Source organism: Takifugu flavidus, chromosome 6 (assembly GCF_003711565.1).
Source record: "Takifugu flavidus isolate HTHZ2018 chromosome 6, ASM371156v2, whole genome shotgun sequence".
Taxonomy (NCBI): Eukaryota; Metazoa; Chordata; class Actinopteri; order Tetraodontiformes; family Tetraodontidae; genus Takifugu; species Takifugu flavidus.
Window position 1 is genome coordinate 6,772,944 of NC_079525.1, and position 285,958 is coordinate 7,058,901.

The 285,958-nt window shown below is 44.5% G+C and overlaps 14 protein-coding genes, 5 long non-coding RNA genes and 1 pseudogene across 27 annotated transcripts in view; 12 read left to right on the forward strand and 8 right to left on the reverse strand.

Moving 5' to 3' along the window:
- The first annotated feature begins 4,871 nt into the window (after positions 1–4,871).
- On the forward strand, positions 4,872–7,066 carry LOC130527730 (protein CutA homolog). 3 transcript variants are annotated; one of them, XM_057036442.1, is made up of 7 exons: positions 4,872–4,976; positions 5,454–5,519; positions 5,636–5,784; positions 5,877–5,936; positions 6,024–6,069; positions 6,464–6,513; positions 6,662–7,066. In XM_057036442.1, the coding sequence occupies exons 2-7, from the start codon at positions 5,457–5,459 to the stop codon at positions 6,759–6,761; spliced, it is 468 nt and encodes a 155-aa protein (XP_056892422.1). In that variant the 5' UTR covers positions 4,872–4,976; positions 5,454–5,456; the 3' UTR covers positions 6,762–7,066. The 3 variants fall into 3 exon arrangements, with proteins under 3 accessions (XP_056892422.1, XP_056892423.1, XP_056892424.1); XM_057036443.1 differs by having other exon boundaries at positions 4,884–4,976; positions 5,454–5,493; XM_057036444.1 differs by lacking the exon at positions 4,872–4,976 and having other exon boundaries at positions 5,508–5,532.
- Positions 7,048–13,274, reverse strand: LOC130527727 (somatostatin receptor type 5-like). 2 transcript variants are annotated; one of them, XM_057036439.1, is made up of 3 exons: positions 11,916–13,274; positions 8,590–9,409; positions 7,048–8,473 (listed from the first exon to the last, which is right to left on the reverse strand). In XM_057036439.1, exons 2-3 carry the CDS (start codon positions 9,349–9,351, stop codon positions 7,775–7,777), a joined length of 1,461 nt encoding a protein of 486 aa, XP_056892419.1. In that variant the 5' UTR covers positions 9,352–9,409; positions 11,916–13,274; the 3' UTR covers positions 7,048–7,774. The 2 variants fall into 2 exon arrangements, with proteins under 2 accessions (XP_056892419.1, XP_056892420.1); XM_057036440.1 differs by lacking the exon at positions 11,916–13,274 and adding an exon at positions 11,507–11,906.
- Positions 13,275–13,746: 472 nt separating this feature from the next.
- Positions 13,747–15,312, forward strand: LOC130527729 (trypsin-1-like). The gene is made up of 6 exons (XM_057036441.1): positions 13,747–13,900; positions 13,969–14,128; positions 14,247–14,417; positions 14,512–14,573; positions 14,876–14,994; positions 15,083–15,312. The coding sequence occupies exons 1-6, from the start codon at positions 13,825–13,827 to the stop codon at positions 15,221–15,223; spliced, it is 729 nt and encodes a 242-aa protein (XP_056892421.1). The 5' UTR covers positions 13,747–13,824; the 3' UTR covers positions 15,224–15,312.
- A 3,917-nt stretch (positions 15,313–19,229) lies between these two features.
- On the forward strand, positions 19,230–20,873 carry LOC130527249 (trypsin-1-like). Its single transcript, XM_057035522.1, has 6 exons — positions 19,230–19,382; positions 19,576–19,750; positions 19,889–20,068; positions 20,218–20,279; positions 20,354–20,487; positions 20,576–20,873. The coding sequence occupies exons 1-6, from the start codon at positions 19,331–19,333 to the stop codon at positions 20,741–20,743; spliced, it is 771 nt and encodes a 256-aa protein (XP_056891502.1). The 5' UTR covers positions 19,230–19,330; the 3' UTR covers positions 20,744–20,873.
- A 762-nt stretch (positions 20,874–21,635) lies between these two features.
- LOC130527255 (uncharacterized) lies at positions 21,636–24,691 on the forward strand. Its single transcript, XR_008950964.1, has 2 exons — positions 21,636–21,880; positions 24,501–24,691. It is a non-coding gene; the product is annotated as an uncharacterized LOC130527255 (long non-coding RNA).
- Positions 24,692–25,995: 1,304 nt separating this feature from the next.
- On the forward strand, positions 25,996–27,521 carry LOC130527256 (uncharacterized). The gene is made up of 2 exons (XR_008950965.1): positions 25,996–26,768; positions 26,997–27,521. It is a non-coding gene; the product is annotated as an uncharacterized LOC130527256 (long non-coding RNA).
- Positions 27,522–33,064: 5,543 nt separating this feature from the next.
- On the forward strand, positions 33,065–57,570 carry LOC130526778 (serine protease 1-like; annotated as a pseudogene).
- On the reverse strand, positions 43,120–44,068 carry LOC130527252 (uncharacterized). Its single transcript, XR_008950961.1, has 2 exons — positions 43,626–44,068; positions 43,120–43,384 (listed from the first exon to the last, which is right to left on the reverse strand). It is a non-coding gene; the product is annotated as an uncharacterized LOC130527252 (long non-coding RNA).
- A 3,261-nt stretch (positions 57,571–60,831) lies between the features above and the next one.
- On the reverse strand, positions 60,832–68,154 carry rac2 (Rac family small GTPase 2). The gene is made up of 7 exons (XM_057035523.1): positions 68,001–68,154; positions 65,046–65,117; positions 64,072–64,189; positions 63,505–63,567; positions 61,808–61,967; positions 61,337–61,470; positions 60,832–61,096 (listed from the first exon to the last, which is right to left on the reverse strand). The coding sequence occupies exons 1-6, from the start codon at positions 68,033–68,035 to the stop codon at positions 61,340–61,342; spliced, it is 579 nt and encodes a 192-aa protein (XP_056891503.1). The 5' UTR covers positions 68,036–68,154; the 3' UTR covers positions 60,832–61,096; positions 61,337–61,339.
- A 1,310-nt stretch (positions 68,155–69,464) lies between these two features.
- On the forward strand, positions 69,465–75,496 carry LOC130527245 (cytohesin-4-like). Its single transcript, XM_057035519.1, has 13 exons — positions 69,465–69,625; positions 70,607–70,689; positions 70,800–70,864; positions 71,006–71,072; positions 71,691–71,809; positions 72,004–72,084; positions 72,507–72,619; positions 72,759–72,907; positions 73,300–73,411; positions 73,509–73,585; positions 73,883–73,954; positions 74,031–74,185; positions 74,262–75,496. Exons 1-13 carry the CDS (start codon positions 69,607–69,609, stop codon positions 74,341–74,343), a joined length of 1,194 nt encoding a protein of 397 aa, XP_056891499.1. The 5' UTR covers positions 69,465–69,606; the 3' UTR covers positions 74,344–75,496.
- A 722-nt stretch (positions 75,497–76,218) lies between these two features.
- Positions 76,219–80,156, reverse strand: LOC130527244 (protein FAM83F-like). Its single transcript, XM_057035518.1, has 5 exons — positions 79,550–80,156; positions 77,714–77,881; positions 77,478–77,599; positions 76,636–77,408; positions 76,219–76,388 (listed from the first exon to the last, which is right to left on the reverse strand). Exons 1-5 carry the CDS (start codon positions 80,033–80,035, stop codon positions 76,342–76,344), a joined length of 1,596 nt encoding a protein of 531 aa, XP_056891498.1. The 5' UTR covers positions 80,036–80,156; the 3' UTR covers positions 76,219–76,341.
- A 6,671-nt stretch (positions 80,157–86,827) lies between these two features.
- LOC130527240 (voltage-dependent T-type calcium channel subunit alpha-1I-like) lies at positions 86,828–190,185 on the forward strand. The gene is given in 39 exon segments (XM_057035510.1): positions 86,828–88,691; positions 111,294–111,749; positions 123,700–123,812; positions 125,355–125,488; positions 133,243–133,340; positions 138,357–138,516; positions 142,798–143,140; positions 143,608–143,700; positions 148,089–148,425; positions 148,513–148,898; positions 151,782–151,933; positions 153,022–153,207; positions 154,475–154,592; positions 154,790–154,945; positions 156,536–156,623; positions 156,794–156,960; positions 158,977–159,047; positions 159,273–159,768; positions 160,210–160,310; positions 162,013–162,136; positions 162,712–162,780; positions 166,601–166,779; positions 166,861–166,987; positions 167,304–167,429; positions 167,501–167,590; positions 168,419–168,611; positions 168,828–168,979; positions 169,470–169,579; positions 170,819–170,952; positions 172,454–172,524; positions 174,195–174,273; positions 174,754–174,875; positions 175,448–175,861; positions 185,667–185,807; positions 186,959–187,096; positions 187,197–187,356; positions 188,020–188,175; positions 188,178–188,227; positions 189,371–190,185. Coding segments are annotated over 38 exon segments (6,399 nt in total). The 5' UTR covers positions 86,828–88,691; positions 111,294–111,307; the 3' UTR covers positions 189,494–190,185.
- Positions 90,536–91,060, reverse strand: LOC130527257 (uncharacterized). Its single transcript, XR_008950966.1, has 3 exons — positions 90,938–91,060; positions 90,763–90,824; positions 90,536–90,674 (listed from the first exon to the last, which is right to left on the reverse strand). It is a non-coding gene; the product is annotated as an uncharacterized LOC130527257 (long non-coding RNA).
- LOC130527242 (protein NYNRIN-like) lies at positions 179,282–185,476 on the reverse strand. The gene is made up of 2 exons (XM_057035512.1): positions 180,881–185,476; positions 179,282–179,819 (listed from the first exon to the last, which is right to left on the reverse strand). Exon 1 carries the CDS (start codon positions 183,284–183,286, stop codon positions 180,977–180,979), a length of 2,310 nt encoding a protein of 769 aa, XP_056891492.1. The 5' UTR covers positions 183,287–185,476; the 3' UTR covers positions 179,282–179,819; positions 180,881–180,976.
- A 12,527-nt stretch (positions 190,186–202,712) lies between the features above and the next one.
- zgc:92360 (uncharacterized protein LOC436988 homolog) lies at positions 202,713–208,737 on the forward strand. Its single transcript, XM_057035520.1, has 11 exons — positions 202,713–203,196; positions 203,831–203,961; positions 204,283–204,374; positions 205,194–205,276; positions 205,356–205,468; positions 205,819–205,965; positions 206,029–206,112; positions 206,239–206,301; positions 207,103–207,174; positions 207,747–207,978; positions 208,193–208,737. Exons 1-11 carry the CDS (start codon positions 203,109–203,111, stop codon positions 208,219–208,221), a joined length of 1,134 nt encoding a protein of 377 aa, XP_056891500.1. The 5' UTR covers positions 202,713–203,108; the 3' UTR covers positions 208,222–208,737.
- Positions 208,738–209,662: 925 nt separating this feature from the next.
- Positions 209,663–211,508, forward strand: uts2r4 (urotensin-2 receptor 4). The gene has a single exon (XM_057035521.1). It carries the CDS (start codon positions 209,907–209,909, stop codon positions 210,960–210,962), a length of 1,056 nt encoding a protein of 351 aa, XP_056891501.1. The 5' UTR covers positions 209,663–209,906; the 3' UTR covers positions 210,963–211,508.
- A 136-nt stretch (positions 211,509–211,644) lies between these two features.
- Positions 211,645–213,712, reverse strand: lgals2b (lectin, galactoside-binding, soluble, 2b). Its single transcript, XM_057035524.1, has 4 exons — positions 213,627–213,712; positions 212,689–212,762; positions 212,301–212,472; positions 211,645–211,979 (listed from the first exon to the last, which is right to left on the reverse strand). Exons 1-4 carry the CDS (start codon positions 213,627–213,629, stop codon positions 211,833–211,835), a joined length of 396 nt encoding a protein of 131 aa, XP_056891504.1. The 5' UTR covers positions 213,630–213,712; the 3' UTR covers positions 211,645–211,832.
- A 1,100-nt stretch (positions 213,713–214,812) lies between these two features.
- On the forward strand, positions 214,813–223,755 carry gtpbp1l (GTP binding protein 1, like). Of its 5 annotated transcripts, XM_057035516.1 has the most exons (15): positions 214,813–214,944; positions 215,212–215,411; positions 215,797–215,908; positions 218,420–218,600; positions 218,703–218,886; positions 218,954–219,118; positions 219,202–219,325; positions 219,489–219,603; positions 220,163–220,307; positions 220,394–220,576; positions 220,639–220,774; positions 220,853–221,031; positions 221,106–221,240; positions 221,350–221,399; positions 222,598–223,755. In XM_057035516.1, the coding sequence occupies exons 2-15, from the start codon at positions 215,223–215,225 to the stop codon at positions 222,656–222,658; spliced, it is 1,959 nt and encodes a 652-aa protein (XP_056891496.1). In that variant the 5' UTR covers positions 214,813–214,944; positions 215,212–215,222; the 3' UTR covers positions 222,659–223,755. The 5 variants fall into 5 exon arrangements, with proteins under 5 accessions (XP_056891496.1, XP_056891493.1, XP_056891495.1 ...); XM_057035513.1 differs by lacking the exon at positions 221,350–221,399; XM_057035515.1 differs by lacking the exon at positions 221,350–221,399 and having other exon boundaries at positions 214,913–215,046.
- A 25,919-nt stretch (positions 223,756–249,674) lies between these two features.
- On the reverse strand, positions 249,675–253,602 carry LOC130527254 (uncharacterized). 2 transcript variants are annotated; one of them, XR_008950963.1, is made up of 3 exons: positions 252,781–253,546; positions 250,744–250,849; positions 249,675–250,495 (listed from the first exon to the last, which is right to left on the reverse strand). It is a non-coding gene; the product is annotated as an uncharacterized LOC130527254 (long non-coding RNA). The 2 variants fall into 2 exon arrangements; XR_008950962.1 differs by having other exon boundaries at positions 249,675–250,849; positions 252,781–253,602.
- The window catches only part of LOC130527241 (protein phosphatase 1 regulatory subunit 29-like), a 92,954-nt gene continuing 59,840 nt past the window's right edge, over positions 252,845–285,958 (forward strand). Inside the window, exon 1 of the mRNA XM_057035511.1 lies at positions 252,845–252,982. The gene's annotated coding sequence lies outside the window, so the exon portion shown is untranslated. The remainder of the gene's footprint in view (positions 252,983–285,958) is intronic.

The window sequence follows — 285,958 nt, forward strand, 5'->3', positions numbered from 1 at the left end:
TCCCTTTTCCGTTTTACAAAAAGAACATTTATCTGCATAATTACCGTTAATGTATCTTTTTTGGTCAAGCAAGTGCTCTGTTTCTTCTGTTGACTGCACAAGCACATTTCTGCTCAATTGGAATTATTAGTTCATTTGACATGGATCACACGCGTCGTTCAAATTAGGAAGCAACAGCTTCATTTTGTTTATTTCCTATTTTCTATTCATCTGCATTTCTTGGAACCAGAAATGAGGTTTCTGAGCATTGCGGGTCACAAACTGATCCGACCGTCGTCGCATGTGGTTGGAATAATCTGGTTTGGACAAAGGGGCTGCATCTATGATGAAGGCAGATACGCTCACAACCTTAGACTGCTTTTGTCATGGTTTCCTGAGCCGGTGGATGAGGAGCTGCTGGCATAGATGGCTCCAGCCCTGTGATGTATCTCTGCTGCTCCTTTGCATTTGAGTGTGAGAGTGCGCAGAAGGTGGGCGCATAAGCATGTGCGCTGCATTTTAATTTTAATGCACTACGGAGGAGTATTTCACAGAGGAACATGCAGACACATGCAAAAAAAACCAAAGAACCCAACCCAACCCATTTGCACGTCTGATTCAGGCTAATACTTTCCTTCATGCTTGTCTCCTCTGCCCTCCCACGCCTCCTTGCTGCCTGAGGGTGAGCCGGGGTGTCCTGCTCCTCCTGCACTTGTCGCGGGCTTCCAGTCAGCACGAACAACTCGTTACCTGCTGCAACCTGGCCTACTTCGAAAGTTCCTCCCCTGCTCTGCTGCGGCGCCATCAGCAAAGTCAGACAGAACGAGGTGGGGGACAAGTGAGGTGGAGCAGGGAGAAAGAGGGCAGATAAGCTGAAGAGGTGTTTTATTTATTGTCCTGAGAGGCAGAACCACTGAATGCTTCTCCCGAAACTGATCAGGTTGGGGTTTGTTGGTATCATCTGTAAAATCAAAGCCCTCCTGGGAGGACCGCAGGGACATCTGCTGGTCCAGAGGCTGCCGATCCTGTCCAGTCGCTCCGGATTTTCCTTTTTGGCATCCCAGCTCCAGACAGGAAGTTTTACTACGCAAATCTGTGAAGCAGAAATGTCCAAATACATCGAGTCCAAATTCATTCTCAGGCAGTAATTTTATTATTTCAAGCAAATTTGAGCTGAAACAACAGGCTGCCAGTGAGCAGCATACAATTTTGGCTGTTTTGCATTTTATTCTGGGTTAGCCTGCTTTATTCCAGATTAGTCATTGCCATATTCTTGGTCAGAATTATTCTCCACTAGTACAAAAGCTGTTCCCAGAAGGGCAAAGCGACACATGTTCAGAGTGCTCACAAACATGTTACAAAGCAGCAGCTCTGACCTAGATCACACACCTTTACCTGTCGCGGTGTGATGTGTCCCGTCTTCAGAAGCGAGAGCGGCGGGTTTCCAGTTTTTCCCTTTTAAAATGATGATGACCTGACCTCCTTTCAGGATTAATTTGCATGAATTAAATAATACATCAACACTCTGGGTATTTGTAGAAGGGTCTGAGTCCTCAAAAGCAAAAAGAGGAAATGAAAACTGTCCGCTCTGTTATTCAGGTCAAATACATCAATTAATCATTTGCACTGTCCAGTTTGCTTCTGCTTCTGAGATTACGCCATTTGGCACCTCTGTTCTGTTCCAGGAAGCGGGGCCTCGGTCATCCGCGTTTTATGGCATGTCGCCTGGTTTCTAAATCTGATGAATGTTTGCGTTTCAGCTCCACTTTGAACAGACAATCTCAACAAGAATCGGCTGATTCTCCAGACGCTTACAGGGTTTGCAGGTTTGTGTCTTTCACCCAATCCAATCAGTTACGCACAAACACTGACCTTATCACAAACCAACGCCTGATCAGCACTTTCCTAGGTAATGGTCATTGTATATTCCAGGGGAACGACGGTCAGGGAGCCGACACAGACGTCATGAATATATGTCCTTCCTGAAGCCACAGTTGTCGTTCAATTATGTGGATAAGTGCAGGTCTGGGAGTGAAAAGAGGAGGGCCAGCCTGAATCCTGTAGAGATCCTGCTATTACACATGAAAACTCTGCTCTCAAGGAGGAGAGAGGTCTCGAGGTGGTCCTCAGAACCTCAGAAGTCAGGGTTAATGGAGCCAAGGAGGGAGAAAGACAGCAGCTCATTCATAGTTGCCCCAGAGCGCTCTTTTCCTCTTTATCCTACACTTTAGATTTACACCACTGTCCCAGAGGTCTCACTGACTTTATCTTCATTTCTGTATTCAAGATTTAATGTTTTGATGAATTTGCATGTAACAGGCATGCATATCAAAGAGGACACTAGGATACAAACCCAGCAGAAACCAGCAGAACATGCTCATGATAACATGTCGACAAAGGTTTAAGAGGATGAAGAACCTAACATAAATCCAATTCTAACTAACCCTGTGCTGGGAGCCTGGCCCGCACACACAGGCAAAAGTGTTATTAACCTGTAAAACAGAAAGTTTAGCAGCGTTGTGGTTGATTATCAGCCATTCCCGTTTCCTGTGTCAAAGGTTAAACTAGTCCAGCTCCACCTGAGGTCAAGCTCCATCACAGATCCCATCTGAATACAGCCACATTAAAGAGATCCAGGCAGAATATATCATAACCAAAACAACACGACTTTATTTGCATTTCAAGTTGAAGAGTTGAACGTGATAGTCGCTGAAGCCTGCGGAGGAACCCGGCGGTTAGAGCCGCCCGTAGCAACAGGAGCTGATAGAGAACAAAACATCACATCAGGGGAACTTGAGGTTCTGAAGCAGCCATCAGGTTTAATGCTGCAAATTCACAGAGACAAAGACGAGCAGCTCGTGCTGTTGTTTTAGATGAGATCACTTTAATGCATTTTTGTGCTCATTGCACAATTCTGTGTCCCTTAAAATAAAGTGCTGTTTTTCCACATGTCAGGATGGCAGTTTCAAAAGCCGTCAGGGCCCGAGGCTTCTTCTCACATCACATTTAAAAATGCACAACTGCAATCGCCAAAACACAGAACCGACTTGGCAAAATGTATCCAGGGCAAAGCAGCGCGCACAGATGTCTGGACGAGGAGCTTCAGCTTCAGATGTGGGCGGAACATAATAAACGAGGCAAAAATGTGACATCCAAACGTTTAGGCCGCATATGGATTTCCCATAAAATTTGTATCTAAATAAGTGATTTTACTGACATTGATGGTTCTTTGCAGTTAAATCAATGGCTGGAGGTCAGACTGCCTTTTCTCCATCACATATTATAAATGAACTGTTGAGGTGAAAATGTGGAAGTCATAAACGTGGACGAGACCATCAGATTGGCATCATCTGGGATTCTTCTTCTTTTCAATTTTCTCCTGCAACATGATTTTGAAGCCACCTGAAGGAAAACCTGGATGTGATGTCATAACTTATCTTCTCTGCAGGCTTCATGTCACCTGAACCGAAACCAGAGAGGAAAAAAAAACACCTTGCAAATTCTGATGTCAGCGTCATAGCTGCATATTAGAAATGTCCTTTGGTTGAGGTCTTATCTTCTTCTCCACATTCCTCTCTCTCTCTCTCTCTCTCTCTGTCTCCCTCGCTCTGGAAGTTAAAGGGCCAGTGGAGGCTGATTAGGATGCAGAGGAGGAAAGCTCTGCTGCAAATTGAAAACATATTGATTCTCCTCATGCTTGGAGGAAGAGGGGGCGAGAGACAGAGGGATAGAGGAGGCAAAAGATGGGGGGAATGAAAAGCAGGAGACAAGAGGGGGATGATAAAAAAGAGGATAAATCAATTGATGCTGTGGTGGTAGTGGTGCCATGGCAACATGTATCAATGTCTGGCATCTCACACACACTAGCATATGTGTGTGTGTGTGTATATATATATATATATATACATATGTACACATGGTCACTGGTCTCCATGGCAACAGGGTCAGGGCAGTTGTGGTACAAGCTTGTGCATGTGTTCTTCATGTGAGCGTACATTGTCATGTCCAGCTGAGCAGGGAGAGGCCGCAGGATGCCGATGAGAGAGGACAGAGCATAACACGTACAGTTGTGCTGACTGCACAGTTTCCATGGGAACAAGCCCCCCCCCCCTCTACAACTCCATCCCACCTCCACCAACATATCCCTTCTCCCTTTCAGCCATTACTCCTCAGAGCTCCTGCAAAAGCTTGACAGGCTCTGCTTAATATGGCTCACAGCATCTGAATGTGTCCATGCATTCCTGGTACGGAACTCACATCAGCTACTGCTCAATCAGTCTTGTCCTAAGTACACGTGTCACAACCCGTCTGTGTGTGTGTATGTGTGTGTATGCATGACATGCTTGTCTCTTTAATCAAGGATGAGGGTGAGGAGAGGAGGCTGTGATGGAGGGAGGTGGTAGATGTTATCAAACAAAGTGGCTTTCTAATTTTCACGCACACACACACACACACACACACGCACACACACACACACACACACACACACACACACACACACACACACGTGTTTGCTCGGTATTATAGTTGGTCTGCTGTGTGAAAGCTGCCATCATGCGGTGATCTGCTGCCACTGCGTGATTAACAACAAGCAGTGGTTGTTAGATTCAACATATTATTACACCTGTCATTTTCTACAAACATTAGATGACGCCATTAAAGGTGTCAGAACGGTTTGGCGCAACCTAATTTTCAGTGTTTAGATTTTCGCATCATAATTATCTGCTCCATTATAACTTATCATGATAATCTCTTCCAATATACCTTTTCTTTCAGAAACAACTGTTTTCTTCAGGCGCCATGTTGGTTTATTTTGTTTCCCAATCCAATAATCCACATTCCAGGCTGGTAGATGACGGTATTAAGCATTAAATTGGTTGCCAATCAAATAATAAAAATAGAAGAAGAAGCGCCATGTTGATTTTACGACGGATTGGCAAACACAGCCGTCACGTTTTACGGCAGCGAGTGGGTCGGTCGGTAACTCAACACTAAAGGTAGGAACAAACGGAATCTTTATTATTTTTTTGCTTGCATACGTCTTTATTACGGATATTTATCGTATTTTAAAGCACTTTGCAGTGATTCCCCTTTTACAATGAGAGACAAACATGCTGCATGCTAGTCCTGCTACTAGCTAAACACATCTCACTCATGTAATTTAGTGTCAGGTTTTAATAGAGATATTGCTTCTCTGTCATTGTTAGGCTACCTCAGGAATATTTCAATTAGATTTGCTATTCGTCAAAAAACAAATCTAGAAACTTTTATTCAATTAGTCTCAAATTAATTAATTCTGTAAAGGTTTATGTTACACATCCACAAACACATTAATCCAGCATCAGTCTCAGGCAGTTACATTTTCTCCTTGTATAACTTAATTTTAAAGACACATCCCTTACATGTCTCACACTAATGTAGCTGCAGTGATTATGAAGTGATTTTAACGCGTTTGCTTTGTGGCGCTTCTCCAGGCGATGTGCCTTGGCCTGACCCATACAGAGACACTGCAAGGTGGACAATTAAAAGCATTGCTTCTGGTGAACCATTCTTGAAAGTTGTCTCCTAACACATCCTATCAATGTTTATATAGGCATGTTCTGATGCATTTTGAGAATGTGACTGTATTGCTTCATCTCTTTCTTTGCTCTTTCAGACGGTGTTCTTGAGCCTGTTTATGTTCCAGCTGCTGAGGTCTGTCGGTCTGAGGGCATTTTCCATGGCATCTGAAACTTACAGTTCGGGTACACACTCGGCTGCTTTTGTCACATGTCCTAATGACACAGTGGCTAAACAGTTGGCCAGGTGATGTGCACCAAATGTCAAAATAAAGCCTGTGTATAGTAAGTGAGATAAATTCAGTCATTCATGTAAGAGTCTCTCCCTCTCTCTTTCAGAGGTATTGTGGAGAAGAAGCTGGCTGCCTGTGTCAACATCATCCCAGCAATTACGTCTATGTAAGTTTGTGTGTACAAAAGGTGATGCTTGAGATTCAGTGAGAGTGATGTCTACGACACACCTGCGGATTTGTGCTCATCTTTCAGATATGAGTGGCAGGGAAAAATCGAAGAGGACAATGAGGTTTTGCTGGTTAGTATTCACTGAAATTTTTGGCATTACAACTACTGTTATTCTAAATACTTTTCAGCTGCCTCTGGCCGACTGTGTTGAATTGGCTGTAGCTTTAGATAAAGCAAGTCCAGCTTTGAGTCTCCAAAGTACCAGCAGAGGTCGCAAGGCACCAACTCTTCAAATGTGAAAAGTGCAGAAGACACCTCAAGAGACAACCGTGTATTTGAATCACAGTGCTAAAAATGTTTAAATTTGTATGCCAGGCCATAACTACTACTACATTGACTACAGTTTGGTGCCAGAGAATTTGTATATTAGGGACACAAGAGTTCCAGAAAAATTCTGAAATCCCTAACGGACTTTGGGATGACCAAAATTGAAAAAAAACAAAACTGTTTTCTCTTCTTTGCAGATGATTAAAACCAGGAGTTCAAAGGTTCCTGCTCTTGTTGACTATGTGCGGTGAGTCAATTTCTTCAGTCCAATATTGTAAAAAGCATCTTAAATGAAGCAGGAGCTGCTCTGTTGTTGAAGTCACTGAGTTCTGCTGTTAATATGCACTCCCTGCGTGCTCTGCTAACTCCTATCTGCTCATTGACTTCGTGCCCAGCTCTAACCATCCCTACGAGGTGGCCGAGACCATCAGCTTTCCCATCGACCAGGGAAACCCACCCTACCTGAAGTGGCTTGGAGACATCGTCACTGAGTAATGGACGGAATAACTGAATAAACTAATGATTTGAAAATAGGTTTAAACTAATTTTCTTTGACTGATATAGGAAATGACCTCTAACAGCAAGTGTGCAGACACAAAAGTTAGAAAAGTTTGGCTATTTGTATGTGATTTAAGCTGTGCCATCAACGGTCCGTTGTCCATAAATGACAATATTCTCCGCTAGAGGGCGCGTCGAGCTTACTGTTCAAAAATTGCTAAAGCAAGAAGTGGGAATGAAAATGAAGTAACGGACTTGTAAAGATAATTTGTTAAAGAAAAAATAAATAATTTTGCATTTAATGTTAGTTTTTATCTTTCTTGAGAGGTTACACAAACAGTAATTTAAGATCACATTGCCTAGACCACATATTACAACCATTTGCATTTGTGACACGATTATACGTAATACTGATGAACAAATGATACAAGTTTCCACACCAGCATTGACTAAAACAAAATAATACCTCACAGCCTGACAGCACTAACAGGGCATTTTATCAATTTGAAAACAAATGAATCAAATAAAATCTATTTACAATTGAAGGGACTTTGTCTCATCCCCTGATATACTTTATGACACACAATTTCAATCATTACTTTCAAAGTGTAGTTGGTTTTTTTTTACACATTTAGAAAACATCACAAACACAAATTTTAATATCCAACCAATTCACTGGACGAAGTTTATGTTTGAAAGTGTCCCAGCATTTCGGTTAAAAGTGTGATATAGATCATTTAGTGGCTGAAATTCTGCAAAATTGAATGAAATGTTGTGAATTCTCATCAAAATCCCAAACAGGTGCAACTCAGCACCTGTTCATTTGATTATAATTATGAATATCCATGACTTTGGTATGTCCCTTAGTTAAATTTGAAACTGTGAAGCAGCCAGTCACATCAGAATTTTAACCCTCCTCCATCCCCACACAGTGTCCATTAAGTCAAAAAGAGAAGCCTTGTTAGCAAACAGATAACTGGCATCACCTGTTTGAAACACTGACATGTCTTTCACAGGTTGCTTGTTTCAAGAACAGAGTGTTTGCCTGCTGAATCCTCAGGTTGTGTCTTGCGTTTCGTACTCCTCCCACTCCCAGAGGACACAGCCGGGTCAGAGTCCAGCTCTCCCTGCCCCCAATCTCTGCTGCTGACGTTATGATAGGAGGACTTTGGCTCAGAGCTGCGCCTCTGCTCCACCTGAGTCCTTGATCCATCTGCTGAGCTGCAGCCGTTCACTGCTGATTTGCATATTTCACTCACGTGCGCGCCACTTCCTGCCTCGCCGTCTTTATCCTCTTCGTCTTCACCGCATCTCTTGTTCTGCGTGTGTTCCATCTTCTGTACTTGGAGCACGATGCCGCCACACTCCTCTGTTGGTCGCTGCGGCTCGGTGACGGCCCGGTGGTGGTTCACTCTGGGAGGGGACCCGCAGAGCGCTTTTCTGAAGCCCCGCTTAAAGTTGTCGGACAGGAATCCGTACAGTATGGGGTTGGCGCAGCTGTTGGCATACGACAGCACAACAACAAACACGTATAGGCCCCTGAAGTCACCTGGCAGGACCACCTGCAGGTTGACAATATTCAGGACGTAGAACGGAAGCCAGCAGAGGACAAAAACCGCTACCACGACCACGACCATCCTGGTGATTTTACGTTCAGACTTCCTGCGGCGGGAGGAAGTGGCCTGCGCTTTCTTACCAACACTGCGTACCTTTGAAAGAGAAGATTAAAAAACGGTTGCTCTAGCTGTCGCAATTCAGAATGCTGTTCTGTAAATGTCACTTTAAATACACTTTTGAAGAAGTTGAATATTTGTTCAGTTGGTACCTTGACGACGATCAGCAGGTAGCACAAGCAGATGACCAGCAATGGACAGAAGAAGCCCACGGTGCACGTGTATACGATAAACGACGTCTTCCACACCTCTGCTGGTTCGGGCCACACGATGCTGCAGTTCCCATCATCTTTGAGCACGTCTGCAAAAACCACCACCGGCAAAACCACCACAAAGGAGCCCGCCCACACCGTGGTACTGATGGCCTTCGCCACTCTGGGCCGCCGCCACCAGAAGGAGCGGATGGGGTGCACCACAGCTAAGTAGCGGTCCACCGACATCACGGTCAGGCAGAAGATGCTGGTGAACTGGTTGATGGCGTCCACTGTCATCACCACACGGCACATTAGGGAGCCAAAGGGCCAGGAGAGAAGAGCGTTCTGCACTGCCAAGAAGGGCAGGCCCAACATGAAGAGCTCATCCGCGATGGCTAAGTTGAGGATGTAGATGTTGGTGACCGACTCGTTCTTGGTGTAGTGAACAATAACATGGATGACCAAGGTGTTGCCCACCAGGCCGACAACACACACCATCCCGTAGATCAGAGGGATGAAAACTGCAGTTAGGCTGGGATGGGATCCAAGTTCATGGGTGGAGATGTTCTGGGTCGTGTCGTCTAAAATAAAAGAGGCATCGCTTGTGGGCAAGATGTAAAGTGGATCGGGAGGAGCCCAAGACGTGGGGATCAATTCGCGAACACAGGAAACTGCCGTGCAAGGCAGCAAGGAATTCTGGGTTGCCTGGATGAGCTCCATGAAGCCGTTAAGGAGAACCAAGCAAAAGACGTGGGCAGGTTCCCATCAGGGACGGGTCCTGGAAGGGAACCACAAAAGGACATGTTTTTAAAAGCATCTTAAAATGTCAAGGGAAAACCTTTTGGATCAAGAGGCATCCCAGCACCTCCGTGTTGTTACAGGAACTAGTGGACTTCACGACCCCTTGTACGTCACAACAAAAACAACCAGGCCAGAACAGGAACACAACACTATTTAGTTCCATTAGCACTATTTATGAAACCAGCCTGCCTTCCTAATAAGCACCGTGCTGCAGGCAGGCACACCCTCATCCTTCACAGTGATGGCTGATAAGTGGCGCTCCACAGCAACAACATGTCCGAACCTACAGAAGCAAAATAACAGATCTGTCACTCAAAGTCCAGCGTGAAGGTGGATGATCAACCCCCATCCCCCCAACCAAATTATTTTCAAACTGGCAGGAATTCACTGAGGAATGGGGATGTTAACAATATATGTTCTATCAAATACATCCTCTCCTGCTCTGACCTTCATCTATGCTGCCCACCCCACCCCCCGCAGGGCCGTCTATAGACTCCTGACACCACCAGGGCGTTCAGCACGCAGAACACACTGATTACATGTGTGTCTAGCTTTATCCAGTTGAGCTCCTGAAAACACCTGCCATGGCGGCCAGGATAACCTCCCGGGATAAGGGAATGTCACGCTTGCCTGCTTTGGAGGTTTGGTCGCCAATGGTGATGAAGTGGGCTGCAGGAATGTGATTTGGGTTGGCATTGTGGGCAGTGTACTGTGGGAGTGTTTGGATATTATGATGTCATCATCATTTAGATGGTGAAAATCAAGGACTGAATAGCCTAATTTTGGATTCTCCTTCTCTGGAGCCCCCTGAAAATGACCTGGACCTGAGCAATGCTGAAATATACACAGTATATGTGTCAGTCCGCTCTCATTTTTGGGAGCTGGAAGTGTTGTGCTGCATAATCGTGTATTTGACCTTCGACCTCAGCCATTCACATTTCAAATGTCATGGATTAAATATGCAGGTGAAACCAAATGCATAAACAAATAAAAAACGAATTAATAACTAAAAAGCCGACTGGGCCTGTATGTGATAGAAAACTCTTTTACAAACACACACGCATGCACGTGCAAGCGCACGCTCACAGTCGCTTTTTTTTTAGGTTGTCCGGCACAATAAAAGCTTTCTAATCTCTGACACACACACAATGAAAGCAGACGCATGAAATCATCACCTTTGTCTCCCTGTCTATGGTCAGCTCAGTGTGTTGCTATGGTGACCGAGGGTCAGGACACGGCCCAATAAGGCCCAGAACTGAGAGCAGGAGAGCCAGAATGAATGCAGGCTGAGGAGTCGGTGCTCTAATGACATTTAAATGTTACTGTCTGCATGTGCCCGCGCACACGCTTCCTCCATGGGTTGTTTCCTGCCACTAAATCTGGGAGGCAGACGCTGCCACACTCGGGGGCCGTTTAGCAGAGGTCAACCTTACACATTCTCCCTCCTGTTGCTTCGGCAGGGTTAACACTCGGTGTCAGTCTGTGGCCTTTCAGCTTCTCGATCAGATGCTGCAGGAGTCATCCACATTTCAGATGAATGCATTGTTCTTTAAAATATTGTGGTTCCTCTCACGGAGGGTTGGGGTCAGGGGGTCACCCCCTAACTTTCATATGTACCTCACATCAGGGCCAGGGTGTGATTCTGATGACTTGTGGTGAGAGCAGGCTGCTCTATGACAGCTTTAATCAAACTAGCTAAACTCAGGAGGAGCTTTGTTTGTCAGTTTTCATTGATTTTAGCAATTTAATATAGTTTTTTTAGATTTGAATCCATCTCCTTTCTTTTTTCTCATCCTCAGTCTGTGACAGCTCATTAACATCAAAATAGTAAGTTTTAGCCGTGTGTGTGTTCGTGATGTGACAAAGCAAGTGATGAGCATGAAGATAGGAGGCTGCAGCAACAGCAGCATTCAATCAAAGTGCCGAAGACTCAGACAGTAATTTCTCAGACTATCTCGCCATCCAAGAAACACATTTCACAAATTACAACCTGCAGCCTCAGAACGGCCCAGTGTCGCCAGTGTGTGGCAGCATATATATTTGGATTTTTTCCCCTTGGTCTCTATTTTCCTACCAAGACAGAGGTTTTTGAGGCACCCCATCAATTTAAAAGATGAACATCCAGCAGCAGTCTGAGACATCAACACAGGGTCCGAGGATGGCTAATGAGAAGGCACGGGTGGCCAGAGCTTCTTAATCATCTTGGTAATGGGCCAGGCCCAGCCCCTTGATCCTCCATTTAGGAAAGACAAGGGCAAATATTTCCTGTTGATTGAAAAGATGATTTACCCAGAATGCACCTGTGGGTGGACAGTGTTGGTGTGATGTGTCCTGCTGCCAGCAGGGCTGCAGCTGTCAAATATAATCCCTCCAGGTTCAATTAGATTGCTGAAACAAGTTACTTCCTGTGGCCAACCCCGGCAACAGAACAGTAAATGATGTACAAAAAAACAACCAAAAACATTTGATTTCATGACAAGAACCTGTATCTCAGGGAGAACTGCACCGTCAGCTAATTGGTGATCCATCCATCATCCTCCCCACGGGGGGTCTCCTCTCTCAGCTGCCGTTCAATTAGCAGATCTGCAGGCACGGATCAGGTCTGCACCCCGTCCACGGCGTCTAGGAGGACTCAAAAGCTCACACAATGTAATCGTTTCATCAGCACTCCGACATGCATGTGTGAGCAGGATTTGCACTTTTACAACTCAGAGGCAGAGAAGCAGAGTGATCCTCATCAAACATTCGAGTGGAAAAGGGGATTAAAAAAATGCAGTCACAGAGAAATCAATTGATTATTCTTGCTTTCGTGCAGGGTTCTTTTGGTCCATGTCAACGTCAGTTAACACGTTTTGCTGCTCACTTCATAGACAGAAGGCTTTTAAAAGCCCTGAAGGTTTCACAAAACCGCCTTTCAATCAATTAAAAGAAAAATCTTCATTAATTCAGCGGCTGAAAGAAGAAAGATGAGTCACGAAAGGTTGGATCCTTCCCTTTCTTTCATTAATTCCACCACCTCATTAGCAGGTGGAAACAGTGAAGAGAGGAGGAAACCAGCTCCAATCTCCATTTTCCTTCTGTTTCTGTGGCTTCCTCTCTCAACACCAATTGCATTTTCTCTATTTTTGCCCTAATATTTCATAAACATCGTTTTTTGACCCTTTTCGACCGAGTTGAAACACGTACCCGCAACAAATATCCAACATCCTGAATTCTATAATATTAACATGGGATTTCTAAAGTGATGAATTAATGCTACAAAACGACCAGAATTATGAGAGGAATTATTACTCCAGTTCAAAGCATCGGTGATTTTCCTGCTGGCAGTGGTGGAGGCAATATTCTTTAGACTAAATATGGGCTGATTACAAGGTATTATAATTATTCTCTGGACAGTGGCGACAATTATGGCACTAAATATGTAGTGGAAGGTAACATTCCATTCCTTAGAATACATGATGGAAAAGTAAAAGAAATGCACAACACAAACAAAATGCTAAAGTAAATAAATGCAGCAATAACCCTCCTCTTTGAACAGGTCATTCATGTCAGGGCAGTTATATTAAATACATAAATTAGGCTCCTGATTACGTGTAAGAAAACGTTGCCATCATACCTAAGCTGCGCTATCAAACTACAATATCGACTATCAGAAACAAGCAAATTAGGAGGGAATGAACTTTTAATATTAACAAATCAGCTCACGCCAAAGACGGAATTCCGACCGTCACTGACAAGCAAAAGATGAAAGAACTAGATGAGACTCACCGCGATACCACCAGTCGGAGTTGGCTGGTTTCAGAAAGGAGCCGCATCCAATATCGGACATAAGTGGTCAAAATCGTTGAAGGGTCGCGTCAGAGCGCATGTGCGCTCTGCTGTGTACGACTCTGCACGTACGACATTGGCGTTACGCACCCCCTGTAACCCCCACGGCTTCAGAACCCGTGCCGATATGAGGAAAATAACATCTATAGGGATGTTCACGGTTCCCTGTTTTTGACGAATTAGTCAAAGCTTCATTAAAATCGATTTGCCTAATTTTACTGAATGAACTGTTGTAGTTATTTTTTTTAACTGTATAATAAATTATGTTTTATACGAGTTAGAAAGGAAGATAATTAGAGGGCAGAGGGTCTTGTAGCATAATCTTGAGCCAATCTTTTAGATTAGATATTTTTATCCGTTTAAGGTTTAAAAATTCGTTTAACATTTATTTTGAAATGTTTCATTCTCTGATCCTTTAATGTTTGCTGAAGCATGAAAGTACAATTGAAGACAATTGGGGACCGAGGTCCAGGTAAAACGTATCTGCAGCTAAAAAAAAAAGAAGAAGAAGCAAATACTAGATTACCATAATCTCCAACCACACCCCACAGCCACTATATTAAAATGACACAGAAGTTGTCTCAGTGCCCTTGTTGCTCTGTCAAGATGAACGTCCTGAGATGCTTCATGCTTTGGTTTGGTGAGTTATTATTCACAAGTTCAAATTCTCAAAAGCCAATGAGTTGCTCTAATTAACTTTTCTTTTAGGAGTTATGTTGGGCACAGTGGCCAGCAAAGAACTGAAAATATGCGACTCTACAGAGCGGCTGTACCACGTGGTGATAACCAACTCTCAAGGCACAATCATATGCGCTGGATCCCTGATCAGTGACTCCTGGATTTTGAGTGAGGCCTATTGCTATCGGTGGTGAGAAAGAGAAAACGGTTCAACGGTTCTAAACAAATGTTTCTGTTCAGTGCAACATCACAGGGGGATTTTCTACATTTTATACACTGATTATTTATGATCTTGTCTGACTTGTTAGGGGGATGAAAATAATTTTGGGTGCGCATCCAGGACCTGGTCGAACAATCATCATCCAGAATCCACCTGTGATTAGGAAGAACAATGCTGGCATGTCTGATTTAATGCTGCTGAAATTACCTAGTCCAACTAAAATCGAACCTGTCAAACTTCCTACCTGTCCACTGGCTGCGTAAGTTGGGATTCCCTCCCTTTCACGCATCTAAAAAGACAAGACTTCAGAGAGGAGAAACACCAGTGGAATGAAACAATGTTCTTCGTTGCAGGGACCCTGACTTTGTTAAAATCGCAGGATATGGGCTGAAGACGACAGAGCTTGGTAAAACAGGTGCGATGCATTTGAATTTATCCTACAAGGGCTGGGAATTCAAGTAACAGTGGTTGTGGATAAAAGAATACCTCATTGGCAAAAACAACTTTTGACAAATCAGAGTGGTTTATTATTTATAAGTCACGTGGCTTATTTTACCCCAATTCATGCTTGTTTTTTCCTTAAGGCTTTAATGAAAATATTCAGGTCACTGGAGTGGATTTAGAGGTTAATTGGCCCCGTGGTGACTTTAAATCCTTTGAACTGGACTGCCATTTGGATTAAGCTTGTCAACCAGTAACTTTTATACTTTGGTTTAGACTCGAGGGAATCACATAAACTCCAGTGTGTAAAACTCAAGCTCGACGACTGTAAGAAGGTTGAAAGAAAGCATTATTTCTTCTTCCATGATACACAAAAGCGAATGGACATACCGTTGGTGAGTTTTTATTTAGGCCAGATTTAACCTTTTTTCCCCTGCTATACTTCTGACTAGTATTTAATGCAACTACACATCTGACTTACAGACGGATGTGGGAGGAGCAGTGATTCACAATGACATGATATATGGTGTGATGTCATATGAGAATGAACCTCATCTGTATCCCGAATTGCCGTATTTTGAAGTTTGTCCAATTCTTAATTGGATAAATGCAGTTACAGCTTAATAACCTACTGAAAGGTTGACTTTGACTGGTCCTGTCACAGATTAGTCTTTTAATCTGTCAATAAAATATGGATATGGATTCACTCTTCATTTCATCTGACTCTCAGTTTTGTTTTTTTTGTTTGAATGCATGTTACACTCTCTCACTTTATTCCTTTACATTCGCAAGGCTGAGCAATCATCCCTAAAACACACACACACACACACACATACTACTCACAGCATTAATGAGTGCATTTCAGATTCAGATTCAGATTCAGGTCCTTTATTGTCCCACACAGGGAAATTTACAGCGCAACAACAGCAAGAGCATGCAGAGACAATTAAGATAAAAATAAAATAGAATAGAATTCAGAATATACAAAGAGGATGTATATTTACAATAATCCAGATAAATGGATACTCAGCCCCTGTATACCTGTACATAGTACAGAGGGTGAATACAATATACATATCAGAATATATAATCCCATAGAAGATGGCTGATCCCACCACAGAGTCATAGAAAGTCCTCAGGAGTGGTCTCTGCACACCAAAAGACCTCAGCCTCCTGAGCAGGATCAGTCTGCTATTGCCCTTTTTGACAAGGGTGTCTGTGTTGTGTGTCCAGTCCAGGTTATTGTTTAGGTGAACACCCAGGTACTTGTAGGACTCCACCACGTCAACATCCGTTCCCAGGGCGTTCACCGGTGCAGGCGGGGGATTGTTACACCTGCGGAAATCCACCACCAGCTCCTTGGTTTTGCTAGCGTTGATCTGGAGGTTGTTCCGCAGGCTCCAGTCCACAAAGTCCTGAATAAGTCCTCTGTACTCCGTTTCGTCCCCATCAGTGATGAGGCCAACAGCAGCAGAGTCGTCAGAGAACTTCTGGAGGTGACATGAAGATGTACTGTGTGAAAAGTTCGCGGTGTCGAGGGTGAACAGGAAAGGAGCCAGAACTGTTCCCTGCGGGACACCAGTGCTGCAGAGAAGCCGATCTGACTTGGAGCCCTTCACCCTCACAAACTGTGGTCTTTGTGCGAGGTAGTCCAGAATCCATGTTGTGAGGTGATGGTCCATCCCAGCTACCTGCAGCTTGTCCCAGCAGCCTGGGCTGGATGGTGTTGAATGCACTGGAGGAATCAAAAAACATGATCCTCACAATGCTTCCAGCCTTCTCCAGGTGAGTGAGCGAGGTGTGGAGGAGGTAGATGACAGCATCGTCCACCCCGATGCTCGGCTGGTAGGCGAACTGCAACAGGTCCATGAAGGAGCTCACCAGTGGGCGCAGGTGATCGAGGATGAGTCTCTCCAGCGTCTTCATCAGATGAGACATCAGGGCTACCGGCCTGTAGCTGTTGAGTTCCTTAGGGTGCGGTGTCTTCGGCACTGGGACGATGCAGGATGTCTTCCACAGCTGTGGCACTCTCCCCAGCTTCAGGCTCAGGTTGAACGTGTGACTGAAGATCCCACACAGCTGGTCTGCGCAGGACTTCAGGAGCCTGGAGCTGATGCCATCCGGACCCGTCGCTTTCCTGGCCCTGTTCTTCTTCAGGGCCTTCCTCACCTGGTGTGGTGTGAGGGAAAGGCTGGAGCAGGGAGGTGTTGGTGGGGGGGCATGGGCCAGAGTGTGAAGTTTCAGGTATGTGTGAGCTGAAGGTCATGAGAGAGGGGGAGGGGCGACAGGAGGAACAGTCAATTGGGGGCACAGACAGTGGCGGGGGTAGCAGCAGAGGAGACTGGGCTGGGGGAGGGGTGGGTACCTGATCAAATCTTTGAAAAACAAGTTTGGGTCGTTAGCCCACCCCCGGTCACCCACAGGTTGGGACTTCTGCTCCTTGAAGCCCGAGATGGTCTTCAGTCCCTTCCATACCCCACAGATGTTGTTCTGTTGCAGCTGGTTTTCCATCTTCCTCCTGTAGTTGTCCTTCTCCTGTCTGATCTTCCTCCTCAGTTCCCTCTGCACAGTCTTCAGCTCCTCCTTGTCTCCAGACACAAAAGCCCTCTTCTTCTCCTTCAGGAGGGCCTTTATGTCTGGGGTGATCCAGGGCTTGCTGTTGGAGAAGCTCCATACAGTCCTGGTGGGTATGGTGTTCTCCACACAAACATTTCAGTCACTTCTTAGTGAACAATCATAGTGAGCCACAACATTTTGTCTTCTTATCGGCCTGGTTCAACAAAAACAGATTCATCCTCCATGAAGGTGCTAAGTGATGCAATGGAAGCCATCATCCTCCAAAACATCAGTATTTCATGATCAAAAAGGCTTGAACGTGCTTTATTTCTTTATCTTATGCAGTGTAGTTATTATTCGACATGTCATGTAAACACCATGGTTGTAGCCTACACTCCCAATTGCCTTGAATGTTAACTGAATACATACAAGACTAACAGAGGTTACTCTCTGGGTGAAAGCCATTAAATTCAAAGAAGAACTAAGAACATCAAGTACAGCTGGCCTCACTGGCCTCAGTTCCAAGGTGAAAACCACTGTGTTTTGCTATGTTCTTTGGTATAATTTGTATGTGGGTTTAAGGTTAATTTATTATCAATTAGGATCATTTAGCAAAGTATATGAATATTGTTTTATTTGGATAAAGTTTTAATCTATTCTAGACCAACTAGGTCTTCCTCCTGTTCAATTCCTTGCCGGCACTGTCCAATAGTCATTCCAAATTGCTAATTATTATAATTAAATCTTCATCATCGTCGAGTGAAAAACTTAGTAGTTAGTAGTTTTGAGAATTGATAGCAGAGAGATGAGTGTATAATGTGAGATGGGAAGGACTTTGGCTTGGTTTGGAATTATGTCATTGGATTCTTCAATCAATCATCAATCAATCTTTATTTATATAGCATCTGTTACAATCAAATTTTGTTTTTGGCACTTCACAGAATCCCAGGGCCTGACCCCCAACAAACAACAGTGGCAAGGAAAAACTCCCCTTTAACAGGAAGAAACCTTGAACAGGACCAGGCTCATGTAGGGGGACCCTCCCGCTGATTCTTTTTTGTTCTTTAAAACCATAATAATATTGCAAAAAAGTATCCTGACCTGTGGTATTCAGAGTAAATTATTCCTTTCCTGTCTATTTCATTGAGCATGAATGCAGACAGATGCTCTGCTTGAATCCAGGCTTTACAACCTCACACCAGGTGTTCTTTTTCTATTATCATGGCATTGAATACTGACTAATGTTTGAGTAGAAAATGCGGTTACCTGTATGTAAATCTGCTAAGTGATATGTAGATTGACATGTATGTGTGTTCACCACATGAACAGTGGGAACCATGGTGTTCCAAGCCTTTGTTAATAAAATTTAATCTACTACCTCACTATGAGGCAAAGTTTTGTTTGACTAAATTCAAGAACCTCAAGGTCATCTCCTGTGATAAACCTGGAAAATATTCTCCCAAGTAACTGACGTAGACTTCAGAAGATATTATTATGGACCTTCTCTCGGCATATTAAAGTTGACAGTATGACACTGTCATTCTCATTTGTTTTCAAATCTATTTTTTCCAAGTCAGTCAAAAAGGATAAACAATTATTGCATTGCCATCTTTTCAAAGAAGATAAATATTCTCTTTGTTAGTTTTTCTCCCTTCAACTTGTTGCCATCACTGATAACTTACTGATAACTTACTGTACTTACACTGATGTCTTCAAGTCATCCTCATCACACAGGACCCATAATGAGGCTTAAACCACTCAGCCATCTCCTTGTTTGCTCTTTAACCCCTCGACTCAAGTGGTGTCAATTACCCATAAACTGTGAGCACTAAAATGAGTGTATGTAATCCCAATCTCCTGTTGTCTCTAATTTGCATTTTTCCATGTGCTGTAATAAAATGAACCATTTCCACTTCATTTAGCATCTGCTTGAAAAAGAAAAAACAGAAATATATCATTTTTTTAATTTAAATTGCTTATAAATGAAACATAAATGTATTTCCTCTGGTGCCCCAGTTTGTCCCTATTCAAATCCATTGCAGGGGCGTACAGCTGCCATCGGTGCTATGCTAAACACCTAACTTTGTGGCCAATTGGATTTGTGTTTGTGAACTTGAAGGAGGGAAGTGGAGGATCAAAGATATAAAAAGCTCCACTGTTCCAGCTTGAGGGCAGATGTTGGACAAGATGACTGTCCTCACAAGTCTCCTCTTTTTGCTCCGGTTTGGTAAGTGACCATTCAACATCTCGTAAATGTGGCATCAGAACTGTTACTGTGAGATTTCAAAGTAGGCAAAAGCCATTACATTTGTTTTCACATATTTATTTTAATCTCCATTTTGGATTTTTATACAGGTGGTACAAGACAGTTTATTAAAATCAGGAGGGTCTGTATTTACGTTGGACTTTCTTTTTTCCAGGTATTACACTGAGTGCAGTATTAGACCTGCATAAGAGAATCATTGGAGGTCAAGACTGCGGGCCACAGCAGCACGACTATCATGTAAAATTAATTGGCTATGATGGTGAACTAGTCTGTGGTGGCTCTCTGATCTCAGAATGGTGGATTCTGACATCAGCACACTGCTGGATATGGTAAACAATATCATCCATCTTCTTGGCAAATTCAGATCTTCAGCATCCATGATTGAATCATTATGAATGCTCTTCCCCAAACTGCTCTCTCTCTCTGTCTTTTTTTTACTTCTTCCTCTGCCTTTTCTTAATTTTCAGGGGTTTGAAAGTAATCGTAGGTGTGCACCCAGGTCCAGGTCAATTGATGATCATTCAAGAACCACCTCAGATTTATGAGGAGAATAACATTTACCATGACATTATGCTACTTAAGCTGCCTAAACGCGCTGTCAGACGAACTATTGGCATTCCCCCTCTTGGTTGTACAAGTCCGGCTGTGTAAGTTACCATGCCTTATTTCTAGCTACAAAATTTCAGCTATAAAACTCATCACAAACTAAAGAACAAAGCAGCAGTTATTAATAAATAGTTCAAAAATCTGCTTAAAAGTTATTTAGATGTGTTTTCTTTTTAATATTTTCCTCCAGAGATGAAATTCTTGAGACTGGGGGACTCTCAGCCATGACTACAGCCCCACAATTCAGAAGAGGTGATTAATGTTTTCAGTGTCTTTTTTGAGGTTGGTATTTGATTTTGGAAACAAAACACACATTTCTTCTTTAGAAAGAAATGAAGCAATTACCCTCCAGTGTGGACAAATCACAGTTAATGGTCATCAATACATGACTCAAGTGGGGGATACAAAATATCAAGCGCACACTTTGACAGCTGACAGTAATCCAGTGGACGTGTCACAAGTGAGTAGTGAGACTATTTTCACTATTTAAAATGATTGCAAAGAATAAACAATATTCTTACATGAATTAACATAAATGTCTCTGACAGGGGGACTCTGGAGGAGGAGTGGAGTACCAGGATGCCATTTATGGTCTTAATACAGCGATAACTGATGGAGTTACTGCCTTTGCTGGAATGAGTTTTTTCCTGGATGTCTGCCAGTACAGAGACTGGATCAATAGCACCATAATAAATTACAGACCTCTATTTGCTTAAGGTGGCAACCGATGCCATTTCACATTTAATATGGCACTCTAGCGCTGTATTAACTTTGATTAAAAAATTCTTGACAACTGTTGCTAAATACTAATATTATTCCCTTTAACAATAAAGCATATCAATGGACTCTTGGCTGTACTGTTTGCATTTGTTTTTTTGTAATGCTGCTGATTTTGATTATGCTTTGAAATTGCATTTTTAGTTATAAACCAATGTGTTTTATCAAATTAATTATACATAATATATCATCCCATAATTAATCAGGAGCTCTGAACAGATCAACAAGGTTTACCAGCCAGTATCACTTTCTGGGCAACCTTTTCAAAGGGTGTAGCTAATGAGCCAGTCAGAAAAGCAGTTTCTCAGTTTCAGTTTTGTTCTCGGGAAATGAACATGTTTAAAGTTAGGTTGCGGTCAGAAACACATATCCAGAAAACTTTGATTACATGCACATTTAAAACCACCATATAAATGACCATTTCACCGAAGCAAACAAGTGTATTATATTATATACATATCATTCATATATCATATCACTGAGAGTTCTGAACGGTTGAAAAAGCGTTTAAACTTCGTCATTTGTGAGATTAAACCGTGAAACTCGTCACATATGCCTAATCCTTCGCACGCCATCAGAATATTCTTTTTTTCAAATTTAAATAAATGTTGTAAAGAGTGACAGAAACATAAATGTTGTGATTACTAACAACGAGGCCCTCGGGTATGCTTGAGGGCTCCCTTTCAAGCTCTATCATTCACGCCCATCTTGGTGTTGCTCATGATGGACAAAGGAGGCCCAGAAGTTTGTTAATGCCCCATTAAGCAACTCTGGTTAGGACCCACAAGTTTGTCTACCTGTTTCTGCCTCCTGAGACGCAGGCTTGCCCGGCAGGCACAATGGGTCTAGTCAGCTGTAATTCCACGTTCATCTGCTGAACCACCCCATCTCCTACATTTTTTTTCCATTTTTGGTAATGTGGGAGTAACTTGATAATGGAAATTTGCCTGTGGTGGAAAACTTTGTGGACAGTAGGCTTTTGATGTTAAAGTCTCATTTAAAAAGGCACCAGGATTTTGAAGCTCAGCCATTCCACATGATGAGCCGCTTGACTTTTCTTCTCCTGTTTGGCATTAGTAAGTCTCATTTTAATGATAGTCTGTTTCTCAGATGTTTGGTTGAACATGTAGGACCACCTTTTTTAGACAGTCTCCACATCAACTGCAATGCACATCACGGAATTGACATTCTATTGTCTTGTCACAATGGGCGAAGGCAGAGTCCACCCTTGGATGAGTGCCCAGTTCACTGCAGGGACCTATATAAGCATTTGTGGGTTTAGTACCTTGCTAAAGGGTACCTTGGCAGTTCTCAAAAGGTGTTCTGGCACCTTAACCTAGCACCAGAACGCCTTCCATGTTGCTTCTGGTCTGCAGCTCGAACCGAGAACCCTCTGCTTCTCAGCCTAGTCCTCAACAGAGTGAGCGACTGTTTCTTCACATGCCATTGTCATACTGAATGATACAATTCTATTATTACTATAAGAACAACCTTGGCATTTACACTGTACAAGTAGCACAACTTTGGACTTGCAGAAGAGAGTCATCGATGGGCAAGACTGTGGGTCAAATGTTCATCAATAGCATATGTTAAAGTTGAAATAGAGCAACCCAGCAAAACCCTGCGTGAATCAACAAAAGACACAGACACAGGTAACCTTGCAAGGGAGAGCGAGCAGCAGTTCACTGTGGAACACCCTCCGACACTCTGCTGCCCCTCTACAAACCTCCTTCCTTTAGTCACATCAGCTCATTATCCATGTGGAATTTTCACCTCTTCTCAAGATGCTTTTAGGGTTTTAGATAACAATCTCACAGTAAATCTGGTGCTCTGGACAAGTGTACTAAATCAAGAGAGGTGAAAAACACTCTGTTCCTTCTTCATGCACTTAGGTGCTAAACATACAAATGCATTTAAATGATAACAATATAATTATTTTTTAATACACTATAATTATTCTCACATTTGTGTCCTGTTTATCGTTAAGTGCATCTAGATTCTCATTATCCATAATACATCTTTTCACTTTTATGAACTTCAATGTGGGTGCAACTTAAGACATTTCAAACAGATCTTCAACATCATGCAGTGCATTAGTCCAATCTTCTTGTGAATCCACTTCCCCTTCATCCAGTAGAGGTCGTTCTTCCATCTGCAGCAAAGCACTAGTCACAGCCGAATCCACGAGCCGATCAATGCAACCCCGAACAAGAGGTACTACACAACAAGCTAATATGGCTAATACTATCACTACTATCCCTATTACTGCCTTGAACAACATCTTGAACAACATCATCAATCATTGCCTTCTGTAATTTGGTCAAATTTTTCAGTGCGCTATCTATCAAGTGGTCATCTGCATCATTTTCTGGGACAAATGTGCAACAGTAATCTCCTACCATCGCGCAAACTCCTCCTCTGGATGCTGTCAATAGATCTAAGGCCATCCTTTTCTGCATAGTCATTAGTCTCAGCGCAGTCAGTTCTTCTTTAACTCCTGTAAGAGCAACCTTTGTCAAATTAGTAAACACTTTCAGTCTATAATCAACTGTTTCTAATCTTAATATGTTCTTTGCCACACCTACCCAAGGAAACAGATAACAACTTTTTCTCCCTCTGTCCAGTGTTTAAACTCTTGTGGTACATCTGAGTCATGTGGTTTGTAATCTATATTTAAATCTCTCCTGCGACGCGACTGTGGAACGGTTCTGGCATTAGCAGCATAAATTATGACTGTGTGATCATTGAGGTGGACCGGAGCGCACACTCCTGACCAGTTTGCTGGTAGGTGAGCATACGCATTGTGTCCACAAAGCAACCAACCGTTGTTGATCAAATACGTGCCATTTTGTCCTGGTGTGCCTTGTGAATAGGTGCAAGTGCAATTATAGCCACTTGGGCACAATTGTGTAGTCTTATTAAACATATAGGAATCACAATGACGATTTTGGACACATTCTTCATTACAGACTGTATAATTGCAGTTGGTTCGCCTTAGACAGGATGGTCGGTAAATCAGCGTCGCACTTTGTTTCCAATCTGGATCTTTTGTTACCTTGCAGGGTGTATAGATGATCCTGCAAGTGTCAGCATGTAGCGATCCTAGTTGTGTCTGACCTTCTTGCGCATAACAGTATGCGTGATTACCCATAACCTGCACGGGGATTTTGTATTTCTCATTTTCTCTTTCCCGCCATTTCTCTCAGGGGTTCTTGAGTGCAATTTTTACGCATGTACAGCGTTCCATTGATTAATCAAATCCCATGCACTCCCCTTTTGCCCACTCCTGCGTGAGGCCGACCCGTACGACGTGCAAAACCAAGTGTAGACAAGTGTAGACAAATTGTGGTTTTTGTCAAGTTTTTTGACAGGGAACCGCGAGCATAAAGGGCCTAACTGCTCTTGGCATGTCAAATGTCCCAAATGGTTATAAATATCTGTCAAAATCTTTCATTGAAATGTAAGCCATCAAGCTATTGAGCCATCTGCTGGATGGAAAAATGAATGCAGGGCAAAGCGATGACGGTCTGTGGGTGTAGTAGTATTTGAACACACAAGTGATGTTATTTGTGCAGTCAGAAATTGAAAAGATGGTAAAGAATACCATGCCCGGGCCTGTTGTTGCTTGCTGTAGTTGAGGAATAACATTTGTCATGCAAGAAAAACAGTGATGATGCTGTCATTGGTCCCTTGCAGGTTCCTACATTGTGGTGGCCCAGAAGACTTTGCCAGGTGTCTTGGAAATGGAGGCGTCCTATGTTTGGAAATGAATAAAGCACTGACTGTGATTAAAGAGAGGTGGCCCCACCCAGGTGACACTGAAGAGCAAGAACACTTAATTTCCCAATGAGTGCTACAAAATAAAAATGAAAAAGCTGTGGCCATGACCTGTTGACAGTCTTATTTTATTTTTTTAACTTTTTTTAACTTATTGTCAAGTGCAGTCAATAAAACACTCCAATTTTCTTTGCTTACACCTGGAAATGAGGTCCCAAAAGAATGTCCACAGCCCTTTGAAAGTCTGCAAAAGTGTCAAAAGTCTGGCCTTCGAGTCCTGGAGATGATGACTTTTTGCTGTTTGGACAGTATGTCTGAAACCACAGGATGAAACCACATCCTGTCATCCTTCAGGACCTTCCTCCACTTCATCTTTCCATGTTTGTCCTGAAAGGATGCGTTTTAGTGTAAGTTTTCGTATTGGCACACTTTAGTGTGGCGTCCCCAGGATATGGAGCAAAGAGTCACCTCGATGTGTGGTTCAGACGGCGATCTTGCCGTCGACGATGGAGTGGTGCGTCTGACGGACTTGTGTGCAGAAGCTGGCCGGCTCTGTTTTCCAGGTCTTTTGGCCTTTTCTGCTGCAGCTTTAGTGAAATGTGGGAGAAAAAGGCCAACGTAAACATAACTCATCTAAAATGTAGCTTCAGTCCTCACTGCCTTCTGAAAAGCTTGTGCATAATATTAACAATTACATTTCACCCTGTCCATAAATGGCTCTGTCCACACACATCTCCAGGTGGCAGGAGACTTGCGGGAAGAACTGGAGGTAATCCTTAACCCACTCATCATTTATCGGTCCTCTCTCTGGCCGCTGCTTCTCTTTAACGTGGCGATCGACGATACTGAAATATCACATTTAATTATGAATCACTTAACGGGACAAGACTGAGCAAAGATTTATTTTGTTTAGAACAGCACACTTACTATTTAATGTAGCCAACATCGTTTTTCACCAGCCAGTGGAAGCTTTTGCCTCGGTACTTGCCAAAAGTCAGAATCCACTGCACCTCTGAGGGATTTTGGGTGACCAGGCGGCATCTCCTTTTAGCTGAAGACAAACGGTTATGTCTTTAATGCCACATTTGTCCAAGTAGAGTGAGTCAACTGAGCATCAAAACATATATTTGACCCTGATTACCTTACCTTCATCACAGGCAGTCTTAAGACATCTCAGTCCACTGTCATCAGTGGGCTGATGTGGTTTCGACTGGTCCCGTACCTCTTTTGAGGCCTTCAGAACGCACTGCTGCCATCCTGTGGCACACTTGTGTCCAGAATACACAGCGATGGCATTAATGGGTCCATTGCAGAAGGTTTATCTGAAAAAAACAATCAAAGCAAAGTGTCATGTGCAAGCAAACAACTAACCAGAGATTACTACTGCCACCAAGCAAGGCACACACATCTGGCTGCCCTCACCTTTCTTGGCTGTATTGTTCCCCCCACTTCCCACCTGACAAGGCTGTATTGTCCTCCCACTTCCCACCTTTCTCGGCTGTATTGTCCCTACACACTCATGGACATTCTTTTGTTTGTAATACTCAATAGGCATGTAGGTCACAACATTGAACGTAAACATTTAATTCGGAAACAAAGAAGGCAAACAAGCAATTCGAGCATGGAGGCACCTCAATAACACAATGTCTATAGATGCGATTAGCGACATTATCCCGCTAGCGAAAAGTTGTTTTTTCACGGACAAGGTTAGCTTTCGAGCACATTTACAGGTACTATTGCAAAGATATGCTTCCGAGCACGCAAAAAGCACGCAAATATGAAAGGAAAGACGGGCTGACTTACCTCAATTCAAATTTTCGCAGGTCGATTCAAGACGCACTTACGCGCGGCCCTCTTATTGGGCTCGGATGATCGGGGGCCCGCCTTCCGCCTTCGGGACCAATCGGGAGGCTTCCCCGTCTACACCTCGCTTCGTAGATGTAGACTCCGGACCAATCAGAGGGCCCGGATGTCTACACTCTGCCCGCAAGTGTAGACTCCGGGCCAATCGCGAGCCAGGACCGCCCCCAGTCTACAGTCTAAACAACGCCCTTCCGGGTCCTTCATTGGTTTGGTGGTTACCCGTGGGGTGTGTACGGAGACCGGTAGCATTGAGCATACATAGCAATTTGAATGGTTTTGAGTGCGCGTCGTGAAGTTAGCATAGCGCCACCATGTGTTTAAGCTGTAAGTATGCGGCGATTCTCTACTTAGATGCAACCATGAATGTTCTAAGTGGTTGACTACAGTACGTTTTGTACGTGCATGTTGGCTATTTCGCTCTAAAGTAATATTCTGTCCTTGATTACCTCCCTCCTGTTGGAAGTTTCAAAGGCCGAAACTCACAAGTCCCGCCGCCACAGCACTCACCACAACCAGGAAGAACAACTTTATTTCTTTTTCTCCTCTTCTCAGGTTCTGACGGGGTTCAGCCGTTGTTGGACCTATACAGGCCGTCAGCCATTTACGGACAAACCGTCACTGCTCCCTCGTTTTCACCTGGAAGTGTCCGTTGTTTCTTACAGTGGGAAAGATGTACCCACGAGGGTCGTTCCGCTATCCACACCGTTGTAGGTGTCTTCAGCAGGATCTGGAACGGACCTTCCCAGCATGGGTCACTCCACTTGACTCTTCGAATGCGCTTCAACCACACATAATCTCCCACATCAACACTGTTATCTTCTTCCTGGGGAGGCAAAGGCATATCTGGCAGATTATTCATTCTTTGAACATCTTTTGCTTGCAGCATTTTTCTCATGTAATCTGCAACTGTCATTTGTACTTCATCATCTCCTGTCTTTTGTTGGAATGGAGGTAAGACATAAGGTCTACCATACTTCATTTCAAATGGTGACAATCCTGTGGTTGCATGTGGTGTGATAAGCATCCACAATTTCGCTAAATCTAGACAATAAATCCATGATTTTCCTGTTTCATCCATGCATCTTCTAAACCTTGACTTAATCGTGCCATTTGCTCTCTCTACGAGGCCTGCACTCTGTGGATGATATGAGCAATAATTCTTTAAACTAATGTTAAATATTTGTCCTACCCTATCAATTATTTCATTCACAAAATGTGATCCATTGTCACACCAAACGACTTTTGGAACCCCAAATCTAGGTATAATTTCTCTACATAGTGCTTTTGCTACCGTTACTGCGTCTGCTTTTGCTGTAGGAAAAATTTCAATCCATCTAGTAAAAGGATCAATTAACACTAAGCAATATTTCTTTCCTTCACAGGGACCAAGTTCAATGTAATCCATATAAATTGTGTGAAAAGGATAGGATGGTATAGGTGTTTTACCTTTCTGTGGCTTAATACCTCCCTGAGGACTATGCTTCAAACAAATCGGACATGCTAAGCAAAATTTTTTAGAGTAAGATTGAAATCCTATTGCATAGAACTGTGATTGTACTACCTTCACCATCCCTCCTGTTGAGACATGGCAAGGCCCATGGCTCACAATAGCCGCCCATCTATACATATTTCTTGGCAATACAGGTTTTCCATCAGGCATTGTGTAAATTCCATTCACTATCTTAGCACTGGTTTTTTTCCACTGCTGTTTTTCTGTCTTGCTGCTGTGTGTTTGCATGTCCCTCAGAAATTGTCACGATTCAGTTTGGAATTTCGCTATTAATAGAAATATTTGTCTCTCTGCAGCTTCCTTCACAGTTGTTGCCCAATGTTGTGCTATCGTCCCCTTTTTTGTGTGCAGCACATTTACATACTGCGACAGCTTTTGGTAACATAATTGCAGACAGGAGCCTGTTAAGCAAGTCTCCATGTGTTATTTTCTTTCCTGTACTTGTTAACATGCCTCTATTTTTCCACTGATTTGCAAATATGAATAGTGTAGAGTGTGCATACTGGCTATCTGTATAAATGGTTACCTTTTTCCCTTTCATCAATTCACAAGCTCTGATTAATGCAACTAACTCTGCTGCCTGTGCAGAGTAGTGTGGTGGTAAGGCTTTTGCTTCCACTACCGTGTCTTTAGTGACAATAGCGTAGTCAGTTTTATTAGTGCCATCTGGACTCTTTCTTGATGAGCCGTCGACATACAAAGTTATTCCTTCTGTTAACGATGTATCTTTTAGATCTTTTCTAGGTAACGTACAACTTTCCATCATATCTAAACATTTATGTTCTGTTCCATCTTCTGCAGTTGGCAAAATTGTAGGTGGATTTAATACTGTACATCTTTTAATAGTCAAATGTGGTTGTGAAAGTAGAACTGCCATACACGATAGGTCTTGTGCAGGTGATAGGAAGCTGATCTTACTTTGCAAAAGCAAAACAGAAACTGCATGAGGGACTAAAAGTTCTAACTCATGATACAGAATTATGTTTGCTGATGCTTATACAGCTTCAGATGCCGCAACGACAGCTCTTGCACAGATTGGCAGTGCTCTCGCCACAGGGTCTAATCTTTGAGAATAATATGCTATAGGTTTCCACTTATCTCCATGCTGTTGCATCAATACAGAAGTCATATATTCTCCTTTACAATCTACTGTTTGTCTAAATGACTTAGAATAATCAGGAAATGCTAAAGTTTCAGTACTTATCAGTATCTGTTTTATTGTGCTGACCACTTCATTTGCTTCTGGTGTCCATTTAATCTTGTCCTACATTGATATTTGTTCTGTGTATAATAATGCTTGTAAAGGAGCTACCTTTTCAGCATAGTCACAGATCCATGATCTACAAAAATTGATCATACCTAAAAATGACATCATTTGTTTCTTTGTCACTGGTCTAGGTGCATTCATGATTGCCTGCTTCCTGTCTAGGAGGATATTTCTTCCTTCAGCATTCAGACTGTGTCCTAAATAGGTTACTTGTTGTTTTACTAACTGAAACTTCTTCTTACTCACTTTGTGGCCTTAATTTGCTAAGAATTCTAGTAGTGCAATTGTATCTATCCAACAGTGTTCTTCTGTATCTGACACTAGCAATATGTCATCCACGTACAGGAGGATCTGACTTCCTTTTGGTGTGTTAAATTTTGACATGCAGGATGACATTACTTGTGAAAATATGGTTGGACTTTCACAGTAACCTTGTGGCAATCTAGTCCAAGTATATTGTTTACCTTGGAAAGTAAATGCAAACCAAAACTGACTGTCTGGGTGCACTGGAATTGAAAAGAATGCATTACTGATGTCTATTACAGAAAATAACTTTCCATCTGATCTTATATCATTTAAAAGTGTAGATGGATCTGGAACTATGGGTGCTCTCTGAATTACTGCGGCATTTACTGCTTGCAGATCTTGCACTATCCGCCATCCATTAGATGGTGGAGCTTTCTTAACTGGAAACAATGGTGTATTTACAGGTGAGTCATTGCTTTCTCTGATGACTCCAGCTTTCAATAGTGACTGTAAGACCGGTTTTATCCCCTCCTGTGCATCAGGTTTAAGGGGATATTGTCTCTGATGAGGCCTATAATCACTCTTTGGTCTGATTTTAACTGGTTCTGCTCCTTTAATCAATCCTACATCTGCAGGTCCTTCTGACCACCATTTAGGAGAGAGTGCACTTAGCCTCTCTTCCTCTTTTCCTGTTAAGATAAACAAACCTCATGTCTGTTCATGCCCAACACTGACATGTTGCGAGGTTGTGAAAGCCACTCTTTGTTTCAGCGTGACCTTCCACACTCTGTATCTGGGGTTGTACCATCTACCTGGACCCTCCTGTTTCCAATCACTCAAGGCTGACCACATTCTTGCTTGACATCCTAATTGCCTCCACGTCCCATCCTTTGGCTTAGATATTGATATACGTACAGTATGTGTGACTGAGCCTGGAACGTGATACAAAGCTGTTGATGATGATGGCAGGCAGCTTATCATTATCACTGCAGTTTCTTCATGAACATAGACATCTTGTGCAATGCCCGTAACCGTCTTTGGCAGCTGAGCAAACTTCTTGTCATACCTTGGATCTGGCGGTCCACCATAATGCATGGTTACATGCAGTGTATGTGGATTGTGCCATTCAGCTGTGTCTAACAAAAGCTCATATATTTTATCTTTTACAAATCTAACGAAATTTGCTGGACCGGCATTTTCTACGACATCTAAGGTCCAATAGGGTACTGGCTCATCCAGGCCTTCCAACATGTTTACTTTTGCAGTGTGACGGCTCTGTCGTGCCTCACTGTTGTCGGGGCTGGCTGGAAGAGCAATTCCCTGGCTGACCTGCAGGGGGAGTGCCAAGCGTTTCCAGTCGACCCAGCATGTTCACCTGCTCACCTGTGGCCCATCTGCTGGGATTGGCTGCCTGACGGGACCAGGTATAAAACCTGTCTGGAGAGCGTCGAGGAGGCCCCCTCTCGTCCTCTCTGGTGTCACGGCCGCAGGAGTTTGGAGTTTCCCTCTTTGTGACTATTTGGACTTTTCTGTTTTATATTCCACTGGGTTCTTTAATAAATGTTATGTTGGGTTGAAAATCCTCATCGTTGGTCTCCCCATTTGTATGTCATGGCTACCTTGAGCCAAGTATTCGTGACAGCAGTCATGCGCTGGATTTTAATTTGTCCTTTCTTCCCTGGTAACAATGCAATCCTCAACTGAGAGATTAAGTCACGTCCTAATAGATTGACTGGACATTGTGGTGACAGAATCACTTGAGTCTTAGCTCGTAAACCCGACACTGGGTCTATAATATTTACATCTTCTGACAGTCTTGCTTTATTTACAACTCCATTTGCTGATCTCACTCCCATTGTGTTTGTTGATTTCCTAATGTGTGGGACAGCATCTTTTACAACTGTCTTTCCTGCCCCAGTATCCACAAGAAACCATAACAAAACTCCTTCAACTTCCAACTGAATTTCTGGTCTTTTAATATTTACACTAAAAATCTCCTCAAGATTCACTTCTACCTCCTCGTCATCTAGTCATGTGTCCCATGGATGAGACTTATCCTCCCCTTTATTCTCTCTTCTCTGTCTTTCCTCATCTGCCTTCCTTTTCCTGCAATCTCTTGCCCAGTGGCCTGGCTTGCGACAATAATGACAACTATCATCTCTACTCTGTCCACTTTGACATCTTCCTCTGCCTCTGCCGTGACCTCTTCCTCTTTGTTCATAGTAACATGCTTCAACTTCATCTTCTAGAAATTTTTCACTACTTTTCTTTCCCTTTTTCTTCTTATTTATGTGCCTTTCTGCGTGCATAGCATGGTTTTCATATTCATTTACAGATGCTGTAGGGAATCCTATTATGTGCTTCTCTACGAAGTCTTTTATTTCTGTACGTGTACCATTATGGAGTGCTATTTTTAATTGCTGTTGATATGGCCTGTTGTCATTATCAGAGAACGGAATGCCACTTCTCTGACGGAACACATCTCTCATTCTATGAGAATATTCTTTATATGATTCATTTTCTCTCTGCTTGCACCTTCCTATGGCACTATAATCAGCACAGGGTGTGAATTTACCTCTCATTCTCCCAAATACACCATCAATTTGAAAGTATCCTGACCTGTGCTATTCGGAGTAAATTATTCCTTCTTGTCTAGATCATTGAACATGAATGCAGACAGATGCTCTGCTTGAATCCAGGCTTTACAACCTCACACCAGGTGTTCTTTTTCTATTATCATGGCATTGAATAGTGACTAATGTTTGAGTACAAAATGCGGTTAACTGTATGTAAATCTGCTAAGTGATATGTAGATTGACATGTATGTGTGTTCACCACATGAACAGTGGGAACCATGGTGTTCCGAGCATTTGTTAATAAAATTTAATCTACTGTCTAACTATGAGGCAAAGTTTTGTTTGACCAAATTCATGGGCCTCAAGGTCATCTCCTGTGATAAACCTGGAAAATATTCTCCCAAGTAACTGACGTAGACTTCAGAAGATATTATTATTGACCTTCTCTCGGCATATTAAAGTTGACAGTATGACACTGTCATTCTCATTTGTTTTCAAATCCATTTTTTCCAAGTCAGTCAAAAAGGATGAACAATTATTACATTGCCATCTTTTCAAAGAAGATAAATATTCTCTTTGTTAGTTTTTCTCCCTTCAACTTTTTGCCATCACTGATAACTTACTGTTAACTTACTGTACTTACACTGAAGTCTTCAAGTCATCCTCATCAAACAGGACCCATAATGAGGCTTAAACCACTCAGCCATCTCCTTGTTTGCTCTTTAACCCCTCGACTCAAGTGTTGTCAATTACCCACAAATTGCGACCACTAAAATGTGTGTATGTAATCCCAATCTCCTGTTGTCTCTAATTTGCATTTTTCCATGTGCTGTAATAAAATGAACCATTTCCACTTCATTTAGCATCTGCTTGAGAAAGAAAAAACAGAAATATATAATTTTTTTATTTGAATTGCTTATAAATGAAACATAAATATATTTCCTCTGGTGCCCCAGTTTGTCCCTATTCAAATCCATTGCAGGGGCGTACAGCTGCCATCGGTGCTATGCTAAACACCCAACTTTGTGGACAATTGGATTTGTGTTTGTGAACTTGAAGGAGGGAAGTGGAGGATCAAAGATATAAAAAGCTCCACTGTTCCAGCTTGAGGGCAGATGTTGGACAAGATGACTGTCCTCACAAGTGTCATCTTTTTGCTCCGGTTTGGTAAGTGACCATTCAACATCTCGTAAATGTGGCATCAGAACTGTTACTGTGAGATTTCAAAGTAGGCAAAAGCCATTACATTTGTTTTCACATATTTATTTTAATCTCCATTTTGGATTTTTATACAGGGGGTACAAGACGGTTTATTAAAATCAGGAGGGTCTGTATTTACATTGGACTTTCTTTTTTCCAGGTATTACACTGAGTGCAGTATTAGACCTGCATAAGAGAATCATTGGAGGTCAAGACTGCGGGCCACAGCAGCACGACTATCATGTAAAATTAATTGACTATGATGGTGAACTAGTCTGTGGTGGCTCTCTGATCTCAGAATGGTGGATTCTGACATCAGCACACTGCTGGGAGTGGTAAACAAAATCATCCATCTTCTTGGCAAATTCAGATCTTCAGCATCCATGATTCTGCTCACTCTCTCTTTTTTTTAAGTTATTCTGCCTTTTCTTAATTTTCAGGGTTTTGAAAGTAATCATAGGTGTGCACCCAGGTCCAGGTCAATTGATGATCATTCAAGAACCACCTCAGATTTTTGAGGAGAATAACATTTACCATGACATTATGCTACTTAAGCTGCCTAAACGCGCTGTCAGACGAACTATTGGCATTCTTGGTTGTACAAGGCCGGCTGTGTAAGTTACCATGCCTTATTTCTAGCTACACAATTTCAGCTATAAAACTCATCACAAACTGAAGAACAAAGCAGCAGTTATTAACGCTCATTTAGAATAGTTCAAAAACCTGCTTAAAAGTTATTTAGATGTGTTTTCTTATTGATATTTTCCTCCAGAGGTGAAATTCTTGAGACTGCGGGACTCGCAGCCATGACTACTGCCCCACAATTCAAAAGAGGTGATTAATGTTTTCAGTGTGTTTTTTGAGGTTGGTGTTTGATTTTGGAAACAAAACACACATTACAACAAGTCTGATGATCAGTGAGGTGCATAAATTAAGACCATCAGTGAGTCAGATGCATTCTAAGACCTGTAACTGTCCCTGACCTTCATGGCAATAAATGAGCAGCCTATTTAAAGCACAAATAACAAACTTCAAATGATGGTTAGAACAGAATATGGAAATTTTGAGACTGTTTAGATCACACAACTAACTTGAACGAATGTTTAGAAAATATACTACTGAATACTTGAGCAAACCTAAAAAACCCCAACTGTTATTTCTTATTTAGAAAGTAACGAAGCGATTACCCTCCAGTGTGGACAAATCCAATTAAGGGTTATGAACTGAAAAGTTTGAAGGATACAATATATGAAGCGCACACTTTGACAGCTGACAGTAATCCAGTGGACCTGTCACCAGTGAGTAGTGAGACTATTTTTACTATTTAAAATGATTGCAAAGAATAAACAATATTCTTACATGAATTAACATAAATGTCTCTGACAGGGGGACTCTGGAGGAGGAGTGGAGTACCAGGGTGCCATTTATGCTCTTAATACAGCGATAAGTGATTCAGTTACTGCCTTTTCTGGAACCGATGCCATTTCACAGTTAATATGGCACTCTAGCGCTGTATTAACTTTGATTAAAAAAATTCTTGACAACTGTTGCTAAATACTAATATTATTCCCTTTAACAATAAAGCATATCAATGGACTCTTGGCTGTACTGTTTGCATTTGTTTTTTTGTAATGCTGCTGATTTTGATTATGCTTTGAAATTGCATTTTTAGTTATAAACCAATGTGTTTTATCAAATTAATCATACATAATATATCATCCCATAATTAATCAGGAGCTCTGAACAGATCAACAAGGTTTACCAGCCAGTATCACTTTCTGGGCAACCTTTTCAAAGGGTGTAGCTAATGAGCCAGTCAGAAAAGCAGTTTCTCAGTTTTAGTTTTGTTCTTGGGAAATGAACATGTTTAAAGTTAGGTTGCGGTCAGAAACACATATCCAGAAAACTTTGATTACGTGCACATTTAAAACCACCATATAAATGACCATTTCACCGAAGCAAACAAGTGTATTATATTATATACATATCATTCATATATCATATCACAGAGTGCTGAACGGTTGAAAAAGCGTTTTAGCTTCGTCATTTGTGAGATTAAACCGTGAAACTCGTCACATATGCCTAATCCTTCGCACGCCATCAGAATATTCTTTTTTTCAAATTTAAATAAATGTTGTAAAGAGTGACAGAAACATAAATGTTGTGATTACTAACAACGAGGCCCTCGGGTATGCTTGAGGGCTCCCTTTCAAGCTCTATCATTTACGCCCATCTTGGTGTTGCTCATGATGGACAAAGGAGGCCCAGAAGTTTGTTAATGCCCCATTAAGCAACTCTGGTTAGGACCCACAAGTTTGTCTACCTGTTTCTGCCTCCTGAGACGCAGGCTTGCCCGGCAGGCACAATGGGTCTAGTCAGCTGTAATTCCACGTTCATCTGCTGAACCACTCTATCTCCGACATTTTTTTTCCATTTTTGGTAATGTGGGAGTAACTTGATAATGGAAATTTACCTGTGGTGGAAAACTTTGTGGACAGTAGGCTTTTGATGTTAAATTCTCATTTAAAAAGGCACCAGGATTTTGAAGCTCAGCCATTCCACATGATGAGCCGCTTGACTTTTCTTCTCCTATTTGGCATTAGTAAGTCTCATTTTGATGATAGTCTGTTTCTCAGATGTTTGGTTGACCATGTAGGACCACCTTTTTTAGACAGTCCCCACATCAACTGCAATGCACATCAGGGAATTGACATTCTATTGTCTTGTCACATCTTCTTAGCCGCTCACCGGGAGGGTGCACAATGGGCGAAGGCAGAGTCCACCCTTGGATGAGTGCCCAGTTCACTGCAGGGACCTATATAAGCATTTGTGGGTTTAGTACCTTGCTAAAGGGTACCTTGGCAGTTCTCAAAAGGTGTTCTGGTACCTTAACCTAGCACCAGAATGCCTTCCATGTTGCTTCTGGTCTGCAGCTCGAACCGAGAACCCTCTGCTTCTCAGGCCAGTCCTAAACAGACTGAGCTACTGTCGCTTCACATGCCATTGTCATACTGAAGGATACAATATTATTATTACTATATTAGCAATCATAAAAATAACAACTATTATTATTATTATTGTTATTCTTATTGTCACCAGCAACACAACTAGGAGTTCACCTTGGCATTTACACTGTACAAGTAGCACAACTTTGGACTTGCAGAAGAGAGTCGTTGATGGGCAAGACTGTGGGTCAAATGTTCATCAATAGCATGTGATAATCATATCTATTCATGGTGAACTGGTCTGCTCTGGATCTTTGATCAAGGACTGGTGGATCTTGACCCTGGCTCAAAGCTGGATGTAGTAGGAAAGTGACAAATTTACTTTATAAATTAATTATGCTACACATCGGCATTATTTTATGTACATTCCACACTTGACTGTCATCCTTGACCATACTATTCTAAATCAAATCAATCTTTATTTATATAGCGTCTTATACAATCAAAATTGTTTCAAGGTGCTTTACAGAATCCCAACAGTGGCAAGGAAAAACTCCCCTTTAACAGGAAGAAACCTTGAGCAGGAGAGGAGAGGAGAGGAGAGGAGAGGAGAGGAGAGGAGAGGAGAGGAGGAGAGGAGAGGAGAGGAGAGGAGAGAGAGAGGAGAGGAGAGGCACAGAGCACAGAAACACACACAAAAATACACTATACAACGGGTCAGCGGGGCCGGAGGTCATCATGCAGCTCCGAAGGCGGCGATACCTGTAAATGAATAGAGAGGGGGGGGGGAAGAGGGGGGGAAGAGGAAGAAGAGAGGAGAGGGGAGGAAAAGGAAAAGGAGAAGGAGAGGAGAGGAGAGGAGAGGAGAGGAGGAGAGGAGAGAGAGGAGAGGAGAGGAGAGGAGAGGGAGAGGAGAGGAGAGGAGAGGAGAGGAGAGGCACAGAGCACAGAAACACCACACAAAATACACTATACAACGGGTCAGCGGGGCCGGAGGTCATCATGCAGCTCCGAAGGCGGCGATACTTAAATGAATAGAGAGGGGGGGGGGAAGAGGAGAGGAAAAAGAAGAGGAGAGGAGAGGAAAGGAGAGGAGAAGGAGAGGAGAGGAGAGGAGAGGAGAGGAGAGGAGAGGAGAGGAGAGGAGAGGAGAGGAGAGGGAGAGGAGAGGAGAGGCACAGAGCACAGAAAAACACACAAAAAATATGCACAATCACTTCAACGGGGCCGGCGGTCATTATGCAGCTCCGATGGCAGTGATACCTGCAAATAAATAGGGGGGGGGGGGGGGAGGAAGCAGAAAAACTACACAGGAATCAGCATAACTAGTCTGCTTGATGAGGATTAGGAGAGGAGAGGAAACCATGACCCAGTGGGGTGACAGAGGGGTAAATCATGTTTCCGGACCCCGCAGCCTTGGCCTATAACAGCATAGCTAAGATGTGACCTAATGATTAGAGGACCCCCTAAGTATGATAATTTGTTTGTCTATGATAGTAACTGGAACTACAGAATTAGTAACAATAAGCTTTTTCAAAGAGGTAGGTTTTAAGTCTGATCTTAAAAGTAGCGATGGAGTCCGCCTCCCGTACCTGGACAGGGAGCTGGTTCCATAGCAGGGGGGCATGTATAGCTAAATGCTCGGCCCCCCATTCTACTCCGAGAAACTCTGGGAACCACAAGTCTAAGATGATGTTCTATTAATGTTCTGCTAAAAACTTTTTTGTAAGTCATTTTAGGTGTACATCCATGTCCAGGTTGGCAAATAATCATCAATGAACTGCCTGCAATATATTAGGATACCAGTGGGCACCATGACATCATGCTACTAAAACTACCTTACCGTACTCCCATCCAGCTGGGTAAGAACACACTTCTGTCCATTAATGAATCTAAAACCTTTTAGAGGAAAAGATTGTGGAAATATTTAATTGAAATAAACCTTGAATTCTTTTTTCAAATAACCATTGCTTTACACAAAATCATTTTCAGTGGTACTAATGTTGAGGTGGTATGACATGGCTCCTGACTTACAGGCCCAAGTCAAGACAAAGGTAAGGATTATATTGTTGTTATCATTGGACCTTTCATCTGGTGCAAATGATTGAGTAGTTCTAGGGGAAATTCTCCATAATGACATGATGGAGAGACTGAAAATGACTTTTTTCTGAGAAGAAATGGGTGAAGCAGATTCTCTCCAGTGTGGAAACATTGAGGTCCTTGGCTCTGGCTGTTTTCCCATCGTATAATATCAAGCACATTATTTCTGTGGCCAATCTAGTCCAGCAGACACATCTCCGGTAATATAATTTACATTATAATTCACACTCAAATAAAACTATCTCTAAATGACATTTATCTCATGTATGAAACTCACAGAAGGACGAGTGGTCATTGAGGAAGTAATTTATGGTGTTCATTCAGTAGATATTATTCCCACTGCCCATACTGGACTGGCTATGTTCGTGGATGTTTGTTACTATTTAGCGTGAATCACAAATGTCGCCGTATGAAAGGTTTGTCTAATTGCAACATGCCTGAAATTTTACAAAATATTTCAATTAACAGCCAACGTGTCCACCCTCTGCAAGTCTGACACTGATGTGAGTTAACCTTAAACAACAATTAACTTAAACAACAAAATCCTGCTGAGCGTTTGTTTTAGGCTTACGTCATTTTTTTAAACCTGCAAGTCATCACCACAGAGGGGGGACTGTTACAATAGAAGGTCCATAAGGACCAATTCATGCTAAACACACGAGAAAGTGTTCAACGTCCCAAGTATTGTTATATTCAATTACACCTGTATTATACTGGTGAGTTCAAACACAGGACAAATCTAGCGAAATAAAAAGACATAATCAACATTAGCAAAGGTTTTATTTCACAAACATTGATTCCTCTTTACGTTATAGTAACACAATAAAGAGTTTGGCCTAAGTCACTTATCATGATATGAGATTAGAGGTTTGCATTTAATTTAAGTTTTAGTCTATGCAAATAAACCTTTGTTGGGTGATAAGTAACTTGACGAGTATATAAGAAAACCTTGGCACACAAGCAGGTACCGGTATTTGAAATGGCTATGATCACAAATCTCCTCTTTGTGCTCGCATTCGGTGAGTAAGATGTATGGTATGAGTAATATTTTGATTAAGTTTTTATTATTGTCCTGTCCTTTCCAACATCTTTTGATGTGACCTTTTTCTTTAGGGCTGACAGTGACCACAGAGGTGGATCTACATAAGAGAATCATCGGTGGGAGAAACTGTACGGCTCAAGAACGTCCATATCATGTAAAATTTGTACATCTCTCTGGTTCTAATCGCTGTGGAGGCTCTTTGATCAGTGATCGCTGGATCCTGACAGCAGCTCACTGCTGGAATGAGTGAGGAAATAACTTGATTTTTATTATTGCAACACTGACAGTGATCATTTCATTTAATGGGTACATTTAAATAACATAGACTTCAGTAGTTATGTTTTTCTTTTAAACTTCATCTATTTTAGTTCTATCCCCATGAAAGCAATTTTAAGTCCACATCCTGGGCCAGGACAGGAAGCAGCATTCGTCCAACCGCCTCGTTTTTTAAATGTGGGGTCTGGCCGACCTGACATCATGTTGTTGGAACTAGAACAAACAACTACAACTCCATATATATCTCTGCCTGACTGTGATAAGAGGCGTATACAAACGTAAGTTTTATCCTCTTCCTAATTTCTTAAGAGCTTAATTCTTTCAGAACCAAATAAAAATGAAACTCAAACCAATATTTTTTTCTGGATGTTAGGGGAGATGTGGTGCAGATCGCAGGATATGGATCCAATCAAGTGGGCCCTTTAAACCAAAAAAGTCTGATGATTCTGTTTCTGCTTACAACTGATATGAGCACATTCTTGAGAATGATTATTGATTTGTATATTATGCATATTTACCAATAACTGACAGAGAGTTAAAGCCTTGTTTTCAGCTTACAGTTAGAATGGATTTATCATTCATCTTTAAATACAAAATTGGTTTATTTCATCACTGTATTTAAGTTACGTAGCAAAATAAGATCATTCTAATCTTTTCTTTTTTAGTCTATGGTGAAGTAGATGTTCTTCAGTGTGCAAACTTCACAGTTGAAGGCAATGAACCACCAACGGATACAGAATACACTACACAAGTTTTCCGTGTCAACACCGACCACAAAGACACCTCCCCAGTGGGTTTTTTAAGATTTTATACATGTCATGTTTCAAATAAATATCACACTTATCAAAGTTCATCTCTGTGACAGGGTGATTCTGGCGGCGGAGTGGTGTTCGACAATGCCATCTATGGAGTTCATAAAGAAGGTGGAAATACTGCTTATACTGCAAAAGCTGCATTTGCGGATGTCTGCCACTACATCGACTCGATCAAACAAATCATGGCACTTCATGTGTGATTAGCTCACTAGCATGTTTTACACATCTAAACAAGTGACCAGTCATTAAATTTGCATCTGATTACTTTGCATTTAATTGATTTTCTTTCATGCCCAATGATGTTTTATCTTTTGACATTGAATGTGATCCTTCAGTGTCATTTCTTGAGCACTGTGTTCCAATCACCAGCGTGATCGCAGGTGTAATTATGACAAAATAACTGCTTCAATAAATGCTTCAACAGCAAACTATATCATGTGTTTAGTGGTTATTTCAATTATGAAATCAGCATTTTGAAAGTAAAACAAGAGAATTTCCCAGAACATTTCCCTGCTACAGCAGATACAAAGTGTGTGAACAGAGACCTTTAAAGTTGTGTGAACAGAACAGTTTGTGTGTTTGAGTCTTTTAAATACACACTGATATGGAAATGGTCACTTGTGCAGCTGTAGTGTGGTTCTAAAATACAATGCATTATCACATTCTGAGGCAAACTTATCAAAGCTTGGCCATCATGATAACCCAGGTAAATACACGAAAATAACTTGATGGAGGGAGGCTAAATTAAAGTTTTTTTTTTTTTATTTCTTCATTGTCTAAAATGTTATGTTACGTTTTAAAAACTTGATGACCTGACGCTTCAGGTTGTTCACATGTTCTCACCATTACAATTATCTAGAAAACTTACTTTATTATCATGACTCTTTGTCCACATATGATGACAACATCATTTACAATACGGCTGTGGTGGGTTTCATCTACAACAACGATGAGAGGGCATACACGAGCAAGATCTGGCACCTGCAGCTCAACAGCTCGGCTGAACATCAGCAAGCACATGATCGTAGACTTCAACTGGCAGGAGCAGAGAAACAAACGTTACCAGCTCAACAGCAGCGAAACGCCGGTGGAGAGGGAGGAAAGCTTCAGATATCTTGGGATCATCTCTGAGTATCTGACATGGTCTAAACTAGGGGTCACCAATGCAGTACACCATGTGGGGGACCACTCAAGGCACCTCCACAGCATGCTCTAAAAATAACACTGGTCACAATAGAAATGAATATAATTTTTTAAAGGTGCATTAATTTTTTGAACAAATGCTTACATTAATGCAGATTTTTAAACAATGTTATATAATGTTAAAATAAAACATAAAAAAAATCATATCGGCTATAATGAAGTCGTCTCATTTGAAGTCAAAGGTCATTAGTGCGCAGTCAGCACACCTTTTTCCAGACACAGCGAAGCGATGATGAGGAGTTAGACTGCTTGTAGTTTAGCCCCAAAAATCATGACAGAAAAGCAAAAAAGGACATACTATTTCCACAGTGATTGGGAGAAAGAGTTCTTTTTTACATTGTTCAAAGAAAAATGTTGGCGTCTCATTTGCGGGAAGACAGTTGCTGTATTAAAGCGACACAACGTAGAGAGACACTACAGAACCTGTTACGAAAACTTCTATGTGGACTCCCCACTTGCCAGCGCATTAAGGACATAAAAGGCCTGCGAGTGAAAGGCAGCTTTAGACAAGCAACAGACTTTTTTCATGAGACCTGTAAAAAAAATCCCAAAACGCAACCGAAGCATCGTTTAGAGCTGCACATTTTTTTAAAAAAGAACAAGAAGGCCTTTTCAGATGGTGCGGTTTTTAAAGAAGCTATGATGCTTGCTGCTAACACAGTCTTCAAAGATGAGAAACATTGTCCAGAAGTCATCTCTGCGCTCTCCAATGTCTAACTTAGAGTAGGTACGATAGCTAGATGAGTGTCATCTATGTCTGAGAATTTAACAGAGCAACTGAACCGGGATCTTGCAAAGTGCAGGTGGTTTAGCATCCAGTGTGATGAGTCGGTAGACAGCGCCAGCAGAGCTCAGCTAATGATATTTATCTGAATGGTGTTTGATGACTTTTTTACAAAAGAAGAACTGCTGACACTTCTGCCATTAAAGGCAACTTAGAGTAGAGTTGATAACTATAATGCTGTAAAAAACTTTGGAAAAAATTCAATGAAAAAAAATGCTACAGAAGTTAGCGGCAGTAACAACGAATGGGGCTTCCAGCCATGACAGGCCAGCATACAGGATTCATTGCACAATGAAGAAATGATCCAGACTTCCCAAAATTTCTACAATACCACTGCATCATTCATCAGCAGGCGATATGTGTGAAAATGACTTTGATCATCTGATGACCCTGTCGTGAAGATCATAAATAGGATCTGCTATTGGATGAGATGCTATTGGATGAGCTATCTGCTAAATATAATGACCTTTACTATACACAGAAATCCGATGGCTCAGTAGGGGATGTATTCTGCAGCTTTTTTAGTCACTTCACTTCGGGTAAAATTGAAAAGTTCATGCAGTCAAAGGGGGAAGATGCATTGCTGGCTCCCCTTCAATAATCAGACATCCCATCAATCAGTCATAGTATATTGACCTCCAGGGGACAATGTGAGACAGAGATGGTAAAAAATACAGTCAGATACTCCAGTGTTACCCCCCAAGTCATAAATCTTGCAATAAATCTTTTATTTTATAATCACAGGTTACATTTAGTATGAATTATATCTAACTGGTACATAATCTAATGGTGCATAGAAATATCAATAATATGTGTTGAATATGGAATGTAGCGATGTGTAAATTGAAGCATTTTTATTTTTAAAAAAGTATGCACATCTCATTTTAAAGTCAAAACATTGTTGGCTGCAGTTATTACAACAATAATACTGAGAGCTTTGGAGTTAACAGTTGCATCCAGGGTCAGGAGTGGAAACCTAAAATGACAAAAATACATGCGTGCATTGATATTTCTTTGTAATCTGAATCCTAATCTAACATGCTGGGACATAATCACACATTGTCCCTGTAAATGAGTCAATTCCAGAATTCTGAAGGATTGTGTGGATACATTCCCTGTAACCCTGTAACAAGTAACTGTAACACAGTTTGAAATAATAATCCTCCTTTTTTTCCCTGTAAATAACCCCCTTTCCTCAATGTTAACAAGATTCTTACCATTTACAGCAGCGAGCACAACTTTTTCTTGACCTTTGTGGGCTGTGGGCAGAGGACTGCCCGAATGGCTTCATCAAACACAGTCTTCAGACCCCGCTGGGTCAAGGCCGAGCACTCCAGGTATTTCACTGCATCTGTACAGAATGTGCAAGAAAGGGAGTAACACACTGCAGGAAAATTACCACAGAAACAGTCCAGCTGTTGCTGCAAAGACACAAAATCTATAAAAAAAACAAAAAAAAACAGCAGAGTAACAGTCACCAAATCCCATGAATTTGTGCCAATAAGTGGAAATGTGTGTTCAAATGCAGTTTTATTATCAGTTAATTGTCAAAAGAAAGATGTTTTCCAGTATTTAGACTTGTCAACCTCTGTACATACATGTCCATACTTTCTTATTTCATAGGAAAGTACAGGCCTTTAGATTCAGATTCAGATTTATTTATTGCCATTGTTCATGTAGTACACAGTATTACACAAGCTAGGAATTTGTCTCGGTGGTTGCTGTACATGGTGCTTAAGTGATAAGTCACTTGGTGTTCAGCAGCCTGATGGCAGAGGGGAAGAAGCTGTTCATGTAGCGGGAGGTTTTGGTCCGAATGGACCGTAGTCTCCTGCCTGAGGGAAGGGGGGAAAACAGTCCGTGACCAGGGTGGGAAGGGTCGGCCGTGATCCGACTTGCACACCTCCGGGTCCTGGAGATATACAGGTCCTGGATGGATGGAAGCCTGCAGCCGATCACTTTCTCGGCAGTGCGCACGACGCGCTGCAGCCTCAGTCTGTCCCTGACAGTGGTGCCAGCATACCACACGGTGATGGAGGAGGTGAGGATGGACTCGATGATGGCCGTATAAAACTGCGCCAACATCCTGGGAGGCAGTTTGAGCTTCCTCAGCTGCCGTAGGAAGAACATCCTTTGCTGGGCCTTCTTGATGAGGGAGCTGATGGTTGGCTCCCACTTAAGGTCCCGGGTGATGGTGGTGCCCAGGAAGCGGAAGGAGTCCACAATGGTGATGGGGGAGTCCATGAGGGCAAGGGGGGGCAAAGGGGCTGTGACTTTTCTGAAGTCCACAATCATCTCCACTGTTTTCTGAGCGTTCAGCTGCAGGTTGTTGTGTCCGCACCAGGACACCAGTCGAGCCACCTCCCTCCTGTAGGCAATCTCGTCGCCATTGGAGATGAGCCCGATGAGGGTGGTGTCATCCGCAAACTTGATCAGCTTGACAGACTGGTGGCTTGAGGTGCAGCAGTTTGTGTACAGGGAGGGAAGAAGAGGGGGGAAAGTACACAGCCCTGGGGTGATCCAGTGCTGATGGTAATAGAGTGTAGTATCTGACCGTTCTATGCAGGCTTTACATCTGTAAGGCCGTAATGTGTCTAACAGCCACCTAAGCGCCATATTAGGACATGCTCCACATGTGTGTCCTGTGTCTTCTTCCTTTATGTAAGAGGAGCGGCTAAAAGATGACACTGGAGCCTGTGGGCCCCTGGTTGTCCTACACATGAGGATGTGTAGCATGAAACATCTTCAAGCACTCCTTTTTTGGTAATAACTGAACGCTATACCATTGGGTTGGCCGTATTGTACAGCGTGAGCTCATCAGTAGAGAATGTGTTTACTCGACTGTATAAGAAGGAGGTGACGATGAAGACACCTCGGAGTTCTTCACCATCGGGACCGCGAACCTCCCTCGGCATGCTGCAGCAGCGTCCGATTGATACCTGACTGTTCTCTCCAATAAACATCTTTGATAACCAAGTCGGTGTCTGCGAAGTTTCCTTCCTCATCAACACATCTCGGCAACCACCAGGAGAAGATTCACAACAAAATTGGCGTCACGAACAGGATCGGTTGTGGCTGTCGTCTTCTCCATCTGCCTCCTCGGACCAACTTCCGCTCCAAGCTGGCAAGTAAAGTGCACACTTTCCACACATTGGGATGATAGTTGGTTCAATTAAGCTTTTGGGGAGTAATTTAGACACACCGTAAAGATAATTAGTGTGGATGTACATTTTTGTTGATTTGTTGGGAATACTTCTTCTAAATTGTTCAATTTGACCTTTTTTTGTGTTTTGTGAAAGATTGAAGTAGTGGCTCTGGAGGAGAGACAGGCCATGAGGTTTATTACACGGCTCATTTCAGCTAAAAAGGACAGCTGATTCTGAATTTATGTTATTCGGTCTGTACACTGTGTTATGTACAGGATTGGCGACAGAGCGCGTGGACACTAGGAAAGTGTCGGGTTACGGCCAGGAAATGATGTTAAAGTGTTAAAAAGCCGCGGGTTCAGGATCATTTGCCCTAAGTCCTGTGTTTCCTTTGAGAGTACACAGGCCGGTCTCTCTCTCTCTTGAGGGATTGGAAAACTGGGGTTATCTCCGGGTCGGGGTTGTCCTCTCTGACGTGGCTGACGAGTGCGTTTGAAGACACTCTTTTACGGTCAGGGGCCCAGTTTTCAGGGTGGTAAATTTAGTGCGGACAGTCGCGAGAAACAAACTGTGGTTTACGGCAGCGGCGCCGGGGCATGCTTAAATAGGATAAATCTGCATGGACAGATTGTATGTGTGTGTGGCGCCTGTGTGTGCGTGAGTCGATTCTGTGTTCTGTTCGTCTCTCTCTCTCTCTCTCTTTGTTTGAAGTGACTTCTGGGGGATGTTACCATAGTTGTTGTCAAAATTGGGTAATTGATTGAAACTCTAAGAAAGAAAGGAAAAATCTTTTTGTACCTCAGATAGATTGATTGAGATTTTATCTGAAGTCTGATGAGGACCTAAGGGTGGTCCTGGTAGTGAAGAATATCATATAATTCTGTGCTGGGACAAGGAAACTGGGTGTGATCCAGCAGGACCGCAAGGTCCACATATACACACAACACACACACACACACACACTCACATATACATACATGCTGAAGTAGTGGTGAACAAAGAAACGTTGAGAAATATAGAAGTTTGTTTTTGCGGATTTCTATGTTTGTGTAATATCTCTGAAGAACTTTACTTATATTGATTTTGAAAAATTATTCATATTCGCTGTTGGTTGATTTGGATCCTTTGGATCTCAGGGTGTGGCTCACAGTCTGCAGCTGTGTGTTGGGCCTGCAACCAGTGACTAGCTTGGAGCTGGCGAGAACGGATGTTCACTCTCCGACTATCGGAAGTGAACAGGAAGTGGTTCTCGACTTCAAGGGGTGGAGCTAGTTGGCTCCCCCTAGGGGTGGTGCGGAGAGTCCCTCCCCACTCAACCCTCTCTCACTTTCTGAAGTGACAGCTTTCATCAGGAGAAGAAAATGGAGCGCACATTTTCTCTCTCCTTTATTGATCAGCGTTTGATTGTTTAATGCGTGTTGGAATTTAAGAAGAGATATGCTGGGGCACAAATGCAACAGGTTTATCTACTTGGCTGATTATGGTTTATGAATGATTGTTAAATGATTGTTTACTGTTGATGATTGTTTATCATAACAATAACATTAAAAATAACAATAATTTGATAAAAACAATGATAATAACACATTAATTAGAAGTTTGTTGACAATTTATGATAGTGTTCAAGAATTGTGCACTTTTTATTTTGTTGAAGGAGTTTGACAGTTCATGAATTATTGAATTTTTTCTGTTTCCTTTTTACACTTTTGATGCACCTGAACTTGACTCCAGTAGGGACAGACGAGAGGAGGAATTGATCTGCCGGTGGCGACATAACGGTCTTGCACTAAGGCCAGTGAAATTTTATATATACACACACCATAATTGTTTGGACAAACATCTACAGCGATTGTTTTGCAGATCATTTGGACAGGTTTAGAGTCAGATCAGATTTGTTTGAAAGTTATAAGGAATTTATAAATTTCTTCAACCTTTTAATTTTATTTACACACTCTTCTTTATTAATTCTTTACTATAATTCTGCTTTGCCGTTTCCTTTCATGTTTTTATATTTCTAGATTCCTATATTAATTGAATTTATTTCTTTTTGTATTCATCAGTTAAACAATTAATAGTTTTGCATTTAAATTGAACATTAAAGTGAAATAAACAAAGCATTTACATATTAAGGTTTGAAATTGATATACCGTACTTTCCTAAGACAACTGCTACAGCAAAATGTCAAAAGTGGAGAGTAAAGCGGTTAAACGCATGACCCCAATTGAGGTGGTGCAGAAAAACAATCCCCTTATTAAAGGCCTACCAGAGGCCTCAAAGAAATGGAACAAGCGTTGGCCTGATATTGAACAACCTTGGCCGGTTGAAGGTACCCTCAACCCTGATGTGATTCAAACAATCTGCACACTTGTTACCGCCTATAAAGCAAATGAGAAAAAAGGAAAAAGGGGGAAGTCTCGTGCAGAAAAAAGACGGACTGAACTCGCAATGTTGCAACTTTTTGAACAGGAGGGACAGAAGTTGAGATTGGCTGCAAAAAAGAAAAACAGAACAGCCAAAGAAATTATTGAAAGAACCGCAAAACAAACAGCGGCGCTTGGGAAAAGATTAACACTCCTTTCTCTCATACGGCTCCTGTAACAACCCCTCCACCGTATGAGACAGAAACTGAATATACTGATATCTATCCACAACTTCCCGTACTCAGCCAGAAAGGCAAATACAACATTAAAGATGATCACAACCAAACTGTTGAAAAGGGAAAGGCAAAAACAGTCATACACATTTATCCGACAACTCCAAAATCTAAATCAAGAAAAAAACGAGATGATGTTTATAACACACTGCTTCTGGAGGATGATGATGAGAGCGGTACGGATGAAGCCATAGGTGGCTATGATCCCGCCATTAAACGTGTGTTGGCTAAAGCTGAAAAGAGGGGTAATGAATCTAAAAAGAAAGTTAAGTCTGATCAAGATCTGACCGATGACAGCTCAGGGTCAGACACTGATGAAGACTCGGACGGCAATTGTTCTTCCTCTGAGGAAAGACAACGTGCTTTGAGAAATCTTGAGAGGGGTATCGAACAGTGTCGTTTAGACATTAGCTTGACGGGAACTCCAGAAGCTCATAAGATGCTAGAAAGACAATTGGAAGATATGGAAAAACGGCGTAAGTCGTTAAAGAAGGGGAGGCTTTCAAGGCTGATCACTTCTGACTACGCCTTGCGTTCAAAGAAAGACAGCTCTGCTAACAAAATGTTCCCTGTTGTTGTTCGTGGTCAAAGTCTTGAGTATAAACCTTGGCAGAACTCCGATATGTCAGATATATTAGAGAAGCTACCTATCCTTCAGGAAGGGGCACACCCCTGGATTTCAAAACTGGAGGAACTTTTGATTGGAACACAACCTGCTGTTGGAGACATTAAAAGGCTCCTAGCTAATCTCATTGGTGTGTCTGCCATGGAAGACCTTTTGCAGAAGGCTGGCATGCCTCGGTTCATGGCAACTGCAGTAAATGATGCTGAACTGTTTTCTGCTCACAGAGGTCAGTTTTGGGGGGCGCTGAAAGACGCGTTTCCAACTAACATACATCCTGATAATATCCTCATTGAACCATTGGGTGAACAAGAAAATCCGAGAGCCTACGTTTCAAGAGCTCTACAAACTTGGCGTAATGTCACAGGCAATGATCCCGACGCTAATCAAATGGAGCAGTCTATCATTCGAGCTAAAATTCAGAAGGGATTGCCATTGCCGGTGCGTAGTAAAATAGCAGAGGTGGTTGGTCTTGGGAACATGATTAAGAGTGTTTACATTGATCACATTGCTCACCAGGTTGAACTATATCGTAGAAAAGAGCAAGAGTTGAAAAACCAAGATCATGAAACTCTCAGAAAACTTACTCAACTGCAGTTGGTGGATAACAAACGCAAAGAGAAAAAGCAAGCGGTAGTGATGGAAAACCAACCTGATCAAACATCACAAATGCAATCGAACCGAACATTATGCCAATCGTATCAATTTCCATTGGTGACACCTGTTCCACCAGTACCTCAGCAATATCACTTACACTCTGCAGGGTTTTGCTAATGACACCATAAAAGGCTTTGAACATCTTTCTAACACTCAGAGGAGTCACAGACTTACGTTGTTGAAACATGACATGGCGCTAGATTATATCTTGGCCAAAGAAGGAGGTTTGTGTGTGTCTTTGAATTTGACAGGTGATGCGTGTTACACTTTGATTCCAGACAATGGTGATAACATAACAAGTGTGATTGACGCTTTGAAGAAGATAAGAGATGCGTTCGGACCTTCTGAAAGCGCAGGAACGTCAGCGACGGCTTGGCTTCAGGACAAATTTGGTCCAATGGGAGCTATGTTGATACAGGTTCTCAGTGCTGTCGTAGTGTCACTAAGTGTGATGTTTTGTTTTTGTACTTTGTCATTAACTTGTGCCAAGGCGATGATATTGCGTTGGATTGGTGTAGTGATGCCTAGCGACCAGGTTCAGATGCCACTCTTAAGTGTCAAAGCTTTGGCTGATTCAGATGAGGAGGACATTTCTGATGAGATGGTTGATAAATATCCAGTATAATCAATAATTCAGTATTTAGTGTGACCTTCGAGTCATATCCTTATGTTACTCTTTGCATTTAATGGTGTTTATGTTTTCCTTTCCTCCGTTGTAGTTCCGGTGACAAAGGGGGGAAATGGTTACATAATTTACTTAATCGTGACAATCATGTTTTGATATGTTTGTATTGTATTCTCTCTAATGAAACCAATGTTTTTTGCAAAGATACTGGCACCTCTGTTTTCTGTTTCCAGGACAGTAGTTGGGGAGCTACGTTGGGGTGACAACTATGTTGGAATGGACTCAGAAATTCAAAGTGAACTGTGAAAGATGCTGGAGGACCCTGAATGAAGATGGGGAACAACTGAAGATCCTTCATCAGGGGACTGTGAACTACAGATTCGAAAATTAATGTTGATGTGTTTAATGCATACATTTGAAGTTTGTATTAATAAATTTACTAGGGAAATTTCATCAGTAGGCAGATGCTATGAGAACTCAGGTTTTTTCCTTGTTTTGGTAAAGGGAAAGGGGTCCTTAGGCAGGGAAAGGTCCAAGGTAAGGTCCGATGGGACGACCAGCCTGATCGTGGACATTTTTTGATTTTTTTCTGAGTATCTTGTATGTGTTTGCCCAACTCTTCCCTAATATAACTTTTTTGCAAATTGGATTGGAGTACCATAGGTGGTCGCCATCGACAGAGGGACCGTGAGAGAATTTTCCCGTCTAAAGTGTTTTGATGGTTGCAAACTGAAAGACGTCTGTCGGATGGGTTTTTCACTCTCACACTCCACTAAATTTCACATATTGTTCATGTCTAATTAATCAATCTTTCTCAAATTATACCACTTAATTAGTCACCGTCACTTTTATTAAAACTTGGTTATTCTTTATTTTTCGAGACTATGTAGTCTCGAAGGGGGGAAATATGTAGTATCTGACCGTTCTATGCAGGCTTTACATCTGTAAGGCCGTAATGTGTCTAACAGCCACCTAAGCGCCATATTAGGACATGCTCCACATGTGTGTCCTGTGTCTTCTTCCTTTATGTAAGAGGAGCTGCTAAAAGATGACACTGGAGCCTGTGGGCCCCTGGTTGTCCTACACATGAGGATGTGTAGCATGAAACATCTTCAAGCACTCCCTTTTTTGGTAATAACTGAACGCTATACCATTGGGTTGGCCGTATTGTACAGCGTGAGCTCATCAGTAGAGAATGTGTTTACTCGACTGTATAAGAAGGAGGTGACGATGAAGACACCTCGGAGTTCTTCACCATCGGGACCGCGAAACCTCCCTCGGGCATGCTGCAGCGTCCGATTGATACCTGACTGTTCTCTCCAATAAACATCTTTGATAACCAAGTCGGTGTCTGCGAAGTTTCCTTCCTCATCAACACATCTCGGCAACCACCAGGAGAAGATTCACAACAAGAGTCCGAGACAGTCTTCCCCAGCCGCACATACTGCCTCCGATCCGTCAGGAAGTGAGTGATCCACCTGCAGAGGGAGTCAGGCACACTAAGCTGGGACAGCTTGTCCTGTAGCAGAGCGGGGCGGATGGTGTTGAACGCAGAGCTGAAGTCCACGAACAGGATCCTCGCGTAGGTTCCCGGGGGGTCCAGGTGCTGCACTTGTTTGTTTAAAAGGTTTTAAGTGTTTACTTTAAACAGGTGCCAGTCTGATTTTTGTCCTTTACACCCTTTGGGCTATGGAGCCCAACAGAGAGGCTGATCATTGCAAAACCAGGCTGTAATAACTTCATTAAAGCACTCTTTTCACTCACTCACTGTTACCACATTAAGATTGTACATACACTACTTTGGCTGTAATTAAATAAACCAAAAATTATCTGTATTATTTTGTACTCAGTCTGACTTTACTAGCATTAGCATTTCATGTAACAGCTGTTTGAGCTTGAAGATCTACTATAGAATGTTGCAAAATAATCAGCTGATGGAATTGAAAATTAACATGAGCTACTAAAGACATGTTTTCATCCTCATTAATGAATCAAGATTGTTCAGGATTCTGCCAACTTGGAGACTTGTTACGGGATCTGGCTGTGCTGCTTCTGATGCTGCCAGTGAACCTCTCAGCTGTCCTCATTAGGTGTTGCAGGACATTCCGTTTAGCTGTCAAGAAACTTTACAATAGCTGGGAATTGACCCCAAGCCTCCCCATTGCGGACCACATGGGAAAACGCCATTCACTCCCCACCATAAACATTTGGGACCCCACTGCACCTCTATTTTAAAAAAAGTTATTTTATAAGATGTTCACCATGTAGTCTGCTAGAAAACACACTCCATTCCCATGTAATCTCTATGTGGAAATGACAGAGTTTCTTAAAACTGCAATTCGATTCTGCTCTAACAAATACATTTAGTCAGATAAAATAATGGAACACACTCCTGATATGCAGTGGCTGCTTGAATAAAGCAGATTTTTAAATATTTCATGCAATGCTAGATGCAAAGTGTCTAGACAGAGGGCTTTTCATCTGTGTGAACAGAACAATTTGTGTGCGTGATGAGTCTTTTAAATACACACAGAGTGATATGGAAATGGTCCCTTGTGCAGCTGTTGTGTGGTTCTAAAATACGGTGCATTATCACATTACGAGACAAGCGTATCAAACACAGTTTCAGTGTGTGTGAGCATTTCTATCTGACTGTCATGATAACCCAGGTAAAGGTGAAGACATGAGAAAGCTGAAATGTGGAAATCAGAGAGCGGCTGTCATAACTAAGCTGACTCTCAAAGATGGAGGAAAAAAATGAAGGTTTTTGGATGTTTATGAGGGGAACAAAATGTCTCGATCTTTAGGAGATGTTTGTAAAAATTCAGAAGTTACCTGTGTTGATAGAAGCTGAATTTAACTTTTTTGCCTTTTTTTCATTTCTCAGCAGTTATATATTTAAATATATTGTGCAGTTTTGAGCCTGTACAGAAACATATTCCAACATTCTCAAACCATCTTAAGTATATTTACATTTTGCCATGTGACTGTTTTAAATGTTTGCATTAGACACAGGTTTAGTGTTAAAAAGCTCCTTAATATGGTAATTGTTATCTAAATTTCCATTTGTCTGTCCCTGTTTATCTGTATAGGTTTGCATTTTGGCCCCCTACACACAATGTTTGTCCATCAGTAGGAGGCTCCCTGTTACAGAGACTGGAACATATGATTGGGATAAAAGGGACAGCACTAGACTGGTTTAGTTCATATTTATCAGATAGATACCAGTTTGCTCATGTCCATGGTGTTTCCTCTTCATACAGTAGGGTTAGTCATGGAGTTCAACAAGGTTCTGTACTTGGACCAATCCTTTTCACCTTGTACATGCTTCCCTTAGGAAACATTATTCGGGAGCATAGAATAAATTATCATTGTTATGCTGATGACACTCAGCTATATTTATCCATGAAACCAGAGGAGACAGAGCAGTTAGTGAAGCTCCAGACCTGTCTTAAAGACATAAAGTCTTGGATGTCTTCAAATTTCCTTCTACTTTAATCAGGAAAAACTGAGGTCATGTTGTTTGGTCCTGAACCTCTCAGGGATAGATTAGATCACATTATCACTCTAGATGGTATCTCCTTAGCCTCTAGTCTCTCTGTGAGGAATCTTGGAGAAACTTTTGACCAAAATATGTCCTTCAACTCACACATTAAAACAGTCTCTAGAAGTGCTTTTTTTTTCACCTGAGAAACATTGCAAAGATATGAAAACTACTGGCGTGGCATGATGCTGAAAAGTTAGTCCATGCATTTGTTACTTCCAGGCTGGACTATTGTAATTCTTTATTATCAGGGTGTCCAAACTCCTCTTTAAGAAGCCTCCAGGTGATCCAAAATGCTGCAGCCAGAGTTCTGACAGGTATTGACAAAAGAGATCACATAACTCCTGTACTGGCGTCTCTTCATTGGCTGCCCGTTAAATTTAGAATAATTTTTAAAACCCTTCTTTTGACCTACAAGGTCCTCAGAGGCCAAGATCCATCCTACCTGGAGGAGCTAGTGACACCTTACCAGCCCAATCGATCGCTGGTCTACTTGTGGTTCCCAGAGTCTCTAAAGGTAGAATGGGGGGCCGAGCATTTAGCTACCAGGCCCCCTTGCTGTGAAACCAGCTCCCTGTCCAGGTACGAGAGGCTGACTCCATCGCTACTTTTAAGATTAGACTTAAAACCTACCTCTTTGAAAAAGATTATTGTCAGTAATTCTGTAGCTCCAGTTACATAATTAACATATTTAGAGGGTCGTCTAATTATCAGGTTAACATCTTAGTTATGCTGCTATGGGCCGAGGCTGCTCCTCTCCTCTCCTCTCCTCTCCTCTCTCTCCTCTCCTCTCCTCTCCTCCTCTCCTCTCCTCTCCTCTCCTCTCCTCTCCTCTCCTCTACCAGTCCTCCCCCTTCTCCTCTCTCTCTACCCAGCCCCTCCCCCCTCCCCCATCAGCAGGAGGGTCCCCCTACGGGAGCCTGGTCCTGCTCAAGGTTTCTTCCTGGTAAACGGCATTTTTCCTGGCCACTGTTGCTTGTTTGGGGTCAGGCCTGGTATTCACTAAAGCACCTAGAAACAATTTTGATTGTAACAGTTGCGCTATAAATAAATATTGATTGATTGATTGATGATTGATTGATTGATTGATTGATTGATTGATTGATTGATTGATTGATTGATTAAAATGCATGCTTGGTCCTGCTTCAGGTATCTTTCTGTTAAAGTGGAGTTTTTCCTGCCACTGTTAATATATATGCCTCTCAGATGTTTCTTTTTTCTAAACCAAAATCAAGTGTGGCAGACCACTGTCCTCTCCAGAGCCAGACTTAAAAGCTAGACTTAAAACCTACCTCTTTGAAAAAGATTATTGTCAGTAATTCTGTAGCTCCAGTTACATAATTAACATATTTAGAGGGTCGTCTAATTATCAGGTTAACATCTTAGTTATGCTGCTATGGGCCGAGGCTGAAACATGATCACCTGACAGGCCCCTGTCACCCTGCTTGGTCATGGCTGCCTCTCCTCTCCTCTCCTCTCCTCTCCTCCTCTCCTCTCCTCTCCTCTCCTCTCCTCTCCTCTCCTCTCCCCCCCCCCATCAGCAGGCGGGTCCCCCTACGCGAGCCTGGTCCTGCTCAAGGTTTCTTCTCTTAATATATATGCTTAACATCGGTGCTACATATGCTATAGAACTGCAGGTTTGAACATTGTTTTTGCTTCATAAATGTAAAATGTAAAAAACTCACACTATGATAATTTTATTGTTTTGTGGAATGCTATGGAGTTTGAGATGTTCTCCTGGTGAATGTTTGGAGTTTCTCCAGGGATTCGGGTTAAGTAGAGTCTCAAAACAGTGAGTGTGTGGCAGGCCCATGGTCAAGTGTAGTTCTGCCTCTCACCCTTTGACCATTGAGATGGATTCCAACTCCTCCACACCCCAGATTAGGAATAAGAGGCGGTTAACAGAAAACGGTAGGTTGGACAATATAACGAAAGTGGATAAGAGATTCACATTAACATTTTGGAGCCAATAGAAATTGTACAAATAAATGCTTGTAATTTGACAGGCAAACTGACGAGCATTTAAAAAGAAGGTGGACTTGCATTTCATCATTTAGGATGGCTGCGCTCACAAATGTCCTCTTTCTGCTCTCATTCGGTGAGTAAGATGTTCATCTAATGCTTATTTAATGTGACATCAATAATAGACTGATACTGTCATATTATCTCAACCAGTCATTGGACTTCATCTTATAATAATTAAAAACTTTGCGAAATTAAAAAACAAATAAAAAATGTGGTTGTCTATTTGGGTTAACCTTAGGTTTCAGAGCAAAAAATGGCATATTCTTTATAGTAATGGGTCTATTTTGGGTTGCGATTAATCGTGATCAATCTCCAGCGGCCCTGTGATTACACTGACTAAAAATTAATTTAATAGCACTGATATATTGACATTTTCTATAGAGTAAATAAGCTCCAACATCTTTTGCTGTGACCTTTTTCTTTAGGGCTGACAGTGACCACAGAGGTGGATCTTCAGAAGAGAATCATCGCTGGGAGAGATTGTAATGATCAAGAACGCCCATATCATGTAAAATTTGAACATCCCCCTGGTTCTAATCGCTGTGGAGGCTCTTTGATCAGTGATCGCTGGATCCTGACAGCAGCTCACTGCTGGAATGAGTGAGGAAATAACTTGATTTTTATTATTGCAACACTGACAGTGATCATTTCATTTAATGGGTACATTTAAATAACATAGACTTCAGTAGTTATGTTTTTCTTTTAAACTTCATCTATTTTAGTTCTATCCCCATGAAAGCAATTTTAAGTCCACATCCTGGGCCAGGACATGAAGCACTATTCTTCCGATCACCTCGTTTTTTAAATGAGGGGTCTCGCCGACCTGACATCATGTTGTTGGAACTAGAACAAACAACTACAACTCCATTTATACCTCTGCCTGACTGTGAAAAGAGGCGTATACAACAGTAAGTTTTATCCTCTTCCAAATTTCTTAAGAGCTTAATTCTTTCAGAACCAAATAAAAATGAAACTCAAACCAATATTTTTTTCTGGATGTTAGGGGAGATGTGGTGCAAATCGCAGGATATGGATCCAATCAAGTGGACCGTGATAACAAAAAAAGTCTGATGATTCTGTTTCTGCTTACAACTGATATGAGCACATTCTTGAGAATGATTATTGATTTGTATATTATGCATATTTACCAATAACTGACAGAGAGTTAAAGCCTTGTTTTCAGCTTACAGTTAGAATGGATTTATCATTCATCTTTAAATACAAAATTGGTTTATGTCATCACTGTATTTAAGTTACGTAGCAAAATAAGATCATTCTAATCTTTTCCTTTTTAGTACCTTCTGAACCACAGGTTCTTCAGTGTGCAGACTTCACAGTTGAAAACAGGGAAACATTCATGTATATAACAAACAACATCGCTACAGAAGTTTTCCGTGTCAACACCGACCAGGCGGACCTCTCCCCAGTGGGTTTTTTAAGATTTTATACATGGCATGTTTCAAATAAATATCACACTTATCAAAGTTCATCTCTGTGACAGGGTGATTCTGGCGGCGGAGTGGAGTTCGACAATGCCATCTATGGAGTTATTATAGAAGCTGGACATACTACTGCTCATGCTGCAAAAGCTGCATTTGCGGATGTCTGCCACTACATCGACTCGATCAAACAAATCATGGCACTTCATGTGTGATTAGCTCACTAGCATGTTTTACACATCTAAACAAGTGACCAGTCATTAAATTTGCATCTGATTACTCTGCATTTAATTGATTTTCTTTCATGCCCAATGATGTTTCATCCTTTGACGTTGAATGTGATCCTTCAATGTCATTTCTTGAGCACTGTGTTCCAATCACCAGCGTGATCGCAGGTGTAATTATGACAAAATAACTGCTTCAATAAATGTTTCAACAGCAAACTATATAATGTGTTTAGTGGTTATTTCAATTATGAAATCAGCATTTTGAAAGTAAAACAAGAGAATTTCCCAGAACATTTCCCTGCTACAGCAGATACAAAGTGTGTGAACAGAGACCTTTAAAGTTGTGTGAACAGAACAGATCGTGTGTTTGAGTCTTTCAAATACACACAGTGATATGGAAATGGTCACTTGTGCAGCTGTAGTGTGGTTCTAAAATACAATGCATTATCACATTCTGAGGCAAACTTATCAAAGCTTAGCCATCATGATAACCCAGGTAACTGTTGTGACTCCTACTCTGGCCCCACCTCCTCCTGTGCAATCAGCTCAACCACCACCACCTGGGTCCTGGGATGCTGGGTCGACGTTCCTGTCGACCCAGCATCTCTCCAGGCTCCCAGCGCCCCCCAGCGCCTCCCTGTGTCTCCCTGTGTCTCCCTGTGTCTCCCTGCGACCCCCAGCGCCTCTCTGTGTCTCCCTGTGTCTCCCTGTGTCTTCCAGCGACTCCCAGCGACCCCCAGCGCCTCCCTGTGTCTCCCTGTGTCTCCCTGCGACCCCCAGCGCCTCTCTGTGTCTCCCTGTGTCTCCCTGTGTCTTCCAGCGACTCCCAGCGACCCCCAGCGCCTCCCTGTGTCTCCCTGCGTCTTCCAGCGACCCCCAGCGACCCCCAGCGCCTCTCTGTGTCTCCCTGCGTCTTCCAGCGACTCCCTGCGACTCCCAGCATTCTCCAGCGTCTCCCCCTGCTCCTCTGCAACCTTCCTAGCCCCTCTTCCTCTGACCTCTTCCTCGGACGGATTTCCCCTGGCCTCTGGACACTTGGACTCCCCCACGGACTCTCGCCCCTGGATCTCGGACTTGGTTCGTCTGCCGCATCACGCCCCCTATAGTTTGTCTCGGCCTCTCTCCTCATTTAGTTTCTTCCCTCCTGTTTTTTTTTTTGTTTGTTTCATTAAAACCGGCTGAGTTACTTTTAATTCCCGTGTCAGTCTGCCTTCTTTGGGGTTCCGCCACCCTTGACCGCCAGTCCTCTCGAGCGTAACAGTAAATACACGAAAATAACTTGATGGAGGGAGGCTAAATTGAAGTTGTGTTTTTTTATTTTATTTCTTTGTCTAAAATGTTATGTTACGTTTTAAAAACTTGATGACCTGACGCTTCAGGTTGTTCACATGTTCTCACCATTACAATTATCTAGAAAACTTACTTTATTATCATGACTCTTTGTCCACATATGATGACAACATCATTTACAATACGGCTGTGGTGGGTTTCATCTACAACAACGACGAGAGGGCATACACGAGCAAGATCTGGCACCTGCAGCTCAACAGCTCGGCTGAACATCAGCAAGCACATGATCGTAGACTTCAACTGGCAGGAGCAGAGAAACAAACGTTACCAGCTCAACAGCAGCGAAACGCCGGTGGAGAGGGAGGAAAGCTTCAGATATCTTGGGATCATCTCTGAGTATCTGACATGGTCTAAACTAGGGGTCACCAATGCAGTACACCATGTGCCCGCGGGGGACCACTCAAGGCACCTCCACAGCATGCTCTAAAAATAACACTGGTCACAATAGAAATGAATATAATTTTTTAAAGGTGCATTAATTTTTTGAACAAATGCTTACATTAATGCAGATTTTTAAACAATGTTCTATAATGTTAAAATAAAACATAAAAAAAATTCATATAGGCTATAATGAAGTCGTCTCATTTGAAGTCAAAGGTCATTAGTGCGCAGTCAGCACACCTTTTTCCAGACACAGCGAAGCGATGATGAGGATTTAGACTGCTTGTAGTTTAGCCCCAAAAATCATGACAGAAAAGCAAAAAAGGACATACTATTTCCACAGTGATTGGGAGAAAGAGTTCTTTTTTACATTGTTCAAAGAAAAATGTTTGCGTCTCATTTGCGGGAAGACAGTTGCTGTATTAAAGCGACACAACATAGAGAGACACTACAGAACCTGTCACGAAAACTTCTATGTGGACTACCCACTTGCCAGCGCATTAAGGACATAAAAGGCCTGCGAGTGAAAGGCAGCTTTAGACAAGCAACAGACTTTTTTCATGAGACCTGTGAAAAAAATCCCAAAACGCAACCGAAGCATCGTTTAGAGCTGCACATTTTTTTTAAAAAGAACAAGAAGGCCTTTTCAGATGGTGCGGTTTTTAAAGAAGCTATGGTGCTTGTCGCTAACACAGTCTTCAAAGATGAGAAACATTGTCCAGAAGTCATCTCTGCGCTCTCCAATGTCTAACTTAGAGTAGGTACGATAGCTAGATGAGTGTCATCTATGTCTGAGAATTTAACAGAGCAACTGAACCGTGATCTCGCAAAGTGCAGGTGGTTTAGCATCCAGTGTGATGAGTCGGTAGACAGCGCCAGCACAGCTCAGCTAATGATATTTATCTGAATGGTGTTTGATGACTTTTTTTACAAAAGAAGAACTGCTGACACTTCTGCCATTAAAGGCAACTTAGAGTAGAGTTGATAACTATAATGCCGTAAAAAACTTTAAAAAAATTTGAAAAAATTCAATGAAAAAAAATGCTACAGAAGTTAGCGGCAGTAACAACGAATGGGGCTTCCAGCCATGACAGGCCAGCATACAGGATTCATTACACAATGAAGAAATGATCCAGACTTCCCAAAATTTCTACAATACCACTGCATCATTCATCAGCAGGCGATATGCGTGAAAATGACTTTGATCATCTGATGACCCTGTCGTCAAGATCATAAATAGGATCTGCTATTGGATGAGATGCTATTGGATGAGCTATCTGCTAAATATAATGACCTTTTATTACACACAGAAATCCGATGGCTCAGTAGGGGATGTATTCTGCAGCTTTTTTAGTCACTTCACTTCGGGTAACATTGAAAAGTTCATGCAGTCAAAGGGGGAAGACGCATCGGTGCAAACTTCTACACCTGCACAGTAGAGAGTATCCTTTTGGGCTGTATCAGCTTTAACCTTGACTTACTGGCCATCAGGTGCATAATTTGCTCAGTTGAGAGTATCATCAGAACTACCCTCCCCAACGAACAGGACAAAGTAACAATTGTCATCTAGTCCCATGGTGATGCACAAATTTGCGTGATCAAATGATGTGAAATGTTTTCAAAATGATGGCTCCCCTTCAATAATCAGACATCCCATCAATCAGTCATAGTATATTGACCTCCAGGGGACAATGTGAGACAGAGATGGTAAAAAATACAGTCAGATACTCCAGTGTTACCCCCCAAGTCATAAATCTTGCAATAAATCTTTTATTTTATAATCACAGGTTACATTTAGTATGAATTATATCTAACTGGTACATAATCTAATGGTGCATAGAAATATCAATAATATGTGTTGAATATGGAATGTAGCAATGTGTAAATTGAAGCATTTTTATTTTTAAAAAAGTATGCACATCTCATTTTAAAGTCAAAACATTGTTGGCTGCAGTTATTACAACAATAATACTGAGAGCTTTGGAGTTAACAGTTGCATCCAGGGTCAGGAGTGGAAACCTAAAATGACAAAAATACATGCGTGCATTGATATTTCTTTGTAATCTGAATCCTAATCTAACATGCTGGGACATAATCACACATTGTCCCTGTAAATGAGTCAATTCAAGAATTCTGAAGGATTGTGTGGATACATTTTAAACCCTGTAATAAGAAGTAACTGTCATACAGTTTGAAATAATAACACTCCTTTTTTCCTGTAAATAACCCCCCTTTCCTCAATGTTAACAAGATTCTTACCATTTACAGCAGCAAGCACGACTTTTTCTTGACCTTTGTGGGCTGTGGGCAGAGGACTGCCCGAATGGCTTCATCAAACACAGTCTTCAGACCCCGCTGGGTCAAGGCCGAGCACTCCAGGTATTTCACTGCATCTGTACAGAATGTGCAAGAAAGGGAGTAACACACTGCAGGAAAATTACCACAGAAACAGTCCAGCTGTTGCTGCAAAGACACAAAATCTATAAAAAAACAAAAAAACAGCAGAGTAACAGTCACCAAATCCCATGAATTTGTGCCAATAAGTGGAAATGTGTGTTCAACTGCAGTTTTATTATCAGTTAATTGTCAAAAGAAAGACGTTTTTCAGTATTTAGACTTGTCAACCTCTGTACATACATGTCCATACTTTCTTACTCCATAGGAAAGTCAGGCCTTTAGTTCCTTCTGTCTGCAGGAATTTTTATGCCCTACCACACCTTTGAGTCTTACCTATCTCCTTGGCCAGAGCCAGGCCCTGAGGATAGGTGATCGGAGCCAGCTTCTTTTCTTTCAGCTTCTCAATTGTTTCTTTCTCATCCCTTAGATCCAGCTTTGTGCCTACCAGGATGATGGGTGTGGAGGGGCAGTGGTGGCGGACCTCAGGGTACCACTGAGAGGACACAGGTACAATCAGACACAAATTACACCGATTGATTGTGAGTGAACAGGTTAGCAGGGCTTTAATTGGCAAGTCAGCCTAAAAGCCAGATCAACATATGGATATTAATTTATTTGCATAAAATAGATTATTTGTATTAAATGTTATTAACATTTGGAGCTCCCATGTTTTCTGTCTGTAATCCATAGATAGGTAAGACTTTGCTGTTAATGGTCTGTGAACAATTGATTTGATTTAACATTGCTGAGGGTTTAAACTCTTTACCAAATGTAACTGTCCAGGTTTATCTAAGATAATTTGCAGGAAATGGCACAACAAATACACAGACACCAACTCTCTGCTAAGTCTACTTAAATTTAGTCTTATTGTCCTTCTTTACAATGCGCTAATATTACACTAATTATAGGATGAAAATCTTTAACCCACACAACTTATTCCAGTCATAGCACATGAGATTTAAAAAAAAGTGTTCTTTATGTGCAATGTAAGGCAGTATTTTTTTATTTCTGCATTCACTGTAACAGCCTTTGTGTTATACATGAAATGGAGTATAAAAAAAGATTCTGGCCATGATTTCAGTGACATTAGGTCATGCAAGTTCTTAGACTTCTTCAGAGAAAAAGATGTATATAATTAGAGACCTTTTAACCTGTTCTCTCTCGCACTAATGTGCTTTTATTAGATTGTAAGACCAGCGGTAAATAAAAAGCAAGGTGATTGCATCCCAAGGTACAAAATGGCGTTTCCACTGTATGTTATCGCTGCCCAACCACTTTGCCAAAGTCCTACTTTAAGTGGAATTGGCTTTAAACCCAGCAAAAGTCTGACAACAGCTGAAATAAATTAAATGTGTTGTTTGTGTGGCCACATAGCGTTTTTTCTCCTTTTTACAATGAAATTTCTCCTCTTGAGTATCGTCTTTTGGACCTGAACCCTGCTTCTCTTTAAAATTTGCCCTGGCATACCAATTAATTTCAGCTTTTGTTAGAAGGATGAGTCACGCAGCATTCAGACGAACCGAGGGGGTTCGGATGGATTAAAATAAAGAAACCGACCCAATCAATATTTCCGATGTTATCTTCTGATGTATTGGTGTTCGGGATTTGAAGAGCGGAGGTCGTTTTTAGAGAGCCTACATTTGCTTTGAAAGTAGTTTTCTGTGCGTCATCGTTGTTGTGGAGACTGAATGAAAGGCTCTCACAGTTCAACATATGCAATTTGGTGCTTCATTGAGTGAAGGGGTGGGGGGGGAATTACCCTCATGACCCAGAAAGGACACAAGCAGGACCAGAAGGAAATGAAAACCTGAAAGAATTTCATTTTCCTAATTATGTAAATGGCAGGACAAGTACTAATCACTTCCTCAGAGACATCAACACAAACTCGAGCTGGTCTCCACTCATGACTATTTGATATTTGAAGGTGGAGGATAAAGGTGGAGGATATTGAGCTAACACAAAACAAATATATTAAAACACAAATAACCAATAAAGCTGTGTTGTGATGATAGGTGTGAAATGCCACTCACCTTAGCTCTGACGTTTTCATAGGATGCTGGACTCACGAGGGAGAAACAGATCAAAAAAACATCCTAAATGGACAAAAGCATATTTTTCTCAAAATTACATCTATGGTCATGAAAAGATTCAGGGTTAAAGGGTAAATATATAATAACCGGGTAAATACAAAAGATTGCATTTTTTTTCTTTCATTTCTTACTTTTAGATTTAAAACTCACTGAATTTGGATGAGTTAAGCACAGACTGTTATGCATAAATGGAAATGTAGGTTTCTCTCTAGATGAAGACATATACCTGTTTTTTTTTTCCAAATATGTGTATGTGTGTTCTCATATACATTAGATAGTGAGGACCATGTACTTGCTACATACTGAATACGAAAATACTCTTCTACTAATACTTCTACTAGCAAAGTAAGGAACTTTTTGGCTGATCCTCACAACTTCAAAGAACTGGTGGAGGGTTAAGACTCAGGGGTGGCATTAGAAGGTTAGGTATGATGGTTAGGCTAAGGAGTTGGTTAATGCTTTATGTGTATGAAAGTCCTTACAAAGATGTGTGTGCGTGTGATATACCGTCTGTGGGTAGGAGAGTGGGCGGAGCCTGTCATAGTCTTCCTGCCCAGCTGTATCCCAGAGGCCCAGGTTAACTGGTTTGCTGTCTACCATCACATTAGCTGAGTAGTTGTCAAATCTGTGGAAGAACGTGTGGAAATCAATCAGTTTGTCAGGGAAATGGTCCTTCATTTCAATTAACTGATTAAAAGAACCCCAATCAATTTAATTTATGAACGCAACGGAAATCCCAGAGGGTTATAAAAATTAGACACATTTCACCAGAGATGTGAATGCAGGTTATTAACTACCGAGCACATTTGAAGGTCTTCATGAAAATACAAAATCCCCAAATACAATAAAATAAAAATACGTAATGACACACAATCTAAATAAGTAAATGCGCACTCTAATAATTTTATTACTAATACTTGTCTGGATAATTCTTTGCTAGAAATGGTGCACTGTTATTTGTGTAAGAAATTCCAATAACTTCAGTACATCAAAAATATTTAATTTCAGTTTTATGGTTATTTTGTGGTCAGTGAAACAGCTCTTCTCTGCCACCATGTGGTTAATAAAAACTCTGTGTTCACCTCTGAAAACAGCATTTGAGGGGGAAAAAAATTACTTTTATTCATTAAAAATAAGATAATCAGATCAAAACCAAGAACATATTCCAGACAAGGACTGTGATGTTTTAATACAAATCTGACAACATCACTGGAAAGCTGCAGTTCTTATTCACACTCTTTTCCCTTCTTATGTTCACTCCAGCATCCATATTCTTAATATGACTCTTTGGTGTGAGAATTTTTTTGGTGCGGAATTTTTCTAAACATTTCCTCATCAGACATCTCAGGGCCCTTGTAAAGTATGAACAAAGGCAACGCAGGACTGTTCTGGAATTAAACTACATGTGTAAATACCGGCCTTTCTTGGCTGATTAAATATGTGTATGTGTGTGTGTGTGTGTGTGTGTAGCATGTACTTACACAGTGGGGATGTACTCCCCAGGGAAGGCATTGGTTGTGTAGCTGATGAGTAAGCATGTTTTTCCCACGGCTCTAAATAACAAAAAACAAATCAAGTCAGACAAAATGTGATATTGATCTACAAAGGTAAGGGGACTAATATTGGAATTAGATTTTTTGCCTCCATTTATTTTTGACTTAGGCACTGCATTATCAGAAGTGCCAGTAAAACTCAAGGAAGATACTGCAAAGCTCGAAAGTAGCTGAAAATCACCAATAACACTCTTTCCTTGCAGACGTTATTTACTTCAAGACAAAAATATTTCTGGAAATTGTAAATTAAAATAGAAATGTAACAGAACTTTTGATTCCAGTGCATTGTAACACGAATAACGCTCAAATCAGACCTGCTTTTAATCTAGCTTGTAAATCTGCCTTAATGACATGTGAAGTATTAGAATTTTGAAACTAATATGACCAATAAGACTGGGTTTTATGCTGGTTTTAACCGTACAGATTGTTTCAACACCCGCTGTGAGGACAGCTTCTGCATGCGTGTAACAACTAGCCACATTTGACACTTTTGTCTGGGGTGGAAGGTCTCATCCTGCCATCAGTCCAAGTACAAAGCAGAAAACTTGTTGTGGTTTAAACGCCTTTTCAAAGATAAGTTTAACAATATAGTTGCGGCTCTTGTGTCTGAAAATAAGGGCTATGTTGGAACGGTGTCATCCAATTTAGGTCTCCTGTCTTTTCTGACTGTGTGTGCTTCAGGGGGAACTGAGATGTTAACAAGCTTCAGTTAACAGTGAAAACAGGAACTTCATAAACTTCAACCTCTGATCTTGCTCCATTTCTATCTTCTTTATCTGGAATTCCATCAGTGTTTCTGTCCCCCGTGTAAACAAAATGCAGTCTTGTTCAAACAAATGCACTTTCTTATCCTCTTCTCTTTGGTTACTTCAAACTCTTCATGCTGTTCCTCCACTTTCCATAATTGGATTTTAAAGTTTTAGTACCCACAGGGAAACGACCCAGCAGTAAGCTGCAGTTCGCATGTTGCACCTGTAGTAATGGTGAGAGACGGCAACACAAACCTTGTCACAGTTCTGTGGTTTCCTGCTCTGTCAGCTAACACATCAGTTCCTCATCACGCAACAAAAGAAAAGTTAATAATTTTCTTTTCTTGCTTTCCTGCTGATGTGTATTTTAATTTGAATGCCAAAATTATTGCCAATATCGAACAAAAAACATCCAAGTAAATCATATTATACCATGTTAGCAGCAGGTGAGAAAGAACACAGGCCTTCCAGATATTTCAGCATATTTTTTAATCTACTAAACTCATATAAATATACACATTTGTATTCTCTCATTGTGACAACTCCTCTCTCCAAAATTTGGCCTGAACCCTGTAAAGGTATGAGGACCGGATAAATCGGTCGATGCTCATAGTCGGGTCCTCACTACGTATGGAACATACAGTATATGAGAACACACACACACATATGCACAAAACACAAAACATTAAATATTGAGTTTAATCCAGTTTCAAAAACCTACTCGGATAAGATAACATGTGAAAGTTACATTATTTGGAGATTTTTAAAAAATGATGTTTGATGGCGATAAAAGTGATGTTTAAAATGTTTAAAGCTGGTAATGTGAATGTATCTCATTTTCTTTCAAACGAAGTTCCATACGCATTATTCATTCAATGAGCAATATATCGACATGTTTCCCTGTCTTCATTTGTCTTCATCTAAATGTTTGGAGGCTTAATTTGGTACAAATCTAAGGATCTGTCTTCAGTTTTCTTTCTATTGTGTTTCCCCAAATTGTAAAACTGTTGATCCCTCAGCATCACACCACACGGTAAAACCTTCCATAACTGACTTCCTCTTCTCTGTCTCTGCCTGGAAGCTCCATTTTTGATGTATCACTCTAGTCACATGGCAGACGTGTTTGTGCATCACACTGCTGCTGCTGCGTGGGGCTGCTGCTGTATGGGTGCAGGTCTCCACCTGCGCACAGTTGGTTTGTTTTTTACCTGTGTAATCAGAAACTGATTCACGGGAAATATCGCATTCTGAGCTGTTGATATGTTCGTGAAAACGTTTCTAGTTCCAGATTCATGTTTTACCACACTTTTCTGAATATAATGAACATTTGATCTGTGTTCAGTGTGATTATATTAAAACAATAATATAATGTTGGTCAATCTCACAATAGTATGTTTCTTTGATATCAGCTCGACGCTAAATGAGATAAATCAAAGCTCACTTTATTATCAACAAACCAATATAAATATATTGTTTACTGAATTTTCAGTCCCATGTTTTCAGCCTTCAAACCTGAATCACTTCTCTGATCCATCACAGACAAAAAGAGCGACAGAGACTTTTAGCTGCTCTTCGATGGAACCACAACACTTCCGCTTCAGTTGCTCCATCTGAACAAGCAGCCATTTTTGCCCAAGCTTCATCTGAAAGAACCTGCCAGATGTGCCTGATGTGACACGCAGCGTTATGCCAGTGGTCCCATAAACTCAGCAATGACCCTGGATTTCTTCGGTCTCTTTTCTCCTCTGATTTTGTGCATATTAGCGTTATTCCTGCCTTGTATTCAGTCCTGACTTTTCTCCTGTTAAAAATGTTCCTGCATGTTGTGGCCTGCTCAATCCAACACGCTTCCTCTGAATCACAGCTGTCAAAAACACACCTAAACGTGTGCTCACCTAATGCCAGAAAGACTAGCTGTAGCCTCGGGGGGGGAGAAGACATACCTCTGTAAAAACTATAACTGCATATCTTTAGGCACTCTGACTGCATTTGGTTGCTATATGACACTTATTACCATCTAAACTCGGACACCAGACGCAGTTTTTCTCACAGCCATCAGCTGAACATGTCCTGACACTATTTGAAGGCAGGTAAATGTATTAATAGGCATAGGTAAGGTAAAATAATGGCATACCCATCTCCCACGACCACACATTTGATAGCCTGCATCCTGTTCCGCTCTGCTTCGTCGCTGCTCTCTGCTCTGACAGAAACACACTTGAAGAGGATGCATGCAACTACAGGAAATTATTGCACACCTCCCTCGCTGCCCTCGCCCAGCGCCCTCCCTCGACTGCCTTTTTCTCTTTCTTTTTGTCCTTATGTCATAAATCTACCAATTTATCATTTCAGGTCTGTTCCTCAAACCAAAAAAAAGAGTTATTCTGACTGTAAAAATGGAACTTAATGAAATGATTGATAAGTGAACACGGTTGCAACAGAAGTCAAATGTGAAATGGCTCAAAGTTTTCTGAAAGGAGGAATTAGCAGAATGACTAAAATAAATCACCCACTTCCTCATTGGTTTACAGGAGGAGCGATAGTCACATTTGCATACTTTTCTGAATCCAACCAGAACTACTGGTGCAGTAAGTTCCTCTGAATAACCCTTCAGACAGGTATTGGATATCAAAGTGCCTGCTACCAGGAAAAAACCTAGTTGATCAAAGCCTGACAGCAAACACAATAGAGGTTAAAGGGAGTAGTTTGAGTCTAAAGAAGAGCAGGTCTGAAGGAGTGAACAGTAGATTATTTCAGAAAGGCTTGAAGGTTAATTTTATGGTTCCACAGAATTTTTACAGGTAACACCTTTTGCTTTCACCAAGTAACACTATAATTGCCTTTGGGGTCCTTTTCACATTAGACTTCAGTTATTTTTGACCTTCTTCACCTCCTCTCATACCCTCTTGGGAGTGAATTTACATGCCCAAAACATGGAAGAAAAAACAGGAACAAACATTTTTATTTTCCAAGTGATCATTTGGATTGATTATTAGAGGAAATTTCCATCTGCCGATACACAGTTCTGCGTACATCCACTTGAGGGCGCTAATGTATAATTCTTTTTCGTGTCAGACGGAACGCTTATACAGATGCTACACCTCTACATTTTATATTTCATTTATTTCAGTTGTTCATAAGCAATTTTAATAATATGCTTTCAGTGGGAGGTCAGTTAAACTTTGATATTCTATCCATCTGTCCACTGCTCTCCTTTAATCATTCTGTAAGTTCTGTAAAAATTGCACAACCTAAAGAATACTTCAGAAGTTTCAAAGATATTATATTCAGTATCCTCAATTTCTGTTGAAGTCAAAACATTTCAAGATGCTGTTTTGTTCATGCATTGCATAATTGCAGCTAATATAAAGATGTTTGTGACAGCTGCATGTCGTAAACCAGAAAAAAAAAGAAAAAAAAACCATTTGGATGATCAATTCAAATGTTGGCAACAATTTCACCCCCCTGTACAAAACGCTAGATATGGATTCTAAAACCTTTGCCGTTCTACCTGCTTCCTGCCTGTTTCATGTTTTTTTTTTATTTCGAACAACCTATTTTTCATCCTTCCTGTTTTTACGCCTTAACTTTGTAATGGTTTTATGAAAGAGGTGGGGCCCACGGCAACATCTGATTCTTTCGTGTTGCACCAGTATGTGTTCTGGTGGTCTGGGGAGCTTCACATATTACATATCTGGTATTCAGACGGTTGCTGTTTTTACCTTCTTGGTGGATTTTAAATGACCGACTGCCAAATGGGTAAGATCACTTTCAACTTATCAAGTCAGGCTTCTCCCGGCAATGATAATTGTCACATCAGGTGTGATTTGAATTGAATAGTAGAGAGTTCTGTGACAGATTTTACGATGTGATTACATGTTGTGCCAGATATTTTGGTTCTTCGCCATTTGAATGACTTGCATTGTGGCTCAGCTTAAAAGGGGAAGAACAAGTCAGGAAAAAAACAACAACAGCTCACAAGACAAGACAGAGATGGTAAAATAAAAACAGGATTTCTAAAGTCACGGCACAAAACTAAATCTATTGATCCCACTCAAGATGATACGCTTATAATGTATATATTCACGCTCATTATATAAATAGGGTTTTTTTTAATATAAATTTGTGACAGTGATTGAGTGATTGTTGTCTGACTGCTGTGCAGCCAGAGCAGCATTAGGGAAGAAATGTGTTTCCCTGCTGAGGGAGTGTCTGCAGAGCTCAGCAACTGAGGTCAAGGTCAAACATGCTGACCCTCGTCCTCATCCCAGCCTCTTCATATTGTTGGTGAAAGGCTCCCAATCAGGGCCTGATGGGGCCCGGGACCCTCACAGACCCTCTGCTCCCCCCTGCTACTGTACTTTTGATATCCAGTCCAGGTTTGGAGGCACACACAAAAAAAACTTTTCATTTTGTTGGATTTTAATGCAAGAAAAGGTTTCTCCAGTTGTATGAAGAGATGAACGGGGGAGGAACTGCTTGTGGTTGACCTCAATAATTACCAAGTGAATAATGCATCTTTTTGATGCTCATGTTTCTGAAAAGAAAAAAAAAAAACCCGAAGCAAACGCCATAATTGTTTGGTTTGTGGTCACATTGTCTGTCACAAAAACCACAACGCCGGGATGGTGCAGCTCCCAGAGTTACCTCTCTTTCTCCACTGCGGTTAAATGCTAATACTGAATAAAAGAAATGTTGCAGGCAACATTTGTCAAGTCATCTGATGTCGTTCCCCCACAGTTTCCGCAGATTTTTCGGCAGATGAAAAAATGGAAATGGAAAACATCAAGATGTATAAGAAAGACCTTCTGGATGATATTCAGGTAAACACCTGCAGGCCAAAAAAGCTCAATAAAACACCTGAAATGGTGATTTAAGAATTGATGCTGAGGGGGAAAAAAACCTCTACTGAAATCTTTCTCTTGACCTCCAGAAGTTAAAGCTGGAGATAGACAAGGTGATGGCAGAAATAAGGATCTTTGAGTCTGCAGAGGAGACGTAAGTTTCACACGTACACACACACACACACGCACACGCACCCACACACACATTCACATACACATACACATACACGTACAGATGAAAAGGAAAAGACCACTTTTTATTGTTGTTTTGAAATTTTTGGTGCTTCTTCTGCAGCAGGGTGACAGAGAAGAGCAAACTCTTCTCAAATGGGAAGAAGAAGTTCAACATGGACCCAAAGAAGGTTGGCTCAGCCCCTCTCAACCCCTCTTTCAAACGGAACTCTTGTTTAACTTCAGAAGTGGTGCACGTCCATAGCATTAACCTGTGGTTTGACATTAGAATCTTCAGTGCTGTTGTTTACTGGAATAAGTCATCTCTGAGCGCAACATGCTCTATCTGGTTTCATATGCTCAGAGTTTCGGAGGGTATCTCTTTTAGGCCCCTTTGACACTTCCTCTGTTTGCATATGAGTTGAAACAGAAGGTTCAACCTCTGAGCGCTTGTCTTATGTGCCCTCTCTATTTTTTTTAAGAGTTACAGGTGGAGTTCTGTTGATTTATTTATGTTTTAGAGAGAGTGCCACCTTTTGGGATTTTTTTAGCCATCTTTTTCTGAGTTGGAAGAAAAAGAGGAAGAGAAATCAGGTTTAAGGAATTAGAAAGCCTGAGACCATGATGAGACCATGATCATACTTGCTAAAACATGTCACAGTATGAGTCTAAAGCATCGCAGTCATGTCACATTTAAGAGGGTCAGGAACCAGACATATCTGAGATATTCGCATTGCTAGTTTGAACGATCGATTACCACTGAAAAGGATGATGAGATGTTGACTGGAGGAATTTGTGTGTTCTGATAGGGCATCAGTTACCTGGTGGAGAACAAGCTGTTGGATGGAAGAGCTCAGTCCATTGCTGAGTTCCTTTACAAGGAGGAGGGGCTCAACAAGACGGCCATCGGAGAATTTCTGGGAGAGAGGTGAGGAGGAACGGGAGAGTGCCTAAAGGGGATGAGGAGGGATGGAATCATGTTAAGAGAATTGATGGGGACCGTGAGGAAAATTAGAGGTGTCAATGAAAATTGGAATAATTTCATTTTATTGATTTTACTGTGGCTTCTAAAGGTGAACATCCAGCAAAGAACTCTTCTGGTTTCATTTGATTTTCCTCCAGGGAGGAGCTCCACCTCCAGACCCTGAAGGCCTTCGTGGACCTCCACGAGTTCTCTGACCTCAACCTGGTCCAGGCTCTCAGGTCAGTGCTCCCCCATCTTCATGCTCCAGCACAGCAGCATTCAGCTAACGCCCAGAAATACAGCAGCCAGGAAGTCCACATGCGCTCCTGTCTCTTATTGAACCAAATTTTAAAACTTAAAACTACCTAAATACTCCTGTCGGACTCGAGTGGAGCAGCCAGTATAGGGAAATACTGAAGCTATACAGCGAGTGTGCCTGTTAAGGTGTGGGTTGAGGGTAGGTTGCCATGAGTACTTCTGTTGCGTGACAGAAAACAGGAAGTAGCTCTCGCTGCTCCTGCCTGATATGTGAATGATGCTCATGTTTATGAACAAAAGAGCAATGATGCTGCAGGTGTGCTCCACCTAAGGCGCAGCAGCTCCTCTCATCAAAGATGAACCTGTCACACAGAGGTGTGCGTGTGTGTCACTGTGTGGACAGACAGTTCCTGTGGAGTTTCCGGCTGCCTGGTGAAGCCCAGAAGATCGACCGTATGATGGAGGCCTTTGCGACGCGCTACTGTGACTGCAATGCTAACGTCTTCCAGTCGACCGGTGAGCTCCGATCACTAAGAACACGTCAATCGGCTTCCTGTCTGAACCATCATTTTGGCGTGTGAACGTGTAGAGGGCTTTGATGCTTAACTGATGTCTCTGTCCCCACCTCTTGACCTACCCGTCCCTGTGATGCCAGATACGTGCTACATCCTGTCATTCGCCATCATCATGCTCAACACTAGCCTCCACAACCCCTGTGTGAAGGACAAGACCACGCTGGACCGCTTCATCTCCATGAACAGAGGCATCAACAATGGAGGGAATCTGGAGGACGACCTTCTGTCGGTGAGGACAACCAGATTCCTCAACTTATATGACAGGGCGGTTAATGCTTATCATCACGACCACATTCCAGATGGTTCTCTTTAAATACTTGTGAAAAGTCCACATCTGCAAACGCAGCTGATTCAGTTGCGGGTTGCTGTACTTCCTCTTCAAAATTTTGCACGTTTGGAAACTCTGCAGAGGCCATTTTATCCTCGACGGCCTGCATCTGTCATCAGCAGTTGTTTCATCCAGTTTTTGCAGTGTGACCCGCGTGTCTGGACAGCTGAATTTTAGCCGATACTACATGTCTCGGTGACAGTGGCGCCACACCCACCGCCCACCACCACTGACCACCGGAAACCTTGAGAGTTTGTTCTACCTCGTTTGATCGTTGAACTCCTTCTTTTCAGAAACTCTACGAGAGCATTCACAGCGAGCCTTTTAAAATCCCAGAGGATGACGGGAATGATCTGACACACACCTTCTTCAACCCCGACAGAGAAGGCTGGCTTCTTAAACTGGGTAACCGGTTCTATCTTTCAGGCCCCACCTTGTGCCCAAACCAGACCATGTTGTGGGTTAATTTACTCATTAATGGAGGTTCCCGGTTGTCTTTCAGGGGGTCGGGTAAAAACATGGAAGAGACGATGGTTCATCTTGACAGACAACTGCCTATATTACTTTGAGTTCACCACGGTGAGACTCCCATCTTCTTGCATTAATCAGCGTGTCCTTAATAAGAAATCATGTGTTCATGACCAGCTGGCGGCTCCTAAACAGCAGCTATATCTGGAACAGAAACATTTTAAACTTGAAAAAGAAAAAAGAAAATGTGAGCTTTTCAGTGAGCTGTACCAACGCTTCACTGTGTCGTCTATCAATGTGTTGGGTGGTCCAAAAGTTCAGATAGTACCAGGTCAAAAGGTCGGGAGGAGATGTTCAGTCCCACCAAAATTCATCTCCTGACTCATTTAATCTCTTTATAACATGCAGGATAAAGAGCCCAGAGGTATCATCCCCCTGGAGAACCTTTGTGTGCGAGAGATTCCGTACCCACGTAAACCGGTGAGATTTTCAGTCATGAGCTAAAGTCCAGTTGATCTGGTGTGTGTAATGTGGTGTTTAACTGTGGGTCCCTCAGTTCTGCCTGGAGCTGTACAACCCCAACTGTCCCAGACAGAAAATCAAAGCCTGCAAGACAGAGACTGACGGTAGAGTGGTGGAAGGGAAACACCAGTCATACACCATCAGTGCCTCCAGCGCAGAAGAGAGAGACTCCTGGATCGATGCCATCAGGTCAGAGCACGTGCAGGCACACACACACACATACACACTTGTGTGCCTCTCTAAGGCTGGTCTTTAAATCCATCAGGGCGAGCGTCACCAAGGATCCCTTCTACGACCTGGTCTCTGTCCGCAAGAAGAAGGTGATAAATCACACCCCTGAAGACTGATCTGCGTACCTGCTTGATGTTCCATACCCCCCCCCCCCCACTTTCCCAGAGAGGTGTTGAAACAGCTGGGGAGGGTGTCTAGGGTGAGGGTCCACCGGAAAGGCAGACCTCTTGTTCCAATCTGGCTTTTACAGACCGGACCGGGATCAGAGAGGGAACTGTCACTGACTTAGTCACAGCAGAACTGAGTCACAGCAGAACTGAGACGCCGTAAAAGACAAGTGGATCTTTGTGGTTCTTGTGTTTACATAATTCCCAAAATGGTGGCCGTGTGTGTCCAAGCACACTTTTTGTCTCCCACACTGAGGTGATGCTTTTATTTGTAAATATCCACGCATGTTTTTAGTTGAATTAGCGTAATGGACTTTATAGAGACTTAGGGAAGTTTTTACCTGTTGACTTTGGCCTCTGAGTGGAAACTTCACACCATTCTGCCTCCTGCTCACAGGAAATTGTTTTTAGTGGTCAGGAGTCACATTTTTAAAACGTGTTTTCAGCTGAATCTCTCAGAAAACTTCAGCCATGTCTTACTTATTTATTATCCCTGGTTGTTACATCTGACAAACTCTCACCGATCTCTGTTCATGTGCTTTATAGTGAATAGTATGTTAGTGTAATTAAATCAGATTAAGTATTACAGTACATTTGCGTGTGAATTCAGTTCAGTTTGTCTCCAAGTGTTTTACAGAAACCCAGAGACTGACCTTTAAACACACAACAGTGTTGTAGTAAAAGTTCCATTTTAATAGAGAGAGCAGGACCAGGCTCATATGAGGGGAAGCTAACCTGTGATGGAATGAGTGAAGAAGATCAGAGTTTATTATAAGATTTGAGTCTATAAATGATTCTGCTGTCATAGCTGCCGAGAAGGTGATTTTCCAGTTAAATTTGACTTGGATGACATGTTGCCATGGCTGCGGTGGGCAAACAAATTTCTTGAGGATTTTACTTGATTTCAACGATTTAGTTACTCAAAATCATTTTGAACTACACACTTCCCTTCCAGCTACATTCTGTCATTAGCTACTGAAAGAAGGTTGGAAGAAAATCAAGTGTAGGTGTTATTGTCACAGTGTTCCTACGTCTTTAATGCATGTTTATTTCCTGTTTCATTCTCCATTAAATATATTATTTTGCTTTTTTCATTGAAAAACTGGTAGAACTATGATAGTATTTGAGCTATATGTGTCTCTTTTTGTGTGGCCATCTGTGAAATAAGTCAAGAAAAGAGTGAGATGATCTCATGTCTGTAAAAAGAAGCATCATAAAGCAACACAGATGAGGAAGTAGATATTTGATGTAGCCTGTAAAATGAGATGACGAGAGCAATACTGCAGAATTAGCAAGAAAACAAACACATGTGGATTGATTCTGAAAATACTTTAAAATTCAAGTCTTACAGGAAGCAAGGCAACCAGCGTGGGCACGCCTCTTCCTGCTGCAGCTCTAACTTCCTGTTTCAATGTTGCACCACTTCCCCTATCTTAACTCCCTGGGTGTCATCTCAACAGGCTCTTTTTTCTGTGGTCTGTACCAGTGAAAACAGACAAACATGACATCTGGCTGTGGGCTCCTGCAGCATCAACCGCAATATAACCTACACTACCAGATACCACCGCTAGATGGGGTAAAGACTTATAGAAACCCAACTTCCGGGTCAGAATTATACAGCTAATGTGATATACTTTTATAGACTATTGCTACGTTTGTTTGGTCTTTGCCCTTTATTAAAGTCCACAGCTTGAGAGTGACACTATTAAATAGTTTTATGACCATTTTAAAGATAAATAATACAAAACATTTTGAAGCCCCAACCTCTTTACCTGATTACAAAAGGAATTAAACTACTTATTTTATTTAAAAAAAAAAAACATAATCAATACCTGAGGGGTCATACATTCACGTCATCTCTCAGTAAGGCAACGGATGAAGAACTGGTGGTGTCTCAAAGTCCCGCGTGTTGTTCAATGTTGAAAAGAATGAAAATATACTGTTTGTTTAAGAGACTTTACAGACAGCTTTCCTCCGATGACGACTCTTGAGACCTGGAAGGAAGACATCATTATTTATTTAAAAAAAATAAACTATCATTTTAAATAATTCATTGGTGAGAATAAAAACTGTTCAAGTGCCAGAATAAAAACATTAAATGAATTATCTGATGTGCCGTGAAGAAAGACATTTCCAGACTAAACTTAATTTAGCAATCAAGACCCCAAATATCAACCACATTAGGACCCTCTGGATTATCCTCACTGGGTTCAGGGTGAACTGTCTTCTATTTTGACTTACTCTCATTTTCCTGACTGGCGCTGATGGTCTGCTTAGATTCTGTCCTCCGGCCTGCTGCGGACAGCTTCTTGCCTCTTGATTTGGATGGAGACAGGACCAAAACCTCAAAACTGTCCTCTTCCTCATCTGTCTTCGCTGGTGCTGGCACGGGACACGCGCTTCCCACTATGCTGTTGAGGGAATTCTTACTGGCAGATTTCTTCTTCGAGAACTTCTTCTTCCATGTGGCCCACCCCTTCTTATCAGGGGTGTCTTTGTTAGGTGTGCTGTTGGGCTCAGTTGGGACCTCTGAGAGGTACTGGGGGGAGAGACTCTCTGCTGGGTCATCTGAGAGGAATGCATTAAGCCGGTCCATCTTGTCACTGCTGGTTTGTTGTGGCGCCGCTGCCGCCATGTCCCCCCGGACTGACTTTCTCTTCGATCCAAGCTCCTGGAGGGATCCAGCTGGACGTGGGATGTCTCCGACCACGAGGGAGTATATGGGATTGTAAAACTTGTGTGCAGGCACCTGAATGCCAGGGCGTAGTGTGTCCCCGAGGCTGACCTGGAAGCGGGATGTGGTCGCTGGCATGGACGGCCGCTTGGGCCCCACTTTGGAGCGTAGCGTCGCGGTCAAGTTAGCAGCGGGCGGGCTGACATGGAACTCCTTGTAAAGGTCGAGCTTCTCAGAGATGGCGTAGAGCTCACGGAAGTCTCGGTCAAAGAAATCCACCACCTGACCCGTCATCACAGTGATCATGTTCCGATCCATTCGGAAAGTGGCCCAGCAGAAACTGGAACAGGAAGTTTGGTGAGTTATTGTCAGACCTGTTTAGATGCTTGGTTTTTTGATGCTCACCCACCTGTACGAGCCAAACATGACCTTGTCTCCATCCACCAGCATGTATTTATAACAGAGCGACCCGGGCAGCCTGCCGAAGGACAAATTGAAGCCGACCCCCTGAAGAGTCCTTGTTCGTATGTTCTGTAGGCCCCGAGGATGAGTCAGCATAAAGACAGACAGCAGTCAGGATCTAACTCTTTTACATTCCTCCCAGCAAACTCAAACCCTTCCTCTTGTAAGAGGCCACTGTCCTACCCGGAGGTGCTGAGAGCCGATCTGGAGCCTGGAGCACATGTCCAGGAAGTGCGGCACGCCTTGTTCGTCCAACAAAATGTAAACGGGCACCAAGCGGCGGGAAGCCGCATCCAGTAAATCCTGCAGGATCTGAGGGTCTGTGATCATGTCCATCACTATGGCGATCACCTGCAAGGAAAGACAAGAGTGGATGCTGAAGCGTGCAATACAGGAACAGATCCTTTTACCTTTAAGACTGCAAACACAACAGAAGAAGAGCCGTCTGAGTTTTACTGCATGTGGCAAATTCATCACCTGGATGCCATTAAATGAAGTGAACATGGAGGCACTGGTATGCGCTAAACCCTGGAATCTACCTCCGTGTTGTGTGTAGATAAACTCTGTTTGTGGTTAGCATGCCTAGTCACCCCCCCCCCTCCCAACTTCAGGCTCATGTGCCACAGCTGTAACCCAGAAATGCCAACTGTGTCTCCATCAGGTTCCGCTGAATGAAAGAAAAACTGAAGTAAAACAGCCCCTCATGTTCTGACATTTGAAAAAAATGTTGATCAACAGGATAAAAAGGAGGACATTGTCCTAGGATTAGCAAGAAAAATAATTTATTTGGGTGGGAGGCCGTGTTCCTGACATTTCACAGCGTGGGCTGCTGCATGTCCCCACACGGGGGCGCTCTTCTCTTAAACTGAAGTGATGTTATTTGCTAACCCCATCACAGACTTACTGGAAAGAACTCGTGTTTTGATCGCGTCAGATCATCAGATGTCCTGTATTTCTCACCCCTAAAGACTGCTTTGGTCCTTCCAAACATGTCCGGGCACATCCAGTTCAAGCGAAGGATGACGCTGTGGAAATTTCTACTGTTCAAATGTTCCACTGTCCCCTGTAAAGAACCTCTTTACATCTGGAACAAGTGGTTCTCTGTGAGGAAGAAAAGCCTGTTGTTCCCACTAGAAACGCTGAGTGGACCAGTGACGCTTCCGGACGCACGCTGGGACAGTGAGAACAGCACCGACTCCAAAGAATTCCAAGTCACCAGCCTTTGTTTCTTTTCTGGAGAACTGGTTGCTCAGCCTGAGCTATTTGGTTTTTGTTTTTGTTTTTTTAATCACATGCACACGTTCACCCGGGACAGACGGGACTAATTCAGACAACCGGTCTGAGCAGTTATCCCCAAAAGAAAGACTAATGGGTCAATTACAGACCATTCCAACAGACCTCCAAAGAGGAAATGAGGCAGTAAATGCGTTGATCAGCTGACATGTTGGAGAATACCAAGGTAGTGAGCCTGTACAGCCAGGCAGAAGGGCGGACACACTCATCCTGATGTGTGCACAGTGGTTTAACAAATCAAACGAACAGAGTCGAAGCACCACTTTAAATCAGCTGCAGCTTCAGACGGGAGTGAAACAGAGAACAAGAAGAGGTGGTAGGAGAGGAAGCTACAGCTTCAGTGGTTCTGGGTGTGACGTGAACCTCCTTGGCCTGGTTTGAACGTGCCTGAATGAGGCAAACGGGTCAGTCGGAGTCTTTGACTCAGCTGAGCTCCAGTAAACACAACCAAGGCGGGCTTGTAGATAACCTTCAAATGGGCGCTGCTACAGGCAGGAGGGTTTTAACCCCCCCCCCCCCAAAAAAAGGCTCAGTGGCAGATTTACCACCTTTGAAAGGCAGAGAGCAGCTGGACTGACTGTAAACTCATCCCTCCCTGGGTGAGGCATCAGCAGTTTCCCCCTTTTCCACTGTTGCTTAATCTCTCGGTAAATTCCAACAGGTTATTTAAATATGAACATGAATTGGGATGTCTATTACACATCCCTGGACCTCGCCCTTCCTCACCTTGGAGGCCTCCTGGATGAGCCGCCGAACCACCTCCCTGATGTGGGGTCCATTGTCTTTGGGGGGGTGCGTGTGCACGGACACCCGGGTCACCCCCCTGAAGAAGCCCACACTGGGCCAGCCGATGTCCAGCGGCGGCACCTCGGTGTCCGACATCTGGGGCCAGTAGGTGGAATGGACCCCGGAATCCGCGTCGGAGCCCCGTTGCTGGGACTTTGACGGTGAAGCCGGCCTGATTGGGTCCCCCCCATCCTCCCCAGAATCGTACTTCTTGAAAGTGTTTAAAACATGTTTGACTTCTCTGGCTGATAAGAAATCCTTCATGTTGTCCTTCTGGAGGCGCGTTTTAAAGGCGCCGTCGCCGTTTTTGAGCAGCTCCTCGACGGCGGCGCGCTGCTCCTCGCTGTAGAAGAACTCCGGTTTGGTGTCCGGGATCCTTGTTCCGATGCGGCCGTCCTCCATACACACAAGCTGGGACTCGGCCATAGCAGCGGTGGCGGTGACACCTCCGGCAGCAGAGAGCCTCTCCCCCCCGGGTACCCGACCGTGCGGAAGAGCAGAACAGGTGAGCCCAAAGCGGGGAAGTTTTCTTACCTGTCCCGGAGCGTTTAGGGGCGGAGCCACGGTCGCGCGGAGGCACGTCATCGAAAACCGAATTCTCAGGATATACTACTTATCTCCACCTGCAATCAAATTAAACATACATACAAATGCTCATGTTTGTTTATTTTCTTATGTATCATTTTGAGGGGGAAATAATTATTCTACCTTTAATGTGTCCTGTAGACAACTTGATTAAGCAGTCTAATCTGAATAGTTTTTTTCAGTTAGCTATATTCCCTTGTATACTGTATTTACCATAGTTTCTTGTGCAACTGTTGACATATGATACAAGAATGTAGAAAATATTTGACAACAGATAATGTCGCCTCTGCCCAGGGCTGGTCCGGTTTAATATATTAGTTTATAATTTCGGGGATTATCGCTTTCGCTTTATTTTGGAGCACATGAATTACAACAATTCGTTTGTTTAAACCACGTCAACTCCTAAGAGAGCTGGGTAACGATTTATATTTTGTCCAATCTTTCTGCACCGCTCAAGTACACTCAAGTTTTATATTTCCGAAGTTTTAAACTTTAAGCCCTCTCTCTATACCTTTAAAAAGAGACTGAGTCATAGATTAAAGCATTACGACATCTTGCGACACAAAAGCTATAAAGGCGCTAATGTGCTCTTTTGGTTTCATTTCTGTACTGTATCTTTCTTTCCCCCGGTGATATTTGCCCTGCCAAGTCCAGATACCTGCTCAGGTGTGTCAGATGAAACCATTCTGGCTGCTTTAATGCTTTATATACCAGCTCATCAATAATTGTCAGCTCAAACCAAAAACGCGCTGCTATAAATCCTTGCTAACAATGCTTTTGCCACATGGGGGCAGTATGTCACGCTGAAGAAGAAAAAAAGGTTATCAATTTCAACAATTACGGCCTTCCTTTTTTACTAAATTGGAATTGCCTGTTTTATTAACCGTTGTTAATAAATGGAGATGCTACAATTTAACAAATATGAACCCTAAAATTTCTCTCCATCCCTCCATCTATCCATGGTGATCCATCCCTCATGTTTCTGGGTGGGTTTATTATTAAACGTGAAAGTCCTCAGTGTCAGAGGAGAGAAGGCCAGAAATGGCATGAAGGGTGAAAGGATGGAAGTGCGCCATTGGCTGCCACTGATATCAGCAGTCAAGGTTCTGCGGTTGGCATGAAGTGAACGTTCAGGTCCATTTTTGAGTTGGATTTGATCCTGTGGTAGTGCCGGAAAGCAAATATGCCCTCCCCCAACACTGAGAAGTGATGGATGGACGTGGTGCACTCGTAGGTGTTTCTCTGCATACTGACAGTGTGACCAGAATCATCTGCTTTGTGAGAGCTTTTGCAAGGTGACCTGCAGATGCAGCCGTGCAGATATTAATATGCTAATGATGGAGCCGGTCTAAAGACTGCAGCTACAGAAGCTGCTGGTCATCATCATCTGTTCAAGAGACAGATTGTGTGTTTTCTTGCAAAATCTGCCTTCTACTACCAAAGTGAGGACATTTTTGGAAGCTGATTGGCTCACTGGAATTCATTGAATGATGTATGAATCTGGGCTTCACACGCATCCCTGTGGTGCTCTAGCATTGATGGGGAAATCAGTGCACTTTGACATCGGGTTGGGGTTGAAAGGCATATATGTGAGGGTTAGTAAGACCTAGGCTATATAGCATCAACACAGTGATCTGTAAATAATGGTGACCACATTTTTCAGGGGAGAATCCAGGTAAAAACAGTCAGCAGCTTCAGCTTGACCACAAACGCTTTACTCTGGTTTTATAATATCTTCACCATCCGTCTTGTTCTATCAATTCTGTCTCATTCTGTTTACTCCAACCTTTTTCCCCCCTCTTTCTCCTAAATGCTGACGCATCAGGGACAGGCAGGAAGAAAGAAATGACTCAGAGGAAAGACAAAACGGAAGTAAGAAAGCCATGAAAAAGTCATTCTGTCAGGATGTGAACGAAGCGGAGGCGGCGGCTGAATGTTGATACAGCAGCGTCGCTCAGGACGTGCTGCATGTTTGCAATGAGCTGATCTTCAAAGGGGGAAGTCTGTGGGATAGAGAGTCTGTGGGATAGCTTTGAGACTGAAACATTCTACATTCAACACCTCCACATTGAGTTGATCGTTGGTTTAAGAGTCTTTGGATGCCCTTAAACCTGGATTCCCTCCTTGTCCACAGTGGGTAACCTTGAGCTTACAGCGAAACTGTCAATAAAACCACAGCATCGATGCACATCTGGAGCTCAGAAGAGTCTTTGAACCTCTAGAATCACAGGACTGAGTTTCACAGCAAGAGGTTTCAACAAAGTTTCTCCCAGTGGAACAAAACAGTTATGATACCGATGGAACAAGTATCTGTTCATTTTGGATTTTTAATTAAAGGTAACTAAAAAAACACCAAAAAAACAAACAAACCTAAAAACAGTTCTTTCACTTACATATGAATTCAGTAACACAAGAGTAGACAAACAGATATACTGCTCTGCCCTGTTCCCTTTTTGTCAGCAACCCAATTTATTCAATCTTCTGCCAACAAAGGAAAATCTTCCCGTGAGCACGGAGAGGTTTAAAACGCTCCCTTCTTGTATAAATTACCGTCCATAAATAATATACTTTAATAAATTTCTGATTGTGGTGATAATTAGAAATGCAACTAAAAGAATCATTTTCAAAACACCGAATAAGAGTTTAATAAAAACGCAAGGTTGCTGCAATACTAATATCAGCTAGTAGGTGTCAGTAAAGCACCATTATATGGTCGCAAAATAACGCTCAATAATTTGTTCAGCGCTGAAAAAAAAAAAAAATCCAGGCTATTAAATAATCACTTCTTTTCTGTATCTGTTTTTTGGTTGCAATCAGCAGTTAGTGAATATTTGAAGAATAGACACTTCACATCGTCCCTCCACGGTCATTAATTAAACCCCCCTTTACTCATCACGCTTCCCTCTTAGGGACCTTGTTGGTCTGTCCAGTCCAGGTCATTACGTTGCCCTTGTTTTCGAGAAGAGACAGATGGTGCTTCTACAACAACCTACCGACGGGGCCTCTGTCTCCCACCAAGCAGACCGACACAGTTAAAATGACTCCAGGAGCACATAGAGAGGCACGCTGATCGCTAACATCAACCAAAACCATCATCTTGGTTTTTGCACACAATGCTCAGATCTAATTATGATGTTCATAATATTCCCACTGACATTCTGAGCATCTGTGAGATCACAGAGGAGCACAGCTGTCTGGTTGTTATGCAGAGTCTCATTATGAACATTTAACTCCGTCGAGGTTCCATTTATGACCCCTGCGTCACGTGAATGTGCCTGTAAACATCACACTCAGCCCACCATCCTTAACCTCTCACACAGCTGGATTATCTGAGATGAGGAGAAATTATAGAGCAGATGAGAGCCGACCCTTAAATGTCAGGAGAAGAGGATAAATATGAGAGGTGTGTGTTTGGAGTAAGAAGTGGCTGACATTTGAGCTGGCGTTCAGTCCCTTCGCTTTAGGCTCTCTGTCAACTAAATCACAGGACCGAGAGTCCAGAGATGGAAGCTGCAGGACAGGAAGACTCAAAGGGTGGAAGCAGAATTCAGGGGCGTCCAGCCCCGGTCCAGCCAGGTTTTCTGTCCTACTAGGCAGAAAATGCTTTCATCAAGCAAAGTGGGATCCCAGGTGAAAGCTGTCCAGGAATCGGATTGAAATCCCATCTGGATTGCGGCCCCCAAGGACTGGGTCTGGACATCCCTGAAGTAGATACAAGGATTTCTCATTTTTGCTCATTTTTCCACAAATGAGTAAACATATCAGCACAAGAGAGGAGCCTCTGAACCTTAAAATAACAATTTTCCCCAAAAAGGAGGAGAATTCTGGATGGACAAAATAATTCTGGATGGACAAAGGCCACTGGGAAACAAATGCAACCAAAGAGTCATGGAATTTTAAGTCCAACTGCTTCCCCAACTGCTTTTGGTCCTGAAAGCCCATTTAAAAGGACAAGTGGCAGAGAACAAACTCTTGTAGCCGACTGACGGCAATGAATCAGACTGAGGCTTCCGCTTCCCTGGGTGATGAGGTAGTGGTGGTGGCCATTAGCCCAGTCAGGGAGCCTCTAATCTGGCTCAGACAGGTGGGGAACCTCCTCAGGAACCGCACCTGCCACAGTGGACAGAGATGAACTGTGTGAGGATCTGAGGGATGCTGTGATTGTACAGGCAGAGAAGGACAACAAACATCCACTCATTCTCTCTCTCTTGCTGTCCCTGTTTTAACTGCTGCACCACCATGTGGTTCAAACTGTGCCAGATGAATAAAGGACCATCTTAACGTGCACACTTGCTTTCATGATGTGCGTTGTCTGTGCATGACTTATGACAATGGACATGGCTTCATCACTTCCTGGTGCTTCTTCCTGTCTGGACTCTCCTCCATGCCCTGATTGGCTTCACCTGATGTTCCTTAACCTTTTCTGTCCAGGCTGCAGCTTCCACTGGTTCTCATGGTGGAGATGGTGTTTCATCCTCTTTACTGCCGTGTGGATACATCTTCTTCTCCTGGGCATTTGCACACAGGCCAGGGATGAGTAAAAATTCATGAACACACTTCTCAGAGTGTGAATACGGAAGTAAACTACAACAAATTCCCCTCAGCTGAGACCTTTTAGTTCTGTGAAGCTGTTGTTGGCTTTCTGAGTTGTTAGTGCTGGTGTTGCTATGTTACAATGCTAGTTTGTATAAAACAATTTGCTCAGTAATGAACAATAAACTTGTGGAGCACAAAGGCAGAACAAATGTAAGGCTGTGGCACCGACCATGCATCCAGGGACCGTCTACAAAGTGTCATCGTGAATGGAAACAAAAATCGCCTCAAAGCTGCATCTTTAGAACTCATTTGAAAAATGTTTGTCGACTTTGGATACATTTATATTCATGGTATCCTCCAGTATAGAAAGAAACCTTTAGTTTTCCTTCACCGCAGCAAAGGTTTGACCACATATATATTGTATTTACATATAAATGCGTTTTCTGTGCTGTTGCAAATCCAAAATTTCTAATTTCCGTCCTATATTCCATGTCTGTCTCGGAGGAAACACTAAAGGTCAGAAACACACAGCGGAGGGGAAGATGGAGGGAGACGCTCAGGTGTTTCACATAAAAACTCTCAAGTTTTGAATGAAACAGAAGTTTGATGCCATTTTCACTTGTTTCTGCCTCATATAGTTCGCTTTTGAAGACAATTGCTCACCGAGGTCAGATGAAGCGTAACAGAGCGCTTCTGCTTCGGTCACAGTTTATTGAATCCCTCAGATGACCCACAGCTCCTCTGTGCTGTCACCTGTTGCAGGAGGAATTCCTTTTTCTGCATTATCTACAGGTGCAGTGTTGAGTTTCTCTGTCCGCCTGATCACTGACTTTCAAGGCACTGAGGATGTTAAGGAACTTTCTGATACGTTGATATTGGCGCTCCTCGTCTCTTTTGCATTTCACCTTCGAAAGGTTGCGATATTTGGACATACGTGAAGATCTACCTGCTGCAATTAAGATGTCAAAATACGGCTCCGTTTATTATGCAGGAATTTCCGCATGTCCCCTTAAATTTAGCTGCTTGTGCACCCTTTAATCTGTAGGGTGAGAGAGCAAAGGGAGGCTAAAATTTGGTATTTACTTCTGAAAATGTATCTTTTTTGGCAGGAAATACAAAACAGGTTGCACCTACATTTCTAAAAAATAATCAATAAGTGATTGTGAGTGTTAGAAAACTGATTTACTTTAAAGATAGAGTCTAAACGATTTGGTGCCCTGAGCATAAACAGGAGCAACTGGCTTTAAAATTGAATGAAACAGGTCTCCTGGTAGCATTTTATAAACTCTGATAAACACCATTTGCTTAGCAACCATGCTGCTGTTTCCTTAGACGGGATGACTGTAAAACCTTAATCTCAACATGACACCATGCAGATGTTGATGCGTATGAAACAGATAGGACACTCTTGTCGTGCACAGATTATGTGTTTGCACGGTCACTCGGAGGAGAACATGTAGAAAAACTAATGATCCGGAGATTTGACAAGCTAATGCCCCTGAGCACGAGCACACACTCGACGACTGGAGTGGAACAGATTTATTTTGATCTACCTTCTGTTCTCTAACAATTATGGCCTGGCCGATTCTGCTGATCACCGAGTGTGACCCAGTGATGGTAAAGCCGACCACCATCTCACCTGCGCTGACACGGCTGAGCGCCTTTCAATCAGAGCAATTTCTGCACATTTATGTGGAATCAATGTTCACAATAACTGCACACAGTTCATAGAGTGTCTTCATCTCTGGCTGTGAAGCTGTGGACAGCTCCCCATGTGGACAGCATCTCTTCCTAGATTCTTTCAGCTTTAACTTTAAGATCTCCTTTGCTTTAAGCTCATCTTCGTCTTCTCCAGCGTCACTCTGCTCAGAATACTCCAGAGCTTTTTGTCCTCCATCCCCCGGCGCTCCAGCATTGCCGAGGACCTGAAACAGTCAAGTGGACATTGAGCGGACAGCTGCAACGTGACCAAGCTGCACAAGGAGCGCTCTGCCCCCATGGGTGGGATTTCTGACCAGCGTCACAGACCGCTTGACCTTCAGTGCTCTGCTTGTGGTGGAGGTGGTGAGAGGCTGGGGGAGGTGGTGGTGAGGGGGCAAGGTGAAATACAATCCAATAAGAGTTTGATAAACTGTGCTGTCACTACTGTGTCTCCCTGCATGTGTTTGACCTGCCTGAGATAAAGAAGAGTGTGAGGATGTGTGTGCTTTTCCCCATAAGACCAGTGCAGCTTTTGAGTTTCATCTTGTTTATTAGGACAAACATGGAGACGCCCCGCGTCCACCGTCCACCACCAGCTGATGGCTGTCTGACGCAGCAGCCTTGAGAATAAAACCCCAGAGGTTGAGGGTGGATGATGGAAGCGGCTGGATTTATGACCTTCATGACCTTCAGACTGCTGCCAGCAGAACCTTAAACATTTCTCTTTAGGGGAGGTTTCCATTGGGGCTGTTTCCAAGTATTCCTTTGCATGGTCCTCAGGTCTGATTACCCTAAAAAGATTTTCATCCTTTGGTGCATCTTAGCTCACCTTGGTGCCATTTAGGTGCTTGAAAGGCAGCAGGAGGGTGCTGAGGTACGCTGGTGCTGGTGGCTCCACTTTCTAACCAAAAGAAGTAAGAAAAATCAACCTGTCACCCAGAAACATGAAAATATGATCAATTATTACCCCATTAGTACAACCCCCCCAAACCCCACTTCAACCTAATGTGGGGGACATCTGTTTCAGACACCTTAAGTGTGATAAAAATCTGCACATCACCTCCAGATATCAGAACCAGTACATTTTGGCCCTGAGTTGCACAATGTGGGGGTCACTGTGCAGTGGAGGCCCATGACTAGTCGTCTTCTGTTGAGGGGTCTTTTTAAAAAAACTCTCTCTCTCCCTCCCTTCTTTCTCTCTCCATCCCTCCCCTACTGAATTATTCATTTCCCACCCCTTAGAGGCCCTCTCGCCTCCCACCTCTCCATGTGCTGACGGAGACTCGTGTTTTAGATTCAAACACAGTAGCTGACTTTAAACGTCATCATATCACCAAGTGGTCGCGAGTTTCGGAGAAACGACCGGTGCCCCCGAGGTTCTCTATCCCGCATCACTTCTTTTATTCATTGGGTTTTACACCCCTGTGGAGCAGACCGAGGTTTGCGCGGACATCTGAGACGCGACACCAAACTGTTGATGCGCAGCTCCATCCAGCCGAACTGGAAATACGCGGCGGAGCCATAATCCACTGCACCAGGCAAGTGTAGTTTGAGGCTTGTGGGGGTTCATCTTCACTGAACTTGATCCATAAATCATATTTGCGCTGCAGAAATTCCCTGAGTTTGGAGAGATGAGGCGCGCGGGGGCGGTGGACGTCGAAACCCACTTTATCTGATTTCCTGAATTTCACCGGGAGAAGGAGGTTCAACCACCTGGAGAGGGTGCGTGGGTGCGCGGCAACAGGGGCTGACCAGGAGAGCGTCTTCACCGTCCCCCATTCTTCTGAGAGGTTCAACCACACCGGCTGACATGCGGAAGCCTTCAGCCACCGGGGCGCAGCGCGTCGGTCTCCTGTCACACCTGACGGCGTTAATGAGCTCAGAATTGTGATTGCAACTCTACTGGTGAACACAAGAGGGAAAAAAAAAGGTCGGGAGGACGGAACACACACGTGGATTTCCGAGACGCGCCGTCGGTGTTCGGTCCATCTGTTCTTTCTCTTGGCACGACCTTTCCTGATTTACAGCGGTGCGTAAAAGCGAGCGCGTTAATAGGGAAGATGCAGACCAGGAGCGCGCTGAACCCCGGATTGCTGCTTTGGCTTTAAAATCTGTTGGATATCAGACCTCCCCGCTGGAGACCCCGCAGAGGCTGGGGAGTTACAGGAAAGAATCCTAAAACTAGGTCTCCGAAATACGGATTAACGTACTTTCTTCTCCTGAACACCCGCGGACGCGCTCTCCGTGGATGCATGAAAAGGTAAAGGCAGCAATATCTCCCCTGTTTCCTGTTGCTCTTATTCTGCTGAGGACAAACGTTGGTTAATTACAACCCGAGTGTGTTCTGTGAATTGCTTTTTTACTGAAAAGGGTAAATATTCTCTGGGAGTTTCTGTACAGACCCGCCTCGGCCACCATGCACCATGACCAGAAATGGAATAAGGTGAAGGATCAATCAGGTGATAATCAATCGTCAATCACGTGATGAATCAAATTTATGACGCACAAAATCAAACGAAGCAAAACTGTATGTGATAATATCCGCTTGTTATTACTTTGAGGGAGGAGACAGGGCCGCTTAATACCTTGTTTTTTTGAGGCGTTGTTGGGGCATAAAGGTGCATTTCAATTACGTGACGCACACGAGTCCGGACGCAGCTGGTAATGAATTTCCATTTTTGTAATGGCTTTGGGTCAACAGGTATTAAGGTCTATGTGTGTGTCTCTCTCCCTTCCTCCCTCCTCCTCTCTTTTAGAGAGATATTCGCTTGCATTTTTCCTCTTTTGATGTTACAGGTAGGGGGCGCTCTTTTCAACTGATTTCGAGTAACCTGCTGCTTTTTCTAAAAACAACCGGGTTCTTTGCTGCAGGTCAGACCTCAGGACACGTATTTTATTATCTGTTGCATATAAAATCAGGTCTGCTGCCACCATTAGATGGGTGGAGAATCTTGGGTACTTTACATTAAAGTACCTAAGATGTGATTAAAGAGGGGGTGAAGGCGTTCAGACTCCCAGGTGGTAACTTTTCATCTCAGTGTTATAACTATCAAAAGAAGGGTTATAATTGGCTCAATACTGGCTAACCAGCACATGCTTGACCCATCAAGCAATGCGAACATACTGTATCTGACAATAATAATTGCATTTATCTGGTTTTGGCCTTTTCCCATGACAGTTTGTGGTCTTGTATCGCATGTGCTTGGTTAGTTTTCAAGCCTTCAGGTCGAGAGTAACCTCAGGGCCACACGGCTGACAGGGCACCCCCCCCCCCCCCCCCCCCAGGCTGCTGATCATGAAAGCTAATGTGTTTATCTTGGTGGCAGCTTCAAGGAAGAACTCAAATCTCAGCTGCTGGGGAAGTTACCACCCCCCACCCCCCCAACCACCCCAATGTGAATGTTGAGTATTAGTGGAACAATGGCAGGCACCAACAATCAACTGCCTCCAGAAGATTAGGACTTTGTTTTACCCGCAGCGGTACAACGGCAGCCTAATCAACAGCGGCACGCGCCATTGTTCAAGACAAATGAGCTCATAAGTATTTAACAGCACGCTGAATGTGGAGCTCTGCATCAGAGCCAAAAAAGTAACCCGACACTGGAACTGAAATGTGTTTAATTGCAGCAGAACAGCTTGTGCCATCTAACACGGTCACTTTGGCCGGAGTGCTGGCCGCCATCACGCTGGGGGCCAAATCCCAGTAGAGCAGAATAATCACAAACAAATCAGGAGCCCCATGGTTCTGAAAGACACATATGTTCATCTAAATGGCCTTTAACCGGCTGGACACATCGGTTCAGAACCACCTGCTGTAAAATATGGTTCCAATGTTCCTTAATTGCTAAAGAGTCTTTACTGGTTCCCTACTGAAGCATTTGCACCTTCAGGCCCTCAACTCTCCATTTAAACCAACTTCTCTGGTATTAGAGCATTCTCATAAAAAGCCTGACGACTCATTCATATATGAGGATCGAGCTGTACCCACTTAGATAGGAGGCAGAACAGTCAGCACCTGAAACCAAATAGGGGTTGTTACTATAGAAACAGTCTTGTCCACGCACATCCATGTTAAAAGATTTAGTAAAAATCAAACTTTTCAGACAATTCAAAGCATCACACTTTCAGTTAAGGATGTTGAACCACCAGCCTTGTGATGCATTCAGGGTCGTGTGGAGACGGGTGTTTGCTGGCTGTCTGATGTAGGCCAGGATTCGACTTCATCATAGAAGCACTCGGTGGCCTGTTGAGAGGGTGTCAGAAGAAATGGTTGTTAATGTTTCAAATGTTCTGTTCTTCAAATGTTGTGTCTCTTGATCAAAACCACCAACTTCAGATGTTGATAGAGGGAAAAGAACAATTGGATTTCTTCTGGTGTGACACAGAGCACATGCTGAAACATATGGATGATGACTTGTGATTGATATCCTGGTGGGGAACTCTAGTTTAAAGAGTGGGCTGTTTCTATCCTGCAGCCATGACAGCAGAAGATAAAAAATCGCTCACCTTAGGACCTCTCTGCATTGTTTAATGGCCTTCTGCAAGGGCAATTCCTCCTTACCCTGTTTCTCCTATCCTGGTACCTTTGAAAACATCTGGTGTGTCTTCACGGCAGGAACCTGGACATTTACAGGAACCTTTACGGGGCCTAACTGGGTCCCTGTTGTAGGGAAAGTTCTTAGCCTGGCTCAAAGATCTCCTGGGTGCAGCTTGAGGTTAAGTTGTTGTCGATTGACTAAACACAGAACCCTGGTCTGTGCAGTTTACAAGTATCTTGACACATTTGCTGTTTAATATTTATTACCACACCGATGCGTACACAGACACAGCTTGCAGTAAAAGATCGGAACTAGAAAAATGTTGGGAAAAACTCTGTAACTGCACATTTCAAGGAGCTGTAGAAATAATATTCTCTTTAGAATATTACACATCTCGGTTTTTGCGTTGGGCGGCTTGCCCTGGTGATTTGACATCGTCGAGGGGTTCTCCTCCACAGGAGCAACACAACCATCCAGAAGGAAGGTTCCCTAGTATTTTCCTGAATCTCCTGCAGTGGAAACGCACCTTTTGGAAACCTCCCTTAACAGTTGTGTCGATTCTGTTCTCACATGTGTAAAAACCTTTTTTTTTTCCTGCTGAAACTCCATCTGTTTCCTTCAGTGCATCTTTGACTCTTTCCTCTGTGTCTCACACAGTTTATGTCTCTGAATATTAAACAGCTTCTTGCAGACACTGTTTCAGACTGCAAAGGCTGACATGTACCACCCGACTGCATTGAACTTAAACATTTAGCATTTTTAGCCTGTGCAAAACTCTGCAGCTCCAAAATGGTGTTACCCTTGAAGACCATCCCGCTACACTGGATGCACTGGGAGATGATGGAGCGTTCCACATCAGCTGTAGATGATGTCATGTGGGAGTTATCTCCCCTCCTTGGTTCCACACTGTAGTTCCTGGAGCTCAGTGATGGAACAACAATCAAGGCAGGGCTCAAGCAAATCAATATCGTCTCATAACTTAAGGCCTCTGACCCCGATCACAGATCATAACTGCCCCCCCCCCCCCCCCCATACACACACACCCACACCCAAACACACACAGGGGCGGTGAACTGGTGCAGGGACGATTGAGCCCAGTGGGGCTTTGATGGTAGAGGTGATGCCGTTCTGGACCAGAGGAGACGGATTCGCTCATGAACATTATTTCCTTATTCCTTCCTGTCGTTACCATCATTAGTCTGCCATGTTGAACATACACTCTTGGGAGTTAACAATAAAGCTGATAGAATAAAACTGGGCTATGCATGGCTAAAGTGTTAACAGATGTTACTGACTGATCCATGTCACAGGTGCGGGCAATCATGCCCATGAGCCACCTCACCCCGCACACCTGTTGTGCATCAGGACTCTAATGAGCACTCGTCTTAATCCCCGGAGGCACACCTGCTCCCTGCCAGATCGTTATTCGTTCCCGATGACTTTCCAGCGTATTCCTGTTTGCCTGCCTGCCCGGTTCCGACCTTGCCTGTCCCCGACTATTCTGTTCTGCTCGCGCCCCGGTGAATCCTGTCTGTTGTCTGTTTCCGACAATAAAGCGGTGTTCAGCCAATCTCGTGTGTCGCATTTAGGTTCTCATCTGGTGCCTGACAGATCTGCTGATGATCAGTCGATCAATCACCTGTGCTGAGCTCTTCCGGTCCTGCCTCTGACCCAGCCGTGAGTGGGTTCGTGCTGCCCTCACCAGTGTTTCTATACGGAGGCTTCTGTCTGCTTCATGTATGGAAGCGCTGCTCTTTGGACACAAATCGGTAACGATTGGACCACGGCGGCGGTTTCCACAGAAAAGGAAGCTACATTCATTATAGATTCATTTCCTTTATTTTATGGGTGGAAGAATCCAAATTAATAAGAGCACAAAAACTAGATGCCAGGAACTTTGGAGCAGTTTTAATTACAAAGAGAGTTTGGAGGGTTTTTTTTGCTGCTCTTCAGCAAAACTGTGTGAGAGCTTTTATTATTGGAATCCAGGATGTGGGTATATGTGAGAACCTCGCAGATCTTAGAGTGACACAGAACTGATCACTCTGCACATCATCCCATGAAATTAAGCATTATATCTGTCCGTCTGTCTGCGTGACGAAAACTGAAGCTTGTTGGTCATCGAGATAAAGCTTGTTTAATGTCATAACATCGTCATGCTTAAAAAAAAAAAAAATCCTTTGTGTTCTCTCTCACATGCACTTGTACTTCTATCTTTGTGAAGACTTTGTGTATCACAACTGATGCCCTGACCCCTGACCTTAACTCTGACCTCTGGCCCCTGACCTAAACCCAATTCTAACCTCAACCTTAAAACCAAGTCTTAACCTTTAAACAGGTATTTAATGTTGTGTGGACCAGCCAAAATGTCCTTACTTTTGCTAGTAGAATGAATAATTTAGTACTCAGTATGTATCAAGTACAAGAACACACACACGTGACCTGACGCTGGAGGGTGTGTGGATATAATACTGTGCATGGAAAGAGATAAAAAAAGACAACCATGCATGCAAAAGCAATTAAACTAAGAGAAAAGCTTGACATTTCTTATGCTAGAACACAACACACACACACACACACACACACACACACAACACACACACACACACACACACGGTAGTGGCCCCTGTACAGCAGTGTGTACCTCTGAAGGATTTCTGTAGGCTAATTGATAAAATTCCAGAGCAACAAGGGATTATGGGATACCCGACTGCATGCACATCAGTTTCTCTTAACTTCTACATTTCTTCCTTCTCTTTTTCACTGCTTCCCTTTTTCCGCCCGCTCATTACTTGATGTTTCATTTTGCCACCCATCTGTAAAATCCGAGGATGTTGCTGCTGTTGCTGTACCCTGCAAACGCTCCCACATTTGCTGATCAGACAGGCCGCATTTGTAGAGTTCATCTGCAGACATTTCTGCAGTATTTGATGTTTGTGTTTACATCTCTACAGCCGGTCGCTCCTGCCTTCCCAGTGGTCGGTCTATTTGCTTTCCACGATGATTAAAATCATCGGCACTCTTCTGTCTCAGAAGGTTGCTGGTTTCTCTGGAGGTTAGGTTGTGGAGAGCAGCAGGTAAAAGCATCGGCTCGTCCTCATCAGGCCTGAAGCTTCTGCATCAGAAACTTCTTCTAAACTTTCAGCACTTTCCAAACTCCGCTCTGACAAAAGAGCCTGCATGTAGCCGAGGTGGCATTTGGTTCCTGGTCATCCTTTTTCCACCCATCATTAGCAGGATGAACTTTCATGCTCATTATCTTGATATGGAGTACTTGTGGAAATCCGCCTGATGCAAGGCCCAGAGAATGCCACGCAACACGTCCGGGGCTGGGAGCAGAGATTTAGACCTCGCCAGCCTCGGTGCGCCACAAACATGCAGCACTGATGGTTTAACTGGGCAACGGTGATGCTGCATCTCTAAACAGCTTTTCTCTTTCTTCTCTCTGAAGTTGGTTCATGAAGATGTCGTTAAATCTGTTTGTGTAACACAGGAAAGAACTAGAAGGATCTCAACCTCAATTTGATGACAAATGTTCCTGTCGGCTCTGCAGACGTGAGTCGTCCTATTTTGTGTTGTCTCGGTCCCTGAGACGACTCTGCTGCTGCGTAGTTGGTAGATATCGTTTTTATCAAAAGTAATATCAAGCATCTGTGTCCCTTTATTTTGCAAATGAAGCAGATTGTGTTTTTATTCTGGCGTCTGCGTTCCTGCTTGACTCCGCCTGAATGGCAGCGACTGCCAGGCTTCCTCTGAAGCACTGAATTTAAACTCCCCCAGAACTTCTCTTCACTCCTGCATCAGGTGCATTTCTCACCTAATGGGGAAGAATTCTTCTATTTTGAAGGAATCCCATTCTACCCTACATTCCTCCTATTCAACATAAACTCCTTGTTCTTTACACTTCCTGTCTCTCAGCTCCATGTTCTCAGCCTCTTCTGTGTTTCCTCTGCACCTGTAATTAAGCCTCACTCTCATCCACTGTCATTTCCAGCCAGCCTGAGATCTGTACGTGTGTGTGTGTGTGTGTGTGTGTGTGTGTGTGTGTGTCTGCGCGTGCAGGCAGGCGAGCGTGTGTTTGTGTGCATGCAGTTGTCTGTGAGAGGCAGGGAGTGTGTTGTTGAAATCTGGTGGATCTTCCATTGTTTATGTACATTATGTATACACATAATGTATGAATGGTGTGTGTGTGTGTGTGTGTGTGTGTGTGTGTGTGTGTGTGTGTGTGTGTGTTTCCTATCATTACACATGTCTGTCAGCAAACAGCTGATAATTGAAGCGAAACTGAGCTCAGGAAGAAGCACAGATGAGAAACGAGAGGAAACGAGGGATCAATGAAGCAAAAGAGAAACAGCCTTTACAATCAGGATAGTGTGTGTGTGTATGTGTGTGTGTTGGCTCATGCTTGGATTTTAATTGCATTGTAAGTGTAATTTTCAATGTCTGCTGAAACCGTGTCATTTCTCTTCTTCCATCTCCCCACCTCCCCTCTCTCAACCCCCTACCCTCTCTCCCTCTCTTTCTTCATCCCACTCTCCCTCTCATCCTCCCCCCTCTTGCCCCCTCTCCCCATCCCCTGTTGCTCTTCCACCCTCTCCTCTCCCCTCCTCTCTCTCCCCCTCCTCTCTCTCCCTCTATTTCCCTCTCTCCCTCCCTCCCTCCCTCTCTCTCCTCCCCCCTCTCTCTCTTCCTCTCTGCAGCTTCTCCCTCCTTTGCAACCAAACCAAATCCACCCACCTTCTCTGGCACAGCTTCTCCTGTTATTTTTGCTTCTGCTTCTGAACCATCTGCAGAGCCGTTGCTTCACTTCACCTGCATGCTGCCGACAACCTTGTTAGTTTAAGTTTTTGTGATTCTGTTTTGGAGTGAATTTTCTCTTCTCGAGGCGGATTCCTGGTGGAGTTTGATGGTTGCCGCAATTCTTCCTCTCCTGGAGGGGAAAAACAGATTAAAATGCAGTTAGCTTACCTGACGTGTGTAAAACATGTACCGGTACTCTTTCTAGGTCCGTATGTCCTCGATGCTGACAACAGTACAACAGTAGGGGGCAGTAGAGTTCACATCAGATCACGGTTGGGATTCAGAAATACCCCGCTGACCTGTTGCCCTGCATGGTCGGTGGTCCATGCAGCAGTATGCCTGATAGCACAGTTTTTATCTGTTGCAAATCAATAATTCTGGTAGTGATGGTGTGACGTCTGACTTATTCCTACAGGTCTATAAAAAGAAAGCACCATATTTTGGTTATTTTTTTTGTGGCTTGAAGTTGCAGTGAGCCCAATATTGCAGGGACAGGCTTGTTTCCCTGTCCTCTGTCTGAGGAAGAACTAAAAAAGCAGCTAAAACTCTGTCCAAATTAGAAGCTGTCTCACTGTGACGATGGTGTTGAGACGACAGGGGAACAAAGATCAAACAACTGCCAACAGTCCTGTGCTGCCAAAGTTTTCTGAGGCAGAAGGGACAAAAGCTGAAAAGAGAGAGGCTGTGGATGTTAGGATAAAAAGAGGAGGGACGGAGCGCAGGAGGGGTATCTCGCTCAATGATGATGATCTTCTGGATGAGGGTCCAGAAACTGAAGGAAGACCCACCTGTGCAGCCTGGTCTTTCTCAAACTAGCTTATCCTCCTGCAGACAAACACACACAAGTGAGGATAAATTAGTGTTTCGCTGCTGGTGTTGGGCATGTCTCTTCTAAAGCTGGGCTCAGACTACAGGAGTTTTGGGACAGTTCATCCCAGATTCAGCTCCCTTAACGGTGGCTGGAACCTGCTGTGGAACCTTGGATGTTTCAGAGCAGATTATCCAGTCATGTGGGGGCTTTCTACATCCAGGGCCCCCTAAAGATACTTCAGGCTGCTTGTGGTGGTTGTTTTAAGGGCTGGAATCACTTTCTGTCTCAGCTGTTGGATGTTTGGCTGTAATGAACTGATCATTTTACCAACATTGTCATGTTGGCTCAGTTCCTGCTTGAGAACTCTGACCCCCATCTCCTCTCATTTCTCACCTTATTAAAGATCAATAAATGAAGCACTGCCATTTTCAAAGCATTTCACGTTTCCAATTTCACAATAAGATTGAAAATAAAATAACAATAACAATGTGGACAATGTGCTAGTCCACATATGTCCTTGTATAGGACAACACAACTACTGGAGTGAAGACATTTACATCATACATGTGCTCAGATCCTATTGTTGGGCTTCCTGGCTTCTCCATCATGTTGCTACATCATAATTACTCAAATCTTTATTTAGTTTGCTTTGTCACTTCCTCTTTTGCCAGTTAACGTGTTTGTTGGACATCTCCCAGAATTCTTCCCGTTAATTGATTTATTTGCGGTTCTTTTTAAGATGGAATGAAACTGCTGTGTGGTCCGGCCGCCACTCTGGTTCTGCCGGACATTGTTCTGATCCGTTTCCCCAGGAGTGCAGTTATAAAAGGCTCGCCACTGGTTTGATAGGAAAGTGGAAGGCAGAAATTGGCTGCCGAGAGTCCCATGGTCAGGCGTTGGGTGCTCACTTCAACTCGTTGTGGCTGAAAGGATCCAGCATTCATCATGCTTTTGTCCTAAAGGAGGTGGAGAAGAGCATTTTCTCTCCTTTTCAATGCTGGACAGTGTGGAGGATCATAATTAGAGCTGCTGTAATTGCTGCTGTTTGCAATTCTGTTTATTGTTGCTATTTTTGTTTGGCTCATCCTGTTGTTGCTGCTATGGGTGCTATTATTAATTACTATTTATCAAAAACGGTTTGATCAAACTTGAACATGGATTAAAAGCCAGTTTCATTTTTCTTGATTCATGAAATGAAGCATCAAGATAGTGATTTAACAGATTCGAGGCGGAGAGCACTTTATAGCTAAAGCCATGTAATTAATAATGCAGCGCTCCTGAGGTGAGGAGCAGAACGGGACTCCTGCTGGGGGAGTCGCGTTCTCCATAATCCACCGCCAAGATTTACAACCGGCATCATGAAACACACCCCTGGCAGTGCAACTGATTTCCTCCAGAAGAACTTGGTGCACACATCAACCATCCTCACTCAAGAAGGATATTTATTGCTGGACAGTCGACATTTAATCTGCTTTGGTTTGTCAACAGAGAAAATTAGAGCTGAAATTTGAGCTGAAATACATCAGCAGAGCTGATGGTTTTGCAGCCTGACACAGCAAAATTACCACAGAGAACCCTCTGTGAACACCAACAGAAGGGTACAGGCTAAAGGAAAGTCACCGTTGTTATAACAACAAGCTTCAGATGTTATTTTTGAACATTTGGATCATTACACCGAGTTAGAAAAAACAAGACTGTGTAAAAGGTGTCTTGAAGGAATTGTCTGCCTCCATTTTACTTGCTCATTCATCATAAATTCAATTATAGCTAACCAGCATTGACGGTTCATTGTGTTGCTACCATGCAGGAAGACAACTGAATGTTAAACCCACTTTGTGATATTATTTTCTCAACATAAACGTGTCTGAGTAAAGGGTTAATGTTGGTTCGTACACCCACAAACATAATCAATGGCTCCTGTGTAGTTCCACTCCTACAGGCTAGAGCTTCAAGCTCCAGCAGAGGCGTCTGAAGGTCACATGGGTTGCAGGGACTCATCAGAGGACCGTGAGCTTTTTGTAATTCATCCATGCTAAATTTAGCAGCCTGATTGGATCTACAGCATGTTTTCATTGGCCACATCTGCCCTTTTTGAAAGGCCGTTTTATAAGCTGATGACTTGCAACATTCCTCCCTAATAATTCATGTGCGGCTGCAGTTTTAGCCATCTTTTTTTCTTTTTTTGACTTCAGTTGTTGAGAACAGAAGGAAGCCCCCCGAGAAGATTTGAGTTAAAAATGTAAATCAGTTGTACGCATTTTTTTTCTAATAATTAGTCATTAAACTGATTGTTTTTTCCCGCGTTTGTTCATTTCTTGTTCGGTCTTTGGAATCTCCATCTGCTCATGTTCCTCCTTTCCTGATCACTCTGGCAAATTCTACAGTTATTTATTGGCAGTACAGCCCAAAACGCCTCAAAATTAGCAGGTTTTTAAAAATACGACAGGCGTATGGACTATCGCAGATGATTCAGGTTTTAATTTGGGCGGAATGAGAACAGACTTTTACTGCCTGTTCTGAAGTGATGCTGCTGCGTAGCTTTAGATTGTAAGTGGCAGCACACAAAAGGAGAAAAACAATCTTTAGAGATGGGCTGCAGGATACGATCTGGCACACAGCGACTGTAAATGTCGTTGTTTACTAAAGTCAAAAGAGGGGGAAGAGCATCCTTGAGGAAATTAGAACATATGTGCTGCTGCTGAGGAGGAGGAGGCAATAGAAGGATATTGGAGCCATCGCTCTTCAGCTGATGGTGCTTAAGCAAGTGGCCGAGAAAATCCAACTCTCAGCAAGTTCCTCTGGAACAGAAGGACGACAGATGTGTTGGGTGAAGGAGCGCACAGCTGGAAACAGACTTTTTAAAGTCAGTAACAAAAGCTCGGAAAGAAGACGATGATGGATTGTCTAGAAGCAAAGCTGCTAGTTTCACATCTGTTACATTTAACCTTCTGGCAGGAGACATGATGGAATAATGACCAGCTCAGGAAACACACTCTTCGTGATAGAGGGCATTTAAGGTCTGTTCATACCTCAAAATAGCCTTTTTTTCCCATTTAAATTACTTTATGGGACATATCTACATTTGTATTGTGTGTTGGATTATAAAACCAGATTTTGTAGCATTACATAATAATGTAACAACCTGCCCCTCGATCTGCTCACCGGGTGTGTGTTTACCCTTGATGGAGGTCTGGACACGTCGTCAGGACAAGTTGTCTCACCTAAGAACAGAAGATGCCGAGGCACATGGTCGGCAGGCTTGGGTGCATTTTGTCTAATGAACAGGCTTCAAACGGGCGACCAGCTGCAGGGAAATAACCCGACAGAGGATAAACATCAAATAAAGGCAAATGGGGAAAACTGAAAAGACAGTAAATGGAATGAAAGGCTGCCAAACAAATTGAAAGAAGGTGGGGGGCACATTGTTCTGCCACTTCAGAGGCCAATAAACCCAAAGAGGAACAGAGATAATGGAAGGTAGAGATGGGGAAATGCTGGAATAAGGGGAGTGATGAAAGGGAGTAGGTGAATGTGGCGCGCTCTTCAATGCTGCTGCAGCGTTTTAATTAAAGAAAAAAAGATCTGCTTTCATGTTTCTCCCCTCCTGTAAACACCATCCTTCATCAGGAGCTGTTAACAGGTCTTCTATTCACATCAAGACAATCTAAAGAGGAATAAACCGTTTCTTCCTTTTATTGTCAATTTAACCTCAGAACGTCCAGAGTTCAGAGGACTTGAGCCTCAGATCCAGGACGTCCTGCACTTTTGCTCTCCAATGAGCAGAAATCAATCAGTGGTGGTTAACGATTTGTAGTTTTCACTCAAATAAAATGTCTTTTATCATATGAGCAGGGTCAGTCGGGGTGAACTGGCTCGTAGCCAGAGTCCTCTGTGTTATGATTCTGAGCCATTGCAGTTTGATGACATTACAGGTTACAAAGGTTGGCCTTAACATCTTAATCAAGCACATCTGGGAGATAACCTAAACTTGATAGATGGTGACAGTGATGATGGAGCCCACTGTCATCCCAGATAATGCTGTCCACGTGTAAGTTCTTTTTAATGGCATCCTGGTTCCCTTGGTAACAAGCAGCCCTTCTCAGCGCATTCATCAAATGTTGAAGATGATCCGTTTTTGACGTCTTGATGATGCGTAGATGTCCCAACACGACGCTTTGGTGGCATCAGATGGCAGCGTTCCAAATAGCCGCTGACGAAGATGCCATGGAAATGTGACCTGACCCGGCCTGATGCACTGGGATGCTGGATGAAGGCAGGAGTCCGATTTTAGTGGGTCATGGATTAGCAGACTATCAGGCTGGACTTGAATAAAAGCTCTGAAGGGTTTTTAAATAAGCCAAATGCTGATTTCTTCTGATATCTGACACACCCCAGTTCCCACAGCCCAGTTCAATTCAGCTTAAAAAGTCTAATATTTGACTAGGAGCAGGTGGAGAGCAGTTCGACGCCCTGCTCAGCGAAGGAAGGGATGATGCAAATGCTTTTAATTGGTTGCCGCATGCAGCTGAAGGGCAGCATTAGAACGTTCCCCCGGTGATGGATCGCTGCAAGTGGGATCTGTTTTACGTAGCGTGAGAGACTCAACCGCAGACAAATGTTACACAATTGCCCAAAGGCCTTTGAAAGTCTCCAGACAAAGAGGAAGAACAGAAGTAAACCAGGAAAGAGGCTAAAGATACAGCCAGGGTAAGAAGACGCCTCCTGCAGTGAGGCAGTACACTGACTTAAACCCAGCAGAAGCTGTCAGAAGGCTTTGAGCTAATGAGCAGCAGGGTTAAAGGTCAGCAGTTCTCGGTAACAGGCCCAGAACCCTTTCGGACTGTTTCATTATACCGGTTCTGGGTGAGAATCCTGCCTGGTGTCTTTTCCTCGGCGTCTCCCAGGGAGTGGGTGTGTGACACTTACATAAAACAGGCATGTTACACAATTGCTGTGTGCTCAGAAGCCGTGCGCCTGTTTGCATGTAGCCTGCATGTGGGTCGACTCCAGCGGCGCGTGAGTGGGATTGTGCTCTGTCTTTGGTGTACATACATGTGAGCTGACACACAGTCCTACAATAAACGTGCACAGGGTGTCAGCTTTCTTCTGTCTAGCACCAGTTTTCCTGACTTACTGACTTTCCCGTCACATCACGTCGATCCTTTCCTCTCCTGTCTGTCCTTTTGACCTCCTTTCGCACTTTTCTTTCTTCCTAATGAAGGACCAGCTGTTCACCAGCCAACTTTCCTTTTAGTCTTCCTATCCGTCATCCCTTTCTGACTTTTCAGTGCTTATTCACCCACATCCTCCCTCGATAATTCTCTTATCTCTCCTTCCCTTCTTGACCTCTTTGTCTGTTGCCAAAATATGAAAATACTTTTTTTTTTTTTTAAATGGCGAAGCCTAGAAATGATTGCTGCTCCATTGGAAGTGTCAGAGGGTGAAGGGTCCAAGATTGACAGAAAGTGAAGGTTGGGGAGTTTGAGGTTGTCCCGCTGCAGCTAACTAGTCTAACTAGTTCAGCAAGGCTATCAGCTAGCGTAGCAAATTTGTACCTGATCAGAGAGGAAGAGAGCTTAAAAACTGGAACATCATTTTCTTGCTTCATCCCGCTTCAATTTGGCTCTGATGCTGTTCACATCATATATCTGAAGCAGAATATGGGATGTGATCAGAAAAAGCTTCAAACTGGGCTCTAGGGGATGTAGCTGGCTCAGTCTTAGCTACGTGGTGAATCTATCGCTTTAACCGCCTGATGCAGGGAGACCCGGCGAGCGGAGCAGATCCGTGCTCGATTAACTGTGAACGTGCACCATATTGGACATGTGGTCGCTGGCCTGTTCCTGAGTTATTCTTTTTCTGGAGCCAGCTGTGGGCGATTTCAGAGGAGCGGGTAGCAGCCATGAGCGGGGGAGTGATGCGATGATCAGTTTCCAGTGTGAGGAGTTTAAATTATAATTCGGCTTCAGCCTGTAATATCGATTATTAATACTGCTGAATTTGACTTGAGTAATTGGGCCCTTGTTGACCAAACTTCTCCGTTTCCTTGTGTTCCTGTGTGGCGTTGCTGCTCCTCCTCCCACCACCACCTCCCTCTCCATGCAGTGACATCAGGTGCCCCCTGAGTGTGTCTGAACAGGTTGGGTGGTGAAACCCATCTGGATACACACATCAGGAGTGCAGAATGAGTCTTCCATTCTATTGCTTGCTAACCTACCACAGCCTCGTGACACCTTCTGACATCTTGTATTTGCCCCCCCCCCCCCCACTACTGTGAGCCTCAATAATTGATAAAGATAACGGAAAGGAACTGTATCCTGAGGTTGGGGGCACCTTCAACCCCAGGGCTCCCCTGTGCTCCTCGGCAGCTCCTCAGTGTTGCCGTTGATGATATGCGTGTTTACATAACCGCCAATCAATAACTGAACTGTAAAATGTGAAAAACTGGCCTTGAAATGTGAAACTATTTTGAATAATTCTTTCTCAGCCTGTGGCCTCCTTGTATCTTTTTAAATCCCAAAACCCCAACAAATGTATCTTGTTGCGCATCATTTTAATGAAAAAAGCTGGCTGTGGCCACCTATTTTAAGGGATCTTGCAATCACGTTCAGAGGAACTTTTCATTGTGGGCCAGCTTATTCCAACTTGAAGGTTAATCAAATGTTGCATCCTGATCTTCAGATTTTTGTGAGAAAAGCAAGGAAAGAAATCTCAATAAAATGTCGACTCATAGAAACAACAGAAACAACAAAAGCAACAGATTTCAGTTCAAGAGATTTCAGTTCAAATACCCAATTCATATCTATTGCGTCCTCAATCAAACTGAAGCCTAAGATTCGTTTATGTGTCGCTTGTTTCCCCCTAATTAACGACATCCAGTCTTTCTATTTCCACACATTGTCTGGAGGGACAGAAACTGCTCCTCCGGGATAAAACCTGCGCATATCTCAGTGGAACCTTTTTATAGTGTGGAGCTGTTTACTGATGCAGCGTCATCCTCTCAGCTTCGTCGTGTTCCTCTGCTCGGTGACCATCCTTGTGGCAGTGATGGCACCATCAATGTTCTGCTCCACATGGTCAATGTAAGCTGCTGACCAACAGCAGATAAAGCTCCATCTGGACCTCCGTCCTACCTAAGATGCGCCGCTCTCGGCGCCGCTGAGGTATCCTTCATGCTAACTAGGCTGTGTCTACGTAACAGCTCTGTTTTACAGTAAAGACTTGATTTATGGACATGGTTTCCCATGTCCCTCAGCACCGCAAAGCGATACGACTGAACACGGATCGCATTGGCGCAGATGCCCTATTTTCTTTTACCGGCCATCGATCCTGGCGCTCTGGTACTGTCATAAACTTGCTAATGGAGGATGTGCTGTGGTGATCACCAGTATCAGATATTTACCTCAATCGTAAGTGAGCGTGAATCTGCTGACCATCACCAGGCGCCCTGATGAAGCTGTGCTTGGGTTTAACGTTTTGAGGATGACGCCAATCGTGGCCTTTAACCTTGTTTTTGTTCTCTCAGCCAGCTTCATGGACTCTTGGTTGATACGGACCAGCAAAGTTAAATTCATTTTAAAGTCTAAAAGCTTATTTATATCCAGCTCTCACGTTCGCCCACGTTACTCCAAACCATCTGAGAAATTCTTCTGCTTAATGGACCTTTGTTGAAAGTGCTGCTCCTGGTGAAGTCAAAATAGGAAATAATTGTTCTCTCTGTACATCTGTTTGACTGTGGCCGTTCAGTTTCTACGCGAGGGTCACTCAGCTTCAGTCAGCCGGCTGGACTTCTGTTCTCTTGTTAGATGTCTCACCTCTCATCCACGAGGCCTCTTCAGCTCTTTTATTGAGGAGCGAATGAGGTGGTAGAATGTTGGTGGTTGGTTGCTCCAGGTTAACATAAATGCCGTCCTTTGCTCCTTTCTCCACTCATCTCTCTGCCTTGTAAATGCACTCATGTCCTCCAAGTTTTGTCTGTGGAGAGATGGTCTGGTGGACATGTCGGAGCACCACTGCTCAGCTTGGTCTTAGGTCTTTTGTGGTTTGGTTCTGGGATGTTTCTCTGGGTGAGGCCTAGATCTGCTGTCTTCTGTTACTTGCTAGTTTATTCTTAGGAAGGCTTCCAGGTTCAGCCACTTCTGCTCCCTTTAGCAACTATTATTAATGAACCAGTTGATGTTTACTGTACAGCAATGCTGGATGGCTGTGATTGATTTCCATGGTGGAGAACCTTCCTTCATCGGTGCTGTGCAGCCCCTTTTTTCCCTGCTGTTCTAATGTGTTGCCCCTTTTGTCTTTGTTGGTCTCAGAAACTTCAACTGTGTTTTCTCTGACCTGCATGAAATAACAGAATCAGTATGCCTGCAGCGCAGATGAGCCCTGAGGGTGCCTCGGGCGCTGGGCAGAACACCTAAACAGAGCTGGACCGGGTCCAGGACAGAAAATCAAACTGCACTTTTGCTGACTCTCACAGGCCCTCTTCTCAGCGTCCTGCCAGGCTGGAGCCGTTCAGGTGACGGGAAGACACAGAGGCTAAGGTGGCGGTGAGGAGAAAATGAACCAGGAGGCAGATTATTCGGTTGTCTTGGAAATAACTCCACTGCAGCTCTCCTCCTGTGGCCATTTACCCTGTTCACTCTCTGTGGGAGCCCCGCTGGGTACACAACGTTCTTCTGTCAGCGCCCAGTCATGTTTGCCTTTGTCAGAGCACCCCCGCTTTGACAAGACATCTTCTTCTGTCCCCTCTCACGCTGTTGCTCTTCAGCTCTGGCTTTCTCGCGTCGTTTTCTTTATTACTTTGATTCTACCTTTTTTTCCCTTCCTCCTGACCTTTAAATGCTTCGGTCTTCTCCGTTACTATCTGAGCAATTAGATCAGCCTGACGCACATGCCAAACGATCTGAGTGGAAGCTAAGTGACCCCCAGGGTGAAGCTAATTAGATGCAGCGAATCAGCCACAACATTAAATCCACTGAAGTAAGAGAACAGCGGAGTTTATCAGATAAGAGTTCAGGAATGGATCCAGTGTGGGCAGCATTCCTGGCATTCCCAGTGTAGGTATTCCAGTACAAGCATGGCTCTGGTCTCTCCTGTAGCCAATGTACTTTTCAGTTTTGGAAGAAAAAACTCTGGCCATCGCCTAATCATTTCACCATAAACCAGCAGGTTTGCCTCCCAACACACTTAAAAAAGTGAAAATATTATTCATAATATTTCTGTTGGTTTTGCCCGACCTCGCAGGCTAGAAAGGAGTGTTTTTTTAATCTGAATATTTGAATTTGTCATTTCAGCATCCATTCTATTGCAGTCAAAGGGGTCAAAATCTAGTAATCCAGACTTCTGCCTAAGGTACCAGTCTGTTCACATGTGCCCACTCATACAGAAATGGGAGAAGGGATGGAGTTGATGGAGAGTGTGAGAGTGCAGAAGGAAGCGTGACAAAATGGGCGGTGTGTGTTTCTTTGAGGTGTCCACAGTTGTGCTGTCAGGGTTACGAAGGCTGAAACGGCCTCATTGTGCTGCAGAGTAACAGTTTACAGCTGCCGAAAGGGTGAAATTAAAATTAAATATGAGAAACTGTGGCGATGGGCTGTCTGTGCTGCTCAGTGATGCAGAAACATTAATAAGATGGTTGTTTTTGCGGCATTTCCAGCTTCGCGTGATGATTTTAGTGGTAAAAGGTTCTGTAGATGAGAGACTTTCAGCACTGATGTAGCTGATGTTGCTCAGGCACTCACATTCCTGCATTAGCAGGGAAATTGGAGAGCAAACACGCCAAGGCACAGTAATCACATTTACTGCTGCACATTATTAAAGAGAGAGGCTTGAAGTTGAAATGATGCACAAACACTTCTGTGGCCTTTGTTCTGTGTATGAGGATTATGAAGAGGAGGAGCAATGAGGAAAATACTTTCTGTATTTATTCAACTGTTTAGCTGGAGAGTCACAGTGGTCCTCCCTCACCTGCGCTTGGCAGCAGGAAAAAATTGACATTTTTTACAGTGGAATTAAATTTGTTACGTAACAACCAAATAAAATTGTTTTGGATTAACTAGCTGAGGTTTTTCTGAGCTGCTAAGACACTTTAATGCTTTGTAAGTCTCTGTCTCTGTCTCTCTCTCTCTCTCTCATCCCTTCATCTCTTCCCCTCCAGTCATTTCCACCTCTTCATACGATGGCAGTAAATAACATCAACTTCACAAATTAATTCCCCCTCAACCCTCATTGGCCTCCTTCATTGTCTCTACTAGGTTTATGGGCGAGCTCCTCTATCAATTACAGGCTAATTCTGTTAGCTGTCATGTGGGGAGTGTTAGTTTATGAAAACGCCAGCTCATTTTAGAGAAACGTCTTTGCAGCGACGCCTAAGTGGTACGGCTTTTGAATAAGAATCCATTAAATCACTATGTGTATATATAAATGGGTGTTTTGGCATGATGTAGATCCAATAACAAAATAACGAACCATTGTTTATTTGTTCTGTTTCGATGCTGGAAATAAGTTTAATTGCTAATTAACAGAGTGGACGTGGAAATCCATCAGGTTTTTTTGTCATTTGCCCCATTATAATTTATAATATAATAAAATAAATTAAAATATAATTTCAGTGCTTCGTCAAGGTAACGGCACAGTATGATTTCTGTCATTTGGATTCATATTCAAAGGCAGAAGTAGAGTTGCACCTCACGCTCTTGACTGATGAGTTAAATCGCTTTGTGTGAATAATACAGGACTTTTGAGTCATGACCTTACTTTACAGTGTTTCCATAGAAGCCACAAAAACTACAGCGCTGATATTTGCATCTGATTTCATTTACAACAAACAAGTGAGAAATCCAAATCTCCTAATACACCAAAGACTCTTTCTCCTTTTCTGCTCCCCCGCTGCTGATACCCGATCAGATTCTGGCCGTGATTTCAGGAGAAGCTAAGTGAGCAGGTGCAGGTTTGGTTGCGATGTTGTGACGAAGCTGAAGCTGACACAAAGATGCAGATGAACAATCGCTGGCCAAAGGCCAGCGTGCGGAGGAGGAAATGGTCTGCATTGCACCAAAATGGAGTTGCTGCCTCTGGGCTGCCCATCTGGATGAACCAGCCATGGAGGTGCTGGAAAAACACTCACACGTGCTTCTGATCTGACGTGTTTGGACACTACAGCAACATTTTCCACCGTCGCCAAACTTTGGTCTGAATCTGAGAGGAAAAGTGCATGTTCAGAGGCAGCTGGTGAAGACGAGTGCAGCTTTTTCACTATCAATGAACCCGATCGAAGGTTATCAGCCGTGGAAAACTTTGCAGGAGGTTTCATCATCCTGTGTCACTGCTTTTGATGTTTCCTTTGTTAGAAGAACGTGAATAATAATAACTCAAACCTCTGATCTTTACGTTCGTGATGTTTATGATGCGACAAAGCAGCAAAATACCGTCATAAATCAAAGCATCTTCTATAAAATGCATTTTTGATAACTTTAGAAACAGTACAGACATCTGCGTAGCCATGGTAACAATGTCACAGAACAAAACAGTGATTTTATTCATGCATTTCTTCTGTAATGGATACAGCAGATACTGACAAGGTGTCAGGGTGCCGGAATCAGCAATCAGACTTTTCCCTGGAGATTTTCTACAAACTGCATTGTGGAGAGGTTTAATGGGAACCAGTATGTGCTTCTTTTACCATATCATCCAACAGGTGCATCACAATCTTATGCAGGGACCTGGATCTTTGTTCTCTGTATAAGGAGACCACTGCAAATGTTAGGTGGAAGAAAATGTCCCTGGGTTATAGTGGGAGCAGCGCTGGGCTCTGTCAGGCCGCTAAAGGCTTTTATCTGGGGTTGCCACTATCATGACTGCTTTCTTTTGTTTTTTTCTGGCATCTTCAGTTGGATTAGTGGGTCTGTTGAGGTGCAGTTTATTAGCCTATTTTAGGTCACTCTTATCTCTGTACTTGTGTATGTCTGAGACAGACAGAGAGAGAGAGAGGCCATTAGCCTTCTTCATGGTCTGGAGTTGCACTAATGAGGATCTGCAACACATCAAACCACATCACCGTCATGTCATCTAGCAGTTTCCTGTAGATAAAACACGTGTGACTACATATTTGAGTGTGTGCTTCTTTGGACAGTGGCTTGGATTTTCCTTTGATGTTTATTAGGTGCTTTGGAACTGAATAGCAGGAGCGCTGCGTGCACGTTTTTGACTCTATCTTCACTGTCTCTACCTTTTGCTTTGGCTCTTTGCTGTGTCAGACAGTCGTATCCTGACAGAAGTAGCCAGCAATGATGCAAAGTTTTCCTTTATTGGTAATTAAATCTAGGCTGCATTGCTCTTCCCCCATGTTTCACAACTACAGAAGTATTGGGAAATCACCATGATGCCAAAAGATTTGTTTTTGATGTGGATCTTTAATCTCATTGAAAAACACATGGCATGAGATTACCATAAAATCAGGTCCTGTTTGTTCCCATCATCATACTTTTCCCCATTTAGAAGCATCAATCCTTTAAATTCTTTAGGTCATTGCCAGTAAGCGATGCAGAGCAGCATAGTTCTGCATTAGCCTGATTAGTCCTTAGAGTAAAATATATATGTGCAAAGGAGAGCTCCATCAGCTTTAATTCACCCAGGAATAATTCACCGTGTGCAGACGCTGCTGCCTCTCCTCTCTCCTGCTGTTATGGCATGTTGTTATGGCGTACACTTTGACCCCTGGCTTACACAGCGCAGTGATGTATGAGGCAGCTGCTGGCAGGTGATGAGTAGAGATCAATTTATGTCTGACACATCACATTAATCACAAGTAAACACTCAGAACCAACAACGGCACCCAGGAAATGGCTGCGATTTTTACGGCTTTGATCTGAGACCGCTGAGCGCACCCATAAACGTTCTTCTTCTGCTGGAACGAATTGCTTTATTTGTTCCGATCAATTATTTGTGTTGATGTATGTTTTTAAAGTTCAGCTTCGTTTTGCTTCTTCAACAAAAAAACTACAATTATTTTCATCCCTTTTAAGGTTGGAATTCTTAAAAGTTCTGTTGAGATTTTGTGATGACCAGAATTTCAGTGTTGGTCATTGTCGGTTTGAAAAATTTCCAAATTTATAGTTATGGAAAAATGGAAGATGACCTAATAACCCTTTTGAAATGCACTTTCCCGTAGCTGTTGTCAGATTGGCCAAGTGGTCGAAGTCGCCAGACTCAAGATCTTCTTCTGATTGTACTGAGAATTCTGGTCCTCCCAAAGGAGGCTTGGGTTCAAATCACACGCCTGACAGGAGTTTTTCATAATTCCATTGTAGGCAGTGACAAAAAGCTTATGCTAACTTCCTATTAACTTTAAACTAATTTATTGCTACAAAAAGAGACAGGACAAAAGCTAGAATGTCTTGTCTGCGCATCGCAGGCTCTCAAAAGTCATGGAGCTCTATTAGTTGTACTTCAGGTCGTGCAGATGTTACAGAGGAACATGTACCAGCAGCATCATCTGCCTTGAGAAGCACAGAAGAGTCAGAGCAGCTGTTCCCTAAAAAACTCTCTGGCTGCTTCACATTTACCAGCTGCACCCGCAGCCGCTCAGTGGGCTGTTGACCAGAAACAGCAGCCTGTCTGGAGTGTCACATCTACGGAGCGAATGTGTCAAAAAAGAAGATTCCTCAGCCATTTTGATGCTTGTTGATGAATCTTTGAGGCTCCAATGTGACCTGCCTGCATCACTAATGTGTCAGGATTGTTAGTGTTTTCTTGCCAGAATTTAGGAGTTGTGCCCAAATTGGCCTCGGTGGGTATTGGTAGAAATTCCATCCTTTTAAAGGGATATCCTTGAGTCAATGCTTTCACCTGGGGTTCCTCTTCCGTTGGTGCAAGAAGTTCCCGCCTGGTAGGAGACAAAACCTGGTTTAAACTCCGCCTTCAAGAACTGCCATCAGAGTTAGTTTTTTCCTTTACCTCATGAGTTGTGCCTAAAGTGGTATTATGACGAATTCCATCCTCTAAAGTGTCAGTTGCCACTCAATCTCCTCAGGACACCCACTGCTCCCCATCTAGCTCTGCAGTATTGATCCCTCTCCACAATAACCTCTAAATAACCCAGCAGCTCCAACAATTTCTTTCATTAGTTCCTCATTTTCCTCCCAAAGCTTTCAGCAGCTGATGCTCACTGTCCTTCCTCTCCCGTTTGTGGCTGCTGGTCTCTGCCGTCTTGCAGAAATATATTGGAAAAGAAAAATCACCGTCTGCTTTGATTGGATTTAAGACCAGTTTAATCAATCTGGAGATTGGAGTGTATTTACAGTTGATGCTGTAATCCAGTCTGGTGGCTGATGTCTGAGAATAATTTATCTGTTTGTTCCACAGAAGATATATCCCCCATTAATCTGATTAAATTAGTAAACAAATCTTGAACCGCTCACATTAAGACCCCTGTTTACGGTTGGATTGTTCTGTGTTTCTTTAAGAAAAACACTTAAATCTAATCCAAGGATTTATGCAAATGTGTCGTTTAATGCTGATGGGAGCATCCACCTCCAGCGAGTATTTGCGGAATCAGTCTGCTTAAAGCTTTTAACTGCGGCGTTCACTGATGTTCAATGACAGCAGGAAGTTCAAAGTCTCCACTGACCTCTGAAACTCGCTGTGGCCTCAGCACGCTTGAGATGTGACACACAATGACTCAGTTGATTAAAAGTTGGCCAATGTTTTCTCTTCTCAGATTGCTCCGTTGCCATGACGAGCGAGGAGGAGGAGGGGGCCGGCATTGCAGCATCGACACCATCAAGAGCGGCAGCGGCCACCTTCGAGGGAGCAACAGCAACTGCAGGGGGCGACGGCGAGGATGCTGCCGCTTCCTCCTCCCCTCGGAGGACCTCCACTCATCACCTCCTCTGTCCTGAGCAAAAGGAGGAGAAAAGTAAAGGAATAGAGGAAGAGGAGGAGGAGGAGGGGAGGATCGTGCATGAAGAGAGGATTGAGAAGGAAGAGGATGAGGAGATAGTGGAGGCAGAGGAAGGTGACGACGACGACGATGACGATGATGATGATGATGATGATGGCAGCAGTAACACCAGTATGCTGGTGGTTCCCTACCCTGAGCTGGTACCGGTGGTCTTCTTCTGCCTGAAACAGACGACCTGCCCCCGCAGCTTGTGCATCCGCATGGTCTCCAACCCATATCCTTTCATTACTGTCGAAGATCCATCCATCACATCACTCATTCGCGGGTTTTATTTCATTTTCAGCAAATATGTTGGATTTTTCAGCGGCAAAGTCATACAAGTGGGGACTTTTTGCATGTTTCTGCTCAGGATGTAAAGCCAGTCGGAGGTCTTTGGTTTCTCATCTGCATGAGAAAGCATCGATCAGAAGACAATGAACAGGTGTGTTGCTATAGCACCTTCATAAATGAGGAGTAATGCTGGGAAATCCAACCAGGGGATTTACGGCATTGGGGGAAAACCTGTGACCTTTACTTAAAGAGTTGAAAATCAAGGTCAACTTGAAAATGCACCAGCTTCAACTGTGGCTGCGGTGGGAAAGGGCGGGGGGGCCGAGTTGATGCTCAGGCAGCGAGTCTTCTGAGTGAGGGACGTGTGGCCCTGCAGAGCTTTTCTGCCTGGCAGCATCTCGCTTCCATGCCCTGCTGCAGTCAGTCACAAAGGGCCGAAAATACATTTAGATTTCAGGACAATCCACCTGCGTTGGTAGCTGACGCCAGCCGGGGACGGGACGGCGGTGACAGGGCAGACGTTTCTGAGGTGCAGAGGTCGAGGTGACGATCAGGCAAACCTCACGGTGAATTTGGGATTCATGGATAGAAAGTTCACGAGCTGGATCTGTGAGCAGAGGCTGAGGGTGCAGAGTGTGCACGTGAGACACTGGATATGCATAAAACGCCCGAGCCAAAACAAGATGAGCATAATCGGCTCTTTCTGATAAACTAGTCTTGATCCCTGCCTAACTATAAAGAGATGGAGATAGGAATGTTTACAGAGGCACAGCATTCCATTACACAGGCTTCCCGTCCATGTCTGGATGGATCTGACATTAATTCCTGACCCCCCAAAAAGGAGGAAAGAAGCAAAAATCATTATCTGATGGAGCTACACACCAGCAATTATTTCTGCTCCACTTTTTCTTGTGTTCCCACATTCAAATAAGGTTAATAAGTAAACCTTCTCCAAATGAGCTGGTTTGTTGTGTCATTTAGAAACAAGTTGTGTTTTGCTGCTGCTGGTCTAATTATGCTGTTGCAAATTACATATTGGTGTCAGGAGAACATGCTGTCAGCAGAGGGTTGTTGGTCTCAATTTCTCTTCTGAGACTGAAAAGAACACGCTTTCACAGAAGACTACAGCAAAACACGAACCTAAAAGCTTCAACACCTGCATTCTCCCGCAGATTATTGTCTTCTAGCAGTAAATATGCTGATAAAATGGTTAATGCTGCACGTTATGTCTCTCAGCGGGATGCTTACCAAGGAAAATGGCCAGAAAATAGAATATTTAGATGATTTAAACCCACGTCGACTGTGTCTCACTGTATTTGCAGGGTTTGGGCAGGAAACTCAGAGCTTGCTCCACTGGGTTGTGACCTAACAGCATGCTTGATTATTAATAAATGTAACTCTCACACACTTGACACTTTCGGAGCGACTTCGTATTCAGGATTTAATGTTGCCGTGTTTGCTGCTGAGTTTGGGTAAATTCACCCTGTCTGTGGCTGCTTTTAAACAGTGAGTCAATCACATCAGCGCGTCAGAGGACATGTGAATTAGAAGTGCAGAAAATGTGCGCGTTGGTACTTTGTGTGTTCTTGTTACATCCACAAAAGGAAAAACGCTGGTATTGACCTGGACCACTTTGTCACGCGGTGAGGTCAGAGCGAGAGGCGCTGTGGATTGATCCCCATGTGAAAGCCTTTGTTTGTATCAATCCATTTGTGTGTGTGTGTGTGTGTGTGTGTGTGTGTGTGTGTGTGTGTGTGTGTGTGCGTGTGTGTGTGTGTTTAGCTTCATTTCGTTCCTATTGGCAGAATGGCGGCACAGGTTTAATTTACAAAGCCATACTGGGAAACATTCCCGTATGGATTCATAGCATATTTTCCCAAATAGCCTGGCTGCATATAGCCGCTGGGAACCTACGAGCCTCCGGGAATTGACACGCTGTGTTAACAGTGGAATGATTTTTATTTTAAGTCAATGTTTGTAATTTATTTTGGATCTCCAGATGATGGAAAATCATGAATAAATCCACAAGTAGGGCAGAACGTGTCGAAGTTTAAGGGTCGGGGTTAGGGATTATTTGTGGAAAAACACGGAGCAGAAATCCGCTACCAGAGCCTTTAACGTGAATTTATATCAAAATGTTCCGGTCCAAATCAAGTTCATTCAAAGAAAAAAAACCCAGGCAACACTTTAAAGAAAAACAATATTCTCTGACATAAGACCCAAAGCTGCTAGCTGAGAGTACTGAGACCTCATCAGACCCCTTAGAACTCCACAGAATATACACTTAATATGTTCTAACATAATTTAGTCGGATGTTTTGGTGTTGACAGTGTTCTTGCAGTGTCTATTTCTGCTCATTTCCTAGCAAATAGTAAATAATATAGTATATTTCTCATGTATCTGTGCTCTGGAAGTAATAAGTGCTATAATCCCATGCAGGTGGCGCCCTGCTAATGTTAATCTGTTAGATTTAAGGGTTTCTTTACCACCTTGTAAATTCTTTCAACAAAGCGTGTTTCACTCTTATTGCACATTGTTCTTGGTCTCAACACACTTCTCCAGGGAAAACATAACAACAAAGACTCTTTCCTGCATTACGCACTACGAAAATTTAACCCTAAATTGTGCTTGGGGGGAAACGAGTCAAGAATCGGGACAGAAGCGGTTCAGATCAACGCTGCGGTCGTAGTTTTTCAGTGTAACGCTCAGGAAACGAAGGCGCGACCACAGCGAGGCTGTTTGAAAGCGCTGTTTGTTTTTTCTAAATCACACATTTCCCCGGCCGAATCAAACGGCAACTCGCATAACAAATGAAACGTCAAGGAAAGCCCGTCATGGCCCGTGGTTTCACTGCAACACTTTAAACAAAGCAGTTTCCAGCTGGAAGAAGAGTCATTGTTTCCACATCTGCACGATTCCACCGAGGGATCGCATTAAGCAGCTGTCACGGCCCAGTTCATTTACATAGACGGGGAATAATCAGTGCAACACGGCTGACGGGAACAATACCCATCACTTCAAAGCTGCTCTCCACATCCCAACCAGTACCTGCGCCGGAGATGGGATCAGCGATACTGGCTGTGTAAAGAGAAATGGGGCACCGGGGCTGAATCTATATTGTGCTCCAAACCAAATCTGATCGCAAAGGGAAGGTCAGATTAATAGCTTCCAATTTACTTTCAATCTTGCCAGGACCAGCATATGTGGCCCGCAGTGCTAACACCATTACTGCGCGCGTGCACAATCATACACACGCAGGCGCGCGCACACACGCACACACACACTGCAAAATTGTTGAATTTGGTGGCAGAAAAGAACTAATTCTGATGCTCTTGGACCAGGCTGAATATGACACCCTTCTCCTTGCTAGCCAATCCCTGAGCAGAAATGACCGCAGCACCTGTGACAATTGCACGCACACGCCGCCGTTTGGCGTCATCGCAGCTTCTCCACGTTTTTCTCTGGACCGCTGGGATTTTGAGCAGCGTTGGATTATTTCTTTTATCTTTGCAGAACGAGCTCTGACTACATATTTTAATAATGAAGCCAACATTGTCGTGTTATTTTTATCTATTGTTGTCCATCAAGAGTCGCAGATAAAAGTGTTTTTAGTTTTGTGGAAATCTTATAATGTATAGAGGTCAGCGCTTCCACCTATAGAAAGATGATGCGGGGTGTGTGTGTGTGTGTGTGTTTGGGGGGGTGTGAAGTCAGGGGAAACAGATCTGACAGCAAGTCATACTATGGACGCTCTAACAAAATGTAGAGAAAATGCATCTGTTGCCGTCAACAACTGGGATGGATTCTGTTCATTTGTTTTCCATTTCCTCAGTTTATATTCATGTTTCGACGTTTTTTCGGCTCTCTCTCTCCTCCTTTCCTGGCTGGATTCTTATGGTAATATCAGGGTTCATTATGCTAATGTAGCTGCTAATCGCTATGCTAATGTTAATATATCTACCTGTCAGTGGTGGGAGAGGCTGCAGACAATGACCCATCTTCTCACCGTTTCTGACTTCTTCTTTCGTCCTGTATTGCTCCAATTTCCTCATTTGTTTCTCCATTCAACCATTCAACGTCTTTTACAGATTTGAGCAAACGTTTCTTATCACGATTCTAAACTTACACCCAAACATTTCCCAAGCCATGTCCTGAATATTCTTGAGGCTACGTGCCTACTGAAGACTTTACAAAAATGTCTAATATTCCCCCGTGCTAACTGACACTTTTCGGCTTAATCGACCAAATGAGGCTAATTGATAAAATTCCATCTTTTCCTCAGTTTAAATTTCCAGTCACGCCCAGAAATCAATTATGCCCTGGTTTCGCTTTGGTCTGGTTTTAAATGCCGTCTTTGTTTTTAAAAAAATAAATAAAATAAGTCAATGCATGTTGACTACATCATATGTTGGAGGGTATTGACCCTGGACAGTTTGGCTGGATCTTTTGGTCTAATCGTCTTTGTATCATTGATCATTTTGTGGTAAAACACTTTTGTAATGACCTCACAATGCTTTTTACCTGATTTCTCCTCTCTTGCTGGGATTCAGCAAACAATAGTGGTGAAAGATGATATATCTGGTTCACACAGAAACACTCGGAACATTCCAGGAACAACAACTATAGAGCATATGAAACACGGAGAACTGTTGAACCTCAAATAACCAGTCCTGCTGCTCTGACCTGGGAACTTTACTGCAGCACAGATAAATGATAAATGAATCCAGGAATTTAGGGATGAACAACTGACAAACAGAACTTTGAAAAAAGTAGCGAGCTCACATCTGAGTCTCATCCTCCGATCACCAACTCTCTTCTGCTCCAGGTGACCCACGCTGTAAATATCCTACTGTACCGCTGCTCCGCTCTCACGCTGGCAGCTGCCAATACGTATTAATGCCAGTGTGGCATCGCCTACTGGGCCCGCGGCAGCTGAAATAAAAGACTGGCAGCCTGCAGAGAGGCTGTTGTGGATGTGTGTCATAAGGTAACGATTCAGAGGGGATGCTGAGATGTGTGTGCATGTGTGTGTGCGTGTGGGAGAGAGATCCCTGGCTTTTGCTTACCCACAGCTCACAGTCATCTGTGTCACCATAGTGATGTATTGGAGTCAGGTGGTCTGACCCCGAGCGGCTCATGAGTTCCCTCGGTCCGGTGTGCAAACTGTGTTATTTATAGTTCGTGCAGCAAACCTCTGGGGACCAAACAATGACACCAGTTTTCTTTGAGGAATTTTGAGTGCTTTTTTTAAATAGATTTTTTTCTTTTTACAGTTTCTACCAGAAATCCTGCGATAATCAAACCTGCTGAATGATCTTTTTTTGAGTCCAAAACCTCCAACACGTGTCAAAGTTTCATTTGTTAGCCCAGATGCTAACCTGCCCCTGTGGAAACATCTGACCAAACACCTGATGTCCTTCCAGGAAAGAAAAAAAAACACTGCACACACCTACAAAACCTTTAAACACATGTAGGGTCCAGCCGGTGGTCAACCTTGTCCTTCCCACCAAGGAAGCTTCACACCTTCAGGCCGTGAGCATATAAACCAAAGTCCTGGAGGTCAAGTCTCCCTCACTCTCTAGCTTCAGCTTGTTGTCTGTGACTCTCCAACACTCAATAATGAATTCCACCAAAATAGAGTTTAGAAGTTTTAGGTAAATCTAATTTTCTGTGGCATTTTTAATGAAGTAGCTTTGGGGGAACTCAGTCAGATGAAGATGTTTGGTGAATGACAGTCATTAGTCGGTTCCATTAACACTTGCCTGCGATGATGGCCGCCTGCGTGTTGCTGTCTGGGGAAGTGTTGACTGTTAATGCCTTTGGTGCGTCTGTGTTCACCCCTGTGCGTTACCGTTTGTTCTGTGAGCAGAAATGAGCATCTCAGTTTAGAAAGGAGGGCGTCCCTGCTGAAAGTGCTGCCCCCTGCAGACACCAGGCTTGATGTTTGGTGGAATCGGGACACTGCCAGATAATAATGACATCAACAGAAAAACGGGGAGGACAGAGCGTTTTTCGAAATAACACTGCAACTAGCTGAGGCTAATTGAGCGCCAGAGAATATCAATGTCGTGACGTAAAGGTTGTGTTGACAGGATTACAGCCATTGTTCCGTTCCCTTGCCCCCACTTTCTTTGATTTTGTTTACACCAGCCTGATTCAGCCTGAGTCCAGCTGTTCGTCCTGCATGTGTTGTTGTAAATTTCTTCTGATGGTAGTCGAGAGGTGCTGATGAGAAGGGAATCTCCGCAGACGCTGACTTGGTTATAAGAGATGTTTATTGGAGAGAACAGCCAGGTATCTATTGGACGCTGCAGTTTGCTCAAGGGAGGTTTCGTGGTCCAGATGGTGAAGATCTCCGAAGTGCTTACTTGGATAGCCCCTTCTTATACAGTCAAGTAAACACATTCTTCTCTGATGACCTCATAACACAATATAGCAAACCGAATGGCATAGAGTTCAGTTAGTACTGGGAGTAGTAGAAAGGCCTCATGATGCACATCCTCATATGGAGAACATCCAGCAGCCTACGGCCCCCAGCATTACCTCTTAGCAGCTCCTCTTAGCAAAAACAAGACTCCTATTATGAGCTTAAAGAAAGGCAGAAGTCACAGGACACATGTGGAACATATCCTAATATGGCACCTGGCTGGCTGAGAAACGAGTTGTGGCCTTACAGAAGTAAAGGCCTGCAGAGAATAGGTACACAGGCTTCAGATACTACAGTGTGGACAGGTGTTATTTCCCATTGGAGTTTAGAGTTTTGTTGTTTCAGTGAAGTGGGATCACTCATCGGGTCCGAACCTGGTTTAAGTACGGCGCGCTAAAGGATTCACTGCTGTTGGAGCACTCGGAGAGAAGCGTGTCAACAAACCCCTTTTAAACTCACTTTGGTCTGCTAATTATATCACATTAGTAGGTGTGGAGGTTAGCACGCTGGTGGAGTGTTAGCACAATGAACACGGTCCAAAGCATGCACATCAGCTGGATTAGAGGCTCTGAACACTGTAGATGGTTGTGTAATTTAGAGTCGTCTTTCTCTTTGGATTTTGCGCTGGCTGACATGAGCTGGGCATCCTCGGATGATGGAAATAGTCCAACAATAGTCGTGGGCAGGACAAGAAACCTTTACGGGCATAACAAAGGCATGTTTGCCGCTGTAGTACAGAAACGAGGGAGAGGAAGAGGAAAAATGGAAAAAGTAAAGCCCACCAGATGGTCTCATGGAAGCCTGAATGTGTGAAACAGACATCGATCTGTAACCACAGACTGAAGGATTACGCCGCCTTTGCAACTGCTTTATCAGCATGAAGAAGACAAAATGCAACCATGACATCCTTGCTCTGTGCAGAATGGGTCCCTAATTGCAAAAGCTGTCAAGAAAATTGAGTCTTCAGGCTCTGGCGCCATGAAGATGAAGACATCATTTCACCACCAAGTTGCCCTTTCGCATCAAAGATGCTTTGATGCAGAAGCGTGTAAATAAACGCACGGCACAAATGGGTGTGTGTTCATGAATCCAGAACCTTGGGATTTACCCCTTAAAGTACTTTCACAATTGACATTAACCTGCCATTTGCTCCAGTAAAACCCCTCAATAAAAGAAATCTGCTTCAATTTCCGAGCCCTTCTGCTCTTGTATCCCATCGTCTGACTTTTACTCCTAAAACTTACTATCAGCCAGTGTTTATCTGCTCTCATATGTGTGGATGAGCGGCATTATTAAAGTCTTTGATGCTATCTTGCCATTATTTATTCTTAGCACTTTTAGAAGGTGTGCAGTCCCTGTTATCTGCTGGATCACACCGTTCTTCCTGCTCCTCTATTTCCTTCTCTCATATCTCACCATCGCTCCAGCCTAAGTTGGCAGATGTAAACCAGTAGAACTTAATCTGCCCAGTCCAGGCCCTCCGTTCTCCTTACTGCTGGAGGTTATCTGGTCTATTTTCAGCTGCTGATAGACTGCTGACTTCATTCCGCACTGATAATGTGTCCATAACGATTGATACCTCCTTTTCGATGTGCATGTGTGGGAATGTGGGATCCAGTGAACTCCGCCATGAATATGATTTCTTTATTTCCTGTTCTGGTCAGTGGTTGACTTGAGTCAATAAACTGGACATAATTACAAGTGCAACATGCCAAGATGCACAAGAGGGAAGCTCCCAAATGCTTTTGTCAGTTTTGGTTGCCATAGGAACAGGGCAAGGTTCTCCTGACAGCTGAGTAGTCACCATCTGGGAGAGACGGTCAGGACATTTTAGGAATTTGTGTCAATGCAAATGATTTAGAGGCTGGACATTTGCGCGTCGGTTCTACTTTATTCTGGGGTGTCGACGTCTGTTGTGTGGTGAGAACCAGAATTTGACCTGCAAAGCGAAGAGAGTTTAGCTGGTCCTCAAACCTTCAGGGGTCTGCTTGAGGGTTTGGACCTGGTTTTAACCTCCTGGTTGGGATGTTAGGGGCTGGGAATGCCTGTGTGTGTGTGTGTGTGTGTGTCTGTGTGTGTGTGTGTGTGTGTGTGTTAGAGAGAGAGCGAGAACATATACTGTCCTGGCAGTTTAGCGGAAGGGGAACTGACATGAGAAGCTGTGAAGCATTACCGTGTGATGTCCCCTGACATTTACTGCTGTCGAACACACAGAAACACACACACCCGCGCACGCACACACACACTCCTTTCCCCAATTATCCTCTCAGCTGTACTGGATCGAAGAACACCTGATAGAAAATTCCTGGAAAGAGAAAGATCTGCCAGTGAACATTATTCCACGATGGAATCAATAGTTTGAGGAATTCTGCTCCCAGCGGAGTCTCACATCAGGACAAAATGTGAGAATGACTCCTGAGGCTGTCAGGTAACGGGTCAGGCGAGCTTTTTAAAGAGTTAGGGTTGGGTTTCCTCTTTTTTATCTACTGTAGGTGATGAAGAATAGGCAGCATAGATTTGGGTTCATCCAGGCTTTTCCCTGTTTCTAGACTTTTTGTGTGCACGTGGTCCCGTAGGTAAAGCTGCTCGGGGAGGTTTGAGGTGGTCACGCTCTTGTGCACGTGTGGAGACTTGCTTCCTGTCTGCCGACGAAGGTAACGGGGATGCCCCAGCATCAGCGCGTCCTCGGCTGTGTTCCTTCTCACTTGGAGCAGCTACAGTTTAGATCATTGTTCTGTAGAACCGCGTCCAGGCAGAACCCCTATTTAACTCTTCTAGAACTGTTATTATCCTGAAGCAGCTGCTCATCCTCTCAGCGCAGAGTCTATTGTCCTAAATTGCAAATTGGCTCTTCTTCAGCAGTTTCCCGATACACACCTCTCCATTCTTCCTCCTTAACTTCTATCTCCCGCTGTCGTTGTTCGGACTATTTATTACAGTTGATCGTCGATTGGTTCCCATGGAAACCGGGGGTCATTTGCCTCCAGCGTGTGTCTTTGGACACAAAAAAACCAAGAGCAGGACGGAGGGGGTGGAGGCAGAGAAACGGGGAAAGGGTGAGAAAGAGCGACACCATGTAGTGAAGTATTAAGAATTCATTTAGCCCCCGCTGCCACACTTTCATCCTCGCAGCTCCTCCAGTTCCGTCAGGCTGTTGCGTTCGGCACATCCACATCTTCTGGGTAATGTGCTCGGAGCCACAGACTTCATAGCTGACCTGTTACATCGTGGTGCTTCCTGTCGATGGTGCGATGTTCCTCCATCTGCTCCTGGAGCTCCAGGTCAAACGCTGCTCGTCTGATGTCATTTACTAGACAACACGTTTTATGTCAAATAGGAGGGTTCAGTCACAATGAGAATGCAGAGAACTTTCCATCAAAGCCTTCTGCATCTGGCATGAACCCAATATCAATCTGCCAGGACGGCTAATGGAAAATTAGGACTAATTTTCAGCTTTCCAACGTGAAGTTGTACTCTAATATTTAATAGAAGCCATTAATCTAAAATATTGAAACTGTCCAATAAATCCTTCCAAAATGGATCGCAGGGAAGCTGCCGCTTATCCCACAGTTGAAACATCTTCCTGATTAATTCCAGTAAGGAAGTTAACGTATATTTAGCCACTTTCAAAGCAGAAAGACTCATTCAGGTTGGTAAAAGCGACGTGTGTGAGAAGTGGCTGTCATCACTCTACAGAGGAAAGAAGACAGCCATGACCTGTGGTTTTATCCATCCTCGCTCTGTCGTCAGATGTTCTTTTGGGGATTCTCTTCCCCGGCTCACTGACATCTTTGGAGGATCTCGACCTTCATTAGGAAGGTCGGGCTGTGCAAGAAACGCTGAAGCGGCAGAATGTCCTGGTCCCTGCCTGAAGACTCTCGGCCTCATTTGGATGTTCATTTAAATCCATTGTTGGACTGGGACACCGATGAGAGACGTGGAAGAATCGGTTAACAGAACTGGTGTGTCTGCAGGAGGCAGCTGGAGAGTAAACCCTCACCGAGAGGGGGAAGCGAAGGGAATCTCACACAGAACGCTGCTCAAAGCCACTGTTTACCTTCCCAGCAGGTAAACGGTGACTTTGATTACTGGCCTTTATGCCCCCTGCAGTTGATTTAAGTATTTCCTCATTCAGGAATGTGTGTTTACCTATAAATACGACTTTATTTCTGATCTGTAATGGTTGCAGTTAACAGTGACCCAAATGAACGATTCGTCATATATCAGTCATTTTCAACCGCTAAATGATAAAAGCTAATTTTTCTCTGTTCCAGATAGCTTCAGTAATGTCTGCTGCCTCAGCAGAAATCCCGATGCTGCTTTTCATTTCATACAACTGTAGCTTCTGCTCACCATTGTACAAACTTTATTTTCTCATATCTTCTCTGCTCACTTTCTGCGTTTAACAGGAGCAGGAAAACCAATTAGAAACCAGTTCTTCCTGTATATACCAGTAAATGAAGGCCATCATCTAGGCTATATTGGTCTTAATGTGTGTTTTAATAAGCGTGTGACTGCGCTTGTGTGGGCGGCCGAGCGTGAGCTTTTAGGGTTTTGGTGCCATGTTTGTTTGTTTGCACGTGCGTATCTGTGGATCTCTTCATGCCTGTTGATGAGTGGGCGTTTATGCGTGTGCCTCAGTCTGGTTTTTCCGTGCACGTATGTGTTTTGCCCACTCACGGGCTATCTTTATCCACGCGGTGATAGCTACAGCACCGTCCGTGTCTTTCTCGCATGGTTCAGGCCGTGCTAAAAGAAACGCTACTGAAAAAAGGATGGTTTGTTTCTTATTTCTGGGGAGACGGAGCAGTTTAGGGTCTTGGATTTCCTGCTGAAATCGCTCTCCTGTCTCCAAGGGAGAATTCCAGGATCCAGAGCTGGGCAGCTTCAGGGAGGGATTGAACCTCACGGGCTATTACAGCACATCCTCTTTCGCACGCCTGTTAGCCAAGAGGCGCTTGGTCCTTCCACACACAGAAAAGATGCATATTGAATCACTCTGTCACACTCTGCTGCTCTGCTCTCACCCTTTTTCTTTCTGGCATCCATCTCGCTCTAGCATGTTTTGCTCGCACCATTAACCTTTTCTGCAAACAAGCGTGGTTCATTTTGTCGTACTCGCAGAACGTTTGGCAACGCTGCCGATAACATCTGGCTTTTGTTCTGCAGCGTTGATCTAAGCATTTATTTAAGATGATTTTTTTCACTAGAATCAATAAACCAACCCTTTAAGTGGCTCAATACACTGAAATGTGACTAAATGCCATAGTTAACTGGGAATTTCCTGTTTGATGGTGCATGTAACATTAATGTAACATTACAGACGTTCGGTCCTCCATCATAACCGTCCTCCTCTTCAACTCGCAGTCACTCTGAGGTTTGTGTCAGACTGGAGAGACTTTGCCGCGTGTCTTCTGTTCTGTTGTGCTTCTCTCTGAGGTGTTGTCCTTAACACTGCTGCTTCCACGTGGTTTGAGCGCGTCAGCATCATGGTCATCCTGTTGAACTGCGTGACCCTGGGAATGTATCAGCCCTGTGAGAACATCGACTGCTCCTCAGACCGATGTCAAATACTGCAGGTACTCACCACACACACAGAAGATGAAGGAAACTGTCTTGGGGTTGCTGACATTCAGAGGTCTTCTCCCACCCTCCTCATGCTGCAGCCTGTAATTCCTGGCAGTGACTTAGGCTAGCATGGTTTTCTCACACACACCACCTAAGCAGCTTTCTCCGTCCTCTGGCACAGCACCGAAATCCCTTCTCACCCGTGTCCGAGTGGGTGTAACACCTGCGCACGTGCACGTGTCTCCGGGCTGGTCTGGTGTTCGTTGAATCACTGCGGAGCCCCGTCGTTCACATGCTCACCGGACACACAGGCGGCATCACACTCGTCTAAGAACACACAGCAGATTGATTCAGCTCCCTGATGTGGCCGTTGAGTTGGACTTAATGGAATTTCTCCAGCAAGTATCTATAGACCCATTCAATAGCAGCATGGATTTAGGGGGCTACAATGCCACAGTCAATGTGCTTCTCTTTGAAAATCCGTTTATCAATACCACGATTTCACTTGTGCCTCACAAGCAAAAAAAAAAATCTATTAGCACTAACAGGAAGGTGCCTGTTGAAGGCTTCAACATACAGGATATTCCCTCCGTTAGATGATGGGAGATGAGATATAAACAGGTGCTGTCTTCAATTATTCCTCCTAATCCCTGAAAAATAACACATTCCTGCACATTTTCCCATTTAAAGCTGAGCAGGACTCATTTCAGAGGGGGAAAATTAGGCAAAAACACTGATTATTGTTAGATTCTGTTGAGTTAACTGTGATGAATGGTTAATAAAGGAAAAACAGACATAAAACAGTAAAGTAAAGGGAAAAGTGCAAGCTATGGGTATAAATGTCAGAGGAGTTTTTTTCCCCTTATTGGATCAGGAAACTCAAGAGTTAATCCATCTTCCTGGTTTAACGAAGGTCAAGGTCAGAATCTCAGCCCTTCTCATCAGCAGGTGCTGCATCTTCCAGGACTGCTGAGTAAAAGGCTTCTTCTTCTTCTTCTTTAGAGGCCAAATAGTGACAAAACAAAGAGCCGCATCAGTGATTCAGCTTCAGAGCAACATGCCTTCAGCACTTCACCGACCAGATTACACGTCAGCATCCCAATCGGCTCATCTTTAATCTCCCAAAATAAACCAGCTAATCTGTGCTGCTGCTCACTGCAGCAATAACCTGCATTAGCACTTCATCGATTTGATTTATCTGGATTTTTCCCTCTTTTCTTTTAATTACATGTGTAATTAAAGCTGCAGGCCTGGTGAGAAGGGGGGGTCGATTCAGGGCTTATTACTGATTAGCGCTCCAACAACTTATTTCCATTCCCCAATTACTCTGAACAAAACACTCATCTGGGAAGTTGGGGGTGGGAACGATAGGAAACTGTAAGAAAGAACAGCATAAAACAACAGTTGTATATCCCGTGGCCAGCCTGATTAAAGACTTAAAATAGCCAACCACAACTTACTTACCTAGTTACTTGCTTACTTTATTTATTTAGCCGTTCACTGTGCAGTGTAGCTCTCCAACATTTGTACCAATATCTCTGTGTGTCTTTCAGGCTTTTGATGCGTTCATCTACATTTTCTTCGCTCTGGAGATGGTTGTAAAGATGGTGGCCCTGGGAATCTTTGGCCGCAGATGTTACCTGGGGGACACGTGGAATCGACTGGACTTCTTCATCGTCATGGCAGGGTGAGCACCTCCTTCTGTGAGAGAGCAGCTTCAAACACAACAGTGTAAAAAACCAGACCGTACCTTTGATAATTAGGGAATATTTGAGGTATGAGTGAAAGATCAACATGGGCACTAATGAAACTGGATTTAAAGATGTTTCTCTTGTTGACTCCTGCATTTTGTCTGGGTTAAAGTGATTGATGTAATCAGAATCATCAGCTAAACAATATGTAAGCAGAGCTGCTAATCCAGCTGTTGAGTGAAAAGTTTACTATAATTTATGTGCTAACAGAAATGATCAAAAATGTGAAGCTGGTGTTGCCTTCACTGTCACCATAGTGCTGGATTGCTTTATTGCGGAGGGTGTCAGACGCGTTTATGGTTTTTATCTGCTTTATTTCCACCTTTTAAGGTTTTCAGAATACGTTATCTAGCCTGTATTTTCTGTCTTTCCCTCCTCCATTTGTCATTTCCCCCCAGGAAAGGTGCATGTTTCACTCTCGTTTCCTGTGGAATTTCCATTATTAATTTCAGGTTTATTCTTTAAGCCTTCAGGCCAGAGAAGCCACTGCTGACACCTTCTTGCTTTCTCTAAGCATTTTTTCCCCCTCTCATCCGCTTCCTCATCTTCGTTATGGCTTCCCTCGACCCTCTTCCGCTTGTCTTTCCTCTCGTTGCCATCTTCTTTGCCGTACGCCAAATCCCAAAGCTCTCTAGGCACGTTCCACGGAGATATACGGCCACCACCACCAATTATTCTCCACCAGATGTGGTGCACGCATAGCTGCGATGAGGGGGGGGATAAAACGTCGCACCCCTGGGAACTAGTGTGCTGCAAACACAGGCAGTAGGAAAGCTGCAGGGAAGGGATTAGAAGCAGCATGAGTTCAATCCACGGCTCTGCTTAGACTGTGTGTTCAGCACTGGAGCGCAGCGCTCAGTAGGATTGTGCACAGTAATGTGTCAATATGCTGTTTTTGTATTTAAAAATGGGACTTTTCTTTTTTTATGCAACAAAAGCCTGTTGGTTTGTTGGTTTTCATGTCTACTGATAAACCGCTTTCATATTTTTACCTTTTTGTGTCCACAAAACAGATACATGCATCCATACATGCATCTATAGATATATTCACCAAATTCAAAGCAAAGCCAACAACTGAAATGTTGCCTTAGATTAGTAAGAGTGCTTCTATTATGCTCTTGCAAATAAACATAAAAAAAATCACTTTAAACAAATGTTTCTGATTGGTGGAAAATTAGAAATGTAGAAAGTCGTCCAGGTAGATTGAGATGTTCATGGGGACACTAAATGTGTGGTGAGCCCAGGAGAGGATGAGTACGATCAATGTAAAGTGGCTCAGAGCAGCAAAAGTTCTTGTGGAGACGCAGACCTGTTTGTGTAGCTAAGGCATAGGAACACCAGCCCTCAGCTATGAGTGCTGCAAATCCTAAATGGGTCTTTTGGATGTACCATCTTCCTCTTTATCTTTATCAGTCGTCACTAAAACTGCAACAGGCGGTTGAGATCGGTGACGTGGTGGCTGTTGTGCAGCAGTTGCGGCTCACAGTAGCAACCCTGATGCTAATGTGCTGGAGTGCTGCGCTGCTGTATCCCCGCAGCGGAGCCAGCAGCAGGAAACTGGTCGCAGCATTGAGGGAGACCTATGAGGTTACAGCTGCTGACAGGTAGACGGAGGAACCGTGTCGGCCCAGATCATCGGGAAATTTGAAGGATGAGAGCGGCAGCCATCTGAGATGAGAGAGGCCTCAGTTTCAAACAGGAAGCGGCTCCCTGCAGTGTCTGTGGAAGACAGTGAGCCTCAGGGACTGCGCTTCTACAGAAAATACCAGACTTTTAAACCAATAAGCTGGGCCCAAACTTACACACGATTCCATTTCTTAACTGTCTCGCTAAGATATGCAACACACGCTCCAAATAGACTGCATGAATGCACGTCTGCGGGGTGTGTGTGAGCCTGCGTGTGCATCCCTTTGTGAACATCTGTCATCTGGGGGTAGTGTTGATGGGGCTATCTGCTGGAGCAGACCTGCCTCTCCACCTTCTCTCCCAGGATGGACTCATTCTTTCTGCTCTACCTCTCTTGGTTTACGCCCTCTATCTGTCTCCAGCACTCTGCTGAGGAGGAGGCAAAGGTCTGCCGATGCACCGGGGAGGGTGACACGCATGTGATGGCCGGGCGAGGGCATTAATGAGGGGCTGCCAGGGCACGTACTCGATTACACCACAGCAGCGTAGTCTCTGGGTATGTAGGCAAAGGTGTGGATCGCCCTCTTGTGGTAGGCTACAGTAATGGCTGCTGTGGGTCGGTGTGGCCGTTGGTTGCTTCTGTTTGGACTCGGATTGAAATCCACAATGGATGCATCTACACCTCAGATAGTTTTTGGCTTCCTTTTTCCACAATGGAAGGAGGCGCTGACACATCCACCATTGTTATTTCTTATGAATGCTCAGAGTGGAACGCCACCCACATACCCGGACAATGGGCCCTTGCAGAACACCGCTTCCATTCAGGCGTGACTGCAGGAACATGACAAAGAGTTTGGCCCCCTAAAAGTCCCCAGATCTCAATGAACCTTCGTGGGCCGTTTCAGAGTCGAGGCTACAAATCCTGCGGAGCTGAGTGAATTTTCAGGATCTGTATTTTTAGACATATGAGCGTAATTCCATTCTATTTTCATGCCATCATGTATGTGAATACAGGCTGAAGATAAGGCCTCCAGTTATGAATCCCCCATTTTTCATAAATGTAGTTAATTGCATCGTCCGGATGGCTAATGGAGCTTATCATTGGACACCACCTGTCTAGACAGATGTGCACATTTTCTGCTGATTATTCACTGATAAATTTGTTCTGTCAATAACGTTAAAACGAGGCCATTTTTACTGCCTCCTTTATTCTTCTGTGCAAATCTAAATCCAATTTAAGACGGTATAATAAAATCATTAACAGTGATTTGTATGGAAATGACGGTGAATAATCTTTATTTAAATTAAATAACTTGAAGAGTAACGAACCAGAGCTTCAGCGACTTGAGTCCCTGCCTTCTAAAAGTACTGGATAAATTATTCCCTGAATGTCAGACATTGAATATAATCTATGCACCCAGTATTTGCATAGAAAGAATGCAGATCTAATTTGTGGAGGTACAGATATTGATTCCATGCATTATTAAGAATCTCTGCAGCAGAGCAGGACTTTAATGTGGCAGCAAAGGTGTAATCATTATCAACAGAGCTGCAGCTGCCCAATCTGGGACTCTCCATCATGATAATTTGGTTTGGTGTAAAAATTAGAAAAGAGAGTGATTTTTATATCAGCTTTAACACAGTGAAGGAGACAAGAAGGTGACACACTGGTGCAAAGGCTAGATCTTCTCTGGAAGGAGCTGCTTCAAAAAGGCAGCTCAGAGGCTTCTCTTGTATCCAGGAAACTGATCTGATTGGATGGAGATGAGTTGCACAACCAAGCTTTACTTTAAAGAGTGCAGGCACACCCCACATGTTATCATAGCTGATGAGCCTGTTTGACAGAGTTTACAGATCTGGGATCTGTCTATCAACTGTGTGACATACAGAGGAATAGATCAAGGTTATCGCGCCAGGAAGCAGACAGCTGGCCTTCATCGCTGACAGGATATTCTCATGTCTCCCTCACACTCGCACACACTCATAATGAGACATGTGCATGAGCATCTGTACTCAGCTGGAAGTGTAACACTATCTCATTAGTGCTCTGACGTGTGACAACACACTGCAGGAATGTGAGAACAGAAGATAATATACAAACAGAAAATGCATACATGGAGGAAAAGACAACTTGAAAGGATGGATTGATGGATGGATGGGTGGATGGGTCGGTGAATGGATGGGTGAATGGGTAGGTGGATGGATGGATGGATGGATGGATGGATGGATGGAGGATGGATGGATGGATGGATGGGTGAATGGGTGGGTGGATGAATGGGTGAATGATAGATGGATGGGTGGGTAGGTGAATGAATGGATAGATGTATGGATGGATGGGTGGGTGGGTAGGTGACTGGATGGATGGATGGATGGATGGATGGATGGATGGGTAGAAGGATGGATGGATGGAGATGGATGGATGGGTAGAGGATGGGTGGAGGATGGGTGATGAATGGGTGATGATGGATGGGTGAATGGGTAAGGTAGGTGATGGATTGTGGAGGATGGATGGATGGTGGGTGAATGGGTGGGTGGATGAATGGGTGAATGATAGATGGATGGGTGGGTAGGTGAATGAAGGATAGATGTATGGATGTATGGATGGATGGATGGATGGGTAGAAGGATGGGTGGATGGATGGGTGAATGGGTAGGTGAATAGATGGTTGGGTAGCTGGTTGGGTGGATGGATGGAGAATGGATGGCGATGGAGGAAGGATGGTGGAATGGGGGATGGGTGAATGGTGGGGTGGTGAATGGGTGAATGAAGATGGATGGGTGGGTAGGTGTGAAGGATAGATGTATGGATGGATGGGTGGGTGGGTAGGTGACTGGATGGATGGATGATGGATGGAGGATGGATGGATGGATGGATGGATGGATGGTGCATTAAAGCAGGACTGTATTTCAGTGGAAGGTTACAGTTAAAAGGGTGGAGAGACTGTTGTGTTGTTAATGCTCATGTGTGACTTTAAGCCTCTGTTGGGACTGAAGATCTTCTGCATCCATTAAACTCATTTTAATAATTGATGCCATCTTCTCCACAGAGGGACGGAGATGGACTGTAGGCAAAAAAACGAGACATTCCGTGCTCTCATCTAATTGCCATATTAGATTATTCTCCCCTCCAAGGCCGGCCTGCTCTTTGTCCACTGGTGTGAATGTGTAAAATCTTTTAATGTTTTTCCATTTGTGTGTTTAAGGTAATTGCCTTTACTGATTTTATGTGCATGCGTGTGTTTGTAAGGCGGGGGTCGGGGGAGGGGATGGGGGTTATAATTGAATAGTGGATTTGTGTCTCTGCCATTGCAGCAGATTTATTCTAAATCATCGTTTAAGGCCCGTGTCCTCGATCCAGGCAGTAAAAATCTGCCCTCCAGGCCGACAGCCAGCTTCTCCTGGCTGAAGGTCTGAAGGTGACCGCAGTTTTTTTCTTCATTAAGTTTCTCTAAGCACAACCATTTCACTCGGGGGACCCTTCTAACCCTCGCAAGATTTCCGAGAGTTGTTGAAGGATTTACATCACTCAGGTCCTCCACCTTGTTGATGTGGCCACACAGGGAATTGTTCAAGGTTTCTCTTCGTTATTGGTTTCTCTCCACCCCTCAAAACACACAAGCAAAGCCGTTGGTGTAGCATTCCAAACTGACCTCATCCACCTTCTGGAGGAGGATGACTGGTGGTTTAGGAGAAGCACAAAGGAAGTCATCCATGTCAAGGAGTAAGAGGCATCATTAATCTAGACTAAGAGGACAGTGTAACAGTCTGTTCCCAGACTGCTGATCCTCCTTTTAGAGCCAGTCAGTGATGGTCCATCTCCCCCTGTGGGGTGTTGACCCAATGCTTCAGTTTAAGTGTGTCTCTGTGTGTAAGAACGCAGGTGGCTTCTATCTAAAGTTCTGAGGTGGCTTTTTGAGTGTGCCCCGAGCACTTACAGTGCTGTGTGTGTGTTAAAACTGCTGATATCTATCTGTCCAGTCCCCCCAACCTTTTGTATTTACTGCTGGAGAGGAAAATAGAACAAAGGAGATGAGGACTTTCAGCATGGACAGATAACCTGTGAATCTGTGTGATACTGGTTCAGACTGTTTTCTGGTTTTGACTGATTCCAATTAAAAATTAGTCTTGCTAGCATGAAATGACACATTTTTCAGCCTGGATCAGGTCGCAGACACAGACATTATAATTATTATTTTTTTAACCATTTTGTCTGTAACCTGGAATGCTACTTTGCTCGCTAACTATGCAATTAGCTATTCAATTAGCTCTGCAAGCAAATGTATGCTAATATACAGTATTAGACTCAAATGTTACCTGAGGCTCTCCTGAAACGCAATCAGCACTCTTTCTGTCTAAGAAGAACCTTAAATGTTTCCTCCCCGACCTGTTCAACACTCGTGTGTCCTTAGTCAACATACTGCCCCTGAATGCATCTTTTCTATCAATATCATCAGTCTATGCATGTTCTGTAGGTGAAAATGATCATCAACGTCTCAACATTTTACATTTCACAGCAGCTTCCGTGTTTATGTGGAGTTATTTTGTATTTTGTGGTTCTGATTGGTGATCTGTCCAGCGCCAGATTGTGTTCTGGGGCTGCTGTTGCAGCTCCTCCAGTCAGAGCCAAGGTCATGCTCAGCTGGTTCTCATCTTCCCCAGGTCACTGAGTTAAATACATTCGTTGGTGATGTTTTGAATCGTGTTTGGCTGCTGTGCTGCAGAAGACAATAAAGCAAGACGTGTGTGGCGGGGGAATATTGGAACATTGACCCAGTTAACTTGAGATGTCTTTGACATATTTTTTTAACGTGAAAATGTTTTATCTTAGAACTCTTCTGTAGTTTCCAGCCTACAGGATTCCAGACAAAACTTGTTTCTGAACAGCAGGAAATTGGAGCTTTCTAAGCATCTGTCTGTCCCGCTGATGAGTAGGCTGGAAGGTGAAAGCAAATAATTGGCCAGAGTCTTTTTTATTCCTTAACTGGAGCAAACTCTATTTAATATCCACTCTTCTTTGGAATACTTTAGCTGAGAATGTTGCTGGTGTTTCACCTCTTTGCTCCTGTATCCTGACACCTCCCTACTCTCACTGGAAGCAGAGTCCTTCTGATCGCTCTGATATATGCATATTGCTCTCTCTGCCTGTCTCTCTTCTTAACATAATTATCTCCAACACCAGATAACACCCTCCAGGCTCCTTCCTACCACCTCTCTCAATTGTGCTTTATTGCCATGGTTATATTGCACTTAATCATCCCTTGGTGCTTTACTCTTGATTCATCAGCTCTGAACTCTTCTTTTTCCCTTATTTTTCCTTCCTTCCTGTCATCTTTGCCTTCACACCAACTTTTGCTGTTGTCATTCTTCATTCCAACTTGATTTATATTTTCCAGAAATAAAACCCTCATAAAATAGGTCAAGTAGCAGAGTTTATTCTCCTCTCCTCCATTATTGCGCACCTAGTTTAACTCCAGGCATGTTTACTTTCTCCACCTCTGATTCCTGCTGCTTCATGAAGCTTTACTTTCATCTCAGATAGTTGCAGGTTTAATCTCACGCCTGTCATGCTCATGTATATCCAGCAGGAAGCGGGACACACTTTGATGCTATAGGGTCCACTGCATCACCGCATTCACATCAGTGTTAAGATGATGGAGGAACCACTTCCATTGATGGAGAGAAACATACTCCACATTCAGGCGTAAACGACACTTTTTTTTGTCGCCCTGCCTGTTTTTTTCAGTGTTTGCAGCAAAACAAAGCCCACCACCTGTGTCTTTAAATGTCTCGCTGTACTAGGTACACAGATCTTTGCTCATTAATTCAAATTATTGGTTACACAGCAGGCCTCCGACTTTGTGCGACTGTGTGCTTCTGCAACAGAATGAAGGGAGGGGCCCCACTGAACCAGAGCATCCAGATGCAGCCGCAGCAGGAGCTTAAAGGACAAATGAGAACAAAATTGTGGAACGTTTAAGCAGGCAGCCAGGAAAGCACAGTTTGATAAAGCGTAGGCCTTTTCTAGTCTTCAGCTTGTTAATGAACTTGTGTGCATGTTTCCGCAGGATGGTTGAATATTCGCTGGACCTGCAGAATATCAATTTGACGGCCATCAGAACAGTCCGAGTACTACGGCCGCTCAAAGCAATCAACAGAGTGCCCAGTAAGTTCCGTGGTGGTTCATTCTTTCATTCATACATACACTTAAACGCCTGGATGTAATGCATCATAATGGACTTTGCTTTCTTTTTGGCTGTTTTAAATGTAAAAATGCACAACCCATCTTTCTATGTGCCTTAAAAAGGACATAAAAACTATAGGAGATAAAGAAACTATCTATCAGTTGAGGGATGACCATTTGAAATGACCTCTGATAATGTGGAGTTGATATTTGAGCATATCCAGCATGGTCCCTTCCACAGTGGCCTTGTTTTCTTAAAGATGGTGAAATGCAGTTTTGTGGAGTATAACACAGAGTTTTAAGATATAAATACAAATTTGCAACTACAGTATTTGTTGTTGCAAGGGAGGATCATCAAGATTAGCGTTTTCAAAACGTGGATCACAATTCTACATTTTTCACAACCCAGTTATGCTTTTCCTCCCCGTCGCCAGTCACGGCTGATAATGACTATTTTGCTGGGACATCTTCTGTTGCACCAGACACGACAACTCCTTGGAGAATTAGATAGAATAAGTAGACGAGTGTGGCTGTGTTGTTATTTTGTTTTAGAGATGAGATCAGACTGTGTTGAATGATAATAAAAATAATAAGAGCAGTTCTGAAGAAAAACTAATAAGAAAATAACACAGCAAAGGGAAAAGATGGCCTGTAGAGTCTGTAGGAGCTCTTTCACTGGTAGGTAGTACATTATAGGATAAATGAGATTGTAAAGATTAAATAAAAGAGTCCAGCCTCAGTATCCCAGTACTTGTGGTTGAAAATGTGGGGGAATTATGCTGGCAACACACAGCTACACCTTGAGATCAGAACCCAAATTTCAACAGGCAAAACCTGATCACAGGCCTATTAAAACCCAAGGCAGCAAGAGGAAGGGAACAAAGTTCAAAATCATTCGCAGGCCATGTTGGATTGCAATGCTCTCAAGTGTGTCACTGCCAATCCGCATGTTCTCTCACTGAAGACTTTAAGGAGAAAAATCCCAATTTCAAAATGTATTAAGAAATAGAATCAATTCAATATACAAATATTACGGAGCTCCAGGCCAGTTCAGAACCCTACAATAACAAAGTCAATTGTCAGGGCATGAAGTCTGACAACCTAACTATCCCTTGACCCAGTCTTTTATAGAAACAAATAGGCAAATCATTGATGCTAATCCAGTCCGATGTTGTCCTCTGATTGGATGACCTCGTCTTCTCCTTCCAGTTCCATTGGATGCTGGCACAGTCCTCGTTCTCTGTTGTTTTTTAACGCCAACCCAGCAAGAAGGCATTTTTGAAGAAAAGAGCCAACTGTTGCGCATGTAGCCAGATCAAAGTTCACATTCTTGTAGATGAACTATCAACACCACTAAACTATGCTGTCCAGTTTAACGATGGGTGTTTAACACTTTCAGCCTGACCGTCTCCCCTGATTACCGTTATCTAAACAACAGTCATGTCAAGGAAGGATCAACTGACTGCTTATCTTTATTACACTTGCTAATGATTATATTATCCCTAACTTCTAAACTAATTCTAACATAGAACAGAAACATATACAAAAAAAACCCAGAAAATTCTCTTCAGCCATAAGTTCAGGGATCATTAATAGAATAGAAAATAGCCCCAATATTCAGCAGGGAAAAAATCACTCATGAGCTCGAATGAATAAATGATTTTTATAAACTTCTTCTAAATTCACCGCAGCCTGACCACTTGGCCGACCCCAAGTATTTTGTAAATCAGAGATGTTGAAGTTTGTTCAGCACCATGAGCCTTCTCTCAGGTCCACCTCTTCTCAGAGGCCTGGCTCCCCCAGCCCCTCCCACTTCCTATTAAAACTCCGCCCCATCTTAGAGCTCTACCTGCTCTGGTCTCTGTCCAAGGTCCTGAATGTCAAAAGAGCAGTTTCATACGGGAAACAACCAATTTATTCACGATTCGGATGGAAATAACCTTAGTAGTTTATAGAATTCACTAGAAATTCTAATTTCTACCAATGAATATTTAATTTCATCCTGATAATAAAGCTAAGGCAATCAACAGTGCTATAAAAACAAAAATAAATTGCAAAGTGGCACTAAAGAAGGTGATAAAATGGAGGACAAAATCAAACCTGACGAAGAGGAGTTAATGGACACAGCAGACTTTAAAAAAAAGCATTTCTGGAACAGTTTAAATGGCCACTTCAGATTTAATGGGCCATTGACCCTTCAGTTGTCTTTTTCAATCCATGTTTTTTAAATTCAGCCACATTTTTTGGTGCACTTGTGATTGTAAACAAACTGATGATGTCTCAAAACTTTTGAGGCACTTTGATTTCTTTCCAATCGCTGCAGAATTATCGGAAGCATTCGGGGTGAATAAATTTCCCCCTGAGAAAATTGGATTTGCCCCGAAAATTTGTAATTGAGAGAGAATCTCTCGACAAATAAGCCTTTTGGTATTTCAGGAGCCTGGGGGTGTCAATATGAGCCCGACAGAGCCATTTTGCTGTTTGATGAGAAAAAAGTCAGCACTTTTGTGCTTCATACACGTAAACTAAACCTAGAAGGCACTCTTTTCCAGAGTTTATGCTGCTTTGCGGCCCCTTGAGGTCTAATTACTAAACATCTCCCTGCTCATAATTGTGTGACACCAGGACTCGGAACTTCTTGTTTGGTTCAGTCTGGTTGGCTGAAACAAAGGCTCAGCGACATGTATATTTGGCCCATCATGTCTGAAGCATACAGCAGAGCTCAGATGAAGAGCACTCTTACCCCCGTGTCTTCACGGGGAGACTGTGGAGGACACTCCAGTTGATGCTGTGCTCATGTTCTGCCTTCCGCGTCTTACATTCTGTGTCCATCCCAGCGCCCTTGGACTTCCAGCTGCAATATTCATCCACACATTTCATTGCTTCCATTTAATGTTCACTCCACTATGTTGCTGTCCTTGGTCCTGAGTGGAGTAATGCCACAACTGTATTGAAAAAGCCTGGTTTTCCGAAACCCGTTATTTTGTTATGCTGCACAAACTGTTAATGTTTATATATCTGCACTTCAAAAGTGTGTGCTTTAAGCTTCAATTAAGGCATTTAAATGTTGAAAACAAAGCTGTTTCACAAACTTTAACTCTACACAGCTTATTTTACGCAGCAATTTCTTTGGGTACACACCATTAAAGTCATTAGCACCGTGTTTGCAGCTACACCAATGTAACTGTACGTGCACAGAAGTATTTTTAAAGCATTAAAAGTGTGAATAAAGGTTATTGACAGAATCACAGCATTATGTTGCTGCCCTGCTGTCATGCTGTCTTCGGTACAGTTTAAAAAGAAAAAATTGCCACAGGTGTTTGTTCTTCAAGTTTCCAATCCAAGTGTGCAGCCGCGTGAGGAAAGATCAATAGCAGAACCAACTTTTTTAGTGGAAAATGGATGAAAGAGAAAAATCAGGTGACAGCAGAGAAAAAAGACACCAAGAGAGATGGGTGACGGAGGGAGAGGGGATTATCCAGTTCCATGAAGGGTTGATGTGAAAATGAAGGAGATTAAGAGACGGATGGGGAGATGGGAACGCTGTTATGATGGATAGAATGACATAGAAGAGTGAAAGAGATAGAGGGGCTATCAGATGAATAGAGAGGAAACGGACACGGTGTGAGGCACCCTTTGTGTTGCAGCTCAGACAAGTTTGTTTCAACTTCTGGACTTCCTGTTTACTTTCTTCATCCTCTGAGTTTAATGAGAGTAAAAACATTTCAAATTCATACATCACTGGAACAGCAAACCGCGCACGCACGCACGCGCACACACACACACATTTGCGTGTGTTAATGGGGTGTTGACAGAAATGTTCCTCTGGTACCAGCTTAAAGTCTGGGTGTGTTTTCTGTATTTTCCCATAATCCCCTGGGAGTTGGCATTAGTGACTAAGGTAACATGTTCCAGCACTTTCCTTCAGCCTCCTCCTAATCTCTGCTTTTTTTATTTTATGGGCTGCCCGCTTTTTGCTTTATTTTTAATTCAAAATAAAATCCTTATCTGAGTTAAACGAATTCCCGTTTCCTACAGTAGATTTATTATTTATGATTTTCATTATTTAACAGGCTTTCTGAGGAATAACTTTGCTGCATCATCCTCAGTTTGTTTTGGTTTTGTTACGCTACATGAACCTCAGTTAAACATTAATTTAAAGCTGTTTAACATTAATTAAAGCTGTTGGTCTTCATCAGAATGAACAATGTAAATCCCTAGAGCATTTTTGGGTGGCCACCTCCTCAATTAGCCTTGTTTAGTCATCTAAATGCTGCATCAATCCTCTATCTACTTTATAAATAGTATTAACCCCTGGTTTAGTGTCCTGATGGAGATCAGTGCTAAAGTAATGGCCCATGGGATCACAATTATAGTGGAGATTAGTGATTAATTAGCTAATTATGCTAATATGACTGCTGTCAACATAACATCATTCCTGCAATTGTGAAAAAATGGCTGATGGAGAGAAGGTCTTTCTAAGAAAGGTTGCATAAGTGGAATAGTTTTCTACGTTTCTGCGTCTTTTTACAGCCTGTGGTAGAAGCTCGGTTTTAAGTGACATCATCAGGTCAGCTGTGTCCGGTCTGCTTGTTTGACTGGACTAATGTTCAGATGAGCTTCAATAGTGATGGATTACATATTCAAAGGTCAGGGAGAAGTGTAATTACCGCACCTCTGAGACACAGCAAATGTCATTATCATTCAATACGGATCAGAAGAATTAGCATAAGCACCCACAGCACATCCAAAATGATGAGCTGACAAAACCATCCTGTTAATCAGAAGGTATGTATCGTAACAACAAATCAAAACCTTTTTTGTTTTTTCCTCTTTTCATCAAGTTATGAATTGAGCCCTGGTTTCACTTTGCTCTTCTACTTCCTGAGGATTGTTACCTACTTCTGGAGCTGACCAGTAGGGGCAGCATTTGTGTCATGTGGGATGGAAAGGGAAGAGTGACATTTAGCACACTAATAAAGGCACTTGTGTCCTCAGGCATGCGCATCCTCGTGAACCTGCTGCTCGACACCCTGCCAATGCTGGGCAACGTCCTCCTCCTCTGCTTCTTTGTCTTCTTCATCTTTGGCATCATTGGCGTACAGCTGTGGGCGGGGCTTCTGAGGAACCGCTGCTACCCAGAGGAGAACTTCACACTGTGAGTCATGGTCTTTCACCCCTCCTGTGTGTGTGTGTGTGTGTGTGTGTGTGTGTGTGTGTGTGTGTGTGGTGTGTGTGTGTGTGTGTGTGTGTGTGTGTGTGTGTGTGAAGCTAAGTGAGCAAGTGAGAGAAACCATGTGTGAGACAATGTGATGCTCGAGGATCTCTGACACACTGTTCTGTCAGCTTGAAAAGTTCGCTGCGTGGGTGTGATCGAGCTCGCTGTTGTTGTCATCCGGCTCTCTTGTGTGGCACCTAATGACAGCGTAAATATACGTGTGATTCACACCTACATGTGGATGATCCACCATGGCTGGGAGGTTCCCTGCAGCCCGCTCCCTTTACTGAGCATCTCTCCCTTTGATTAACGACATCATTGATTTCACTCCTTAATATTCTTCCTCTCATTTATTGTTCTTGTTTTTCGAGTGCTTGTTAGATTTATAGCAAAGCAAACTTTCTTCCTTGCTCACAGAGCATGAATCAAAATGTGCACCACATTTGGCCGTTAGCAACGGATTGGAGGTTTTTCGGGAGGTTACTGTGTTTGAGAACTTTTAACGAACCCCCTAAGTATCAGATGGCTGATGGACTTTGCAAAGTAAGGAAGATCAATCTGGGGATTGATTGCAGGGTCAAACGCAGAACTTTTAACCAGGGCACCGCAGTTCGTGTCCTGTTTGCAGAGGGAAACTCCTTTGTCTGCTGTGGGTGATGAATGGAGCTGCTGTGCTTTAGGAAAGGCGGAAATCCATCAGTCAAAGCAGAGACTGGGAGGTTGGGCTGCAGGAAAAATGTTTGGCGCGACCCAGAGAGCGAAACATCTGGAAGCGTCTCTGTTGGCCCACACAGGTGTTCGGTGCAGCTCTGATGTGAGGACGACTGCAGGTTGTCCCTGCACCAGTCACCTGAGTCGGGAGGGAGGACTTTTACAAGCAGAGTTCCCAAAACCTCTCTGTTGCTGGGCAGCAGCTGTGAATCAGGTGGTCCCTGATCACCCACGAGGGGAGTTCGGCTTTAGAGTTAACCATGTTGTTTATCACATGAAGCCTCACCAGTGAAGGTTTTCATTATGAGATCTGCTATAATGCGTATAATGATGTTCTCTCAATGTTTAAGGCACCCATTTTACAGGGTTATTACACGGTGGGATTGACTGATTGGATGTGTTTTGGAGTGAGGGAGATCTGCTCTCTGTTCTGAAAAATCCTCAACAAAACTGTAATTGAATTCTGTTCCAAAGAAACCGTATAAAAACTCAGATATGGTTCACTTTTCCTGGAAATGGTCTTCACCAAGGAATACAAATGCACTAAAATAAGACTTCACTCCCAAAGAAGGAGGACAAATGACACACACAAACACACACACACACGTACGTACGCACGCATGCATGCACACACTACTGTGCGACTGTAAAGGTCATTGGTAGCGCTAACATAAAGGTGCAGCATAACTGTCTGACATTAGTCCAAATGCTGACATTTTCCAAACACCCTCCTGTTACTGTAGTTCTGGATCTGCCGCTATGAAGTCATATGTGAGATGGGAATGTTTAATTTCTATTGTGCACCAGTCAGAGTGGTCTGGTCTCACACCAGTGAAACCAGTCAGCACATCCTGTCCAATGGGCAGGATGGAGTTTATGTTTGGGGGCCTGACGGTCAGCTCTTCCTGCTGTTCATGGGACTCTGTGTCTGCAGGTTCAGCTAAATTAGCTATGAATGACATATTAGCATTTAGCCTTTAGCCTTTTACCAGCATCAGCTTGTTGTCGGATGGTTAATGGAATATTTTAAAGCAAATTCAAAAAGGAGCTTTATATAACTCTCTGGTTGAGGCCATCACTCTGAGAACCGACTTAAATGAAACAGAGTGTAATGATGGGATGTCCCAACCCCTCAAGGCTCATTACAGAATCACTCAACAGAGGTGAAATTTGCAAACAAGCAGCTATTTTTTGTCACAGAGCTGAGCCGCGTGTGCCTGCAGCTTTGACTTGTGTGAACATGTCCTCGTGTGTGACATTGGGAGGCTGCATGATGGCGTCTGCCCATAATCACCTCAGAATACAGAGACACACGGCCAACATAAAGTCTGATAATGAGTTATCTGTGATTCCTGCCGGCGCTGGATGTCGGCTTGGTCACGCACAGGTGCAGATCAGTGGGCGAGTGTGGTCGCTGATGACAAGATGAGTGCAGCCAGTGGGCGGACTGTCACGGGTTGTGAAGCATCCGTTTTGGGCAAAAGGGAAATAGAAATTACCTATTCCACAGGTATCAAAGTGGAAATCCCATTTATTCAAGCAGATGGACAGAAAAATGATGAAAGCCTTGTTTGATAGCTCAGGAAATAGTGGCGAGCAGGCGGAGACAACAAACCAACAAACTAAGGAGAAAATAGGCCCAAAAAGCCCTGCAGTAAAGAAGCTTAGGGACACCCTAAAACATTAAACCATTTTTCTCACCTGGGTTGTAATCCCAGGTGAGAAAAATGGTTTAATGGTTTAATGTTGGATAACCCTGGAAATGTGATACAAGAAGGTCTGAAGAGTTCCAGTGCATCAGTTTAAGAGTAAATTTGGCTTTTGTTAACTCCAATATGGGCAATAAGATCACGGAAAAGAGCAATCGGAGAGGAAAAGCTTTAACCTGAGGAAGATAATGAGGAAGATTTTCAGCACACATCCCAGAGAGCTCCACGGCTAACCTGGAAACTGACAGGAGATGACGACGCTAATGGCATCTATTCATGCCAGTACAATACAGACAGAGAGTGAAAGAGGGTGACAAAGAGGTGGCGAGTGAGACGCAGGGCAGCAATCACAATGATTCTGCTGCTCATCCTTCGACAAATACCAGGTCAGACGTAATTGCTAACCACTGTCTACATTCATCTGCATCTCTTTCTCTGGTTCGACCTTTCACAAGCAAACCTCTGTGGGATGAAGACGAGATCACAAAGAAGAGTGCCGCTCCGTCTCAGGCAGCCAGCGTCCTGGCACTCAGCAAACACCTTTAAAGACAATTTTTTGGCCCTCACACATTAATCTTGGCAGGAGAAATTTAGCAATAAAGCTCCATTGAAGCTACTTTAGTACCTTTTGAACACTTATAGACTAAATAAGCATCTCAGATGACTGTCTTTAGCTCGGCTGGTTATACTGAGTGTCTCTAGTCCAAATGACCCCTGAAGCAGCACGTGCACTCGCACCATCCTGTTTCATAGACACTGGAAGTGGTTCCTAACTCTCGATCCTCTCGCCAACGTGTGTGAGGTCAAGCAACACTCTGGACTTTATTTTGAAGTTATTGATTATGAGAATACAGAGGAGGGATTCTGAATTTTTGAGTCATGCATTTCCAACAAAATATGTAAATGAATTTACTGTTTACAGCCTTGGGCTGATGTTCAGCTGTAGTATTTGCTTCCTCAAAAGTTACTTTTCATTCTAACTTTCTTAATAAGTAAATATCTGTGTAGCCGCCTACAGGCCGTGGGAGAACACAGTTTTATGTTAGACGGCTTGGATTTGAGAAGTGAATAATGTCTAAATCCCACAAAGAGAGAACCAGTCTGTCCTCATCAAATACTGATGATGCCCCTTCATCTCTCCTTCAGACAGGCGCCTTCCGATTCGACATTAGACACACAAGCATGCACGCACACCTGATGTTCCTGCATCACAATGAGCAGACATTAGAAAATGAGATGGCTCATGCAGAGGGAGAGAGCACCAGGGGCGTTGAACCTGAGGAATGGAGTCACACCTTTTCAACCAGAACACTTCACAGTCAGTTTAAAAGCCTCTTCAGCAGTCTGTCCAAGACGTTTGTCTAAAATGTTGCTCCTGGACTGAATTGGGTTGATAAAGTGGTCAGAAAATGTCCTACTACAACATAAATCTACTTTAACTTGTGACTTTGGCCAAAGGTGAGGGAGGACTAAGCTGCTAGATGTTAGGTGCTGAATCTGCTGATTTTAGGTGCCAGCTCAGGGTTTTCATGTTAGCTTTTGCATCACCCTGAGTGCTGTTTTAATCCATATTTTCTTCTGCTCGTCTGCATTTCTTTGCAAATTATGCTTTTGGTTCCAGTATTTTTGCTGAAAACAAACCATGAAGGATGGAGGATTTTGCTTTGTCTTCATCTGACAAACCAGCGGGATGAATATAAAGATTTACGTTGGTGCTGCAAAGCCTTTCCCTCTTCCAGAGGTGGATGAATTCAATTTCTGAGGTTTTTTGTGCTTTGTTTCTAACTCATAACACCTCCAGGACCACAGGGATTAGTCTGCCCCGGCCGTACTACATGGCCGACGAGGACGACGAGCGGCCCTTCATCTGCTCCCTCCGTGAGGACAATGGCATCATGTCCTGCTCCGACATCCCCACTCGCCGCGAGGGTGGCCGGGTTTGTTGCTTGGACAAAGAGGACGTCCTTTACCGCCAATCTCTGGGCCTGAGCCCGGAGCCTATGACCAATGGGAGCGCCAGTGTGGGAGGGCTGTGTGTCAACTGGAACCAGTACTACACCAGGTGTCATACTGGACACAGCAACCCTCACAAAGAGGCCATCAACTTTGACAACATTGCCTATGCCTGGATCGTCATATTTCAGGTGGGACATCAGTCGCCTTTACATTTAAAGGACAGTTCAGAGCATCATTAGCATGTAGCCACTCTGGTGTCCAGTTCAGGGATTACAACTGTTAATATTCTACAGTTCTTGGGGACATTTCTTCTTGCACAATCTGAGAAGAACTCAAGAATTTGGGACTAAAGACTCAAGAGGGTGAATAAGCTTAGGGAGCATGACGACTGGACTCATTGAGTCTGGAATTAGCCTCTTACAGGCTGAGAGACCGATCGCCACCAGAGACTCTTCAGTCAGTCTGAGAGTCTTTGGGTTGGAGAGGAGTTACATTTTCATGGTTGTTGAAAGAATCTCACCATTAAATCATTCCAGAACCAAAACTAAAATGAGCACTGACTGCAGTTTACTCCATATTACCTGCATAAGAGCTGTGTAAGAGTTCTACTGGCTGCTGCTGTTTATTGATCACTGTCTTCCTGTTTTGACGGCAGGTCATCACCCTGGAGGGGTGGGTGGAGATCATGTACTATGTAATGGACGCACACTCCTTCTACAACTTCATCTACTTCATTCTGCTGATTATTGTAAGTCCTGTCAGCACACACGCACACCATAGGAGTAAACAAGCATGTTAGGCTGAGAGCTCTCAAGAATCATCCTCTACACATGAACTCCACCCTTTTCCATCCATGCATAAGTGTGTGTGTGTGTGTGTGTGTGTGTGTGTGTGTGTGTGTGTGTGTGTGCGTGTGTGTGTGTGTGTGTGTGCGTGCGTGCGTGCGTGTGTGTGTGTGTGTGTGCGCGCGCACATGTGCACATTCTCTCCAGTATATTATATCTGTCCCATTAACTTCAGGAGCTGGAGTTGCCTTCTGTTGTTTTATTACCTTCAATTACTTGTAGTCAGAGTTACACGCCCAGTCTTCCTTTCCTCTCTCATCATCCCCTGTGTTTCTTTACTACTTCACTCCTTCTTCCATTTCACGCAGCTGTCAGTCACCTTTGATGGCACCAACATCATCAATAAACCCCCCTCCTGCCAACTCTTGCTTTCCCTCCTTCCCCGAGCTCTTGTGTTGCTCCTCTGGCTGCCTTCATTTACTCTTCTCTTACCTCCATTTCTTCTCCAGTTCCTGGCTGAGCATCAGTCATGTAACTGTCACTGTTCCCATTAGTCTTAGTCACAGTGCAATCACACAAGGACATTGCTATCGTGAACAGAAACACGTTGGATAAACATGCTAATGTCATGTCATTTACATAATCCATGGCTGCTTTTGCACAAGTTCCAGTTTCTCCCAGCAACCCCGTTTAAAAACAGCAAGAAATATAATCAAAAGAAAAGGAATTGTCACAGTCTGTCTTCAGGGTCAGGAATAAAAAGCAACATTTTTCACCATTTCGAACAGCTCCAGTGATGAATGGTTTCACTTTGTTTACCCAGTTTGAGCTAAATTTCACTAGCTTGTGAGTTAGATATACGGTTCCTTCTGGACAGCCAGGTGACATCATTAGCACAGTTATCACCTTTAGTGGCTCTCTCAGGAATTGACTTAATCTCATTTAGCATGTTAAGTGAATGTGTGACCTATGAGACCTTGCAGTGGGTATCAGGCTTTGCCATCATGAACCTCATGACAGCCAATGCCACTTCATTTATCTAAGCACCCCCTTTTTACACAAGAGAAGAAGAGATAGGTTTTAAAATGTCTATATGGCATGCTGGGGTTACATTCTGGGCACAAACCCTAATGACACACTCCACCAGATGTCTCATAGTAATTACAACAGTTAATAACACTGCTGTCATGTCTGCAATACAGATAAACCAGGTAGACCTTAGACATAGGGAACAAATCTGGTCCTGAAGTGGACCCCTGAGACACACCATTTGTGTTTCTTAGATCACAGGGATATAAAGAGCAGGTCAGAACGTGACACGTGGAGACCTTTCAAGCTCCAGATATGTGCACCACGTGCTCGAGAACAAGAGAATTGTGTGATCGATTGTGTGTCTGAGTGTCCCCTCTACACACACACACACACACACACACACACACACACACACACACACACACACACACACACACACACACACACACAGTTACAACCAGCAGCATCAGCTGCCTTTGACTGCCTGAACTTGGTGGCTATAAGAGTTTAACTTTGCATCCTGCAGCTCTGACATTCATTTGACTCAAACTTTAAAGGAAATAAAAGAGATGTTATGTTGCCTCTGAGCATTATCACAGTCATCTGTTGCTTTGCAGGAATAAATGTTTCATCCATCTGCATCCAGCTGCAAGCTTCATCATTTGCTAAGGTTTTTAGCTGCAGCCATAAATACAACCTTCCTTCTCTGAGACCGCAAGGCTCTTCTGGGCCGCTATGCAGCTTTAGGTGGTGTGTAGGATCAGGGTCAGGGCGAGAGGCAGAATGACATGTTCCATAGGCTGCTAGTGCCTCACCCACATGGAGGACAACAGCTGGAATCAAACCTGGAACTCTAATATTATACAGTCTCGTCCCCTCTGTTTCTGGCTTGCAACCAGTCTCACAAATCCAAAAGAATGTAGGGTTGCGATCTATTAAAAGTTGCCTTCATATCCCTGCTTGCCCCTATCTGACTCAGTGTCTGATGTGGAGGCTTTTATAATAATGTTTCCTTTAATAGCGCCTGACGCGGAGCTCGCAGAGACCGAAGACAGCGTCTGAAGACGAGGGCAGAGACGGAGACATTCTGGATGTATTTAGATGCTTTGACAATTTCACACAAAAGTTACGATAAAACTGTGTTAAATCCAGCTGATGAGAGGGTGAGAGGGACGAGTGGAGTGAAGGGTGAGTGACACAAGATGAAAACGCTGATTAGAGACAAAGCGATGTGAAGGCTGACAGATGGAGAGGCTTGAAAAACAAAGTTAAAGAGCCTGAGATGTTGCGTGTTGATTAGTGTCATGTTGCACGAGAGAACTTGATGGAATTAAAAGCTTCACACGGAGCCGCTTGGCTCGGCGGAATTAAGGTTTTAACTTCTCCAAATGCCAGTTTGGACGTGTTTTGTTTCAGAGCCAAGTAGTGTAATTAGCCTTTTTATTCCCACACTTGCAGAGCCGGTTTTCTCCTCTTCTGCTCCTCATTACGTCTCAGGCTGTAGCTGGGTGGAGAGGAGGGGACCCGCTGTTGTGGCCCCACCTGTCACAGCATTATTGCAAAGAAACAACCTGCTTTGTGAGGCCTTGAGCTCCAGAGAGGCAGTAATTATCATACACACCAACCACCTTTGTGGGACGATCGCGAGTGCTTTTGAGGACAATTTAAACTGAAATGAATTGACTTGCTTTGCCAGAGTGAAGACCGTGACATTTAATTTGTCTTTACAATAATCAAATCATCATGTAAATCAGGCCACCTCGCAATGCTGAATTTTAAATTGAAAGAGACTTTTATAGACATTCATCCCTAAACAAGACTTGTTTTTAATTGAAGGGTGAGACACGATCCAACGCAGCCAGAAATGCAAAACAATGAAGCAGAGCTTTAGGAAAATAAAAGTTGAATAGAATTAAAGAGATGTCCATCATCACTAGGAGGAGGAGCAGAGGAATAAGGGAGGATGAGGAAGTGGTTACTGATTACCGAGCTTGGTGGTACCAGACCTTCTGCTGGTATGAAAAATGGACAATTTTGACCACTTTGCACTGGGAATCAAAGACTTCACACATGCTGAAGCACTTTTTCTCCAGCTCCTCCACAGTCTGCCGTGGCTCAGAGATCAGAGGGGTGTTATCAAGTCCTACAACCACTATTGATCACAGTCGAAGAGCGTTAGCTTCCATCCTTCCTCTGCCTCTTCGTCCTCTATTCAGCTCCCCTTCTCTGGGTGACTTTGCCCTTTCCTCTTCTCTTCTTTTCTGCTTTTGTGTCCATTAGAGTTACACAGCAGTAACACACACTGCAGAGCCTGAAGCAACCACTGTGGGATCAAATAAAGATGGCTTCATTTTAATTATGGATGGAGCAGAGGGGCCACTTTTAGATAAAGACATCCTGATGTGAGGAAAGTGGGAAAGAATGAGGCAGTGTAAAAACAGGCTTTTCCTCCTCTGATATCATCTTTGAAGACTGTTCTTCCTCACTTGTGTACCACCAGGCTTTCCCTGGTAACAACTACTTTATTATTAATCAAGGGCAGCGGGGTCCAAAGCCAACATTCAGCTGCTCCCCCGTGTTTTCCTCGATCCAAAAATCCTTTCTAGAAGTCAAACACAGAGCTGTGTCTGGAGGAGAAGAGGGCATTTTGTGCTGCCTTGCATTTGTAGCAAAGATGCGTGCGTGAGTGGTTTTCCAGTTTCTTCCTTGAAAAAATTAACGCTGGGTTGACTCTAAACTTCCACTAGAAATGAATTATTCTGACACATGACTGTGGTAACACGTGTCACGATGATCCTCTGATGATCTGGATCCCCAAACGTCTTTCCCGCATAGGCAGGAGTCATCCTCTGTAGAAATAAGAACTTTTTTGGTTTCCTGGAATCTCATCTACCCAAATGGATCCTCCAACTGCTGCCAGGCAGCTTGTTGAATTCAGTTCTGAGCCCATAGAGCAAAAGTTCCTGTTTCAATGTCAACACCTCTGGAAAGGACCTTCAGCACTGATCTGTTTCAGTGTTGGATCTTTGGTTGGATCTTTAGTGCAGAGAAACTTCGAAAATCCGATTCTGATTTCACCTGTAGTTGAGAAGCATTTCCACACAAGACCAGGCAGACAGTGAAGCTGCCGTGAGCTCTTCCAGAGCAGCTCCAGTCTAATAATGGTGTTTCCTTTGTCCAAGAGGAATGTTCGAGATTAATGATGCCTGTCACCTGCTGTAAGAGTGTCACGGTGCTTATTTATCATCCTGTGATCGTTTGTGTTAATCGTCAGATGGAGAAAATCTTACTTCCCTTCGTTGTGGTTCCCCCATCTTAGGTGGGTTCTTTCTTCATGATTAACCTGTGCCTCGTGGTCATCGCCACCCAGTTCTCAGAGACCAAGCAGAGAGAGCACCAGCTGATGCAGGAGCAGCGAGCACAGTGTTTGTCCTCCTCCACCCTGGCGAGCGAGCCCGGAGACTGCTACGAGGAGCTCTTCCAGCTTGTCTGCCACATCCTGCGCAAAGCCAGGAGGCAAACCGTCATTCTGTTCAACACCCTGCGGGGAAAACCTCGCGGGTTCCGCGGCGTCGGGAGAGGAAGAGGAGGAAAAAGGAGGGAGCGGAAAGCCAATGGAAGAGAGGGCCGTCAGAGGGCTGCAATGAGGAGACATGGTACGTAGAGGGACTTTAAAATATGAAGATGGTTCTGTAGACACAGAATAATGGCAGATACAGAGTAGTTGCTCTTTATTGTTTCAGCTGCACCCTGTCCTCACCATAACAAGCCTGACCACACTTCACCCATGGCCCTCACCTCCGCCTCCGTCAGAGACGGCTGCCCCCAGTGTGCCACGGCCCTTTCGCTCTCCGATGGAGTCGGTCCAGTTTGCACCGAAAAGGATGAAGCGGATGATGGAGCCGTGGAGGAGACCGATGGGGAGGGAGTTTCTTCCAGTAACAAAGAGAAGAGACGGGAGGGCGCCGCGAACCACAAGGGCTGCTGCCCCAGGAGAACATGCAAGGACATTTGGTACGGCACCCGGGTGAAGCTGTGGGAGATCGTGGAGAGCAAATACTTCAACAGAGGCATTATGATCGCAATTCTCATCAATACCATCAGCATGGGCATAGAGCACCACGAGCAGGTACTGTACTTTAACCTCCAACTCTTTATCTTTCCAACGTGCTGTTAATTAGCTTCATGAGGGCAGAAGGACCCGATGGTTGTGGGGCCTTCACAAAATGTGACTGGTGATCAGATTTAATCAATGAAACATAGTTTCATACGTATCTTTAACTTCAGCCTTTCTCTTGTTTCCTGTAGCTCTGCTTTGTGCGCTCTTTGTGGTTTTATCAATATTTCCGGCTCTTTCTATACCATCGCCCACTTGCGCCTGCCACTGCCACAGCGGTGGGTCGTCTCTCATGTTGGGGAGAGTTAAAAATAGCCTGAGACACAACGAGCGAGGCAGACACACACTTTGCTCCTTTAAGGGCGAGGAAACGGCGAGTGTCGGTGGTTGCACCTCCCTTTCAACAAACCAAACTTACACCCCTTTTCTGTGTGAACGGTGGGGCCGATGCCTTATCTCAGTTCTGTGGGCCTCCTCTTATAATGATAATAAGGTGAAATATGGAAGGACATATCACAGAAAACACATCGATGGTGGTCACAGGCATTCTCCATTAACTTACATATTTACTCGCCATATATTATTAATTTGACAGCCACTGGAGCATCAATAACCCAATTGCATGATGGGTACTTTGGATGGCTGACAGGGATGGATGGAGATCAAACAGCACTGTTGAATAAGCATCTTTCTCAGTCAAAAATGTCAACATTCAACAAAGTAATTGATGGATGGATGTTGGCGGGGCAGCCACGCTCTCCATCGATATACTGAGGGACACCTACGTGCTTTCTTCCTTCAGATTCTCTGGGCATGGTTGTCAGACGCAAATTGAATTCATGGCAGAACGCAAACATATGTATTTGGCAATTATGAGCACAACTAGGTCAAAGCGTTCAGAAACAAAATCCTAATTAGCTTTTGGGGGGGCAATCTAAGAAGCAGCGCAGAGAGCAGCGTGTTTTAGAATGAAAGAAATTAACAGTTAATAATGCAAAATATATTATGTGATTTAAGCCTCTAATTCCACCTGAGGATGATTAGGAAGCAGCTGGCAGAAGCACATGCGGCTGCATTTACCACCGGTTAAAACAGAATTATTTTCTCTGTTTGCCAGCAAATAACATTACACAATGGCAGATTTTAGCTGTGTTAGCTTTGTTCTGTTGTACAGGTACAACCAGCGTGCATCTCATGTTACACCTCTGAGTGCACAGAAAGGGAACGGAGAGTAGATTTATAATAGCATAGTGGATTTAGTTTATTTTGACTTCCACCCCACTGTGGGTCTGTGAGTCTTGAGAGAGTCTTTGCTATCAGACTAGCAAACTATTGTTTACCTGCGGGTTTCATTGCACAGTGAATATGTTATACCCCACCCCCCCCACCCCAACCCCCCCATATCTTCAGGGAAATTGCGGTTATTATTATTGTTATAGATACCCAGCATACTTTTCTAAGATCCTTTCCACTTCGCTAAAGCAGTGAGCCAATGGGATGGTATTTTCTTTTTTCAGACATCAGCAGATAGAAAAACAAAATTTTAGATCTGTTCTCAGGTCTGCAGTAATGAGATGGCAGTAATGGATCTCCAGGGGCTGTCGACAATGTTTGGCTGGTCTGCAATCGGTGATGCTAACAGTGGTGGATATGCATCATTAGCCTGTGTTTTCTCACAGCTAAACACTCATTAGTAATGACAAATATAAAGCATGCACACGCACTCACACTCACACCCACACACACACACACACACACGCACACACATCCTTGTACTCCAATCTTTGTGAGGTCTTTCATGGATACTGTATATTGCATTTCCAAACTCCTAACCCTAACCCACTATCACCATCCCACCTAGCCCCCGACCCTGACCCCTGACTTTCAACTAAACCTAACCTTCAATCCACATCTTATTCCCCCAAATAGGGCTTTGAAGTTATAAGAAGCAGCCACAATGTCTCCACTTTCCTAGTATAATATGGATTATGGTAGTCAGTATGTAGCAAGTACAACAATGCACGCACACATACATACATACATACATACATACATACATACATACATACATACATACATACATACATACATACATACATACATACATACATACATACATACATACATACATAGAGGCACGTAAACGCAATACACACTGTCCTCATTGATTCTGGAATAGTGAAAATGTCAGAAGCATCATCAGTGAGGTAAAAGAGGGGCTCTGTGGAATAGAGATGTGCTGGAATCGTGATTGAATTTGTGAGTGTGCCAAATTTAGATCCCTGTGTGTGTGTGTTCTTGGGTAATTTGACCCGGGCCAGACAGAAACAGAGAGAGAAACTTAAACTGTGTCAGGAGAGAAGAGAAAAGACAGACATTGATGCGCATTGACACAGCATGAGACTGACAGCCAGAAGCTATTGTGAAGGCAATTTTACAGTGAAAGGCGAAAAAAAAAGGAAACGCATTAAACCAGCTGCCGCTGTTCATGTACTTAAAAGCATGAATGGACTTATCGGCATGTCTAAATTTATCCATCTAATAGCAGAACATCAATAAGAGTCACTGCCTGGATTTACAGTTCAACATCAGAACCGACGCCGGGAGGAACATCCGTCTTTTTCTCTAAGGTGGCAACAGTGGCACCTTTTATAACAACTCATGCAGCATACATAATTAATAAGAGGAAATGTGCTGCACTTTATTTTCTTGTTCCTCGCTTTGTTAGGAGGTGAAAAACCCAGAGATCCAATCATACATTGGATTGGATATGGTTGGACTGTGTCCTGTACAAGCTGGCCAGATGAAGCCAAAATCCTTTTTTGTCAATCCTTTTTTTTCCTGTAATTTTTTCATGTTTTCTAATCTGAGTATCTGGTCACTCTGCCTTGTCAGCCGGAGGAACTTACCAATGTCCTGGAGATCTGCAACATCGTCTTCACCAGCATGTTCTCCTTGGAGATGATCCTCAAACTGACAGCCTTTGGCTCTTTCAGCTACCTGAGGAACCCCTATAATGTCTTTGATGGAGTGATTGTCATTATAAGGTATTTACCAGAAGCACACATCTTTAATATAGAGCAGTAGCAGTAGGACAAAAGGGGGTTTGAGATTGGAAGACCAAATAATTCAGATCCAGAGCTGCTGCGTAAATTATGCTGGTCTTTGCCAGGGTGTCAATCCCACTCTCCATTTACTGAAATGTACCACCTGTATATATTTGGATGCCAAAGCGGGCAGACAGCAGCAAACACCTTCCCGTCTTTTGTTGTGAGCCTGCGGCTTCAGGTGATCATTCTACCTTTGATCTGTCTGCCATTTTTCCAACTCATTTGGCTGAGTGTCTTTGTCTGTTTCCCCCATTATGATGGGATCAAATATGCATCAAAGCTGCTAAAACTGAGCAAGATCAAATGTGCAGCCCCGTCACAGAAGCTGTTGATTGAACGTATCTGCATCTGTCACCTTATCTGCCTCCATTACAAATGTGCCTCCCTTCATCTATGTGAAGGTTCTCAGATAGGCATTCAGAGTTTGCTCCCTGAAAGTGCCCCTATTCAATCGCTGCCGATGCTGTTCTGATGCCGTTCTGAAAGCTTTGATAAGCAGCCCGCTGCAGGACGCATATCTGTAAAACCTGACTGTTCTTTTGAGCATAACTCTCGTGATAAGCACCACAAAACTCTGCCAGAGATCAAAACTTTTTCCTGTCGCAATTAAGAAAGTATTAAACTCAGTTTGATTTATACTGTCCCAAACACAAGCCTGACGTGGCACCTTAACCCCGGATGAGGCTGGTTAAAACGTATGTTGAGCGAGCTGGGAGGAGTTAATGGGTTTCAAAGGAGTCCGTCTGGTTTTGGGTGTCTGAGTCTGCCTTTGTCTAATGTGGAGGACAGAAATAAAGAAACCTTGAAGCCCAGATCCTTACTCACAGCAGCATTATAGGAGCTGACAGCCTCCCTTCTTGCAAAACATAAGCAAGAGTGGCACCGTTGCTTGATGGTCCTCCAGATGAGACCACCACTGCAGCCCTGATCAGGAGAGGGCTCCCATTTATTCATGCCACTCTAGATTTGGTGCTTTTTCAGGTCTTTGGCTTCCATCTCTCAGCTCTGCCTGTTTTTCTCCTAAGTGTGTGCGAGATTGTTGGCCAGTCCGACGGAGGTCTGTCTGTGCTGAGGACCTTCAGGCTGCTCAGGGTCCTGAAGCTGGTCAGGTTCATGCCGGCCTTGAGGAGACAACTAGTGGTGCTCATGAAGACCATGGACAATGTGGCCACTTTCTGCATGCTGCTCATGCTCTTCATCTTCATCTTCAGGTGAGGATTAGCCTAAATCAGTGGTCTCAAACTCAATTTTCCTCGGGGCCGCTGTAGGCAGAGTCTGGGCCACATCGGGTTTTCCACAAGAAATGCTCTGATCAAAACATTCCAATGTTCTCAAATATCTTTATTTTTAAACACAAAATAAGATGGAAAAATAAATAAACAACTTAAGAATGAATAAGAGAATAATTCACTCAATCAATAATAATAATAATAAAAATAGAAATTGTCTGTGCTCATCACCTACCTTTCTCTTCACTGCAGGCATGTGACATGTTTGGGACTGTGTAATATATATAATTCCACTTTGGTACCACTGAAGTTTCTGTTTCAGTGTTTAGCCGACACACCCCCACACACACTCACACACCATGGGCATAGGGGTGGGAATACAAAATAGTCCCTACCATTTTATCTTAACATTGTGAAAATCTATATTCAGTAATATAAATATTTCAATAAACTACGTATGTGGCAGCATTAATAAAAACTATTTTAAATTACTTCACGTTTTGTTTAAGAGAGGCTCCGAGATGTATTCGGAGCTATGATAACCCGCTATTGCGTCGCTATTTCATTGGTTTTCGGACGCCGCCTGGGCTGTGATTGGTCCTCTAAGAGAGGAGGTGTAATGTCACGAATTTGCGAACATGCCCGGCCGATGTCCCGCCCCTGACAGCCATATACCCCACCGTGATTGGTAGGTTCGTTCAGCTCTGCAAAAAACACTGTAAAGTGCCATTCATATCAAACTCGCGGGCCGCACTAACATTAAACTTTCATATTAAGGTGGGGCGCACAAACTATTGTCCCGGGGGCCGCAGTTGGCCCGCAGGCCGCGAGCTTGAGACCACTGGCCTAAATGATCCGTCACAGTGAGGCTTTATTCATTCCCTGTAAGAAACATGGACACTTCACCTTCTAATAGACAACAAATTGTCTATTAGAAGGTCATTTATGAATTTGCCTGTTTGCCCAGTTCGATTCCAGGTGCTTTGTGCATGTTTAACAGGAAGGTCATCATGTTCCAGAGCAGTGTTTTGTTTGCTGGCAAAGCAACTGAAGGACTTGAGTCTTTCTGAAGCCAGCAGCAACTGCCCTCACCGTTTTTATCTCCATGTTTGTTATCTTTTTGCTCCTCATATGAATGAAGGTTTTCAGTTGTTTATGATGAGACAGCCTTTGATATCCATAAAGCTCCTTAAAAAACATTGATGTGCTGTCTGCTAGCCTGATCTGTTGCTATGCTGTTGTGTTGCAGCATTCTCGGGATGCACATCTTTGGCTGTAAGTTCAGTATCAAAACAGAGACGGGGGACACGGTACCGGATCGGAAGAACTTTGACTCTCTGCTCTGGGCCATTGTTACTGTTTTCCAGGTAACAATATTTCTTTTTTTCACTTTTAACTAAACAAAATGAGTTGCTACGCATGATAAATGTACTTGTCACATTTCTATCTATATGCAGGCAACAGTCGTGCAAATTAACATTCAATACAACACCCATTTTTTCCGTTCCTTGATCTGAAACACTAATCTTCGTATTCTCTGGACCTATCATGTAAATTTCCACAGATTCTGACGCAGGAGGACTGGAACGTGGTTCTGTACAACGGTATGGCCGCCACGTCACCACTAGCTGCTCTTTACTTTGTGGCCCTCATGACTTTTGGCAACTATGTCCTGTTTAACTTGCTGGTGGCGATCTTGGTGGAAGGATTTCAGGCAGAGGTAAACAAGCTTGTCACCGCATTTTACTCCTTATGTGACCTCATAAAGCCCCGATGTTGATTTTACACTTCATTTTACATTCACTTAATTGCATTCACATCAACAATTGGGACAGTGTGTGGATCTTCTTATCATTTATATGAGTTGCAACCTTCCACAGTATCAGTAGTACTTGTTACAAAAAACAAATCAACATGAGCGTGTATACAATTCAAGCAATGTGTTTTATCTAGTCTTTCAGATCGCCTGTTGGTGTTTGTGTGAGTTATAAAAGTTGCTTCCCACTATCCGTCATTTCTTCATTCTCTGCCGGATGGACAGCTGACCATCCATCTGTCTGAGTTTCTCAAGGATTGAGGACTCTGACCTTTGCAGCTGACCTTCATAGCTAAAATAATCCCAAGCGTCTGTGACATATTGATTTTCATAAAGACTGGGCTGAGCAGAAGGACGTGTGCAGTTACAAATGATGAAGCATCTCAGAGCAAAGACACAAAAGGAAGACATTCATGTGTATTTTAAATGTCTGCGGGTGTCTTAAGATCATTCTGCTCTGAATGCTTTTATCTTTTTACCAAAGGTGTCGTAAGGAGGATGCTATTATGTGTGGTACCTGGCAACCACAGCTGCCAGCGTTTAGCAACCGCTGAAAAATGACAAATGGGGGTTGTTTTCCAGGATCATTGCCTCTGTTGCTCCCTTGGTGTTCCTGAGTGGATACACTATACAATGTATTCCTATACTACAATATTCAGCTATATTTCTTCTGGCTGATCTTCTTCACCAGACATCATTCTTCTCCAATTGTTGAAAGTAGCTTCGAAAGGGACTGAAAGCAGTCATAAAGCTGCGCATTTAGGTAAAGTGCCATCTCCATAAAACACTCACTGAAAACATGGCAGGCTTGTCTGCTGCCGACTATCAAACTCCTTGATGTATCGGCACAAAACCGCCATGTAGTTGATTGATTCCGTGCACTGATCAAAACATTAGCGCCTGTGTGAGATGAAGCTCCGATCTGCCAATTGAAGAGGAAACTGACACTAATCAGCCAGCTTTTGATTGATCCTTCTGAAATGTCAAACTCAAACAGCCTCATCTTTCTCTACGTCATTGCGATTGACACGTTCTCTGGCTTATTGGCTCCGCTGCATCCTGAACCTTCAACCACAGGAACATCAGAAAAGGCCAAAGAGTTTTATCACAATCCAGGGCTGAATACTAATGAAGCCCAGGGTCCAAGCAACCACATCCAGATCAGTATCACCAGAGGTCTGGATATAAAGCTCAAGAACACAACAAGACACCACTGGAACTACAGGAGAAGCTGGCACAGGAGGGAGGGGGAAAGGGTGAGGTAGAGAGAGGTCAGGAGACAGCCAACCTAAATGTGGAATAAACACAAAGCATTTTGCTCCTGAACCTTTCGGAGATTGTGAAGTTGATTATTTTAATACAGGAACTGAGAACTGAGTCATAGGTAGATGTTGGTCCAGTCGATTGCTCTAACTCTAACCCTGTGGTCACAAAGTGTTTCACTGCACATTAAGATGTCCTGAGTAATTATTTCTAAACCTCTTGTGTCGCTAGGGAGATGCTAACCGCTCCTATTCCGATGACGACCGCTCTTCTTCCAACTTTGATGAAAGTGAGAAGCACGACTCGATAAAGCTGTCTGGTAAGCTGAACACATATTCATTCTTTTTGTACTAATATCAGCCAGGATGATCAACCTTCAGAGATAACCAACAGCACCCTGAGACACGTTGCCAGGGAGATATCCTGGAACGTGGAGAGCCACGCTCAGAAAAGAGTAATGTAGGATTTCTTCCTCCACTCTTTCTGTAGACCCGAGGATCTGCACACTGACACCAAATGGCCATCTGGAGCTAGGCGGCTGTTCTAGTTCCAGGGGGTCCTACTCTTCAGAGAGGCGGAGCGTCACTGTGGACTCGAGGAAGAGCAGCGTGATGAGCCTCGGCAAGAGCAGCCTGGAGAGACGCTCCCTTTCTTTAGTACGTAATCCCAGACTGGGTTCACACCCAACATCAAGGGATTCTCTTCAAATGCTGCAAATCACATGTTAAATCATTTTCCAGAGTTCCTGCCTTTCAAAATTCCTTTAAAAACATGCTGTTCTTTACAACCACAGAGGAAGGAGCCAGCCATGAATAATTCTTTTGCCTACACTTTGGCAACAACTATCAGTAGTTACCAGGACAGCTAATAGAGCCACAAAAAGCTAATGATGCGCCTCGTCACCCATCTACACCACAGCACATCAGCTTTTAATAACATTTTAATAATCTTGGACCCCAGTTAAGGATCAGTGCAACTGTTACTGAGCAGTCAAATGCAATTACCAAGGATCAAGTGCGTTTTCAAGCAAGTCGGGCACCACTGTTTTAACAGCGCTGCTCCCTGAGCAAACAAACCTGGCTCCAGAGGAAAATGTCAGGTGTCAGGCTACATGTGTGGATATTTCAGGAGATTTTTTGACTGTTTGCTCTTCCTCTGACTGGTCTGAGTGGTCGGCCACCTTGAGCTGACCTTAAGCAGAGTCACAGTCGCTCCAAAATGAAGATACAATGACAAGATACCTCCTTATTTAACAGTGTGAGGTGAGCTTATGAGTTTTGCTGAAGATTTAATAATTCTGAAATGAATTTTAGAGCACCATTTGAGTTGAAACATCTATCTTCTGAACACTTTTAGTGAACTGCCTGTGCTTCATCTTCTGCTCATCTGTGATGTCATGCATACAACCAAACCTCGATGCTGTAATGGAGCAGCTATTTTAATACTGTGGACTTTAAGCGAGACAACTTGTGCCACTGCAACTCGTAATGGACCTTTTCCGGTTAGAAAATTTAGAAGAGAAGAGCATAGAAAACACGGAGATGCAGACAGGAAGTGAGATGAATTGCAATGACAAAAGCAAGTGGAAGTGAAATGGATGATGAGCTGCTGTTAAGGCGTTATCACCACTGTGACCTCTGAGGTGATCAAGAAACAACACACGGTGCAGTCTCTTCTTCCTCTCGGTGGAACCTCATCTTAATCACAGTGGAGTCTCCTCTTTTTCACAATGGCGTCTCTTCCTCTTCTTAAGGGTGGAGTTTCGTCCTCTTCTCCAAATCCTCCTAGCTAGAAGAGATGAGCAGAAACAGCCTCATCATCACCTTCAACTAATGCTACTGCTCTTAGTAAATGATTTAAAGGTGCACTATGCGAATTGTAAATCAAGATTTATATCCACATGCCCCTCCCCCATCCATCTCGTCGGTGATTGGTTGGACCATGGTTTGTTCGGTTTTGGTGAACCAACTGTTTTATCATCTTTTATTTTATGTTTACTACCCCCGTGTCATCTCAAGAGACCCACCTTTTCACTGTCTATTCAGGGAACAGGCAGCTAGCGGATTAAGGGGAGATGCTGACAAACTAAGACAAAAAAGAAACCGTGCAAGATTGCATTGTTCATACTTAGCCTATTAGAGGAACAAATGATTTTGACAGAGGAGTGTGGGTCTAGAGAGGTTTATGGTTCCTCCTGAGTGAACGGCAGCGCTGCTCTGTGTAGGTTCTGCTCTTACTTAATAGCCAACGTGCACGATTCACTGCAGTTTCTATCGAGACTGACGCATATCCTCGGGTGTATGAGCTCAGGCTGTGACTGATGACTTGTAGCTCTCCTATATATATGTAATTACATCTCACAATGAGAGGATTAGACACGTGGAAACAAACAGAACAGGTTCTCCTCCTCTGAGTAAAACTGTTACTCCAGGCACTTTAGATTTACCTCAATGTCAGCAGGCTAATATGAAAAGCTTTTTAATGCTGATTTTTTAACTTTTCCAGTAATTTATCCTGGGAATTTGTCACGTGTTTTTGTTGGACATACCTTTCTTCAAAGATTTATAAATCAAATGATGCTTCACTGATTCCATTACTGAAGCTTAAACAGGAATTAGCTAAAATCAAACGAATGCTAATTCATTTTAATTAATTTAATATCTTTGTCTCAGCGTCATGGCCGCAGTTCCAATTACCACAACTGGGGGCGCCCTCTCCCTCCACATTCAGGATGGAGTCGCAGGTAAGTGATTATGTTAGGAGGGTTATTTCAGGTAATGAATTCTTAATGTCCTCATTAAACCTTAATTAAACAACCTGGAAACAAACATCAAATCTTCTTCAGAGTTTGTCAATCTTATTAACTTAACGACAGAGCACCAGAGTCTGTTGATGAACTCTATTTATACTTTGCAAGTTGTTCATCAATATTTAAAACTTCCACCTTTTGATACCTCCTGTTTTGCAGGTCCAGCTCAAACAGTCTGGGTCGGAGGAGTTACGGCTTTGGAGGGGCTCCACTTGTAGGAGGAAGTCTGCGCGTGCGCAGCAGCTGCTCCCCCCACTCTTACCCCTATTCCGCAGAACAAGAGTCCCTCCTCACTCATCCTTCCCACTCTCACCATCCTCTATCCAAACATCACCCGCCCCCACCTCCGCTGCTGTCCAGACACTTTGCTAGGAGGAGGGATCGACGGGCCCTTTCCCTGGAGCTCCCAGAGCTTCTCCGCGCTGGAGGACAACCTCCAGGTCACCCACCCTTCCACCCAGATACTGGGAGGAGGAGCGGGTGTGGTGCCGGGGGCTCTGTCACCGGAGGCTCTGGGATTGGAAGTGGACTGGGAGGGGGGCACCGGGATTGTAATGGCAAGACGCCGGGTGTTCACACTCGGCTGATGTCTGAGGTTTTCCCACAGGTCAACGCGCGTAAAGATCGTGCAGATCTGGACGAAGAAACAGATTATGTGAGTCCCTGAAACAAAACACTTATTCTGAGGATATAGATTTGGTCAAGATTAAGAGAGGAGCTTTACAGCTGCTGCTTGGAGCTTACTACTGAGAGCTACTGAGAATGTAAATGAGAATTGTGGTGGGGGTAGGTGTTCAACCGGGCCAGAATATTACATTATGTAACTGCTTTAGTGGCTTTTTCAGTCAATTTATGGAATTTCCTGGCATACAGAATGCGTCATGATTAAATCTGAGTGGTCCTACTGCAATGTTTAAACAGTTTTTACTCAAGTTGAAGGTGGGTGAATCAAAACAAAACTGGTAGAGGTCAAAGGTCGTGCAAATTCTCCTCCTCTTAAAGCTGCTAGCTGCTCCAGCATTGAGTTAAACATGCTTAGATGAATGAATTTTCATCCCTCCTCTCTCTCTCTCTCTTTTTCTCATCCTTCCCCCAGAGTTTGTGCTTCCGCATCCAGAAGATGATAGAGGTGTACAAGCCCGACTGGTGTGAGACCAGAGAGGACTGGTCCGTCTACCTGTTTTCCCCACAAAACGGGTAAATTGAGTGTCTTCCTCCTATGGACAGTTTACAGCAGAGGATTTCCTTCAAGCCTGTCAGCGCCTACAGAAACAAATGTTCAGCTTTTTGTCCTGATCCAGAAGATGGAGGCAGGAGCAGCAGTCAACCCATTTGTTTGTTCACACTCAGCTGTCTTCTGCCTTCTCCGATGGCTCGTTAGTGATGTCAACACGTCCTTCCGTCTTTCTTTTTGTTATTCTAGACAGTCTTATTGACTGTGGCCTCCCAGTTGTGGGTGCTCTCTTTGTTTGTGTCATTCTGTTTTCTCCAGCTGTCGATGCACTGCTGGCAGAAACACCCCTGAACGCAACACCAAAGAAAAATGGCTCAGTCATCCAATCGCTCATTCACTTGACTCCCCGTGTGCTGATGGCCACTCAAGGGAAGCCGGGACTGGGGGCTGTGTTTTGGCATCCTGGCAGGTGCCATCTGTCATGCAAGGGCTGTGTGTGTTGGTGGTGTTAGGCCACAAAGTGTGTAGTGTTCCTGCGTGTTTGCGTAGGAGCATATGCAGATCGCTGCCTTGTTTATGCCTCGTTACGCCGTTTACGTCTGAGTGTAGGTGAGAGCATATGAGCTCGCGCACTAATGAGAAATATAAGCTAAATTGGACAGACAGAGATGGAATCAAGCCAAGGAGAGAAGCTGCATCTCAGGCAGGACGAGGTTCCCACACCAGGTCACGATCAATGTGGATGGGGCGGTCTGCCAGATTTGGATCCGATAGCTGAAGGGACAGTGTCCTCAGCAGCCACATTAGCACATTGATTCCTGCAGCCAGAGATCAAGAGCAACAGTAGGTAAATTCTGTCCTCTTTATAGGTGCCAGATGAGCTTTAGTGGCCTCTCGGGGGCTGCCATGCTGGATATGGAGCCAGAAACAGAGCAGTACTGCAAATATCTGCAAAATATCTGTGGAACAGGACCTAATGTACAGATGTCACTCATGAGGTTGCTGAGACTTTTGTACTTGTATTTCTACTAGCCACAAACTAGGATCAGCCACCAAAGTTGAAGACATGGCCAATTTTTAGAGATGACAGGATTTTTTATTGTCATTTTCAAACATTTAAACAAAAAGTAGCCTCTATCCTCCTGACTCACCTGTGATCAGGGCAGAACAGCCTACAGCAGAAAGCTGGATGTAGTTGTGCTGAGCAGAGACCTTGGTTTTAACTGTGGACTCAGGCAGGTATACGTGTGTCAATCCTTCCTTTTCCCTACATTTTCTGGTTTCAAATGTTCTGTTCCGGTTTCTGGTTCATCTGCTCCACCACCTTAGTCAGATGAGGGTTAATTGCTTGCGTTCCTCTCCTGTTTTGGACAGAAAATAAAATGGTCACACAGAGCTGAGTGCCTGACATTAAAGGTTGTGAAAGTCATTGGGGAAGAAACAATAATGAAAAACGTATTTATTTGATAATGGTTGAACAAAACCAAAGTGAAAGGGCTACAGTTACTAACACGTGTGCTAGATGGAGTTGTTTGTGTTCCCACTTGCAATCTGGGCCTATTTAATCACACATTTAGCTTCCAGCATGAGTCACTGCAGGGCAGCGGCTCTGAAAACTAAAGGTTATTTTACGTGGTTTGGGCCATCCTAGCGCTGAGAGATGGAATCTACTGTCACATTGGTGCATCTATCCTTAGTTTTATGCCCTCTTCTCTTTACCTCCAGGTTCCGGCTGCTCTGCCAGTCCATAATCGCCCACAAGCTCTTTGACTACGTGGTTCTGGTCTTTATCTTTCTCAACTGCATCACGGTGGCCCTGGAGAGGCCGAAGATACTCCAAGGCAGTGTAGTAAGTACATTTCCCTAAATCTTTTCCATATTCTGCAACAACACATCAAACTTTATTGATCCTTCGTGCCGCAGTTTCTCCTTTGGATCAAATCAACGGTACCAATAGGAGCCCGTTCAGCGTAGCAATATGTGATTTATGTTGATGATTTATGAGGATGATGATGTCATGATGCAGCATATCATCACATTATTTGAGGGTCTGTGGTATTAAATCAGGCTCTGCAGATGATTTTGGTCCCTCAACAAGCTGCTTCTCATTTGAAAGCAAAATCTAAATTGGTAAAATGCGTCTGTAAATGATGGATGAAAGAGCAATTTGATTATACTGGAGCTCCTGCATCAGTGGCTTGTGGGCTTGGAGCTGGATTCTGATATCGAGCACGTTTCCACAAGCAGAAGGTGTTTTAAACACATTTCGAGAGTTCACGTTAACGCTCTGCAGCTCTTTGAACTTCGGCTTCGAGATTTAATGGTGAATAACGAACCAGAGCAACAAATATCTGTTCAGGAGGATGGAGAAAATTGCTGTCCTGCTCTTCTTTCACTCTTTTAATTGTCATTTTTTTGAACCAGGAGAGGGTGTTTCTCACAATCTCCAACTATATCTTCACCACCATCTTTGTGGCTGAGATGACCGTCAAGGTAAAACATCCTTTTTTCTTCTTTCATCTCTTTCTGTCCCCCATCTCCACCTTCCTCTCTATTATTCATTCCCTTTCTCCGCTTCATCCCCTCATCATCTCACTCAAGCCTCTGACGGCATTATTTCATCTTCCCTCTTTCATCAGTCACTCCTTGAATTGACCAAAGTCCATTAAATTCTCCTCCACAGATTTTCCCTCAAGTTTGTGGTTGCGACATTTCACAAAAAAATCACTCCTGAAGATCTGCAGAAGCAGTTTCCTGACATAATCCTTCCTTTTTCCCTCCTTTTCCCTCCTTTTTCTGCTCCAACTGTGCAGATCTTTCAGTTCCTGCTTCCTGACAGCAGAGTTGTAACGTTCCATTAGAGCTGCTCAGCAAGACAATGAAGTTAATTAGAAAGCGCTCTCTCTGTCTTCATCTCGCCTTTGGCTAATCCTGGACAGTCCTGTCAATAAACACACACACACACACACACACACAAACACACACACACACGGTTTTCCTCATCTAATCAGATGCCCAGAAGACAGGCCATCGGCCATTATTAAGGACATTGTGTCTCCATTAGAACCATCCTACTGATACACCACTGTGAAATACAGATCATCTCCACATCCGGGCAGTGACGTGCCTCTGGCCTCGGGTTGAACTTTTCCTCCTCCATCTGCTGCCTGGATCCTTGTTTACCTCCATTCCTCCGATCGGTCTTCCGATCGCTCACATCGCCGCCCTGAGCTGCTCACGATTAAATTTTTGCGTCTCTTATCACTAGCTCGGCTCTTTTGTCTCGCTGTGGGTAATTCAATCATGGGCGCACCATTGTTATCTACTTCATTTTCAGAGCCAAACTCCAGGCAGCTGCTCGCTTCCCCATCTCATCTCTGGCTGCACTGCGGCGTGCACGCCTCCGCTTGCGCTGCGATCAGAGGTGTGACCGCTGCAGCCGCTGGAACATGAACGATTGGTGCGTGCAGATGAGCCTGGTCTCATTTGTCAACAACATAAATCCGTTTGGATCATTGAGATGTTTACTGGAACACAAAGGTGAAATCGTTCTTCCCATGTGGCGAGACAGGACTTGAAAGATGAAGGCGCGTACAGTTGACGCCTTTTCTTCAACATGGTTTCATCATAGTCAAACCTGCGTGCTTTCACGTTTCACTTGGACCTTCTCCCTTTTGTTCTGGAGTATTTCTCATGAATATGAAGCAGTGAGACGCTGTCAGAAAGCGGACCGATGTGAGGTTTTCTTTCCTGGACAGCTAAGATAATCAAGCCCTGCAGTCATGTTTGTGTCATAACGGGGCCGATGTAGCCCAGCTGCCCTCCGTGTGTCTTCATCTCCTCCCATCGCTTCTCCTCTTCCTCATCTTCTCATCCCTGTCCATTTGCTCTTTATATGCTGTTCCGGCCTTGCCAGTCTGTCTCTCAGGAACACTAATTAATTAAGCTTGTATCTCTAAGGCATCACGGAGAAGGCCTCATTTCCTGCACACACACACGCACACATACAAACACACACCCACACACACACACACACACACAACCCTGCACACCACTGACCTCAGACTTTAGCCTGTATTTTGAAGCTGGAGAAGGAATAGGTGGCTGAGGTTCAGTTGTCAGTTCTTCACACATTTCCAGACTCCTGAGGCGCTTTGTTAGGCTGCTACACCCAGAATTTCACGGGAGGCAGCTAAAATTTGCCACAGCAGAAAAGCATAGCGCACTCCTAGAATAAAGCCTGAAATATGATAATTAACGTTTCGCTAACTGGATCATTAGTGTGCAGCAGCAAAGAAATTGAGTTTGGCTGTGTGCGCTGAACCTTAACATTGCCCATTAAATCCCAGTAGAACATGACTTTATTTTCACGAGAGGATTACAAGCACTTAGCGTTTTGCCTATCAAGGAGGACAGAACTCGATAACAAAAACTTTTTGAGGGTTTTTTTGTAAGAAAATGTGACAGAATCTAAAAATAGCAGTGATAACATGCGAAAAGACAGAAATAAAAATTTAAATATTCCAAAACTGTGTTGGGCCCTGTCGTGCAATTAAAGCAGGAAATGAAACCAAAGAATGATGTTAAATTCAAAGTTGAAGAATGACTGGGCGGTCTGAACTACTCCTTTATCAAGTCGTTCCTTACTGGTTTTAATGGCTAACAGTTGATGAATGGCCCGGAATAGTTTAAAAACCATCACTCACTAACTTGAACAATTTCGGTCTAGTGGTTCGAGGCTGTAACTTGCAAAGTGCTGTGCAGTACATGGATTTTGAATGTGATTGTGACTGTCTCCCACTGCAACAATGAGGTCAGCTGATCCTGTTGCAGATTAGCAGATTTTGATGATAGCACTGATGGCAGCGACCTGCCATTGATTCCCCGTGTATCATGTTTTATCACAGCACTGTTTGATCTGCTTAATGGAGGCTGCGCAGCAGGCCGATACTCCCAAGGGTGCTTCAGAATCTCGGGCTGCTATTAATATCAGTGTCTGCGTGTTGGAGCTGGCTGTGCAGCTGGTTGAAAGATGACGAAAGGCCTGTCGTATCCAATGTGACAGAGCTGAGATCTGTGCTACGCCAGGAACGATGATGTGTCTTAATACACTGAGGGTTTTGGACCCACACTAGAATCAGCGTCTGTTTCCTTGTCTGCACAGTGATGCTTCTTTTGTTTCTCTACACTGGTGTCGGCTTTGCCACCCTTTTACGGTCTTCTTTATTATTCTGCTTTCTCACCTTCTGCTTCTGAGCCTGTACATTATTTAAGTGATTCCCTAACAATCACCAGCTCCCGTCCTTTAAACCCTTTTTTCACTTTCTTTGTGTTGCTGTGGCGACCGTCTTGGAGTTCAGTATTGAAGAAGCTGTGGAGACTTTTTATTCCAAATAGATCTTAAGAAAGAGTCAGATACTCCACAACGTCATCGTGCCTCCTGCTCTACAGCCCAGATGATGTGGAAACATCTGCAGCTTTTCTTCCATCCTCTACGCTTTGATTCCATTAGCTTTGTTGCTTTTCTCTGCCACCCCGACCTTCGATAGCTATCTCACAGTCTCCACACAATTTTTAATCTCCAGCCACTCAATCGTGTCTGTTCACAAAGTTCCCGTCTCCCTTCTCCTCCTCCTCTGCTCAGCCAAAAGTGTCTAAATGGTGTTACCTGGATTGATTGATCCCAGTTTAGCCTCTTTGTCCCACTAAAACCAGTAACTTTTCTCATTAGTCTCCCCTGACCTCTAAGAACCTCCAGGTTGACTCCCAAAGTCTCTCTAAAGCCCTGAAAAATATACTAGGATAATTGCAGACTCCATAAAAGTGTGATTATGTTAAATATTTACTGGTGCCCCACCAGGGCACAATGAGGAGGTCTCGCTTCCACTCTTGGACGTCTCTGTGGAGCTGATGTGTCAGACAGCTTTGAGACTTTAGAGTGTGTTTGATTTAAGAGGATTTATGGCAGAGTGCAGTGTCAGCACAAATGTGCGGGATAAAGATGGTAAAACCCTCTTTCGAGTTCTTTTGTAATGACAGAATTTTCCCTCCATCACAAAACAGTCGGGCAAAATGCAGCCTCCACATAAAGGCTTGATAAGCCCTCATGCAGCGCTTTAATTCTGTGGGTTGATCATTGCAGGGACACCATGAAGCTAAAGTGTCTCAAAGATTGCCGCTGCTGCGTTTGAATACTTCATTTTATTTAAATGTGTCCCCTTGTTTCCCACTTTTGTCCCCCCCACTGTCTTGTCCCAGTGCCCAGTTGCCGTTCCTTTGAAACCATTTACAGAATATGAGAATCTGTCTTCAGGTGGTGTCCATGGGTCTCTACCTGGGGGAGAAAGCCTACCTCAGGAGCAGCTGGAACATCCTGGATGGTTTCCTTGTCTTCGTGTCCCTCATTGATATCGTGGTGTCCATGGCGGGCGGAGCAAAAATCCTGGGAGTCCTCCGTGTTCTCAGGCTGCTCAGGACGCTGCGCCCCCTCAGGTTGGGAGGGTAACTGTTTTATTTATTTTTGAAGAGTCTCTTTCCATTTTTTATCATCTTTCCTATCTCTTTGCCCTCCAGGGTGATCAGCAGGGCACCAGGACTGAAGCTTGTCGTGGAGACACTCATCACATCCCTCAAGCCCATCGGCAACATCGTCTTAATCTGCTGTGCCTTCTTCATCATCTTTGGCATTCTTGGTGTCCAGGTCTGTTATCTACCTCCTGTACCGGTTTCAGCAGAAAACAACATAAATGTCAGAAGAAGGGAAGAACCACGAGTAGATTTTTATGAGCAGGAGCTTAATTTTATATCTGTTTCACCCTTTCCTCCACATCAGATTCAACATTACTCAACAGCTTCACTGAGTTCAGTGAGAAATAAAACAGAAAACTCTCACGACATCAAGCGCTGCATCCGAGCGACGCTCAATGCGCTACACAAATTGCCTGCCGTTGGCACGACTTCAGCCAATCGAAGCTCACTTCTGTTTCTCATCTGGCTGTGTGTGTTTGCCTTCGCAGCTCTTCAAAGGGAAGTTTTACTACTGCGTGGGCTTCGACGTGAAGAACATCACCAACAAGTCCGACTGTCTGGCTGCCAATTACCGATGGGTTCATCACAAATACAACTTCGACAACCTCGGACAGGTGCGAGAGATGAAAGCCGATGGTGTTTCTGAAGACTGACCTTACACAGTCCATTTGTGTGTCTCCTCCAGGCTCTCATGTCCCTGTTTGTACTGGCCTCAAAGGACGGCTGGGTCAACATAATGTACCACGGCCTGGATGCTGTGGGAATTGACCAGCAGGTAACAAAAGCCTGGAGATAAACATGATCAGTACAACAGAAGCAGCTTTGTCTACTAACAATCAGCAGGAAAACTCGCTTGATTTGTGTTATAACCTTCATATGGTGGCATCAATCTAGTGTCATGAGAAATAATCCTGCGGCATCAACAATGTGAACTGATCTCCTTTAGGATGGAGATTATCTGGGAATCTACGGAGACGCCACCATTCCGGCTGGTTATCCTCCTCCAGTCCGACACTGAATGACTAATCCTATTTGCACTCTGCTTTCTACACTCAACACTGCTCTAAATTGACAATCTGACTCTCATCTCCGGTTTCACTGCACCCCAACCTGAATTTTGTTCCCGTAATGACTCCTTGCAATAACCGGCTCCACAGCCGAGCCGTCCCATCATTCCTTTTTTCTTCTTGCTGCTGTTGGCAGCGCCAGGAGATTCGGACGGTTCAGTCATTGAGTGCTTTATTTCATCAAAAGGCTGCCAGAAGCCTGTGTAATCTTCTGAAGTAGACCATAGACTTTTTCTTTGTATTAATAATTTCTATTACGATCTCCTATTGCCTATTATATCCTTGCAAATTGACAATGTTATTGAAGTTAAAAACTGCTGCAGCTAGTGATGATGATAATGATGACGCAGCTGTTTTCTGCCCTTTACTGTTTATTATGTTAATATTTCCATGGTGACATGTTTCCTGTAGTTTTGCATCAGAGACTTTCTGGGAAACCAGGACTTAATCCGACAACCTGCTGCGGTTTCATTTTCTACCTCAGCTTCCATCTTTCACCACCTTTGTTCTCTGTCCTTCTCCTTTTCCTCCTCCAGCCCATCACCAACAACAACCCATGGATGCTGCTCTATTTTATCTCCTTCCTCCTCATTGTCAGCTTCTTTGTCCTCAACATGTTTGTGGGTGTTGTGGTTGAGAACTTCCACAAGTGCCGGCAGCATCAGGAGGTGGAGGAGGCCAGGAGACGGGAGGAGAAACGTCAGCGGCGCATGGAGAAAAAGAGGAGAAGTAAGATCCTGAGAGGCAGGTTGTGAGGAATAGGTGGTGGGGGGTGGATTCAATTAAAATAGATGGGATAATGCATGAACCTCCTGGGAGGTTCAGAGCTGGGTGATGGAAGGATGGATATGTGGGAAAGAAAAAAAAAGGAAATCATCATCAGAAGAAGTGGTTGGTTTATCCTCCACCTTCCTCCGCCTCACCTCTGCTCTCCTCCGTCCCCAGAGGCACAGAAGCTGCCCTACTATGCCTCTTACGGTCCAGCCCGACTGGCCATCCATACCCTGTGCACCAGCCACTACCTAGACCTGGTCATCACCTTCATCATCTGCATCAACGTCATCACCATGTCTCTGGAGCACTACAGCCAGCCCCGGGTGAGCGGATGGGGAGTTAGAACACGACTTGGAGATCAACCTGCTGCACCTGCTGCAGTAAAAACACTCAACATTTCTGATTAAACAGCTTTAACTTCAGTAAAACTGACAAATGGGTTCATTAGTTTAGTAAAATCTGAATTTTGGATTAGGCTCTTATCTTGTGATGAAACGAGCTTCTGATTATCATCATAACAGATATTTTCCATCTGACTCATTAGCAGAGCACTCCGGAGCATTCTCTGTTCCTCCTCACCATTCAATGTCCTAATTAATCTCTCTTTTATTAAAGTGAGATTTATTGGCAGAGCAGAGGCACCAAACGAATCACAGGCCGTTTACGTCAGTTTACGATGTTTTCCCTCCTCTGCAAACTCACAAAAGTCCTTTGATTGAGGAGTTGAAGGGAAGCGATTAAGAGCAACATTTTACTGAAGCTTCAACTTCCTGCTGTTTGTTTTATGGACTGTCTGGTTTATTCCTGTCTCAGTCTCTGGAGACAGCGCTCAAGTACTGCAACTACGTCTTCACCTCCACCTTTGTGATCGAGGCCTCACTGAAGCTCGTGGCTTTCGGCTTCCGGCGCTTCTTCAAGGACAGGTACGGGGGCGACACCCTCGGCTGTTTTCTGACGCTTTTGGTTTGTGTTATTGACCTTTCTGAAGTCATATTTCCAATACACAAACAATCCCTGCACAGCCAATCCAAGCATTTGATTCTTAATAAATGACATTATTTAACTGCAAGAAATCATCAGTTGAGTTTCTCTTCAACATGCATGGGCCACAAATAAAATTATGAGCTCTGTAAGATTATTTTTTCTTCAACAAAAACATCTCTGTTTGGAAATTCTAAGCATTAAAAGAGGACTCCTGCTAATATTCTAGGATCTAGAATAATTCGGCCCCGTGGAGCAGGTGGTGCTGCTGAATATCATTTCAGATGATACAGCACATACAATCAGGTCCGAATTTAGAATCAGAGGAGTTCTGCAGGACTCGCTGCCGGATATTTCTGCCGCTTGTGGTTTATGCTCTTTTCGCTCCTCTTCTGTTGCATGTAAACAATCTATTTTAGTCAAAATATTTCTTCCAAACTCCACAGTAATGGAGTTCTTTTCTCTATCTCTGTCCTCTTTGTGCCTTGAATGAGGCACGTTGATATGCTGCCACGTGTGGGTGCTTCAGTTCCACAGAGAATGTGGTAAACTCCCAAAAAAAAATCCCCATTTTTGCCCCAGATTCAGTCCCCCTAGCTGAGCTGTGGAAGAAATCAGAGCAATGTTTACACCACAGTGGCAGCAATGCAGCCAGGGAGATCGGGGACCACCGTACTTCCTGGATCACAGCACAGTCATGGTTTGAATGTTGGGATCAGTGTCTTAACAGGTTAAAGAGACTCATCCCCTTTTTCTCAGCGGCCGGGTGTATTTCTGTGATGGATCATTCACCGCTACCTCCACAAACGTTGTCGCATATGATGTCATTTAAAGCAAGGTCATCATGAAATATTCCAGCAGTCATCACTTCACAGCTCTGAAAGGGAGGAAGAGCAGCTCATGTAGCAATAAAAATGTTCTGCCAGCCTCCGTGTAAATATTCATGGCAGGAAGTGGCCTTCAGGTAATGTCCGGCTCTTTCTCTGCCAAGTCTCCTGTGAGAGAATCCTTTAAATTAAGCTTACAGTTGTTGTACAATATTCATATTCATTGGTAAAGTCATATAAATGGTGACTTTCACTAAGGAAAGACTTGACCTCATCTCCAGCTTTATGCCTTTAAAAACCTGTGTGTGTGTGTCTGTGTGTGGTGTGTGTGTGTGTGTGTGTTTGTCTGTGTAGGTGGAACCAGTTGGACCTGGCCATTGTGCTGCTGTCAGTGATGGGTATAACCCTAGAAGAGATAGAGAGCAATGCCTCCCTCCCCATCAACCCCACCATCATCAGGATAATGAGGGTACTCAGGATAGCACGAGGTACGCCACGCACGCACGTACACACACATGCACACGCACGCACACGCACGCACACACACACATGCACACGCACGCACGCACACACATGCACCACACGCGCGCGCGCACACACACACACACACACACACACACACACAGGGCTATCCCTCACCCTGTTCCAACCTTAACTCAAAGTGTAAAACTTGAAGCAGCTATGTAACTGCGGTAACTGCAGGGTTTGGCCTCTGACCTCCTTTAGGGTTAAAGGCAGTGTCATACCTTTGTCTGTGCCTTTGTTGTCTTGTCTTTGCTTGTTCACATCAAGGTCTGTGATCATTCTGAAGGATATCTTCTTCATGAAACATGAACACTTTCCCTCAATAGGTGCCGTTTTTCTCTCTCGGCTGAACCCGACTCAGCGTCTTTCTTCCCTAAATCAGAATTCCCTCTTTGTAAGAACAGGAAAAATGGAGGGTTGGCCCTCTGCGCTGAACCGCTTCCTCTTAACATCTCGTTGATGAGGATAAAGGGTTATTTCATCCATCTCACTTAAGGCTCGTCCTCAATCTGTTGCCCTCTGTCCCTGTAGAGCAGCCGAAGGGCCACTGACTCATGAGTAATATTCTAATTGTGGCGCAGACTGTGGTTGTTAACCAGCTACTGAGGTATTTAATGATAAATCTGAAGGCGACAGGTGATTTTTACTCTTTTCTCTTCCCTCCTCTGCCTTAATGTTAATTGACTTGTGTGACTCTGGGGAAAAGAATATTTCACCATCATCAGCACATGCAGGACAAGTGACATTAATATGTATTCATTATGTAAAATATGATGGGAGTTTACAAGCTATAGACAGCGTTAGCTGTTTACCAGAGCGACATCATAGTGTTTTAATTGAAATAGTTGTAATCTGGTTTAACAGAGAAGTTGTGTGCAGGGTTTGATCTCTTCCCCTCAGGCTGACGGGAATGACGTTACAGTTCAATTTGATCTCTTTCTCTCTGAGCAGCTATCCGTGCATCTCATGAAGCTTTTACATGAATGTTTGGAGACCGTCTATTAACACTATCTGTGTTTTGTACATTTGTATTGCATGCAAACAGAGTTTTTTCCCCTTGGACATAGAGATGAAGCTCTGACTAAAGTTCGAACGAAGAAAGGGTGTAACAAAAAAACTAGATCGACTCATTAGTAGATCAACCATCTCCATCACTCATGACCACCACAAACCTGACCACCGTCCTCCTCCCTGCAGGCATTTCCCATCAGGATATGACTGAATTAATATACATTTATTTTACATTTCCATCGGCCACCAGCCACCATCTTTACCCATTTCGAATGGTGAGTCTGGGATCTGCTCCATCGATCCATCCTGTTTTATCTGTGTCCTCCAGGCTTTCCTGTTGCATCAGTCCTTTTGTTCTATACATGAGGTGTAGTTACAGAAAACCTCAGACCAATGTTGCACCCCCAGAGCTGCACCCCTCCTTCTCTCTCACACTCTGTTCTCCCCCTCCAGTGCTGAAGCTGCTGAAAATGGCCACTGGGATGAGAGCTCTGCTGGACACCGTGGTCCAGGCTCTGCCTCAGGTGTGTCTCATATGTTTCGTTACACACATACACACACCCACAATTTCCAGCTTATCTACAGGACAACAAGTTAACTTAATTAACATTTGTGGAATGATAAACGGTCAGCCAGGACAGAAGCTCCCTGAGAATTATGACTTTTTTGCCATCTTCCTCATACTGTTCCAGCACTGAGAAACCAGCCTGGTGTTATTAAATTAACCTGTTTTAATTGCACCCTATTCTTACTGGGAAAAGTTCATCTCCCGTGAAAAATGAATACACACCTTAGTTCTGGATTTCATTAAAAAAAGAGACATAAGGCAATGTTTTGGAAATAGAAAGCATAAAGCAGAGTGAGTGTCTAGAGTGTGTCTCTGTGACAGGTTGTTCCTTTAATCACTGTCATTAGGCCTCCATCAGTTTAGTGAGTAATCACGTCCAATTTCCCTCATCAGAAGCCCAAACTGCATCTGAATATTCAGACAGATTAAAAGAGGAGCGGCAGAAATATTTCTACCAGATAACTAATGGGTCACTGCTGTGTTTGGTTTGAAAAATAGCCCAACTAATCAAACAGGACAGGATTCTGTCATAGAAACAAATTTGCATCATCAATGACAGCTTCTGATTCCTGAACATTTTTCAATATTCTATTTCCTCCCATTTTTTAAAACCTTTATCTGTTGACTGATTGATGTTCCTGATGAAAGTCAGGTGATGGAGGAGTCTGTGCCCACAGTCATATATTTATACAAGTATCTTTTTTAATTGTATTTATTTATTTGACTCTCTGTATTCTCAAATCTGAAGCCGTTTCCCTGCTCCTCAGCTTCTGCTCATCCAAGCCGTGTATTGTGCTAAACTACATCTTTTCTTTTAAAAAAGACCCTTTTTACATTAATGAAAAGCCTTCTAGGAGGAGGTTTGTGGAGAAAACTTCACACATACACACATATGGAAATCTGCTCCAGCTCAGCAGCTGATGTTGGAAGTATGCAAACAATTTTCCTTCAGCGCTACAATCGATAGTTTCCTTCCCCTCCCTGTCTGTCATTTAGACACATTTATTGTTGGCTTTTTTTGCTCCTTTTTCTGTGGTTAAAACTTCAACTTCAACAAAAGCACAGTTGAGGTTCCCGGTGAAGCATTCTGATAAACACAGACTGGTTTGAGACGTCTCTCACTGTCCTCCTGCACCCATCTGGGGAAGCCCGGATCCTCTCCTCATCTACATCCTGCAGATCCGCCAGAGGTGCTCCAGGCCTGGATGGGAGATGTAGCCCCTCCAGCACATCCTGAGCCTGTCTCAGAGTGTCCTCCTGATTGTACCTGACCTTCAGGAGACACCCTGACCACCATAACTGGGTCGAGGAAAAACTTCTCAGTGTAATACAAAAGGCTAAATTATGTCTCAGCAGTCGTTTTTTGACATGTGGGAACTCGTTTACCATGGAGACCGAAAGACTTTAGTCAGAGTTTAATATTCTTTGAAACGTCGGCCTACATGACTGCAAGGAAATGGAGCATCAGCCCCAGGCATGGCCTTGACTCCTCCTCCCAGTCCATCGTCCTCTCCTCCATCTGCCTCTCATTGTCTCATCCTGCTGCAGTGTGTCAATGTGTTGACTATTAAGAAGATGGCAGGTAAAATGTCCTTCTAACCCTTCAATGTTCCTATGTTTTACCAGGTGGGAAATCTCGGTCTGCTCTTCATGCTGCTCTTTTTCATCTACGCAGCTCTTGGAGTGGAGCTCTTTGGAGAGCTGGGTAAGTTCAGCAGAACTCAATCTTAAACTAAAACAATGAAAATGATTATTTCTGTGTAAAGCTGTGTATGTGACCCTGATAAGAGGTTATGAGTCATGATGGATGGAAACTGTAAATGGTTTCAAATCAAAGCCAAAGCCATCTCACGCCATTTCAACATCCCTTTGTGTTGAAACTTGACCTACAGTAGAAGGATCCGTCCTCTCTGGTGCCACAAGTGCTACACAGGTCGATTCAGTCATCCGTGCTGGTGGTCTGAAGTGCTTTAGGTCAATGTGGGCCACTCTGAGAATCTTGACAGGTCAGAATCTAAAAGAGGTCCAGCTGCCTTTGACTTCTGCCTCCAAGAATTCCTCTATGGAGCCTTGAAAGACTGTTGGTCTTCACCAGCATCAATCAATCATCTTCGGTGTGTTGGAGCCTCCTCCTACAGGCTGTGACTGAAGTCTCACCATCTGAACTTCTCCTGTCCTCTTTCAGTGTGTAACGCTGACTACCCCTGTGAGGGAATGAGCCGCCACGCCACCTTTGAGAACTTTGGGATGGCTTTCCTCACACTCTTCCAGGTTTCCACTGGTGACAACTGGAATGGCATCATGAAGGTATTCCCAGTGTACAGCCAGACTTCACCCTGTCTTCCCTTTCACCTCATCTCCAGCAGCAGAGCCACCCCACAGATCCAAAACAGGGCTCGGGGGAGTGTTTATCAGCTGAATCTCTCATTCATGTAAAGTTATTCCTCCATCTTCTGGAAAACTACATCCCAGATGATATTTAGGAAGGTCAAATAAGGGCTAAGTATCAGGGATGAAGTAGAAGAAGACACTCCAGTAAAGCCCCAATGACAAGTCTGAAATCTAAATCACTTGATCCCGTTTCTCTCACCTCTCCCTCTCTAATCAGGCACAATTACCTGCTGCTTTGGAAACTGTATCATAGTTCATTTCCAGCAGAAAGTTAATCAGTGATGATGAGGCTCTCAGGATGTGTCGCTGCAGCAGCTCTCCCAATTTCATCAAGGGCTGTTGAAGAAATATATTAAACGTGAGATAAAGTAACAAACTGGACTAGCCTGTAGAGGTTAGGGTTGGGTGTCATGCTGGGTCCGGGTCACGGACAGTGACCAATATTTCTTTTTCTCTTTCTTTTTTCTCTCTTCACCTTTGCCTCCCAGGACACCCTGCGAGAATGCCCACCGGGTGGTTCAGGGAGTGACTACAGCTGCCACGCAGGGCTGCAGTTCATCTCCCCCTTGTACTTTGTGTCTTTTGTGCTGACGGCGCAGTTCGTCCTGATCAACGTCGTGGTGGCAGTGCTCATGAAACATCTGGACGACTCCAACAAGGAGGCGCAGGAGGATGCAGAGATGGATGCCGAGATCGAGATGGAGCTGGCACAGGGGGGCCTCTGTTGCATGATGGGGGGCATCGGTGCCATCGCTGGGGCGACAGGCAGTGCTGTGAGTGGGGCCGGCGCTGGTGCAGCCGGGGCAGTCGGAGGTCCGGGCGCGACATCAGATGAAGGAGGAGGTGGTGGAGCTCACGAGGGACTCGCGCAGCGTCGATGTCGACTCTTCTCTCCAGCTCTGGTAAGAAGAAAAATAATTTATTTTCTATCATCTTACCCGCCTTCTCCTCAACAAGCTCATCACCTGTGCAAAATGGAGTCGCTGTGAATAGAAAATGTTGTTCCTGGTGGATAAATGCTGGATGATGCAATGGTCACACACATGACAGAAGGAGTAGAGGAGAAGATGCTTCTTCAGGATCTTCTGAGATTTCCCTCCTGTTTGATTGCTGCTGCTAAACATAGAGAATAAGGCCTGTGTTAACAGTGTAGGAGCTCAAAACTTTTATTTTCTCATTACATGTTTAAATCTATCACTTGAATGGCTGAAAATGCATATTTAGAAAATGCATTTTGATATAATACTCAGTGCAACTAAAGTACCTGATACACCTCATGCCACCTCAGGTCATGACCAGATGAGTTCAGAGTGCCACACAGAATCTGGCGCCACAACAAGACAATCACAAAATCACGAGTCACCACACTAATGCATTCCAAAAGTAACACTATAGCAGCCACTGATTGTCCCGCTGCCGACTAATGTCCCCTTGGAACCAGCAAATCAGCCTCCAAGAACAGGAAAAGATGCATCCCTTCAAGTGTGTGTCTGAATCAGACAACATTCAGAAGTCAAATACACGTGTCAAGGTTCAGCCACTTACGACAAAGCTGTTCCCTACATACCATCACACACACACACACACACACCACACACACACACACACACACACATGCACACAGTGATATTAAATGACCGCTGTCCCAGCCAGTCTAAAAATACCCTTAGTGGGAGCTTTGGCGTCGATGGCTCATTCGTCAACTCCCAGATTTCTGCAGAGAACATCGATACTGGCCCGCGTGAAATTACCGTAGCTACAAACGAGAGCAGATATTTTTGGAAGCACGGCAGGGAAAATAATACACGTAAACAAGCGTGAGAGGTGGGGGAGATGGATGGGTGTGGGAACTTAATGTGTGCTACCGGTTCAGTATGCCCTGTGCCCAGCTAACGTTTTGTGAAGATACAGTAGATTTTGTTGTAATAATCAATAACTCACCACTGGAAACACAATAAGACATCAATATTTAATTCCATTAGTTCTTGTCTGTGTCCAGCTGACGCCATTGACTCATTGGGCTCAATTTCTGTCCCAAAATTTTCCTTGGCAGTTTCAGAGTTGGATCTCCTCCTTATGATCATGCAGTCAAGCCCTACCTGTTTGTGGAAGCACCAGCAGATGCGACAAAGCCTCCAGTTGCATCCCTGAATCCCATTAGCTGCAGCTTTATTCACATTTTTTTTGGAAGGATGGATGAGATGTAGAAAAAAACAAAAAGGGAAACTAATGTTTATTTCTGCCTTTTAACTGAACCCTCCCGTGTTCTTACATGCACACAGTTTGAGCCTAATGAACCCGAGTCTTTTTTTGTACTTTGGCAGGGACTAAAGGAAATTAACACTGTCATCCATCCCAAAGAGTGGCAGCGAATCCATGTGTGAGAGAGGGGAGGAGGACAGAACAGAAAGATCTGAGTGTGCAAGACTTTGGAGACGAGGAGTGGGTGGCACACTCCGCCACCATCTCATTGTGCTTATAGCTCATTGTCTGTCAGCACTCTGGTATTTTTAACCAGGAATGGAGTAAAAAGAAAGATGAGACCGAGGAAGGAGCCTTCACATGTCTTCACATTGTCTAAGTCTTCAGTCTGATTAGCCTGCAAGAGCTTTATGAGGATTTAAGTGCAAAGTTGGCCTATTTTTGCAAGTATTCCGACTGAGAGTTGGATGTTTCCTCCCACGGGTGCAAGAATCCAGGCAGGCTTAATAGAGGTGGAGGAGATAAACATGCATGTTCTACCGAACATGTGAAGGTGTGAGCAGAGTCACTTTGCAAAAGGCCAAAGTAGCAAAAGGCCTTAAGTCTGACTCAGAGGGCTTTGAGGAGTTTTTAAGACTATTAAATCTGTGTCATTTACATTTAAGTGAATCCCCAGTCAGGAGAATCAGTGTCTGGACTCCAGTTATTGATCTGCAGACTTCAGGTTAGAGAACCTCTGAGAGTCTTTGTCAGCAGTATCTGACCTGAGCTGATGAGACAGTTGAGGAAGTGGCGACTGTTTGACGGCCTTGGATTGGTGTTTCCTGCTGCCTCACATGCACAAGTCCTCAGAATGACTCCGGGCCTGGAGCCGCTATCAGAGCCTCATCTGTGTTTGCAGTCAGCTCGCCCGATTGCGGCGCTGCAACGAGGATCCGCAGCAGTCCTTTCAGCTTTTAAGCTGCTTTTCTCGCAATTTGCCATGTTCAGCTTCATGATTCTTTTGAGTGAACTGAGTGACAGGGACTCCGGCTCACAGTTTCCTTTCTGACAGGAAACACACACTGCTGCAGGAAAAGCACCAAGGAGAACATGGATTCTGGTCGTGCCTTATTAACACTGCCCCCCGCTGCCAGTCTTTGTGTGTCTGCATACATGTGTAAAATAAGCCGCCGACTCAGATCAGACCAGAGCATCATCCAAACATTACCAAATATATTCAACTGTCTGAAGTGCTTCTAGTACAAAATCCCTCTGCAGAGGAAGAGTGTGAGTCACAAAGCTCAAAACACTGGAGGGATTCTTCTTTCACAGAAATAAGACAGGTTCAAGGTATTTTCCAGGTTTAAAGTGTCTCTTGTTTAGGGGGCCACACCTAAGTATTAACATATCCAGGTTTTAAGAGCAAGAAAGGGCTTCGGACTTGTATTTAGGATCCAAACCAAAAGCATCAGGGATGTCGGGGGTGAGACACCCAGATGGTTGCACAGAGGGTCAGATAAGGTCATGGCCCCCAGCAACGCCAAACAGCCTCAGCCCTCGCTGTGTCTGACAGGACAGCTGGCTTAAACTTTGCTGTCTTCACCTCTCACATGTTTCAAGTCGTGGACATCAGGAAGATCCGGGACTGTGTCCCACTTTTACAGAATCTGTAAGCACTGCTTTTGTACCCAAATGGGGAAAAACAAGTACAACAAACAGCATTAAAGCGTGAAAAAAGCTAATCAGTTTCACAGAGGAGGAAAAATCAACATCCAAAACATCTAAAAGAACCCAGGAGAGCGAGAGCGAGGGTCCCAGAGCATCTGCTGCAGCCACGACAGCCGAGGCTGAGTGAAGACAGGGAAGAAGAGAGGGGGAAAAGGAAGAGGAAGAGTGACGAAGAGACAGCGCTGACACCCATGAGAGACAGTGGGAGAGGCGTGAGCAGTGGCCCTCCTGAGCAGAACTCCAGTGAAGTTTCTTCAGCTCGTGTCTTCTGTTTGCAGTGTCACCCAGCACATGTTTTATTAAGTCTTTCAAGGTTCAAAACCCATTTGAACTGTGCACATTGTGAGGGTGATGTTTGGTCACCCGCGCTGTTCGTTTACTAGACTCAGATCAACCACACAGACAACAGGTGGCCTTGCAAGGGAGAGCTGACGAGCAGTTCAAGCTTCCTCTCTCAACTCCGTCAGTCTGCTGCTCGCTCTCCTCTTTTATTTGGTTCACACAACATTGGTATCAAAACAACTTCATGATTCCTTCTCCTCCTATCTCTACGACTTCCTCGTGTCCTTGAACATGATACCTCCCAGTGCTGGGAACATAACAGCTACAATACTTGAGTCAAACACTCATACATTCTTTTTGATTAAACATTCTAAATCTACTTACTATACTTACTATAGCATTGAAACGATAATAGTAATAACAACAATAATTCTTCTCACATTTCCCTCCTGTTTATCGTTAAATGCGTCTAGATTCTCATTGTCAGTATTACATCATTTCATTTCATGAAATTTAAATGCATTACGTCATTTTCCTAGAAACACATTTCTTACACTCAGAGTTCAACATGTGTACAGCTTAAGACATCTTAAACATTTCATTTACATCTTGCATCACATTTGTCCATTCTTCTTCATCGTTGTCCAGTAGAGATCGTTCTTCCACCTGCAGCAAAGTACTAGTAACAGCTGATCCCACGAGCCGGCCAATGCAACCCCGAACAAGAGGTACTACACAGCAAGCTAGTATGGCTAATACTAGCAGCACTATCCCTATCATCATTCCTATCTTGAACAACAGTTCCCTCCACCTTGACAACATTCCTGTAAGCCAGTCTGGTGGGGGACTACCATCATCAATCATAGCTCTCTGTAGTTTAGTTAAATTTCTCAATGCGCTATCTATCAGGTGACCGTCCGCATCATTCTCTGGGATGAACGTACAACAGTAATCTCCTACCATTGCACAAACTCCTCCCTGGGGGGCCGTTATGAGATCTAAGGCCATCCTATTCTGCATGGTCATCAGTCTTAGCGCTGTCATTTCTTCCTTGACTCCTGTGAGAGCAACTTTTGTCAAATTAGTAAATACTTTCAACCTGTAATCAACTGTTTCCAATCTCAATATGTTCTTTCCTATTCCTAGCCACGGAAAGAGTGTCATGATCACTTTATTTCCGGTTGGCCAATGCTTAAACTCTCGTGGTACATCTGTGCCCCACACTGAGTCATGTGGTTTGAACTCGTCATTCAAATCTCTCCTGGAACGCAACTGTGGTGCAGATCTAGCATTAGCAGCATAAATTATGACTGTGTGATCCTTGAGATGTACTGGAGCACACACTCCTGACCAGTTTGCTGGTAGGTCTGCATACGCATTGTGTCCACATAACCACCATCCCTTATTCACTAATTGCGTGCCTTTGTCTCCTGGCGCGAAAGCGGGATAGTTACATGTACAGTTATAACCTTCTGGACACCTCTGTGTTGAATGATTCTGTGTCCAAGCTGTGAAAGTAGCATAGCGCCACCATGTATTCAAACTGTAAGTGTGTGAGGACTCTGGATCTTGTTCTAACCACGAATGTTCTAAGTGGCTAACTACGGCGCGTTTAGCGCGCGCGTAGCTCTCATCCTGTCTCAGAGCATCTTTCTGTCCCTGATTACCTCCCTCCTGTCGGAATTCCAAAGACCAAAACTCACGAGTCCCGCCGTCACAGCACTCACCACAATTAGGAAGAACAACTTCATTTCCTTTTAGATCCTCTTCACAGGTTCCGACGGGGTTCAGCCGTTGCTGGACCTATACAGGCCGTCAGCCGTTTACGGAGAGTCCGCCACTGCTCCCTCGCCTTCACCTGGAAGAATTTTCTGTTTCTTACAATGTGAAAGGTGTATCCACGACAGTTTTCCATCCACTCGAACTGCAGTCTTTGTGGTCAGCTGTACTTGATAAGGACCTTCCCATCTAGGCGTGTTCCACCTCTTCCGCACAAACTTCTTCACCCACACGTAGTCGCCCGGTTGAATGGGTTCCTGGGGGGTGGAATCTGTGGAAGACACAGGACTAGGCAGAACATTTACTGTATTCACACATCGGTTAAGTAACACTTTTTTCAGATAATCTGCTATTGTTTCTTCAACATGTTTTAGCTCATTTGTTGTTGCAAAGTATGGCAGGCAATAAGGCCGCCCATATAATGCTTCAAAGGGTGTGATGCCTGTTTTCTTGTGTGGTGTTATGTGCATCCATAATTTCACCAGGTCGAGACAAAACATCCAGTTCTTTCCTGTCTCGTCCATACACTTCTTCAGTCTGTTCTTAATAGTTCCGTTGACTCTTTCAACCAATCCTGCACTCTGAGGGTGGTATGCGCAGTGATTCTTCAAATCAATGTCCAAAGTTACTCCTACAGTTTTCACTATCTCATTTACAAAATGGCTTCCATTGTCGCTCCAGATGACCTTCGGGATGCCAAACCTGGGAATGATTTCTCTACATAAAACTTTTGCTACTGTCAGTGCATCTGCTTTTGCTGTGGGGAAAATTTCTACCCACCTAGTAAATCCATCTAACACTACTAGACAATATTGTTTACCTTCACATGGTGTTAGCTGAATAAAATCTAGAAAAACTGTGTGAAATGGATGATTTGGTAATGGTGTAGTGCCTGCAGGGGCCTTAAGGGCTCCCTGTGGGCTGTGTTTTACACAAATAGCACATTGTGAACAAAAATTTTTTGAGTAGGTATGAAATCCTATAGTGTAATAATGTTCATTAACCATCTGTACCATCCCTCCTGTTGAGACATGGCATGGCCCATGGCTCACTAATGCTGCCCATTTATGCATATTCCGGGGAAGGATTGGCTTGTTTCCTATGGTTAACAGTCCTTTGTCATCCAGTTTGGCCCCTCGCTTCTTCCACATGGCCTTTTCTTTTTCTGGAGCACTTTGTTGCATTTCTTTTAGAATATCATTATCTGCAGGTTCTAAGGTAAATGATTCCTCATTATCAAGAAGTGTGTTGTTATTTGCTGCAGCCTTTGCGGCTCTGTCAGCAAAGGCATTGCCTTGTGAGACTGCGTCTGTGTTGTTAGTATGTGCAGTGCATTTACATACAGCTATTTTGCGTGGCTGCTGTACTGCTGCCAATAACTTTTTTAACAGTTCTGCATGCATGACCGGTTTGCCGGTCGACGTTTTCATCCCTCTTAAATTCCATTGTTGAGCAAACACAAACAGCGTGGAAAAAGCATATTGACTATCTGTGTAAATGGTAACATCTTGTCCTTTGCTTAGTTCACAGGCACGTGTGAGTGCGACGAGTTCTGCAGCTTGAGCAGAATAGGAGGAGGGAAGTGATTTCGCCTCCACCACCTCAGTTGCTGTGACTACTGCATAGGCAGTTCTAGTGCGTCCACAGTCATCCTTTCTCGATGATCCATCCACAAATAGTGTCTGTCCTGTAGTCAACGCGACATCACTGAGATCTGGTCGCGGCAGGACCTTGGTGGAGACCTCATCCAGGCAGTTGTGCTGGTGTCCCTCTTCTGCGGTGGGTAGCAGCGTTGCTGGGTTTAAGATTGTGCAGCGTCGAATCGTCAGATTCGGCTGAGAGAGCAACACTGCCATGCAGGAAAGATGACGTGCGGGCGACAGGAATGCTATCTTACTTTGTAGCAGCAGTATTGACACTGCATGTGGAACTAGCAAAGTTAGCTCATGATATAGCACCACTCCTGCGGAGGCTTTTACTGCCTCAGATGCTGCCACCACTGCTTTAACGCATGGTGGGAGTGCACAAACTACGGAATCTAGCTTGTGGGAGTAATAGGCCACTGGCTGCCTCTTATCTCCGTGTTTTTGCAACAAAACTGAAGTCATAAAATTACCTTTGCAATCTACGACCTGCTCAAAAGGCTTCTGATAGTCTGGCAGCTTTAACACTCCAGCACCTACAAGGGCCTGCTTTGTGTGTGTAAATGCTTCTTCAGCTTCAGGGGTCCAAGTTAACACATCAGTCATTGCTAAGGGATTATCATACATCAATGCTTGTAAAGGGGCAGTTATTTTCGCATAATCTAAGATCCATGATCTGCAAAAATTCACTAGTCCTAAGAATGACATCATCTGCTTCTCTTACCCACAGATTAACCATTCTATCTACAGACCACATCCCTTCGGCTGTGGTACGAATCATCAACTGAAGCTGAGAGATAAGATCTCTTCCTAACAGATTTACGGGACATGTGGTGGAGATCACGAAAGGAGCTTTAAGTGTGATTCCACTTACAGGGTCACAAACATCTACAGGAACTGACATTCTTTCTTTAGTTATGAGACCATTTGCTGATCTCACAAAAATCTGTGTAGAAGTTGGTGCCAGGGCTATTGGATCTCTAATTACTGATTTACCTGCACCCGTGTCTACTAAGAATGTTAAAGAATTGCCTAACACGGTCAGTTGTATTTCTGGTTTGCCTTCAGCAAACAGGAAGATGGTTTCTAAGTCTAAAACATCTTCTAAGTCATCTTTTTCAAATTGGTCAAATTTTGTGCCCTGATTTGTTTTAATTTTTGTGACATCTTTTTCCGGTTCTAGTCATTGTTGAGGTGGATTAGAACCTTGCTGCTGTCCTCTATTGTATCTCTGGTCACGTTGTTTCTTTCTGCAATTACGTTCCCAGTGTCCATAATTTTTACAATAATGACACTGATCATTTTCACGGGAATTGCCTCCTCCTCCCCTTCCGCCTCGGCCTCGCCCACGTCCTCGGCCTCGGCTTGGGAGAGGGTTGGCATTGAAAAACATGCCTGTTGATTGATTCTTACTTTTTTGGCATTGTCTTTCAGCATGCATAGCATGTTGTTCATAGCGGTTTAGGTTACTAGTTCCGAAATCAACTAATTGTCTCTCTACCCATGATTTTATCTCTGATTTTGATCCCCCATGTATAGCTTGCTTTAACTGCTGTTGGTAGGGACCTTCTGGTTCTTCCGCATACGGAATTCCACTATTTTTTCGGAACACATCTTTCATTCTCATGCTATAGTCTTCAAAACTTTCGTCAGTCTTTTGTCTCGTGGCCGTAATGGCGCTGTAGTCAGCTCGTCTGGTAAAAGTAGTTCGCATGCGCTCGTACAGTCTGTCAAGTCTGTCATTTAGTTCTTGGCTGCCAGGCTGCCATGGTTGTTGAGTGGCTGGATCCACTGGGACCCAATCTCCTCTAACAGTGCCCCATTTCTTGCCATTAACGCACATGAGGACTTGCTGGGTTTCAGTATGGTAACTTCTTTTAATTTTGTAATATTGCCTGGCCTGTCTAAGTTACCATCCCAATCGAACTTAGTCATCCACAGCTGAACATATGAGCATGAACCTGGATATTTGTCTTCCATGTGTTTACATGATGCTGGGATTTCGAATTCAGCACCTTTTGTGGAATGTTGGTTGCCCATGTTTGCACTTTATTTATCAGTTTTTATATATTTGAATGGAGACGCCTGATCTCCCGACTGAACAACCCTCAATCCATACAGGATATCTAGTTCAGTCCCTCCGCCGTGGCCTTATAACCCCTCTTTTTTAATCAGGAGAGTATACACCAAGCTTCTACCTCCGAGGAGGCGGGTGTATCTTGCCTCTGCTTCTCTCCTGATGACCAGGCAGGCAATACCGCGGTATATTCCGTGTAGCGCTTTTTGTGTCTTATACTCACTCCGTTGTCTCGATGGTTTCTCTCTGAGTTGTTTTAGTGCCTTCTTCCCGTCACTGGAGATGGTCGCCCTGGGAGGGACGAAGACCGGCCTTCCGTCAACTCGTGATGAAAGGTCTTTCACTTCGGACGTCCTTTTGACTCCGGCTGCGCAGACTTCGGCGTTCGGTCGTCCCACGGCGCTCCTCTCCAGGTCTTGGGATCCGGCTCGAAGGACCAATTTTTGTGAGGGTGATGTTTGGTCACCCGCGCTGTTCGTTTACTAGACTCAGATCAACCACACAGACAACAGGTGGCCTTGCAAGGGAGAGCTGACGAGCAGTTCAAGCTTCCTCTCTCAACTCCGTCAGTCTGCTGCTCGCTCTCCTCTTTTATTTGGTTCACACAACATTGGTATCAAAACAACTTCATGATTCCTTCTCCTCCTATCTCTACGACTTCCTCGTGTCCTTGAACATGATACCTCCCAGTGCTGGGAACATAACAGCTACAATACTTGAGTCAAACACTCATACATTCTTTTTGATTAAACATTCTAAATCTACTTACTATACTTACTATAGCATTGAAACGATAATAGTAATAACAACAATAATTCTTCTCACAACATGCCCCACTTGTCTGCTCCCACCACATGCACACAACACTTTTACAGAGTTGCTGGTTCATATTTTATTGTTAGAAATATCAATGCTCTCTCTCTCTCTCTCTCTCTCTCTCTCTCTCTCTCTCTCTCTCTCTGTGTGTGTGTGTGTGTGTGTGTGTGTGTGTGTGTGTGTGTGTGTGTGTGTCAGGAGAGCCAGTGGTTGGACAGTGTGTCCCTGTTAATTAAGGACTCCTTGGAAGGGGACATGATTGACAACCTCTCTGGTTCCGTTTTCCATCACTACAGTTCTCCTCCTGTCTGCAAGGACTGCAGGAGCCACCCACAGGAGGTGAGTGGGGGCCGTGCACAAGCGTCCACGTGCACGTCCTTGTCTGTCGAATCGTAGCCTGGAAGCTCTTTTCTTGTCCTATTTTGAGCCATTTAGCAAATGAGCTTTAATTTCTTTAATTAAGCAGCAGCAGTGAGACCGGGCTGTTTTTCATGATTATGAACAATAATTAGTGGTGATTTTGCTACGCTTTCGTTGCTGAGAGTGCACGTTTGACCCGTCTGTCTGTCTGTTTGTCTGTCTTTTGCGGCCATTTCTGTATGTGCATCTGGAATATGTACGGGTGCTCGTGCATGTTGACTTAAACAAACATTGTTAATCAAGTGGAATGGAAGTGAAAGCGGGGGTGTGATGAAGGTGCGAGAGGATGGAGGTCAGGGCTAAATGGAGAAGACGGGGACACACACATGCGCGCACACACACACACGACTGTTGCCAAGGAGACCAGGAGGCTGCATCCAATTTGAATCCAGCCCCTTATATTGTAATTTGGTAGTTTTTACTCGTTCTCAAAGTTTCCCGAATAGAAGTCTAAAAGTCACACACACACACACACGCACAAACACACACACCCATGTGTTTTAACCCACAGCATTTTTATCTGAAATCACCCTGTTTTTCATAAATAAATTATATCCAGGACAGAGTTGATGCATTCCAATTTTTGTCAGATAGAAAATAGCAACATCCAATACTGGAGGGCTTAGCTGTCAGAAGTGGCTCCGCTTCTGGAGCCTCCCCCAGCCTCCCTTCATATACTTCAGCCCAGCATTTACAGCCCAAACCAGACAGCTTAACACGGCGACCAGTCATCGCGCTTACGCACATGCAAACATGACACCAAAAAAAGAAAAACCAATTTCAGCACAGGGCAGAGGTGACGCCACGAGTTCTAATACACATGCAATCCCAATCTGAGTGCGTGTGTGTGTGTGCGTGCGCGTGTGTCGAGTCCATCCATGTAATTACTGTTTGAACGAGGGGCTTCTGTGTTTTGAGGGGAATTGAGGTCAGCTGGGCTGACAATGTGGAAATGGTGGATCCAGAACTGCGTGAAATCCCAACAAAACCACAGTGGCGGTGCTGCGACATCGCTGCCCGCTCCATCACAAGCCCGACGAGGTGTCCAACGTGCGTGTGTGTGTGCGCAGCAGATTAAACTGGCGGAGGTGGAGCAGGCGTCCCTCATGTCGGAGCAGCTGTCCGACAAGTCGTCCTCTCTGGCGCTGCCTGACGACCTGAGTCTGGACGAGCACAGCAACTACCAGCTGCTGGTCAGGGACAGCCAGGTACCCCCGTTCTGATGGCTGGCTTCACTCTTCCTGATCTCGTTCCCGTCACTGACAGTTTCTCTCTCTACCTTTTTCCCATCATGCATTGCCCTCCCAGCAGGGCAGCAGTGACTCGCACAGCTCGGAGGAGCTGCCAGCTTCCGGGGGCTACAGAGGCCTCCGCCGCTGCAGCTCCGGGAGCGAGGACGGGGACCACGAGAGGTTTGAGGAGGGCATCCAAGCCGAGGTGGACACGCTGAGCCCAGCGTGCTGCGCAGGTACCAGCGTGCATGTGCATGCTTTAGGTAGCTCCCATCGTGTGTAACACCCCCTGCTGTGAGCTGCAGGAGAGCAAAATCCTGATCTCACAATTATATTAAATGAATCCTATCTGGGTTACCTTTCACCAATGCGTGATTATCCTTATCTGTGTTTTCCATGACCCCCTCGCCGGTATGTAAGCGGCTTCATTATGCTTGACTTTGTCATGACATTGATGGTATCTTTTAAAGGAGACAAAGCTTCTTCCTGGCGCTGTCCCATAAGGACACGTGGAACCTGCTTGATTGACTTCTACCGGAGTTAAAACAGTGATAAATGAGATGTTGAACTTATATAGGGTCCCCCTATATGAGCCTGGTCCTGCTCAGGGTTTCTTCCTGTTAAAGGGGAGTTTTTCCTTGCCACTGTTGCTTGTTGGGGGTCAGGCCCTGGGATTCTGTAAAGCGCCTAGAAACAATTCTGATTGTAACAGACGCTATATATAAATAAAGATTGATTGATCACCCGCCCATTGTTAACAAGCTTTCTTTAAAAGTTAAATATTTATATATAAAATATATATATTTATATTTATATATATATTAAAGTAAAAGTATAGATGCTGTGTTCAGTGACCCGGAATAAGAGCTGATTGACTGAAACATCAGGACCCCTTCCAGATGGAGATGGACGGAGCTGCGGTGCAGACGCTGGTGGGTCTTCACCTTTGTTCCGCACACCAGCGGAGGTCATCCACCCATCAGCTGCCGCTCACCCGGGTGGCCCAGAGGACACCAGTAGTCCCGGAGACAGAGAGCCTCCCCAGCTGGCTTCACCGCCTCCCTCCTCCGCTCACCTGGACCAAACTGCCAACCCTTGACCTCGCAGGTATTCCAGATGGATGAGCTGACGCCTGTTTGTCGGGACGGATGGATGATCAGGAGCTGACATCTCCGTCTCTGGGGGGCATGTGGTGTCCTGATGGGACATCATTACGCAGTGAACTTTATTGTCCTATCAGAGAGCTGAGTTAGAATGAGATTTCAGAGGGTCCAAATCTAAGGCCGCAGAAGCTGCAACCTGAAGAAAATCCTGCTAATTAATTACCAACTGTTCACTTTTGAAATCTCACTGTAACGGTGCCGCAGCATTGATGATGATCCCAGGGTTGGTGCTTGAGTAGCACCTACAGATCCATATTGGGCTGCTCAGAACTGGAGAATGCACTGCAATGATTAAAATGGAGTGAAATCATTTCTAATTAAAGGGAATGGTTGAATGCTAACACCTCGCTCTGTTGGCTCCTACATAAAGCCAACAAAGAGGTGAACATTAATTTTAGTTCTCCTGTATCCATGGAGATGGTTTCCTTTCTTCCTCTGGTACCTGTTGGGTTTGTTTAGCCTGCGTTTGACTGCCTCTGTGATGCTCCGTCGCTGCAGTAATGCTCTGCAGCACGCAGCTAATTAGCCTGGCAAACCCGGAGCCTGATGCCGGCTCCGTGTTGACGGCTCTTCTTGGCTCGCTTTGCTCACATTTTCTCCTCCTCACACCATCTTAACATTCTTCCTGGTTCACTCCATCATCTTTTCTTTGCTTGTGTTGCTGCCAGCCCCTCATTTTCTCCATTTTTTTTTTTCATAAACTCTTCTCCCCTGTGGTTTTGTTTACTGAGACCGTGGCAGGAACGCGGCCAGGATTAGAGGTAATGACTAGCACCCTCCTGCACACGCTACAATTTCAATGAAAGTAATCACGCGTGACACATTAGCTGTTTTCAGTGTTCTTGGTTTTGGAGTTACAACGCGGATTTGGCAGCATCTGATTCCAGGGGGTAAAAGTAGATGTAATAGTTCGCTGTGCTTCTCCTGCACTCTTCATCATTTCTGCTATTGAGGGAACACCTTCATTAGGCAAATGCTTGAAAAATGTCATCGAATGGGTGAATCTGGGCTGTAACTGCTTCAGATTTACACATTTGCCAAACCAAAGTCCCAGTTATTACTTATTTCGGTCTCCCTCTGCCTGCAGCATCTGCCCCACAGTGATTCCTTCCTGGATGCGGGCGCTTCCGAGGGCAGCCTCCAGACCACTCTAGAAGAAGGGCTCAGCTCCTCGTGCCTCTTGTATGCTCCCTCCCCAGCGATCCAATAAACATACCAGGACCAACCATAACATTTGACCCCCGCGCCACCAGGGGGCACCAGAGGGGTCAGAGTGAGTGTGGCTGCCCCCTACAGGTCTCTCTAAATTTTTCCAATGCTCGCAGAGGCAGGAGGAGGCGGCTACAGACAGACTTTCGGCTGATGCCCCCTCTCAGCCCAGGCTCCCTGGCACCCCCACTGGTGTAGAAATGTAACAGCACCGGCCCACAGGGTCAAAGCAGTTTGTCGGTCTAGAGAAAAGACAGACGTCACTGCTGTGGTCACACGTCCAACACCAGGGCCGATGGAGGGGCGAGGACAGCGGCTTCACAGACAGAAGCACCAGATGAAAACACTCGTTGCCTCTCTGTAGTTGAACTATTTGCATTTCAGAACTGTTTTTCTTTTTTAAATACAAAACATGTCTGTGATTGCGAATTTCTCTCATCGTCAAGTCGTTTGTTCTCTCCTCGGGTCAGCTCTCGCAAGAGCACAACCGCCTCTTCAAAGGGTGGCTGGTTGTTAGAGACGGGCTAGTTCAGCCTGTAACTGTAACAGAGTTGAGCCTTGAAGATGTCTGTGTCCTGAGCTGGACTTCAAAACCTCGGGGAGGGGGAGACCGGACCCGAAACTGCGGCTGAACATTGTTGAGATGGCATTAATGTATAAAAAACAACAATTAAAAGAAACCCTTTGACCCAACGTGCCCTCAACCTTTGTGCAAAAACACAGTCATCAGCACCGGACAGATGGCAAAATGCTGGAGCTTCTTTTAAGGAAGAACTGAACATTGTACAGTTTATTTATTGACTTTATTTTGTAATATCCATCACAACGAGTAGCATCGGACACCTTTTCCTCTTTGGCATCTTTGTCAGGTGAAAGAGGAGGTCGAGCATCTTTCTGTCCTCATCTTTGTCGTCTTGGAGTTGTGTGAGTGTCCTTTGTCCCTGAGACCCTCATTAGTGTTGCGCCGGACGGAAAACTGACAGAATCCAACGTGACTATTGCCGAGAACACGTGGATTTTCTACAAAAACCCATGAAAGGGCTAAAATGTAGCGAGTGCAGACCTGGGCCAAATCTGCAGATGATATTTAGTAGCTGTTATAGTCTTAAAATGGATTTGGGGTTTTAAATTATATATATTTGAGGGATGTGAGAGTGAAAGTTCTGCATGTTTGGAAAACATTTTAAATGTCCTTAAGGCAGGAACTCAGTAGGTCTTATAAGGATTAGCTCATCATGCTACATTGAAAAGCACCGTGACCAAGGTGCTAATGGTTGTTGCTGCGTGTCAGATTAACACCAGGATTAAAAAGGTTGATTCATGACTGATGTTATCTGGATTCCCTTTGAAGCAGCACCAGAGGTCAAAATTCATATATTTATTTTTTAAAAAGTCGACACAGATCAGCACAAACCTTTGCACAGACACTCACATGCGAGAAGCATGGATAGCAATAACATTTGTAATTTCATTTGTAAATTCTAGACTATTTGTTCTTCATATTTTCTTTTCCAAGATCTCGTCCTTTCAAATTACCTGTAAACTGATGACCGGTTGTCATCGGCCGAGCTTAAAAAATGGAGACGATCGAACATTTGAACCATCTAAAGCTTAAAGGTCAGCAGGATAATGCTACGCATGAATTGGCATTAATCGCGTTAGCGGAGTTGCTGTAAATCAAAATACATTCTGCACAAGCTGAAATGACATTTGAGGGAAACCAAAGGGGACATTCTTCATGAAGGACCCAGACCGGGTCGGTCAGTTCTAGATGAGTGTGATCTGACATGAAAAAGGATCGCTGGCACGATGGTGAGACAGCAGCCGAAGCTCTGCGCTGCCCAGCCCAGAGCAGACGGCCAAGCTAATTTGACTCAGGTCTGCTCGAGTGTAGTGGCGGTTTAGAGGAATTCCGTTAACCCCCCCCCCCCCCCCCCCTTACATAAACCCTCAAAATTCAACATTTGGATCAGGTGGACCTCAGGTGAACGTATATGACCCCCCACATACACAAACACAGACAATATGAAGAGGACACATATCACACAAAGGTGTCAGTGGAAACAATGAGAGGGACGTTTTGGAGGGAATTTTTTATCTTTGTCTTTTCACATAGACAGGCGAAACCTGATTGATCAAAAAAATATTGACACCCCCACCCCACCCACCCGCATTTGAGATATGCAACATGCTAAATGTACAGTTAGATGTATGAGCCTCGTATAGATAGAATATATGGCGAGAGATTATTTATGGATTTATGTATTAGAATCAAATATGACTGAGAATCAAAGGTCGCCGAGAGGATGATGATGTATTCATGTATTCCAGAGTCGTCCTCTTCCTCCTCCCAACCTGTTTTTTTTTCCTCTGAAATGCATGTGAGGGTTGTTTTTTAGTTCCTGTTTTCTAAATGTCATTCTTGTGTCATAAAAGTGAGATAGCTTTTCAAACTCGGACTCTGGGATTGTTCTTTCAAACTTTCCTTTTACTGGTTCTATCATATCTGTGTGTGTGTGTGTGTGTGTGGGGGGGGGGGGGGGGGGGTCTGTTCTCTTTCAGGGTTTTTTCATGAGGAGGGACCTGAAAATAACTGACATTCAGCAGCCAACAAAGGTTTTAAAGGGGGTAAAAGCAGATAGTTTACTGAAAAGCCCTCAAAAGATTCGTCTTCCCAGTGACACCGACTTTCCGAGGCACATTTAATGATGCATATTAAGGACTGTGTTGGTTTTGATGTAAATGGTTCCAGCACTTTGCCACAAATTATCTAATTTACTCTTTAAATGATCCAATTTTCTCTGAAAAGTTGCAGCGAGAACATTGGTTCTGCTTCTTTGTAGCCAGTTATTGAGATGAATGACTGTAATGGTCAGTGAGCCAGACCGGAGGGAAAAAGGTGTGGAAATATGTGGAAGCAACTAAACTGGCCAGTGGCTCCAGTCGATGACTGGGATGACAGAGCAGAACCAGATCCAGAGAAATTTCTTCCTGGATGCAGCAGCTTGGACGTGACCTCAATGGAAAAGTGCAGTCTCATCGATGTCCTCAGATATCTTCGATTCTCAGCATCCTATTCTCTCCAGTAACCCTTTTTTACCTTCTCCCATCAGTGCTGGGGGAGGACAGCGTCCCCTCTCCTAACATGAGTCTGTGGAATTTGTATGTTGGACCTGATTTGAGTCACATCAGTGGCTTTCAGATCACTGTGAAGCTAAATTAAACTTGTTAGCTTGTGAGCTATTTTCAAATTACATGAACTCAAAAGAGCCTCTGAGGTTTAATGAGTCTTAACAACAGTTCACCCCCCCCCCCCCACACACACACACACACACACACTCCAGCCCACTTCTTCACGCTCTTCTTCTGTGGGTTCTGCTATTTTTATGGACTTATTAGACTCAACATTCATTCGGTGACACAGAAACGATAACAGGGTTGATCTGTTAACTGTTTATAGAGAAAGGCCACGACTGAGGTCCGGCCGTGTGTCCCAGTTAGCTGCTTTGGAAGCAATCGGTGCTCCGCACAGGAAAGATTAATAGGTACAAAGTGTTCCTCTTAGAAAAGCAGGGATTCAGAGTTTTGTGCTACCTTAGCATGACCTCAGAATCTGACTGAATCAGCCACAAACATTATTGGTTTCCCCTCATAACGGAACCACATTTCCATAAATTAGCATCTGCAGAGTATGCAAAATATAGATCTAACGTACAGCGTTTAACTAATCGTCAACAAGAAATATTCCAAGATCATATCTAATAATAATAAACATACTGTTCAGTGTTTTGCCACAGGAAGCAACATGCACCTGTGTCTGTGGTAAACTAGTCACCATCCGGTCTGTATTAGCCTGTTAGCATGTGGCTCAGATGTGTCGCTCCTGCATGAGACTATGAGACAAAGCACACCTTAATAAACCCATCAAACAGCCCTTTTGGTCCCTTTCTTCTCCATTTAGCACCTCCACTCATCCCCTGATGCCGTTTGCTGCCTTTCATCACTTCACTAGTTCTCCCCTCTGATCTCACCTGTGTCTGGACCGGCGCTGCCAGCTGGGAGGCGTCCACACAGCTTTCATACCACAAACACAAATTAATTATACCCCCATTTTCTGCTCATTTCCCAGATATTTGATATCAACGCAGTGGAATTTCTCCTAAATCCTCCTGCGGGTGTGCAGCGGCAGTCAGCCACATGCTCGGACGTCATTATGAGCCGCACCAGCAACGTCAGGGAAACAGCCGCATAATGTACATCCAGCCTTTGATGTAAATGGGGGGACTTCTGCAAAGTAAGGATTAAATCAGGGATGGGGGAGGGGGGCTGAGGTTCAGTTTCTCCATATGAGCTTTCTGAACATCCCATGCAGAGCAGAAGGCTGCGCTATAATTATATCATGAGATGTTCCAGCCAGGCCACGTCCCTCCACCTGAGCTGAACCCGGTCAGGATCTATGGCCAGAGTCCCCGAATGTGAAGAATCGGGAGGTCTCCTGCTTCAGGGCTTTTCTCACTTTTTTGAAAATTATTGTGATGCGTCTGGACAGTCTTCAGTGCGGCCGGCCTTCTTTCAGCCCATACAGAAGGGTTTAGATTATTGAGGTTTCTACAGTATTCGCTACATACACACATCCATGTATTTCTGATTCTTTGTCAGGACATCGACACAACACACCCTAACCTTCCTAACTACGGATCACCCATAAAACCAGAGATATAATAATAGTGTGACATCTGATGGACGGGAGTGGCGGATCAGTTGAACTGGGATCAGTGGGTGAGCTGATGAATGGGTGCTAAAAAGCCCTTTATCAGAGGTGCAAACACCTATTAGCATCTCTGATAAAGAGCTTTATAGCAGAGATGCTAATAGGCGTTTGCACTCAGATTCTTTGATGAAAACATGACCGAAACACTTTGTTCATCCCAGCGTACCAGCAGCAGCAGAGAATCGTTAACGGTTATACGTTGGACTCCGTCACAGTAGGGGGGCGACATGCCTAGTTGTTCAGGGAACCGCTTCCTGTTCCTGGAGCGATGGCCACATAGACACCAGTTTCAGGGCTAATGAGGTCCGGAATCAGATCACCTGACAGACAACTGCTGCCGAACTGGCAACTCTGGCAAAGTTCAAGTCGCTGCTGTATGTCAACAAACCCAAACCTGCTCGTCCAATTAAGTGCTTCAGATTGGGGCTTCATCACGTTGAGTAATTATGTTAAAGAGCTCTTGAAAACATTTTGCCGTGGGAGTAATTTAACCTGGAGGAGCTCATTTTCAAAAACAGCTCCAGACTGACCATCTGTGACTCTGGAGCTCCAGCGGAGGATTAAAACATGACGCGTCACGTCACGGCCGCCCCTTTTGTTCCGATCTTAATCACCAGTTTCCAGCTCTTTCTGAATTTTTCTTCCCCTTAATTAAAAAGGGGTTCATTACTGGCTGAGGAGCAACCAGGGAACGGTCTTTTTCGGTCTCAGCTTTGTGTTTATTTAGTCCCCTTTCATAGGCGATCGTGTGTTGCGGCTACATGTTGGTGATTACGGTGATGTGAATGGAAGAGACGCCACCAGTCTGGTTCCATGCGGGGAAGTAGTAAAGCTTTATTAGCACCACTGGGTTGAACACGGACGCCTCCCACAAACTTTGTGAGACCACTTGATAGAATTTATGAAGCAGTAGCAGGATGAGACCTCTGGGTTCCATTCAGGTTCCCAATAAACATGTCATTGGGCCGGAGAGGAAGGGGACACGTGCGCTTTCTGACAGTCTGTGGCTGCAGGAAGGGAAGGTCCGTGAAATCCACCTGACCTGCAGGTCTGGCTCGGGTGGAACCAGCCGGCTGAGGCGTCTGGCACAGCTGCATGAGAGAAACACTGGAAGAGTGACACCTCGCTGGCAAAGAAGCACTCACCAAATCACGGAGTCCATCAGTATTTTAAGAAGAACATCATAAAAGATCACACTTTCGGAGATGGTCCAGGATCCAGCAGATATTGGAGACACCTGACGGCTGTTGTCATTACCCACAATTCACAGGTAAACGACCTTTGATCCCTACAAACAGGAAGTCCGACCCTAGTTGATAATGAAGGAACAATGAGAATCCAAATAAAGGGCAGATCTGGGAGGTTTTTGTTCGACTAAATAGGAACATTTTGGCTACATTACGCAGATTGTGGCAGACGGGAGAGAAAGTCCTAATTTCGTATTCAAACCATTTTCTGATTATGGGTTGTATTGAACTACAAATCAGAATAAATGTGCAAACAAAACTAGATTGAGGGATTTAATCTGTGATTGGAGCCAGACTGAGGTAAATATGTGACAAACGCCTCTTTTGTTAACGGTGGAGAACAGGAAGCTGCTGCTGGATTGAAGTACCTTGATGATCAGGCATGAACCTCATTTTTAAACGCACCTTCAGATGGAGTCACGCTGTTGTTCAGCATCCATCACTGTGACTGGATTCAGAGGGAACCCAATGCTTTTATCTCCTGTCCTGATCCGACAGATTTCTTCCCTGACCTCCTCGGCGTGGACAGCAGAGCCGCACAGACGCCTTTTCCTCCCGCTCAGGAACCACAACACTGAGCCCACTCACATGTTTCATCTATTCCCCACTGAGACGGCAGCCGAGAACACCGTCAAGCCCCTGACCCCCCACATCTGCCACAGCAGCCTGTTAATTAACAGCACGCATCTGCTGGGAGGATCCCTGGCCTTCTAATCACCTGACTGGCATCAACCGGAGGTTTGGGTTGCTTTATGTATACATGGACCCAGTGTTGGGCAGGCAACACTGGGTCCATGTAGGCAACAGTGTCAGGGAAAAACCTCCTTTAACAGGGAAGAACCTTGAGCAGGACCAGCCTCATATGGGGGGACACATACATCATTCATGCGAATCCATTCAGCAACGTGTGGCTGGTAAGACAATTTTCTCCAGATCTACTTCCTGTGATTCCTGTCCATTTGAATCCTTTAGGCTAAATATGATGCAGCGATGAGGAAGAATTCTCGGTTTCCCTGATTGGACGGAGGAGGCGTGGTTAATACGGAGGAGGCCACAGAAACGGCGAGGAGAGAGGTCCAACCCAATCAGACCTCATTTGTCCTGCGACCGAACACGGAGATGTCAGATGGAAGTGGACAGGTCCCGTCTCTGAGCCAATCAGATCAGTGGAGCGTGGCGGCGCCCTCCAGCCTCATCCGGTGCGTCTGTGAACGGCCGTCTGTGCATCCCCTTGTCTGCAGATCACCTTTGTCCAGCCGGCTGCTCCAGGTCACATGGCTGCTGGCTAACGCCTGCACAAGTGGCGATGGCGGCGCTCGTCGAGATCTTTAAGGTCTCTTTGTGAGCAAAGGAAAACCAACTGACAGCGTTGGTTTTGTGCTTCTAGTCCGAGGCCTGACTTTACATCGTGCGGCATCATGAAGGCTGAAATGTCTGTAGCCTCTCAAGGTATTGATGCAGGAAGCAAACTGGTTGATGCTTTATGTGAAGCATCTAAACATCTGGCTGCTGTGCTCCACTGGGCGGATCCTCAGCGGGACTCCGTGACATCACATTCACCATAAAGCTGCTGCACACTTCAGTCAGTGGAAGGTTTGATAGGCGGACCTGTGGGGCCGTATGGATACGTGCATCGACTGTATACAGCTGCATTCATTTCATGCTTGGAAACAGATTGAAGTGAGCAAAAGCCTGAAAGTGTGAGCCCACAGCTCACAGAGCTACGTTTTGAAAGGGTCCCTTAAAGGCCATGATTGGGATAAAGCGCCTGTGGCTCAGAAGTAGAAAAGGATACAAACACATGAAGGCATCTCCAGGAATTGAGCTTTGAACTCTGGACGAAGCGGTGAGAATTAGGATTTATGATTCAAATAAAGGAAGAAAGTGGCAGAGTGTATTTAATGGTGTATTTGAGAATCTGGCCCTGAACCAGGCAGGAGGATCTCCCTGACCAGGAGGAAAACAGACTCCTGGGGGGTTATTTTTTTGTGCTGAGTATTTCTTCATTTTCATCTTTGCCTATTTTAGCACCACTGATAGCGCACCGGGGGGTTCTGATAGCGCTTGAAGTTATTTCTTGTGTAGTTTCTCTGCTTCTCTCCCCACTCTCTCTGTATCCATCTACAGGTATCGACGCCTTAATAGCTGTATTCTGACCTACTGACCTCCGACCCCGCTGACCCATTCAACTCAACTCTACCGGCAGTTTATTATCATTAATATAATGTATTTCTATGTTCTACCTATTCTCTCCTCTACTTGTCCTACCCCCCTTCTCCTCTCTCTCTCTACCCAGCCGGCCATCAGCAGGAGGGTCCCCCTACATGAGCCTGGTCCTGCTCAAGGTTTCTTCCTGTTAAAGGGGAGTTTTTCCTTGCCACTGTTGCTTGTTGGGGGTCAGGCCGTGGGATTCTGTAAAGAGCCGACAAACATATAAATAAAGATTAGATTGATTTGCTTTGATGTGATTTGGTGCCATTGAGCAAGGTACTAAACCCCTAAATGCTCCCATTGGGCCCACCAAGGGCCCACATACGGCAGTGACATACTGTACCTTGCCTTAGCAGCTGGGATAGGCTCCAACCCCCGTCACGATAAAGAAGAGGAAGATAGGCAAGAAAAGAAAAGATAGCACACTCACAAATGTGCACAGCAGCTCTGCACATACTGTACTGTATATGTCATATGATGAGGAGGGTTAAGCCTCAGCCCACACGTTCTGCTCTCCATTTCAAAACGAGTGTAGCAAAGCCCCAGAGTAAATATACCTCCTCACTCTCGCTCCCTCCCTGCCACATTGATGGGCAATAATTTTCCATCCACATTACATAATTCTGATAAACCTCTTAAAAATGCTTCGCCTCAACCTCTGAAGACTGCTAATCCCCCTGGATGGCGGCGGGCGTTAGCCAGTTTCGATTTCAATAACAGTTAGCATTTTCTGCGACGATTTTATTGGATGTATTTATTTCCCCGGGTTTCACTGACGGCAGCAGTCTGGGCGACAGATCCGCTGGAACCCGAAATCTTGTGTCAGCAAGTCAAACCTCGCAAAAGACTCGGGGCAGATTTGAAAGTTTTTACGCTTTGTTTCTGGCCATTAATATCCCATCAGAGCAATGTTGCAGAAACGTACCGAGGGCTGAAATTACACACGTGTACGCGCCCGAGAGAAAATGGGTAAACTCCAAAAAAAGTGTTTCTAAAAGTGGGAGAATGATAATACACACCCTCACTCAGAGGCAGGCAAACACACTGGAGCCAGCAGGGAGCTTAATTCATTCAGCTCCATACAAAGAAGTGTGATAATGAACGCTGTCTGTCTCCCTCGCACGAGCATCCTTCAGTAAAAATAGAGCCGAGCTGCTTGTGGCGTCCACAGTGGAAGCTTTTGATGCAGCGAAGAATCATTTCACAGGGACGTCCCTGGGAAAAGGTGGCTGTAATCTTATTGTGAAGGAGCAGAGAAATCCCAGTCTTACACCGGTTTTTGTAAAAGCGCTTGAAAGAGGTGGAAAATGATGAAACCAGTCTTCCCATTTATCCAGTATCAGAGAGGAATTTGAGTGTTCTCTCTCCTGAGCCAAATCTGATTAACAAATCAACTTCAGTCCTGTTATCAGCTGAAACTGCTGTTCCTCCCTCAAACAGAAAGAGAGATATCCATGAACCTCAGGGCAGATTTCCAAAGATCCTAAATGACGGACTCACGATGAGGTTCTTGACCCTTACAACACACCGCCACTAGAGGGCGACCTCGAAAAGGGGCAGGGAATTCAATTGTTCTTCTGCTTCCAAATAAAAGAATGTGCATACGCAGAAAATGTGGTTATGCCCTCCCTCTACCCCCCTCAGAGCAGAAAAGCAAGCAATTACAATGTGCTCAGATGAGCGTTGAGGAGCATTGAAATGATGATCAAGAGGTACATTGAGAGGATTAGTGAGAATAATTAGAAAATATTCATTCATCTCTTTTATTTACACACATACATTAACACTGTAGTTAATGCTGAATCTCAAGGTATCGCAAATGTAGGAGCTGATAGCATAAAATTGACCGTTTTATTCATTTTAATGAGCCTTTAACTGCGTTCACAGCACAACCACTGACGACCCTCCCCCACCTGACTGGTCTGAATCAGGCGTAAAATGCCTTCCTCGCTCTTCCTCAAACTCAGAGATTGCGTGAAGCTCTTCTATGCCTGGAACTCGCTGCGAATCACACAAAAGCTGCAGGTCACTGAGTCTGGTCCCTCTCACAGCTCAGAATGAGAACATTGTGCGGGAAAGGTCAGAGGAAAAAAGTGGCCTTAAAGTGCCGCGAGCATCACCAGACGCACGAGGTTCCGTCTCTTCTCCATCGCAAACAGTTGTTGTCTGGGCAAATAAACTGTTCTGAGCAGACTCGTTAATCCCACTGGGTAATTACAGCCTCGTGGCTTGTCGGCCTCACAAGGCACCGAGCTGATGCTGATATATGGCCTCCCGATCCGCTTCGATCTTCATCTGTCCAGCTGCAGGAGAATTCACCCCACGCCAGGTATCTGCTCATCCGTCCGGACTCCCCTGTGATCTGTCGCCACGGTGACCGTGCCGGAACGCAGCCTGGCTCAAAAGAGTAATCCACAGAGCAGGTCCTTCTGCATGGAGCTCATCAACATGACCTGGTCAGGGTGTTTGTTCAGGGGGACGTGAGGACAAAAGGCTTTGATGAGCCGTGACGGGAATAACAGGTGAAGACCAGCTCACTGATCAGAAACTGGCGATCTCCCCCGAGACTGAAAAACTGGCGTACCCGAGGGCGCTTGTCGTCGTGGAGGAGGAGAAAAGTATTATATAAAGGTTGCTGACACTTACACTTCATCCTCCAGGTGAAGAAGCGCCATGTTGCTGCCATATCTGTTCATCACCAACAGATTATGACGACTTCATCTTTCATAGAATCTAACGACAATCACTACTCATTGGCTGCTGCTGGCAGAGAGAATCTCGCCTGGGCAAAATGATCCGCGCGGCCACGTGCTGGCAATCCAGATCACCGCAGAAATCGAATGAGGAGCTCGTCATGGCTGCGTAACCGATCTGAGTTCAGTCACAGGTAAAAACTGGAGCTGAACCTCTGATTTATGCAGCCTTCATCTGTTGTGGGAGAATCTCATTTTAATTATAATCCAACTTCAGGCAGGTTGGCTGGAGCGGATATGAGGCACGTCTTTCATGCACCAGCCTGTTTCTGCACCACATCAAGTCAATAAACGGAGGTGGGGGAGGGCGGCCTGATCACCCAGCGGGTGTCCCACCTGTTTGTCCCTGTCCCTGCTGCTTTACACTCTGGCTCCGCTCTCTGACCCCCGGCGTCCTGAACTCTGGATCTGGCCTGCTGGGATGGATCCACATTAAAACTGTCTCAACAAACAGAAGGAAGGATCTGAGGTCCTTTGATTCGGCAGTAAACTTCCGCGAGCTCTCGCAGCGAGACCACCTCCCAATTCTGCTCCAGAGAGCCTGAATGTTATGGGCTCTAACGGACCGTGGTGAATTTCGCCGTCTGCGGTCAATCTAATCTGCATGTTTTGGGGTTTTTCCTTCATGTGCAGCACTGAAGTGAAGCGGGAGGAGACACTGGCACTCAATTCGAGCCCAACTGATTCAGGTTGCTGTAGTGTTGGTACGGCGTGCACATAGCGCACACTCAACAGGGAGCAGGGACGCGGACGCCAGGCGCTCACTGACAAGTCATTGAGGTGCCGAGGCCCCTGGAGGAGGCAGAGCTGAGAGTTAATGATCTTTCTGTATGCAAAGGCCACGGTTCAAAAGGCTCTGGCATGATGGGAAGTGGCAAAACCCCATTAACTCCATGACAGAGTCTGCCACCAGTAATATGTTTGTTCTTTTTCTCCAGTCTGGACATCCTTTTGTCTCCTCTCGCTTCTGCCTGCCTCTTATTTGTAAGGCAGGAGAGGACAGATCCATGTTACTGGTTTTTTTCATCCTTTTCTCCATATATCAACATCTATAGAGCCAGTCGGGCTCTCATCAGGGTTACGATGACAGAAGAACATCTTGGACGTCTCAATGTCCATCTGGCTGCATCCTTGCTCTGGTTTTAATCCCCGCTTGAGAAAGGACATTGTCCACCAATTAGCATCAGCTAATAGACTGATTTAAACGTCCATTGGCCACCAAATGGACCGATCAAAAACATAGCAGGGTAGACTGAAGGTCAACACTCAGAGGCCGGGTCAGGAGAGTCCAGGAGGACATGTCCTGGTGGCCTGGACTTGCTCCCGTTTGATCCCCGTCATCCACCAGCCAGCTTCAAAATGCCACCAACTGTGTGCATGTAAATCACCAGGCAGAGGGAGGGGCGACGTGCACGTCCAGCCCAGAATTCTCTCAGGCAAAGAGGAACTAAAGCGTTAGACCCCAACCACGAGTCGAATAAGGTCTGACTGAGTGATATGACTGGCAGGAAAGAACCTCGGCAGCATTCATTTGTGTCCTTTTTGAATGTCTATTAAAGTCTGCCGACAGACACACGGAGACTTGAGCCACAATCAATTAGGTGTGACCATGGCGCCGCCTGACAGTTGTTATTATCCAGCTCTAAAAGTGGCAGAGAGCAGAAGAAGATTCAGGGATGTGGGTGGGAAGAGCAGTGCCGCCACTCTGCTGTAGTGGAGCTGACAAATGAGCTCGCTAACGGGGCATTAGCCTTTTTTACTGTCACTGGGGAAATGTGGCACCACAAAATTACATCAAATCCGCGTCTCATGCGGGCTGTCACAGCAGCCTCCAACTGCTATCTGTCTCACTTAGGCAGCCAAACTCAGGCTGGACACTCTTCTTCTGTGGTGTTTTTATGGTGGGAAAAAACTGTAGGGCTGATTATTACAGATGCCAGGAAAATTACACTGATTCTTATCATAATCACGTATGTCAGTAGAAATGGGAGAAGATTATTAATTCTAGACAGCAGCAACAGCGGAACCACAGTTAACTGTTGCCACCCGCTGGTCAAACACGGTACTACAGCTGGTCCTGACGCAGCGTTAAAAGGATCCAGATGTCCATGCAACACCGGTGGAACATGACGTCCAGGCAACACCGGTAGAGCATGATGTCCAGACATCAGTCCAAAGACATATTATTAAAGCCCTCTATCCCAGTAAAGCTCTGCAGATGTTGCAGCTGTGCAGCACTGAAGGCGTCACTGTGAGCGTGCACGGCTGCAGCGCTGCACACGTGTAGTGAGACAAGCTACAGAGAATGTTGAAAAGCGGAAAAGCGAGTTTGGACAACCCCAAATTTTCACTTCCTGCACCGGGTTCTGTCGCACGCTGAAAACCGCGTCTCTGCACGGTGACTTGTCAGGCCCCGGACCTCCACCCCCTAGGAGGTCAGCGCCCACTGTAACATGAACACTTAACAAGGAGAGGTGTGATTTCCTTCCTTCGCCTGGACTGAAGGCTGCCTGGTACCTGTGCGGACTTGCCCGCGGAGCAGTGCAGGTAGAACACGCCTAAACTCGAGCGGCTGCGCGGTGGAGCTAACCGAACATCTCTGACTCCGTCTGAGAAGCAAAGATCCGGACTGAAATGTCGCTGAATGCGAGCGCAGCTCGAACACTAAGGGAGATCCAGCAGATTCCTGGAAATGAAGTCTGCGCAGACTGCGGAGCCCTCGGTGAGACCGAGTTTTTCCTAGATTTTTGTGCAGGCGCGGAGCAGAACACTCCGCCACAACCTACTACTAATGTTTATCTGTTATCATTTAAACCTTCGTAGCCGCATTGGGTGCTGAATCAAAGCTAAGTTTGGGTTAGCATTTTGATACTCATAGGCTCAGAAAACAGAAAATCATAGAGCACATGAAGGTAAATAGTGCCACCAGGTGAGGCGTTTCTCATGGCGGAAGACTACAAAAGAAGTCCGGCGGCGAGTCTGAACGTGCAGATCAGACCTGATCACAACCTTCAGCTGTGATTTATGCATCTTTGTCATTTTAGATCGTGAATTACACATATTAGAATGAAAAACAAAAGCCAGTGGAGGAGTGAGAGATTTGAATTTGATCACTTTTAACCTCCATTAATGGATTAACTGAGAGAGCATCAGCTGTGTTGTGAGATAAGATTCCTTGATATGACCTGATAATATGGATGTTTGATACGTTTTTAGAAAACATTAATAAAATGCAGAATGTGCCTTGTTTAGTTCCCATGTTCACCCTCCAGTCACCTCCTCCGAGTACCAGAAACTCTTCCTTCCATCTGTGCATCTCTCAGTCGAGTTTGTGCTTTTCAATTTTCTCTCTGAAGATCCTGGTTGGGGGTCCTGCTCCCTGGGGGTCTTCATCTGTCTGGACTGCTCTGGGATCCACCGCAACATTCCTGCCATCAGTAAGGTGAAGTCGCTGAACCTTTCACACTGGGAGGACCATGAACTTCAGGTGCGACCTCAGATTATGAACTTTGGTTGGTCGGTTGGAGTGATGTTGGTGACCCTTCAAATCTCATTTTAAAGCTAGTTTCACCTCTGCGACGTGACGCCCTTGCTGGGTAATCAAATCCAACACTCTCAGTCTATCGCATTCCTGCCCAGTATGTTTGTACAGAGGTAATAAAGTGTGGCTGTACTTTGCACTTCGGTTGGGAAACATTTCATTTATCATCTTTGTCTCTAAATATTTCCGAGTTGAGCTGCTGAACAGAAAGGGTGTAAAAATGCGGCTCCAAGTGAGTCATCTGTTTCTCATCTGTGTTCTTCTCAGTTGATGGCTGAGAATGGTAATCAGATGGCCAAGAGCAAATATGAGGCCGCTGTTCCAGTCTACTACTATAAACCAACCCACAAAGACTGCCGGTGAGTAACCATAGCTACGCAGATAACAGTGTGTACGCTGTATGCTGCTGCACCCTTGTGTATAAAGTACTGCAAATGATAGATGCTGGGTAATAGACCCAGCTGACCTGGGTCTGTGGATCCCAGTGAGACCAGTTGGCTGGTCCATATACTGGTGGGTGTAAATAAAGTTGTGCACAGCTGTCAGAGGCAACAGTGACAGCCGGTTCTGTTGCCTTTCAGGCTACGATGTCAGGGTCAGCAATGGGTTTATTCTGTGGGTAGATCCCTGATGTGATCACCTGATAGTCGTGATGAGATCATGCTGCAGACTTATGCTACCAGCCAACAGCTCAGTCTGTGTTGTCCAATGATAACCCTAAACAAATGCTTCCTTCTACTGTTAATGTTTAAATAGTTTAACTCATTAATTTTCTATTTATTTATGGTTACAAGGTCTAGAGGCCATCAGAGGCACTTGAACTATCATCTAATCAACACTAAATCAATAAAAACAAGCCTTTGGGTGTGACAAGCCTAGCAAGTCAAATCAAAGTAGATGTAGAAAATGTAAACTAGTAAATCTTAATAAAATGTACGACAGTTACGGCCACTGAGGTAACTTTGTACATCTGATATGAACAAAAAACTCACATGTTTTACCACCTTTACAGGATAAAGTGACTTTAATCGCTGAAATGTGTGTGTTTATAATAATTATGTCTGCCTCGATCTCTCTTTCGTGTCTGTCTAAAACTCTATTAGCCAGCCAGTAGCATTGTTGGAGCTGGCTGTGTTGATGTGTCCTCCGTGTGTGTGCGTGTGTGTGTGTCTGCTCAGGCTGTTGAGGGAGCAGTGGATCAGGGCAAAGTATGAGAGGAAGGAGTTCACAGAGCCCGCCAAGAGCTTTACATACGATGAAGGTGAGCGCAGGTGGACACGCTTGCAGACACGCGTGAAATCGCGCCGCGCTGAGGAGTCACCTACGCTGGTCTCCCACAGAAACTAGAGACGGCATGTTGATGAAGAGGGGACGGGACAACGGCCAGTTCCTCAGCAGGCGATTTGTCCTCTCGGAGCGGGAGGGAACCCTCAAGTATTTCACCAAGTATGACGTAAGCGGCTCCTCCTCACCTGTCCTGATGCTGCCCCACCTGATCCTTCTGTGGGCCTAACTGGGACTCACCTCCACACATAATCATACACTTCATCACATGTGCTTAACCACCGCCAGTCCTCTCTGTCATTCTGGCTGAGTCACTAAGCCAACCAGTCATGGCTGGGAGCACTGGGAACACTGTGTTCGTGCGCGGACACTTCTGTGTCTGTCTTTCATAATGTCCAGGACACTGCAGCGTGTAATTAAAGCGCCGCGCCGATGACACACCTGCGTCACCGGCTTTGTGAGGCGCCGCGCTTCATCGCTGATGCTGAGTTGCTTCATTGTGCTTCTGCGTTGGCGCAGGCGAAGGAGCCCAAAGCGATAATCAAGATCGACGGCATGAACGCAACCTTCCAGCCCGAGAAGATCGGAAACCCCAACGGCCTGCAGATCACCTACCTCAAAGACTACAGCACCCGCAGCATCTTTGTGTACCACGACAGCGGCAAGGTACTGAGGTGACCTTTGACCCCGGCACGGCGTCACCCTTCATGCTCTCTTCTCTCTCACCAGGAGATCGTAGACTGGTTCAACTCGATCCGCGCGGTTCAGCTTCGCTACCTGCAGGTGGCCTTTCCTGGAGCGACAGACACTGAGGTCAGCGCTTTTTTTTTTTCCTCTTTTCTTTTTTACTGCTGATTATTGTTGAAACTGTCACCGAGATGGTGAAAAAAGCTGCAGTCAGCTACAGTGTTGTCACCGCTGGTCTGCTTACTTCTTCAGCTGATACCCAAACTGACCCGGAACTTTCTGAAGGAAGGATACATGGAAAAGACAGGTCCCAGGGCAAGTCTCTCACACACACACACACACACACACACACACATAGGAGCAGTTTCATAGCCCCTCCTGCTCCCACTTCTCCCCGTCTCTACTGTAGCCAATGCCAGTTGTGCTAACAGGCTAACCAGCCGTCAGCGCGGCTCTTCTGACAGACTGAGTGACAGCTGGGGGCTCAGACCTGCGGACCACATCATCCACACGTCCTTCAGTCTCTCTGAGGGGGAATAAAAGGCTTCAGCCGAGGATCTATTTCATCCTCGAGGTGTCAGGGGCTCCGACATAAGCAGACGTTGAAACACAGATGATTGGATAAGAAGGAAACGGCTGCATTGTTGCTGTTCCACACGCATTAGGAAGCTGTCATCTGATCCAGGATGATCCTCCTTGATGTGGCGAGCCGCGTTCTGACACGGGTTTAATTTCCGTCTGTCCGTCTGGGATGAAAACGCTCTCTAATTGGCTCCCCCGCCACCATTAAGTTCCTCACATGTGAGACACATTTATTGGAGGTGTCCCCAGTGACACAGTAGGAATTCTTTCCGGTTCAGTAGGAATTCTTTCTCGGGTCCAGTGACCCCTTTGAGCCTGCAGCAGGATCTATGTTTACACTCGGTCAAGAGTGTCCTGGAAGACCTGCCTGAGGCTCCAGACGTGAGACACAAGCGCTCCTTATTGCTTAGACGCTGAGAGGAGATCAAGTTTCAGGGAAACAGATCGAGAGTCATCTGAGAAACCCGACAATTGTCCTCTCAGATGGGAGAACAACGCTGCTCTCTGACTGTTTCATCCTGTTTCCTTTTGCAGCAAACTGAAGGCTTCAAGAAGCGCTGGTTCACGCTGGACCACAGACGACTGATGTACTACAAAGATCCGCTGGTACGAGAGACACGGGCGTCGGGACACAGTCGATGTTCAGTTTACAGCTTTGGGACATCTGACCGTCACTATCGTGGATCCTTTCAGCTCATCATCTTGTTTTATTTGGATGAGGAGAGACTGAAACCTTATCAGAGGGTAGAAGGCTGCAATAGAGATGTACAGTCTGGACCCTAGACTCATAAATCACAGATACATTTAGTAAGTTTATGGGTCTTTAATTCAGATTTCCTAATCTGACGTACGTGCCGAGAGCAAGATTAGCTCAGCTGTGTTGCTGCTGTAAGAGTTCAGTGCAGCAGAGAAATAATTAAACCAGCTAAAGTGACTCAAATGTCCAAGATCCCCATACAGGAAAAACCAGTGCTTGGATAGAAAATGAAGCTTTGTGACTGGGAGTAGGTGCAGAAAGCTCAGAGCAAGCAGGTCTCTTAATCTGTTTCTGTTAGCATTAGCATAGCGGGACCCTGGTAGGTTGTGGACCTGTTATTACCTTCACCCATACCATAATAACTCAAAGAGGACGCTAGCTGTTAGCCTGCTAAAAACAGCAGCTTGTGTGTGTTTTCTAGGACGCCTTTGCGAAGGGTGAGGTGTTCTTGGGGAACAAAGATCACGGCTACAGCGTCTCCGCCGGCCTGCCCGCCGGCACCTATCGTAACGGTGCCTGGCAACACGGCATAACCATAAAAACACCTGACCGCTGCTACCTGTTTACCTGTGAGTTGGAGAGTGACCAGCAGGACTGGCTGAAGCACTTCAGCGACGTCATGAGCGCCCAGATGTCCCCTCAGGAGTACACCAGTAAGATTCAGCGACTATTACTTCATCCTGGAGCTCAATCAAACATCCCGTTGTTATCCTGTTCGTATGCTCCCCGCTGACCTCAGATCAGCCACCGTGGGCGTAGAAGCTTTAGGATGTTTGAGGGAGGAGGAGAGTTGCTTTAATCACCTCACTGCCAAACTTTTTAATGGTCCATAATATTTGTGTCTCTTTTTGCTCTTGTCTTTTAAAGTGGAAGCCTTGTTCAAGCACCGGGCCTGATGGACCAGAGGTCAGAGGTCGGAGGGATCTGCAATAGGAGCCTGTCAACTCTGTTTTCCTGACTTCTTTTGGCATCGACTGGAATCATCTGGAACTTTTGTAGTCTTGTTCTTGCCTCAGTAGAACCTTGAAAAACATTTTCCATTGTGTTTTATTGTGATTTTATTAACATTTTAATGTAACTCTGATTTAAAACCTTCCTATTATCCTTTGAGCTCCCAAAGTGGAGACATCATTCCAGAAACATTTACAACGACACTACTTGTACAGCTGAGGAGTTAAACATTAATTTCTATATTTTATATATTGTTAAGGTTTGCCAAGGTTCTTAAAGGCAAAGCACGAGAACAGAAAACCTGGAACTATTTTTTACATTTGTGTGTGGTCTATCGACACCTGCGTGTGGAAAAGACCATAACTACCAAAGATGTCTTCCGAATTTTGCCTGTCCACTTTTGTCAGCAGCAAACAGCTATTTTGTTTTGTTTTGACTTAAAGAAACTCAAACTACCCAAAGATCTGGTGTCTCATTAGAGAAAATTCATTTTCATGCCTGCAGGTGGTCACGGCCCTGCATGATGACCTCCGGCCCCGCTGACCCGCTGTATAGCGTATTTTTGTGTGTGTTTCTGTGCTCTGTGCCTCTCCTCTCCTCTCCTCTCCTCTCCTCTCCTCTCCTCTCCTCTCCTCTCCTCTCCTCCTCTCCTCTCCTCCTCTCCTCTCCTCTCCTCTCCTCTCCTCTCCTCTCCTCTCCTCTCTCTCTACCCAACCAACCATCTGCAGGAGGGTCCCCCTACATGAGCCTGGTCCTGCTCAAGGTTTCTTCCTGTTAAAGGGGAGTTTTTCCTTGCCACTGTTGTTTGTGGGGGTCAGGCACTGAGATTCTGGAAAGCGCCTAGAAACAATTTTGATTGTAAAAGACACTATATAAATAAAGATTGATTTGATTTGATTTGATCCTTGACAAAGAATATTAAAATAAGTGAACTCTAATAAAGGAAGTCTTTTCTAGACTTGTGTGACTGAAACTGGACCACAAATGTAGCAAAAAAAAGAGTTCATGATTAAAAAATCAACCAAACTTGGTTAGAAAATAAAAATAAACTATGGTTGATGGAGAGTTAGATGATTAAAAAAAAGTCCGTTTTTAACCCTTTAAGTGACACGGGTCTGGATTATCTCCAAACCTACAGCGGTTAAGCGTGGTGATAAATCTGCCTGTGGTTGTAGCCGTTGGGCCTGTCACTGACTCCTCATCCACATAAAACCGTAGTGTGGCGAGCGGCAGCACCAGATCCTAAAAGAAGCACATCGCAAATTTATGAGCCCGTGCTAGTTTTCACCCTGGTGAGAAAAGGGGAGGACAGACGTGAAGAGCCAGAGAGCTGCAATGAGGACACAGACGCAGCAGTGTCCTGCCACAACTGCTCCAGGAGGTAGAGAGAGTGGAGGGCGAGAGAGAGACTGGAGGGCGAGAGCGGCCGTGGCAATGCATCAGCGTGGATTACCGATATCTCAGCTCCTCTGATTTGGAGACCGGCGTGCTTGACCTGGACCCCCGCCTTTCCTAACCTTAACGCTGCAGCTTTGAAATGTGTTTGCTATCCAGCATCGACCATCCCGACCTTTGCTGATCTAACCTTAGATCGCCTTGGAAACATCACAGTCTGACTTGCAAACCTGCGATGAACTGCACTGCTAATGCCAGCAACAGCCGGGGCCTTGCCGTGAGCCCAGGAATGGGGGACGGAGGGGCCCAGGAGGGCAGCGGCACCGGAGGCCTGTGGGTGACGTCCCTGCTGGGTGCCATGTTAACAACCATGTGCGCCATGGGCGTGGCAGGTAACTCCTACACGCTCGTGATCACCCGCTCGGCTGCTTTGCGCCGGACCGGCTCCATGTACGTTTACATTGTCAACCTGGCTCTGGCCGACCTGCTCTACCTGTCCACCATCCCCTTCGTGGTGTGCACGTACTTTGCCCACGACTGGTTGTTTGGCGAGGCAGGCTGCCGCATCCTCCTGAGTCTGGACCTCCTCACCATGCACGCCAGCGTCTTCATTTTGGTCGCCATGAGCCTGGAACGCTACCGCGCCGTGGCCAGACCCTTTAGTGCACACAAGTCCTCGACCCGGACACGGAGGCTTGCGGCAGGGATCATATGGGGGACGGCTTTCGCGCTAACGCTGCCCATGATGGTGATGATACAGCTGAGGGTGGGCAAACCAACAGCGGCTGGTTTGGTTAAGAGGATCTGCTTCCCCACGTGGACCCCCGAGGCCTTTAAAATCTATATCACTGTTCTGTTTCTGACAAGCGTTTTGGTTCCCGGCTTGGTCATCGTTGCCCTGTACGTCTCCCTAGCCAGGCGCTACTGGGCAGTTCAGGCTAGCTTAGGAGGGAGCAGCCGGGCTGCCCGAAGGAGAGGACTCAAACAGAAAGTCGTATCAATGATCTTCAGCATCGTGGTGGCCTACTGGGCTTGTTTTCTTCCATTCTGGGGATGGCAGCTTGCTAAGCTCTTCTCACCGGAGACCCTCAGGGCTTTGTCTCCCGCTACTCATAATTACGTCAACTTCTTCGTCACGTGTCTGACCTACGGGAACAGCTGCATCAACCCATTTCTTTACACTCTTCTAACCCGGAATTACAAAGATTACCTGGCCCAGAAAGGCCAGTTCGTGGGGTCGAGCAGGGCCGACCCCGGATCAGCTACACTGACGCCGCAGCAGGAGCCGTAGCTGCTAACTCAACGATACATCTGGGGGACTTCTGCCCACATCCGAGAGCTACATCTTGAAGTTGTGTTTGTGAAATGGTAGCAATGAAATGAAATGTATGTTGGTTTTTTAAAACATAATCTACAAATTGCAGCGATTCTGATGTTCTGTTTGCGGTCGCTAACATTTTGGGCTTGTTTTTAATTCTTTGATGTAATTTTCCTCACTGGCTGCTCAAACACACATACGCCGACTCGCACGCTGGTCGTAAAGGATATTTCATATTCCGGGGAATGTGATTGCATCGTGCCACATTCCTCGGCCTCAGGCCACAACCTCTTTGAGCCTTCCTGCAAATTGTGTCCCAAGAATTCACCTGCTTTCAGCTTCATCACGCCTCAGCTCTTCTGCTTATTTCTGGATCTAGTAGCAGCAAACACGATGGATTCCTAAGGAGGTCCCCTTTTTACATTCACAATCCAGTTTTGATGATATTACATCATATACGTGTAATTTTAATCATCATAATGCTTCTTGCTAATTTATGATATTCTCTTAAATGTCGGTGTTTGTTTCAACAGCACTTTAGTTTGTTCAGGTGTTTCCTGGTGCAAATTTTGCTAGCAAACATCGATATTTGGGTTAGAAATCAAAAGAAATATTAATTGAAAAGATTTCCCATACATGACGCTCCACAAAATGGCCCTTTTTTAAAACCAGTTTTATTTCAGGACCTCAGTGGCTAAAGCAGTGAAACTGGCAAACAAGGCAGGTGCTATGCCGCCATCTGTAGGCCATTTTTCTCATTACAGCCTCAGAGAATAACGTTTTTATTGGCTGCAGCTGAGGACGAGATTAATACACTCATGTTGGACAAGTTCGCAACCGTCATCATTTGAGCTTGATGCCGATCACCTTGGCCTCGCCGCGGATGTCAAAGTAGTCGTACTTGACGTCGCCCAGGCGGTTGGGGAAATTGACCATGCAGCCGTCAGGAAGCTTGATGTAAAACTGTTCCATGTTGAAGTTGATGTAGCACTAAAGGAGACACACATGTGTGAGGGACACCAGAAACGTCTCTCCAGTAGAGAGCTAAGAGAACCTATGGTGGAGCTGACGCTGCTTCATCTGTCTTTGATGGCAGTTTTAACGGCTGTGCAGCTCTTTTATATGTTGACCTACGCTGTTACACAGATGGCGACCCCATTGATAAACATATTGCCCAAGATGTTATTACCTTAATAAAGATCATAAAATCACTGTTGACTGATCTGCTGTATATTTTCCTACAGCTGGAGACTATAGACTCTATGACTGGACCTCTGGCAGCAGACCAGCAGGGCCAGTAAAACCACCCACCTTAGCCTCCTCCCCACGCGTAAAGGGGAAATTTCCCTCGTGTTGCTCGTCAGCCCAGGACCCCCCTGACAGGGAGTTCATGACGATGGTGTTGACGTCGTGGCCGAAGTCAAAGCGGGGGTTGAAGTGCAGGGCCAGGTTGTCGGGGTCATGGCCGATGTTGATGGAGAAGCTGGGAGGATCAGATGGTTAGAGAGGGGTGCTCAGGACCCTTCTGTTTGGGGTCACACTGGGGACCTGGCCTGAGACTGAGGGGGAATCTGGATCTGGGACACCAGTGGGGACAGACTTGTCTAACTTGTCTAAGAGGTGTCCCTCATTTTTGGACCTTTATCGTCTGCCTGCCTGCCAGCTGAAAGTGCTTGTGAAGCGCGTGTGTACAACTCACTTGGAGCAGCAATCGCTGGGCTTCACCCGGACCTTCAGCTCCTTCCCCTCCTTGAATGACATGTCCCTGATGTTCTGCGGAAATCACGAAGAAGGCACAGATTTGGATGTCTGAGAGAAGTTCACGCCTTCATGGTGGGGAATCATTTTGACACAGCTTTAACCATCAATCATCCACATCCTCTAGTTAGAATGAATGCCACCCTGAGGATGGCTGAGCTTCTTATCTGAGCGGTTGATGATCAACCAGGCTGGAGCGGCACCCCGGTTGTAAAAGCAGACAGGACGGAGCCTCATCTGCTCCTATATGTTCTCACCAGGCAGTAAAACAATAAAGAATCACCTGCCTGTGTGTTCCTACGGTCTATGTTCCAACTAATAAGCACATACCACCCATCTTCTAAAAGCTGCCTCTTTATCCTGGCTGCTGCTACTGGGGCCCATCCAGTGGTCACCAGTCCACCAGTTTGATCATAAAATAATACGATATATTGCTGAAGTCATCCGCTGTGGCACCCCTCAGTGTCTCTCTGGCACACACAGCACATCCTTATCTGCTGGTTTATCATTGACTGAGCATTGGAGAATAATTATTGAGAGAATTTATCCTTCCGGGTGTTTCCGTCACCTTGCAGGCAACATGTGCACCAGCCCGTCAGAAGCCCCCAAACTGTTAATGCAAACCTGGATCAGCATTCCACTTCGATTTCATCTCCCTGCAAAGATCATCTTTCCTTTTAACGACCTTTAACAGGCTTCAGGAACGAGCAAACTACGGACTTATACACACCAAAGCTGTGTGTTTATTAGACTATTTTTCTTCTGTGCTGATCATAATTCCAACAGTATTAAGAAATAATTGTAAAAGCAGGAGCACAGAGGTGAATTTCCTCATTAATGAAGAGGATAATTAAATGCTCAGATGAGCCTCATACTTACCATCCTGGCTGCCTTCGGTGGTTCGTCCTTCCAGTGACAAAGACCAGCAACACAAGCTCAGAGGTTTATATAACCAGCCAACAGGAAGCAACCAGCCAGGAAAGGGTTGGAAAAAAAGTCACATGATTTGGGCCATTCTGAGCAGGAATTCAGGTAAATGGAGATCGCAGTGCATTCTGCCAATCATTTAATTTATTTGGCATCTACAGATTAACTCACAAAAAAGGAACCAGTGCTGGAGGTATTTACCTGTAAGTTTTTGGGAGATTACTCAAAAAGTCCTGAGCGGACTTGAATGAAATGTTCAGGAAATGTGGAGAATGACCGAGTACAGTGATGGTGATGTTCAAGATTCCAGAAGAACTTTGATCAAGGGGCTTTGATTAGCAAGCAACTTACTATAATATTTAACCTGTTACTGCTGCCTATATTTTAACGTCAAACAACCTCCATCATACAACGCAAAATTTCTCCCAAAGCGCCTTGTTTGTCTAATCGTAATCATAGTCTATAATCAATAATATATATTCATTGATCCTTTTACCGAGGTTAAACCTCGAATACAGGACGAACAAAACGGTGGCAAAAATTGATGGTAGCGATTGTAGCATTAGTTTTGGATGTAACAGAAAAGTGTAACTCTGTGAAAGGGCGCTATCTAGTGGTGTAATTTGGAAATGTCGAAAAATAAAGCGCTGCGGTGTTGTGTCGATTTTCTGCTTCGTATCGAAAATGATGTTTGGACTATCAAAATATGCTCCCCCTAAAACATTGATTAAAACAGACGAAAACACGATTATTTGAAAAGGCTATAAACACCCATAGGTAAAAGCAGCGGTAGCAAATTTCGCTAAACGTGAGTAAAAAGGGGGCTGAAATGTTTTCCTGAAGATACTAAGTGATCAGAGAGGATATAAAAGAAAAAGCTGTTAATTTGGATAGTTTTTTTTTAATATAAATGGTTTGATTTTGCTTTGTTTTTCGTCCTGGAAGTCGTAGCAGTGAAATCTGGTGATGATTGATTAACGCTGCTCTGATTCTCGCCATCTTCATTTGGATAAATAAAATCGTTTTGATTCGTTTTTGCACGACGCCGGTGGATTCCTCCAGATAGTGACGTCACAGTGACGTGCCAACAGGGCAAAGTTTCGTTTCCACGCGCTGACACGCTCAAGAGTGTTGTCGTTTACAGTTGGGCGTGGTAGTAAAGTACTATAGCCAATCGGGATCTATGGTGTTTGTGGTGGGCGTGTCACACACGACGCAGAACCATTGAAGCTGGTCCGAATCAACTAAGTTAGCATATTAGCAACTTTTGGTAAGCTTTCAGTTTTACAAACTTTTAGTTATTTAGTGGATTCACATGTCGTTCTGACAGCTCAAATACATGAAAGCGAAGATATATACTGGACCTTTTGCGGTGATGGCTTCATATTATATTTCTATGTTTTTGGTCTAGATTGCCACCGGTTGTGAGAGCAAGTTCGATGTTTGTTAGCATTAGCTAGCTCGGTGTTTGCTGTGTTTGTAAGTGAAGTCGAGCATAGGAGATAAATGAGTTTCTCTGTTGCTTTTCCTTGAATAGTTTCTCTAGAAATGGCCACGTTGACGGCGACAGAGCCGGTGTTATGTCCGAATACAATAGCAGAAGCAGAATCTATAGTACCCGCCTGTATGTTTGCACCGGACCGGGGATGTGAAGATGACCCATGCGGCGCTGAGGGCTTTGAAGGCTGCGACGGAACGAACGGAGAGTCCGCGGATCATCTCGATCTAAGCAGTAAGGTGGGCCCTTACTCTCAGCGGTGGTTCAATTATTGTTCCAAATTAGACACTTTCCCACTAGGACTTTATGTTTCCAGGCAAATAAACGCTTTTGTATGCATAGGTATTGTGATTCCACTTGTGTGTCGGTTTGAGTGTACTTTGTGCTGTTGTTTAAAATATTGCAGTGACACGTATGTAACTGCATCCTGCTGGCAGGTCACACTGCTCAGCACATATGTGCAAAGGTTCTAGGAACTGTCTGGGACATCAGAGTGACTTCTTTGCTTTTTTGTCGACTTTTACAGCATCTTTGAGTTTGTGCCATCACACATTTACAAAAGAAATATTGGATGTGTTTGCTTTGGGTTGACTGCGAATGCATTCTTTGTCCCTCACTTTTCAGCTGGTTCTGGTTAGCCCTACAGCAAAACAGTATGATTTACTATTACAACATTTGAGAGAGCGGATAGACGAAGGCTGTGGAGAGACCATCTACGTGATCGGGACGGCCTCAGGTAAGGTTGACACATTTAGTCCAACTTTTGTTAGAAAATGTAGTTAATTTAATGTGTAAAGACTATATTTATATTAAGTGGCAAGACAAAGTATGTGAACCCTTTGGGATTACTTGGATTTCTGCATAAATTGGTCATAAAATATGTTCTGATCTTCATCTAAGACACATCACTAGACAAACACAGTCTGCTTAAACTAAGACTGCACAAAAATGATAAATTATGCTTTTATTGAACCCAACTTGTAAATATTCACAGTTCAGGGTGGAAAAAGTATGTGACCCTTTGGATTTAATAACTGATCGACTCTCTTTTTGGCAGCAATACCCTCAACCAAACGTTTCCTATAGATGCAGACCAGTATAATGGTCAGGAAGAATTTTGGACCATTCCTCTGTACAAAACTGTTCAGCAATATTCTTGGGATGTCTGGTGTGAATCGCTCTCTGCTCTCTAAGGTCATGAAACGGCATCTCAATCAGGTTGAGGTCAGGACTCTTACAGGGCCGCTCCAGAAGGCGTATTTTCTTCTGTTGAAGCCATTCTGTTGTTGACTTGGTTCAATGCTTTGGGTCATTCTCCAGTTGTATCTTGAGCTTCAGTCTGCAGACAGATGGTCATAAGTTTTCCTGCAAAGTGTCTTGATAAACTTGGGGAATTCATTTTTCCATTGACGACAGCAATCTATCCAGGCCCTGATGCAGCAAATCAGCGCCAAATCATGATGCCCTCCACCATATTTAACAGTTGGTATGAGGATTTCATGCTAGTGTGCTGAGCCTTTTTTCTTCACACATTACGTTGTGCGTTGATTCCAAACAACTCCATTTTGGTTTCACCTGTCCACAGAATGTTTTGCCAGTAGTGCTGTTGAACATCCAGGTGCTCTTTTGCAAACTTCAGTGCAGCCATGTTTTGTTATTTTTTTTGGACAGCACTGGCTTCCTCCATGGTGTCCTCCCATGAACTCCATTCTTGTTTAATGTTTTACTTATTGTAGATTTTTCAACAATACTATTAGCATCTTCATCACACTGAGCATTCTGCGCTGTGCTCTCACAGTCATCTTTACAGGACGACCACACTGGGGGAGAGGAGCAACAGTGCTGAACTTTCTCCATTTGTAGATAGTCCACTTACTGTGGACTTATGGACATCAAGGCTTTTAGAGATACTTTTGTAACCCTTTCCAGGATCATAGATCAAGTCTACAATTCTTGAGCGTAGATCTTCTGAGAGCTCTTTTGTGCGAGGCATGGTTCTCATCAGGCAATGCCTCTGAACATGGAACTCACAACTGGTGTGTGTTTTTTAGAGGGCAGGGCAGTTTTAACCAACACCTGAACCCTCTTCACATTAAGTGGACTCCAGGTTGGCTGACTGTTGGCTGCAATTAGCTTGTGGAGAAATCATTTGCATGGAGTTCCCATACTTTTTCCACCTTGAACTGTGTTTACATGTTGTGTTCAATAGAAACATGAAAATGTATCATTTTTGTGTGTGTGTATAGTGAGACAGTTTTAGGTATCCTGGGTTTCAGAAGGGTTAGTGTTAAGGATGGGAATGAGAGTATGCCCCAGGGAGCGTTTTGGTTTTCTGGAGTGTTACAAAGGTAAATAGACCATAATTCAGAAACTGTTCAAAAACCTTTTGGATTTATGGATTTAGAAGCATGCAAGTTCTGGACACAGTCAGCAATGCTAGGAACAGTGGGCTGACATGATTTTGTTTCTGGTGATCTGTACCAACATGGGAAGACTTACAATTGTGTCTTGGAGGCAGAATATCTTATAGTTATCTTAAAGTCCAGCACACCGAAGCCCAAAGATCACTTTAATGTAAGTGTGCAACATTCCTGTGTTGATCGATAGTGATTGTTGTGGAAAATGGAGGGAATTTTAGGATTCACCCATGGTTGTATTTGGCAGTTAACCCGCTGGCTAACAATTGTGTTTATGTAAGAACCAAACCCACCGGTGGAAGATATGGTTGAAGAGAAAAATCTGTACATCTGTTTCCACCCCAGCTCATCTGTTTGCTCCACTCTTCAAACAAGCTCCATAGTTTTTGTAGCCAGGGCTATTTTTTGCATGTTGCAGCAACTGTGTGTGTGGCAGGGGCTGGGCCAATGTTGGCGTGTTTAAAAGTGTCATATTTCACCTTGCTCAGCACAAATGCTGTCTCACCGCTTCATGTCAGACTGCTCTGCTGACCTGACCCAGAGGTCTTGGATTTCTAGATTTTTATTTTTCTGTTTATTTACATCAACCTACTGGACTCCACCCTGTCATTTAAAGTCAACTCCACTTTTCTCTGGATGTTTCTTTACCATTACTCATGCATTATTTATTTATGGCCGCGAGAAAGGAAGAACACCACCTCCTCCTCTGCAATCTGTAGTCTTTTCTCATCACAAGTGATTGAAATGAACAGTATAATATTCAGCTTTGTCTGTTTTATTAAGCCATTTTATTATTTTTCTCTCATGTCGCCCCTCCCTCTCTCTTCCAGATGGAGGCGACAGTGGTCTGGATGACAAGGACATGGAGGCGTCCATCGCCACGGTGCGATCCTTGTGCGAACAGATCGACGCTGACCTGATCTGGCTGAGGGAGCGGACAGACACTGGCGGGAAGATTCAGGACTACCTCATTCGCCAGCGTGTTGGAGAACAGGACTTCTTGGAAGTCAGGTGGTCTAAACGCAGCGGCCTACGTTCATGTCATGCTATTGCTAACTGTTGTTGCGTCACTGCTTGCTAATTCTCTGCTCGTGTTCGGCCTCTGGTCTCCAGGGTGGCTGTGGTGGGCAACGTGGATGCAGGGAAGAGCACTTTGCTGGGGGTTCTGACGCACGGAGAGCTGGACAATGGACGAGGCTTCGCTCGCCAAAAGCTTTTCAGACACAAACATGAAATGGAGAGCGGCAGGACCAGCAGTGTGGGCAACGACATCCTCGGCTTCGATCAGGAGGGACAGGTGAGACTTCAGGAGGGTGAGTCCTCGTCCTCCTTCCGTTAATCTTCCCCTACCTCTGCTGTTGTAGGTGGTCAACAAGCCTGACAACCACGGCGGAGGCCTGGACTGGACCAAGATCTGTGAAAAGTCCTCAAAGGTCATCACCTTCATCGACCTAGCTGGCCACGAGAAGTACCTCAAGACTACCGTTTTTGGTATGACGGGACACCTGCCAGATTTCTGCATGTTGATGGTGAGTGCAGACCTGAGGAGGGTTTGGTGTGTGATGTCCCAGGATGAACATATGCAGCAGTGCACTGACTGATGTCCCATCAGGTCGGCAGCAATGCTGGCATCGTCGGCATGACCAAAGAACATTTAGGCTTGGCACTGGCCCTGAACGTGCCGGTGTTTGTTGTCGTGACAAAGATCGACATGTGTCCAGCAAACATTCTACAAGGTATGGAAACATTGTGTTAATAGATGTGTTATTGCATGAGGAAAAGGCAGAAACCAGGATGTTAGACTTGGAATTTATTCAGTCTGACGCCACAGTCAGTGCAGGTAGAGAAGAACGTGGTGAAGCTCACAGTAACTCTTGAAACATCTGCGTTTTTCTGCAGAGACTCTCAAACTACTCCAGAGGTTATTAAAATCACCAGGCTGCAGGAAGATCCCAGTGTTGGTCCAGAACAAGGATGACGTCATCGTGACGGCCTCCAACTTCAGCTCTGAGAGGTAATAACAGACCTGGTCCTGCTCAAGGTTTCTTCCTGTTAAAGGGGAGTTTTTACTTGCCACTGTTGCTTGTCTGGGGTTAGGCCCTGGGATTCTGGAAAGCGCCTTGAAACAATTTTGATTGTAAACAATGCTATATAAACAAAGATGACTTTTTAGAGCAGACGTACACATAGGAGGAAATCTGTGAGTTGATGACAGTTATAAGATCAATGCTGACTGAGGTGCCTTCTGCCTTAGACCTCATGTCACAAGAAATAAATTCATCAGTAACATTGTAACCAAAAGTCTCCCTGCGATGGGGACTTATGTCCTCAGAGGACGAGGCCCACAAACCACTCTGGCTGCACGTGATCACAGTAATTCCATCATATTCAAAGGTTGGAATTGACACCAGAGTCATGCTGTGTTCTAGTCCTAAACATCATTGGCGAAGTATCTATTATCCCCATCATGATCCTTCATCTGCCAACAGAGAAAAGGATTTTTAAAAGTTTAATCTCAAGTAGAAAAGGTTGGAGACGTTGGATCCATCTCAACCATCTCCCTCCTCCTGCAGGATGTGCCCCATTTTTCAGATCTCTAACGTGAGCGGGGAGAACATGGACCTGCTGAAGATGTTCCTCAACCTGCTGTCTCCCAGGACGAACTTCAACAACGACGAGCCTGCGGAGTTCCAGATAGACGACACCTACTCTGTCCCGGTGAGGAAGCAAACACCACTTCAGTTAGCTGTAACACAGCAGAAGGACCCGAAGAGAAGGGCTGACCTCTGCTCTCCTTCCGACAGGGCGTGGGTACCGTGGTGTCAGGAACCACGTTACGAGGTGTGATCCGGCTCAATGACACGCTGCTGCTGGGCCCCGACCCGCTCGGCACCTTCATCCCCATCCCCGTGAAATCCATCCACCGCAAGAGGATGCCTGTCAAGGAGGTTCACGGGGGCCAGACGGCTTCGTTTGCCCTTAAAAAGGTTGGTCTGAGAAGATCAATACAGGAGAGAAGCTGATTACACTCATTCCTTTTCCTCCTCAGATCAAGCGCTCGTCCATAAGGAAAGGCATGGTGATGCTCTCCCCCAAGCTGATGCCACAGGCCACCTGGGAGTTTGAGGCCGAGATTCTGGTGCTCCACCACCCGACTACAATATCTCCGCGATACCAGGCGATGGGTGAGTGGCACCTGGTTCCTCCAGGAGGTCAACGTTAAGTTGTGGCACCTCTCCCCTCACACCGTGTCACGTCTCCAGTCCACTGCGGCAGCATCCGGCAGACGGCGACCATCCTCGGCATGAACAAGGACTGCCTGCGGACAGGCGACAAGGCCACCGTCCATTTCCGCTTCATCAAGACTCCGGAGTACCTGCACTGCGAGCACAAACTGGTGTTCAGGGAGGGGCGCACCAAAGCCGTCGGCACCGTCACAAAGGTACAGGAAGCCACTTATGGATCAGCAGGTCACATGACCCTTCACTCACCCAGGCTGCGTCCGTCTGCCGTTAGCTCCTCCAGGCGGTGAACACACAGGCAGCCAAGGCCCAGCAGGCAAAAATGCTGTCCAGCAAGAAAAAAGACGGCGCCGTTTCCCCTGAGGAGGCGGGGTCGACGCTGCCCAGTCCCAACACGGCTCAGCTCCAAGTGAGTAAACGCCAATTTGGACTTGAACCGCTTCAATGTTTTAAGCTCTTTAGGTTTGAACAGAAAAGAGCCTTTATTGTTAAACGCAGAAGCGTTGTGTGTTGCACAGGCCTCAGACAGAGAGGAGGAGGCTTGTAATGATGAGATCATCGATATTAGGTACAGGGAAGGGAAAAGCCCAAAGATCAGTACAGTGGCACCTCTACTTTACAAACATCTCTACATGCAAAATTTTCAGGTTACGAAACGTCTCAACGAGAAAATATTTCCTCTTGTTACGAAAGAAATTTCAGGATACGAAAGGCAAAAATACGCGACCACTGCTACTCGCAGCTCGCGGAGTTTAGCGAATGCAAACATGCTTGTAGCTGCTCTGCCATTGGCTATCACCTAGCATTTTCCTGTCATCCCATTGGCTAGGAGGGACGTCAAAATGTACAAGTTTGTGTGTATCCCAGCGTCGTCTTCGTTTAACTTTTATTGCTGTGGACCACAGGAAAGTGATGGAGAAAAGTGAAAAAGAAGAAGAGAGCTTTTTGTCCATACAAACTAAGCAAGAAATAGAAAAGCATGAAAAAGGGATGCGTTTGGTTGATCTCGCCAAAGAATATGGCCTAACTGGGATTTATTGTGGGTGTTCGTATGTTTGTCCATTAGATGGCGGTGTTACCACAAGTGTTCACGTTAGTTGCTAGTAATGACGGCTAATATAAGATTAGCCTGTAATAAAGTTCATTTTGTTCCTGGAGAAGCCTTGCATTGAATTCCTACATTTATTGGGCAGTAATCTAATTGTAACATGTATTTGTTACATGTTTTTATGCATTTTTATGATTTATAAAAAAAAAAAAAATTATGTCCGAATTTTTGGGGGCTTGGAACGGATTAGGGCATTTACATGGAAAACGCATCTCTACTTACGTAATTCTCAGGTTACGAAACAACTTCTGGAACCAATTAATTTTGTAAGTAGAGGTCCCACTGTATTAGGTGAAGACGTGTGTGCAGACCACAGCTCTGGTATCTCTGGGTTTTTGTCCATTCAAGGCTCCTCTGCTGCTCCTTTTTTTCTGCAATTGTTGACTAACAAATTAACGGTTGTGCAGCTACCACAAGATTTCAGCCTAACTGGGAAAACAAGTGCGAGTCATTTTTTCCACCCTCCATCCCACCTTTGACCTCCAAACTGTTGTTCTTTTAATGTGGTGGGTCAGTCTGACATGTGCAGATGTTAATTTTACTACTTTGGAAACCAGCTTTTGCCCTTTTCTCTCCACTGTACCATTAAGACTTTCATTTTCTCGCTGTGTGACCTTTTTGTTCTGACCTTTGACCTAGTTTTGACCTTTGATCACAGCTCAAGTCTGGAAGTGGAGGACGACGGCGAGGTGGTCAGAGGCATCGAGGGAAAGGCCTGAATACAACGTCGATGGCACCGACGGTCCCCACAGGAGCAGCAGGAACAGCCTGAAAAGGCGCATCCGCCTCTGCTTGTCCTTAGAGGCGAGATCTCTGCTGGCGCCATCCAGAGACTGCACGGCTTTCTTTGATAAGACAAATCAGGAAAAGTGAATTATTTTTAATTTTTGTAGATTTAAAGCTTTCTTACGGTAACTAAGCAAAAGGTTAGAGTTTGTGGTTCCCTTTATACACTTGAGTTTTTGGAGGCGTGGTTTGACGGTGTTCAGCATTTCCAGCAGAGACGTCCTTTACTCGTCCCGTTCACTCGTCCCCCCCCTCCATTTCTGTCCACGTCCTCTTCGTTCCAGTGATCCTCACCGTTACACCAGTAACCTGCAGGGTCCCGATGAGGGAGTCAGTGGCGCCACTTACAGGGGAAGAGCAGAACTGTTAACCTGACCCTCTGACCTGATTCTGACCCAGCTGCTACAAGTAAAAACAGGGTTTTCATGTAATTGTCAGAGTGGCATATCAAAAAAGCATGTGATAATGTTACAGTACACTCATTTTTATGATAATTTGAAACTGATTTAGCTGTGCTTGTCAATAAACAAATTGCCATTGACATAAATCCCACCCCCATGTGCATTCCCTCCTGTTACTCCTAGTTTCCAGCTTTTCTGATGCAAACAGCATCACTTTGCCCTAAAGGAACCATGAATATTAGCCGCTGCGAGCTAATGCAGCCGCTCTGCTACGCTAACTCTTCATTTTAATCATCAGAAAGTAACAATTCTCGACTAATTCTCCCACACCAATGTGTTCCTGATGTTCTAACAACTTTCAGGCATTTCTAAAGGTGTTTTCCAGACAACCAGCAAATTGAGCCTTCATGGTGCCCCCCAGTTTTGACTGGGGGAAGGGGGTGAATGAATGGCATGCTGGGACTTCCTTTGTACACATGCAGCAACACTTGACCAGACCAGTTTTTTCTGTTTTTTTTAGGTGTGGCTGTTTTGAAGAGACACGTGTCCTGTTTGTATAAAAGAGTTGAGATCTGACTGCTGCCAATGTTGTTTGAAATCATTTTAAATAAAGATCTTCTATAAACAAATGTGTGATGCTTTTACTTATGAATTACACTTGGAAAAAAGATTATGAAATACAGGTAGATGCATACTTGACGTTTGCTCCTGGTCAGAGGTTAACGTACGTGTTTAAGAAGATCCTTGGCCTCAGGCTTTGGGTTTTACTTTCATATCATCAGCTGAGACCTTAGAAGACCTCTCGACTAAAGTTTCTAGAGTCTGAGAACATCAGCAGAAGCTGCACTCAAGAGATCAACTGCTTATTCAGGGATGCCAAATGGGGTCACATGAGTGGATTTTATTTCCGTTTAACTTCAATTAGCAGCCAGTCAGATGCTGGATACCGCTTAAGTATGCTAGCTCCCACGGTGGGATTTGGACAACTTCTGTGGCGTCTATCAGCCAAAGCGAGAGCTTACTGGCTCACAACAAGGTCTTGTAATAAAGGTTTGTAACAAACACGGCAATCTGTCAGAACAGCAAGAATGGAGGAGTAGCAAGAAGAAGCAGACTGTGAGACAGATGGACAGACTGGTAGACGACAAGAACAACCAATCCTGGGAGGCTAAAGAGAAGATGGAATAAAAACGCTGGCTTCATGTATGGAGGTCAGAGGGGTCACTGGAGAAGCTAACGCTAATTAGCATTCAGCCGATGGCACAATTCAGCCTGGTGACCACCCAAAATTCTCCCAAGAAAATCATTTCAAGCAGACTCCATGTCAGGAGAGAAACTTGCTTTAGTTTGATGCCTGGATCAGCCGGGAAAGCTGGGATCTGGTGATATGCGAAATGGGCCAGTGAGACGGATAAATGCTGGGGGAGAAGCTGCTCAGCACAAAAACGAGTCCGAGTCCCCCCAGCTTAGTCAAGGACACTGAGGATTCCCACAAGACTCCACTTCAGCAGATTTAGGATTTTAAAAGGAAACCCAGATTTAAAAGCTGCTAACCTCGCGGGAATTTCATCAGCCCGGCTTTACGATCACTGATAGATGACAATTGATGCACTGATCAGCTGCTGAATGGGTCGCCCAGGCTGTGTTGGTCCAGTAGGTGGCGCTGTTGTTAAAGACATTCCTGCATGAGTTTAGACGGCCCCACGCCAGCATGAAGGCGACTGTCTGGAGCTGGAGCCATTATCTGTCAGTACGTCTGTCCTGAAATCTGGCCCAGAGACGGTGGCCAAGACCGATCATGACCCAGTGACCTTTGCACTTATGATGGAAAAGGTCTTTAACAGGAAGCAGAGCATGAGGAGACACCAGCAATGGGAGCAGGACACCACTGCAGGGGGTTAGCGGGGACCCTGAACATGACGTGAACAACATTCTGTGGGTTAAATGTCTAAATAGTGAAAGCAAACGAGGAAAATATGGTGACATAGCCTCAACCTACACAACTTCAACCCAACCCACAGAACTCCCGAACACCCAGAAACAAGTTAAACATGCTAACAGAAATTAGCATTGGGGCTAATCTCACCTCGGATGATTGATTCCACGTGGCACACCTCCAGTGTAACACAGTGTAACATTGCACACAGTGAATTTGCTTTGGCTCTCTACCAAACTTCCGTTAGCATCACTGACCTATTTCCTTTGAGGATATTTTTCTGTCAGGATAAATCATTCCATCCTCCACTCAGCTTTGGTAACGAATTAGACAACAAAAAACCTCCTGACTTGAGATTTTCCCTTTTTATGAGCTTCAGACATAAAACCGAAACAGCAGAACAATTCAGACGGAATAGCCGAGTCACGGATGCCGAGACATCCCTGGACACTTGTAATAGGTTTAAAATGTCTTATCAGTCGCAGCCGCCCCATAAACATCTCCTGAGCAAAGGCGTGGAAGTTGATTATTGTTACGACTCCATATTCTATTGACCACATTCTATGTGCAAACAGTTGGAGTTTACACCCCAACAGCTCCAAGGAACATGTTGCAGCCAAACAGGGCAGGATCGGGGACTTCCAGGAACCAGACGTCAGTCAGATTAACTACAAGATTAATTACTATCCAGACACGTGGCTCAAAAATCTGGTTCTATTTATTGTTGTGAGAACAGAAGCATGAACAGCAGCAGCTGTTACACCAGAGCCACCAGCACGTACTGCTCCTTCCAACCGCCATTAAAGAAAATGATGCGTTCATTTCGATAAATAATGATCACACGGACACTTTTCTGCCCTAAAAATCCTCTTTAAGATGATTCAGTTTAAGAGTTGAGCTCAGCGACGGACTGGAAAAAAGTATCATCTCATTTTCGACCTCCAGCCTAAAGTAAATGCTGCTACGTGGTGGACAGGGGAGCTGACCTCTGACCTCACAGACCTCATCACAGCTCCATGGGATTGCAGATTCTTCACATAAAAGAGCAATCCTCGACTTTTAATGGAATTATACAGAACCTGCTCTTCTTGCGGCTGTGTGCCGTTTAATCATTTAAGCGGCGACGTGCTCCATAAATCAGCTCTGGCTGTCAGAACCACGGCGTAGGACCTCATTATGGAGGTATTGCACCGGCACCAACATGAGTAAATTACATACAACTTCTCAGGAGCTGCTGACTGGGCTCAAACTCCTCACATGACAGTCATAAGGAATGAGGAGGCAGGAACTTGCTGACTGTCTGCATCTCCAGATGATCCTGGGTCAAAAACCCCATCTGAGAGGGAAGCTCTATGAAGGTACCTCTGACTGCACCACATGGACAACAGGGTTTTGCCATTAAACTTAATTAAGACACCAGAACATGAACAAACACAAAGGAGTTCCAAAGAAACAGACTTAAGCTGCGGCTCAGGGGTCGGGGGAGCCTATGGGCACAGAAGAGGGATGAAGAGTGGCCGTCCAACTAAAGTCTGAGCTTCACCGGCGCGTCAGAGAGGCCTGAAGGCAAACTCCAGCAGACATCTGTATCATCTCCAGCCGTCGCCTCTCATCATCCAGCACCAGCTTTTGTACATTTTCCATGAGCGCCGGGTCGCTGCAGCGCCGCCACACGTTTGTTCTGTGGTGTGACGCACAAGTCTGCCTCTGGGGGCAATAAAATATCCATCATCTTCCTCCATTTCAGCGAGACACATTTCCTCTTCATCTCTCTCTGCCGTCCGGCCAGCAGCCAGGAGTGACGTCAGCAGCAGAACAACGCCAACTTTGATTTTGTAGGCTCAAGTAAAGAAAAGTTAGTTTTTAAAAAAATGCTGTAATTTGTTGAGCCACGAGAAGCCAGAACAAAGCTAAGAAAACTTCCTGCGCAGCTATTAAATGTTCAACTTTGGGTTAAACTGAAATCTCTTTTCTCCGAGTATAATTCCGTATGATGTCATCACTTAAACACGCCTACTACACTTATTATTACTACACGTATTTCCATCCCCTTTCATTCAGACTAAGTAAAGCAAAGGAACCCAACCAACAGCTTTGGGCAAACATCTAAGCTGAGATCACACTTTCCAAACACTCCTCACACGTCCAGTAAATGAAGAACCATACTGCAAACAACCAGTAGCGCTCCAACACATCAAATCCGCAAATCCTACCGTGTTTTAGTAAATGGAGAAGTTTGGTTCCCTGCAAACAATTAGGCGTCTCAGCAAAATACGGGATAATTGTTTAATCTGGACTGGCTGTTGGTCACCTGGATGCAGATAAGTAATCGGTTCTAACAGGCCAGTGCAGGTGTCAATCAACCTTTCAATCACACTGACCGCCCACGGGAAATCGCCCCGACACATCCTCGTAATATCGCGATATCTGGCAATGGGCCTTTACGCGGAAGATTCAGTAGGCGATTTAAGGAAAACCTGAAAACCAATTATGATAAATTACAATTTAGAATCATATTCTGCAATTTAGATTCGGGTTTTATGCTTACAGTTAGCGTCTAATACCGTAAAACCTCAACCAGGTTTTCTTTAGTTGTCAGCTGTCATAAGCTCAGTTGTGTGTCCACAGCTCTATCAACTGCAGACATCAATATTATAAAAATTGATAAACTACATCAAGATCTTCTGATAGAACCATTCAGCAAAACTACTGTTCTAAAACACAAATGCCTCATACCTTTTTAGAGGATTTAGCGGACACAGAAATAACTATTGCGGTGCAGGGGACCTTTGTTAATTGTTGCTAGGCAACAGTGATAACTAACTTAAGGTCACATTCTGAATTGCCACCTGACCCGCAGTTACTGGTAGTTAATTAAACCGAGATAATTAAGGTTGACGGAGTCATAAAGCTCCAGTCTTCCAGGAAGAGCCCCCACCGCCTCGACAGTCCTTTTTTAACAACTCCAAACTGTAATTATCACCATCAATGATCAAAACAGAACAAGTTATTCACATGATTGAACAGCAAACATAATGACACCGTCATCTGCCCTACACTGAGCTCACTGGCTGCCGCGGGACAAAGAGAAGAGCTGGCAGACCTCTGAGAAGAGGTCGGCCTCAGATCTGATATGGAAACCTGTCTTTGTGTTTCCCAGCTGAGTTCCAACCCTTTGCCTCCTCTAGACACTGGCCACAAGGGTGAGGTCATCCGATGTCAGCCTCTGAAGCAGCATCCAACTGTGCAGTCCCAGTGTGGCCCCGGAGTGCCACAAGAGGACACAGAGATGGCCTCCTGAACTCATTATTGATGAGACAAGGAATCACATGTCACTGTGGAATTCCTGGCAGTGAGCCGAAGAGAGTCAATAATAAAGTCGAGCACTATCTGAAACAGAACAGCTCCCAGGCTGCTCAGAACATTTAAAGTACTTGTACTTGCAGGTACAGTAGTGATACTCCATCTTTCTATGGCCTTGGCCTGCTAACAGATTGCTAATTACATATTTAGCTATTTTGGCCTCTCATCTACACACTGACGGCAGCCCGGTAAATGAAACCTTCCTTCATCTCTGGAATCTCCTCTGGATGGCTGGAGGCTAAAGAAGCTGTGAGAGCTGTTGTCTTCTTTGGTTTTAGTTCAGGATGTGTTCAGGGGATTTGATGTGTCATCTCTGTTCCAAACCCTCAAATGTGGTTGTGAGCTTCAGGTAATATGACATCAAACAAAAACAAGCTTCATCAGGAGACCAGCCAGAGGGTGGAGTGTGTTGCTCCTGATCCTGGATAGGTTGAAGATGAGGGACAGATAAAATGTTGGAAAATTTGGAAAATGAAGTCAAATCACTAAAAATAAATTCCTACTCAGTTAAGAGTAAGTGTGCTTTGATCGAGGAAACTGTGCTTTGATCCCTGTTTAAACCCAAAATGGCTGCCTCCAGAGTGTGTAGATGGTTGCCAGTTCTGAACCGGTGGGCCCTTGTTTGAACATTGCAGTTGCCATGTGGTGTAAATGTAGACCTCATTAGGCTCTCTGGTGTTTGATATATCAGTCAGGTACTTGATGCTGCCACCTGCTGGCTTGGTATACATATTTTTTGCTTGGAAATTACGTTCATTGAAAAAAATGAGAACGTTTCCCACACTAAAGGGGAAAACAGCGATAAGTCTGCAACAACAGCTCGGAAGCAGGCACTAATGAATCTACGGAGAGCCTAAAAACCACAAATTACACCGCGCACAAGCCGCAAGCATCTGTTTCTCTTCTTTGTTCCTGGTTCGGATAGATCATGATAGCACTCTCACAGGCCCATAAATAAATAGAGTTATTCAGGCCCTTTAGTTGGATCTCTTCTATTTCCTCCTAACGTGATACTAATAAATCTGCAGCCCAGAGCACTGGCAGGATCAGCAGCAGCAGCAGGTAAAGATGCATTTGTATGAAATACTGGAGAAACCAAGAGTGAGCGGCAGCTCTGTGGCAGATGGTCATTAAAGCGGAGTGTGTAGGAGTGGTTTTGTCTTGGAAACCTCACACGTGCCACTGAATTAAAACCTGAAGTAAGAGCCCCTGTTAACCAGCGTGACAAGAAGAGTGGAGGGACGGCGAAAACACCATTAGCTTTCATTGGCTGCAGCTTTCAGGGCCCCACTGATAGATGGTAATTCCTCCATCTTACCTACCGAGTGTGTGGGTGTGTTTTTCAACCCTAAATCTTCCCAGATCAGAAGGATGTTTAATGGCTCCTCTCCCATTAAAAGCAGTGTGGCAGCTCCTCGCGCACATGTGTCACGATACAACGTGACAGGATGGCACTTTTGCACCAGACAGTTACTGATTTTTATATGCTAGCTTTTACTGAGCAGATAAAAACAATAATAATGCATTTTACTGTCCCTGAATATTCTCTTTATTCTTTGGAGCAACTTCGGCTGAACTTCTCTATCAACTTGACTTTTTTACTGTGGTCTTTTCCTCCATCATAAAGTAGCTGTTAGCCACCACGCTTCATTTGAAACCGCTCATGTTAAAGAACACTTACAGTCCTGAGTATTAATCACTCACTGGTGCTGGGTCAGGCATATATTTTCCATATTCCCACATGCATTATTCATTCAAATCAACAAGCTGAATCAGAGCTGCTGGAACATTTGTGGTGGGGCAGGATGAAGGTGAAGGTGGACAATGTAGCTCCTAGCTTCTGTTACGAACACTGCAAATACCATTTTGAGGAGTATCAAGTTGTCCAGATAAGAGAAACATCTACAGGCTCAGATTATCCTGTGGAAAGAACGGTTTTGTTGCTTTCAGATGATGCAAGCCTCACAAAGATTTCTGATATCTTATGGAATCAACAACAGAGCTGATCTTGCGCCCTCCTACCTATCTGGGCTGGCTCCTTGTGCACTTCAAAGTTACAAGATTGATTCATTTTCCTTGTTATTCCCACGCTCGCCAATTTCCCTCACACCTCTGCAATCTCTTCCTGCCTGTCTTCCCCCTCTCCCTCATGTTTAATCAGTCCACCAGGCAGTCATCTCTGCAGGGGATAGTGAATTATTGATGCCAGGCCTTCGAGTAAAAGGAGGGGAAAATGCAGTGAGATGTATGGAGGAAGGGGGGGTATTATCGGGAGAGCAAGGACATTTCCCTCTGCTGGTGTGTATTGATAAAGATGGACAGATAAAGGGATGAAAGAGAGAAAGCTGAAGAAAGAGTCAGATGTTTCAGGCATAATGAGCCAGGGAAGGGGGTCGCAGTGGTCGTTCCAAGACCTCAGGACTGATCCTGAGAGGCTGCTGGTGGTGACAGGATTCTAGCTTCATGCTAACATGAACTTTAAGGTGTCCATACTGGAGGATGTCAACAAAATTATTTTCCCCAGAAACGGAGCGATCCCTCACCCTTTCAAAATAAATCACCTAACCCAGAGTCAGAGCGATGTTTCAGTTCCCTGACCCTCAGGTCCTGCGATGTTTCTGGGGTATAATGGTCAGAAACCTTGCACATGCACCTAAAACATCAGCACCAGTTTCACCATTACAGTCATCTGTAATGGCGAGCCTCCTCTGAATCTGAGAGCACATAACGAAGACCATGAGTCTTGGGATACCCCAAAAAAAGGAAAGAAATCGCACATTTCAACTCACATCCAAGCAGCAGACAAGAGTTTTGGAAGCAGCAGCCATCATATCTCACACCCTCCAGACTGCAGAGAGCAAATACAAGCAGCTAAAAGGCAAATAAAAACACGGGGAGGCCCCTTACAGGAACACAGAGAGTTGTTAGTGTGGGTTATTGAGCCGGAAATGAAGCAGGCATGTTGGAGGGGATGTCAGAGATCACACCCTGGAGGCTGGAAGCTGGATGATATTAGCAACATTTGCTACACCACCTAATCTAGTGACAAAGGCAATGGCGGCTATGAAGGATATGCAACGTATCGGAGGGTAATAGAGACCATCGCCAAGCTTTCTGAAGTAGTTTTCTCTTCTGGAAGGAGCAATAGAAGCTATAATAAGAAAAGCTGATTGGCCTCTAAACATTTATCTGGGCTCTTGTGGCTTTAATATAATAGAAAAAGAAAGAAACATTCCTAACATGTGTCTTTGTATCACTTGATGACCACAGGATGGCCAACAGACCACAGGACACTGTTCAAACAATAACCCCAGAGGAATCAGTGCCAATAAGACAGAGGCAAGACAGTCAATCTGATCCTGCAATGCTTCCACTTTAGAAGGTTCCTTCTCTCCAAGACTAATCCAGGTTTTATAGGGAAAACATGGCCCAGCGAAAGGCAGAGATAATGTGTATGAGTAATATTACACTCTATCAACGCCGTCCTCCCAGGCTTTCCTCCTCTTAACACGCTCCATCTCAGCTCTACATCTTCTCTCGCTCTCATCTTCCTCCAGGGCTGGAAGGCAAAAGCAGCTCCCAGTGGCCGATTCAGGCGCTGTAGATCTTTATAGCCTGCAGACTGCACATGTGAGGATCAGCCAGAAGGTTGGCTGGAAGCGCTGCTGCTGTAACACACAGAAGCTCTGGAGTCTCCAGTCTCTGGACTCACATGGTTCCTGAAAAGAGCAAGTGATGAAACTTCTACAGAGCTCAATAAAGCTGCTGGGTTTGTTTTGACACAGCTATAACAATTAAACAGGCGTTGGCGCGGCTACACATGTAATCAGTGCTTGCACATGTGTACCCGGGGGTCCCCGCGGGCTCCCGTGGGCCCTGCGGTAGGGCCATGTGACCAGGCCGACATGAGTTCAGATCGATGAGGCTGTAATGAGCGCATGAGTGGGGGAGGGGTGTGGAAAACCTCCAGAGACATTAAAAGGCAACAGAGAAAACGTTGCAGCTGTGATAAGTCTGCACTGCTGTCGCCCAAATGGATTCAGGCTGAAGCCCCGACACAGCAGAGCGATGGAGGTGTGAGCAGGGGGAGGGGCTCCAGGATGGAGGCCTGATCAGATGATCAATCCCTACATCGATCTTCCTTTTAGCTTCTGTTCAAGCGAGTCGCATGCTGAGTGCTCACTTTGGAAAAGTGCTTTCATCAGCTGAATGTGGTCGTCAGGGTGATTTTCAGCAACATTTTTAATAAATGACCTGAGCTGGACTGGGTTTCCCTTCAGTGGGGGCAGCAAGGTGAGTTCTTACCCACCTGTCCAGGTTGCCCCCCAAGTGTGAGGGATCAGTTTCTTGTGGAGTGTGTGTTGTTGCCACTAACTCAGAGATCTTCGGGATGGACTCTGGTGACCCTGATTGGGGGGGATTGTTTTGGAAGCACTTCACCTCACAGTCAGATCCTGGATCAAGAGTCTCTGTAGTTTTTCTCTGTATCCAAAGAAACAACTTTTAAGCTAATTGGAGGCTTCAAACCAGCCTGAGACTCAGGGCACCCCACCAGGAGGAATTCCTGCCTCTTACCAAGTGACATTCCCAAGATGAGGGGACGGAGGAGGTTTTGTTATCCTGACTTTTACTTCTCAGCCCAACCAGCAGATAATTTCACACAGAGTCAGAGACGATGATTCCCAAACACAAATACAGCCCAGAAAGAAGGAGGAAGGGCAAAAAATGAAGATTTACAGTGGTTTTGCTGCACATGCCTCTTGGTCAGGCGGCTGTAAAAGGTGATGAGGACTGACGGGGTGGAACTATGTAGGTTACTCCGGTGCACATGCATGTTTCACATTAAACATCTGGCTCCCCCAGCGATGGAACGAAATCTTTGATTTTGTTTCTCGTTGATGAGAAATCTCAGCGGTGCTAATTAAAACGACTGGTGATGCGTCGTTGCTCCTGTGAGGAAACCCTTGTGTGAAGCTGTGCAGTGGCAGCCGTTCTGAGCCGTCTCTGAAATGAGCCATTCTTTGGCAGCCACACTGAGCTCACGAAAGGAGTTCTGACTTGATTTCCTGCTTAAAACCCCTGGACATCTGTCTGCAGTAATCCTTGAACCACACTGTTTTCCTCTAATCATGGAGGCTCACGGAGCTTCACAGGCTTTTGTTTATATTCCAAGCTGCTGTTAAACTGAAGCTATGGATTCTCCACAAGAAACAAGACAACTGTGAAGAAGTACTCCGAGAGGGTGAATGTGTAGCAGAGAAAATCCATTTAACTTAAAACTACAGCTGATTATACAGTATTATAGATTTAACCCATGACTCGGATACTTGCAGTGCGCCTCTATATGCATTCATGTTTCTTATTAAGGCTTATTAAGTCTGAACTATATGTTTATCCAACGGAATTACTGTGACTCTAATTATATTCATGCAACTTTGTGCCAGAGAGAACCAAGGAATTTAATAAATTCATTATGATGTAATCCATTTTGAGTTGGAGGCTTTAATCTGAAGAATAAGTCAGTAATAGATTAAAAATTTAAGGTGCTCATCTTTCAATAAAGATGTGACCTCCCAACAAGGACGAAAACTTATCAAACCTGCCTCGAGTCTGAACTGATCAATGTCACAGAGCCATCTTAAAGCCTCCAGAAATGAATGATGACTGGGATTAATCTGCATGGGTCAAACAGTATCCTGCGATCCTCTGGTTGTCCACTAGGGGCTGTGCTGAACCAGATGATTAAAAATGGGGCTGGTGCAGGCAGAAACAAACAAACAAACAAGCAAACAAAAAACAGTTTCATAATTGAGCAGCGCAGACGTGAAGGAATCAGTGACATCTGTATTGTGGGCAGGTAGTGTGATGCCCAAGCTGCTGACACGCGTGGTGGAGAGCGAGGGGGCACGTCATCAAGCCTGCGCTACGCGTGACGCACACGCTCCTCCGATCCCCTGAGAAATCTACAAGAAAAAATGATGGATGGCAAACAGCTGGCAGCAGCATCACTCTCTCACACGCATCCCTCTCCATCTCCGACTTGCTCGCCCTTCAGTGTATTATTCTACCCTTCTCTTTTATTCTGTCACTCCTACTTTCCCCTCTTCCCGACCGCTGCATGCTGTCTCCCCTTCCTCACCCCCCCTCAACGTACTCCCTCAAGCTTCCTCACCATCGTCCCCTCTATCTCATTATCTCTCCTGCTCATTCATCTGCTCCCTATTTCCACAATTACAACTGAAGGATTATTGCATGAACCCGAATGAAATGGCGTTTGTTTAATGGCACGACGGCGGCCGTCCCGTCACCATTGTCCACGGCTTTTGTGCACATATTAAGCATTGTGAAACATCAGAGGTTTGAAATGAACTGACACTGAGTGGACTGAAGCAGTGGTGCAGAGGAACCCAGCAGAGACAAGAACACAATTTAAGGCCGACAAAGTCATGAATGTTTCATTGGCTCTGAGAATCCTGATTATTCACAGGCGCTAAAACATTAACTTTAAAACATCCCCTGGTTTCAGAGGGAAAAACATCAGTAGGCCGCAGTTTTGTGTTGTCGCTCTAATGGCTCCTCTCATAACTGCTGGGTTCTGCTCAGGGTTTATCCCTGTTAACATAAACAGGGGTAAACAGTGGAGGGCAGCTCAGGTCCTGCACCAACAAGGGCATCACGTAATGAGCCTGGCCAAGATTTATGGACAGTAATCAAAGTGAGAGTGCAACCTTCCTCATGGCACCTTTAGAGGCATCAAGAATCTCTCAGGTGCTCTGTGTGCACATCTTGCATGTTCATCATGTTGCATGTGGAGAAGATGATTATCTCCTGCTCTTCCTCCTCATGTTGGTCTGTGTGTCTTCAACAATTGATTTTTGACCTCTGTCACCCATAAACATCAACTGCTGAGCTAATAGAGTAGCTGCAGTTGTCAGAGGAATGATCCTCCTGCTCTCCCTCCTCTCCTTCCTCTTCCTCCTGTGCTCCTTCCTCTTCATCCTGCTCTCCCTTGCCTTCTCCTCTATCTTCCTCTGCTCTCTTCTTCTCTCTTCTATCTTCTTCTGCTCTCTCCCGTCCCTCCTCTTCCTCACTCTCCTCTTGCTCTCCTCTCCCTCCTGCTTCGCCTTCTGCTCTCCCCCTCCTCCTCCTGCTCTCCCTCCTATTCTCCCTCCTCTTCCTCCTGTTCTCCCTCCTCTTCCTCCTGCTCTCTCTCCTCTTTCTTCTGTTCTCTCCTCTCCCTCCTTTGCCCTCTCTTCTCACTGCTCTCCCTCCTGCTCTCCCTCCTCTTCCTCCTGCTCTCCCTCCTGCTCTCCCACCTCTTCCTCTCCCTCCTGCTCTCCCTCCTCTCTCTTCTGCTCTCTCCTCTCCCTGCTCTCCCTCACGCTCTCTCCTCTCCCCCCTCTTCCTCCTGCTCTCTCCTCTTCCTACTCGCCATCCTGCTCTCCCTCCTCACCATCCTGCTCTCCCTCCTCACCATCCTGCTCTCCCTCCTCACCATCCTGCTCTCCCTCCTCTCCATCCTGCTCTCCTCTTATCAGAGAAACATTTCGGAACATTGGCAGCTGGAGCCCAGGTGAATCAGGAGGAAGGGCACCTGTCTTCATGGCTGTACACCCTCCTCCTCCTCCTCCTCCTCCTGCATGCAGAGGTTTAAGCAGCACCTCCTGATGTGGGCTGGCTCCCCACCCTCCAGATGCACAGAGACATACGGCTGAATGAATAATAAATGAACTCATCAAACAAAAAAGTTCTGTTCCTGGTTCAGACTCAGCCTTGGTTTGTTCTAACTCTTCTGAGAATAAAAATTACTTTTTTCTTGTGTTCAGTAAACACAAACTAACAAACCTCCAACATCCTGATGCTGTTTTGAATCAGCACATCTGGATCCCTCAGAGATGGCCGGTGAAGTTTGAAGTTTGACTGACAGATTCTAGAAAAGATAATGTGAGTATAATTAATGCTTAATTGCTTTTCATCTCATTAGCAGAGTTGTGAAGGCTTGATGCAGCCGGATGCTTTGATTTGACTAAGACACCCTCTTAATGGGGCTTTTCATAACCCAATAATCACTGATAAGGAAGGAAAGCAGCTCCTGGAAGACAGGGCTGTGGACAGGTTCAGGGGCTCGACTAAAACCAAGACTAGAACTAAAACTAAAACTTTTTTGCAGAATTTTAAACATTCCATACCAGAAAATAGATTTGTTAGGTTTCAATAAAAGCCAAAACTGGAATAACTCTTTTTTCCCTCAGTGACAGAAATACTGTGATCCATGTCCTGCCAGGTGGGGTTGACGTAGGGGGCCACTCTGATGTACTGTTTCACAAGCGCGGACATTTTGTGAGGGCAGTTCCGGAGGGAGATGTTAAATAACTGAGATAAACAGTGAAGGTTGAATCAAGGAAAGAGTGGCTGTGTTGGGAGCAGCTCGGTCCCACAGCCAGATGGCATGAGCAGCACTGGGAGGAACACACGCGCACTGAAGTGTTCATGGTGAAGACATACCCCAAGTCGCCAGTGGGGGGCGTTGGTCTGCCAAACCCCAGCCAGTAATGAATGAAAAAAAAAGAGGAAGATAAGTCTGTTCGGTGCCGGAGAGGCGGTCTTGCATGAATTATCAAATGCTTTGGTGAATTCCCACAAGACCATTGCATTAAAGGGAATCAGAGCCTGATTACCATTGACAGGTGGGAAATGGAGAGACTGGCTTTCTGGAGATTGGAGCCGAGGAGTCACAGAAATTATACAGAAAAAGAAGGGAAGATTTTGACGGGGGGTGGGACTGAGGAGAGGCATTCAATTCCTCTACTAATTCTTACCACTAGATGCTCCCAAATCTCAAACATTGTATTCTAAAGAGGTTAAATTAAAATACCCTTCACATGGCAGTCCAACATATCCAACATCTGTAGTGTTCTTCATGCCAGTGGAGCCTCTTAAACTGGAAAACGGGTCTCCTGTACTTTATAGAACACGTCCTCTTTCTTACCCCATTAAGCTCTGAGAGGCAGGATCCAGGCACCAACAAACCAATTTCCGATTCCATTCCAGCACAAATTAATCCAGGATCATGAGGACTTAAACACGAAACACTGGTTCTGCTGGATTTTTCCTGGATCGGTCTCCTCCACACCTGATTTGCCCCGGCAGGTTCTACCCGAGTGCTGCTAGACCAGAAGAGCTCAAGTCAATATAATCCTGGAAAGTCATTCAAGGGCTGGTTGGAGTCATAAATGATGGAGTGGAGAAGAAATACACCATTATTACACTTATCAGAGCCCCTTACCTGCAATTGTGATTTATACTGACATTTACTGCAGGTGTGTTGCTGTAAAAACAAAGTGGATTTTATGATCACGCAACTACGTAACTCGGTGAGCCATACTGAGCCATTGCCATGGCAACGTCGGGAGGTTCAACTTCAGAAGATTCAGCAAGAGATGACAGAAAATCTGGGCTTGGACACGAAGACAAGCCCCCCTCTTTGATGGAAGATGTTCTGACAGCGAGCCTGGAAGCTGCCGAGACTTCCTGCTTCAGATCTGAAGCTGCTCAAATTGTAAAGGACACTTCAGGCTGTAGGCAGACATTCCCCATGAATTAATCCTGCCTCTCAAGCACACAATCGTACGGCCCGGTTTAGAGGTTCCACAATTTGCTTTGCATCTTTTCCTCAAAGAATAAAGGAGTTTTAAGGGTAAAAATTCATTGGCCTCATAAATGATGCCCGTCAAATAATTTGAAACATCCTGCAACAATTCTGGAGTTTCATATTCCACAAGAATCACAAATTACCATTCAGCCTTTGACTGAGAGCAGCAGGTTTGTTTCTGTTACCACAGAACTCTGTTGGTTCAGGTCCAACAGTAGAGGCTGGTTCTGAAGCCTTGGAACCAGACTGGGAAACCACAGAACACCCAAAGGTTAGAGGTCATCCATTGTCCAATCTAAGCTGATTATAGACAGAGTGGAAAAGATTTGGACAAAAAGAACCATGTAATGACATTGTTGACAGAAGAGACCCGATCCCCTTTTCTGGGGTTTAGGACCACTTACTCCAACCCCTGACCCTGACTCCTGACCCCTGACCTGAAGCTATAAACTGAGTGTTGCTCCCCAAACAGCCTTTTAAAGCTGGAGGACCAGAAAAAAATGTCCCATCTTCCAAATAATGTACTGATTTTGCTGTAGTGATTATATAGCATCTAGAGGAACACACACACACACACACACACACACACACCACACACACACACACACACACACACACACACACACACACGGTTTCTGAGGACTAATGGAGCAGGTCAGGCAGGTCTGTCACCTCAGTCTCTTCCATCCGCCCCATTGCTGTGGAATCACACTCGTTTCCTCAGAAGATTAAATTTTATATTGAAGGGTCACCAAAAAAAAGAAAATAATGCCAGATAAACAATATGCTGCTGTCGCTGTGATGCAGTGAGCTTTATTACACTGTTTGTCACACTAACAAAACTGTATTTGAGAGGTTTATAGGGTTGTTTATCAGTACCAAGAGCAACACCGTCACAAAACCGGAGCAGCTTTTACTGGTTTGTTTTGGAATAAAACAATCAGGGATGCCTGCAGTTGTTGTCTTCATCATCCTTTATTGTTAACCTTTATTGGACACAGTTCCCCCCTAAACTGCAAGAAAATCTAGAGTTGTCCAGTTCTCTATCACACACACACACACACACACGTAAGTTATGTTTTCTCACAGACCATCATCTTCTACAGCTAAATTGCTGTCATACAGGCCCCCGGATATTATATTTGGTGTCACTTCTAACTCTATAAAACACATTAACCACTAACTTTCACAGGTTTACAGTGATGCATTCTGGTGATAGATGTGTTCCAGCAACTGTCAGATGATGATGAAAAACAGCCTCTGAGATCACTTAATCAACGGTGCCATTATTTGATATTTACAGTCGAAGCCACAGGACAATGTTCTCGACAGTTGCCTCACAGCAACAAGATTCCGAGTGTGCAAGCGAGGGTGTGCATCTCTCCGGACGTTAATAACAGGCGTGCCCCCTTCATCAGATGGATCGGTGGGGGGTCTGATGGCCTGTCTGGGCCAACCTGGATGCTGCTGCAGGTTAGCGTCACAGCACCCAGGAAAAGTTGAGCCTCAGTTGTTCTACAGCTGCTGCATAACAGCCTGAATGTCTCTGGGAGTGACAACATGACAGTGAAGGCGAAGGCGGAGGATAAATCAGGTTAGCTTGATTTCACTGGCACTGGCACTGGCACTGACGGCGTCAGCAATCAGACGTAAGAAGTGGGGCAGTTTCAAATTCACAGGGTCCTTCATTAATATTCTCTTTCCCATCTCTTCTTCCCATCGCTGCCTCTTCCTCTCCTCCTGCTTTGGTATCAAAGTGCAGAAATAAATAAAAAAGCAGTTGTAGCCTGCAGATTCCACACGCCGCCTACATTAAAGCACGCTGGTGCATTTTCATCTTGGCTCCTCATGTTATTCTAATGTGCTTTGCTTGTCAGTCCTGGGCTTGATTTGCAAACATCACACGTGATGCCCCGGGACATTTCCTCTAAACTCCCTCATCCATCAAGGTAGGAATGGTGGAAGAGATGAGTCAACTGTTCATGGCTGCTTTTAAAGTTCTGCCCTGTCCTCCTTGACGTGCTGCTTCTGACACTGATGATAATTACTCAAACACCGTGAATGAGCTCACGGAGCCACAGAGTCACAGATTCTAATTTGATAGAGCCGACTCGGTTGCCATGGTTGCAGAACACCAACGGCTAATCAGCTCAAAGGAAAATCTGCGCCACAAACTTCTGACAAGTTGTTAAAGATAACTAAAATATAAAGTGACCTCTAACACCAGCGTGTACAGGGTGGTCAGAGCCCAGTCTCCAAAGATGTGAACTTCGAACCATGGAGGACATGGAGGAAAGGACAGTTAGCAATAATGGAAATAAAAACATTTATAAAGTTGTGTTTCAAACGTCAACACTAGTGTGAAGTGATAACATGGACGTGTTGTGGCTCATTCTCATACACTGGCGATTACTCGTTAGCGGTCACCATTTTGCCGTAGAGCTCTGCTGCTGGAGGACATTTTAAGTTTTAAGCAGAGTGACAATTTATGAAGCTCTTTCATCTTCTGCTGAAATGCTTGCTGGAAGACGACGTGCGACGAAGGGCAGATCCAGAGGTTTGGGGAGAGGGGAAGAAGTGAACAAGCAGACTTGGGTCATAAGGAAGAGGAAGAGGAAACACAATCCCAGCTGCTGTGGGAATCCCACAGGAGAAACTGGAAAGTTTCCCTCATCTCTCATTCTCTGCTTCTCTCCCCCCTCTCTGTATCCATCTACACTGTAGATTCTACAGGTACCGCCGCCTTCATAGCTGTATTCTGACCTACTGACCTCCAACCCTGCTGACCCACTCCTATACCAGCAGTTTTTCAATTAGTGTATATCCCTAAACTCTACCTATTCTCTCCTCTACCTGTCCTCCCCCCTTCTCCTCTCTCTCTACCCAACCGACCATCAGCAGGAGGGTCCCCCCATATGAGCCTGGTCCTGCTCAAGGTTTCTTCCTGTTAAAGGGGAGTTTTTCCTTGTCACTGTTGCTCGTTGGGGGTCAGGCCCTGGGATCCTGGAAAACGCCTAGAAACAATCTGATGCTTTATACAGATGCTATATGAAAATTGATTGATTGATAGATAGATAGATAGATAGATAGATAGATAGATAGATAGATAGATAGATAGATATAGATAGATAGATAGATATAGATAGATAGATAGATAGATAGATTGATTGATTGAATGATTGATTGATTGATCCATTCCTGTTTCCTCATTAACACGCGCTGCAGCTGTGTGTCTTGGCGCCGTCAATCAATTTTCCATCAGGAAGATGAAGAAAACATCCAGGGACTGAGCTCAGCTCTCCAACAATGTCTGGGTACAACACGCAGAGGGAGACGGAAACTGTCTGCCGCTCGTCCCGCCTGGTTGCTGTTACCATGACAACAGGCCAAACCCAGAGATGTATGTGAGCGCTTGAGATTCTCCTCATATTCCTGCTCTGTCGCTTCCTCAGTCCTTCTCTCCCCTTGACTCTCTTTTTCCAGTCCTGCTTCACTCCTCACCGACCTTGATTTTTATGCTTTAATTACAGTTTTAACTTCTTTTCCTCCCATCGCTCCACTTCGTTCTCTTAGTTGGTAAAACAGGACAAAAGGAACAAGAGCCTGTAACAGTGCACCTGAAATCAGTGTATCATCACCTAAACTGTCTGGATTCAAGGGCCGAGCTGGCAGATAGACTCTGATTTATACTGGATTCACTGGGCGCCAGTGAAGCAGCTGCCGGATCAGCACCCCTGAGTCTGAGGCCATGGTTCCCAGTCAGAAAAGGGCGGTGGGACGCTCTGCGAGAGAAGCCCTCAAAGGTCTGAGAGGCACTTAGAGTGGCGCTGCTCCTCCATGCAGAGAGGAGCTTCTTGAGCTGCCTCCCAGGCGTCCCCTGAGGGATGAGTTCCTGGCAGGTCCAGTTGAGAAAAGACCCTGAGGAAGACGCAGAACTTGCTGCAGGAACCATTTCCCATCTAAACCTGAAACTTCAGGGGAGCCTGAAGAAATGTTGCATTCTGTAACATTAGCTGTTGAACCACAATAGCGGTTGTTGTATTTGTATTTGTATTTTAACACTAATGCTGCCTACTGGAAGTTCAGGACTAAGACTTCTAAATGCTCCTTAAAAGTTTTTGAAAATCAGCAGCTGGTTGATCTGATCATCCAGCCTGGTGCTGCACACGTGCCGTCACACTGCTCCTCTCACCTTACTCCACTGCTCCCTCCTCCTCGTACAGGCTATACTGACTGTCCCTCCAGCACTCCACAAATTAAAGCATATTTCATCCAAAGGTGGAATCAACAATGACCCAATAAACTGCAGGGCTTCTGTGTGCATGTGTGTGTGCGCGTGTTACAACATGTAAGATCATATTAAAGCAGCTAGCCTCCGGGTTATACAAGATCTCACTCCAACACAAAATAAGGCAGTTTAAAAGAAGAGGCCCACTCTCCTCCTGCTTTGTTCGCTGACTTTCTTTCCTGTTTTCCACTTCTCTCCCCCTCAGGTTATCTGCCTACAGAGGCAGATACGGCAGCTTTCCCACAGGGTTCAACTCCTCTTCTCCTCTTCATCTTCTTCTCAGCTTCGTTTCTTCTCATTTATGTTCTTCCACCTCTCCCAGCTTCACTCTTCTCAAAGCACTTTTTACTCTCCCAGATCTCTGAAGTTTCAGCAGTTGTAAGTTGAAAGAATCTGGACCTGCTGGGGGGTTGAGACAGAACACTTGCTTCAGTGGCTCCCAGGGGGCCGTGACTCTAGTGGCGATCACAGAAGATGAGCAGCTGTCTCAGGTGACTTGCTTTTGTCTTTCTCTTGTGTCCCGGTTTGTCTCGCAGCAGGTTTTGTTCATTCGTTCTCCAGACCGCTCGATCCCCTGTGGCTCCTCCTGCATTGGCTCAGTGGAAGATTCCCCAGGTCCCTTCTCTTTTTGGCCCCCAGGTTAAGGGTGCTCCACTCACTCACTCACTCACTCACTCACTCACTCACTCACTCACTCACTCACTCACTCACTCACTCACTCACTCACTCACTCACTTCAACGCCTTTAGCTATTTGCATGCTTAAAAAATGTGTAACTTGATGTAGGATTATTAAATAAATAATAAATGAATTAGACAAATACTTTATGAACTAACAACCAAGCTTGTCTGTCCATCCATTTTGAATGTCAAGAAGATTTAGTGGACATAAGTGGAATTTATGCATTTTACCAACCTTTCATGCGTTTCCATCCTTCTTCCCTGGACTCCTTTCGATCCAGTTTTTTCTTCTGGCTTTTTGTGAGCAGTAATTGGACAGACATTGTGGGTGCTGATTGGCTGATTCGTGGCTTTGTGGGACAATAATTGGAAGATGGAAGCCCGGTAAAAGCTGACTGACTGCTGGCATGGCCTCAATATGCTGTAAGTGTGTGTGAGTGTGTGTTTGCGTGCGCGCGCTCTTGCCTAAGAAAAGTGCTTTTTTAACTCCACGTCGGTATTCTTGCATCTATGTCTCAGCTCTTTCCTCAGCGGTAGACGGATGTTCAAAGAAACATTCTCACCCAGGATTTGCAGGCTGGGCTTTGATTGACAGGTCATGTCATCTGCCTGTCAAACTCAAACTGCTCCAGATTCTCTCAGCGGAAAGAAGAATTGTTATTGGAAGAAGTGCTTTCAAATCAATGTCAAACAAACTTCAAGCCTGTAAGTATGACAGCTCAGAGGTGGGACGTGGTCCAAGGATGGGCGGGGGACCTGGGTGCAACCAGGAAGCGACCAAGACCAGGGGACATAATGAAAACCGTGACCACTGCATGAGTGTGTGCACGCATGAGCACGCTCACACCCTGACAGACAGCTTTCTGGGAACAGTTGGTACAGCGGAGGCCTGAACGCAGCAGCCTGCTGCCCAGACAGACGGAACAGTCACGCAGCTCCCTGTAGGCTGGAGCCGCCACACCAGAAGATTGGTTTGCCCCCATAATGCCCCTCTGCTGGGATGTCACTGGTCACGGGATAAGCCTGGTTTCTTCCAAAGTGCTACCAGGTGACATGAGCATCATTTCTAATTAGAGCTAATGGGAAACGAATGGACCCCAATCTTTCTGTGCTAAAACACCTGCTCCCTTTCACCTCTGATGGGCTCTGAAGAAAAATGAAGCCCCCGTTTGGCTCTTTAACGGGCTCAAACCTGCGTTTAGCCTCTGTGCCGTCGCTGAGTGGAGGCCCGGCAAAGACAAATGACATTGGGAAGCTGCCACAGACGTGACACCTGTTAAATGATGATGCCGCGGACATTATAATTGGCCGTTGCTCGCTGCTGCCGTGTGATCATTGATCGCATTAACAGACGGATTAGCGATGGACCCACCGAGCTGCCAATACTGGCGCCGTCTTGGTCAGGACGGTGTAGCTGAAGGGAACCAGAGCGGGTGTTCAGGTCACCAACCTGAGCCAGAACTCTTTTAATGTTCTATTGGCAGTAACAGAGAGTGTGGCAGCATGCCGGAAGCTCATTTCTAATCACTTCATGTGCCCAAATGAAGGCGCACAATCAGTTTACTCAACCAAAATGATGCAACCGGAGAGTCTCCACTGAAAACCCCATGAACTAACCCTGCTCGCTGCTCCTCAGGTGGCCTCTGATGGACCCAACCCAGCAGGTGGTGCCGAGAAATGATCACACTGTTGCGTGGAGTCATCAAAAGTCAGCGAGATGGCAAATTCACAGGAGACCAGCAGGCAGCAAGTGAGTAACCAGACAGGCCAATTAGCATCCGTCAACTGGGATGTTTGCAGCCATCCATCAGAGACCCGCGAGGCTGAGCGGCTTGCAAATGTGATCTTTTACAGATCTGAGATGAGTATGTGTGCATCATCTAATGTGAGGCAACAAGCACATTTCTGGTTGAACACACTGATCACAACCTGTAAGACACCAGTTGTCATGATGCTTGGCTCCTGATGTCATCTTAATTGAGCTGTTTTTTCCCTCTAGTATTACCGAATAAAGGGATTTTTAGATGACAGCAACAGGAGAACAACCTTCACATCCACACCAGCGATACAGGAGAGGTTTCATCTGCAACGTCGAGCTACTTTATATTAACACATTAATAGAAGCTTGTGTGGAAGATTACATAGGAATGATTTGTTTGCTTCAAGGGGCTGTCAGTCATTCAAATGGAAAAACACAAATACAGCTCTCAGTTGTCATGGAGGAGGCCACATATTCTATTTTCCATACTCTCCTGCTGATGCCTGTCGCTGATCGACGACATAATCGCATCGTTACATTCAAACCTTCTTGCATTTCTCATTCATGTTTGGGGTTTCGTTCACTGATCGTCTGACCTACAACTACATTAAAACAAGGGGGAGGAAGAGTCAGTGCCAACCTAAAACTGTTTTTATCTTTGTTTTTTGGATAGTGTACTAGTAAGATCAAAATAAACTACAGGTCAAATCTTCATTTTGCTCCATTTGTCTGTAATGGAGGTGTGGAGGACATGGAAGAGTCAGTAAACACGACAATTTACAATCCAGTAATGTAAAAAGTCTCTGCTAATGGCTGCCTTAAGTAAACAGCAAATGGCAGCAAATTACACTATTTCAATTGTTGACACATTCTGAAATCACGAAAGCGTAAAATTGATGAAAACAGAAGACTTTCTGCTGCTGCTGATTTTAAAAAACAGACTTATGCTCACGGAGGCTACATTTAGATAGGAAATAAATTTGTATATGTTATGTGTACATTTTCATTAGACACAGATTAACGTGTCCATTTCAAAGTTTAAGTTCGAAGTTTGAGTCGGTTCCTTGCTGGTAGCCAACAGTGGCAGCGTAGCAGTAAATATGCTAATCATGTCCAGCCGAGCTCTTCTCCTCCACGTGGTCGTTGATGTGACATTTACAGCCAGTGTCAAACACGTGGAAACGGTCATTATTTTCCTCCAGCAGGGGTGCGAGAGCTTCTAACAATCAGAGGCGGATTTGTAGCTGCACCATTAGCTGCTCACAAACATCAGGACCTTACTGACTGCAGCCATCAATAATGCAGCACGTTAATTGAGGTGAAATGCATCTATCAGCTTCAGGATGGTTTCAGCATGAGGAGAGAGGCCTCCAAAGTCAACGCCCCTCTGATTAAGCTCACAACAAGCTCACAAAGAGGTTAACAACAATAAAATATGCATAAACAGACAACAGACAAAAGAGGACAAAGACCAGCAGTAAATCTGTTTGAGCTCAGGGCCTCATCACTTTCTATCTACTGTGGTTTTCTGGACTTACTTACAGCCTGCAATTCGTGCGAGGCTGAAGGAAAAAAACAAAAACAGTCATTCATTCACGTCTGGAGAATCTGTGAGTTGTTTCTTACTCTGGATTTGATCTTTTTGGTGTATCCAAACACTCTCTCTCTCTGAACTGCTTCTTTTTCTGTCTTCTACCCTTCTGCCCCTTCAGACTGAATTACTGGCTAATAAACAGGCTATTGCCACCCTCTGGTCGAAGCAGGTATATGAACGTTTACCCTGTTTGAATCCACATGGTTCTCATGTCCTCGACCTCACATTGGGGAGTCCTGATAAAAACAGTTCTGATGCCTCAGCTAGCAAAGTCTGACTTCAAAGGTCCACATGGCTTACATTGTCTGTACAGATAATTATTTTATAGCATGGCGGTTAAAGTAAAGTCCTCTGTGCCTCTTTGTGGTGTTCAGGGGCTGTAGTAATCAGCAGTGTTGAGTCCAGTTAATGTCTCCAGCTGTCTGTGAATGAGATGCTCTGCCAAAACACCTCAGTGTCACACAACTAACCTTGCCATTCATCTCCCTGACTCTCTCTAAACTTTCCCTCACCCAGCCGTGACCTACTGACCGCATATTCCACTATTCCCAGTTCGTCACCGGCAATGTTCCCTCTAAGCTGCGCGCTTGCGCAATCGCGCACTGCTTGCACATACTCAGCGCACAAGAAAATCTATGCAGCGCACAAACCAAAATTCAACAGAAACGTATTAATTAATATCTAATTTTAGAACTGATATAATCTAGTTAATTAGACCAGTAATATAGTTTTCTGTACCATTTCGCAACGTAACTCAATGTGCGACAGGTGTCCAGCCAATAATCCGATACAGTTCACTTACGCTACGCAGCTAATCAGCATTGACAGTGTTTGCGTATGTGCCCTGCCTTTACTCACCGTGCATGTTAGCTAGCTAACAGCAGTGCAGCGGATCTAAGAGACGCAAATGCTAATCCCTTATCAAGGCAAAACGAACGGGCAGCGACACATCCACTCATCAAGCCAAAGTAAAAAAGAAATGCGGTTCTTTTAAGATGGGATGGCTGTCGGAGTATGTGCAAATAGAAGAACAAGCGGTGAAACTGCTCAGACACATGAATAATTAGAGGGAACATTGCTCACCGGTCCGACTTTCCCCACCTGAGACCAAAACCAGTTTGCTGGACAATGAGCTGAGGACATAATGGAAGATTCCTGGGGCATTAAAGCTTGTTTACGTCACACAATTATGACCCACTGCAACATTACCCCGTCCACTGAGACCTGAACAGCATCATTCACAGATGCATGATGGGTCATTGTGTTGCTACTTTCCGGTCTGTAGTGAGGTGCTTTCATAATTTGCAGTAATGACTACCTTTTGGACGAAATTGGCTTTAATGGTAGGGTCATGTCGCGCGCCCCCCTCCCTGTCCCAGCTTTTTCTCTGTGTTTTTCATCACGTGACCTCATCCCCAACTTTGGGCTTCTCTTTTCTGAGTTGAACAGAAACTTTAGCTGCTGAAATCTACAGAAACATGACGTTTCCTCTCCACCACCTCAGGCAACCACAGGGTGCAGCGTTGCAACTGGCTTGATGGATGAATTGATTACTCTTTCACACCACTGAGCTAAATGGGAGCTGGCTAATTTTTAAACCTAGCCGCTAGCTTGCGGCCTCTGAGACTAACATCAGTTAGTCTGCTGGATTTAATTTACAGGCTGTTGATTGTGGTGCACCTGGAGACACATTTGTGTTTGATCCCTGTGTGCAATAATTCCATCAACACCGGCAACAAGAGGAAAGAGAAAAGGGTGTTTCTCGAGGAGCAGCAGATAGATTTTTCCTCATTTCTGTAGCTGTCTAGGCACACGTGGAGGTAATCCTCGTTGATGGAAAAAGAGTCCCAGTCTCCAAGGCCAGTGTCTGCCCACTGAGCCTTTAATGAGAGTCGAGATTGCAGCAACACTCAGGATTCTTCCACCGCCTGGACAAAGAGAGAAATGTAGGTGACAGGTGGTGATTTCCACAGTCTGCTACTGCAGGAAAAAGCTTTTTTTATGGTTGTTGTGTATTTGAGGGTCAGTCAGTCACCAACAACTAGCGACTAGTCAAGCTTTTATAATGGAGGACAACCACTGAATGAATCACTCGACCTTAAAGTTCCCTGTCCTGCACTCACAGATCTCAGATATTCTCAGAAACCGACGCTTTGGTATTGAAATACACTTGAGCTGGACATAAATCAAATCAAATCAAATCAATCAAATCAAATCAAATCAATTCAATCTTTATTTATATAGCGTCTTATACAATCAAAATTGTTCCAAGGCGCTTTCCAGAATCCCAGGGCCTAACCCCAGACAAGCAACAGTGGCAAGGAAAAACTCCCCTTTAACAGGAAGAAACCTTGAGCAGGACCAGGCTCATGTTGGGGGACCCTCCTGCTGATGGCCGGCTGGGTAGAGAGAGAGGAGAGGAGAGGAGAGGAGAGGAGAGGAGAGGAGAGGAGAGGAGAGGAGAGGAGAGGAGAGGAGAGGAGAGGAGAGGAGAGGAGAGGAGAGGAGAGGAGAGGAGAGGAGAGGACGGGCACAGAGCACAGAAACACACATAAAAATACACTATTTATACAGCGGGTCAGAGGGGCTGGACGTCATCATGCAGCTCCGAAGGCTGCGATACCTGTAAATGAATAGAGAAGGGGGGGGGGGGGGGGAGCAGCAAAACTACACAAGAATCAGCATAACTAGTCTGCTTGATGAGGAGGAGGAAAGGAGAGGAAAGGAGAGGAGAGGAAACCATGACCCAGTGGGGTGACAGAGGCCTGTCAGGTGATCATGTTTCCGGACCCCTGCAGCCTTGGCCTATAACAGCATAGCTCAGATGTTACACAGAGCTGAACTGTGGACTAAACACGTGTCTGTTCCAGGTGTTGGCCAGGCAGAAGCAGCGGGACCAGCTCCAGCTAATGTCTATCTAACGGGGACATCTGCATCTAAACACAGATAGAACCTGATGTCAAATGAAAAAATTAGTCAATTATAAATCAAAGTAGATGATGATTGTTCAGCTAAACTTGAGATGATGGAAAAAGCTCCTTTTGGCAGGCCGGAGGATGGAGGAATGAGGGACGCTGCCAGATCTTTTCTAAAGGGAAAGATTCCAAAAATGTTGCGTCCTTCACTCATCGTCGTCAAGTCAAAAGGTCCAACTTCTTCGTCTTTTGCGTCGGCCATATTTCATATTTCGAGTGGGACTTCTTCCTTCTTCTGGGGTCAAAGGCCACATGTGCAAAGGAACATGCTAACCTTCACTCTGAATTAAAGGCAGCCGAGAACAGGTAGAGAAGGTTTGACCTTTATTGTGATTTATTCACCTTTGTGAAGATGTTGATGAAACAAATCTCTCATCGTTTCTCCATCGTTCTCCGTCTCCCTGCAGCTCGGGGAAATTCCTGAATTTACATTTCCCAAAATGCTCTCGCCGAGCGCCTCCGCCTCAATTTCACGGCAGAGAGGAACTTAATGAAATCATTGCTTCTCTTGTAGATTGTTTTTTTTCCCAAATTGTTATTTCTTACAAAAGAATTTGAAATCATTTCGCACAATTAGAGAAGGACAAAGTAAAACTCCACTGTTGTTCATAAGGAACAAAAACCAAACTGGTGGGTGGATGCCCAATCACACACCTCAGCAAAAAACAGTGTTAAGCACACACACACACGCGCACGCGCGCACACACACACACACACACACACACACTCCTCCTTCTCTCCTGGACTGATGTTGACTGATGATGTTGAGGAGGATGTGGAGGAGGAGGAGGAGGCTGAGGATGATGATGACAAGGACGATGATGATGATGATGAGGATGGTGATGATAATGATTGTCTCCCACTCTGACCTATAAACAAGTCACGAGGAAAAAAACATTCTCTTTTGTGATATTGTCGATTTCATTTCCCCTGAACTTCAGTGAGACGTCTGTGACACTTTTGGTGCATAAAAGTTACTGATTGCTTTCATCCCATCTTTCTTCTCTCTGTGACCAGATGAGCCTCCTCCTCCTCCTCCTCCTCTTCCTCCTTCAGGGAAATGACTCTCATCACCAGACTACTGTGGAGGCCAACACACTCCTTTGTCCTCTTATTACTCACCTAAAACAAACAAATGTAAAAGCAGTCAGTCAACAGCCGGAGGATAAATCTGGACGACGGATGCACATAAAAGCCTTTTAAACCTGCTGAAACTACAAACCAAGATGGCAAGTGTATGTGTGTGTGTGTGTGAGAGAGAGAGAGAGAGAGAGAGAGAGAGAGAGAGAGAGAGAGAGAGAGAGAGAGAAACACTCTAATGTTCAGGGACGTCTGAAGGCCTCCTGTTGTCCAACAGCAGATGAGCCCACCTGCCTTCCATTAAGAGTCAGACGGCCATTCGTCACTGTCTTGTAAACTTCCAGTCTTCCTCCGTCTTCAGCGGCTGCTGGGGCGTCTTCAGGAGACCCTCCTCACCTGCAGAGCAGCATAAACTGAAGTTTAAGGGGACCTTCGGAGGCCAGAGGTAGGACCTCCAGGGATCATCTCAGGAGGTCTTGAGAACGTCTGGAGACAGACTTTAAAGACCTGTTTGAACAATGACTGGAGGAGCTCCCCAGGCAGGATCTCACTGTTGTGGAATGTAGGCTCTTACTGATGTCTATTAAGGTATTGAGAATCCTGTAGGAGCTGTCAAAAGGTCAATCTGCCTTTTCAGACCAGAGACTTTTCTGTTTGGACCGTTCAGGACCACCTGGACAGGACAGCGACTGGTGGTCTAATTGATGGAATTAATTTGTTTTAGATGTAAAAGTGACTTTGCAGAATGGGCTCTTTGTAATTAACACCACTAAAAACATCTCTTTTCACCCTCTCTGTGGTGCCTGCAGGCGTCAGAAAGAGGTTGTTCCTCTGATGTTTAGGTCGCCTGAAACCTTCGAGCTGGACTTTTGAATTGCAAACTCAGATTCTACAGACATGCTAGCAATCCATGCACGAACATCTGTAGCCCTGAGCTAAGTCAGAGTAATGGACACCATACCTGGGTGACACTCTGCATGTGGTGCAGGTGAAACTTAAATACTGAAGCTCCGGCGATAGTTTCAGTCCACAGTCATGTGAGCCTGCCCTGTTCTATTACACTCAACTGCTTCAAATTAGCCACTTAAAAGCTGTGAATCTTTACGGCTTTGCAGGCCCGTTGGGTTCTGATTGGTAATCTAGGCTCCATTACTCTGGTGGAGAACTCACCAGGCGCCCAGCGGCAGACGCAATGAGGAGATTTCTTCTTCTGTGCGAGTCATTTAGCCGGGGAGATGATTTCATCTGACTTCTGAGTGAACACTCCGAGTCTGACTTGAAGCCAGTCCCATTATGGTGAGAACACACCCTGAGTTAATAACCTCCTCTGAGGGATTCATAGAGACCAGGCTTCGCTGCTGCGCAATGAAAACGCAGATTAGTGAGGGACATACGGGGCACAGCCTCCATCTGTGACGATGGTGTTCAAGACGATGAAGATTATTCATCTTCCTCCGTTTCAGGGTGACCTGGAGACCTGCTTCACACACGTTTCTGCTCCACCGAACTACACGACTTCAGAAGCGATTGTTTATTGATCGCAATATGTGAAATTTTAAGCCTTAATTTAAGGCAAAGTTTCCCCTTAAAGTAAAATAATACCGATGTGTTAATAATATATCAAATGTAGCTCCAATCCTCCGGGCAATGACGTCAGCACAGCTGGATCTCCCCTTTCCTTCCACTTCTCCGCGCGCAAGAGTTTTCGCATGTGCACGCGCATCTCGAAGGCGCGTCGCTACGTGCCCGGGTTGGAAAGCAGCCGCGTCTCACCAGTGACAGAACGAGCTGGGAATAGTAGAGCTGCTCTCTCCGCTGCTCTCCAGAAGTACGCGAACGCAGCGTGAGAGTACAAATGATGTAATTAGCGCCTCTGGAGCTGGAAGCGGTGCCGCGCAGCGCTCTCATCCCTCACACCGAGCTGTGGTCAAACACACCGCCTGCATCTGACTGCCTCTGATCAGCAAGTCAACTCACATCCATGAACATTTTCATTGGAAGTTAAAGAGACACAGCAGCACCTACCACCGTGGTGGGACTGGGATCAAAATAGCACTGGGCTCCACTGGGAATCGCAGCCGCGCGAGGTCCCGGTGGGAACATTACTGTGATATTTAAATCAGGGTTAGTTTGACATTTCAATCGTGATCACCAGACATTTTTGAACTAATGCTCACTGAAGGGGAGACGTAAATAATCTTTACTTTTCCCCTCGGTGATTTTTTTCCCCCCTGTCATACATAAAAATGGGGAGCGGCTATTTGGCCCCGATTCCTATCGGATTGAGCCAAATCTACCCCCCACCCCTCTCTCTCCCATCAGCCTACCTCTTTCTCTCATCCATCCTCTTGCGTATTCTTTCTGTCTCCCTCTCCCCCCCTCTCTCTCTCCCTCCGCTGGAACGCACGGACCTCCGCCGCTGTCCAGGGATATTACTCTCGTTCTCCGCGTCCGTGCTTGCTGCAAAACGGACCGTACACCTACGCCGCCCACTGCATCCTCCGCGCCGGACGGAGCCCTCCGATCCAGGTAAGACGCCATGGAGCCCCCGCAGCTGTCAACAGCCTGGTGTCAGTGTGCGCTCCGCAGATACACGCATGCTGTCTGAACGCATGGTGGATGCGTCCGTCCCGGGTCGTGGTGGTGAAAAGGAGATTCGGGTTTGACAATCTGCTTTTACGCGTCAGGCTGGGTGAAAACAGAAGAACATTTATAGAAACAAAGTCAAGGAGGAAGAAGGGTGGAGGTATTTGGATGAATTCTCAATTTTCTTTGGCTCCAACATTCTTTAATTGTGTTGTGTGTTGATTCTTTAATTTTTTTTTTATGATGTATTGGTTTGGCCTGAGTACCTACAGAGCAACCGAACAACTGAATGGCGTCCACAGTCCGTAGCGGCTCCCTGTGGACCCTCAGATCCCGGGATGATGCGCTCAGACGCGGGGAGGAGGCACTGGAGCGGCTCCGTGCCAAACACACGGGAGGCAGCTGTTTGTTTGCGAGTATGCTGTGCGTGTGTGCGTATGAGTGTGTGTGTTTTGCGTGCTGAGAGGAATGGACACGGATGCAGGCGAGCCGTGCAGCGGTGGAACGAGAGAATATGTTGATGAAAGAGGTGCAACATTTTCTCTTATGTGGTTTGGGCTGGTTTTGCCAGGTTGAAGAAACGCTGGGGATGGAACTGGTATGCGGGGGTGGGGGGTGGGGGGGGGGGGGTGCACTCTCGACTTCTGCAACAGAAGCCCCGCTCAGCTGAGTGTGCGGCTGGAGACGCTGGGAGAAAACGCGAGAAGGTGGTGAGAAAGGAATAGATGGAGGTGGCCGAGAAGGTGGGACAGAGGTGAGGTGTGGAGGTTTATGGTGGCGGGGTGGGGGGTGGGGGTCTGGTGTCCCGTACCGGCGCTTTCTGTGTGATTTATCGCCTCTCCAATGCGCACTGACGCGCAAAGCTGCGTGCGCTCCGGTCGCTCTCGCTGTCATCTCGGCGACTCATCACGATTATCTTAACCGTCGACCCATCTGGCCGCCGGGAACACCGTCAACCTCTGTGCCCCCGCCCCCCACTGTTACCTGGGCCAGCAGACCAATTGCGCGCCCAGACGTGAAGACTGTTTGTTCCCGTCAGAGCGACGCGTCTGATGCGAAGTGACAAAGCGGCCAGCTGACACACAACCCTGATATGTTTTGATTTAAAGACCTTCCTCCCCCTCCTCCACCTCCTCTTCTCTGTGGATAAACAAGGTGGATAAATCGCATCCCTTTGCGATGGAGCGTGTGTGACTCACAGTGCGCCAGGGTAGAGGCCGGAGCAGCGCTGCGGGCTGCTGGAAGGAGCGCCAGGTTATGCAGGAGCAGTGAATCCACAATAAACAGTGTAGAAGCCGGTTCTTCAATCATCTGGGAGCAGGAGTCAAACCTCCTTCACGGTTGGTCTGTGGAGCAACAGGTGAGCTGCTGCGCCCCTGACTGGGAAAAAGGGGAATTTCAACGGGAAAAACAACTCACCCATGTGTCTAATCAGAAAACACTGCGACTAAGAACAGGTTGTATTTAGAGAAATCCAAATTATAACAGAGGAACAGGAACCAAAGTCAGGTTAGAGGTTAAAGGACAAAGGAGAGAGGAAAGGAAAGATGGAGGAAATAAAAAGGAGAAGCAGCCACTAAACTCTTCTTCAGGTTTCACAAAGGCAAATTCAGCACCAGTTCGGAGCCCTTTAATGCTAATAACAAGAGGAAGCAAAGCTGGTGAAAGCAGAGCTAATAGAAATTCCTAATGAGAGTCCTGAGACAAATGATTAGTCATTAAAGCACAAGGACACGGACAAAATGAATACGGGGACAAAAGTCTAATTAAGTTAATAAAGAAAGGAAAATAATATATTTGCTGCTCAGTACCACCAGCCATGAAGGAACGAGTTGAGTTTTAATGAAAGGACTAGTTTTCCCACTTCTCTATGGCTTCAGAACCCCACAGCTTCCACAGCTGGGCTGGTGCACCAAATGAGATCTGCCTTTTTCCTATGACATCTAAGATTCCTTTAAGCCTGGAAACAAATCTCTGCTTCTTGCTTCTGTTTGGTCCATTTGAATGTTGTTGTGTGATTAAGCTTTAACTAATCTGGAGCTGTTCTGCTCCAGCAAAGTTGTAACTCTAACCCTGGAACTGTGACGGACCTCCAGGGTGCTCGTCTGGTGAATCCAGATGTCCTCAAGCTTTTATTTATTTCATGCTGACTGGTGCGGTTTGTCGTCACGACCGGAGATCACGAGGAACCTTTTACTGATGACATCATCGTCAGAGCTTGTGCACACTTGCTGCTTGGCTCAGGACCAAACTCTGGTCCTGGCCGGAGACCAGATGAATGGCAGGAATTAAGGAAGTGTCTCCTGGCAATGCCGGCAAAAAAATTGCGCTGCCCCCTCAGGAAACTCTAACACTTGTCACATGGGGGTTGTTGTGATGGCTGTTGTGTCAAAAACAGATATTTAATCTAAAAAAAATATTTGTTAGATTACTGACAGGACAGAAGAACTGGGAAAGTAGTTAACAAGAGTCGGGCGGATACAGAACAATGTCAAATAAATATAAAACAAGAGTTAATTCATGGTCAACCTGTGTCAGGTCTCAGCCACAACCCGAGTCCACTAACAATAGGACGATAGGGAGCGATTGGTATTGATTCTCTCTGCTGCTGAAGGACAGAACGCCACTCTAGGTGAGTGATTAACCCTTTTCTTGGCGTGAATAAAGTGCACAGTTTAGACATCTCATTCATAAATGAACAGAGGCAGAAATGGACAGCTTAGAATTTTTAAATGTTAGCGGTCAGCGGGGAAAAGTTGCGTGAGGACAACCCAAGGTAGGCGGAGGCACCGGCTCTTCAGTCATGTGACAGCGTGGGTTCATCTCGGATTGTTTTTGCTGGCAGTGAGAGCGTCGCTCTGCTTTGTCTTGTGAAACCTTCTGTGTGTCGTGACTGTGGCGTCCCCACCCTGTCCTCACTTGAGCCTCTGAAGCGCCATCTCCCATCTCATTAATGCGGCCTCCCCCAGCTTCAGTCTGCAGCTGATCTCTGTGGTCTTTCCAGCCAAGTCTAGGCTGCGTTTGAAGATGTCCTGAACTGACTGTTTACATGGATCAGCTCCCTCCATCTGACCACCATCCCTCTGCACAGAAGGGCATCGGTTTATTGACAGACCTATAATTGACTCTGCTCTCGGACTGTTATGTCATTGCCAAAGCAGACGATAAATCGACGCCTGTTTGGTTGCATATCTGTCTAACATTGATGGATTCTGCAGCTGCAGCATCATAACGGCAGAATTAAGAGTCCTGCTTTTGTTTTCAGCGCATACATCAGGTCTGTATTAAAGACAAACAGCAGCTCTGCAGGCCGGGATTGGATCCAGGACACCTTCACCTTCGAGATAAACAGAAAAGTGATGAGAGACAGGGCAACACTTTCTCGCTGTAGAACATTTTTCCTATATGGCCACCATCCGTCTGTGCACATATTGGTCTCTGTGTTTCTGGTCTCTCATCTGTCTCCACTATTTTCTTCAATAAAAAAAGATGATGGAGGGGGACAGAAAGATGGAAGGAAGGGCAGGAAAAGAATTCTCCAATGTCAGCTCTTCTGTTCGCCTCCAACAATAACGACAACAGCATTGGAGGCCAGTTTTTATGGAGGCCGAATGTTCATTTTCTGCCATTGTGAAACAGCAGGCGGTGGCTGGGGGCGATAAACCGGAGGAGAAAAACGCCGTTCAGCTGCTTATTAGTATGAATTCAAAACAAAGACAAGAGGAGAGATGGAGGAGAGAAAGAAAGAGCTATGTCACGAGGCGGTGTCCATCTTCTCTAAAGGGTGTACACCAACGTACTGTTCATAACCTCAACAATGGTTCCCGAATGTGAAAGCTGGATGTTATTTATGGAGATTCTGGTTCCCAGGTTCAGTCAGGGTGGTGATGAAGAGGAAAATGAAAGGTTTCCAGTTGTAATCTTCATCACATGCTAAAGGAGAACTATATTTAACAATAACATCAATTAAATAATGAATGCAAATGCCTAAATTTGACCAGAAGCATCATAGCAGGAAGCTAGCAGTGTTTCCTGACAAACTGTTGGTTGGCGTCATCTGGTTGGTGGACTCAGCATTTCAAATTCAACAATGATACGTGCTGCCCGTCGTGTCATTGGCACAGGTAGGACCTATAAAAGCATTGATATACCTGCGTCCTCAGACACAGTCAGCACACACCTTTAAGATGCAGCAACAGTGTGCTGGATATGATGTATAGATATACATTACATGTACAGAGCCTCTGGGATAGAAAGTTAGTGACAAACGATCATCAGAGGAACCCTTGCAGGCAGCGCCGCGATGGAGACGGAGCACAACTCTCTCATGTCCTTCAGCTGACGTGGAGTCTTTGCTACACGTCTCTCCTGAGGTAAAACGTGTTGTGTGGAGTAAAGTTGCTCTTTTTCAGTCTTTTAACACTTTTTTCCTGCCTGGAAAAATCCTCTTTTACAGCCGTGAGCTGCTGAAAAAGGCAAAAAGTTGTGGAGTGAAAGGAAATGAGGCAAAAATGTAAATCTCCAGCCAGAAAAGAAGTTGGAAGAGGAATTCTGCCCGAAGATAAAACTTATGGACCGGCGTTTGCGTCCAACGCCTTTGTCATCGTGCACACATCCTCACCATGTCTCACAGGTGCCAGAATTGGTGACACAAATCCACAATTGTTCTGAACTACACACAAAAATTACTTTTTTGAGGTTTTCTGCTGATAACAGAGGCAGAGCCTGAGGAGCAGCAGAAGATCAGGAGGAGAAAAGCAAGAGAGAAGCTTTGGGACTGATGGAAACGTTTGAATTCACCAGAAAAAGAAAGAACAATTCAAACTAAAGCTCCTCTAAAATGCTGCTCCTCTCTTCCTGCAGACTCACTCAGCTCCAGTTCTTGTTCAGACGTGGCAGCGCCACGGTTACCGTGCCAACAACAAAGAGGGATGAAGCCAAAAAGATTCTTGCAGATGAAGACGTTCCGCTCCTGCTCCGCTCTGCTCATTTGTGGCGCCTGATGTGAGAGAAGAGCTTCGTTCGGGCCAAATCGCCACGTTGGGGTTGAGTTGGGCGAACAGAAGCAAAGCATCGGCCACTGTTACAAAGTGGAGACAAATCTCACCCCTCAGATCTGCACGCACCCTCTCAGACATCACTCTGTACCAACAAAGATCAAGGTGCGCTTCCCATTCCCTCCGCGTTCTCAGCTCCGCTGAGTCCAACTCGCAGCTGCAGCGCGGATGTTTAAAAATGTAGAGGATGACTTCCAGAGCCGTGTTTGAAAGTGTGCCCCCCTACGCCCAATCTTTAAAATATTCAAATGGGGAAGGCTCCCGATGCCACGCGCCAACTTTAATTAGAATTTCTCTCTTCTTTTAGACTAAAACCTTCCTCTGTGTGCCTGCTCTCTGACTAATTATTGGTATTCCGGCGGATGGCCGGGGTGATTCCCCCTGTGGAATCACAGCTGACGTCCAGTGAAGCTGCAGGCTTGGATTTTAACCACAAACCACAAAACAGTGGGATGAGTTAGAGTTTCTGATCAAGCAAACTTGCAAGATCTTGGTCTGTGTGAGGGAACTGGATCGCGCTAACACACCCACACACACGCAGGGACGTGCACACACACACACACACACACACGTGCCTGAGGATTTCATATTGTATCGCTTCTGCTGACGACACAAACCTCTTTGCTGAAAGGTCAAAATACAGATTTGATCCTCTGAATGTTCCCATTGAACCTCTCAATCTTCCTGCTCAGGTGCTGGAAGCCTCTCAGGTCACTCATCCTCCTCTTCATCAGACCGACCACGTTTATATTGTCTTTCCTCTTCTTCAGGCAGCCTCTTGCCTGCAGCAGACCCAAGCACAGACAGTACCGGGTAATTATGTTCTGAATAGCTGCAGAACATGAAGCGTATTTTATTTGTCTATTTGATTTGATTTGATTTTAGTCTGGCTCAGTGGATGTTTTCCAGAGAGAAGAGAATTCCCATGCTGGCACAACTGGCCTGGAGTTGAACCTTTTTGTGGTTTTGTCAAAGCGATCGATGGATTTGCACACTTGCAGAACCATATTTTGGGTTTACATGAGGGGGGTGTTGAAGCAACTTAACCTTTCTTTCCCTAAGCTTTGGTCCAGTCACAAAAAAAACCCCTCAATTAAATCATCATCCACACCCTTTTTGGAAGAGAAAGAAAAACATTCTCATCACTGTGCCAATGGGAAGTGAGCAGGGAGGCTGGGAGAGGATGAGCACACTCACTTTTCAAATGAAGTGTCTTCTTCTGTTTGACACTAACTCACAGGTGTGAATGTTAAGCTAGTTGAGAGACTGCCGCTAATAACCTGTCAAACACCTAACGTGGATTTGAGACGACCTTATCCTTTGTAGTGAGTGGCGCCTCCACATTTGAAGCAGTTTTCCGGACGGTTGATAAATGAAATAGTACCACCTGGAGCTTCTGAGATAGAAGCTGATGAGAGTGAGTGTCTGCCCCATTGGGTTCGTTCTCAGTGTGATTGTTCCCAGTGTGATCTCTGTTTACCGTGTCCCTGATCTGCGTCTGACTTCTACTGCTGCTGCAGCAGTGGCCCACTTTCACAACAGGGGCCATTAAACTTTGATTCCTTCAAATCTAAGAAGCGTGTACGGCAGAATTGGACATTTTCTGGTAAGCCGCTGAACTTGATGAGCTGAATTCAGCCCAAATTATTTAAGGTGTTGATGCCTTCTATTTCCTGAACATGCTTGTGTTATTATAGACTTATGCTGTTGCTGCTGCTGCTGCTGCTGGAACAGGCAGCCTCGGACGCCCTCAGAGCCCGACTACAGCACAGATTAGACTACCCGATACTGAGAACACAGAATATTAAATCTAACTTCTCCATCAGACTCAGGATGGTTTTTGGATCATTGACAGAAGAGCTGATGAGCCAAGCTCTGATTCGCAGGCTTCGCTTCCACTGAGCAGCTTCCTGATTCACTTAAGATAAAGTTTGTTCACCATTAGCTCTTAGAGGATTAGATCCCGAGGCATAAAACTGAAAAGAGCATTACAGGGTGTTTTCCCAGCACTAATTTAGCTGGATGCATATTTAGTGTGGCAACAGCTTCCTTTCAAACCTCTTTGAGCTCCTGTCTAAGCTAATGGAGATTAATGGAGACACTTTGACAATATTCAATGTTGGATTTTGAATTTTAGAGATGACAAATCAAAACCAGTTAGCCTGTACAGAGCTAAAGTCTTTGAGGGCGAAAATCTGGTCCCATTAACAGGACCAGGCGCTGCTGTTTGGGGGTCTTCTCAGAGAAATAAACATGTTGGAGTGCTGTTCACTGCTTGCTAAGTGACTTTGGCAGGATATCCGTTCTCATATTCTCTCTTTTTTTTTTAATTCGGTGGATGAGAGATCTTGAACTATTCAAGAAAGGCTTTCATGCTTCCTCTAAGCAGAAGACTGCAAGAATATAGGCTGATTAGCATGTTTGGACCAACACGACTGTGTGATTCACTTTGTTCTTGCTGTTTAAAGTAATGGTGACATCACCTTCACCAATTGCTACATTATTTTAGTGCAATGACACAAGTGAATTAGAACGAAGTCTTATTTTTAAAAGGAAAAATGAAGATCTGAAGAGGCTGAAAACAGAGAACTGTCACATGCAAACGTGTCTGTTTAAGCCTGATGGCTAATTGCTGCATCGTACAATAAGGAATGTGCTAAAAACCTAAAAATACACCACAGAATCTGCACCAACTTCCTGTCATCTCCTTGGTTTTCATCTCCCTCTGTGTCTTTGTGGAAGGACTTATGAGTGTTTACCAAAGTGGTGCAGCTCTCTGATCTAAACATAGCTGCACCGCGGCTCAGCAGGTGCCTCAGCCGGTCGAGCACACGGTTGATTTTCCATACATCTCAGCAGCTCTGCCCCGATGATTTGGCACGTTGACTCCAGGAGGCTGCTGGCCTGACTGTGTTCTGCTGAGTCAGATAATCACTGCGTTTGACCGACAGGCACGTGGGTCATTAATGTCCTTGTACACAGCACCAGGATGAAAAAACCTTTGCATTTTAACAGACATTTCTAGGAAATTGTTTGCATGAGCTCGTTGAAAACCCAATAGTGCGACTGACTGGGAATCAGAACTGATGGTTTTGTAATTGAAATGAGCTATGGCGGAGTTTAGCAATTGTCTCTTCGCATGTCTTAATTTGTGGAACATTTCACACTGTTTTAGCGCTTGGAAATTCTGGCCCAATGTGAATGTGTGAAGGTTGCCATCCTTTCATGGTGGACACCAACATCAAAGAACCTCTAACCCTTGCCAGCATATATGAGTAGCTGCCTTTAAGGGGCAGTTGTACATGAAGCAGATAAGTCATGAGTTACAAGAAAAAAATTGCAGAAATCAAATTTTTCATCCCATGTGGATTCAATCCTTCAGCTGGCCACGGGGAGAATTTCCATGCTTGAAGTAGTCCTGCCAAACATTTGCTGACGGCATTTTTTGGGGAGTAAAAAGGTCATTTTACTGATTCTGTGAACATTGAAGGAGGGCTCATCCAGTAAATTTAACCCAGGAACTATCGTAACCCTCAGTGAAAATCATACTCCTAGACCAACTAGTCCCACGGTGAGGCCCTCTTTCTGAAATGATGGGATAGATTTCTGCAAGGTTGGACAAAGACAGCCTGCAGGGCTGCTGGGTCTTCACTGAAGACTATTTCCCTTTCAATTCTGGCATTTAAGCTGAGTGACAGGTTTGAGTGAAAGACAGGAAGGAGAGCAAGAGATGCTTTAATGCGGAGGACGGTGAGGAAATGACGATGACAAGAACTTTGTAAAGGAGAGTGGGTGATTGACACGCCGTCAAAGACAGATCACTACAGAGAGGCAGGTTCACAGAGACGGGTGGGAGACAATTGTGTGTGTATGTGTGTGTGTGTCCACAGGGTGTGTATTGATGACAGGAAAGGTCAGAGGCTTAGTAACAGCTTTACTGAGGCAGACAGCAATTAGAGCAATTGACACTGTGTGTGTGTGTGTGTGTGTGTGTACAGCAGAGATCTTCAAAAGTTCTTTCTTTCATGAAGCAGGTAAATGGCAGCTTTTATAGATAAACGCTTTCTTCCTGACTCTGCTGACTCAGTCTCGCTGCTGACGCGGCTACAAATAAGGAGTTCGGTCATTTTTTAACACCTCTCGTTAGCCATCTGGGTTTATCTTCATATCCTTCCCCCATTTGCTTTGGTTCCATCTACCTGTCAGGAGCTGATGCGGAGTGTTTATCAGACCAAAACAGTCTGGTGTCATTCAGTTAAAAAGCCAAATCCATCATCCAAAAATAAGCTGAAGTCCTGTCATCGGCCTGGAACTGACGCACGCCAACAAACTGCTTTTTATAGCAAAGTTTGATCCACGAGGGAGCCGCCTGAGGAGAGCTGGAGATTAGAGGACGGAAAGAAGTAAAACTGACACATTTTTAAATCAGATTTAAACCATTGAATATAAAGAAATAAACCTGTTTTTGCTCATTTCTAAATGCTTCAAAGCTCTGAGAGCCACTAATTGGTGAAGAAGTCCTTGAATTAGACACTAGACACTGATGTATTTGTGGGCAAGAACTTCAGGTTGGTTTAATCGACAGCATCGGTCAAGCCAGCATGAACTTGAGCCTGAGGAATGCGTGATTATCTCCTCCTCTGTAAAGACAGTTTCAATGTTGTATTCAATGCGATGCTGAAGAGTATTGAGAAGGATCAGACTGTTAACTGTACCAGATGTTCAGGGCTGTTAACACTTTATTTCTCTACATTGAGTTTTTGCATAATGGGCAAATGGATAATTACCCATAACGAGGATCAGTACTGATTTAACTGACAATTATTCCCATTTAATCCAGTCTGACCTGTGTGGCTGTCGTGGATCCACTGCACCGGCACCAGCAGAGATCATGCAAACCTTCGCAGTTTTCTGTGAGATATAAAATAATCCCCCCAAAATGAGTTTCAGACTTAAAATGCGGGATGGAAAACCTAAGAGAGGAGCCTCTATTTGTGCTTGGTAGGCACATACAGGAAACAATGCCCTGCCTCCGTGGTGAGATTCCACTGTGACAGGAAATGGCGTCCTTCCAGGCTGATTTTACACTTCTACCAGCAGACGGAGACCCTGCTGTAAGTGTGATTTATGTGTACCAGCACAGACCCACGCTGGGGTCTTTCCACCTCTTTGGAGTGTCCCAGAATGCAGCATGCTGACGCAGCAACAATCCACCCAACCCTGCCAGCCATTTGCCCATGATGGTTCCACAAGATCTCAGTATAATGAACCATCTGGTTTACCTGTTGGGCCTCCTCTGTCTGGCATTAGATGATGCCAGTAAAATTAATTTTGCAGAGACAAATTAGCAGGTCTGGAGGTGCGATGGCTCATTTAATAATTTAGAGAAACCTTTTTCTGCTTCACTGATCTTAATAGATTACCTAAATCAGTCAAGCTGTGGAAAACACATGCCAAAAGACAAAAACATGTTTCTCATCATTCTAAATTGTTCTGTAATTGCTCTTTGAAGGTCTACTGTATGATTGAATTTCTGAATTCCTCCTTTTAAGCAACATTAAACATTCTCTGTGGATATTTTGACGGATATGAAGTTTGCCATCCTTAAATACTAAACACCAACAGTGACGCCAAACACCCGTTACTGATCTGAATTCTTGGCCTGCGGGACTTCCAGCTGTCAGATAAGGTTGCCACTATATATGAGCTGCTGTGTTCAAGAGCCAATCTTATTTAATGGTAAGCTCAAAGCTACAGTCCAACATTCGTCTGTCTTGTTTGAGCCAAAGGCTTCACACTGGAAAACTAGCACCAAACGACTGGCTCATATTAATTGTAACGGAACGTTAAAGGAGGGCTCGTCCAAGAATTGAACCCAGGACCTGTAGCAACCTGAGTAAGAACCATACTCCTAGACCAACAATGCATGAAGGAAGCGCTCCAGAACAGCTCCAGAGTGGTGATCAAATGTTTGGCCTCTCATGTAGAGGTTGCAGAGGTGGTTTGGTTTGGTTTGGTTTGGTTTGGCTTGGGGAGCAGAGACGAGACTTTGTTTGGCTTGGTTATGTGTTTTGAATAATTATGTGACTTTAATTGCTTTGTCGACATTAAAGAAAAGCAACAAGGGAGTTAACCTGTATCAGCTTCCACTGAGCTAGAACTTTAGAACTTAGTGGATGCCATTGACCTGGACAAATAAGAAGCATTAAAAGAGGGCTTGTCCAGGAATTGAACCCTCTTGCAAAAAACAAGACCAACAAGCCACATGTAGACAAGTACCAAAAATTAAGGGTGATCAGATTGTTGGCCTCTCATGCAGGAGGTTTCTTCAGCGCTGACATTCCAGCTTGGTGTAAGCAGGGAGGACGTGGAGATATTGGTTATCTGTTGGTACTGGTCTTCAATGAGAGACCTGGAATTGATCACATCAGGTTCTTCATCCAATTTTTTTTTTTTGTTGCTCTAGTTAGTTGGGCACTTTCAGTGAAACAGTAAGTTGAGACTCTACTGGGCCACAGCAAGAAAGTAAAGGAAGTGCAGTCTGTCATTGAAGAAGCTGGCTTGGTGTGATTTAGCACCACCCTGGCTCGGAGCTTGAACTTCAGAAGTGAGTGGTTATCCATGATTAGGAGAAATGAGAAGTGTTGAAGGAGGGTTTGTCTGGAAATTAAACCAAGGACCTCTTGCACCTGAAGCCAGAATCATACTAATAGACCAACAAGCCATTAGGAGACGTGCTATAGGATTTAGAACAAGATGTCAGATGTTCACGTGATCATTTTTGAACCAGTTGCCTAACTTTAATCCTTTTGTTGACATTAATGGATTGATTGAGAGAGTCAACTAGACTTTTGAAAGAAACTGGTAACTGTTTGGCTTCTCATTTAAGAAGCTCCTTCATAGATGAGATGGAAGTATCAGCACAGACATATTGGTGCTGGACATCACCACGTGTTGATCACATCTGATTCTTCACCTGATATTTACGGCTTGTTTTTTTGTGATTAGGAGACTTTAATTGCTTCTTCAACATTAAAGAAAATTAACGAGAGAGCTAAGAATTCAGTGGTAATTTTTGACCTGGAGAAATGAGTATTGCTAAAGGAGGGCTGTTCTGGGGATTGAATGAAAGTCAGAATGCTCAACCAACAAGCCACATGACGACCACCCAACACCTGAAAAACATCTGGGGTCAGAAGATGTTTACAGCAACAAGCAGTAATGTTACGTCTGTCACTCTTGGTCTTTCCTTTTTACTAAAACCATTTCTGGCTCCGCCCCCTGAGGTTTTAATGGTGGGCTTATCTCCCGCCTGCACAAAAGCTCTGTTGTTGAACTCCAGTTTGTCAGCACGTACGCATTTATTTTCCCGATGGCAGATCATCCCGTCGTCTCTCTTTGTTTGCTGAAATCCGCAGCAGCCAGAGTTCTGAAAGAGGCTTATCGCAATTTCTGGCATCAGCAAACTGACCCCGTTCAAACGGTCGCACCACTCCCTCCAAATGCCAGTCAGAGATGTCTCTGAGGCTACACACACAGGAGGTGTGAGCGCTCATGAGAGAACACGACGAAAGGGCTTGTCCGTGAATTGAACCCGGGACCTTTTGTAGCCGACGTGAGAATCACACTGCTGGACCAGCAGGGCTCATGGTGATGCTGTGCAGACGTGGCTATGTAAAGCTTCATTTTAAATATTAAAGCAAGAAAAATATGCTGCTTTTGGCCTCTGTAACATTTACAATTTCCCTGAAAACTCTGACCCCACTCAGGTCCTCCACACACCCAGAGGGCTGACTGCACGTGTCTGCATTATCGCCCCGACAGACCGGTGGCTTGTCCAAAGTGTCTCTCCACATTTCACCAAATAGGCTTTAGATGCCTGAGCGCCTTAAGGAAAAGGAAGGAGAGATTTGGAGGAGTGCATGAATAAATGTGAGCTGATGGGTGACGGAAACTTTCCAACGCGGCTCCGTCCGAGCTGTTGGAGAATGTTCACTGAGCGTTCACGGACGTCTGCTCGCCTTGCTGAGCTCGCCTTGCTCGCAGCTGGGACAGGTCAGAGGGGAAGACATGAAAGACATGATTCCAGAGGTTTAGCTGACATAGCCTTACTGAAAAGGAAACTTCCTGAAGAACATTAATGTAACACTTTCTAGGAGGGGAGATAACGCCAAATAACCAGGAAGGTCTCCAAAATTATTTATTTTCTTAATCTAGAATGAATCATATTTCAGTAATCTGATTACAGCAGCTGAGGTGAGCTGGAATGTAGCCTTCCCAACAGTATTCTCGCTTTGCTAGTACACACACACACACACACACACCACACACACACACACACACACACATACACACACAGAATCTCAGGACTGACATGTTTTCCCACTTCTGCAGGAAGGCAGATTCGTTGCTCTTTAAAGCTCAGCACTGAGCAACTACTTGCTAAATATTCAGCGCTAAACACTTTATCATTCGCACGCTGGCGTCTCTGTGCCTGAAGGTGCACCTGAAAATAAACCGTCAGCAATGAGATTTAGGCTGTGCTGCAGCCGCACTCGGCATTACAATGTGGGCCAATCTGGAAGACTGATGCTTCGGATCTGCATTTTATTATGCAGAAGGAGGACATTTTAATGTAAATGTATTGTGTAAATGTGTAAATGTAATTGACTCACCAAACCTCTGCAGTGAAAGTTCTCAACAGGTGATCTTACCGACAGCTGAGGAACTAAACTGAGCTCTGTCGGGAGTGATGGGAGATGTCTCCAGAGGGGAAAAAATCTGGTCCTATCTGTGTGGGAGTAGACAGACATATGGTGGGCTTATGTATTTTGGTGAGACAGTGAGGAACAGTCCCTGTCCTGCTGCAGCTGAGCCACAGTGCTGCTTGATTGAAACAGGTTGGTATGACAAAGATGCCGTTTGTCTTGATTAGCCACTATGTTTGTCCTTCGTTACAGAGGTGGACACTGAGGTGAAAAGTACTACATCTGTGCAGCTCGTTGGTCTAGAGGTATGATTCTTGCTTCGGGTGCGACAGGTCCTGGGTTCAATTCCCAGAGGAGGTCTTCTAATTTCCCCTGGTCATAGTAAAGCAGTCATGTCTGAAGCACTAGCTGTTGTCACCCATGCTGGATTTATTTAATGTTTTCGAAGCAATTAAAGTGACCTAATAATTAAAAACATTGCGGAAGTATCAGGGTCCTCATCACCAACCCCATATCTGTGTAGGCCAATACCTTCTTGTTCTACCTGAATAAGCCCCTTAGATGAGAAGCCAAGCATCTTCTAGGTCCCTCTAAAATTCCAGTTGACTCTCAATCAGTCCAATATTGACCACTAATGGATTAAAGTGAGACAACTGGTGCAAAAACAATCACATGTCAACCTCTGGCATATTGTTACCCATCCTGTAGCACTTCTCCGAATGGTTCGTTGGTCTAGGAGTATGAGTCTAGCTTCAGGTGCGAATGGTCCTGGGTTTAATTCCCCGACAAGTTCTCCACTAATGCTACTCATTTCTCCAGGTCATTGATAACCACTCACTTCTGAAGTTCAAGCTCAGAACCAGGATGGTGCTAAATCCCACTAAGCCAGCTTCTTAGATGAAAGGCCACACTTCCTTTAGTTTCTAGCAATGGCTCAGTGGAGTCTCATTAACATTGTTAAAGCAATCAAATTTCAACTTATTGTTTCGAGGGAAAGTACACAACTAACTAGAGTAACAAAAAAATAAATGAAGAACCTGATGTGATTAATACCTGGTCTCTCATTGAAGACCAGCACCAACACGTAACCAATATCTCCACGTCGTCTCTGCTCGCACCAAGGTGGAACGTCGGAGCTGAAGCAGCCTCCTGAATGAGAGGCCAAAAATCTGATCACCCTCAGGTGCTTGCTTACACATGACTCGTTAGTCTAGTAGTATTATTCTAGTTTAGAGTGCAAGAGGTCTCAGGCTCACTTCCTGGTGGCTCCCTGGAGCTTTTTCAAAGTTAAACTTAAAGTACCATCGTACAGCAGAGTAGTCACAGGTGCGTCATTCTCTCAAGGATGAGCTGCAGGGAAAATAAACATTTAATCATGAATGCTCATTATGTATTTGTAGCCTACTAATAATTTTGAAAGTAGGCTAATATAGACACTTACAGCATGTGTTGCCTTCATAATCAGACTTATATAAGGCTTTTCATTTTTTGCGGCCCCAGACAGACTTGTTTTTCATTTTTTTGGTCCAATGTGGCTCTTTCAACATTTTGGGTTGCCGACCCCTGTTCTAGGAGTATGATTCTCGCTCAGGGTGCAAGAGGTTGTGGCTTCAGTTCCTGAGCGAGCTCTCCTTATATTAATTTATTAGTCGTTGTGACCTCTGTGACCTTTCTTATTGTGCCCTTGAAGCCTCCAGGCAAATCACAAGGAGTGTGATGCTTCTTTTGCACTTATTAAATTTCACAAATTTATGCACCAGTCCAGAATTTGTGCAGAGGTCACTTATTTCACCACAAATGTACAGCAAAGTGTCTTTTCCGTTTTTTAGCTTTGTCTGAATTTTGCCTGTTAATATTCTAAACTGAGAAGTTTCTGCTGGCTGCAGGTTTCTCATACCTGCAGCAGAAACTCTACTGTTCAAACTATCAACCAGCCATTCATTCACCAGTTACATGAACTTCCACAATTGTGTGGAGGAGAAGCAACGTAGGAGGTCGAAACAGGCTCCATCGTTCTTTGGCCATGCGATTTCAAGCTCTTTCCACCCTTGGGGAGTAATTTGTTTCAAACATTTAAAGTTAATTGAGACTTAACTGTCATTTAATGAGGGACATTATTTACACGTCCACTCTCATCAGCCTCCCTGTTTCGCAGCTTCTGTTTACAATGAAAGCCTCAGTCTGACATTTACAATGTTTTGACAGATGACACTGAAATGCACACACATACACACACACATGGGGCTGTCATGGTTTTATCTCAGGTGTATAATTGATGGAGACAAATTCAGAGCCATAGAGAGTCGCTATTAGTGACACTGAGACAAGCACACACAGTGAATACAGAACAGGATTTACTGCCATGCTAGTTTACGTGTGTGTGTGTTTGTGTGTGTGTGTGTGTGTGTGTGTGTGTGTGTGTGTGTGTGTGTGTGTGTTGTCTGACATCTTGTATTAAGCATTAAGCCAGCTATTAAATGCACAGGGATGTGTGAGTCACATTGATTAGTCAGCGCTGTGCTGGTGTGCGAAACCTCGTTTGTATGCTATGCCCGTGTGCACACGTTGAGTGTGTGTGTGTGGGGGGGGGTCTTTGTGCGTGCATGTGTGTGTCAATTGGGGGACTTATATGATGGACAGGTGGGGTATTACCCTGTGAGAAGCAAGCTTGGTCCATGTTAACAGGCGTCCGGAGAGGAGGTATTGACACACACACACACACACACAAACACACACACACCCACACCCACCACACACACAAACCTATGCTTGTTTGCATGAAATCAGCCAACCACCACATGTCCTGTTAATCTGTGATTGTATCCTGGTAGCACAGAGTCTATATTTAGGTTCCAATCGGTTCAGCGTGCCGTGTTGACTTTAAAGAAATGCAATATTGGAAGAAGATCTTCACACGTTACTTGGCTCGTGACAGCATGCCATCTGTGCCAATTAGAAGCTGCGACAGTCATCCCCTCGCAGGAATGACGGCGGAGTCGCGAGGCCTAGCCAGCCAAGTCCTGCCCGGGCACGAAGGCTTTCCCCGGGGTTCGGACTGACTGCCAGGCCCCTGTCTGGCTCCTGCTCTCCGAGACCTCCGAGGGGATCAGAGAGCACAGAAGGGTTCAGAGGACTGGAAGGCAGGAAAATGATGGCGGAAATATAAATTTATGTGGATCGGCTACCTGCTGGCTGCTGATGTCCAAAATTCGATAGAAAAAGGATTAAGTATCTATCTGTTTCTTTTCTGACACCAGATAGTGACTGTGAAATCACTAATTATCCCATAATAACGGGACTTTTCAGAGATAATATAAGGAATAGTAGTTTAAAGTCTTAAATGAAATAATTTTCTGGGAGAAATTGGGAGGTCAGATCTCATCCTAGAGGCCGGGGCAGCAGTTTGTGCGGTCACTTCCTTGTGCCAGATGCAGCATCTGGGAAATTAAAGGTTATGGGAAAGTGACTGTAGATCAGGTAGGAGAAGGTGGTCCGCCCTCACCAGACGGACATGTGATTCCCAACAAGGGCACCAAATGCCTCGTTACTGAAGTAAAACGTATCAACAGATGCCCCATGTCCCTTGGGCTTCCTGTCTGACCACCAACACTGGCTGTTTCTGGCTCTGCTTTTTCCTTCTTGTTGTTTTTCTTTACATCCTCGGCTGCATATGGAGCTGGAACGTGGGCGGCTGTGGAGGAAAACAGAGCTCCCACAGCTCAAACATTACACTGATATGGGCCCCCCAGTCCTGCAGTGGTTTATTCAGCAGAACAGGTCAGAGGTAGATGTATTTACAGCTGGTCAACTGGTCTAGATTGATGTTGCCTGTATCAGTATCTGCAGCAAAGGTTCTCTGAGGTAGTAAATACTGTAAGACTCAGAAATACATCATCTAGAGTGAGTAACCCTGAGCTGTCAAGCATAAGAGGAAGGGCACGTTAACAGTCGCGCTTCTGTTTGGCCAGAACCATCAAGGTCTAAAATTTGGAAGTAAACACTCCTTTAAAGTTGATGAGAATATTTTGCCACTGGTGTTGATATCGGCTGTGAGATGTCGTCCTTCTCTGGATGTGAGAGGAGCTCTTGTCAGTGCAGCTCTTTTCTCTCCTGTAAATGCTGGCAGGTACCGCTGGAGCGTGTAAAGAACTTCAGTTCTAAGTGCCGGAGCTCTGCTGCGTGAGGTAGAAGGTGCCTGCAACCAGCTGGAGCAGGAGTAACAGGAGTGGACTGCAGGCTTTTAGGCAAACGTCTGCTGGCTGTGGTCATGAAGCTGGAGCCGGAGCGGTGAATCACACAGGCGGGACGTGACCGGTCCCTCTGAGGGGGGAGCCTGTGGAGCAATTCCGTGTGAACCAGTTTAAAGTCGTGCACACGGTGAACTCATGTGGAGAAGGAAGTGTCGAGAGTCTGGATGTTCTGGGAGCAGACGGGAGGCAGAGTTCACCTGTGACGCCCAGTCACACTTACCTACAGCAGCTGAAAGCTTCTGTGCAGCAGAGCACAAATGTTCTGTTAACATGGAAATATTTCACACACACACACACACACACACACACGCCACGGCCGCTGTGTTTATACTTCATGTTTACTCTGGATGGATTATAGACTGGTGATAAATGTTTGATTCCATGCTTGGAGGAGCAGTAGAGCATTTTGCTCTGACATCCTCTTGACTCCTCCAGTCGCATCACTCACTCTCTTTACCTCCACTCCTCCTCAATCTTCTCTCTCTGCCTATGGGCCTCCTCATCTTCACCTCATCGGTAACACTCGTCCAGTTTCAGCCATGGTTGGGGGGAAGCATCAAGAACCCTTTTATGTTCCAGTAGTTCCATCACACTCTAATGAAGGCTCATGGATTCTGGACCCTGATTTAAAGAAAGGGTCCTGCTTCAGCACCGCTCCACTCTGACTGCTTCCGATCCTCCACATTTCCTTCTCCCAACGATGGGCTTAATTGAATTTTCTGCACCATTACTACTGAGCTCAGGGCTGCTGCTCTGATTTGCAGCCCTCACTGGAGGAAGAGCAGCCTTTTTACTGTGGGAGCCCTCCCTTAAATCAAAATGGTGGTCGGAAGAGCCGTCGGGTGGGGATGGTGGCTGTCAAAGAGAGCAACTATCAGCCTACGAGTCAAGTTTACACACACACACACACACACACACACACACACACACACGCACAACGCTTGAATCCTTGAGTCCAGTCAGACACCAGCTCAGCGCTGGTTTTACTGAATTGGGAATTTAAAAGCAACCAGTCTACAGCAGCATTTTTGGCCCAATTCAATCAGAATTTGTTAAACTTGGGTTTGGTTCATGTGGGCGTGGCGGTAAGACAGGAAGTGAAGGGGGGTGGGGGTGGGGGGTGGCAGGTTCTCTGGCTAATCAGATTCAGGGGGAAACACCTGAGAACACCTGAGATGGTGTCAGCAGGTTTGGCTGGTTGTTGTTGGGGTATCAAATCTCTTCATTCTTAGTCTTCTTGTACTTTTGATCCATTTTCATCCTCTTGGGTGACTCATAGGCCTAGTTTTCTCCCCTTGTCTTGTTATTTTCTTCAAACTTCATCAGTTAATTGAAATTTTTTAACCAATTTTTTGGTCACCTCCATTTTAGATGCAAATGTTTCATCCATTTTCTACTTACATAAATTACATTTGGTTATTTTGAGTTTCCTCTTGCATTTTAGAGCACTTTTGTAATGAAACCAAACTAATTAGTGGGGATGTTTTTTTATTATTCTTATTTTGACAGCATTTGAAAAAATGTCTTTTGTTTGTGATTTAGAATTATTTTTAGGGGGTAATTTGCAGTTCAACCATGACTGAAGAAAAAGATTAGTTATGGACAGATTCTGTCTGTGAGCTCTGTTTATGGTCGTTCTTCACAGAAATCAGTAGAGCCCTTGCTGCTGTCACACACACACACACGCACACACACACGTGTTCAAACAGGCACGCACACACACACCCACCTTCATGTGCGTAAAAACCCTTAAAAAAGACACCCGTTGTTATGGTTTTCTGTCCTGTTGCTCCCATGCATCATTATCCCTCCCTGTAGTAGATGACGTGCTCCAGCCAACGCACTTATCAAAGAACGCTGTTGGAAAATGGCTGCCTGACTTTCCTGGTTTGGACATCAGATGCAGTTTGGACAAAAGGGTCTGGAGCTCGACATTTTCAAAGCCTTTAGTCCCAACAGAAACTGCATTGCTGAGCATTTTTGGCTCAGTTTTAATTAAAATCATCAGGTTCTTTTGTTTTTGCCGTTCTTAGACTGTAAATCAATGCCCTGACAGAACTCTGCGCTTTTAAATCAAAATATTCCAAAAGAAACAAAGTTTCAATGACTTGACTCGGAATCACAGTCTAGGGTTTTGATTTTGCTTTAGCAGCAAGACAGAGTTCTCCCACTGCTTTCAGTTCACATTAGCATTAGCTGATGCATCTAAATGGTCATTTAAAAGACGGATGGAGAGATGCTGCTTTTCAGCATTCCATTTCTGCTGTGGTTAAAACAAAAACAGTGAAATCAAAATAATGATGTGATTTTGTCAGCAAGCTCAAGCATCAAACATCGGACCAGCACCTGTTGTGTCATAAACCATTACAAGAAAACTTCCACCACTGGTGTAGATGGTTGTGGTCCTGACCTGCTGGGTGGGAACTTTGGCAGGCTGCATATAAGAGAAGAAGCTCTCGTCTTTAACGGACACCATACCAATGCTCATGCTCGGCTGATTCTAAGTGACTAAAAAACAAACAACCGGAACCCATAACCAAGTTTTTGGAAAAATCTTCTTTTTCTGTCTGAATGGTGACAGTGTGGAAGGTTTTCAGTACAGGAAGCATCTGAGCGAATCTGCTCTACAGACAGCTGTACACAGCCATTCAATTGGTCCTTCTGGAGATGCAAAATTCACTCGGAGCTCACATCACTCTCATCAGCAAATACACAATGAAAGTAGTTTGACATTTAGATAAAAGACTTTTCTCTTCTGTCTGAAGAGTGAGGAAGTTTCTCCTTTTACAGCTGCTGAGGGAGGAAGGTTTGCTGCGTTGGCTCCTGAGGGACCTTGGAAACTAACCAGCTTACTAATTAGAGAACCAAGATGGATGTTAGCAGCCTAGCTAGCAACACATTCAACTGGCGCTTAACATGTAAAGGAGGAAAAACACCACAAATGTCAAAAATCTAGATGAGGATAATACATCTTTCCACATGAATTAGAAACTCTGGTTCGACAATCAGCCTTGGAAAATGTGTCAGAGGCTTTAATGTCTGAATGTCTTGTCTTTTACCAAAGGCTGCATGAATAACAGAGGCTCATTTCAATGTTTAGCTCTCACGCAGCCTTTCCTGAACTTTCTCAGGGCTCATTTTAGATGCAGATGCAGAACCTCAGGCTGAGAAGGTCACAAGTGTGCATCATCACACTCAACACTCTTTTAGTATTCAAATGAAAATGGTAAAAAAAATATTTAGGTTTGACCCTAATTCCAAGAATAATAGCAGGAGGAGGAGCTTATTCCTTTGCTGTCTCCTGCCACTAAAGGGTGATGGTGCATCGAGTCGGATTTTTAGGGGCACTTCATCGAGGTCTTTTAAACCATAATAAACCCAACCGTGGTCATGTTTGCAGCCAAAGAATAAATGAAGACTTAAATAAGGCAACAGTTCAGTCTTTTCATCTCCATCTGGGTGTTGAAACAGCCAGAGGCAGGTTAGCAAAGGTCATGAAGTACCTGCACTTTAGCATTATGCTGCTATTTCAGCTAATTAGTGGAGCGTAACTGAATTCAGCCAACATGAAAACAGTCATAAAGCTGTTAGACTGCTGTTGAATTATCTGATAGGGAGAGAACGAGCAGATGGGGGTAAGCACGAAAGGATGGACAAAAGACAGACAAGAGGAAGGAGAGAAAAGGAAGATGCTGCGGAGAGAGTCTGATTAGTGTAACGAAAGAAACTGGAATGATGGACTTTTGAAAAGAAGAACTGCCTGCCTAAAACCAAAAGGTTTTGCCCTTTATAGGGCAGTAAAACATGTCCCACTGAGGAGGACGGAGAGATAGAAGAAAAATCCAGAGAGAGAGAGAGAGAGAGATGGTGTAAAGGTGGCTCATTAGGCTGGGGGAGAGTCACTAAAAGGATTAGCAATTAGATGTGGATTATGTACGCATGAAAAACAGGAAGTGGGGGTCTGCAGAGGCAAGAAGAAGCTATGTGAGAATATTAATACATTATGGAAGATGGTTGGATGGGAGGAAAAATGGATATAAAAGCAGACCTGACCCCTGAGATGGAGCTGAAGATTCACAAGACAGGAGCTTTAGAGGGAGGAAGATGATAATTATGATGATGAGACCAATGAACGATGCAGAATTTTACATTTGTTTCACCATCTCAACAGGAAAATGGGGGACTCAGATGATTACAGAGGGCACATGACCTCTACGAAGCCCTGCTATTGGCTTGTGAGATACAAAGCTGTGTTTCTCCTGATGACCTGCGGCAAATTTGATTTGCCGCAGGTTTGCTTGTTACTATTGTTATTTTTATTCTGACTTTTGTGTGCGGTCACTTTTCTTTAACGAGATATTCTTGCCGGCTAGTCATGTTTATCTGAGGTCGAACTGTGGTCAAATTGTAGTTTTTGATCCTTGCTGAAGACGATGCATTGTCATTGTTAGTCTGATTGTAATTGGTGCCAACATCAATTGTCCCAAGTGAGACTTCATTGTCCCTCATCTCCAGAGCTGCTGTAGTGTCCACCTGATTGAAGCATTAGACCATCATTGCCGCAGGAAATAGTGAAAGAGCAGTTTAAATCAGATGTGGAAAAGTACACAGTTGATGGTACAGGTGTTGATACACCTGTGTGACCAAGATTAGCTGTGATTCATGGTGGTACAGGTGTATCACAGCAGTTCATGGGACATTCACCCAAAATGCTTTTATAGACACGATGAACATGCATCCAGGTCACATGACTCCAGCAAATCTCCACGAAAGCGTTACAAACTCTCTCAGACTGCAAATGAGGGAAAATAAAAGTCCACCAAAATCAGCAGGAAGCACCAGAGCAGAAGCTGCAGTGGTTCCAGCCTGTGTTTGCCGTCACAGATGGGAGACACAAAAAAGACTCTCTTCCAACAGATCCAAAGCTGCGGCCCAATGAAAACCATCCCCAGTGGTGAGCTGCTCCCCCACCACCAAGGTCACTTTGTTCTGCTTAGGTCATGTTGCAGCTTCGTCTTCTGGACCCTGAAAAAGTAAGAGTGGGAATAACTGTCACCTCATGGTGCCGAGACAGATGCTCCCAGGACAAAGCTGCGAAAGACAGATGGAGATGAACTGTGTGTGTGTGTGTGTGTGTGTGTTAGTGTGTGTGTGTGTGTGTGTGTGTTTGTGTGTGTGTCTGTGAGGAGGGGGGGGTGTTGGGATGAAGTTAGTGTGAGGGAATCTGGCTTCACCACGTGAAGGTGAATGCTGTTAGAGGACAGTAGGACGGAAAACAGACGGAATACCAGTGACACCAAACCCAGTGTGTGTGTACGTGTGTGTGTGTGTGTGTGCATTTGTTGTGTGTGTTGTGTGTATGGACATTAGCATGTTTGTAGACAGCAGCAGATAATCTGTTTATGCAGTTGGAGATCATCTAGCTCCAAAAATCACAAATACATAAATCTGCCCGTCTGCTGCTGCTTTTCAACACACACACACACACACACACACACACACTGGCTGCATTTTCTTATATTTGTTGTTGAGGAACTTTCAAAGTGGAATATCAGGACATCTGCAGGCACCAGGACGTGTTTCCTCCAGGACTGGACACTTAACTAACAGGACTGATGAGGATGATGTCTTGGTCCTTTCTGATGAACAAACTCCTGCTGAAGCAACTATGAAACCATTTGCTGTGGGACAGTGTGACATTCCAGAGCAGAGAAAATAAAAACAGGATGAGGAACTTGTGGATGATCTACTGAGACAAAAGACCATTAAGGAGATTAGAAAACCCTCCTTTGGAAGATGTGTCTGCTTAATTGACTTGAATTTAATCAGTTTGCCCTTGGGTTTGTTTTTTTTTAAAAAAAAACTTCCTGTCAGTTTGAGTTTTTTTTAATTATGTTTGCAGCAAACATTAAAGGCTCTTGGTGAAAGAACTCAATTTGAGTGTTTTCCCTATCAGGAGAATGAATGAGGCTGGAATGAAGAACAGACAGTGTGTAAAGTTTGGTTGTTCCTCATAAATGCAGCCACAAACTTAATATTGATCAAGCTTCTTCTGCCTGCCCCCCAACCCCCCGCTCTTCTCACACACTTGCCACATCTTTCAGTTCTTCCTTGGAGAGTCTGGGAGATGCACTGCAAGCCCAAAAGAAATTATTTATAAAGCCCCTCCTACTTAAACTGCTGATTATAAAATAAAAGCAGTTGAAGCTTTTATTCTCATAAATATTTAAGTATGCAAACCATAGATTGAGGCGGATTTTCTGACTGAAATCCTACAGAACCCAGAACCCTACCATCTCAGTGGACCCACTCCACAGCTTCTAAGTCATGTTACACAGTTTACGGACATAATCGGACTGAGTTGCAGGTGTCACCATCGCTCAGAGTTGAAGCGTGCGTCAGCCAGGTCGAGACAAAGTGTTTACTGCTGAGGAGAGATAAATGCTGCCGCGCATGCTAATGTCTGTTTGGCTGAAGGAATGAGCGGTGGGATTTTGAGGCGCAAAGCCACGCTGCATGATAATTTCAGGTTTTACCCAAAAGTAATCCAGCTGAATCCAGCGGGGACGAGGATGATGTATGGTGGTGTCGGCTGCAAAGGTGAAGAACTCCCTCGCATCCTGCTTTCATCATTCTAATTCACAAGGTTCTGATTTTTTTTCCCCTTTGGTAGACACTCGATCTACTTCTGCGCTGTGTACGCGTGCATGTGCATGTGCACACACTTAGTGGGAGTCACATATTAGCACAATAGCCCCCCTTGGTCCAGGCATGTTCCCAGTGGAACTCTGCGGGGTTAATCGTCCCAGTCAGACACTTCAAAATTTGCCCATCCCCACAGTAAGGGGTCACTTTTTCCAATTTCCTTCCTAATTGGTGGAGGCAGGTCGTCATAGGATGGAATTTATTCCGTATCAGCTCCTGAGGGGGCTTTACACGGATCAAAGAATCCCCTCCGGGTGTTATTGGCTTTCCACCTCTGCCGGCTAATGTGTTGGTGTAGAGTGTGCACACAGTGTGTGTAAATGGCGTGTGGGGTGAGTCCAGGATGGTGCCTGTAGGGACACTGGATATCTGCATGAAGTAAAAAGAAAACGCCTGTTTTTAAAGATTCAACCCCCAAAATAAACCTAAATCTATGATTTCAGCCGCATAATTGGTCCGAAAACACTCGTGGAGTTTCCTGTTGAGTCACAGTGGAGCTCTGCCTTCTCACAGACTGTGGGGGCAGAGCCCTTGAACTCTGCTGGGAGCAATACAGCATCGTCTGCACACACCCCGCGAGGTCAAGTTCCTGGTCGATTCTGCTGATCTGATGAGCGATGACATCGCCTGTGCCATAAGCAAGGTATGAAAACACATTGGAAAAGTTCTCAATTTCTCCACTGCCAACGCTCGTTTCCACTCATCCATCCTGTCAAAGCCTGGGGATTTTCTGGCAGTGACAATTCTCCACAGTCAAGCTGTTTGGTGAAAATTAGAAGAATATAGATTTCTAAAGCACTGCTGTGGTTTATAAAGCGTCTCTTCCAAACTGAAAAGCCTCTCGGCGGCTCACAGGACCCTGTTTAGTTTGAAATGCCTGTAAACAGCCTCCACGCGGCCGTCCTCATCAATCTGACGCCGTAATCCATCATTAGAGATGCAGAGTGGGACGGCGTGATTCGGGGGAACAGCTCCTTTTGTTTCCTGATGAAAAATAACTTCCACGCGTCTTTAAATGATGGGTCTGAGCTCGGAACAAAGCAGCGGGGACGCCATTGCTCGCATTTCAGCTGGAAGGCTCACAAATAACACGAAGGCTGATGGGAGGGTGGCCCGATCGGCCCGCCGAGGTTCATGTATTACATGTTTTAACTGCTGCGCCTGCAGAGAACATCTCCTACTGACACTCTTTACTTTTTAACGCGACAGTCCCACCCTTCTCCCAGCCGTGCCCCACTCATCTTGCTGCTAACACACAAGAATTAAACATTTATATTTCATGTATTTTGATATTTTTAGCAGTTTTCCGCCCGGCCAGAGAGAGCTGTGCTGTTTGCTACAGCGGTGAATATGAAAACATGTAAAGAAAGAAAAAAAACACTCCCTTGGTGCTTCGGAATATCCTCTAAAGGCTTCTGATGAAAACTATTTGTTATTTTTAATTAGTCGGTTCAATTTAACATCCGCTGTGTCACAGCTGAACAAACTTACATTTTTGCATGAATAAAGGGATTAGAACACATTTGTTAAAATGTTTGCGTTGCTTCACTCACAGCAAAATTGAAAACCTTTTATCTTTAGTTTTTTTAAATAAAAGATGAAAAAAGAAATGTGCTACGTGCTGAAGATTAGAGGGGATTACCTCCCCGCCTTTAGCTATTTCACTAGGCCTGGAAAGGTTTGGAATAAAGTGATAACTCGGTAGTTGTGTAATCTTTCAAGCGCTTTAACAAACTGTGTGACTACAGATCTTCATGGCACTTGTTCTGCATTAAAAAGATGCTCCTCACATCGTTACAGACAGCAGATAAAGCTCCTTCTAAAGTTCTTTATCAGTACTGTCAAAAGAGAATTTGCTCATGTGATTATGTGATTGATGGTTCTTTTCTACCAGCCTCAGTCTAAAGAAGGTCTGATCAGTCAAAGGGTGTGTGTGTGCGTGTGTGTGTGTGTGTGTGTGGCTGCAGGAAGGCCAAATGGTTCATGATGTTTATGCTGCAAACCGGAAATAACATTCATGCTGCATACAGAGGAGGAAGCACCAGCTTCAGGGGACCAGTGGAGTATTAAACGTTCTTTCTATCATTTTTACGAGGAGTCAAATAAATGTGGCTCATGAAAGGATCCTGACTGTGGAGCTAAAAACAGTTCCTATAATATAATTGTACCAAGAATCATCAACTTCACTCCAGCACGCTTTTAATAGCTGTTTAATGGTTAAAAATCCCATTTAGGTTAGCTCCCAGGCACATCCAAAAGTGCAATTTTATCATGTTTGATATTTAAGGAGTGAGACTGGAGTGAGACGCCGCCCCCCACAGTTCACAGGTGTCACATGCTCCGCCCACTTCTGTGGAGCCGCGCTGAGCTTAGAGGAAAGATGAAGACAGTTAAACATTGGGGCTCACATGAGAGCAAAGCTGGCACATCTTACCAAATGGCAAGTGTGATTCCCAACAGGAATCAGGTCCAAGATTTGGTGGAGGAAAACATTTTTGAAAAAGATTAAGATGTTTGGAATACCTCACATCACAGTAAAAAATTCTCAGCGTCCTTGTAAAATGTTTCCAGATCCCACATTAGACAGAGGTGGATTTTATCTGTTCAAACAAACCATTAAATAAAAATGAGACAATGATGGGAGGCGATATTTTTCCTTTTATTCCAATGATAAGGTCAGCTGACATATATAACGCGTAAGTTGGTAACAGAAGGGTAAAGCCATAAAACTACCAGTGAGAGTGACCTCAGCAATTATCTCTCTCTCTCTCTCTCTCTCTCTCTCTCTCTCTCACACACACACACACACACACACACACACACACACACACACACATGCACACACACACACACACACACAGATTAATAGATTCTTGTGATGGCATGATAACTCATAGTAGTATTTAAACTCGTGCATGATTACAATCATCTAATCAAGTGTACTCTCATCTGGCTAACGCCCTCAACGAGCTCTCACCATCACTAATCAGCTAATTACAACACCATTACAATCAGTCGCACTCTGATTTGGTGGAGATGAGATGCTAGATTAGCCATGGTAAACAAAAAAAAGAGTGTGGGAGGACAGAGGTTCAGAAGGACAATGCTGACATTAAAGTAAAGGACTGATTGAGAGCTTGTTAGTTTTATGCTGCTGAATTTTCATTCTTTGTTTCTCATCAGTGGCAGAAAAGTTAATTCCACTTTTATGTGTGCTGGAAATCATCACAACTCTTAATGAAACATGAGAACTCCAGTAGCTTTGGAGGCTGAGCTGAGCCAACCTCGGCTTCCTCTCAGGAAGTGGTGGTGTTTGATCCTGGACGCCTGCTGCCAGTGTGTTAAAGTGTCCTCGGGTAACATATTTCACCCCAAATCACCTCCAGAGACATGGAAGCCAGTTCATGAGTCTGTGTGTGTGTTTTAGTGATGAATGTCAGTGAACGTGTTGCTGTTTTTGAACCATCGTGATTGCTTCATGATTCCAGTTCACACTGCTTAATGGGCGATGGCGGCAGGTCTGAGCCTCGTTTACCAACAGAACCACCGAGGCATCTTTTAAAATCTGCCCGTCGTTAGCGTAACGTGCTCACGGTCGCGTCCACTGGACCGCTGCTCACACTGCTGTTGGGTGAGATGAAGTCCATCATTGGCTGATGCCCAAGCAGACTCAGACCTCATTAGATTTGTTTTTCTTCTTTTTCCTTGCCAATCAGCGTCGCTAATGGGTATACGCTGGTGTCTCTGAGTTGCACGGCAACAAGAATCTTCTAACATCCCCTCTGACCTCTTGTTCTCTCTTTCAGTAATGATGCACACAGGTTCTGGCAAGGTTCTGGTAGAACATCCTCACTGATCAGCAGCTCTTTGAAATGTTCCTTTCTCTCCCCATTTCCTACCTTCATGACTCCCCGTACATCACATGACTTCACTTCCTGTTGTCATCTCCACCCTGGTCTTTGGTTCAGCTGCTTTAATGTCCACACCAAGATGCTGTTGCTTCAGTTCCATATGTTTTTACCTGTTACCTCAGTCTGAACCTCTTGTTCTCAACACTGAGAGTAGTGTTTCTGTGACTAACGATATTCTCCTCTTGGCTCCGTGAACATGCTTTGTTGCTAGGCAATGAGTCCTTCTGAGCGCCGCCACCTTATAATTCACCTAATTACAAAGCCATTTAATCCCAAAGTTGGATCACTTCAAATTCAAACAAAGAAACTGATTAATTATAGTGAAACAAAAGGAACCAAACGGCATTAATCACATAAAATATTGCACTGTTTCCATCCCGCTATAATGAAGACCATTTACTTCATTAGCAAGAACAGAAAAACAAATAAAGCCACAAAGTAAAGTTTATTGTTGTTGCAAACGTCATCAGTATTCATTAATAGCAAAGTTCATATTCAAATTTGTCTTTTATTTAACTAACATTAAAAGAAAAAAGGCTCAAAATGAAGTGTTCTTAAGCCCTAAAGCCTCTGAGTTCTGTTCAGAACCACAGTAACCCAAAGAGAAGATTTTCCTCTTGTGGACGGTCTATCTGGCTTAGTTTTGGTCGTGATCGGCCACTTTTGTTGGTGTTTCCTGAGTCCGAGGTCGGTTAAAAATAACCCTACGGTTTTAAGAGAAAAAGGGGCGATTACCTTATAAGAATTTACCAAGGACTCATGTTTTTGTATCCAGTGAGGAAGAGGAGTAGGAGGAAGAAGTAGTTCAGGAAGGCGCTGACGAAGATGCTTTCACTTTTCTTTTCTTCTTCAGGGAATCTAAAATTGTAAATACAGTCAAGTCGCAGCAGTGTGAGAATGCCCTCTGACAGAACCGTCACAGAACACTCACGTTTTCACCTCTAAGCTGCTTCCAGACAGTTGAAAGCTTCCGTTTTGGCCGCCTCAACGGTGTCGTCAAGCTGTGTTTGCCATCACGCAGCCTGCCGCTACGTTGGGATCGAGGGGACTGTTTGTTGTTGGCTGCTTGATTCTGCTACTGGCCGGCTCCTCCGGTTTACCCGGAGGTCAGTAAACCGACGTTTGAAGGCAGACGGCGGCCGTGGCAATGAATCAGGCTTGGGAAGAGCGCCAGCGTCATAAGACGTGTCACCAAACAGGCCGAAATCACTGCTGTGACAACCAGAACTTCTGCACAAAACACAAGCTTCTGCCTTCTCCATGTTCATGGTGGATCTTTGTCATCTTCTGGAGCGACCAGAGGAATTTGGAGGACTGCTAAATGCTACGGATGCCTGAGGGGTTTGGTTTCACCAGCGTTAGCGTTGATGTTCCTGAACTGGGATGGAGTGTCTGCCGCATCAGAGCAAGAATGTGGCTCTGCTATTTGCATATTTTCATAAACTCCGGTCCGGTGAACTGGGCCGGGGCCGGCCTCTCTAAAAGGCATCAATGCTGCAGTACTGGCCTCATTTTTCATCAGGTGCAGTGTGTCTGCAATTAAAATCCATCCTGTTGGAACAACGCGTGTTTGCTGTGGTGTGACATCAGTGTTTACCCAGCATGCCTTGAAATGGCGAGAGGGCAAATATGATGCAACATCATGTAAGGCAGCAGTGCGCAGCAGCTATCGTGTTCAGAGCAACAGGAGTAAAGTCACATGACATTCACAGGAGATTCTGACAGTTTTCCCACTGAGACGATCCGTTTGTGATGCATCTGTGTTTAAAGGAAAGATTCCCTAGTAAAAACTTGGTTATTCTTTCTGACCTGGACTCAGACGGCCTCTCTGTTGAAGCGAACACCACCGCTGCCCCTTTACCGCCTGCTGACCAGACAGAAATGCTTACATATCAGCAACAAAGACCAAGGAGCAACACGTTCTCCAGATAAGCTCGGCTCCCTCTGAGTTCCTAGCACACGTTTGTGAAACCCAGTGTGCACCATCGGTGGCAACCGGCCAGCGGATTAAAACCGTTTGTGGTAGTACAGATCCAATTTCACCCACCACAAAACTCTTCCAAATCTACTTTACTGAGTCTCCTAAAAAGGTATCCAAGGTGAAGTCAATAACTAGGTAATTTGCAGTAAAATCTATGGTCCGTTTTTTGAAAAAAAAAAAAAAAGAAAAAAAAGGAGACAAACATGGATGGTTAGAAGAGCCGGCGAACGGCTCCAAATATGACATTTCCAATAAACTGGGTTCATATCTGTTGTAGCAGCAGCAGAAAATTTGTTAGTGAAGCAGGAACAATTATGCTAAACCGCCCCCCCCCCCCCCCCCACCTTAAGTGAGCAGGAGGATTAGTTGCCCTGTCATCAATTTCACGAAGTAAAGTTCTCTTTAGGCAGACTGATGGGCCTTCGTCATGATGCACAGGTAGTCCAGGAACCATTATGAATATAAACATCACAAAGTCTCTGAATGATGTTACACTTTAGAAGACAATTACCACGGCAACCACCTGACTTAAATGGTGCCTTTCAGAATTCTTTAGAATCTCCTTGTGGCTGAAATGGTGTAAAAATCTGTGGTTGCGATCCAGGTTGGATCCCACCTACGAGCGCTGCCATATGGTTTCAGACTGCAACAAACTTTTTGTTGTTTTTCTGTGCCGATATTTATAATCTGCTCGCCCACCATATCCTGCCCCCCCACTGAAACCTTGGCCTGCAGCATGGGGTTTCCATGCCAACTCACACCCCAGGCAGCCACCCTAATTGGCCAGCAGCTATAGCATTATGAGGGAAACACGTTCAAACATTATAGTAGTAATTATAAAAACAAAGTTCGCTTTTTCTTTCTGAAGTCACTTATTTATGATGTGGATTCATGGCTGTTTGCACAAATTCATTTCTTTATCATATTTCTCTCAGGTCTGTTGACAGTATGGCATTAACTGGTTATTCACTAATCCATGTGTGTGTGTGTGTGTGTGTGTGTGTGTGCATGTGTGTGTGTTGTGTGTGATGGCTGCTGCATCTGCGGCTTTTACAGATCTTCCTTGATTTTGGTGGAAGATTTGCTCTCCACATTTCTCTGCAGCTGCTCGTTCGGTTCCACTTGTTTGACATCAGGAAGTAGACGGAGCCCAAAATATCCAAAAATAAGTTCTGATGCCAATGCATCAAATTCTAATGTTTACAATTGAAAGGCTTCTGAGGCCAATCTGACCTGAGGGTGTCTAGGTAGCATTGTTGATGAGACGCCACCCTCGCGCACGTTGCTCCAGTGTCCCCCCTATACTCTTTCATCATCATCTTCATCCTTATCTTCATCTCCTCCTCATCCTCCTCCTGTCACATCTATTGCTGCCTCCACTTGATTAAAACCCTTGACGTAGATTTCAACAGTCTGAAGCGTCAGTTCCAGACTACTGCCATGGAAACCAGGGCAACGTCTGCCTGCCTTCACACATGAGGCAATTTGAGTCTGGTTGGTAACCAGGTTCAGTGAACGGCAGGTTAAAACTTCCAAGCGTGGGCTGAAAGTGTGAAGTTAAATCCGTCATCGTTGTCAGTGACCTCTGAATGTCAGAGAGACTTTATCATATGAGGCCAAATGATTCCGTGTCTTGGGTTTTGAGAACTTCAAGGTTCATGGAAATGACCTGAGATGACAGAGAAGCTACTGCTGGACAGAGGTCAGAGGAGGTTTGTCACCATCTGTGCTGAAAAGGCTCTTCTATAGTGAGAGAGTATGTTAGCTGTATGTATGAGCATAGCTGAGGCTGCTCATGGACTCTGTGGCCCATCTGGACCTTCTCAGATGAAGTTTTGATGGAGGGGGACACTAAATGATCTGTTCTGTCTTTGATCCAGTCCCATCCAAACATGTCTGCTCGCGCTTGATTGGCATCAATCTGTTATAGTCGCTATCTGAAATAGTTAAAATGTCTTGATAAAGCTATTAAAGTGCAGGTTGTCCTGAAATTGGAGCTTCTCTGAGCTCTATCAGGTTGTCTTTCAGGTAGTTCTGCTCGATAAATCCAGAGGAACCAAGAATTTTACAACATAGCTGGAGGCTCCATGTGTTTAATCAGCATGTGTGTGTAAATTTGTCCCCTGATCACTCAAACAGCAGTGGGGGTGGAGGGGGGGAGCAAGTGAGTGAGCTGTGAAACGCTGCATTTTGACGGTCGACTGAATGTCATCCTCAAACCCACCTGGATGCAGAGGCCGGATGATAGCAGGCTAAGCCTCTGGTCCCAGAAGATCAGGACAGAGATGGAGGTATGGCAAAAGGTCG

Coding starts and splice junctions, on each gene's coding strand:
- lgals2b (XM_057035524.1), bottom strand. Junction 212,473..212,688: donor CCCAGCGATTGCTGCTCCAA/GTGAGTTGTACA, acceptor TGATCCTCCCAG/CTTCTCCATCAACATCGGCC. Junction 211,980..212,300: donor CGCGTGGGGAGGAGGCTAAG/GTGGGTGGTTTT, acceptor TGTCTCCTTTAG/TGCTACATCAACTTCAACAT.
- LOC130527245 (XM_057035519.1), top strand. Junction 70,690..70,799: donor ACCTTCTGGATGATATTCAG/GTAAACACCTGC, acceptor CTTGACCTCCAG/AAGTTAAAGCTGGAGATAGA. Junction 71,073..71,690: donor TCAACATGGACCCAAAGAAG/GTTGGCTCAGCC, acceptor GTGTTCTGATAG/GGCATCAGTTACCTGGTGGA.
- LOC130527249 (XM_057035522.1), top strand. CDS start 19,331: ATGTTGGACAAGATGACTGTCCTCACAAGTCTCCTCTTTTTGCTCCGG. Junction 19,751..19,888: donor TCAGCACACTGCTGGATATG/GTAAACAATATC, acceptor CTTAATTTTCAG/GGGTTTGAAAGTAATCGTAG. Junction 20,280..20,353: donor AGCCCCACAATTCAGAAGAG/GTGATTAATGTT, acceptor TTTCTTCTTTAG/AAAGAAATGAAGCAATTACC.
- LOC130527244 (XM_057035518.1), bottom strand. CDS start 80,035: ATGGCCGAGTCCCAGCTTGTGTGTATGGAGGACGGCCGCATCGGAACA. Junction 77,600..77,713: donor TCGGCTCTCAGCACCTCCGG/GTAGGACAGTGG, acceptor CGGGGCCTACAG/AACATACGAACAAGGACTCT. Junction 76,389..76,635: donor CGCCAGTCAGGAAAATGAGA/GTAAGTCAAAAT, acceptor TCTTCCTTCCAG/GTCTCAAGAGTCGTCATCGG.
- LOC130527730 (XM_057036442.1), top strand. CDS start 5,457: ATGTGCCTTGGCCTGACCCATACAGAGACACTGCAAGGTGGACAATTA. Junction 5,520..5,635: donor AATTAAAAGCATTGCTTCTG/GTGAACCATTCT, acceptor TTGCTCTTTCAG/ACGGTGTTCTTGAGCCTGTT. Junction 6,514..6,661: donor GCTCTTGTTGACTATGTGCG/GTGAGTCAATTT, acceptor CTTCGTGCCCAG/CTCTAACCATCCCTACGAGG.
- rac2 (XM_057035523.1), bottom strand. CDS start 68,035: ATGCAGGCTATCAAATGTGTGGTCGTGGGAGATGG. Junction 65,118..68,000: donor TGTGTGGTCGTGGGAGATGG/GTATGCCATTAT, acceptor TTTGTTATTTAG/AGCCGTGGGAAAAACATGCT. Junction 63,568..64,071: donor CACTCTCCTACCCACAGACG/GTATATCACACG, acceptor TTGTCCATTTAG/GATGTTTTTTTGATCTGTTT.
- LOC130527729 (XM_057036441.1), top strand. CDS start 13,825: ATGACACAGAAGTTGTCTCAGTGCCCTTGTTGCTCTGTCAAGATGAAC. Junction 14,574..14,875: donor GACAGAGCTTGGTAAAACAG/GTGCGATGCATT, acceptor ACTTTGGTTTAG/ACTCGAGGGAATCACATAAA. Junction 14,995..15,082: donor AGCGAATGGACATACCGTTG/GTGAGTTTTTAT, acceptor TCTGACTTACAG/ACGGATGTGGGAGGAGCAGT.
- uts2r4 (XM_057035521.1), top strand. CDS start 209,907: ATGAACTGCACTGCTAATGCCAGCAACAGCCGGGGCCTTGCCGTGAGC.
- zgc:92360 (XM_057035520.1), top strand. CDS start 203,109: ATGTCGCTGAATGCGAGCGCAGCTCGAACACTAAGGGAGATCCAGCAG. Junction 203,962..204,282: donor GGGAGGACCATGAACTTCAG/GTGCGACCTCAG, acceptor TGTTCTTCTCAG/TTGATGGCTGAGAATGGTAA. Junction 205,469..205,818: donor AGTATTTCACCAAGTATGAC/GTAAGCGGCTCC, acceptor GCGTTGGCGCAG/GCGAAGGAGCCCAAAGCGAT.
- LOC130527242 (XM_057035512.1), bottom strand. CDS start 183,286: ATGATGTCATTCTTAGGACTAGTGAATTTTTGCAGATCATGGATCTTA.
- gtpbp1l (XM_057035513.1), top strand. CDS start 215,223: ATGGCCACGTTGACGGCGACAGAGCCGGTGTTATGTCCGAATACAATA. Junction 219,604..220,162: donor TCCAACTTCAGCTCTGAGAG/GTAATAACAGAC, acceptor CTCCTCCTGCAG/GATGTGCCCCATTTTTCAGA. Junction 220,308..220,393: donor ACGACACCTACTCTGTCCCG/GTGAGGAAGCAA, acceptor TCCTTCCGACAG/GGCGTGGGTACCGTGGTGTC.
- LOC130527727 (XM_057036439.1), bottom strand. CDS start 9,351: ATGGAGCTCATCCAGGCAACCCAGAATTCCTTGCTGCCTTGCACGGCA. Junction 8,474..8,589: donor ACCTGCTGATCGTCGTCAAG/GTACCAACTGAA, acceptor TCTCTTTCAAAG/GTACGCAGTGTTGGTAAGAA.